Source organism: Aythya marila (genome assembly GCF_965140915.1).
Source record: "Aythya marila genome assembly, chromosome: 1".
Classification (NCBI taxonomy): Eukaryota; Metazoa; Chordata; class Aves; order Anseriformes; family Anatidae; genus Aythya; species Aythya marila.
In genome coordinates, this window is record NC_139042.1 from 198,810,604 (window position 1) to 199,098,961 (window position 288,358).

Sequence of the window (288,358 nt, forward strand, 5' to 3'; positions counted from 1 at the left end):
AGATTGATCCTACATGAGATATTATCAAATGCAGCCACCTGTGGGGAGGGAGCGGGGGAACCCAGCAGCTGTTTAGCAGTGCACAGGAACACAGAAATGAGAGTTCAGGCTCGGAAATGAAGAATACCATATCCAATTGCAACTGCAGGTGGAATGGAGGTAAGCAGAAGGCAATTGCTGCAGTTGGGATTTGGAGTGGAGTCAGCTTTCAGGCCTGCAGTACCCTGGGACCTTTTCAGCGAAGGGTCAGAAGCATAGAGGTCTAATGGACACAGCATGGGATTGGGAAGCAGACATCCTTGAGTGCACCAGTGTGGATGTCCTTGGAAATGACATGCTGACCGTCTGCTAACAAAATATCCTCCTTGGCCTTTAATAAATCCTGTGAAACACAGGGGACTGTTCTGAAGAAAAAGAGGTGACCGGTGAGCCTATTTTTTTTTATTATTTTTTTTCCCAGCAATTTCCCTCTCCCTTTAACAATGGAGGAAGGCTACACTGCTTCATTACAAAAATGAACAGCCCTTCCTCCTACCCAGTTATCCCCATCCTGAAAACACTCTGAAGGGCAGGAAACAGTCACACTCCCTTAAAGGCAAAAGTGCTCCCGAGACTGTCTAGGATGGTTGGGTGATCTATTTGTCTTGAGGGCAACTCCAAAATACAATATCAGTGCAGTTTTTAAGGACAACGATAGTTGCTCAATGTCTATAAATGCATGCATTATAAAGCTATTATTGAATTTAAATTAATAACTATGAACATGCCTATTGTGTACTGCTTTGCACATACTAATCTAAATGGCTCAGGTCCATGGCTTCTTAAAGACATTTTTGTAGACTTAGTCTATTGGTTGTAAGAACATTCTCCATGAAGGCTGAACCTCTGACAGCCCTTATCAAGGTGAACCTTATGAATTAAGATGCTTTAGGTTACTGACCTTGCATTAATATCCAAGCTGCTTCATTTCCATGACATGAAGCAGATTTTGTTTCTTTGAAAGCTCATGTTTACTCTGTAGTTTGACATAGGTTTAAATAAGAAGTCAAAACTCAGTACTTGTCTTTTATTACAGTACGAACGAAATATACATTTTTTTGTGTTACCTTTGCATATAAGATTTAAATCTCTAGTAAAACAGCAGGCATGGCAAACACATAGCTTATTATCAGTTTTAAATGATACTTCAGTCATCATTTTAACTTAATTAGCTGCAGCATTTACAAATACATACACTTATTTAAAAAAAAAAAAAAAAAAGCCATATTACTCTACAAATAGTTACACTGTTACATTAAAGAATGAAATTGAACCCCACTCACAAGGTCAGCCTGAGTACCACTTATGCCTCACAATTTAAAAAAGATTATGTATGGTATATAATTCCTATGCTGGGGTTTGGAAGGAGTGATGAATTTTACCTTAGGAGAAAATATAGTCTTTATTGGTCAAATGTGAGGTATTAATCATAATCCTTATCAGCAGTCCATTTAGTGTGACTTTTCATTTTGTAATTTGGAGATATGCTTTTGTAATCTCTTCCTCTCTCCCCAGCCAACCCAGACAACATACATCCTGAGATAGTCACTGGGGGAGAGAGGAATAGAGACACATGCATCAGGAAAAAAAAAAAAAAAAAAAAAAAGAAAAAAAGTAAACATTTGGAGATAATCTGTTCTCACTTGTATTTTCATAGATTTGTATGGTTTGCATCTAGTTTTTACAGCTGAGATATGTTGACAGGCAGTCTTAAAATGTGATTATTTCAGTTCATTTCTATGGAATAAGTCCTTGATGGAAGCCACATATAGTCTCAGAAAGAGAGCATGAGCATTTTTTGATGCTTCTTTTTCAAGTTTAAGTACACATGAAAATATGAAACATATTCCAGTTCCATTTAAAATTTCCCAGTTTTTCTTGATTTTTTTTTCAGAGATGTGAAAATATAGGTTTAAAAAAAAAAATCTTGTCCTACAGAGAAACATTTTAATGAACATATTTTAAAATAAAAGTTCAATTAAAAGGAAAAGAAAATAAATTTAGAAAGTGGAAATTTGCAAAATTCTGTTCGTTCTTTTTCTATTTTGATATTTCTGGAAAATGACGGATTTAATAATGGACCTAATAAGAGCTTAAATTTTCTGGATCTGTTTATACCAAAAGCATTTCATAATTTAAAGAAATATATACCTTTTTAAAATATACTCTCTAATTCAGTCTATGCAAGATAAATGGCCTTGTGGTCTTTGTACATCTCAGCATACTTGTTCAACCCATCAGACTTTGTTCCCTGCAAATGTACTATGCTGTTTCCATATCAAAATATCTGCCCAAGCCTTCTGTTCCTCTTACTGATTTATCAGATGAAGCACCTTCAGAACATGTCTGGCTTTGGACATGGTTCCTCTTAGTAGCAGAAGTAGCATGAATAAAATGGGAAGGGAAGGGAAGGGAAGGGAAGGGAAGGGAAGGGAAGGGAAGGGAAGGGAAGGGAAGGGAAGGGAAGGGAAGGGAAGGGAAGGGAAGGGAAGGGAAGGGAAGGGAAGGGAAGGGAAGGGAAGGGAAGGGAAGGGAAGGGAAGGGAAGGGAAGGGAAGGGAAGGGAAGGGAAGGGAAGGAATAGCCACAGCACTAATATACCAAAAAATAAGATATGTCTAGGATCATTACAAATATCACAGCCATGTATGGCTGGACAGATGACTTCCTTGGTTTGCACTGTTTGAAACTATTAACCAGCAGTCCATATCAATCAAACAGATCACCTGGAAATGTTCTGTTTCTTATATCACATGGAAAACCTTATACTTTAAAGCACAAAAAACTTTGATTTTAAATTGAAGTGTTATACACAGTAACCACATAAGCAAAAGGAAAAAGGAGAGCTCTAAGCAAGTCCCTAGAATTTCCTTTGTAAATGCAAGCCCATCTGGTCTCTAATTTACCTCTCAGTATTTGGTTTACATCTGCAGCTCTATACAAAAGCTAATGCTTAGGAAAGTAATTGTCTGAAGGCAGATTGTGATATTGTGACTTGTGGGGAGGTTTATATGCTGAGGAAATGCAGATCCTGCAATATTTCTCCGTTGTGTCAGGGTTACCTGACAGAGCAGAGTCTCAGACGTAGCAGAAAATGGGCTTAACTGGTGGAAGTTAAAAACAAGCAAGTAAAAATCCATCCTTGCGACAGCTGTCAGAACAGATGTTTCAGCCACACATTGGCAAGTGATGATCTCAAGATTATAATTTGTTATGTATCCTTACCTTACCAAGAAAAGAAAAACAAATGCTGAAGTTCCTGATACATTTAAGGGCACTCACTATTTTGATATACAGAAATAAACATCTTACAAATCTGTCTTATAATTGAACTTAGAATTTATAACTGAACTCTTATCTTGTGCCTTTTTTATTACTATAATGAACTTATTTTATGAACCCTGAAAACTGGATTACAACTGCAAAGAATGTCACACTTCAGCTAGCTACAGAAGCTTAGTTCAGGGTCATATTAGAAGCACTATGGTAAAATACTACAGTGAAGGCCATTATAGTTTATAAAATGTAACAGAATATATTAGAGAGACACATGGGCTTAATTTTCCATTCATACAAATGTCATTCCTTAGACCTTCACATCTCAACTACAAGAGTATGCAAGAAGAACCAAGCCAATATACTGTACCAGATAACCCATAGATTTGGCTGTTTGACTACCAGACTGTAAATAGAGTATAATCTACCTAGGCTGTGATTTGGTTCAATTTTAATCTTTGTTGTCAGTGGGAGCCTATCTAAACCTTAGCTCTAAAAATCATATTTGTCTTTTGCAATTACACTCTATTACAAAATGAACATAACACATTCAAATATGTCCTGGTATACACATATGCTCATGTGACAACACTTTAGCAAAATCAATTTCCATTAGTTTCTATTAAATATTGAGATATTATTATGAGACACATGGACTAATTACATGAATAATGAGTAAAAATAACAAACAATCGTTATCTGAAATTTTAAATGTAGATCAATATGTATAATGGATATATTAAAGACTTTATAGCATTTTAACTGTAGGGAAAGTCATGACTTTCAGAAAAGCACATGAACTAAAGGAAAGTTGTAGCGTTTAACCTAATTACTGCATTATGAGTGACGTGAGAACCAGGTCTAAAATCTACTTATGAATTGGAAAGCATTCACATTCCGAGGTTGATATCTCAAGCAAGTGTAAGTTAAACTGTTTGGAGAGGAAAGTATTTGCTTATGGCATGAACACACATTCACACCTGTTATTGGAACAGTTTCCAGTAACAGAACTACTTTATCACAATAAGTGTTAATACTTTATTCCTTTTTCTGCTAATCCCATTTTCTGTTTTATTTTAACCGACTGCAAGATTGCTACAGAGTTTAGGGCCCTGTTGAGCTTTAAAGATTATGTCAGTTTTCAGCATTTTTATAACTATAGATCACATTGTGCTAGTAATTCTAGCAATCTGTTTAAAGCCACTGCAGTTCAGTCAGGCACTGGCCATTTTCTGAAGCAGGATCAGTGGGAAGGTTTTGTTGAAGGAAAAGATAAAGTATTAATAACTGGACTCCTGGATGAATGAATCCGTAAATAAATATCTATGCTATATTGTATGCAGTAAGGGAGCTGCTTAAAACCTGCAGTTATTAAGGTGGAGGCAACTTTTTTTTTTCCACTGTGGAACAAAACTTTGTTCAACTTCTTTTTACTAGGCTCTTGCAGGAGGCAAGGCTCAGTTTCATTTTAACTATGAGCCTGTTGTTGCTCATAGTACTGCTCGTAGCAACCCAACCAATATCCAAATCATTAGTTTGAAATTTAGTTAGGTTTAGGTTTTAGCCTTTATATTATACACAAGATGATTATTTATTTATTTATTTATTTATTTATTTATTTATTTATTTATTTATTTTCTGAAAAGAAAATGATACTTTCCAATCCTTTACTGATCTAGTTTCTAGTCTAGCTCATACTCTAAACTCCTCTCTGGGCCTGCAGGTGGCTGAAAGACCCATGGTTCCTCCTGCTCCTACTGATGGGTTTGCATTATGGAGTCCTGCCTAACAAAACCCTGTTTTCTGAAGTGATCCTTGATATGTCCTATTCAATCCCTGGTCCCCAACATCCTCTGGCTTCCTTGGACATGTCAGATCTTCTGTGCATGAGAAACTGAGCTAGCCCTGACAGCTTTAGGATACATACCTCTTATCCAATGTATCAAAACAGAGACATTTATCAGTGCAATATTATTAAATATTCTCCATGGGGTGGTATGAACCTAGTACAGACCACTGGTTTGGAGGATATTGAATTTATTTCCCCATGATGGAAGTGGCCATATATCTCACTTGGGGTTTTATGCTACCCACACTGATGAGATAATTTCTTTAAGAAGAATCTCATTGAAACAACATTGGAAGTAAAAGAAATTAAAGTTGTTTTTTAGAGTAAAAACATTTTAATACAACCATTCAAATCTAATGCTCCCAGCACTGAGACTCTAGTCATTCAAGACTTCTACTAAAGTCAGTGAGGCGAGGGTTCGTTTTTAGAATACCTACCCTCAGTTATATCTAAACATAATTCAAGTAATTTAGTTTTCATGAAGGATTGAGAAAAAAAAAAATAGAAGAACTGATTTGCTTCTAGCAAACATGAGATGACGGTTTTCTAAAATTAAAATGCTGTCACCACTGGCGAGAAGAGTAGGCCCTTTGTCAGTGCATGTAAATGTAGACCACAGCCTTGCTGTGATTCCACTCATTTACTTGATACCTAAGTAAGAGAAATGGGACTTTATGGACTGATAAAAATCTAATCAGGAATAACTGAGAAGGTTCTGTATGATGACACTACAACCTTCCAGCCAAGAATATTGAGAATGCCAGTCATAGGGTGCTTTATATTTAGTAGTTTATTACCCCCCAAAACCTGCTTTAAGTAGTTGTAATTGGCCTTAAAATCAAGGTACTCAAAACGATGAGTCTCCTGTGAAATGCCTGGCCTAAGTTATTTTGCAGCAAAAATGGCAAAAAAAAAAAAAAAAAAAAAAAAAGTTCTCAGCAGGTGCTCAAAGTACTGTACTGCTGGTTAGTGTCTTCAGCATCAGTCTTTCTGCTGATTAAAGGTCCTGTGCTGAGAAATTCCCTCCTCCCCACAGACATTATAATATCTAGCACTCAGTGCTTTACACTATCAAAGCATTGTATGCATGCCATTTCATATCTCCTAATTAACTCATACATCTCCTACAAAAAAAAAAAAAATAATAATAATGACATATGGTATTGCTGGCTTTTATACAATACACGCAGACTCAGCTTTTGGTTTTTACAGGAAGCATGGGTAAGTTGAGTTCCCTTTCTGAAGTCTGACATACACATTGCTGTATCTGACTTACAACAGAAAGGAAATGAACAGTGATGAAAATGGTAGCTACATAGTTATCAACCCGGGACTGAATGTGCACACAAACACCAACATGGGTAAGGGCAACTTTCTGAAGCAATGCTCTCAGTTCCTTAATGAGGCGCACACCAATTACACGGATTTCCCACAGACTTTGTTCTCCTGATCTGTAGAATGCATGAGAAACGAGTAAAGTCTGTCATTTTGTTATCCATCAAAGCTCTCTTCCATGTGAGGAAGTGGCTAATTTTTCATTTCACACTCAAAAAGGCGTGAAAGGCAAAATGGAGGACGTTAGCTGGAAGAGAAGAAAGAAGGGCTGTGACTCATAAGAAGAGACAGTAGGCCTGATTTTGAGCTTGTGTTTCTTGCTGCATATCAGGAATAAGTTCAATAAAATCATACTGATGTCAAACAGACGAGAATGAGGCCAGGGTTTCCTGCTTATATGAAAAGATTTACACTCCTACAACAAAAATATGAATTGAGGAACAAGGAACATTTTACAAATGGAATCATGGTATACAGCAAACTTCTAACTTACAAGTTTTATTTACACTTGGACATCTTTTGATTTCTTTATTTATAATAAAAGTATTAATTCAAACAATGCAAATTTTCAACTTAAAAATACATAAGACCTTTGGGAGAAAATCCCAAAGAATACACACATCTGAGGAATGTCAGCTCTGTGTCAAGAGCACTGGTCTCAGCCACTAAATATCTTCCCTCATCGTCATTTGTTTTAGCTTTCTTGTTGTCTTTTATTTTTCTTTTCCTCTGCATAAAATAAGGCTAGCAAAGGGCCAGAGAAACAGCCAGAGTACAACACTGAGAGGAACAGGAGAGGTGCAGCCAGGGATCCCATTATTTGTTAATAGGATTTGTGCACATACCTCCCACACACCACTTAGGAAATTTACTCCCAAGCATCTCAGTGGCAATTTCAATTAGGGTGAACATTTAATTTCAGCAGATGGACTGCAGACTGGTGGCTATCAAACTCTAATGAATAAGGCTTGATAATTTCCCTCTCTTAAACTATGATTATGCTTTCTCTCTCTCTCTCTATTTTTTTTTTTTTTTTTAATGGGGAAAATCAATGTAATCCCTAAACCAATACTTAATTTGATTTTTCACTGAGCCTCTCTATGCTAGCAAACCCTACCCATGTGCCTGTATACAAGCCCAATGGGTAAATTAGCGGGTATTTTTGCAGATCTGTCACACATTTCTACCGTGCTTCTTATTCAGAAAGATGCCAAAGAACTATGAATACATCTACCCTCCCCTGAAATGGAGCCACCTCTGGGGTGGAACATGGCAGCAAATATTAACATGGGAACACAGACGCTAAATCCTATGTGAAAATTATGCAGAAAGTACAGAACACAGCTCGCGTAGCCTCAGGCTACCCAGAAATTAGCTAAAAGTGTACATCTTTTCTTTTTAATGAATGCATTCAAAATTATTGCCTGGCATGTGGTACTCCAATAAGGAACATCTCATTTGGTATCGAATCCCATTGTACAGTCTTGTACAGATTAATAGTGATGGTGAGCTATCTGATTTCAGTAAGAAGCAGTACTAATTCATAGGCAAGATGCACAAAAACATAACAGTATTTTGTTTTTGTTCTTGTTTTTGTTTGTTTTGTTTTTGTTTTTGTTTTTTGTGGAAAATGTCCTTTCTTTAAATAGTGTTTGCAAACTATGTAGATGGTGGCCTGGCCGGCTCATGGTGCCTTCGGTTTCGCTTTTTTTTCATCTCCTGCACATGTTTCCATTTGGCACCACCCTTGTTTCGCTGTCGCCGTTTCTCCCGGTGCCACATCTGTTCACAGTACTCATCCAGGCTAAAGCTGGGGCTGCTGACGAGCTGGATGTAGTCCTTGTACCGCAGCCGGGACTCTGTCAGCAAATCCCTCACCCGGCCCTCCTCGTCCTCAGTTTTCTGAGTGCCTTCCATTTGGCCATTCTCAATGACATTTAAATTCAGCTTTACGATGGTGTGGACAAAGGTGTGTTCCTGGGCTTTGCAGAAATAGGCTCCTGCATCCCGTCTTTGCAAGCTGCGGATCAGCAGCCCGTGCTCGGTTTTGATGATCCTTTCATCTGCCTTCAGCTGCATGGTTAGACAGAGAAGAATGTGAATTGTGAATGTGAATTTCCTCAGAAAAAAAAATAGAACATGTGTCAGTGCAATACCAAAGTGGAGGCAAGGCAGGGCGGGCACACTGCACACCCTGTCGCACCACAAGATGGGGCATGCATGGCTCAGATACCATGAGATCCTTTCAATTCCTGAGTTTTGCTCCTAACTATAGCATCTGCATCAGTGATATTTCAGCATGCATTAGTAAAGGATACATAGCGTACAGCTGAAAGGCCAGACAGCAGCACTCATCACACCAGAATGCAGTAGATAGGCTGCATTCTCCAAGGAAGGTTAGGCGGTTAGTGCCATAAATCTCATTTGTTTTTTAACTGCTTTTCTTGAGGTATCCATAATATATCCAATATATGGGGGTACTTGTATATCTGGAATGATCTGAGACATTATTGCATTGAAAATAACTACCACTGCTGATTTTTAAAGTGAAATGCTCTGATTTTTATCTTCTTCAACTGGGATTTATAAAAGGAAACTGATCCTGCCTTTGACTCACTGAGACATGCTTAAAAGCACCCAGTGAGGTTAGAAGAACTTATAGGGGAAAAAAAAAAAAAAAAGATTGCAAGTGAGAGCTGAAGTCTGTCATCATGGAACTGCAGTTTCATTTATAAATGGAAATATTTCCAAAAACAGAGTGATATGAAATGCTAAAAAATAAGGTGCACCTTAAAGTAATAACACTGTAAGATAAGTTACATATTTGGTGATCTGAAAATTATTTCCAAAATAACCTAACTCTGAACTAAACTAAACTAAACTAAAATTATATATATATATATATAAAATAAATAACAAAATAAATAACATAAAATAAAAATAAAATAGAAATACAATACAATAAAAAAAAAAAAAGTTGGGGCATTGGGCACCTAAGTATTTTTGCAGCTGGGGAACACAGAAAGTAAATGATTTGCCAAAGACCATATAAAGATTAGTAGCAGAGGTGTAAGCAGAAAGCAGAGCCCTAACTCCCAGACTCCAACACCAGCATTTCCTTTGAAAACAATCTTGTTCCAGCACAGAGCTGTCATCTCCCTGGCATGCGATGTTCTGCTGCCACACAGAGGCTGCAGGTCACAACAGCACCGAAGGGCCCGGGGTGCCTCTTACTCAGCCTGCAGCAAAGCCAGTGTCTTGATCACAGCCTGAGCGCTGCTGGTGGTACTGTTATAATGAAGAAAATCTTCTGCACAGGGCTGAGCACCGGCTTTAAAAAGAGGGGTGGGGGCAGAGAGAACCAACACAGAATCTGGAAAATTTCCCGGAGTGCACATCTGACCCTCCAACAGACTTCAGAGAATGAAGATCATGGAGGCATAAAGATGACTAAATTAGATTTATTCACAGTGGGTAAGCTACACACTGTTTCTTTATGTAAAAAATCTGCACACAATTCCCTCTTCTACTCCATGGGAAAAAAAAAAAAATGTATTTATACATATGATTCTCCATCTGTTATGATTCTAACTCACTGGTACTTTATCATAAGAGGGTATCTTGGAGCAAAAAGATGGATGAGGTGCCCTTTCCAGGGCTTTTTGCTTTCCCATTTTCTGATATTCTTTGATAAAGACTTTGGAAGGGTTAAATGATTTAAGAGACCTTTTCAAGATCAGCAGAAAATATAACACACGTGTATCTAAGTAATACATGAACAGAAAGAGAGTTTTCCTTGCTAGCCTGTATCAGCTACTACAATCTTCAGCAACCTATAGATTAGTAGATTAATCTACCTGTATATCTACCTATAGATTAGATATAGGTAGATATTGGCCTGTGTACTGCAATTGTTTTGACTGCATCAGAGAGGAGAAATCAAATGCTACAAAAACCTATGCTAGAACACGGCTCTGGCTGCCTGCTTCTGTGGCCAGGCATTGTTTGGATCCTGACACATGTCGATAGTCTTGTGTCAACCCTGAGTTTTAGTTTCTTTGTTTGTAAATTGGATATAATCATGCCTATTGGCACCAGCAGGGTGAAATCATGCTAATTTCTGAAAATTCCTGGAAAATTGATTATTTTCTGACAACAGGTGCTACATGAGCACCAGCCATATTTGATTTACTATACTGAGTTCCAACTGGAGAAATTATGGTCAAAACAGAAGAACAGACACAGAAGATAGCAGGGAGACAGATTAGAAAAGACCAAATTTTCTCTTCCAGAAGCTACAGCATAATAGTCTTCAATTTTATCAGATATTGGCACTTCGTCCCAAGTAAATGTACCTTCCTCATGGTTACAGTAAAAACAGAATCATAAAAGGTATAAATGAACCCAAAGATAAGTAGCTGTAGGCAGAAGTATGTCTAGGGCAGGTGTTTCCTTGTGCTGTTGTACTCCACAAAGCGAAGCAGGAGCAGAGGCCAGGTGGAAGTGCTCAGGGGTTTGGCTGTTGCAACATGACAAGGAAGCCCCTCTTTTTTCTGCCCAGGCTTCATGCTAAGAATGGAAAATCCTACAGACCCCCAGTTTGAGGAATTTAGGAAGAGGGATGGGAAGGTGAAGCTAATTTGCAGGCACTTGGGTTTCATAAAGCTCTATGCAAAGATCCAGTTCCCACATTGTTTCAGTGAAAACGGGACAGACCTCTTTGAGCTCAGGGCTGGATGCAATTGCAGTGGTAGCATCTGCCTATTGTGGCTCTGCCAGTATTGTAGTCTAGAGTGCCTTGACAGCTGTGTACCTCCTACACTTGGAAGTGCTCCAGCTGGCTCTTTCGGCTGGCTCGGCACCAGGCCAAAAAGCCCTCACTAGTGCTTCGCTCATTTTCAGTGAAAGGAAGGGAGAATAATGGCATATCTAGACTTGAAAAGATGACTGGACCCCCAAGTCCAGCACCCTGCTACTCATAAGTATTTACCGTTTGTGTAGCAGCCGTCCCTTTCTAGTTGTAAATGTGTTAACTCAGAGAGTTGCCCTACTCTGCCTCAGGATACTGCAGAGAAAGCTAACAGAGGCTAAATTGGTTGTGTCCCTTAATCCCAGCCCATCACAGCTTCTATTTTTAATGAAGCAGCATTCTTACAGAATGTCCTGTGTTAACCTTGGATATTGATTTACAGTGACTGTCACCTCCTTCTTCTCTGGGCCTTCATTGTTCATTCTTTTCTTATCCTCTGGTAGGATGAAATTATGGCTCCAATTTCACACGTATTGAGCAACACTTCATTATTGTTTTTCCCCCTCACTTCTCTTTTTGGTATCCTGTTTATGTTGTTTTACCCATAGGTTCAGAACTCTTCCTGTCTTTCCTCTCTACTTTTTCCCCCATAGGGCTCTGGAGTTTCATAAACACCTGGCATTTCATTACTTGGTAGTAGATCTTTAACCTTTCACTTGAATGTTTAATGTGCTCTTTGGTTCCTGACCTATAGATGTAAAACACATTTTATTAAATTTTGAGGAGAGTGAAAAGGCTACTTAGATTAAATACATCATTCTGTTTTGGTCAACTGTGGATTCTTCTCCCCCCCAGTTATAATCAATACCTCTCCTTAAATATTTATAAATAGGGTTTTAAAAATTCAGAAGTACAACGGCTTTAATTCACAAAAAGCTTGCTGACATGCTTAAATTTCAGCATACAATAAAAATTAAACAGGAGAGAAATAGTTTTGTTCAATTGGGAACCAATTGTAAACCACAAAAAATGAAGCAATTGATTACCATTAACTTTCTTTTTTACTGGAGTGGGAGCAGGTGATTTTTTTTTTAATTTATAAAAAAAAAAATAATAATAATAATAATCTGAATTTTGTACATTTTATTCTTTATGGTAGGCACTTGAGGTTTGAAAATTACACTAAATAAAGTATGGCACATGCTATAGGAATTGGCAATATTTGATAAAGGAAAAATATCTCCATGTAAATCAAATTGATTTTTGCAACCTAAATTTAACAATAGGCTTTGCCAATAATGATGGCAAATCTTCAAACAATCAGTAAGTTGGAAAACAACCAAGGATTTGAAAGTGCTGTGGCACCAGGTTAGGTCAATGCCTTTTGTCCTTTGCTAATGATGTGTTTAGATAGCTCCCTCTTTACAAATAATTCACATGTCAACTCTTTCACAGTTAAAACACTGCACCTGTCTGGGAGAAGAAAGTGGCTTCAAAGCCTGCCTTCCCTCATTAATCACCATGTGAAAAAATGTTAGAGGTAAAGCTGGACTAATCATGGGTTAGCAGCAACCCCTGAACAAACTGTTGCAGGGAGGAGAGAGAAATGAGGAACATTTGCTTAGAAATCACATTCAACTTTGTTTTTTTCTATTGCCTTCTTATTCATTCTCACCATTTGAGTGGAAATAAAGATTACTCTGCTTTTGTTGGAATTATTATTATATGCAACTTTTTTTTTCTGTTGTCCTGGTAAACTAATCATGTAACTCCAACACAGCTGTAGAGTTAATTTCTCTACTTCTTCTTCTGCTGCTTTTTTTTTTTTTTCCCTTTTTTAGCATTTTTTTTTAATTTATTTACTAAGAATTCACAACTAAAATGAAGAACGTGTTGTTGGTAGTGACATTATGGAGAAATGTGCATTCTGTTATTCTCAAGATGAAGCTAACTTCTCATTCTATGACTAATTTTTAAACTTTTACCCCCCGATATATTCAAATGAAAGCAGTAATATCACCTTATATAGCAGCTCAGAGTTACATCTTTTTTTCCCCTTAGGAAACTGTCAAAAATATTAGTCTTACTTGAAAATCTCAAGGTATTAGAAAAAAAATGCCAAGCCAATGAGTCATAATAAAATAAAAGAGTGAAAGCATAAGAGCTATAATTAGTCCCTAGGCTGCAGAATAAATCTTATTTTCTCCCACTCTTGATCTGTTTCTTATCGACCGAAGGATTAAGTCTGTGTCTGCTACAAAAATACTGAAATTCACTCCTGTTACAGAAATTACTACTAGAAATTTAGACCTTGGTATATGTCCTCTTCCTTACTCAGCTCTCTCATCTGACTTTTAGGTTTTAGGGCTGGCCTATGCATCCTTTAGCACCTTTTTTATATTTTTTTTTCACAAGATTCTTCTGAACAGATGTTTATAACAATGAAAATCACAGCCATCATGATGCAAGAATCTCCAGCCACAAAAAGATATGGAAACTTATGTCTCATTCACCAGCATACACCCACTAAGGTCAACTGAACAGGACACAGATCCTGGGCAAACTGAAAAATGTCTTAGTCTGGCTAAAATGTTGAAAGGAAACAGCTCTTCCCTGATGAGGTCATGCTCCTGCGCCCATCAAGTCCTATACAAGAGTGAGTCACGTTAGTGTACCTACCAAAACATCAGGCGGTCATTGGACTGGGTCTGTCAGAAAAAACACAGCCTGTTTTCCTACCCCTGTGGAGTAGGAAAATGGGACAGGGTGAGAATGGCTGCAGAAGAAACTGGAATGTTCTTCTGCCTTTCAGGGGATTTATTTTCACCTCCAGGTATGAATATACCAGGAAAGAGAGAGTTAAAAGCGACCTGCACCTGTTCTGTCACTTCAGACCATATGGTTTGTTCTGTCCCCTTCATGGATGCGTGGCAGTTTGGCAGGCCCCAAGCCCCAGGAGGCCCACAGTGAAGGCCAGCCTAAAGCAGAAGGCCTAACACTTTCCAGAGCCACAAGGCACCGAAACTGAGGGCTTAATAGGGAGCCTTGCACTTGTGGTTTTTTTTTTGTTTGTTTGTGTTTTTTTTTTTTTGTTTTTTTTTTTTCCAGTCCTGATGCCTATTATATACCTAGGAATATAACACATAGGAATTTCAGAAAAAATAAATAAATATCTGAGTTTAAGCTTCAGGAAACTTCAGCACTTTAAGTCATTATGTAGAAATGACATCCCCACTTTATTTATTTATTTATTTGCTTGTTTGTTTTATGAACTCCATTCACCAAAACACTCTCCCTCATCTCAGTGACTGAAACTGCAAGCACAGGAACAAATGTGATCAATTGCATGAGCAACACTAACCACAAAAGCACTAGATATTTGACTCCTGACCTTAAAACAGCCCCAAACTACAGGAAAATGTACTCCCACTGGCAGCAAAATGACCTGGTGACAGCTCCTGGACCACAGGAGATCCTGTCCCTCCCCACAGGTTGCTCTGGCTGGAAGTCACACTCTGAACCATGACCCGAAGGGTGAAATGTTGGAGACATCCTGCTGGGCACAACGCTTCCCACCTACTCTGAATTTTGCCCTTTTCCTTCCCTCAGGAAGCTGTAATACATGTCAGAGAGAGTGTGTAGCTGTCTATTTGCAAAGCGAGTCTTAAAGACTTGCTGAGACATTGCAGCTACAGCCCTGGAACTAAAAGTCCGTAACCTAAGTTCCAGGTGCACAGAGTCATTTGAAAAGCATGGTATCGTCATCACAATAAGTTACACCGCTAAGACACACACTGAAATAATGCACAGTGTTATTTGAGAAATCTGCTGCAGGAAGGGAGAGGGAGCAGAAAATATAATTGTAATGGGAAAAGTTATGGTGAGGCATTGGCTAAGCAAAGATCAAGCTACACATTAAATATGACTACCTTGTTGCTGTCACATATGGTATTTCAGTCAAGTAGAAGTACTTTGCAAAGAAAGTCAATTACTATGCCTGTCCTTGAATTTTCCAGGAAGGCCTCCAATTAGGCTCTAATACCAATGAACTCATTTCCACTGATAAAATAGATTCCAAATTAGGAAAACTGAAAATCTTAATTTAAAAATGCCCATATTAAAAAAAGGATTAACATTTTAACCTGCAAATACTCTTATTCCCTTTAACAGGAAGAGTGATGCTCAGCTTTTCTACAGATTGAGTGGATTTATTTAGGCAGTCATATCTGAAATTAGGAATTTAACTTCTGGTACATGCATTTTTAAACATGACATTCATATATGATTAACTCTATTTTAAATATATATATATTTATTATTTTTTTTCTCTCTTTTCCTTCTAAAAAATGAAATGTCCCAACATGGTAATTTGAGATGTGAAAGCTGAGTTTACTCAGGATGAGTTCCAGTTCTTAGGAGACTGGAACTAAACTGGGTCAAAACACTAGAAAATAAGAAAAAGAATTCTCTGGCAGGAATCAAGCAAAACTAATAGCTATATACTGTCTTTAAGTGATCTGATCCTGTAATTGTCAATGTGTGCATATGCATTTATACAAGCTGCAACCTTCAAAGACTGGAAAAATAAATAAATAAATAAATAAAATAAACTAACAAAACCACCCCAAGGAGTTCCGGAACATGTGCTCCAACTTCTATTTTATCAAAGCTAGATCACAGAAACACTGCTATGGCTTTAGGGACAATATGTGGTAAGAAGCTATTTGCCTACTGTTAGCATTCATAATGTAGAAAATCTGTCTGCAGATTTCTTCTTCAAATTTTCTTCTAAATTTGCCTCAGAGGTTAATCTAGCCTTTTAGCAAAGCTTTACTTTTCTCATACAAACAGATGTCAGATTGTTTACACAGAGCAAGCCCAGTAAACATTTCTGTGGAAGGCTGCTAATGTGCAAAGATGTATACTGTGCGCTTGCTGGAGATTCAAATGCCATCACACATAAGTGCACATTTCCATCCTCTCTCCCTAGATCACAACCTTGGCATGCTGGGTACTCCTGTAGTATTAGGAATCATGGTGTCTGGATTACTGGTATTTGGTGCAAAAATGGGAATGGGGGCCCAGACATTCCCACAATTAACCATTTAGAAACACAGATGTTGGTAAAAAATGGCATAGCCTTACTTTAAGCTATGTTATATAGGCTTTTAGCCTGCTCTGATTTTGTTCAAAAGTCAGTTTGATCTGCTGTTTGTTTTGTAATCAAATAAAAGAGAAATAAATAAATAAATAAACTGGGCTTCCTGACTTTCAGGTACCTGCACCTATGACATAGGAAAAAATCAATTTATTTATTTTTTCCTAAATTGAAACAGGTAAAACTTAGAAACAGCACTCCATAAGAGGCTTTCAAATCTCTAAAGTGCTGCTTCTTATGATACAGAAATATTATGTTATTCACAGAGACCTGACTGCTTCAGGTGAAGTTTGTAGCTCTGAGGAACTTGGACACATGCTGTAGTTGTGATGCATTGTTTAAAAAACATGACTGGGTCTCCTCATAACTTGATATGAACTACTGTTCAGAATTACAAAAAAAAAAAAAAAAAAAAAAAAAAAAGTACCTGCTTAAATTTATTTTTAAAATTACTCTTAAACACATGGTTTGAATTAAGCAAATACTTTTCTTTTTTCTCTGATCAAATATGTAATTGCATTTGCAAACTGCTGCCTTAGGGAAGTAGAGCACAGTCTTCTGTACAGGACACTTAAAGGTAAATCAATTAAAGCAAAAACCATGAATGCCCATAGGTTTTTAAAGCCTGATATACTTCTAGCTGGGTTTTCACTTTAACCACCTGTGGCTATGATCATGTTTGGCCTGCTGATCAGAAGACCACTTTTTTTTTCCCAATTATAGACTGTAATGGAGGTTAGAGGTGGTATTTCAAACCAGTAAGCTCCTTCCTTTGGCATTTAGTTCATGTTGGGGGAAGCAGTATGTCTATAAATTAGTGAGATGTTTATTCCCAGCAGAGGGAAGAATCTTTGCCAATCCAAAGCATAAGTAAGTAAAAGGGAGTAAATTAAAATTTCTCCATTTCTTATGGAGAAAACTCAGAGGTGACTCATATCCCTTTACTCTTGCTTCCTGGGTGAAACCATAACTGAGGTCTCAACTTTGAGGTGGCTTCATCCCTACAGATTTCCCTTCATGTTACAAGCAGTGCTTAGGGGACGACAGCAGTGAGGAAGGTCTCAACCAGAGGTGATGCTCTCATGGGCACCTGCCATGGCTTGCATCTCCCCAGCTTTTACAAAGAACTAGACTACTTTATGCACTCAGAAAACCTCACAGGACAGGTTATCATTGAGAGTGGAAGACTGGTTGTGTGTTTGTTAGTTCCTAATTTTTATCTGGGATGAACATTTAACAAAAAAGCATATCTAACACCTGGGAGCAGCTCTTCTTTTCCCTTCTTCTCCTTCCACGTTGCCATGGCTGCAGCCACAGCAGGACTTGGCCTCAGACACAAAATCATTCATGTAATAGAAAGGCTATGAAGGCTCCTGAGGTTTGAAACTCTCTCAAACCCAGTCCAGATCAGTCCCAATTGTTGACCTTTTGGGCGTGTAAGAGGGCCCCTTTGTCACTAGGCCAGAAAGGAGTCCACAGGACATGGTACAGGGGCACCTGGAGGTTTTTCCAGCACTTCTCCACTGGTACAGACCCCAGAACTGCCTCCTGCAGGAGTTAAGGGCCATCACAAATCTCACTGCTTTCTACTTCAGGTGAAAGGTGCAATTCTTTAAAGTGACATCTCTACATCAGCACAGAGTGCCATTTCAGAAAAATCCTCAGACTCCAAAAAAGAAAAAAAATAAAAACAAAAACAAACAAACAAACAAAAACAAAACATAACAAAACAAAACAAAAAAGGTCCTTGCTGCACAAACTGTTCTTTCTCTGGGGAGACAAAGAGAGAAGCAGCAAGACATACAAAGCCACAATGTTTAACAATATGAGGGAAGGTCAGACACTAAATGGAGCAGCGGTTTGAACATACTTTTGCCTGAAGAAGTAGTTGTGCTAGTTACTGAACAAAAAGTTTTGTTTGTTTGTTTGTTTGTTTTACTTGCAGTATTTATTTATTTTTTACCAGTATTTAAAGCCTAATTTCTCTATTTATTTTTTTTTTTAATTTTTTTATAGAATGAGCATGTAATTCAAATTAAGTACCTAAATCTGCTTATGATTCAGTGCAAATGGCTTCTCTCTTCCCTAAATGGTGTTACCAGAATGCTGTGCAATACCTAAGGTGAGGCAAGGAAAAGTAAAACATTGGCTAATCCCAGTAACTCCTGCCTTTCAATACTCAGCTGAATTCTCTGCAGAGGAAACTTGTCTTGATGACTATAACTTACCTCTTCTCGATGTTCTTCTCCAGAGCGTTGAATGTACCACCTAATAGAGGCTTGCTGGGACTTAGGAATACATTCCAGAAAAGTTGAATTAAATTCAATGCCAAAAATCACCTTTTCATCAGCAGTTTCATGACTAATGCCTGGAAAGCAAACATGGTACAGGAGATTAACCCTGACCTTTTTTTTAAAGCAATGGGAAAACAGCCTGATTCAGAACAGATGCTATAAGAGTGAGTGAATTATAAAAAAGCAAAAGGAAACTTAACTTTTAGCTTAAACTATAACTATGAGGATTTAGAGGCGGCTGCTAACCTTTCTCCAGTGCAACTGTTTTTTAAGGAGGTCAATAAAATCTATATCATGAGCTTGCTCCATTTTAAAGCTGAAGCTTTTGCCTTTGAGGAATTTAAAATCTGGCCAATATTTTTCCTTTATGTAATGCAACTAGTAAACCTGAGAGAGGTGGAGCAGCTGCTGAAGGTACATCATAGGGTCTGGTTTGTTCCTCTCAAACACTTTAAAGGAGTTGCAGGGCTAAAGTCAACTGAAGTTTGACTTCCTACAGTATAATTTGAAATTCCCTGTAGTATGTTTCAGACCAAACACTAAAGTACATGAGCAGATCTAAGCTCTTTCTTGGGGATTGGTAGACCTGAACAAGTCATTGCTAAAATCTGCAACACAATCTCCCTTTTCAGGCTGTCTTATTTGTGTCTTATCTGCCTTATCATCAGACTAAGGCAGTTCCTTACATCCTTGCAATAACAGAGAGGAAGGTGAAAGCAGTGGTGTCTCCTAAAATAAATGTTTGCTCAACAATAAAATGGATACAGTTTTATATATATATATTTTTTTTTTCAATATAATATATACATATATGAGATCTGCAGAAATTCAAGCTCTTTGCATTAAATACTTTTCTTTTATTTCACTGTGCCACAGAGATTTTAGTAGAGCCAAACAACTTCATGCAACCAATGCGGTTTCTGGGATGGAATCTCACACACTGGAGCACTGAATTTAAGTAGGTTTTGGGGCCATAATGTTGCTAATTATCACAAATAGCATAAATTAACCAAGAGCCTGGAGTGGCACAGGTCAGCTTCATGGCTTTATGGCACACAGAGGTTATCCCCAGCTGGATGAAATTTCTCTTGGTAGTGCTATGTCATGGAGAAGGATTAATACCAATTTGCGTGCTAAGTCATTTTATATTTGTCTAGGAAAACTGACTCTTCCAGTAGCTCTTTATCCGTCCAGAAAAATAACATTGTCAGTCTTTCTGCTAGCATTTCTACACCCTTGAGCTTTGCATGGTCTCAGATGCCACTGCTTGGAAGTGATGGCAAGCAGCAAGTGGGTGAATTCTGGCCTTTCGGTAATGAACAAGAGTTTTTGCCACTGGTTTTAATGGTAATGAGACATTACCCTGACTTTGTTACTATGTCTATATGTACACATGTACAGCCAGAGTCCTCTACACTGTGCAACAGACTTAAGCTTTGATCCTGTGGCAAGCAGCTCTGATTTCTGCAGGGATTCACGCCGAGATCTGCAGCAGGCATCCAGCATTGCTGCGGCATGAAAATCACCAGATCAATGGAAAGTGGCGGCTTTTCCTGAATCAAAGCTTGAGTGCAGCAATACAATCAATACTGTTTTGACTGTGTTGCTCACTTTAATAAGCAAATATAAGAGCCCCAGACAAACCCAAACTTGGTTTTGAATGCTTTTCATTTATTTTATGCTGCCACAGAGATTGCCGTGTAACCACAGGATTTCATACTGACAGTGCACGCTGCAAGGGAACTGCTGCAGCTGCCAAAGGAGCAAGCCAGATTCTTTGGCACCCGAAAACAGGGTGTGGGAAAGGGAGGGGGGAACTGACAGGAGGGGGCGTAGGCTCTTGTTAATAACAGGAGTATTTAAGTAGCTGTGGGGAGGGGAAGGGGATGCTTTACCAGCTGGAGCTGGGTCTTAGGACTTACATCCAGTATATGTGATGGAAGGGGAAAAGTTGGTGTGTTCTGACTTAGCCCTTGAGGGTTTCTCTGTGGGATTGTCTTCCCTGTTTCTGAGTTAACCAAAGTCCCAATAACTGCTCGTGGTGATATGTGTGATGTTTTCCCTCCCCTGGGTGGGTGCTGGGGAGGGTGGGTGCTGGGGAGGGATGCCCATACAGCATCCAATGATACTGCCCTAGACTTGGCTCCATGAATTTAACCGTGGGTTAATATATCTGAATCACAGGGCAGCTACTTTAATGGTGTTATTTTCCCCAGTTTAGAATGTTTTCACAGACAAACAGGAACCCTAAAAGCAAACTCTGTTGTCAAAAGGACTACAGAGCAAGGAAAAGTGCAAAATACTCACTGTCTTCCACATCCCAGCATTGTGCGACCGGGTCTCCATATTTGACATCTTGCCTTCTGGCTCGCCTATGGGAAGAGCATGAAAACTTGTAACACTTCAGGCATAATTGCTGGAATTCAACAGCAAAATACAGAGGGGCTCAGCAGATGTGGATGCACGTTGCTCCCACCCTACTGCTGACAATTACAGTCTTAACTAAAACCAGCCTCACCCTCAAAGCTGCATGTGGCCTAGAGAGATTTGTACAATTGACATCAAGAGAAAGGCCTGTGATTTGGGAAAACCACTGTGAGAGGAAAGAGAGGGGGAAAAAAAGAGAGAGAGAAGAATAAATCTGCCTGGAATAAAGAATGTGTCATATAGTGACATAAAGAATAGCTAAAACTGCTTTCAAACTGTCCATTCTGCGTGTAGGTCTCTTGGTGGGATGGACAGTCTTGGAATTATCTGGAAACATCCTTAATGCTGTGCCATGAAAAAAATCTGAGGTTCAACAAGTCATAATAAAACTTGAGCTCAGCATCAGCCCAAGGTAATACTGACGGGTAAATCTGCCATTAAAATGAAGAGGAGAAAACTTATATTGTAGTTTGTCAGCAAAAAAATGCCAAATCTGATTATATTTCATCTGCATGTATAGAAAAAGAGCTTAAGCCAATGATCTGGTTCCACAATTAACTTTCTTTGTAACTTCTGGGTGTGTTACTTAAACTCACTGTGATTTAGTGTAATTTTAGTGTCATAGTATTAAAAAAAAAAAAAAAAAAAAAAAAAAAAAAAAACACTTTTTCCTCTGTGAATGATTGCATTTATCTCCCAAGAGTTACAAACATGTTTATGTTTTAATTTTTTGGTGGAATAATTGAAGACCTGGGGAGGAGCTCCCTTTCTCACAGTCACACTAGAGCAAGACCTCACATCTACAGAGCAATGCCTCAGCAGGAGAGTGGGTTCCCAAGGCTGAACTGTCTGCTGCGGTGAAAGCTGTAGACATGCTGGAAGCACAGGCTGCTAGATGGAAGAAAAACATCCAACTGATCTACTGGAGGATTCCCAAGGCTGGCCACCCCATCCTTTGTTTCAGAGCCACAGACTTTTGGCCTACCAACCAAACTGCACATCTGTTGAAATGCATGGACCATCAATCTCCATGCTCCAGCCCACTTCAGACTTCAGCAGGCCTCATGTGTGACTAACTTTGCAGTGAGCCTGAACACTTGCTTTTCTCCTTTCATTTACGCTTCTCTGAATTTAGTTTGCTTTGGCTTTGAGGGAAAACACATAAAGTTCCTTGACACCATGACACAATAACCTATGACTCATTAACTTCAATGCTTTGTCTAATTGCTCAGGTCCCAGCCCTGCAGCCCCTGAGGTAGAAAATTTCATTCCAGATCCTGAGCTCAGACTGCAACCTCTGACCCTGGCTACAAGAATTACTGTCAGGAAGGCTTCATGCAAAGAGCAGTGAAGGGGCTGTGGACTCCAGCTCAATCAGCCATCTGAGAGCAATGGCTAAATCAGCCAAAAATTCCAACAGGCACATCCCACGTTGAATCAACAGCTTAGGTAATGCACTGCTGGAGCCTGCAGCACACTCTTCCTCCATGCAGATCCATGCTGCAGCCCTAGCTGGTAGGTAGAGAGCTCAAATAAAGCCTCTGTCACAGTAGAAAAACTGCTCCTGCTGCAGACCAATCGCACTACTTAAATCTCTGTCTCCCTCTCATGGCTAGACCACAAATAAAATTTAGGAGAGTGGGCTACGTTATCTGAGTTAGTTAAATTGGATAGGAAAAGCTTTTTCTTTTAGATCAGGGAGTTAAATGCATTTCATTTATTGAGTTAAATGCATTTCATTGCTGACCAATCTGGGATAATAGAGTGGTAGTATCCCAGTAGTGGTAATATCATAGAATGGCTCCGGTTGGAAGGGACATTAAGGATCATGTAGTCCCAACCCCAGGATTGATAACTTTTGCTTCATAACTATGGTGATGCCCTGAACAAAAAGCAAAAGCTTATGAGGCTCTCACGTCTCTCTTCTATTGTCACAGCCTGGCCCTTGATCTGAGCATCTCATGCCTTAAAGAATTCAGTATAAAAAAGGAAAGTGATGGATTTATTATGTTAGCTGCAGTAGCTGAGTTACTGTTACACACACTTAAACAATGCCGTGATGTCTTCCCAGCTCTTCAAGCAGAAAATGTGAAACATGGCCAGAGTTTGATCAAATTTTAAGGTAAATGACATGCTATGTTAAAGTAATAAAAAAAAAAAAAAAAAAAAAAAAAGTGAAAAAGGTGACACATTCTTATTGGGAACCTCTTAAATTCTTGCAAGCAGCAAGATCTTTTACAGCACATGATATATTTTTTCCTTACCTTTTAGAAGTGGGGGCATATCTGGAACAGGAGTTTCCATCCCAGGCACAGTATGGGTCTCTGGCAAGGCAACAGTCTGCACAAGCCTTCCCATACGTGTGACATCTGTGCAGAGAGAGCTGAACCAATCCATCCCTGGAACCAATGTACAATTGCTGCTGCAAATCAGGCAAAGCGAATGAATTAGGATCTTTCTCCAAGTAGCCCAGTTAAAAAGTTCCCTTCCTCCGTGCCACACTTGCAGACTTTCAACCTTGTCCCAGATTTTTGAAAAAAGAAGGAGAATTCCTCCTTTACTGTAAGCTGTTTCTCAGGGCTCAGTGTGAACTGGCCATTCCCCACTAATCCCTGATGGAAAGGGGACTGCCGTCCTGGAAAGACACCAGCACTCAACACCCTTACACTGTGTCAAAAACCAAACCAAACCAAAAACAAAACAGAAGCAATCTATGGCAAGGAGGCTTTATTAACACATTTAAAAATAAGGGGCTGGATAGCCATGACGTTCATGACGTTATGAGTCTGGGAACTAGTGATGACTTTGTGTGAATAAAGCATCATCTTCTGCTTCTGATCTTCAAGTAATATGAGGATAATGTTACCCCCCCCCTCCCCCCCAGTGGGTGAGTGGATTGCTTGTTGAGACAAGGGTGGTCCAAGTGCTTGCTGTTGAGCCAGAACTGGCTCATGCAGCACTTCCAGCTGGCTTGCCACCTTTTTTGGGGGGAGATGGGACCCAGCTGTGCTGTGCGTGCCTGAACAACAAAATACCTCCTGTATTTGGTGTGTTCTGCCGGAGATGCTCTGGCCACCTCCATGGGGACGGAAGGGGTGGCTCTGGTGTCATGCTGCCTCCCGAGTCTGCACGGAGCTGCACAGGGCTCGGAGCTACCCTGAAACCCTTTCCCATAGGGGGAATGCCAACTGGGACCAGTCCCTGACAGGAAGGGACCACCCGGATTTAGACTGTGAATTAAGAGGAGGGGGGCTGGTGTGCAGTCTGTGTGTGCACAACATTCAGCACAATGAGGCCCTGAGCTCTCCTGACTACTAATGCATAAAAAATAACAATAATAATAATAATTTATTGTTAGATTGCAAAGAGCCAAGTATTTCTAATGTCCAGAAAATGAATGTGCATTGACTTCATTCACAAATCCCACAGCCATATAACTGAAGATTTGTTTCCATGAATAATTACTAGCTTGGGTACACAAATTACTGTTTGTAAGCAAATGTGAATTAGGCAGGGAAACAAGTTCAAACATGTCCCCTTCTTTCCACATCCATTTTAAGAGTTATCCATGGAAAGTTTGGCCAATAAGTAACAGGCACCACCTGAAAATTACAAACTGTTCAGTGTACCATATATCCTGCAGTAATTAAATGAGCTTGTGATTACCTGCTTCTGAGAAATCTCCATAGTCGAGATAAATGAAGGGTGCTAAAAAATAAGTTAGGAAAGTGCATTAGTTTACACATTCCCTTTTGTTAATAAAATGAGAACAGACACTAACTTACCCAAAACGTAAATTAAATTACAGATTAATTTATGTGGTTTAAACTAATATTAAAACAAAACAAAAACAAACAAAACATTACATTCTTGCTTCCAAAAATACATCCCATAATTTTTCCCTGCTACTTACAAGGTGACTGGCTTTAATTCTTAGAGTATCCTGACCTGGGGACTGGCAATGAGCCTTTGCATCAAGTTAAGTTCTTATTAAACGCTATTTGCATGGCATTTAAGGGATACAAAGGCAGATCTTCTTCACTAGGATTCATTTCACTTCTGTGAAAGACAGTGAATTTTTTGCCGGTGACTGATGTAAGAACAGGACAAAGCTCTGAGTATTATCTGTCTCTTAATAGAAGATAATTAATCTATGCCTACTGTTTAATGTTAATATGGTTCTAGAAAATAAGAGATGTTTTTTTCAGCCCCTCACCACCTTTAATTTTCTGGATTCAAAACCATAGAGGTAAAATAAATGTTACCAGTAAAAATGTGAAGGAATGTCTGCTGAGTAGAAAAAAAAAAATAAATAACCTTTTATTTTGTTTTGTTTTAAATATGATATGGTACATTTGCCCTTGACGTTATATTTTAAGAATGCAGCAAATTGGTGCACATGCTGAAACTCCTGATTAGTTGGCAGGCCAGTGAGTAATCTTGGTATTATCAGAGCAATATTTATAATCTGTGTCCAAGAAGGTTAGAAGAAGGCATGGAGAACTTTTAAATCAAAGTTTTATCATACATCTGACATATCAAAAAGCATTACAAAAATAATTTTTAAAGATTCTGTCCTCATGCTTGGAAAACACAGCCTCTAAGACTCAAAATCATTTCTTTAGCATGGACAGAAATTCTGGCTGAGACCTCATATAAGAGAAAGAATATACAGGGACATGATCAAAATGCCAGGGACACAGATAAACTTTAATGAAAAAGCAAAGTGAAAACCGAAGAAGAGCTATATAGGTGAAGATGAAGCAAAAGAGCTATGTAGGTGAAGGTGAAAAAGAAAAGTGATAATACAAAGAATGAAGAAGAAACTGCAAAATGGAAAAGAAATTCAGCCAGAAAAGCACATCTCTATTTTTCTACTGTAATGGAATGTGTGTGTGTAAGCTTCCTCACCAGCAATGAGGTTAATAAGAAATTATGCCTGTGCAACAGAAAGAAGGTTTTTTGTTTGTTTGTTTTTTACAAGTTCTATTTATGAATAAGTTAATGGTGTTTGCAGGGCTCTGGTGACTTTTCTTCTCAGCCAGAATAACCAAATCAAAATGGTCAAAAACACTCCAAAAGATTAAAACCCACTCCAAAAGATTAAAACACAATGATAAACAAAACCTGCTTTATTTTCTTTCAGTTCTCAGTTCCTAAGGTGTTTTATTTTAAAGAACTTCTCTATATCTGTGAATTTTTTTGGTTTGTTTGATTCGTAAATTACAATTATACAAAGAATAATCATAAAGCTGAGACAACTGGAAAAGTAGCATTAAAAATACAATAATAATAAATGATTTGTTCTCATAATAAGATTGCAGACTAGAACAAGGCAGGAAAAATAGGACTTTCTATGAGCCTGAAAAATCATGGCCTGTTTTTTTTGTTTGTTTGTTTGTTTTTTTGTTTGTTTTTCAATTAAGTCACCAGAGAATACCAAGACATTTAAAAATTTACATAGTGTCCCTCTGAAAACTCGAACTAGTTCCAACAAGCAAACAACCATACAGACAAGGCCAGTTTGGGCCTTAAAGTTCCCTGAATAATAGAAATACTGTCTGTTAATTCTTACCTTGAATATCTGCAGCTCTTCCAGGACCACCTCCTCTTTAGTCCACTTCTCCTTGGTGATGCTCACAACCTTCAGGACAGTGCCTACATCTGAAACAAACGTTTAGCAAGTAAACCCCACTGTTACATCTCAGCTACTCCATTTCTTACTTTATATCAACTTTTATATATATATATTTTAAAAAGTGATGCTGTAAACTTAAACTAGAAAATAAAATAAATAAAAAATAAACAATACGAAAAGAAAAGAAAAGAAAAGAAAAGAAAAGAAAAGAAAAGAAAAGAAAAGAAAAGAAAAGAAAAGAAAAGAAAAGAAAAGAAAAGAAAAGAAAAGAAAAGAAAAGAAAAGAAAAGAAAAGAAAAGAAAAGAAAAGAAAAGAAAAGAAAAACTGTGCACTGAAAATAAACCTAATGCATCAAGGATGTAGCCTTCAAATTGGACCTGTCCTTGGTGCCATGTAGGTATCTATCGCTACCTACATAACTCTATAAAAGATATTTGGTTTTACCATATGGCAGAGCCAATGCAATTGTAGACTGTGCTCAACAGGGGTGGTCTAGCACTGCTTCTACACAAAAACACATACATACAAATACTCATAAGCACAAACACATTCATGATCCCAGCTGGAACTTTCTGCATGTTTCCTTGAGCAGGAATTGGGACCCATCTGACCCCAAACAGACCCATTTTTTATTTATTTTTTTTTATTATTATTTTTATTTTTTAGGATTACTTTTCATCAGCACAGCTTCTTAATCAGAAGTAGGTTTCATTTTAATCTGGCAAATTACGTAATACATTTTTTTCATTTCTCTTTTTATTTTAGGGAGATTTTTACACAAAATCTCCATTCAACATAAAAAAAAAATGATTAAACATTGCAAAATTTATTTTTTTATGCTACCTTGAGATTATTTATTAATATATATATTTTTATTTTATCTGATCATTAATTTCAACTTGAATTCATCATCTGTAAAAAAAAAATAATAATAAAAAGATTGTTTCAGACCATTACACATTGTGAATCTTTACTGGCCTTGGGAGAAAAAAATGCGCAGGGAAATGGGTTGGGTGCTGTGTGGAAATTCAGTGTGGAAATGACACAGCACAGCTTAGTGCTAAGCATTATCCATCTTTTTGAAATAATGGAAAATAATACACTGTAATGGAAAGAATGAGAATTTATTTGTATTTCCAAACAAAAAGATCATATTACCAAAGTATTTCAGTTTGTCTTATATATTAGACATTTGTTTTGTTTGGACATAATTTCCAAAGCCTGTGTATGTTAAAAGACCTGCAGCATGGTTGCATGTGCCTGTCTTTCTAAATTCTACAATAACATCGTTACATACATTCAAACACAGAGTAGGTTTCTGATCTGCTGCTAAAAAAATCTCATAGGTTATTTGGTATACTTGTATTCAGTTTCTCTATGTGCTATTTGAAATTTTATATTTGTGTTTAGATTTATTTTTTTTTCCATAGGACAAGTTTAGAAGATAAAATGGAACAAAACCACATGCCTCTGGAAAAGAAAACTCATTTTTAATGAAAGCATGATAAAAAAGTATCTACATGTTATGGAGTGCCACCTAGTGACTGCATGGTACCTGTGAGCCTGGACAACTCCAAACCAAATGAATTACTCTGAAGAGTTAGCACCAGTGCTGGATAGTGACAGGTAACATGGCAATATTCTGGTTGCTGGTCTCTCAGTATAATTTTATTCCTATGACAGATTTTGTAGCAGAGGATAGAAAACATCTAAATGCAACCTCTGCAATCACTGAAAGAATATCTTGTATATTTTAGCTCTAACTCATCTTTTCTTATACATTAATTTTCTTCACTAGTATGACTAGAAAAGCAATCTCTAATGGGTACTCTCAAATCTTATGCAGCTCACAGCCTGAATTTGTTCACTTTCATTTGCCAATGACTATATTAAAGATTACTTTCAGAAAGAAACAAAGATTTTCTGTCATCATGGGTAAATTTTATTCCTAGCCTCCCCAGACAGCCAGGGAGCAAATGCCACATTAATGTTCTTTTCTATGAAAATGCACTTTTCCATTTGACACCACTGCACTGTGGTTGTACTGAGTTGTGGGGACTGTAGAGGAGTCTCACACCTTCTTTTTTGGAAGACAGAGTTGTGAAGTGGATTGAGTTGAAAGATGTAAATGAAAAGAGAGAGGCTCTCTCTGAACTTGTGTATGTGACAGTGCATCTGAGATCCTCCTGAAGGCTGAGAAAACCCACACATTTTAAAAGACGATGTTCTGTGACAATTCACACCGGTCCCCAGATCACTTCAGGGTATGCATAGTTATCAAACTGTATAGTCCAGACAAAATGCTGCACAACCCAACAACAATGGGGTAGGATTCAAACCAAGATTTAGTTTCTCCAAAGCTCATGTGAATCCTCAGATAAATCTTTTCCCCTCTGTGTACCTCAATTTCACCCTCAGTGAGATGGGGATAATGGCAATGGCCTCCTTAGTAAAGCATTCAGATCTTCTGGTGCAAAGTGCTTTATAAGAGCTATTACAACTGAGGAAACTTCAAACTGTGGATTAAGAACAAGACATTTCTGTGGAATAAGATGAGGGATTATACTTTAGAAATGTTATGAATAGGCATGATAATTTTTAGCATGCCGTGCTGTTGGGTGATCTATTCAGTGATTCTGAATTTAATTACTATGGTAAAAACAATTTTTTCCTTAAGCTATCATAAAAATGTAAATACGTACGTAATTATTGAAAAAAGACTGCAAAGCAGATTTCTTCCTTAACAAGTTAGTTTGGCCTCTCTCTGTTCAATCCTGGCCCTCTTGTTTGGAACTATTCATGTTGCAAAGTAGTATCTTTAAACGTATTTAAGTGGAATTATTGCCTTAGGCTTGATCTGAAATCTTTCTTAGCTTTTCAGTGTCATGAGGTATATTATTGAAGCACATGACACTTTTGATAACAGGAATTATCCTTGAAGTTGTTTTTTTTTCATTTTTTTCATTTTAATTGCTTATTGATGTGCTGCCAACAGGAACAGGAGCCACATAACATAAAGACAAGTCGTGAACAACACTTGGAGGGTAAGAAAGTCCAGGTACTCTGACCCTTAACTGGGTGATCACCTGGGGACCAAGCAACATTAAAATCTAAATCTCAGGAGAAATCTCTTGAGATGACAAATTCTTATAATCTTAGCATTTTTATGAAGCCCTGGCACAGAACATGTAATTCTTCCTGAAGCTGTGTGATTAGGGAAAATATGTTAGTCAATGAGTTTATTCTAGACCTGCTGGACTTTTTAAAATTGTGTTTTTAAAGGGTGGAGCATGTACAAAATGATAGTGGAAGTCCAGTCATACCTGTTCCTAGGAAAATAACATCATATTGCCCATCCTCTGCCATGACATGATCCACCACAATCTGCGTCAGCCGATAGTCCACGTTGATCCGAGTGAATACCGGTCCTCCAGTCACCGGGTAAACGGATTTGTACATCAGAGGATGGCGTTTTATAAAGCTAATGACTTCATCAGGAAAGTCTCTTGTAGATTTTATGAGTGGATCGTAGGTTTTGCTTGGACACTGAAAGAAAAAGAGAGACCAAGAAGTTGCGATGAATATTGTGAAAGAAATACCTGAAATCTGCAGGTTTTCCTGCTTATTGGGAAAAACATCCTGTCCATTTTGAAATCTCAAGGACTCTATCCAGTTCCTCAGCTACCTTGAAAACCAGAACACTTCCCTAGATGGCTAAATAGGTGTGTAAATTTAGTCAATTATTTCTTTACAGTGAAATTTTGGTCTCTGTGCTCTTGTTTTGTGTTTATATAAACACACACCAATTCAAAGAATAGCTGCTAGCACATCAGCTATATCCATTTGTAAGTCACATTTACCAGTTGGATGGTAATTTGACTTACAATTTAGAAAGCTTTGTGAAGTTTTGAAAGTGTGGAAGCACACTGGGAAGCTCTGTATTCACTTCCAGCATGTGCTCCTCCAGTTCTTCAAAGGGCAGCTTTCTTCCTTATTTCTCTACTCTCACCTCTTCTCTTTTAATTTTTATCTGTCTTCAAAAGTGATTTCCCTTCATCTTCATTTTTATTTATCCTGCATATTCTCCTTTATCTTTTAAAATCACCTAACACTTGCTAATTTGTTTCATCTCACTATTTTTTACTGCTACTCAGAATTAATAATCTTGAATTCTTGTTAGTTATGTGCCCACACCTGCACCTACCTATAGATATATGCAAGCTTTGAAGAAAAAACTCCTGTAGGTTTTTATTCTTTCTTAGTCAGAGTTTTGATAACTTAAATTAGAAGATAGAGGGGAAATTAATTGCTTTTATAAGACAGCAAGAAAAGAAAAAGACAATGTTAGAAAAGAGATGTTTGATGTTGAATCAAATGCTAATGATTAATATTTATTGCACTAACAAATCTGCAAACACAAACTACTTTGAAACTATGTATAATTTTTTAATTTTATCACCAAATGTCTCTTAAAACTGTGTCCCAAATCCTTTCTGTTTCTTCATCTAGCAGTGCTCCTAAAGAGAGTAGGAGATATACCTTAACATCCACACCACTATCACCAGTAATTAGAATACATCATTGTTATTAACATTCAAGCAGTTCACCCAAGACTGTGGTGCATTTTTAACATTTTTTTCACATCATATAGTAGAGACAGCAAAATTTAGTTATAAACAATACACAAATGTAGGAAAACACCTATTAAAATATTTAGGAACTACTTGTATATTATACTATAATAGATGCCATCAGTAGAGGTCACTTTAGAAATTTGGTCTTATAAAGAAGTCACAGATAAATCCTATATTCTATTAGAAATTGTATTTTCTATTAAAACACTTTTGAAGCCAGTCAGAAATCAGGTTGTTCAGTTATGCTTCTCATCCAAAAGAAGCATTTGGACAGCATTACTTCATTTTTCAAAAGTACTGCTTTAAACCAGAAAAGTTCTCATGGTGGGATCGGTACATCTGCAAAGAATTTCACTTCCTCATTCCCTGCCCCACTCATGGGAGTATTATCATTTGGCTATTTTACAAGACAAGGAAATCAAGTCTGGGGTGAAGGAAGAACTGAATGAGCTATTATGCAGTCTAGCTCTCCATTTCAAGGCACAGATAGCTATAAGCAGTTAAAGTTGTTACATGCTTAATAGTTTTACTGTGTGACTTTCAACAGTAAATCTAGAGTGCCCTCTGCTGTCTAATATAGGATAATCTCAAATATTTAAAATGCAGGTTCTATTTATTCAGTGATTGAAGACTTCTTTTAGTATTTCTTTCAGCAAAATCACAGAATACTTCATCTGTGCATAACAAAGGAGAGAAGAATAAAGTACAAAAAGAAAAGAGAGGGATGTAAGCAGAAATACTGTTGCCAGCTCCCTGCTCTGGTGTGATCAGAGATGGGTAGCTGCTCCTTTTATGAGGCTGAGCTTTTGCCTTGTGGGTGCAGTGAGCCAGAAGTTGGTAAGAGCCACACCAGCATGCCCCACATTTGACTAAAGTTTGATTTCTCTTGGGAATTACTCCCAGAGCTACTGTGGGAGAAGGCCGCTAACAAGTGCTTTAATCATGCTAATTTTTCTAGACTGAAATACCCTGTATATTGCCTGTAAACAGAGGCCACAACTTTTTGGTGAACTGAACATCCTACACTTCGCATTTAGTTTTCTTGTAATAAAAGATTCTCCAGATGCCAGATGATCCCTGCAGCTCATTATTTCTCAGAAGTCACTTTTCTTACTCTTCTTACTCTTCTACATAGCTGAAACTCTGTTCAGGCTGACAGCTTGTCTGCTACAGCATCCTTTTCTCCGATTTTGAACACTGTAGCCTCTTCCTCTTCAGGTCCAGACTACTGCTAATGTGAACACCCTACCCTCTGTGTGTCCCCCCGCCCCCCCCCCCCTTTGACACCTTCCCAGGATATTCTATTTACTGATGGGTTTAACTCCCACCTCTGTTAGACCCATAACCCTACCTCCTCAACCACCTTCAAGTCTCTCTCTTCCACACTTTTCCAGGTGAGCCCAGGAATATTTGCTTTCAGGTCATTTTGGTGACCCATCATCTCTCATGCTCATCTGATTTCCTTCCCATGGCTGTCCTTATCTCTTTGTCATCCTTTGCTTTAAACTTAGTCTCTAATTTGAATCTGAGAAAGCTTCTCTTTTGAAGCTGAAGACACCTAGATTTGTTACTGTGGTGATACTGATCCTGAATACTAATAAGATGAGCTGGAAACACTATTCCAGTGTTACATTGGAATGACACATTTTTATATATAAATACACATTTTTACATATGAACTGTCAATTTCTTATTTTTTAACACTAAGTAATCCCTTTATTTCCTGCCAGATGGAGCCATAACACAGGCTGTGAAGAAAGCAATGTGATGAAATGTTTTTTGTAGTGTGCTAGAAAAAAATGTTAAGATATGTAATAAAGTTGCAGTACAATCCTTCAGAACTAATTTCTACAAAAACTTTAGATTGCATTCCCACATCTCCAGCTTGACTTGTATTCTGTCTATGGTGCCAGTTAAGGTCTTGATGTTAAGATTCGTTCCAATATGTAGTGTTTGATATTATCCAAAACATTCACATTAAGAACAATACATACAGTGCCAAGAACTGAGCCTGTCCTTTCTCCATTGCTGGCGAACTGCCTTCTCACAGCCATGCAACTTCAGCCACCAGCAGCAAAGCTGTCCCCAGAGGCTCAGGACCAGCCTGGAACATTCCCTTCCTTGGGTTTCCACTGCCTGCTCTCTGCCTGGACTGTGGGATGCACACAACACACCCTGGAGCAGCAGGAGAGAGCCCAGCAGAAGTGTTGGTCTTACTGAAATGGGAGTCCAGACAGGAACAGTGCTTAGGCTCATGAATCATCTAATAACTTTTGCAAATTTCTCCACCGTCAATAAGTCTATGAATTAAGATATGATCCGTCACATACTCAGACATTTTTCTCAATATACAATTTAAAGTATGTCTGAATGAACTAACAAGATAACAAAAATTGGTCTGTATTATTGTTGTTGTCTGATAATTGCTAAAAGGACATTCCTTGCAAACCCAATTTAATACAGGTAGAAAAGAAGAAAAAGAGGAAAATCCTACCAAAAAATAAAAAAGTTATCCCTAGGGGTTTTATGCTAGCTTTTCCGTAAGAAATTCACTTTTTGAGTAGAATCTCCCTTGTTCTGCTTTCTGCTATGCTTTCAGAAATTAAAGGCTTTGCAAGGTTATATGTTTAAGGTGGGCTGATTCAAAGTTTTTTGGAATCAACAGAAAGAAACCCATGTTCTTTATCTACCTGTACATCAATTTATTCTATACAGAACCAGAAAAAAAAATAAAAATAAAATAAAAATAAAAAATTATTCTTTGCATCCCCAACCATGCAGTAATTCACTTTCCCCCTCACTGAGTACTAGAGGTTGATTTCCCTTACATGTACATTTTCTGTGGTCCATACTACCACCCACTAACTCTGAGTTACAGGTCACATCTTATGGAACTTTGCTGATTGCTCACCTATTCATAGCTCAATCTCAGAAGTCCATTTCTATTCGGAAAAAAAAAAAAAAAAAAAAAAAAAAAAAAAAAAAAAAAGGAGTAGACCCACAGATCTTAAAAATGTCCTAAATTTTTGCCAAAAATTTATCAACAGAGGAAGATGAGAGAGCAATGGCATCATTTACTAAAAATTACTAGGATAAAATGTCTACCAATATGGAACTATAAAGCTGTTGAAGTATTACCAAAGACTTAAACCCTACCATGCATAATATAAGGAAATCTTTGCCAGTTTGCAGAGCTAATTTAGTAGAAACAAGAACTAAGGGTCTGATCCAAAGATCCACTTGAGTCAATAGGAACTTTTCCAATTATTTCAGTAGACTTTGGATCTCATCCTAAGACAGCATGACCACCAGGAGCAGCTGGGCAGGTGTGACCCTGTTATGCTTGGCCAAGGGAGATATTTCCAAAGGCATCACTAACTGTGTCATGATGGATGGAACAGGGGAATGAAAAATTCATTTGGGCCACCCTTTGGCAAAGTCCTCAGGCAGCTGTTTGAAGCTGTGTCCACCCATCATTACAGAACAATTCCTGTAGGTTTGTGCTTCCTTTCATAGCAATCAATAGGCTGCACAGAGATAAAGGCTTTATGGCCAAGTAAGTAAGTGAAGCAGCATGTCACCTCTGAAAATGTGAGTTCTTATCCTGGTGTATGTCATATGTGATAATGATATCAGTGTTTTCTGTCCGGTTCACATTTATTCACATCAGCAACACCAGATGCTGTTTCAGATATGTGACATCTTCCACTGGAGACAATAAAAGATTTGCATTTATATCAAATGTCACAGGAATACACTGCCAGGGATGTTTCATGTGGTCTACATGAGAGTCTGACTCCATAAAAGTTCTTAGAGTATAATCATTATGCTATCTCATTGGCTTCTGCTTTTGCAACAGACATGGGATTCATCTCACCTGACCTAAATTATCTTGGCTGTGTTTGAGCTGCAGAAAGGAGGTGACTGTCTCTTTCCTTCTGATAGAGAAGTCTAAACAACTAGCTCAGATTAGATACTTTTCTTTTAGATAGATGAAGTCAAGAAAAATTCAATTAGTAAAATTAGTACTGCTAGATAGGAATCTTGCAGGAAACATATTCACCATGTAATTTATTCTTCAAAGTTGTTTAGGTGTTCACTGTCATAAATGGTATGTTTATCTAAATGTTCAGAAGTGAAAAGTAAAAGACAAAAACAAGCCTCCAAAACAGAAACAGAGTTAGAATTGTTAAGAGTATCTCTATTCAATCATTCTATATACTCCTATATGAACTTTTAAAGAATCAATTCAGTAGTAACTTAAAGCCTTTCCAGTGTCTTCAGTATGAGCTCACTTTGACCCTAATCAGCCTGGACCAAGTCCTAAGCCCAGGTGATCTGCAAAAATACTTACTTATTCCCTCGTCTTTTATTTGTATCCAAATGCAATCATGGATTGGTAAATTAAGGCTAATCTCTCAAATAAAAGCAAGTAGGCTTTAAGCTAGCAATACTGCACATCTCTCTCTCTCTCTTTTTTTTCTTTTTTTTTTTTTTTTCCTTTTTTCCTCTCATTTTATTAAATTTACAACTTAGTAGAGTGCTGGACGTGTAGATCTCACACAATAGTAAGATGTATGGTGTGACTGTGTTAACATTATATGGGAACCCTGGCCAAGATTTTTAAAAGCTGGTGCCAGAAGTAAGACTCCTAAACAAACATCCAATTTGCCAAAATCATAGTGCTTTACACCAGCCAGTGAAGTCAGTAAGAGCTGCTGGATCTAACACCTATTAAAACTGCGACAATTATTTGGGAATTTTGATTTAAGGTATGTAAAAAAAAAAAATCCTTTTCATTTTATTATGTATCTTTAATTCAGCAGTGCTGTTGTCTGCTGACCGTTTTAAAATAGAATGATGCTCCCTATGAACTACAAGAGTTTCAATTTCAAATGTGTCAAAAACCTCGTTTTAAAAGAGACTTGTCACATTTACCCTTAGACCCACTTAACAATGAGATTAAAACACGTAGGCTAGGTGCAAATTTGAGGACTTGATAGCAGTGACTGAAGCAGGCATCTGCTGGGGAGATCTTCTAATATCCAGGCTGGAAACTTTCATGCATTTCACAAGCAGTACTAAGCACCAGACCAGCAAGGCAGTCTCATGGGATCATCTCAAGTAGCCAGTGTGAAACATGAAAGAATGGAATACTACTTAAATCTCTCTCATTTTGGGGAATTAGATGCCTTAGCCTGGGCTTCCCTTCTGGTGGAGGTGTCCATTTGTTCTAGACACATGGACCAGAGCCATTCTGGGAGCTCCCTCCTCCTTCCTGTTTGAAAGTGTTTTCACTTTTCATGGGATAATTAGGTCTCAGCTTAGCCAAGAGTAGAAAGAATATTGCTCAGATGTTAAGCAGGAATGGAGAAGATCTGTTTTCCACTGAAAAGCTCTCTATTTTATATTACATGCAGCAAGAACTAGAGAACCAGACCCTCCCTCGGAGGGAATGTACTAACTGCAGTCAGGCGCTAGTACTGACGTTGTCCTTTTCGCTCAAGCTCTCAGTAAATTAATGTTTAACTACGTAGGAGTTAATATGGCCATATAATCAGCATTCTCCTGCTGTGCAATGTAGAGCTTTCCAAGCTCCAAATGAGTTACATTATCAGTGAACCATCAAGCAAAAAGCAGAGAAACACAAAAAATACCTACGGCTAGTCGCTTCTGTGTTAAAAAGGGATCCTCTACCCACCCAACAAACTGAATTTTATGTGCATATAAGTTTAATGAGAAATGCAGGTTCTGAGGACTGAGCCACTGAGATGTAGCACTGAGGGACTGGTATGATGCCCAGAAGAACCTTAGAAAATTGTGTACTTATATTTTAGGATATTCTGTGATTTACATGACAGCCAAGAGATGACTCTTGGGGCTTAAGCACTTAATGTGCTGGTAGGGACTCAGTAATAATCTGTTCTGGAGAAGGAACTTCAATTCTTGAGTATCCTAAATATAGTGTGGCTTCTTTTCTGTACTCTGATCAGAGCTTCACAATACATTTTACATTTGGACATGCCCCTCTGAAACTTTAATGTTTCTCTAGAGGATGAACGTACTGTGCCTGTCCATCTTGTAAAGATGTTCACAACAGCCTTGCAGCTTAAGCCTGAAAGAAGATGGGGGACAGCATATTGAGTTAGGTTCTGCTGGACACAGATACAGCCAAAATTTTAAATTAAATCAACGTCTAATCTCACTACACCCCCCCTAAATATGCACAAACACACACAAACACATGCACACACACAAAAATAGGATCCCTAACATTTTTTTTATTTTTTTATTATTAATTTTTTTAGCTATAGACTGTATTCCACTCAATGTATAAGGTTTGCTCTAATGTCTGTCTTGAACCCCTTGTATTGCTTTTCCATTTAACACACCTGTGTTGCTGTTAGCAAAGGCTGACATAAGTGAACATTAATGTGAGGTTAACAATCTGAGACCAGCTAGGTGAGTGAACTTGACTTTGTATGTGGCACTTTGCAATTTTCTGCCGACCTCAGCACACTGGAAAGGTGACTGGGTTCGCAGCCTTTTGAAAGGCTGCTATGAATTGAGAGGTGATTCATGTTGGGGAGAACATGTTGGTACGTAGGAGAAGGTGGGGGAGGCTTTCTCAGGAAAATAAACCTATAAAGTGAAACATTTCACTTAATTAAGCAGCCCCATTTACAGTGGGAAGATCAAAGGAGAGAGGAATTGGAGAAGCAAAGAATGCAGCCTATCCCATAAAAGATCAGGTAAAGAGAAAGATAAGTCTAAAAATAACAAAGGAAACCTGTGCAACCCTCAGTGTTTTATGAACACGCTTATTAAAGCAGGAAAATTAACCAGACGTGAGGACAGGAGGAGGCTTTTGCCAGACAGTATTTCTCTGTGGCTCAGCCAAGTCCCAATGGGATGGACACCACATCTCAATGAGGCTTTGCACTGTATTAGCAGAAGAAATAAAGGGATTTCACTAAAGAAAGGAAGAAAAACCAACTGAGAAAGAAAAGAAAAATTGAGGAAGATCACAGAAAGATCTGAGGGTAAAGGAACTTATTAGAAAAAAAAAAAAAAAAAAAAAAAAAAGAGAGAGAGAGAGAGAGAGAAAGAGAAAGAGAGAGAGAGAACCATAAAGAATACAGAAGCTCAGAACCATATATTGGTATTCAGATCTGGAGTGGAAAGAGGTGAGATATAACACCACAAATGGAGAAAAGCAGTGAAAAAAGTCTGTGCTGGGCTGCTTCTTGTAGCTAAGAAGTCAATTAAACTGCAATATGCTTTGCTGATCTAGAAATCTAGATACATTGTACTCAGTGTTGCTTTGAATAGCAATTAAATACCTGGGCCCTATGACATACCAGACTATGTATTAATCTGCATCTTTAAACACTGACGTTCTTCTCAAAAGCTGGTCTCGGTGCAATAGTTACAGTTATATAAATAAACCAGAACTGCTGTTTTCTTCTAATTCACAGGTAAATCTTGTTCAAAAGTCTTCTGTGATTACTAGGAGGGCATTATGAAAATTCTGGTTCAGAACACAGAACACATTTTAAAGGAAGTCCTTGATGATTTCTTTATCAAAGGATAATTTTCTGGGTGAAACCCTAAAAGACTGGAAGAAAAGTGGACTTGTTATCTGGGGGCAGCTGCAGATATGCAAGTCCAATTTTTTAGGCATCTAAAGAAGAAAAAGCAAAAGCTTTCTTGGTTTTCAAATAGCCCTTTGTACCAGGCTGCCTGCTGCTTGATTCTTCTCTCTCTCTTTTTTTTTTTTTTTTCTTTTCCTTCATCTTCCAAACTGAAATAGATTTCAAGCCTTGCTTCCATTTAATTTCCACCATTTCCACTTGCTCTTTAACACTGCTGGGAAAAATTGGAGTAGAAATGCTGCATGCTTTGCAGCATCCGATCACAAGTCAGCCTGGCCAGGGTCTTGCAGGACGCCAGAGGGCAGGCAGACCCCACTGCATCACCCTTATGATGCTCAGCATTGCCAAGGCATGATATCATGGTCATGCTGGGAGTTTATCTCCAACACAAATTGCCACAGGAAGCATTTTGTCAAAATTTCGATATCAAAGTGGTCACAGCCTCTATAGTGAACAGCTTTATTTACTTAGGAGATAAAGGCAGCTGAGCAAAAAGTTAAGTTAGGGTAAGCAGTCTCTTGCTTCTGTGTAAATGTTGAAAAGGAAGTCAATGCCTCTCGCAAAGCCAAACATCAAAGGAAATGGATTTCCTAGTACTGCCATTTTTAGACTTTGCCAATAACTTAAAATATAAGAAATATAAGATTAGGGCAGTTTTGGCTATGCTAAGCTTTATGCAACACTTAAGTACAGATTAAATTTCAAAAATGCTCTAGTAACTAAAAACTGGACAGATTATCCCTCTTTGGCTTTGTTCTGTGCATTCCAGAATCACCCCATAGTTGGCAAGAAATGGTGAAATTAATCTTTATAGAAGAACATTTCGGCATACAGACACACTGCAGCATTCTGTGGGCATGTAACATGCTGCTTCTTTTCCTTGTCTTTGAGCCCTGCACTGCCCTTCCAGATCCCACCCTAAATCTGCTCAGATCCAGAAGTTTGGCCTAGTCCACTTCAGGATGAGAGCAAGGTGTGAATCCACCTCTTATTTGGGTACTCTATTTTAAACTACCAAGCCTGAAGTATGTTGTAATCCAAGCCTATTCCAGCTCAGTAAGACTAATGATAAATAAGTATGCAGCAATATGTTTACCTTACCTACATAGTAAATATTACAGATATCTCCCTTTAGAGAACTTTCTTCAGTAAAATCCACTTCCACTTCCCTTCTCAGCTCCTGGTCAGACAAACTCCTACAGAAATCCACTGGGTACAGAGTTCCTAAGGATTTTTACCAGACCATTTTCTCACGGCTGTTATCAGGTGTTTAAAGGAAGCAGTTAGAGAGTGAAGGGGTTGCTCATGGAAAATATCCATTTACTTTAAACTTTCCAACTTTTAAAATACTTTTGAGCATGGATATTCAAATCAGTGATAAAGATCAGCATTGACATGCTTCAGCTTGACATGTTTCCTTCCTTGTGAATCCCAGCTCAACCATGTGATGGCTAATACACTCAAAAATGCAATGAGCTTATGACCCATCTATCTGTGCAGAGTGTTCATCCTTATGGGGCACTGTGAGGTTTTCAAGAGAGTTATTTTAATCTCTTTAGATACCATGGGACCAGCTATTGTTCTCACAGGCACCATTTTTGTACTTAAAACTAAACGTATCTGCACTTCTTAACCAGAGCTGCGCATGCTAAAATAATAATAATAATAAAAGAATTAAATGTAATCTTCTTTTCTGGGGGCACCATATATTCTGCATGAGAGAGAGATGTGTAATCCCTTCAGTGTCTAAATTAGGAGCTTATTTGCTCCAGCAGTGCAGATCTTATGCTGGAGCTGCCTTACTGTTTATGGAAAGCCTTCCTTCCCCACCCGCCTGCAGTTCTGAGAGGAGATAATCAGAGCACATGGCATGACCTGCTGAAGCTAAAGATGACAGGGAGCAAGGGAATGGACCAAACAGTTGGATCCACTGGATCCATTGGATGATGAAAAAAACACAAAGATACAAGAAAGGGTGTGGGAAAAAAAAAAAAAAAAAAAAAAGGTAAATAAGCAAGATAATATGGCTTGAAGCAACGGTTACACAAATGCAGATGTCAGAGAAATAGTGTAGAGACAACCAGGTGACTTCTAGGCAGGGTAGGAGCAGCAGTCCAACCTCAGTAGCTCAGTATTTGGCTAGATTTATGCAGCTCCCTAGTACTAGTTCAATGAATACCAGACCAAGATAATGTAAAGATGTCACACACATGTCCTGGATAGTATCTGTCTTATTCTTAAATCACTGCTCTTTTACAGTGATTGTAGCAAGAGTTACTCAAAGTTTTGCTGATGTTTTAAAAGTAAATGCATTTTTTAGACATACCCTTTTCCCCCCAGCTGTAACGTGGGTTCATGCTTTTCCAAATTTAATATCAAGACAGAAGTACAGAAATTCTTTACTAAATTCTTTCAACATTTTTGACTTGATGGTTACATCTCAAGTCTAACAGATTTGAATTTAGAATTTTTCAGGTATTAAACTTCACTTTTCCTCCTATTACTTGTCTTCCATCACACAAAATCTGTAACAACTAACTCTTTATTTCATTTCAAAACACAACACATGCCCAAACACACATGGTAGAATCAATGACCATATCTCAAGGAATGGGATTTTAACAAATGCAAAGTTAACAGAAATACAAGACTCCAAATAAAATACCTTATCATAATTTAATCCTCCATAAATAAATGTTTTTGGCTTTTTATAAAGTATTGGTGCCTCATAGGTGATCCTGACAAATGGAAATACAGCTGGACAGTAAGAGACCACAATAGGAGACAATCAGAAAATAAAAAGTCTGGACACAACGTTATCTCAGAGAAATGGAAAATGTATATTTATATATATAAACAGAAAAAGGGTAGGTAGAAGTCTGAGCTCTCAACAGAAGAGATAGGGTTGTGAGGATAATTTGAAACATCCTGAGTGGAAAATATAAATTGACAGTCCTTTGAGTGAAAATAGAAGTATGTAATTATGGAGACACTTACTGTACCAGGTCTAGGATATGGGATACGACCTTCATATTGCACCCATCGATGATCCACACTCTCTTTGTGAGCATAGGGGCCATTGAAAACAGCTCTGATATCTGCCATGCTGTACACACAAACTGCAGAGCCTTTGAAGACGGAGCTGCAAAAAGAAGACAGACTGATAAGCACATCTTCAGTGCACACCTCCTCCAGTGAATTAATTAATTCCACTGAGTGAGATGGGTTTTTGATCAATCCTGCACCTGAGAGTGGTGCTAAACAACAGACAATGTGGACAGGTCTGATAAGTTCAATGTTACTATCATTACAGTGTAAAGCTTTGCTCAGATGAAACCTGAACTTGTTAGCCTTTGGGATCACTTCATAGACTGTCATTTTTTTCTAGTGTTCAGCAGATTCCACATACCATTTATTAACTATTAAATTTAGAGTTTTCTACAGATAAAGGACATCCTATGTTCACTTCTGAAAGTCTGTATTTTAATGATAACACAGATGACGTGCCCGAGAATTAAAACTGCATTTACGAGATAATCAAAGAGTTAGAAATAAACATTTGTTTATTTGTTTATTTTCCTATGTATTTTTCTATAAATAAATAAATAAGAATTCACTTTCCCAAAGAACACCATCCCAGGTTGTTGAGTGGCATGTATTTCAGCTACTTCATGGGCTATGTCATTAATTGTGTTACACTCAATTCAATTCTAAATATTTTTGTGTGATTATATATTCTATGGAGCCACAGTAGTGGCTGCTTCTTAGTTAAGGAGTGTCTTGGTAATTTTTCTTTGTAATTGCACTGTGCAGTATATTACCTATCCTTATTTACACTTAACTCAAAGATTACAGAAACAAAATAATAATTTCCTTCCTGACAACATTACATAAAGCACCTCAATAAAATAAACAGCTAAGAGATTCATTAAATAATTAATCTATCCCCAATAGATTAGTCTTCTGCATTTGTTTCGAGAGGTAAACATGTTCCTAATACACACCTCGTTGTAGTGAAGACTCCATATACAAGAGGGTTTCTCTCATCTCTTGTAGAAAGCAGGAATATATCTTCTGTAATGGGAACATATTTATTTATTTTTTTTTAAATATTCATTGAACATTTCTGCATTTATCAATTATAATTTGAAGATTTGTAAAAATATAACAAATATTTATTTTTGTCTAACTTCTGCCATGTAAATTTGTACTAATATTCTGACGTTTTCCCATTTGCAGGTAGTCTGTTTTTTATATAGAATTATAATATTATTATAATAAATAATATACTTTCCAACTTGGGAACTACTTGGAAATTTAGTAAAATCAGAATTAGATGTGGTACTTTTCTAAAAAGAAAAACAAAAATGATCAACCAACAAAGAAATAAAAAAAAAAAAAAAGCAAAGCTGATGACAAAATAAGCCATCAAAGATAACTCAACTTACGCAGCTCATCAAAATGTGTGTCTGCTCCTTCAGGACCAGGTATCGAGCACACAAGCCTGGCTTTCAGAAAAGTAGTCCACTTGTTTATTAGGCTCCGTTGACCTCCCATATCATTCTAGTAAAAACAAAATGAAAAGACTAAATTACTAAAAAAAAATAAGAACAGTTCTAACACATGATATAAAAGTGCAGGACAACCTTTTTATAAGTAGCTAGAGTAGTCACTTCTCAGCTCAGCAATGAGCAATTAAAAACTCCTAATTATACCCAAATCTGTTTGCAATGTTCTCAGAACTGCTCCACAGCTGGAATGCTGTGAAGCATATGTTGTATCATGTGATTTCTTGTTCTCTGTAATGCTAATTTTTGCAATCAATGGTTCTTCAAGAATTGTTTACAAACTCAAAAATAATACACAACATTCTGGATAGATTTAAAAAAAAAAAGGAGAAGGAAGGAAGTGAGGCAGGGAGGAAAAGAAAGAAAAAGAAAGAAAGAAAGAAAGAGAGAAAGAGAGAAAGAGAGAAAGAGAGAAAGAAAGAAAGAGAGAAAGAAAGAGAGAAAGAAAGAAAGAGGAAGGAAGAAAGGAAGAAAGGAAGAAAGGAAGAAAGGAAGAAAGGAAGAAAGGAAGAAAGGAAGAAAGGAAGAAAGGAAGAAAGGAAGAAAGAAAGAAAGAAAGAAAGAAAGAAAGAAAGAAAGAAAGAAAGAAAGGAAGGAAAGAAAGAAAAGAAAGAAAGAAAATATGTTTATCATCTGTTCCTCTGTTCCAGAGATGTAAGTACTGTGTCATTTTGTTTATATAGTACACAGATTTCGGAAAAACAAGTACACAGCATTCAGAAAAACAGTCATATTATTTCAATAGTCTTTTTTATGGAAACATCATTTCTTCCTCCACAGAAAGGATTTTTTTTTTTCTTTAAATATCTTTTACTATAGGTTTCCAGGATATGAGCACACTTGCCCAAGTTCCCTTTAGTTAACAGAGAAAGAAAAACATCATAGAGGGTCACTTGAAAACTGAATTAACCTTCTGAAGAGTAGGTGTCCTTCTATTGACTTTGATCCTATGATCCCACATGCTTCAGTTACATAGGTGAAAGGATACACTAAAGGTACACTAATTCCATTTAGCTACATTTAAGAAATTAAGATATTTCTAGAATATTTAGACATTTTCCTTTTTTTTTTTTTTTTTTTTTTTTTTTTTCTGTGAGGGAAATGGAATACGACACCAGAAATTTTCCCCAAAAAAATGAGCATTATGAGAAGGAATATGAAAAAAAAAAAAACGTAGTAATAGACTGTTAGGAAAGAAAAAAAAAAAAAAAAGAGAGAGAGAGAAGGAGTTGTGTGGGAGGAGTGGCACTTAGAAGAAAGTTTTAAATTATAGGAAGCTCAATTTAAGTGTCTGTTTAGGAGCTTTTCTTCTTCCACTGAGTGTATGAAGAATGTACTGAATGACATTTATCTGTCCTCTTTGGCTCCAAATAACAGATGCATTTAGGTTCTGCAATGCTATCATAAATGCCCCAGGTTTTTCAAGCTGACATCTTTAAGGACAGTGCTACTCCAGCAGGAACCATGAATTCAATCCTGTAAGAGAAATGTTCTTATCGCCAAGAGTAGTCTCTCAACTGTAGGAGATGCCTTTTTATTTTCATTTACAAAATTTGAAGCTCATTGGGCCTGTGCTGTAAAATTAAGCACAACAAATTTGGTCATAACTATTCATTTATTAGGAGAAATCTTTCTTTCTTTCTTTGGCTTTGTAACTGTAAGGGTATTATGTAGTATTTCCATGGACTGTATTTGGCCCTTCAGGGCTGTATCATAAATATTAGAGGCATTCAGAAAGATGGTTTAATGTGCTGAAATTCACCTCACAAGGAATAACACTTGTCTGGTAATGTACTCTAACCAGCTCTCCTTTTCATGCATTTGCTACTTTTAAATAGGTTAGCTCAGTTGGAAATGATTCTTGTTAATCTATCGCCTTTGGAACTCATGTTCTTACAAGAATTGCTACCTCCCCTCTTGATTTCCTGAAGTCCTGCCAAGCCTGGAGCTTTGCATTTAGCCACCAGATTTATTACAAAGGTGTCAAAATTAGCAGCCTTAAGCCAATAGGAAAAATAAGCTTTGCATGTGTGTGTTCTGTTCAAAGGCATGACAGATAAACTTTTTTGACTAATTAAACCCAAACAAAGATGCAAGAAAGAATCTTAAAAACCAAAAAGCTTTAAGCTTTTTCTTCCTCTGGCAATTCGGATTAGCTAAGGAATTCTCACATTGCAGGGCATCCACTTAGGTTTCTGGTGGATGGGGAACAGCATCACTGGCTCCTGAGATGTCTCTAAAAACCAGGCTAGGATCAGGAACAGGGGAGGAAGCAAGATACGATGGAGCTGCAGTGGGGGCAAAAAATAATAATAAAAAAGAAAAATATCTTTCTCAGGCTTCTGCCATTGCAGGCATTGAGCTCCTCCTGCAACAGATTGGAAAATACATACTTGTGTTTTACCACCCTTAATCCAACAGAAAATTTTTGTAAATGCTTGTTTGAAACATATCGGTAGTTCCACTGAGTTCCTAGAGAGTAGTGTGAACCAAATCCTGTTCTTGAAGGAAGCAGTTTTAGCAAGTGCTATGTTCTTTAAAGTATAAGATTCCACTGAGTATAAGATGTATCCGTATTTCCTCACTCTCAAGCCAGGACATGATGTTAACTATGTTACTTGAATGTAAAAGACATTAATACAGACATTCACTAAGTGTGTCTTAAGTTTGAAGGATAGATCCAAATGGTGCCAATAATACTGTACTATATACAAAGCAGCAAGGGAATTCAATGACCAGCCAGCACTTCATGATTTACTAAGTTCTTCTGAGGCCAGAGTGTTAAAAAAAAAAATAAAAATCTTGTTGTAGAAATCAGACACAAAGGACCTCAATGGTTTAAAAATGTGTACTTGTACTGACATATTCACCAACATGCTTCTTCCTACTGCTTTTGCTGAATATAGCAAAATGAACATTTTCTACTTTTTTCCTTTAAAAAAAAATGTGATTTTTTAGTTTGATTTACAGTCATATAATACTCTTCAACTCTTTGTGTCATCTCTGAATAATGCAGTGTCTTTGTTTTCCTAAAATGTGCTCAAGATTCACTGGTGGATAAAGTGCAGGAATTGCCAAAGGCTGTGGCAGTTTTATCTACAGGTGGTGTTAGCTCAGCTCAAAGCACGGGGTTCAAAACCTATTAACAATTTAGGCATATTTGTACTCCTGGGCTCTCAAGCAGTAGTTGTCTGAGAAATCTCTGAACATCTCTATGCTTTAAAGGAGGTTTCCCCCCTCCTTTCCTAACAACATTTTATGGTTCGTATTAGGTCAGACTATAAGATATGTCTCAAAGCTTCAGCTGCTGGAGAACATGTGATGATTCACCTTCAGACCACATTAGTATAAACTCATTATCTTTGAATCATATCTGCCTACTCTGCTACAGATTCTTTGGACCACCATAGTTCATTATTATTGGCCTCTGAAAGGTTCGTCAGAAGACATACATGTACAGCCTGAAAATCTGTTTGAGACTGCGTTGGTACAAAAAGAAGACAATAGTTAATATCAGTCTGCAATGAATTACTGATGTGTTCAAATACTGCAAGCTGGTTGTAAAGTATGGTATTTATATAATAAGATGTACAGGCTGGATAGTCAGTAGATAAGAAAAACTGGAGAGCAAATCACCAAAGCAGAGACCAGTCAATGCATAAGTGACCAGGAACAGGGTTTCACCACAAAGTTTCCACATCCTAAATGACTGAAGGACCAATTTACACCAAGCAAGAACTGGTCTCAGCAATGAGAGAAGTGTGTGTTAGATTTGATTTATTGAAATTATTTCAGCCAAGAGACACTGATACTGAAGACAAAGAACAGTAAACATTTTAGGCAGATGAGACAAGAAAAATTTAAGTGAGGAGAGAAGGGGAAGGCAGAATGAAGAAAACCTTCATTCCCAAAACATTACTAATCTACTTGTAACAGATGAGCAGCCACAAGCATCTGAAATTTTATCTTCATAAATATCACTTCTAAGCACACTGGATTAGCAGTGTTTACTATAAACTTTGTTACATTACAGATGAAGGCACTTAGGACTGCATATTTCTTTTTGAATATAAATAAAGGTTTAATTAGCACTTACTGCTTCGTAATCTCACAAACTGTAACAGATACCAACACTTCCGCCTGAAATACCTTTTTTTAACAGGAAGAAGTGCCTGTAAAATCTCAGTTGCTAGTGTTTGCATGAGTTAGAGATTTAGATTATTGCCAACTAGAAGGTGGGCAGTTCAATCTGTCATGTGTTGAGGAAAGAATACCAAAAAGAACACAAAGACACAGAAAATATCTACAAAAGTTGGGAAGAAATCCAATATGATTTCAATTGAAATAAATTTAAAATAAATTAAATATGTATTTTTAATTAAAGATACTTTTATTCTACAGAAATCTTCAATTTTTATCATTTTGTCATAAATTTGTTCTAAAAAAATAATAATAATTAAAAAAAAAAAAAAAAAAACAATTACTACCAAGCTATTGTAAGAATTTAAATATTTAATACACAACTTCAGTGAACCCAGGTTCATGTGTAAGTAAGGTTTTCTGAAAGCAATAAAGAATGTTGTTTAAATGTCATAATGCAAAATTGTGAAGTAAAATAAGGCCGTATCAAATGTCTTCCTTTGGAGACTTCTATGCAAATCTCAACTTCGTGGCCTGTAATTTATGTACAAAAGAACAAAACAACTTGCTTTTCAAAAACTCTGATTTGTGATAAATTACCAGATTATTGCAAAAATAAAAAAATTGTCAGACTACAGTCAATGAACAAATGATTTAAAAATTCACTTAAAAAAATAGGTTGGTCATATTTTCTATTCTATTTTATCTTATACATAATATAGCTTCATTGAAATTTACAAATATATGTGTTGGAATCCAGTAGACAGGAAAACAGATGGCAGCAAGGCTAAAGAACATCTGCATCACTGGGGTTTTAAATCTCTTATTTGTTTGTGAGTAACAGTGACAAAATGAACATTAGAACAAAAAATGCTGTTTTCTGAAAATCAATCAACATCAAAGATGTCAAACACTGTGATTCATAAAACTTTAAAGACAGTGATTATCCTGAACAGTCACTTTAAAAAAAAATAAATAAATAAAAGACAATTAGTGAAAATTCTAGAAACAGGTTATTAATTAGAGCCAGTGGCAAGATGTGCAAAAGGACCATCCAAAGCAAATTCCTGGCCTCAGTAAAAGGAAATATTAGAGAACAGAGGGAAAAAGTGCTGAAACTGCAAAAGACCCTGGAGCCTTTCCCTTTTGGGCAGTCTATCTAATTACAAAGCCATCAGAAAAAAAAATGCATTGCCCAGCAGCAAAATCATACATTACGAGGAGGAAGGGAGGCAGAGGGGACATAAACAAGAAAACAAAAAAAAAACAAAAAAAAACAAAAAAAAAAATCAGAAACAAAACAAAACAAACAAACAAAAAAAAAAACACTTATAGCAGACTTAAATTATGTTTATAAACAGTGAAACAGCCAACAGCCTTATCAGTGGACTTCTGTCTTCAAATGTTTATTTTTATTTTTATTTTTATTTTTAATTATTAGGTTTTATTTTCTGTATTCTGGCCCTATCTGACTCTGTTAGGTACTGGCATAACACAGGAAAATAAGACTTCCTTCTTCATAAATTTAGGTTGAAAAGTTCTGTTCTAAACCATACTGATGTCAGAGAAAAGATTCCTCCCATGATTTCAGCAAGCTATGGTTCAGGTCCAAAAACATCAAGCAATCCATGAAGTGTGACTGAGAGAGAGAATAAAAATACACTTGCAATATAAACAAGAGAAAGGGGGTGCATGCAATTTAGATCTGTGACTGCTTGCTCTTTGCTATGGATACCTAGAGTAAACTTGGAAAGTCAGTTCATCTCTATGTGCACAGTTTCCATCTTCAAGTGAGAGTGGTGACTATTTAGTAATTCTGCTGTTTATATGAGATGACCGAATCTTTCACAGGGAAAGCTTCTTATTACAAGATTGCAAATTGCTTCATATAAGACACCAACCCATCTGGACACAGTAGATATTGCTAGTTTTGCTGTTTCTGCTGCTTAAGCTAGTTGATCCAAAGATCATGATGTGGTCAGGACTTGGCCTTGTGCATAATATGTTTTGCCACAGAAATATCCCTTGCAGAGGCTAGCCTGGCAGAATGGGATAAATGCTTCAGCCTACAGACTGTACATTGTAAGTTCTCTAACACTGCAGTAGCATCTGCACACAATCAGACAGGAAAACTAAAGATGTGAATGTGCATGGACCACTGATAGGAAGAGCCTGAGTCACACATTACCTCAACAAGAAAGCCTGGAATAAATTTAGCCTTCCTCCTTACCAGGGTCTAGGTTGGAAGAGACCTCCAAGATCACCTAGTCCAACCTCTGACTTTACAATAACAAGTCCTCCACTAAAACACATCACTAAGCTTTACATCTAAATGTCTTTTAAAGACCTCCAGGGATGGCGCTTGAACCACTTCCCCAGGACAGCCTATTCCAATGCCTAACAACCCTTTCAGTAAAGAAGTTCTTCTTAATATATTGATATATTGATGCAACCAAGCATCAACTGGATAGCTCTACGGTGCTTCTCAAACTGTCTCAGAGAGCAGACTGACTGTCCCTTATCACCTCCAACAGCATATTCAGAAGTTCCTCTAGATTTGCTTAATTTGCCATGAAATTTTCCCCTAGGCAAACCTGTTTACAGAGAATATTTTTATAATAATTTTCCATATTTTTCTGGAGAGTTGAATACCATCACCTCTTGAAACAGACAATCCATAATTCAAGATTACAGATGTGGAAAACCCCAGACTGCTTTTTGGTCCCTGGGAGCTGACACTTCAATACCTTTCTGAAATCATAGCCCATCACAGTCCAGAGCCTAATGCATACCTTGTCCTGCTGCCTGCTTACTGTCCCCATCTTGAGACAGTGCCATTGGTCAGGCACTTTGACTAAATGGTCCTCAGCATTAGTGCAGTGGATTCATTGCCCTCATACCTTTGTACTGGCTGGCTTCATTCCCTTAGTATAATCCACACTGATTGGTGCAAAAGGAGTTGGAGAGTTTAACTAGTATCTAGAATCACAGAATCACAGAATCACAGAATTTCCTAGGTTGGAAGAGACCTCAAGGTCATCGAGTCCAACCTCCAACCTAACGCTAACAGCCCTCCACTAAACCATATCCCTAAGCTCTACATCTAAACGTCTTTTGAAGACTTCCAGGGATGGTGACTCCACCACTTCCCTGGGCAGCCTGTTCCAGTGCCTCACAACCCTTTCAGTGAAGAAGTTCTTCCTAACATCTAACCTAAAACTCCCCTGGCTCAACTTAAGCCCATTCCCCCTCGTCCTGTCACCAGGCACGTGGGAGAACAGGCCAACCCCCACCTCGCTACAGCCTCCCTTGAGGTACCTAAAAAGAGCGATAAGGTCGCCCCTGAGCCTCCTCTTCTCCAGGCTGAACAAGCCCAGCTCCCTCAGCCGCTCCTCGTAGGACTTGTTCTCCAGGCCCCTCACCAGCTTCGTCGCCCTTCTCTGCACCCGCTCAAGCACCTCGATGTCCTTCTTGTAGCGAGGGGCCCAAAACTGAACACAGTACTCGAGGTGCGGCCTCACCAGAGCTGAGTACAGGGGGACGATCACCTCCCTAGCCCTGCTGGTCACGCTGTTCCTAATACAAGCCAGGATGCCGTTGGCCTTCTTGGCCACCTGAGCACACTGCTGGCTCATATTCAGCTGACTGTCAACCATCACTCCCAGGTCCTTCTCTGCCTGGCAGCTTTCCAACCATTCCTCTCCCAGTCTGTAGCTCTGCTTGGGGTTATTGCGCCCCAGGTGCAGGACCCGGCACTTGGCCTTGTTAAACTTCATGCAGTTGACCTCAGCCCATCGGTGCAGCAAGTATATCTAGTATACTATATCTAGTATAGACTTAAGTATCTAGTATAGACTAGTATAGACTAAGATTATAGCTTGTGGACCAAATCATTTATTGATGGCTCTGCATGTACAAAGTTGATTGCACAACCAGGGTCAAATATAGATACTGAAACCAAAACAAATAGAAAAGATAAACATTTGCCTCAACCTCTGCCCTATATAAACAGCAGACTTAAGACAGGAGGGGCACACATCTCTATTACCAGAAGCATGCAGGAGTGCTGTGGTTAGTGGAATGCTTGTTTTTGACTTACGGGCTGAAATGAGTAAATGCCCAGAAGGACTGAATGAGGGAAGCGTTTGGCTTGAAACTAGAATGAAACTCAAGTAGCTGGACCTATGGCAAAATTACCAAACCCATTGATCACACAACCCATCACTGGAAAACTGACATGAAACCTATGAGTAAGGATGCCTCTCTGGGCAATCACATCTTTCTAGGCATTAAGAATAGTGGAAAGAGGGTTGTTACTGCAACTGAAAACCATAGCTCAAACTACAAGGCTATAGGCCACATCTATGTGAAAATGCCTTCTGTCTGAACTATGGGTGTAAGAAACTATATTGTAGCTTTGAGTTCCTGCTCGTCAAGTGGATTTGCTGTTATTTAATTCAGAATGGTAATGTACTCACATTAAGCATACATAATTGTTTGGTTCACTATGGAAAATGGTGATTTTTATCTTGGAAAGTGTTTAAACATCACACTCAGACATTTCTACTGAATTAACTTTGGATGAGATCCAAATTGGAAAATCTAACCGGCAAAGAGATCTTCTGGATGGTTGCATAGCATATGGGGGGGGGGGGAGGAGGGAACAGGGACATTACAGAAACTAACAGGTTAAGATAAAAAGAAAGGGAGAGAGAGAGCATGTCTGAATGTGATTTGGGACAAATGAAATAATAAAATTAAGCTTTTTAGACTTTGAAGTGATAAAGTATCATTATACTGCAGAGTCATTCAGAGTCATTTAGTAAACCTGCTGAAATTACTTCCAACAGGTTTGACAATATTAAGAACACTCCCCAGAACTGTTTAAAGGCTGACACAAAATAGATGTATTTCATTAGGCTGTTCGCTTTAACCCCAGTGGAAATTTGAATTGAGCAAAAAAATGATGGCTCGACCAAACAAAAATGTTAATTAACTCTCAGGAAAATCTACCTTAAATTTTGGGTATAATCTGTTTGTGGTTTAATCCAGTATGTTTGAATTGCCTTTACCTGTTTTTTATCTGTAGTTTCATATATACTTAATATAAATTACATGATATAAATACTTAAAAGGATATAAAATGACAGGTTAAAAAAATAAATAAATAAATAAATAAACCTTCAACTTACAATATCTACCATTTTGATCGTGAAGCCACAAGCAAGACAAGTGGTTAGAAGGATCACACAATTAGTGTCATATAGAAGGGGTGAGTTTGTATGTTTGAGTGCATTAAGGGCACTGTCAAATCTTATACAGAAGTATTGTAAAACAGCATGAGGCAGCACTAGGTTAAACCGGTTTCTGTCTGAACGAATAGGCCTGAATTTGCCATAAAATTTCACATTCTTGAATAGGAATGTTTTGAATTTCACATCCTCAGGACCCAGTACGACAAAGCTCCCATTATAATTAGTGGAAAATATGGCCTTCAAAGAACAATTTGGATTGAAGATGGAAGGTGCTGCATCTTCCTTTAAAAAAATAGTCATCTGCATTTACCGACTGAGGTGGATGCCTGGATACTTTCTTTGCTTTGACACTGTCAAGCACCTAAAGCCACTAGTGTGGGCCAGTGTGATCTCAGTATACACAGCCAAAGATATAGAGCTGGAAAAGCAGATGAACAAAACAAAGGTAGGTCTTACAGATCTCTTTAGATTTCAGCACTAGTCAATAAACATCAGTAAAGCCTGAACAGTAAACCATGAAGAGTACATCTTCAGGTTAATGGTACTGAAAGAAAAAAATTCAGAGAGCTAATTTTGTCACATTAGAAAACTTCCAAAATCACAAAGTCATTTACTGTCTTAAAGATGTACAAAAGTCTGAACCAAAGCACTCTGAACTCCAGAATTTTGGATTATGCATTGGTACATCTCTCCAATTAACTCTGCAAGTTCCTCACTTCTGAGCTGCTGGGTTGTCAAAAACATGTTCTGGCAATGAGTGTCTCAGGCAACTGAGATGATTTCTAGAGTTTGCTTCAGAGGTTGTGCAGCTGCATTTCCGTAACCCAGCTTTTAAAGCACTATATTGACACTATAATTTCTTTTTCATTTTCCCTGAGGCTCAGTAAAATGCAGTCACACCTCTTTATATATAAGAATATCTTACATATTTTTGCTTCATCTGCAAATCATGACACACCTCCAAACAAAACAAAACAAAACAAAACAAACTCCAGTTACATTGTTGAAATGCACCCATGAGAGACAAAAACATACCAAACTTCCTATACTGTGCCTGTACCCTTGCCAATAAGGAAAGCTGGACCAAAAGACCTGTCAAAGCCTGGTGTTATATCTCATAATTCATCACAGTTAGAAAACAAATATTGTATGGAGCTGGGCTGTCTCCAGCACACCAGTCCTTAAAATGAAATCATCTTGATGAGCATCTGCTTTTCTACAATATTTGAAAACTTTCAGACAGCATATAACATTAAAATGTCAAACTTGGATGTCCAGGAGGAGCTGGCTGCTGAAGGATACACAGCTGCAAAAATGCCCAGCTGTCAAACAAGGGCCAAAGTTTTCCTAGGGATTACTTTTTCTAAATGGTTTTAATCATGATCACAGAGATTTCAATAAATAAATAAATATACAAACCGCTAGCTTTGGTTAGCATTGCGGCTAAGCAATATTATGGTGACGAAGAAAGTATGTAAGCATGTAATACGCAGTAAGTTAAATCTAGTCTGGAATGAGTTGCCTGCAGAACTGGAAGCAGGATAGTTACACGAGTATGGCAGTGAGCCCAGACTAATTAACCCTGCTGAGAACATGTTAACATGGCTATTTCACTTCCGGGATCCTAGCTAATATTGCTGAATGGTAAAGCATTACACTATGTGGACAACTCAAATGTTTTGTGGAGAGAGATCAATTATCTACACAATGATGCATTACATGATATAGAAATACAAAGAATGTTAATGACTCAGTTACTTCCAGTCACAGTAAAGGCATGGCTAGACTATTTCCAGTACAAAAAAAAAAAAAAAACCACCCCCCAACTTTTGCATGCCAGCAGTCCCACATCAGAGCCCACTGGAGACCCTGTACTCAGGCTAGGGGTGGAATAGCTCCCTGCTGCCACTCCAGGAATACAAATTGCCTTAAACACCAGACAGGAGGCAAGGTCACGGCCTTGAACTCTGCTCGTGTTCATGGCTTTGGAAATAAATCACATTACCCTAAGGTGGAATGCAGGGTGTGTCCCGCACTCTCAACTCAGGAGTGCTTAAAATGATTACATTCCAGTGCCTTTAGAAAGTACATTTTAACCTAGAGGGCTGTGCCTAATTGGTATATTCTCATCCCCAGGTACAGCTGGGTATATATTAGGGTGGAATGGCATAACAGCCACTAAACCCCACCCCCTCAAAAAAAAAAAAAAAAAAAAAAAAAAAAGAGACAAAGAGCTCACTTGTTCCCACTAGAACAAAGGACACTTCTGGGTGTTGAACACTATGGGAAATATGAAAACAACATCGGGGGCTTAAGTCTGATTTCTTGGCAGTTGAGGTCTCCTGGAAATCAGACTCTGAGACTGCATGCACTAATTTTTGCAATACATCACCAAAAGCATTAAAGAGAAGCTTATAATACAGCAAATACATAGTGCTGTAATAATAAACAGGATTTTCATACTGTAGCAGAGAAACTACCACTTTTGGCTAATTTCCACTCCATTCCAATAGAATGAGGTTTTAACTATGAAAAAAATGTGATGTTATAGAGAAAACAAACAAAAACTCCAACAACCTTCTTCCTTATCCAAAACACTTATGTGGGCTTCTGCAATTAGGATTTTTATTTCTCACTTTGTGGGGGAAAAATAGGAGGGAAACCTTTTCTAGGGTTAGATTTGTGCATATGCGAGGTTGTCCTTAAATGCAATCCCAATTCTGTAATTATTTTGTGGTGGACATGTATACCAAAAAAAAGTATCTGACTTGTTATTTGACTGCAAAGGGCACACTGCAGAGATGATGCATTTTGTTTTCAAAATGAGACTCAGTGTGTAATGACTGTGTCATGTCTTTGGCTAATGCAAGATTGTTCTGCAGTGTGGGCTTGAAGAGAGTGGAGCTGTAACAGCTTAATCTTGTGTTTCTAGAAATAGAAGTATATGGACCCATGCTTTTAAGATGTTAAGGTTTGTATGATGAATGTAATATGCACAAGTGTATCTGTATGTTTTAAAAAAAATAGATACATATCACTGGCAAATATTTAATAGTATTTCTCTCTCTTCACTTATGACTGTTCTTGAAAAGAAAGCGAATAACCTAACACATTATTCTTTATAAAAGGAGAAACATACTATAAGTAGTAGCAGATAATATGGATAGGCCAATGCTACTTTTCCACCTCCCTCAAACCAAAAATAGAAAATGCCATTTGCCATGATAAATTACACAACTGACTCTGAAAGTGACTGTTGAAAACACTTCCTTCCAATTCATACTGATATCCCCTGGTGATCTACAGAATGCAGATGACGCAAATCTAAATTAGTGCTATTTACTGCTATAGTGGCTGCGTTATTACAACACAAGCTTCAAGACGGTAAGTATAAGTATGGTCTTATGAACAGGACAAGTGACAGCTGTTTGACTCTGGGCAAAGAGCTGCCAGTGAGAGCATTGTAATCTTCTGGGTGTGTAAGTAGCTGGGAAAAGGGAATGCTTTCCAGAGAAGATTTTCCCTAAGGGGTAAGATCAGTGAGAGACCATATTGTTGAGTCACTGAAAATTAGCCAAAGAATAAGCTGCATTGACTAACCTCCTTATTAAAAACAAAGCCTATTCTAATTTCAGCATGTGTTTCTGGCGTTAATGTACAGGAGCCCTAAGGCACAGTGAGGTAGACAGCAATTGAGCTCTAGTAGAGAAAAATTGGGATTACACCAAGCAAATGATTTCAAAAATCTCTGCTCTCCCATCCACCGTTACTCCATGCTTGCTGAGGAAAGAAAGCAAAGGTTTAACATTATGCAGTACATTTAGGAGACAGTGCAAGCAGAAATTGTAGTTTTATCCATCATTTTAACCAAAGACATGGATCCTATACTGGAGAGAACTAATCATAAAAGAGGTGTTACAGCAGACCACAGATACAGAGGATCTTAGTCTGTAAATAGAGGAGTTTGTTTGTGCATTTTAACTTATATTAAACGTAATAATTCTACTTATATTTTAATAATTTTCACGATTTGCAAGATAATGAAGACAGTCATACAAAAATACAGGAGTATAAATTATCAAGAGAATTCTGAATCCATCAGGAAGCACTCAGTAAAGAAGATGGAGAAAACATTAATAATAGCATTAATAATAATCACCTTACTTACCAGTTTCTGTTGTGTTGGTTTGACTATTAAAAATAAAATTCAAAACAATTTATTTCCACTTAACGTGGTTACCCTACAAATTCAGTCTTGTTTTTGCCCATTCAATACCTTGAATGCAAGGTACAATTACACACAGTTGTTAGGATCTTCTTGCAATACTTTTGCTTTTATTATGATACCTTATCAGCTTATTCTCTAGGTAGAGGATGTTGGACACCTCTAGCTAATATATCTTAGTTTAATATAATCTCCCCAGTGCCTTGACTTGAAAATTGTTGTCTACCAATTTTTCCTAATGCATTAAGTGCTTTCTCATAATCAGCAAATGCCATGTCTAGCTGCAAATCATGTGTGTTTGCATTTCCATTCTGCCATTAATCACACCACTGTGAAATACCCAACTACAGATTATCCATTCTTTCGTCTGGCTAAAAACCTACTAGAGAACTGATTTATGAATGAGGTGGTTTTTTTCTGTTTTCTTAACATTTTAGGTCAAGGACAGAAGTGTGAAATGGCTATGGTCACTGAAATCTCAGTTGTTAGGAGTTTGCTGGTCTGCAGAACAGTCATATGCATTTATGCATTCATGCACATGTATCTGCTCTTTGTTTTCAGTGTGTGTTCATTAGCTTTCTGTGTGCCTTTCTGCTAGATGTATCTTAATGCAAATCACAAACTCTTTTGCTTCTTCGCTAGTTATCAATTTTCTCCTTAAGAAGACTATTTTCACTGCCAGAGGAGCTGCTTTACTCAGAAAATGCATGTAAATGAAAACAACTGAACAAAATATCACAGAAATGTACATACTTAATGTGCTTGCTATAATAGTGTTGCTGATGCCTAGTTAGGCACATGAAAAACATTTGCTCAAAGTTTATGTTTATTAATATTAAAACAACTTTAAAGTCCCATTTTCTGTCTTTTGCCAGCAATTCCTGTGCACCCGGATTCACTAAAGACTTAAGAACAGGATGGGAGCATCTACTCTGACTGCATCTCTTCCTAAAATATTATGTGATAAAGGAGAGGATAGACAGTATGTCTGTCACAGAAGTCAAGAGACCATTCCACTATAACGGGAAGAACAAATTAGCAAAACCAGCAGGCTGTTCAACCACAAACTATTTACTGCCTTCATATGACAGGAATTGGTTTATCTTCTCATTACAGTTTGAAGAGGCTTCTTCCCTTGACAAAGATGCTTATTCAGAAAGAGTGCAGCTCATAAAAATCTACATTATGCATACCATAAGGGGAGAAATCTTTCATAAGGGGCAAAAACAAACATAATGATTGAGAAAGTAAAGAAAATAATCTCTTAAAGCAATTCAGGCACCAACTAAATGGGACTTCTTATACTGCAGCAGAGTCAGCTCCTGGCTCATGCTTGTAAACAGGTCAAAGACAGCACTTCACAGGAAAGAAAACCTCCAGGTGGGTGTGGATGTAGCTCAGAAATTACTTTTTTTTTTTTTTTTTTTAAACCAGTCCCACCCAAACTGATTATCAGGAATGCTTAAAAACAAACGAATGACCTCAGCTCTCAGTAACGCCCACAAGCGATGTGCTGATCTATGTTGAAGTGATGGATTTGTATATCCCTCCATTCACTGAGCACTTTTCACAAAAATCCAAATACTTTGCCATTGTGTAGACAACATCAAGTGAATCCTTAATAAAAGTTTATGAAACAGAGGTCACTGTTGCATATCTGAAGGTCAATACATCATCATTTAGACAAAGGATTTTCATTTATAAGCATATTAGCTTTTATAAAATATATGCAGTCAATATTAAGTATTTTTTGGATTAGTACATGTCAAACAGCAGTAGCATTGTATGTTCTGAAAAATTTCAGGACAGATCAAACCTTTTTTTTTTAATTATTTTTATCTATTTTTTTATCTTTTATCTTTTTATCTTTTCCTTTTTCAAACATTGTACGTTGTTTTAAATAGTGTAAAAGACAGAGCCCTCACCTTACAAACTCTTCCAACTCGAGAAAGAATTGTCTTGTCAGATGTGCCACTATCTTGTGATATTTCTCGGAAAAAGAAGTAGATTTTGTCATCATCTGGGTTATAGGTATCCGGGATGGGAAAAGTTCCAATGAACTTTGCTCCTAGAAGTTCCCCCAAAAAAAGATGTTATGAAGAAAAGTCTTGTTATTAAAATTCTTCTTAAATATCTACATTTATGTTGCATCTTTCAGTGAAATAAATATATCACTATATAGACACACAGTGGCAAGTTTGTTATAAGCTCTGAGAGAAAACCAGCAGGGATTCTGAGATATTTGCTCTTGGTGTGATGTTTTTATGTATGCAGTTTACTACAACTTACATAAATATGCAGCATTGGGTATCATTTCTTGTTTGAAAGGAAGAAGACCTTCAATACAATGACTGCAAAAGTCTGCCATATCACTCATTCTCTAACCACCAACATCAAGCTAAGTGTTTTTTTCCCAAATTCCATGGTAGAATTTAATTAATTTAATTAAACATTTCAGTAGTTATGAGTATAGAAATACACTACTGTTTACTAGAGATAGCTTGCAAATGAATGAAAGAACTTTGATTGATCCATGGGATTAAAAATTCAAACATAAATGACATCTTTTCCAAGTTAAAAGTTTCCTACAAACCTGTGCTTTAACAATCCTACCATCTCTATTTACAAATCCAACACAGTGCCTTGCTGAGATTACATTAGCAAAGGTTAGCACACCAAACTCCACAACTCTAACTAGTTTTAAGGAGATGGTTCCTTGTTTTGCATCAAAACGTTAGTTATATCAATCTGGGAACAAGTTGCTCAGAGAGTCTGTAGAGTCTCCTCTAGAGTAGAGTAGAGTAGAGTAGAGTAGAGTAGAGTAGAGTAGAGTAGAGTAGAGTAGAGTAGAGTAGAGTAGAGTAGAGTAGAGTAGAGTAGAGTAGAGTAGAGTAGAGTAGAGTAGAGTAGAGTAGAGTAGAAATCTCCTTGGAGATTTCCAAAAGCCAAAGGATATGGTATTGAGCAACCTGCTCTGAGTGTCCTGGATTGAGGACCAGATGGCCTCCAGAGGCCATCTTCCAACCTCAGCCAGGCTGATTCTATAACATTCTGTTTGGGCTATTTTGCTTTTTGTACGGAGTGGCATGGCAGTTGTGTTACTTCTGGTCTCTGACAAAGAAAGCCTATCTCTGCCTGCATCTCACTGGGCCAAGAACTTCATCCATGTTCTTGACTGTCTTATTCAGATCTCATGTTCATGTTGTCTTCTTCTGTTCTACTTTTTCACCATTTTTATTTTCTTTTTTCCTTACAGACTACAATCAGAAATTAAACAAATGCAGGCTCCAGACTGCAACAGGGCAGGCAACCACACTGTGTTGCACAAGTCAGCCAGATACTTTGGGGTGTGATTTTTTTTTAAGACATTGCCCAGTGTGCTACAATAAATGAGCTCTTTTGAGGGCCCGTGGAGCAATGCTATATTTCTTTAAACGGAACTGCTTATGCAAATACAATGCAAAGAGACCCTTGACTCTGAGATACATTCTTTCAGTAATAAAATACATGGTCTTTGTCCCAGGTAAGGCTGCAGTGAAAGATAGTAAGGAGTACGGTGTAAGATGGCAGAGCAAACATTGGTGATTTGTGGGAAATACTATTAATACCTTTTATTGTATCTTCATGTCTTTTTTTTTTTTAAATGATTATTACTTCATATTCACCTCAAGGAGTTTACACAATATACTTTATGGTACACAGAGAACAAAAATAGGGTCCTTGATTCAAAGGTTCACAGTCAAAGACTTGAGACAAAATGTTCAAGGGCTGCTGAATATGCACCTTCATAACAGAAGAGTAAATTTATTGGTCAAAATTGCCATAGACATTTAGATGTAGAGCTTAGGGATATGGTTTAGTGGGGACTGCTAGCGTTAGGTCAGAGGTTGGACTCGATGATCTTGAGGTCTCTTCCAACCTAGAAATTCTGTGATTCTGTGATAATTGCCTCTGTGATAATTTTAAACCTTTCTGACACTACAGAATGGCACCAACAGAAAAATGAAAAGATGAAGACGTCAGGCCCAACAAACTTAAGTGAAGATTTCAAATTGAGTCTAAAGCAAATATTCAGATACTCCTCAGGGCCTTTAAGGCCTCTTTGAAGATTAGATCTCCTACCATGAATAAATACATAATGACTTCCAATACGGCTTCTGTAGTATGGAGTTTATTAAACAATTCATAAATAAAGTAACCTGTGAAATACTTCTGTAGCATTCTTTTGAATTTCATATAGATTTTTATTTTTTTTTAATCCACATTCACATAACAAAACCCTGAATATATGCTCTTTTAAAAATAAATTTCATTGCTTTACTTGGCAAGCCAAATGAAAAAACAAATGTCTCAATACCAATTCCTGGAATAGATTTTAAAGAATCTCTAATGAATTAAAGGAACACAAATATTTAATGATTTTAAATCACAATGGAGAACACTGATCTTGAAAGTAAAATCCAAACAAGAACACACCATAAAAGATATGAAGAACAAGAGATTGAAAACAATTTAATAAAAGAGATCATGAACTGAAAAGCACATTGTGTTCTGCAAATGAAATATTTGTCTCATCTCTTGTAATCATTCCATAAAACCATAGAAAAGCAAGTTCAAATCAATTGTGAATTAGGTTTTTGGATTCTTTGCATGGGAAATAAATTATATGGTGATCATTTTAAACCAGTGTTTGTTTTCCCATACACACCACTGTCCTCACTTAATTATTTCAATAGAAAGTTTTCCCACATATTAATTTCATAGCCAGACTGTATGCAACAGAACAGGGAATTAAAGGCATCAGGAGCTTTGAGAAAGAAGCTACCAGAGGTTCAGGTATTGCTCATGCTTTTTTTAAACATGCTTCTGTGGTCTGGTAGGAATAGTTACTACACCCAATCCTTTACTGCTGGTTCCCAGGGGTGGTCATGTTTGCTGTAGGTTACCTGCCTTCTATTTTCACCCTTCTAAAGCAAGCACTAATTTTAGCCAGGACAACCTCTCATGCATTAATAATGCTTCCAGAGAAAATTATTAAATCCGGAAAAGAGGACAGCAAATGCATAGCAAATCCTAGAACAAAGAAAAGGCGAACAAAAAGAGCTGGACACTTTCTGCAGTAGCTCTTTGTATCTGGGCTGCCAGAAATATGGGGCATGATAAGATACAAAGGACAGTGCTCACCTCATTTACCTTTAACCATCAACCATCAAAGTAGTAAGGCTCCTAACCTACACTCACCCAGGTCCTCTCTCAGGGTGGGACTGATTGGGGAAAGGAAGAAAGTGATGATAAATAATCCTATTTTAAGACAGATTCCTACAATAGGTGGAGTGAGTCACCCCGTGGAAGTGTCACCTCTCTCTGTAAATTACAGGCAGAGACAACTGAAATGGCTGAGCTCAGACAGGATGCTAACTTTTGCCTTTTAAAGCTCAGTGAGCTGAATTCCATCCAAAACATGCAGGACATAAAGAAGTTATTGCCTGTAAGTATCTGTCCCTGGCAAAGACAACTAAATTGAAATGAAAACAAACAAACCCCCCAAACCAAAAAAAAGATTCATGTATGCAGGGAAGCTCTCATCCTAACTCTGACTTTAACTTCCTGTAAAGGAGGGAGGAATGTGCAGCTATTTAGTGGATGCCTGTATGTCTGGTACCCCACTGCAGGATGCCCTCCTCTGCCATCTCAGCTGGAGGAAGGCACACAGTTCCAGTGGGCGGTTTTGCCTTCCGGAGCAGGGGCCCAGCCCCATGCACATCATCCAGGGCCCCAGCTCTGGAACAAACAGCTCTGGCCAGCTGCTGTGACAGCACTCAATTCTCCAGCCCTGCAGTGCTGAGTGGAGGCAGCATCCTTCAGTGCCACTGCGTGCAGGAGTATGAGCCTGTGTGAGTGTGAGTCATGGGAAAGATTAGCTGCCTTCCTCCCTTTCTCCTTTGTAGAGCGGCTATTCAGTCACTGAGATTAAAACATGTCTTAATTAGTCAAGATAGAGATGCCCTGCAAGGAACTGGAAGGTATCCTACGCATTTTTCCCTTGTGCTTTGTCTTTCTCTGCCTTCCCCCAGGAAAGAATAATCTTGTTTCCAGGAATGGAATAATAATTAACAAAAAAAAAAAAAAAAAGGAAAAAAAAAAAAAAACACCTTAGAATATTAAGGTGCATTACAGAAAAACTTCCGCAGCCCACTGGAAAAAAAAAAAAAAAAGTCAAGTTACACATTTCATGCTTATCTTAAGTAAAACATGAATCACGCCTGGAAATAATTTATTTCTAATTGTACAATTACTCAAGTATGTATGACCTTTCCTGGAGGTCTAGCACATATTTGGTCAATGGGTAGTAGGTTTAAGGAAGACGGGATTTAGATGAGGTGGAGGTTTTAAAACTGAAATTAAGTAAATATTTTTTTTTTTATACCAATATCATCTGAAAGCACAAAATGTATGAAATTGGTAATGTTACACAATCACCTAGCAATATACTGACTACGTTATGGCTTACTGCAAAACTGATCCCATTATTTAGAATTGCACTCAAAATTTTCTCCAGCCTTAAAAGGACCATTTCAAAATATTAAAAGTACCTAGTTTATGCCTGTGCCTCTTAGTATAACACTGCATGGATTGTGTTTGTGAAGTCTTATAGCATGACTGTGGTTTTTTATATGGCTGGAAAGAGAGTAAACTTGAAGAATATATGGGGTCTTTGGTGATTACATAACAAGGGTATATTTTCACACTGCAGCCACACTGAAGCTGTTTTTCAACCCCAGACATGTTAATATATTATTCTCCTTAGAAATCTTTCACAGATACAGATGCTTTATGTGAAAAACAGAATTAAAAAATGAACCAATCTATAGGAAAGAAGAAAGGCAGACTTCCTCTCACAAGCTCTAAACTAAAACACAAACAGTTCTCAATCCTTTAGTTTATCCTATGTTCTTGTACTGTTCCCTGGTCTAAAACTGCTAATGAAGAATCATTAATATCATGAAGAAATGTTTGGAACTGGATATTTAAGTTCTTGTGTGCTGGGAACTGAGCCCTCTTTCATCCCCCTGTAATGCTCATCGATGTGGATATGTACTAATGATAACACCAGATGCTCCTTAGGATCAAACTGCAGTAAATCTGTCTTTTTAGGATATTATAGCATCCCTTAGGATGCTACCCCAACTGTCTTTCCATGCTAAGCAGCCAGTAATAAAATCAGATGCTAAGGAACATGGTTAGAGAGCTGCCTCTGGGATGGACCCATCCCAGTCCAATACTGCATGCAGCCCATTTCTGGCCTAAACTGCACAAGGGACATGCAGCAATGAGAGGGAGGAGATAGAAGAGGTGGAGCAAGAGAGATGTTGAGCCATACATTTGAAGAGTACAGGTGATGAAACTGGGATATGTTAGCACTGCAGTGTGAGATTTTCTATCTCTCTGCAGGGCTACTCCTATCTGGAAACATAAGTTGACTTGAAGTGTTTTTTCCTTTCCTCCCCATTCCCCAGGAGAAATCTTGAGGTTATGGAGCCACATCTAGACATAATTATAGAGCAACAGCTTAGGAGGAGGGAGAGAAGGAGTAGGGAAGTAATAATAAAAGTATGAATATTTCCTCTTGTTGAGGTCTCAAAGAGTTAACAGGCAAAATTATGCCTTTCAGAAGTTGATTGCTGGGAAGACAACTTAACCCTGTGGTCAGCAGGCCCTGGCTTTACAATACACCCGTAATAGTTACACAGACAGCCTGAATCAGGGCCAGTGTTGCCACATCTTTAGAGACAGATGACAGCTAAAAGGGGGACGCTTTAACTGAGCATGGTTAGCTTGTGAGCGAAGTTTTCCACGTTACTCTGTGTGTGGTTTGAGACCGGCTGGGTGTAAATGTGGCCAGTTTTCTAGAGGGTTTACTAGCTCAGAATGTTTTTAATGGACAAGAAAAAGCAGTGTTTTGCTTGGGAAGCTATTTTAGGGTGCCCTTAGTGGTTTTAAAATGATCCTGACAGCAACAAAAGGTATTTTTCCCCTTCTAAAAAGGGGGGAAAAATACAAAATGAGAGAGAGAGAGAGAAGACCTCCTACCTAAAAACATGGAATTTCTAGTCTGTCATTTCAACATACTGGAGGGAACAGCTTTTAACAAGTGATCAGGAAAAAAAAAATATTCCAACAAGACTGGAAATAAAAGCATTTTAGGCATGATAGTATTCCAATTATAGCACTATATACATATGTACGGATCAAAGATGGAAAGAACTATTAGGTCTTACTCTCCTCCTCTTTCCTTAATTAGTATTTTCACCTTTTTGACTTTTCTCAAGTACATTTTTGTTCCACTGAGCTTTTTTCCAAAAGAGTCTACATAATCCAAAGATACCATGATACAGTATCTATATTTACACTTACTGGACATATATTTATTTAAGAAAGGGGCTATTAACTTCAGAGAGACAGGGACAATGCAAATGACAACAGCATATGTTTGGGATCTTACCAGTAAGCCAGTAATGTTCAGAAATGTCAGTTCTGATGTAATGGTGGTCGTGAGAAGGTCCCAGGGAACGTGTTAGAGCCGTGTCTTTGCCAAGGAAATCAGAAGCTGTTCCAGCATAAAGATACTCATCTACAAATGAAAAAGAAATGGGGTTTCTACGGCTGTGGAGTAAACAAATTACAACTATTTGTGTTCTGTTGGGTGAATATCACCTGCATCTAATTTGCCTATGAACTAATTTAATGCTTTAAAGTGTTATAGTCTTATATTTTAATAGGATTTGTGATTCTGTGAAATTACTTATATATTTAAATGGAAGTAGTATTTATAATAACATGTCTGAGAAGCGAAGAAGTCCATGCCTAATTTTGGATGCCTTTTAGGCATCCAAAAAATCCTCCCTTCCAGGCTTTGATAAGCTTTGGGCTAAGGGGGTGTAAGAATATCCAAACTGAAAATCCTGCCCCATGAGCCTGGGGGGGCATGATGTGGAGAGGACATCTAGTAATCCAAGCTTGCTCTCATGACCCTTGTCATGTGCCTTGTCAGCACACATGGCTTTGCTGATCCTGGGTTGGAGCTGAAACACTATGGATGGTCCAACCCAGGAGCTTCTCATCTTGGCCCTTTCCTGAAGTAGGGATCTCTGCCTGACACTTCATTCATGAAGAGGAATTTAGGCACTAGTCTCAACTATGCACCTTTAGGCACCTTCTCAACTATGTAACATGTTAATGGTAGGAATATGGCTACAGACCCAAACTGTGATCATTTTAACATAGTGAGTAGTTCCACTAAAATAAATGACATCTTGCTTGAATAAGGCAGCCAGAATTTAAAAAAAAAATGCTGTATTTTTTTTTGCTACATTTGCAGTTACTATTTAATTTTCTGTCAGCTTTCTGAGCAATGTAAAACTTCACAACTTTAAGAATTGTACAATATTTTCTGCTTTCCTTCAGATCTCAGTATTTTTCTAAAGGGAAGCAAAGAGTTACTGTGATTTTATTTTTTTATTATTATTATTATTTTTTCAACCACATTGTGCATTTTACAATTCTCTTTCATTTCTACAAAAATAACAAGATATCTTTATTGGTCAGAGAAACTTTGTTTTTGTTTAATGGCTTGCAACTGTAATTCAGTTTTTTAAAAGTGGACCTTAATCATATAAAAAGCTGAATGATCTGTGTGATATATAAAATTACCTTTCCAGGTTTTCTGATGCTCTGAGTAGAAACATTTCACAATATATTTTAGTGAGAAGTCCTTTGTTAAGAGCAAACTTACAATAAATATCAATCAACACAAATGTTGTATCATTTCATTTGCAAAATTTATAAACACATTAAAAAAAAAAATCAAAACAAACCAAAAACCCCACAACCCAGTGACCCGCAAACACCTTATTTGGCCAAAAAAAGATCTGTTAGCTTTCTTTTTTTTCAATATTGCTGTTACTCATGTATTATTTCCTTGACCGTACTGGAAAGCACATCTTTCAGACAGCATGTCGCCTTTGTAAAGAAACAATAGTGCATTCAGTACGGTATTTGTCATAATGAGGAATGGGCAGGGTAATTGGTGTTTGCTAACTGACAGGCACTCAGTGATCAATAAACCTGAAGGTCTAACAGAAACTGCTCATCCTTGTCTAGGTTCTGCTGACAAGGCGCTTTCAGCACTTCTTGTGGCTTTCAGTCCAAGTTCCAGTTATTTCCAGAATTGTTTTGGTGAGCAGTAATTTGTAATAGAAGATGGATGATGAGCAGGTGATTTTTAGCTGGAAAGACTAGTTTTTCCAATAGCATGTAATTAATCCGTGGAATTTACTTGGGGGGAAATGCTGTGCACAATTCAGAGATTAGCTGTTAGAATGAAAATTACTCACTCATGTTAACCTACATATGGAAATAAAAGGAAATGATATTTAGCTCATATTTATATCTGATTTCAAAGTGCTTTTTGAAGGAAGTAAGTAATATTTATTGCCATTTTGCAGATAAATTAAACCATGCAGAGAGAAACAATGTTCCAAAGGCTATTCCTCTCTCCAGTAGCAGAGATGGGAATTGAGCTCCCCTAGTCCCAGTGTATCTTATCCATGAGCTATACTGCTCTCCTAGCACTTTTGGGAATAAAGTAATCATCCAAAGATAGGTCAAGAATGCATTCTCTGGTCAGGCCTGTAACTCTTTACAGTGCTCCTTGTACATTATTGCAAAGCACTTGACACCAGGCACTGACACCCGGGAAGGGATGCTGGAACAGCCCAATCATTAATATTATCTAGCCATAAAATTCTTATGTACCAAAGTTCATGGTTTAGTTAGCTAAAGTACAGCATCTTCTTCATTTCACAAGATTTAATAAAGAAGTCGATGTACTAGAGTGCTACTGAAATTAGCCAACTCTATAATAAATCATGGAGCTATATTGCATTAAGAAAAAGAAATAGTTAAAGTTTCTAGAATTCCATTTTAAAAATAGACTTCACGGTCATTAAACAGTTCTAGGGATCTCTGAGAAGAATAAGCACTGGCTTTAATCTATTGTTTTTAATAAAGGAAGTCCTGCCCCATCTGTTGGGTCAGAATCACAAATCATCTATCTTACTATCTGAGAATAAAGACTGAACATTAGTCATATTCTTTTTATAACACAGAGTGACTGATACTTCAAAGCATTGTCACCACTACTCTTTGGCTGTAAATGAAAACGTCATGGTGCTTCACTCTTATCTTGTATTCATAGGCTTGATGGACAAGTTAAATGAAAATTGTTCAAAGCTATGAACCAAACCATGACAAAAGTAGCTCTTATAGTGGTTTGAAATCCAGAGGTCAAGCTGACATTCCTCAGCACCAAATGTCAGACCACACAGCGCTGTGAGGCACGCAACAATTGTGCTATCTTGTTCTTAGGCTTCCAGCTTCAGAAGTGGCTACTCGAGTAAATAGAAACCTCGAAAATGTATTTATGGAAATAGTGGATGTCAGCAGACTTCAAAGGGCAGAACATATTGATAATTGTGGAAAGAGGCCCAGAAGTGCTTGAAACATTGTCTGTCCATGTGGTTTTTTGTTGTTGTTGTTGTTGTCTTCTTAAAGGATAAATGACTGGGTGAGAATGAAATCCTGCTCAGAGGTTTCACAGCCACTCAAATTTCTCTGTTTGTGTTGCTGCACTTCCAACTGTTTGGTGTCTGCAGTCTGAAGGCTCCCCCAGGTCCCAGAGCATAAAGCAGCATCGGAAGCACAACCACAGCCAGAGTTTCTCCACCAGTGACATCTGCTGAGCCTCTGACCCTGGTGTCTGCCCATGAAGCCACTGAGCGTCTGGCTCTGATGGTTTCTTACCTGCCATCACAGATGCAAACGGCTGCTGAGGATCAAAAGGGCATTTCAATCTGCCCGACTCCAGGTTCTGGGTATCCAGTCTGAATGCTGTTTCCTGAGAATAAACACATATTCATTAGCCTGGTGTGGCTGCAGAGAAAAAACTCAGACTGTTCTGCTAACATATGAAGTGAAGGTGTATTAGATCATGTAGCTGTCATGTCAGGATTGATGTTTACAGTCCATGTCTCTGTTTTATATCTGGATTTTTTATTTATTTATTTTTTCACTCATTGTTTTAATGTATCTCATTCACTCCATAGCAAAAATAAATAAATAAATAAATAAATCTTGGAAAAATAAAATTATTTTCAGAAAAAAAAAAAAAAAAAAAAGATCCAATGCTCTTTTCTATTCAAATTAAAGGCTGAATTGTACTTAAAAGGCACTGGCTTCTATTTGAGAAAGTGCTGATAGACTGTGTTGCAACAGGAGACCCAGATGGGATTCTGGCTGACTCCTAAATTTCTCTAGGGACTGCTGAATAATGTTTGTGGCAGACACAGTTCAGACCCCTTTAAATAAGAGCAGCATATGTTCTCTCTTGTTATTTTTAACAAGGCTAATGATACAAGAGATATTAGAATAGATCCTTCCTTAAAGTTCCCAAATACAGTGTGATTAATGCTTAGGTCTCAGAACAAGGGCATAGAGGGAGGTTAAGAAAATAAATTATTTTAAAACAATTTCTGATGATTTCAGTGGGGAATCTTATATTTCTGATTCAATTTTTGTAAGCATTAATTTGAAGTTTTGCTATAGTTTTGAATTGCTACAGTGGTCAGTTTCACTTGTTCCTTTCACTAGCTTCCTAAAAGCACACTTAACTGAAACCCAAATGTCCTCAGAAGGCAAAATGATTACTCAGATAAATGAAGTCTTTGTAGGTTCAGAAATTTGATTTTCACAATTTTATTGTTTTTAGAGAAGGGAGATTGCCTACAGAGGTGTTTTTAATATATTCTCTTATTTACAATGACATTTAAAAATCACATGACCTGACTAGTGGTCAGGAATCAAATTATTGTCAGTTTAATGTTAATTGCAGAGATACAACATTTGAAGTTAGTTTCAAAGAAAAAACTGTGATTTAAACCATCATTTAGAAAATGGTGAAGTGACTTTAATTATTTATTTCTATACCTCTGCCTTACAAGAGGACTGAAGAGTGCAACTGAGCTTACTATGTCCAAAGATAGACACATAAGATCAGACTTCATAACACATTAATTCAATTCATGCTAATAGTGCATCAGATTATAAATAACCAAGCTGTTCTATTTCGTTGAGAAGTCTCTTAAATTCTCTAGGCTCAGAGGACAAAAGCCCAGGATGTTTAATAATTAATCTCCTTACTTAAGAGGGAAAAAAATCAATTCCAATCTACGAAGATAAATTCCATTTTCTCCAGCAATACTGTCTGCTATAAATCAGAATTTAATAATCCAACAAGAACCCTTGTTATCCTCTCAAACCTGTGGATATCAGGCAAACCAAACTCTCAGGCTACTGAACTGAGCCAGAGCACAGTGAGGACAAAACTGAATTAAGAACTGAGCATTATTTTGCTGGCAATACATTGCTAATGTCCCATTCTCATTTCTTCCAAGAAATTCAATCCTGAGCTGCTCAGAGGACCGTTGCAGTATCACATGCCAAGAGACTGTCCCAATATCCAGCAGTAATCCAGAGACCGAGGTCTTTGTAGATCACCATCAAATATTTCAGACTGCACCCAGACAAACTAATGGACACTACCAGGTATTCACACAGAATTAAACTCCTGCTTTCACTTTGGACAAAGCTTTCAAAGAAAAGAGCATCCCTTGGAGAGCTGTGGCTAACGGCACCGACCGGGCCAAACCTCGTCTTCACCAGCCAAGAGAAGTTTTGGCAGTGACTTCAGTAATAGCAAGACTAGGACTTTAATCCCCTTTAATTGTGTGATCCTGTAGGGGATTTGTACTGCTTCAAAAGCAGTGTGTGCTGTGGTTTTGAGTCACCTGATCCACACTCTTTTCCTGCCTGTTTTTGCAGCACTGGCACCAGCCAGCAGACCGCTGGGCAGATCCTCTGCTGCTTCCAAAGGTCAGCAGGGCACTGCCTGATTGCACAGTCTCCATGAGGCTGTCTCAGTCCTTGACTCTCCCAAGCATCCCACAGCTTCCTGTAGAGGTTGCTAATTACCAAATATCCACTCTTCATCCTTACAGGCCAGAGAAAAAAACAGATCTGCAACAGAAGCACCCTGAATTTCCATACAGTACTCCTGGCTTCAGTTCCTGCAACCAGGAGGACCATAAGACATTTTCAACTGTCTGTCAAATTCAGAACAATGGGTTTGCAAGGAGACCAGACCCAGCACCCTTGTGCTATTGTCAGATTTATCTGGACAGACAGTGCCAGGACAGTGGATATATGGTGTTTGGAAGAAAGGGAAAATGTTGAATCATAGAATCATTAAGGTTGAAAAAGACCTCCAAGGTCATCTGATCCAACCATCCCCCTATCACCAATATTACCCACTAAACCATGTCTCATTCAAACTGTTATTTCAGTAGGAGGTTGTAAAAGATCTGCACCATCTGAGGAGGTGGGAGTAGTGATGAATGCTGCACAGCTCACCACTACAGCTGAGCAACCAGTGAGTGCAGGAGAGGCAAGACTGGGAGACAGTGAGGGGATTAGGAAATACAATATGGGAATTCTTCTTCCATTTCCTCTCATAAGGTAATTGGTCACGTCTAATTGAGACAGACCCCATGTCTCGACTGACTGCCAGACTGAACAATCAGGCCAACTCCATAACTTTATAAAGTCTGATGAAAACAGCCTTCACAAATAAAGTTGCAGTGGCGGAGTGGATAAGGAATCTCGTTAATGATCCAGAGGTAAACCAGAGACTTACTTAAACTTTTGCTGAGAGTTGTTCTGCTCAGTTCAGCTTTATATTTAATTATTCATGCTAAGGAATCAACACAGTACAAGGGATCCAGTTGTTTCAATTGGAATATTCAAGGAAATTAAGAAAAAAAGAAAGAAAAAAAAAGCCTAAAATATTTATTTGCAAGCCCTATCTATTATTCAGTATACATTTTATTAATGGCTTATTAGGAAAAGAACACCACAATGCAGAATTCAGATAGTTCAGTTCTCTGCAACTTTGGCAGACCCCTGGTCAATCAACCCACAATTTTATGGAATAAAATGAGTCTCAGTCAGGGCTAGCATTAATACCCTTCCCCTCTCATCCTTTTTTTTTTTTTTTTTTTTCTCCCTGGGAGCATCTGCCCTTGATTTTGTATGTCAGAATAAATCCAGTGTGTATATATTTCAGGGTATTGCATTTAATAACATATCATTAAACCTCTTTTCTTATATTCTAGTATTTCACTTAGACCCTGAGAAAAAAATAAAGCTATTTCTACAGCAGCACTGTAAGCCTGCAATGCAGGCAAGCAGCCAGACAGGTCACATCCAGACACTGTCTGAGAACAGAGCCAGTGTTATAAATATAGCCAAGGTGTGATACATATAGGAGTTAAAAAGAGACTTGTGTATTAAGTGGTTGCTTGACACAACACTGTTGTGGGGGTTAGGTCTCAAACATTTGCCACTTAGGATAGAGATTTCTTTGTCACCAGCAAATGAAGACCAATCAGCCGCTAAATTCAGTCCAGGACTATGCCACTTGTGATGGAGGATACCCAGCATTTCCTCAGTGATAGGGCTGCAAACCAGCTGCAAAGCCTGAGATACCATCCTTCAGCTCAGAGACCATTTACAAACTCTGTACTACCCTTACAGGGAAACAAGCCCTGAGGAACAGGGTATATGTGTACCTTAAAAAGTAGAGCATTGAATGTCATCTTGAACTCTGCATGTGTGTGTGTGTATGTAAGTAGAAAATATGTGCGGAAATGACTTACTAGAAAGAAAGATATCTGGGTTAAATGTGCTCTTCACTTAGTTAATCATGTAGAAATGTCATTCCAAAAAGCATTGCGTAGTAAGTCTTACCAAGGAAAGTGCTTTGTTCAAAAGCGATACACACATATCAAATGTGAGAACACAAGTTCCCGTCTGACCTAAAAAATCTGCCATTTACTCTGTTATTTAGGCAAGCTGCTGTCAGTTCATTTTTTATACACTCACAGGGTATTTTTCAATCTGTGATGAATGCTAAACAAGACAAGGGTTACTCCTTGACATGTCAGAGTAGCAAGGAAATTAAATTACCTCTTTGTGAGTGCCAAGTTCAATGTATCCACAGAGAGGGTGAAATGCTCCTGTGCCACAGACGTAAACATGGGTTCGGTTGTAGGGCTGAAGAACCCTGATAAAATTGGCACATTCTGTCTGTTGTGAAAGGAAAGGAGAGAAATGTTAATTGTTATGTTTATTTTTCTCTTTGACATTATTGTACTAGGTTTTAGCCATAATATCCTTGTGTTTAACCTCAAAATTACTGTAGCAGTGACTGTTTACTAGATAAGATAGATCAAAGTTGTGATGGCTAAAATTTTACAGTGGCAATGTACCAAGCAGCTCATCAATCAGATTTGTAAGCCTTTCTGTTGTAACACTTACAGACATGAGAAGCTATGTGGTAACAGTATAGTTTAGAGGACATCTCTTCAGCATATGCTGTGGACACATCCCCTGTCAACAAAGGTCAAATAGCCACTGGATTAATCTGCCCACAAATCCTCCCACCTTTGCTCCTGATTAAGGGTTCTGCACAAGCTTTAGCACTGAAGATTACATGATAGAAATCCTTGTGGCAATCTGAAGGCCTTCACCATACTTCCAAGGGGATGTTTTGTGCAAGTGACCTCTCTTTGCACCAACCACAGTTGGTCACCTTTATTTGGAAATTCCTGTGAGTCCTTTGGGATGCTCAGGTCAAGTCTTGGCTCTAGCTGGGCTTGGTCATGTCTGGTACAGATGGCAAGTGGCACAGATGCCACTTGCTGTAAGGATGAGCTGGATATAAAGGCAAGTTGTAGTTTTCCCCAAAATTAAAGAAATATGTGCACATATAATAAGGTAGTGCACAAAAGTTTTGTATAGGTCCAAGAGACCATCCTACACGTAAGTGCAGAGACAATGCAGGAAGCAAAAAGGAGATAGTTTTGATGTATGTTAGAAACTAATTTTCTCTCATGCCTTTCCTTTTGTCTTAGCATAGGAATAGATCAGCACAAATCCTCCATATAGACCAGTATCAGAACTTTCCCAGTGTTCAGCAGAGGTGTTGTTTGGCTTTTGTCTGCTGTAAAGATAAGGGTAGCAATAAGTTAGGATAAAAAGTTGGAATTCCTCAGACAAGAGCACAAAGACTGTTCTGAGTTGGAGTCCACCTTGATAACAGACAAGCTGGACAGAAAGCATGGGATTTGTGGAGAGAAAAGGAAGAAATTTTATTATACAGCTGGGAAATGTTTACATTTCTAGTGGACTCTAGACACGATGTAATCTGTGCTATGCAAAAGAGATATGAAAGTTTTATTGTATATATGAATGCACCTTATATACACGGAGACTTCTTAAAGAAGATTTGTGGTTCCAGGGAAACACTAATGAGGCTGAGATCTTGTTTTAACCTTAACTGCAGCTGTCTACAAGTTAAGTTAATTTGTAGTGTCCACTTCTACTCTGATTCATCAATGAAGTATAATGAAGTTACATTCAGGATATTTCCAAGGAAAGAGGAGCACTGCAATGGGAAAGAAAGGATTTCAGGGGAACCTTTCTCACAATAAATTTCAGAGGAAAGTCCATTCATCTTTCAACTAAATTCATTACATACAAGAATGGCTAAGTATGATTGCTGCTCTTAATATTGAATATTTTTCTTGAAGCATCAACATTTAAAGAAATTCAATGACGGAAAGGAAAGGAAAGGAAAGGAAAGGAAAGGAAAGGAAAGGAAAGGAAAGGAAAGGAAAGGAAAGGAAAGGAAAGGAAAGGAAAGGAAAGGAAAGGAAAGGAAAGGAAAGGAAAGGAAAGGAAAGGAAAGGAAAGGAAAGGAAAGGAAAGGAAAGGAAAGGAAAGGAAAGGAAAGGAAAGGAAAGGAAAGGAAAGGAAAGGAAAGGAAAGACTTTTTTTCAATTAATCCTGAAAAGAAAAAGTGTAAAAGCAGCTTACTAACCTATATAATGCATTTAGAAACGAGTATATGGATGCACATTTTATTGTCAGCGGTAATAAAAATATAGATACTATACTTACGTGGGCATCTTTCCCAGCTAATTTGCATAGCTCCACCTTTTCTTTTGCTGCAGGCCAGTAAATCTGGAAGAAAATTTTAAAAATACAAAAATATATTATTAAGATATGTATTATAAATAGTCCTCTGATTGCTGCTTAGCTATTTCCTTGAATGAACAGTTAAAACTGACTTATGCATGTCAAAGGAATTTACGTGAGTAGAAGTAAATGTGGCTTTGAGTATAGTTTTTTGTCACTAGTATCAAGGCTTTAAAATCAAATCCTTTTTTCTTTGTTAATTTCTTCTTTGTGTATACCTACCTTTTTAAAGTACTTAGTTGATCCACCTAACACACCTTGTAAGCATTATGAACCACATGTTTTTCTCAAAGATTAGATGAGCTAAATCATCTTGAAACTAAACTGACTGCAGAACAAGGCAATTTACATTTATGATGAATTTGATCCAGTGAACTTGGCAAAGCAGTTATAGAAAAATAGTGAGCTGTTACTGCCAATTTCCAAATGAAAAGAAGTTTTGTTTGAAAAACTAAAAGTAACTGAAGAGAAATTTGTAAAACAAGTACATTTGACAGAAATTAATAGCACATTGTTTTAAAACATCATCAATCAACAATAACTAAGTTTACTGAGTGAAACATAAAGATTTAGAAAATGACATAGAAGTTTAGAGAAAAATCATATACCTTAGACAATTTGCAGCATATATTATTACTGTTTCTCTTTGTTTCATTTGTATTATAGAATTCTTTGTATTAGGTTTAAGTGCAGATGGAGCCAGATGACAAATCTTTATCTGTTACTGTAACCCCAATGATATTAGTGGTGAAAAGTCAAAGAGCAACTGCTCCATTTCTGATTCATTGATTTCAATTAAACAGTTAGAATTTGATATTATCCAGTATACCAGTATATTTTTGATTCTACTAAATTCAAAAAAAGAAGCTAAATACCAAAATTTTCAGAAACATTATGCTAAGTGTGTATCTTTTTTTCCTTATTTTGACAAAAGAAAGCTACAACCATTTCTCATGATTTATAACAACAAATCACAATAATTTTAGAGCAAATATTAGTTAGGAAATTGCCTCATCCCAGAGACCAATATGAAGATTGCTAGTAGTCATACACGCTTTTTTACTCGAGTCTCAAATCACAGTTGGTAAAATCCTAAGCAGTGAATAGTGAATATATGAATAAAAAAATGTTATAATAATCATTAAAAAGGATCTTCCAGTAAGGACAAGTAACTCAAAAACATGCAAGAAGAGTTAGCTTCTGTAATATTCCTTTTTGTTCACCCAGATATTGGCAACTTTTAAGATGTGGCTTGCCCCATACATAGACTCTGGGATGGAAAGCTGGAGTGCCCTGTGTCAAACGGCTTTATCACAGTCCCAAACACACAGCCAATATTCCTCTCAATATGGAAACCATCTTTTTATTTAATTTCTTTCTCTTCTCTTCCCAGTGCTAATGGATGTGTTGGCTTTCTGCAAGGAAATTAATTTCCTCTCGGTGAATTTGCAGTTACCTTTGTGATTAGAGGCTAATAGTGTATTTTAAGTTATATAAACCTTAACCCTTTACAGCAACATTTACCTAAAGTCAGAGATAAGGCAGTATAAAAACATCTCTGCACTGGAGTAAAAATTTATTTTCCCAGAGCATTTTCTCAGAATTATGTCATGATAGCATCCAGGTACAAAAATGCAATTGGAAATCAGCCACACCAGCATGTCTGTATTACACAGTGTACAACTCCAGAATGTACAGCAAGAAGCACTGGGAACATTGCAAAAACATTGGGAAGAGTTGAAGCTAGTACCAGTGAACTCATCTGCCCTCTGTCTGGGTGGAGTGGGACAGCTTCCCCTTGCAGCACTGTTTTGTCACAAGTGCCAAAACATTGGGTTAAGGAGAAGGAGAGGCTGAGGCACAATCGGTGCTGTTGAAAAAAAAAAAAAATATGATGAAAAGGAACAGGCAGAGGAATATGAATTATGGATCTCCAAATAGCTTGGTTAACTTAAGCTGAGATCTTTTCTTCAAGTCTCTGTCACATAAATTTCATGCCCAATTTTGCCCAAGCACACCCCATCAACAACAGAGAAGGGTATTAGAGGTCTTTGATCTTCCTGAAGACATTTTTTTTTTTTCCTCCCAAAATTGTTTAGGTGTCTGGTTATGCAGACAAGATCTCCTTCTGTAAGCTTTCAAAAATGCCTGCCTCTTCCTGCCGACTGCACAGAAGTACTGGACCCTTGCTTTGGGAGTTCCAGTTATATTGGAAAACATCCACTTGAAGACATCAGGTATATTAATGTCTTCATTAATATACATTAATATAACTCTAGCCTCAATTCTTGTTAAGATTCCTTCATGGGAAATAATGTTTGTCATACGAACTGGACTAGTCAGGTTGAGACATCACATTCCCTGCCTTTGTAAAAGAAAAGACCGCAGTCAGTTATGAAAGAAAAATCAATGGTCTCACATTCTGGCTACTCAACAACCTCAGTACTTAGCATTATACAAGGCCAAAATAGTCAATGAAAAGTGTAGTTAAGTGATCCAACTAACTTTTAAATCAACTTGAACCTCAGAGGAAAATAATAGTATCAGTATCAACAATAACAATAAAAACAATGACAATGATATTCATATGGAAAACCAGAATCATTTCATGTTTCAAACAGCACAAATTATATATATGATATATTTCATGGTCTATATCTGTAGTGTCTGGAGAAATCTTAGAATAGCTAAGTACAATTACTCAATTTAAGGGAAGACTCTACCTAGTTGAAATACATGAACAATATAATTAAACAGGATTATTTTCTTCTCTTAAGCTTCAGCTTATTTTCCTTTAAGATATCCATATCAAAATTCCAAAGGTTAGGGCTACTGTCATGGTTTCCTGATTTTATCTTTTATGGACCAATTAAAAACAAAATACCTTAGCATTACTTTTAAATAATTGCACAAATATTTTCTTAAATTTAGCAACAGAAAAGAAATTAAAATCTCCAAATTACTGTAAGCTTATAAGTTCTCTGCTAGCAGAGTGAAAGAAAACCTCCCAGGAGTACAAAATTAAATAACACAGAAGTGTAGGACAGATAAGGTATCACATTAAAGGGTAGCTGGAAATTCATTTCTGATTAAAACAAAACATTAGAAACCACAAAGATATTTTTCAGATCAGAAGCAAAGTAAGTTCTAAAAGTAACTTTTTCCTTCCTCCAATCATACATTTTTACTGTAAGAAGAGTGGAAAGAAAAAAAAAAAAAAAAGAATTTTCAAAAAATATAGATGATTTTGATACATAAATTGATTGATGGATGCTATATATACCAATCAATTAAGTATAATGGTGTATATATATATGTATATATATGTGTATATATATGTATATATGTATATATACACAATTATGGTATATATAGTGATATATATATACTATATATACCACTATAAATATTACCTAGACACAGTTCTGTGAGTTTCATTTCAGCTGCCATCATGAATTAACAATACTGGTTATGGGCCAGTATTTCCCTTGTTCTTCTGTACGTAACTTTCTCTATCCACTTTTGTTCCTAGGCTAACACTTAGAATATAAACCCCTTGGTGAAGTGATAGCTCAAAGACAAACCACTGAGTTCTGATTCCAAATAAACTTCTTTATTAGGTTAGAGATTTTCCAAGAATCATTTCTAATGAAGCTACTAAACCTGGGATGATACAAAGCTTTTCCAAAAGAATGGAAATTACTACACACCATCACAACACACACAGAAATGAGAACATGAGATACCTAAGTAAGATACAATCCTATTGGTCTTACTTCATCTGTTTGTAAGACTTCAGAAAAATTTCTATGGAATGGATAACTTAAGTTTCTAGAGAATATCAAATATGGTATTACACAATATAAATTTGTAAAGAGCCTTTGCTCCTGGTTAATATTGTACCTTTCCTTAATAACATATCTGAATTGAACATTAATGTGGTAAAAATCCTCTTCATAAAGGCTCCAATAAAGCATTTTATAAGTTGCCACATGGAAATTGATTAGCTCAGCCAGAGAAATTAGATAATTATTAATAAGAAAAAAATGGTCTGATAAATAAAGAACTTGTGGTAGGAAGTTACTGATGTAGTTCTTCAAGAAATAATGTTATATCTCATATCATATCATGTACTCCTCAGTAGTCTTGGCAAAAACACAGCACTCTGCAGCAAAATTTAGAAATTACATAAAATTAAGAAACTTCAGTAATAAAACTGAAGACTTTCAAATCCACAGGAAGAATCAAAGCACTTTGAAAAACAGTTATAAATAGTAAGAGGAAAATGATATAAACTGGACATAAATAAATATAGATCATAAATAAAAATAAAAATAAAAATAAAAATGAAATATCAGAGTAGTAAGATTCTGGTATTAAAGACCATCCTACAGAAGTTGTATAAAGTATCCCACAATACCCCTTCCAAAAGAGTTGTACTGGGTTATTAAAGGAATAACTGTTGTATGAGGTTTGTGATAGCAGGGAGTGAGACCAATTGACCAGTCTGATTCCTCCCAGCTCCACATCCCCAAGATAGTCACGCTCGTGCCAGCAGCAAGCACTTGAGTGTCCCATTGAGGTCGATGGCTTTCAGCAGCCCTGGGGATTTCACTGGAACCTCTCATGTGCTTGACGCTGCACACGTGCTTCAGCACTTCTCTATCAGTACAGTCTCTGGTACGAGAAACCCCAAAGTGTTTCATTAGTGGTACATGCAGCACCAGCAGGATGTGTCTGTATCTGGAGTTACGGACATCAGCTGATCAGCATGTCTTGTATCACTCAGTCACTGATTTTAAGTCCTGTGAAGAAAGACATTGTTTCCTTCTTACATTGAAGGAATTAGAGGTGAATGGAAGCACTTAGAGAAAAATACATTGATTTAAATCAGCTACTTGATACAGCAAGTCTGCTTTCTTCCCTTACTTTATTCTATGTTGTCGTACATTTTTGTTGTACTGATGCTTCATAGAAGAAGGCATGCAATAAAATTACATATTTGATGTCAAAATGTCCCATTAAGACTTTGTGAAGCAAACAGACCATAATTCAGAAGCTTAGACTCATTGGTATTAATGTATTCCCCATAAGACAATTCCAACTGAAATACCCAAAGAACAAAGCCAGATCAAGCTGTAAACCCATTGTCACGCTGGCATATGCAAAGTGCTCCCCCTGAGAAACTCTCCTCCATGAGAGGCTATGCCTCTACTCCTCTGCATGATTAAAGAAAGAAAAAAAAAAAAAAAAAATCCTGACTTAGCCTAATGTGATCATAAGACATGTGCAATAAAGAGGGCAACATGATCCAAAAATGTTGAAGTAAACTAGGAGACACTCTAATCCCAGCTATGTCATTACCCTACTATTTGTAACACTCAGTTCTCAGTTTTCCCACCAGTAAAATGACTTTCTCCTTTCTTTCACTAAGAACTTAGTAATTCATTGAAGAAAAAGGAAAAACGAGGAAAAATAGCAAGATCAAGGAGCACGAAGAAAAGATATGAGTGATCCAATGATAAGACTATCACACTGTTTCTACGACAATACTGTAAATATCACAGCTCAATACTGTAAGAGTGGGTGTTCATGGATTGCTTGCTGAGAATCATGACATTTGTCATTTTTGTATACTGACCTAGGGTCATGTCACAAAAAAAAACCCTACTGAAATATCTGTTGAATTTCCTAAGACAATTTCCTAAGAAATGCTGGAAATAATTTCATGCTTTTTTTTTTTTTTTTTTATTATTTTGCTGTAAAAAAAGAGTGTTTTAATTAATGGGAAAGTGAGCTGTTTTTAGTATACTATGCAAGTATACCAGTTGGTCTCTAAATACCTCACATCTGTTGCATTCGTGTATCTGGTATGGGAAGTTCACAAGTTGGGGAACTGCAGAGATTGTTCTCATATACAAATGTGAAGAGGAAGGTTACCCTAAGCATTTCTCATAACTGGCTCTGGCTGTACTTGCTGTTTTCTGGAATTTAATATTTTAAAGCATCAGTAAACAATGGACTTTAATATATTTAAGTGCCTTATCTGAATTTCTCCCTGTATTTGAAACTTAGACTGTTTTTAGAATTGGATTATTCACTTTTCTCTTTTTTTTAAGTTTTATCAAAGGTTAGCTAATTCTCAGGACTACTTAGAGACCCCTGAAAAACAGGGAAGTTCTCTTAAATTTCTGTTACTTTAATATCTACCACAGACCTCTCGTCTTTCAACAGTTATTTCTACATTCATCACACTAATTCCCATAGTTGAAATACACCTCCAGGGAGACATTTGACTGGAATTTCTGATTATTTTATAACAGCAGAAAATCGGATCTCTGAAAGAGTTAATTTGATATGGCATGAGGAAGGGAAGAGGGGATATAAGGATCGATTTGGATTATGGGAAGTGCCAGTGTATCCTGTTCTTCATTTTCATGGTAATAGCAATCTGAGTTAAATGCACTTGAAAGTCATAGGGAAGCAACAGTTGTGTATTTAGATGATACATTTGCAGACTTTTGGTAGCTCAAATTTGGCAAGTGGCTATTAAAGAGAGATGTCTGAACTAAATGGGCTATTTGTATTGCATGTCTAAGATGAAGCCAGATATCAGCTTGCCACAGGGCTCTTAAAACCCTGACCCATACCAAGCACAACCGAAAAAGTAGCCAATGCTTTCACTACTCAAGGGTTTTCTGAAAAGTGCATTTTCAGGTGTACATTATGAGCAAGTGTGAAACCTCAGAGAAAACAAACCAGATGTTGATTTCATTTACATCCTGAAAGGCTTCAATGCCTTTACATTTCATTTTCCACAGTATAACCACAACAGACTTCAGCCTTCTGTCTGTTTCTCCTAAAAGGAAACCATAAACCAGCATTTTCAGGGTAAACGCAATTTGCTTCTCATTTGTTTATCACTTCAGACTGAAAATAAATCTTACTTTTGAAAAAGTCAAAGCCCAATATGAGTTTTCAGAGAGCAGGATACTGGCTGTTCTTTATACCTAAACATATGGGTAAAATATAGAAACAACAGGGGATGTTTATGGAAAAATAATTTATGGCAACAATGCAAAAGGAAATAACAGAGACACCCTCTTCCACCTAGGATCTCTGTCCTGGTTACATAATGTTTTCTCCACGTTTTGCCTCAGTCTGTTGTTCCGTGTCTGTAAACATCAAGTAAAAGCTTCCACCTTGTCTACACAGCTGCCTAAATTTCACTCTATCAAACAATGTTATGGACTCTTAAAGGTTTCCAGAGCTTCAAAACAACCTTTACATAGATCAATGGCAAGGGCACTCCAAGGGCTAGCAAGGATAGTTATCACAGTTATCTCTGGACATCCCTAACTTGAAACACCATCATAGCTCCTTCTTACACTCCTGCTTCATTATACAATGTTAATAGCATTTGATAGTAGCACATTAAATTACATAGATACTCAATAGAAACAGTCTTGTTTTACTGTAAATGATAGAAGAATTTTATTACCACGAATTTTACAAGGATGGGAAATACCCTAGAACATGTGGAAATTAGTACTTAATGAACTGCAATATCCAGAAAAGTTGTTTTTGTTTCAAAAGCAGAGCCATGAGCATGCCTTTAATGCCTGGGAACTAATTCCTCATGAAAGGAAGGTGAAAACATGGCCCTGCCAGACCTCAACACCACCCTCATTCTTTTCTCAGAACCTTCTCTACTAACAGACTGAAAAGAAACCAACACGTTGCCAAACGGACTCATGACCATCCTCCTCCCCTGCCACTGGGCTTATTTTATTTTTTTTTATTTTTTTGGTCTTTGTGTCCCCTCTTTCAAAACTTAGAAATCTCCAGTGACTTCCAGATAACTCTCAGGTCTCTACTGATGTCACCTGGCAATCCTTTTTCACCTGACAGGTGAAGTGTCATCCTCAAGCAGTCTACAGCTTTTGCTAACAGGCAGAAAGCTAAATTCCTTTGAAATATAATATATACAGCACATATTTTTTTTAGGAAGGATTAATCTTGGTGTTACTGTGCTTCAAGGCTGCAATAAACATCTCAGGCTGTGCATGTACTCCTGAGGCTCCGGCATGATGGCACAACCAAAGCCTCCCTTCAATGCTGGCTTAATTCCCACTGGTTTCATTCCTAATTGAGACATTTATATAGACTGACAGGTTTACCAGAGCAATTAAGATGAAATTAGGCACCTATATCTGAAGGGTATTGTTTATATATATATTTATATAAGAACCACACATATACATATATACACACATGCATATGTTTTTCAAGTATATCCCCATTCCTGCAGAGATGGGCGCACCACACTGCAGGTATCACACAGTGGTAATACTTAGACTTATAACCCTATTAACACTGTTAGTAAGCACTGGAGTTACAAAAAGGTGCAGAATTTCTTCACAACTATTTCATAAGCATTTACTGAAATGATATATATATAAATATATGCATATGTATTTTCTACTGTGAAATGCCCACAGATAAAATCAGTACAAAAGGAGATTAAAGGATGGGATACATGACAGCTGCACCTGGCAATGCCAAAAAAATAGTAGCAACCACAAACTAAGGATACTCCAGGCAACAATAATTTGTGACCTAGTGCCAATACACACTGGGGCAGATGAAAACAACTTCTTCCAAAGCTGCTGTTGGGGATCTGACATGTTTATCTATGTGGCCCACATGTGGCTGTGTCTTCTAGCACTGACAGCTCCTGCAGGTTGGCAGACTTTCAAAAGCTTGTCAGGCCTTGATAGCATTCCTATTCCTGCAGAGATGGGCGGGTCACACCACAGATTGCACAGCGATAATAGTGCTGACATATAACCCTGCTCACACTGGTAGTGAGCGCAAGTTACAGGAAGGTGCAGAATTTCTTTACAGCTACTGCATATGTGTTTGCTCAGCTGATCACATTTTGTATTTATTATTTAGTTTCTAGTTTTTGTTTGTTTGTTTTTGAATATTAAAATAACAAAGTTTTAAGGCAAACTCACATGAAAATTCTATTGACTGAAGTCATCTTTTCAGACAGATCCCAGAGATTAGGATTCCTAAGGAATTCCTCTACAGCTTTTCATTCTCTCATGCTAGTAAAAAATTTTGTTTTACACCACACTTCTACTTGGTTGTGACATAGTTTTTGTCTACATTTGCAATGACCTGATAAATATAGGTTGCTGCTCTTCTCTGCCGTTTCTTTATTTTACAGTGTATAAATAGCTTGCAACATCTGTCAGGCTCCTCAGAATCTTTCAAGAAAAGACTATGGCACAGATAATGCTATTTGTGCAATAAGAGCTATAGGCTGCTATTTAAGACAAGTTTAAGTTCACAGATAATTTTTTTTTCATACTACAGAAAGACAATTATATCCCTTAGCTACATTTTTAGTCATCTGTATTTTTCTTATTCTCACCACTCATTCTGGAGTCTTTTTCTGTTATAATATTCTAGCTACAGTTGCTTTATAATAAGGTTTGAAAGCACTGGAAACTGGGTAGATTTTTTTGAGCTGACAGTTAAGAAGTTTTCAACCAATTACACAATAAATTGAATAAAAAATACAACGATTCAAGAAATCAGAACTCCAGAAGAACTATTGATTTATTTCATCAGGAAGAACTATACCAGGAAATAAAGCCATAACTTAATATATTTAAATTAATTTAATTAATTTAGGTAAATAATTAGGTTGCAAAAATGAACTTATGAAATGATGTGTGTGTATACATTAGAGAAGGGAACACAATACAATGCTTTAAATGTTTCTTTGAGTACTATTCAAGACATATGAACACAGAGACACATATGAAGAACATATGATGACATATGTCTTCATATCAAGACATATGAACACTACAATATAATTTTGCCAAGTATTTATGTCCACAGACAGGGATTTTCTGGGAGTAAACTGTTAGGGATGCTAACTTGGTCTTTTGGTGTATCAGTAGTTACTAATACAAAAAACATATATATCTGAAACTGAGAACTTTTATTAAGTAATCTGAATCAAAAGATGCTTAATATTCTAATTAATTCAGACTACTCTTGCTCCAGGACAGGAGAGGACAAAGGACACACTTCAGCCCCTCGTAGTCCCAACTTGTGTGGTTTCCTCACACCGGGAGAGCCTGGAAGCCAGCCGCCTGGCCCCGAGCCAATGCAAACCACGGTCAGTCTAAACACAGCACAGGCTAATGCTACTTTCTGACACCTCCCTGCTACTGGAGAGTATCCTTGAGCACTGAAACCTCATCAGTGACTGAGATTTATACAAAATCAACTTCCTCCATCTCCTCTCTCCTCTCACTCACACGTTTCAACCAGCCCAGAACGGAGGAACCAGGGAGGACGTCTGTATGATATTGCCTTGTGACATCTGTATGATATTGCCTTGTGGGCATGTACTCAACCAGGTAAGTTTATAAAGTTGTTGAATGCCCATGGAGCCCTTGGAAATCAACAAACCAGAATGCTCTGCAAGGTTTTAGTGTCACTTTTAGCTGTTTAAATACACTTTGCCTCAATGTTTTCTCTGAAAAGTTAAAGACAAGCTGAATAGTTAAATGTATTTGAAACTGCACATAATTCTTTCTTTACTCCAGATATCTTAGTGGCTATGAATTTTACTTTTTTTTTTCTTTTTTTTTTTTTTTTTTCTCCCCAGGGTACTACAGATATTTAGGCATATTAAATAGCTTACGAAGTGCAAACTTTACTTCAAATCTAGAATCTTTGCTCTAAAACATCTGTGATTGATGGCACTGCCTGATCACAAATTAATTCTCCTGGCTCAATCTGCTTTCTGCAATTCTTGGAAAGTGCAACATACATAACAATCAATGGCGATATGGCTAAAGTGAAATGTTACCAACTTGGGTGGAGGGGTGGACTATCCAGGGTGTGAATGCCTCCAGAAAGCTCTGAACTAATCAATCCCCACTGAACATAATACAAAGTGACAGCACTCAGGATCTCTCAGGAGGCAATCAGCAACCCACAGAAACAGGCGTCTGCTTTTCACACAAACACAATTTGTTTGCTACAGAAAGCCTATGCCAAAAATCAATCCATAATCTGAATCTGCAATATTAATAATGCTGTTATAACTGCAATGTCCTGAAAAGGTTTTGGTTTTTCAGCAAACTACTGAGATGGAAGATGAACATGAGGTGTTTCATAAAGCATCCTAGGGAAGAAATCTCCTGGAACAATATGAATTTTAAAGGATTAAAAAAATAAAAATAAAAATAAAAATAAAAATAAAAATAAAAATAAAAATAAAAATAAAAATAAAAATAAAAATAAAAATATTTTTAAAGTTGTCTATGGAACATTGTAGAAGTCAAAATAAGATACACAACTTGATACTAGAAACACTTGTACACAACAACAGCAAGTGTTGCATTTAAGTGTGGGGCAAAATCATCTCCTGTTACACCTGTTAAGCCCTGTGCTGCCATCATATTAATTTAGGATTGGTTACCACTTCAGAGCTGACAGCAAAATATAGTCACTTAATACCTCCTGCTGAAGCTTAAAGAATATATCAAACAGCTGAGAATTTAAATTTTCTTCAGTAAGTAGCATGTCTGGAAAAAGCAGGAAAGCTGTTTCTGTGTGTGTTTCTGTACAAGCATCTGTTTTTTATATGTAGTCGTCAATTGTGCTTACAAAAACTCTGTTTCACCATGTGCACTAGAAATATTGAAGGCTATATTGCCTTTTTATTATCTGGAATTAACACATTGTCACAGGGCAAGGGCCAGTGAGTACAGTGGATCCCAGTGGAAGATTCTCATATCACTAGCAATTCCAGATATTAGTGTAAATATTAATATTAAATTGCCAGTAACATTGCCATAATTTAAACCACCCAAATTGCCTCTGCTGTGTTTAATATCAGAGTAATGTAATCCCAGTGATGCCAGAAAATAATGAATGATCTGCCTGCAGTTACCATCTTCCAAATGTTTTTATTTCAGAAGGGTGACCATGACAAAAAAACAAAAAAAAACAAACAAAAAAAAAAAAAAAAAAAAAAAAAAAGCACTTACAGGTGCATGTTTGCCAATTTGCTGATATTTTGTTTTAATGCACTGCAGGGCTCCTACAGGTGGGTGACCTCTTGTAGGACTTCAATCTCACAGAAGGTCAGATTCCATGAGAAATTCATTTTATTAAAGATAACCTGTATAACTATGGAAAATGAGATTAATATTAACTATTTACATTATAAATATTAAGTCCATCACACAACAGATCAGAGTTACCCAGTGAAGAAAAAAAAATAGATAAAAAGGAACAAAATTGAATTTATGAGATGAACTCTGTGGAAAATAAACTGACCTTTTTTACATTTTTGTTTAAATCAACCAAGTTGAGCAGGAAGATGTGGTCTTTAGCCCCAATTAGCAGCCGGCCCCTCTCCTCATCTAGCAGCAGGGTTCGAAAATCAAGCCCCTCCGTAGATCCTAGGAATGGGATGCAGCTGTTTGAAAGCAGCAAGTCTGTGGGAAAATGAAGAAAATCTTTATAATCAAAATGTTTACATATGACTCATTGGTGTCTTTTATAAATATATTCAACCAGCATGGAGTATGCCAATGACATAACTGCAGTCTTCAAGCATGTCTTTCCAGGGTCATAATACAGTTCCTTTCAACCTTGGTTTTCATTGTGGGAGAGGGAGAGAGGGGTGTTGCTACTTCCAAATTGGGTAATATTTACTTTCGCAAAGATTTTCCTGTATGGAACTTTCTTAATAAACTGCCTCTCTGACATAAAAGAATCACGTTCCTTGGCAGAAATTAGAAACAAAAAGAGCTATATCTTTACTGCATTGTAAGAAAACTAATGTGTATTTATATTGTCATACTCATGGATACACAGGACCAAGGATCAATATTTCACCATATTTGGTGCTCAATATATAAAGCAACAACATACAAAGGCCAATGGCACAGAGAACAGCAAGGAACTGGAAACAGCTGGTAGGTGTGGCAAGCATGTAAGGATGAGAAGAACTGGGAGAAGGAGGTAACAACTGTAAGGTGTTGAATCATAGGGATGAAGGGATCATAATGATCATCTAATTTCAACTCCCTGTCATGAGCAGGGACACCTCCCACCAGATCACATTGCCCAAAGTCCCATCCAGGGGCTTTGAACTCTTGAACTCTTGAACCTTGAACTCTTCCAGGTATGGGGCAGCCACAGCTTCTCTGGGCAACCTGTTCCATTACCACCTGTTCCACACAGGAAGAATAATTTTTTCCTGTTATCTAGCTTTGATTTACTGTCTTTTGTTTTAAATCTATTACCCCTTGTCATATCACTCCCTCAAAATGAGTATCTCACTATCTTTTCTGTATGCCCCTTTAAGTACTGTAGGGACACTTTAAGTATAGAAAGTTTGGCATAAGGTTCATTTTTTCCATTGCCTACCATTCAATTTTTGGTGGTAATACAGAAAATCTCTACAATTATATTTGCAGTTACTACAAGTTTAATTGAGAACTGAAACTTGAATCAACACCCATCAAGTGTAGGTATACCAATGCATAGTATTGAAAAAAAAGGTAATAGTATTGAAAAAAAGGCAATATAGAGGCATATTAAGGGGAGCATTGAGTACTAATACCTCTAAGCTCCTGAGGTCTGTACTTTCCTTACAGAGTTGGCACCAGTTGCCGTTCCTGCACCCTTGTACTCTCTGCGGGGAAAGTTAGGGCACAGCTCCGGCTATAGCTTGTTAGAACCCTTTTAAAGGCATACATTTTCAACATAACTTTTACTGTGATGAAGTAGTGGCTTTCAATCCCCTTCAAAAGGTGATTAAGAAAAAATATGCTTCTCTATGAAACTAATGAAAGAATCTATGTTTTTCCCCATTAAAAAAAAAAAAGCCATAAAGTAAAGCGTCTGAAATCTTTTGCTCACTGAAAACTTTGCAGACGTAATTTTGGATGAGGACACAAATAACATATAGAAAAGAGCACAACGACAGTATAGTCATGTTGGTCAGTCTCTAATTTGGGGAGAACAAAAGTAAACATGTGAATCAGTTCTTCCACAAGCAACCTCTCCAAGCTAAACCATTCACAAATTTTGGGACAGAAAAGTAAATCCTGTATTTAATTGAATACAAACTTAAGGATATTTCCATCTTCTTGGCACCGGATGGACAATGTATCCTTCCTGCTAAAGAGGTTAGACTTAAAGCACAAGTTACTTACATTTCCTGGTCATGATTAAAACCACAGCCAGCATTTTGCAGAGAAACTCTGGATCAAAATTAAGAGGGAAAAAAAAAAAAATTCCCCAAGGTCTCTTAAAAAACGTGTGATAGGCAAAGCAAAAGATGAAGTCTTGTTGATGGCTAACAGCACCATGGGAGAAATAATAATAATAATAAAATAATAATAATAACTTTATTCATATGACTACCTGGAACAGAATTATTACAATTATTTTTTTGGCTCTGTCACTTCTGCTTAAGCTTATGTGGTTTTGTCTGGCTCACTGCTGAATACTGTTAGGTACAGTCTTAAAACAAATTGTCTTTATTACAGCTCCTATTCCCTTAAGTGGGATTTATTTTGCAGTACTTTGAAAAAAAACTTACTTCACATTAAAAAACTAAATCAAAAGTTAATCTTTATGCTGCTTTACACCAGCACTATTTTTTCTTGCCTACTTTTTGTGAAGACAAAAATGTCACTGTTGTGCAAATCGGTAACAGTTTAAAAGACCTGCTTATCAGTTGACAGCAAGATCAATGAGGAAAAAATTGTGGATAGCACAGTACTAGAAATACCTAAATCCCACCCAAACTACTACTTACAGTAGAACTGTCTGAAGAAACTGTTAGCTACCTGGCTAATAACCAGTGTCAAAAATAAACACAAATTTTAAAAAGGGAAAATAAATGCCCTCTAAATTCCAAATTTCTGAAACTTAGCTTACTCCAATAGCGTGTTTTCACCCAGAAAGAGGTAAAGATTCATTACTCCTGATACTTTCAGTGTTGTTGGGCTCTCTGTTATAGGACAGCAACCTCCAGTTACTCTTAACTTTTGTGTGATGTAAATACATCTTCATCAGACGTCACAGACTCTATAAAACTCCTCCCTTGTTTTTCCAGACTGGAAATTATTGGCACTGGATGTGATGGAGCTGTTTATTGGGAAAGGATTCTCTGACACTGATCACAGTGAAAAAGAAGATTTTAGCTCTCTCAGGCTGTTTAGATTCTTCTCAGTTGATCTCTAAAATATTGTTTACCACCTCTGCATTTCTGAGCAAATGTCTTTCTCTGCTCCACCCATGATGTAAGAGCTGGCTGCATTACTAGATTACCCAATCCACTGCATATAGCATTCCTTATTCTTATTCTGCAGTCTAAATTTAACCCCTATTCAACAACTGTCTCTAACACAGTACATAGGACTGAGGGAGAGAAAGAAATGAGGGATAACAATATCTACTAATTAGTAATTTACAGGCATTAACACAAATAAACAGGAGATATAGATGGATTTCAGAGGCTACTGTATTTCAGCAACCTAAATCATCCTCTGTTACATGACTCCTCAATCTCTTTTGAGGACAAGCTTCTAGTCCTGTCATAGTGCTGGTCTGTGTGGGATGGGTAACTAAAATGTAGAATACAAGGCAAAGTTCCTTCACATCGCCAAGTAGAAATTTGATCTGACTAAGGATATACAATATATTTGTGCAAATGCTCGATAGCACTCGGTTTCATTATCTCGATGAAATCCATTGGTGATGAAATCCGTTGCCCTTTGCAAGCATGTCACTTGCCAAAATATCTCAACCTGATTCTCTACATATCTAAAAGAAGAGCACCAAGACTGCTATTTCCTATTTCTTTCTTATTTGGTAGAAAGAATCTTTGCAGTGTCCATCCCAAAAGAGTTGTTGTCTATTCCTTAACACTTCTAGTATTTCTTAGTAGAGAACCACCTAGGACAGCTACAACAGGGAGGGAAAATGTTGTCTCATAGGTGAAACGCCCAAATGGGAATGAGCCCTGCCTGGTGCCTTATACAGTGATTTATTTCACTGCGTCATAAGGAAAACATTTGTAAAATGTTCCAGATTAAAATGACAGCACTTCACACTGATTTCTTACCAACGTAAATGACAACATAAACTGCAAAGTGGTGAAGAATCAGGTTTGGACAGTTATTTACTAACTATTGAAAAAAGCTTGGAAATAAGACTCCGAACACGGCCACTGATAAGATTAAAACTGAAACATGACCTAATACAAGTTGTCAAGTAAACATTAACAGAGAATTGATTAAATTACAGCTAAATTAATCATTGTTCTCACCCGATAAAAACAAAACAACCCAGCTTTATCTGTTGAAATTGCCCATCACAGCCAAATATCTTAAATATGACCTACGATATCACACTGGAAGAATTTACCATGAAAAGCATATTTGCCCATTCATGTTCCAGAATATATATTCTGCTTAAAGAAAGCTGTTGATTTAAATCATTGAAGCCTGTCTAGTGTAGAAATAGTTTTCTTGCAGTGCACAGAAACAAAGTTAGTTACAGGTATGGTCTTTTATAAGTGCACATTCACCATTCAGTTTATAGTGTGTATATACTGTTTTACTGAAAATTAAACACTTTTTTCTTCACAGACTCCAGTCTGGCCATTAAATTAATATACAGCAAACTCCCTAACTGGGTTAATATTTCACTGCTGAGTGGCAGAAGATAGATTAGTAACTATTTTTTAGTCATTTAGGAAACTGTTTCAGAGGTCTCAGCTCACAACAGCTTGATCATTGCTTACTTAAACAATATGTGGCATCAGAGCCACTGTGTAAAATTTCTGATGAAAAAAATGTCATTGCATTCTGGTAATATGTATTTACATTTACACAACATATTTAGACTTCTTAACCTTAGCTCATGTATTTGGTGACGGTACTGTTGTTCCTCACCCCAGCATGGTGTAAGAACAGAGCGATCTGGAAATAGTTCATGAAGACTCAGAATTGCCTTTGTGGCCAGACTTTTGTGTGTAATGATGGACAATGCCTAAACTGGCAGAAAGGGATCTCCTCAACCTGTTTCAAAACAGCTGCATCTAATGACATCCTTAAAAGATCCTGAATTTGAACACTACATATACCTCAGGAGGTGACACTGGAAAGAGAACTTTTGCAAAGATTGCTCAAAAATTCAAGAATGTTTTGCTGCAGTCATTAAAGCATTTCAGGGCACTTTCCATGTCAAATTGCAGGCACTTCTAGCAATAAGTAAGAGTAAAATGTCCCAAATGCCTATTTGGAAACAGTTATTGACATATGTCAAATGTCAACATTTTACAACACAGAGAAAACATAAGTAGCTCCTTCATGCACAATGTTTCTCTAATCATCATTACAGTCAATAGTAACTAAGCAATAGATCACTCCGTGCAGTCCTGTCAAGATACTTTTGTATCTTTCATCAGGAAAGGAAGATCATCTTATTTTCCAGTATGCTTTATAAGGGCTACTGCTCCCATAAAAAAAAAAAAAAAAAATACATTTATTTATGTGTATGTCTGTATATATATGTAAACTATATTAAATTCTGGTGTGATGTGGGACCTGATTCTCTTTCATATTAGTAGAGCTCACTTGCAAGGAAGTGCTTCTGCAAGATCAGAGTCAAGACTACTAAAGAACATTCAGTCCATTTACTTCATAGCCTGTGGTATAATCAACATACAGTGCTGTCTTTGTCTGGCTCTGTGTATTTTAAGTCTGCAAAAATGGTAATCCAGTAAAACAAAATAGGTAAGTGCTAACCACCAAAAATACACTCAGTTAAAGCACAAGCTAAACAATTGTCAGTTATGTTTATGGAAGTGTATTTTAGTAACTGCAAATAAATTTGACTAGAGAAACAGCTGCACAAATAACTTGTAAAGTGTTATTATTGCAGAGGTGATTAAAAGCTGTCTTGTGACTTCATGTAGTTGGTGCACAAAATTCAAAGGCTCAATTCACAACCTTCAAAGAGCCAAACAAAATAATTAACTTTTTAGACAGCACAACTGAAAATGCATCTGAGTGAAACATTTGTTTTGTTTTGTTTTGTTTTGTTTTTGTGTAAAAAATCTGAGGCCATGGATTAGTAAAGTTCCTTTTTCTAAGTAGTTTATCTTTCTTGAAAAATTGCCAAGGAAAGCAAACTCACTGTTATTGCCAAGATAAAATTAAATCCTCCTTTTTTATTTTTATTTTTTCTCTCCTTTTAAATACCATGTATGTTAAAAGAATAAGCATTACAGACGTAATTCAATATAAATGACTGGCAAGCATATGAGAATTGGTACTGTGTAGGTAATTGTTGGCTTCTCATCACACATACCTTTCCACTAGGAATGCCTAGCACATGGATGGACTTAAAGGACAACAAAACTCCTCTCTAAGTGAAAGGTAGACTATGCAAAACAAAAAAACAAACAAACAAAAAAAATCACCTCAATTTCCTCTTTTTCAATTGTTTCAGTTGTCAGGGCTTCACTTACCTGTTTTTCATTTATCTCTTACAGATTCTCAGCCTGACTGTCAGTCTCACACATAATGGGTAAATCATCTGAGTTATGTGAATTAAATGTGCTTTCTTCTGCTGCAATCTTGTTTAATCTTGTTTTTATTTTATTCAAAGTATCCCAATGGTAAGGGGATGTAGTTCTCTAAGAACATACAATTTCTGCTTATATCTAGCACAGTAAAGCTTTAGACCATTGCTGAAGCTGGAGATCAGGATTTTTCTTGACCTTACAGAAAAAGAATTGTTAACTTGACTGGTGACCAAACTCAATCTTTTTTTTTTTTTTTTTTAATTATCTTTTAGTCCTGAGCATCAAGCAGCTGAAACAAAACCTTTCATCTAGTCTGAGGGAGCAACCCATCAGCTCACCTATTCTTAAAGCCATTGCAAAATTCCCCATTAATAAAGCCACAATAGCAAACAACTCCAGGTTCAACTCCGAATTCATTGAACCTGGAGAAAAAAATTAATTAAAAAAAAAAAAAAAAAACACACACCTTCAGCTGAATACTGTTGGTCTACTCATTAGAATTTCAGGTTTTGCCCTGGTTAACCCTTTCTCAGCCTCATGTATACTCCAATCTATGAGACAATATAAAAGCAAATATACAGAAAGCAAAAGATCAGTGATAAGCTTCAGCTGGAAATAATGGTAATTAAAATCCTTGACTGGCTTATTTAAAGAGACTTGACTCATTGTTTGTGAAATAGTTTTACTGCTTCAATTGGCCTATCATCTCATATCACAAACTTTCCACCTACCTTTAAGTGCATAATCATATGATGTGTAATTAGAAAGTGTGGAGATTAGTCCACACTCTGAGAAATGTGCAACACATACAAAGTGCACTGACAGCACCTTGTAGATGTCTATCATCAAAATCATACTGGGGTCTGGAACTTGTATTAACTTGCATGAATGAACACATCTCAGTCTGCAGCAGTGGACTCATTCTTTCTTGCTTGGCTGGAGATGTGTATTGCACTTTGCAAGTATGTCCAGATGTTAAAAATATTATGCATATTTAACACTTTAAGACACATTGCTCTTTTGTCAAAGCATGGTACACAAAATTATATTTATTATATTTTATTTATTTATCTCCTCAGTGTATATAAATATCTGAGGGGTGGGGAATAGAAGGATGTAGCCAACCTCTTCTCAGTGGTTTGTGGGGATAGGACAAGGGGCAACGGCTGCAAGTTAGAGCACAGGACTGCACTGACATGCGAAAGAACTTCTTCACAGTGAGGGTGATGGAGCATTGGAACAGGCTGCCTAGGGAGGTTGTGGAGTCTCCTTCTCTGGAGATATTCAAGGCCTGTCTGGACGCCTACCTGGGCAGCCTGCTCTGAGGAACCTGCTTTGGCAGGGGGTTTGGACCCGATCATCTTTCAAGGTCCCTTCCAACCCCTACAATTCTGTGATTCTGTGATATTCAGTGTTACCTGTTTGTTGTTTTTTGTTTGTTTGTTTGTTTGTTTGTTTTTTAAATGACTGTTTATAAAATACCAACCTTTCAATTTTTTTTTTTTTTTTTTTTTCACTGATATGAGGGCTGAAGTATTTTGAAGCACCTGGGGCTGCAATTTTCACATAACTGTTTCTTTGGGTAAACTTCTGAGAACATAGCATTATCTGAAGATGCACACAGCACCTTACAGAAAGACTTCTATAGCCTGTATATCCATGGGCAGATAAAACAGCAGGTTGTGCTGTTTCTTCTACCTATATTATCTAGTATCAGTTGTACAGAACTGGACACAGGTTTAAATCTTTACTCAATTTTTGCTCTGTAGGAGAAATGTCATCCTTAAGAGGTAAAAGAATTGGATTTTGTTTCATACTTGAAGCAAATGAGAATTGTGTTGTGGATTTCACTCTCCAGGAATTGAAATTGCAAGGATTTTTCTCATGTAAACCTAAGGTCTAATTGGCCACAGAAGTCTGGATTTGCCTCAGCAGCTGGTCTGACACCACAGATAGGTGCTGACAAGTGTTTTGGGGAGCCTGCCTTTTTTTGCTAAGACCTGAGTTCTCAGGCTGCTAATCTGATGCCAGAATTTGCCTTGTTGAGCCTATATCTGTTGAATATGAAATATACTGTTTTTCAAAAGGTCACAAAGAATAATTAAGAATACTTTTTTTTCACCGAGTTCAAGTCTATTTGCCAGCTTCCTTAATGAGAGTAATGTTCATAACAAAGCAGTCAAGGCCTTCATGCTAAAGACGAGAGACCTTGAACTGCAGAGGCATGAACAACTCAGTTGTAATAAAAGTGTCAGATGGCATGGGACTGGAAAACATGTTAATATTGATACTAACAGGCTTAGGAGAGATACGGAGTAGCATGAGCTATTCCTGAAGTAGGTGACTTGACAGCGCAAAGGAGAGTTCCTGCCAACCAGAGTTATTTGCTCAGTTACTTTATTAGTGCCTCTTTTCAAAACTTAAAAGAACAGTTCATAGACAGGGAAGAAAAAATAAAAATAAAAATAAAAATAAAAAATAAAACAGTGTTTTGTTTTGTTTTGTTTATTTGGTTTTTGCCTGTAATTTCTATTATTGAAACCTATTTGCAATTTCCCTACTAGCATTATCATATACCAGTTGTAACCAGTGTCTGTGTGCAACACAGATTTTTATGGAAACATTGAATAACTGCATGTCCCAACCTCCCCTATCCTCTACACGCTCCACACAGACACACACCCTGCTTTCACTTTGATCATGACTTGGAGTCAGACCTTCAGTTTAACCACTGTAACCTGCAATAATTTTATCACCTGAGGATCTAACTCTGAGTGTATAGCAAGAAGTCATGTGGGCTATTCTTCATTCTGACTCCAAACATTGGACCAGAGCCCTGACAAGCTGTATGGTCAGGCTGTAAAGCTAAATAAGATGTAAAATCCTAAATACTAACAGATTCTTGCCAAAGGAGCTCATGAGAGCTGGAACTAGTGCAAGAGAAAGGGCAGGTCCATGCATCTGGGAGCAGGCAAAAAGGGAGAGAAGTGTAGGGAGGGAGACGTCCTCCTTCCAGAAGTAGCATGGTGTTATGTTGTCTCAGCTGCCATGAAGCCTTAAGAGAGCCTATAAGATCTCTTAAGTAATGATGGTCCTTCAACATGTTTCCCACAGTCCCTCTGAGGGTAAACAAAATTCCACATCACTCACTTTGAAAAGCTTTTCTGTTTTCTCCACTCCACCAAAACATATTCAGTTGGATGTGGAGGCTGAAGAGATACAGTGAGGAGGTGGAACCAGGTCTGTGAAACAGCAACCAGCTGACCAGTGTGAATCCATGAGCAGAGCATAAACTTTGGCAGGGCTGAGTGGAAGAGGTGTGTTCTCAGGAAGGGAGGGGAAGGGCAGGGACCTCTGTGAGCAGATTTACCTGCCAGTGGGATAGACACTTCCTCTGTTGGCACAAAACCTGTTTTTAGAGGTTTCTGCTTGCTCTTCCCACATGTGACTGCTTGTTCCTGTACCACAGGGGGTTCCCATTCTGACATAAGCCAGATTTTTATTTTTATTTTTATTTTTATTTTTATTTTTATTTTTATTTTTATTTTTATTTTTATTTTTATTTTTATTTATTTTTATTTTTATTTTATTTTCATTTTTATTTTCTCATGTTCTGAATGAGAAAAGAGAATATTTATAAATGATGGTTGGGGCATTAATATTTTAGCTTTTCCGTTACGACTGGTTGATGTCTCAAGGCAAAATTAATGTCCTTGTTCTAAATTGCTAGACATGCAAAGAAATGCAATTGCTGCAGGGAAGCACTGTTTAAGTCACGTAGTCATCATCCGTGGTAACTGCACAGGATGGATATTCTTTAAAACAAATGTGGTTTAAATGTAGAAAATTATTGTTTTCAGGAAATTTAAGATATTTAGGAAAACATTTTTTTTTTCAATTTTTCCAGATACATTTTATTTGATTAAAAAGCAAGTGTAACACAGTAATTCAATTAGCTAATGCAGAGGTAAACTTTTAAAATAGTTTTGTACTAGCCTTAGGAAAGAACCACTTCCAGAAATGAAAATAAAAACAAATCACATTAAAATAGCTTGGCCTTGCATAATACTCACACTTGGCTAAATGTAGCATAATTATCAGTTTTTGTTTTTGTTTTTTCTGATACTGACAGGAATTAACCTCTTATTAAACCATTAAAATGAGAGGTCACTGAATATCTACATTAATTCCTTTACATGTCAGTTATTTGTGCTGGACTTGTGCTCAACAGCCTCTGTCAGATTCAGAGTCCCACATGCAGAAATACAGGTGGACCCAATATCTGTCTTATAGGCTTCTTAGGCAATGTTGAGACAGGTATCAGATATGTGTGTCTGCACAGGCTAACCATGTGCGCTTTCCAATTGTTTCTTGTCAGTTGTTAGTATATAGGCATGAGGTATCATTAAATATTAGAATGTCAGAGTTTTTAGTTTTGTTTTTATTATTATTATTATTATTATTATTTACAGTTATTTCTCTTTCTGGCAGCAATGGATGTCACATAGACAGCAGTTGCATTACATATTATTTAGAAATCTTTTTTCAAAACAATCCAGATTGCATGTATGACACAGGGGGATCTTTAAAGTCTTTTCAAAGCTGCAAGTTAAGTTGAACATAAAACTTTGGTGTCTTCAGTAATATTTTAACCATGAAACCCTATGGTACAACACGACATACTTCTCCAGGACGGCCAGGATATGGATCACAAAGTAGAATGCCATATCTGGAGCCCTGTGTTCAGCTCTGTGTCCACAGCACAAGAATGGTATGGACCTGCTGGAGAGAGTCCAGAGGAGGGCCACAAGGATGATCAAAGGGCTGGAGCACTTAGTAAGTCAGGCTGAAGTCAGGCTGAGGGAGTTGGGGTTATTCAGCCTGGAGAAGACACCTCAAGAGACACCTCATAGGTTCCAGTACCTAAAGAGAGCTACAGGAAAGCTGAGGAGGGACTCTGCATGTAGTGATAGCACAAGGGGTAATGGTAATAAACTGAAAGAGGGTAGATTTAGATTAGGTATTAGAAAGACATTTTTTACTCAGAGGGTGGTGAGGCACTGTTACAAGTTGCCCAGAGAAGCTGTGGTTGGCCTATCTCTGGAAACGGTCAAGGCCAGGTTGGATGGGGCTTTGGGCAACTTGGTCTGGTGGGAGGTGTCCCTGTCCACGGCAGGGGTGTTGGAATTAGATAGTCCTTTCTCAAGGTCCTTTCCAACCAAAACCATTCTGTGATTCTATGATTTTATGACTACGATTCTATGATAGTGCTCCAGTGTGATACACAAAAATTTGTGTCTGTCTCTTTCTGCTGTTTCTTTGTGTATTTATCTCCAAATGACTTTGACTTCAGAACAGATATCCTCTTAAACCCTCAGCCCTTGTTTGAAGAACTCATTTATATATGGAACAGCAGAAATGGGGAGGGAGGAAAAGGAAATAGGATGTGCCTTGAGGACCTGTGCTGCAACCACAGATGTCCACTGCTAGACACACACTGACGTCAAGAGGATCATGCCCTCAAATTAGTGCATAGAAAGAGAGCAGGGCTGGGATCTTCAAAGCTAAAAATTGGTTATGTTTTACAACTGTCTTTAGTAAAAATGCAACTAGAGAAATATTGTTTACAGGACCCTCTTCAAAGTTGACACAATCGATCATTTATAATCACTACATTTTTGTTCTAAGGAACCAATTTTCAGTGTTGTCTCATCCTCCTTTTTACAAGGCACTAGTCATTCTTCCCAAAGTCTTATTCTTTTGTTTTTCTCTCATCTACTGAGATTCAATCAAGTGAACATTCAACAGAATAGTTTGGTATTTGTGAACACAATTCTTTTTTCATCCAATTGAGGCCCTTTTGTGATCATGAAAAAAGAAAACTGTTGTGAGCTACAGGCTGTTTACACTGTTAAGAGGTTGATACGGGTCAGTTCTCTAAGGTTATTCTTAGTTCAACTGCTATGTAAACTGTTGATGTCACTGACTGGAGGCTGTTCTCCAGGACATTATATATGTGATAATTATATGACAGAAAATGCAACATATAGTTGGATCTGACATCCAAGTTCACTAGTTTAAAATGGGAAAAAATGCAAGAAGGTTGTTCGTTTTCCTGTTACTAAAACATCATTAACCCCTTTAAGTTTATACTTAGTGTACAGTATGTGCGAGACTCTTAAATCACATGGACAGCAATGCCCATCTGCCTCCAACATAGGGTACATTTAAGTCTCAATATTCACTGCCTCCATAAAGGATTTTTGAGACAAATCAGGCAAAATCTATTTCATGACTAAACAATCATCTGACACTGAGATCTTAACTCTCATATACAGATCTCACATTACGCTATAATCTTAGACATTTTTCCCAACAAATAAAAAAATCATTAAAAATGAAGTAAATATCAAGTAAAATAAGTGATTTGAGAAAACCAGCACTTCCTCACTTTCTTGATCTTCACAGGCATTCAGAATTACAGCTGCTAATATTACCAGAAAAGCATGATTTTACTGATCTTCCTTCCTCTTCCGGTGGAGCAAGCACAGCTGCAGAAATGGAAGCTAATTTCTAGGCATAACAAATTTACCACGTTCCAGCCATTCATAGTTGTGCAACACCCACTTCTTAGTACTGTGATTACTGCAATGTCACAGACAGTTTAAATGAGGCTCACAGAGCTATACGATTGAAACTGTATGCGTAATTAAATGATGCATGCCATGGAAATAAGCTGGCTTACTAAAACAGAAAAAAAAAAAAAAAACTGTTCTTGATGCAACAGTGAACTATCTCTTTAGTTATACAATGAAACACATTTAAAGCAAAAATAATTTAGAAAATAGGACACATGACTTTGTAAATTAATATATTCAAAGGCTCATTTTTTGAATATTAAGGAAATATTCCTTATACAGTCAATTTTTCAAAATTGAAATACAGTGCTAATACAGTCAATTTTTCAAAAGAATTCCTGGCACCAGAAAGTAATCCTCTGCTTTTCTTTTCCCTATATCATATGAATGGATCACTCCTAAAAAAAAATGTATATGAAAAAATTCATGAAGCTAGACATTTCTGAAACATGGCTAATTTCTATGTTGAGCTGTTGATTTAGCATTGTCATCCTTAAACAGAGAAGACAGAATTGCATATTGTTAACTTGCTTAGGTAAGATGGAAAAAGCAAGGTGTGGATATTAGATCCTGCTTCAAATTATGTCAATGGCAAACCTTGTGTCATAATTTTAGTGGGAATGAGATGCATTCAATAATAATAAGAAAAAGTCATCTGAGAATAATGTTCCTATTTATTAGATTTAAATTACTACCATAGCTATTATAAGTGCATAGCTATTATAATTTATATTATAAATTCTGTTTTAAAAACCCAAGGTTGTCTTCAGTCTTGCCTTTCCTTGTGTGCTATGTAGAAATGTAGGAGTCTGATCCCCTGACCATTCATATCAGCACTGGTCACAGCAAGTATGTCTTTGTCTTGGTACATGGCCACATTTTCTCTGTGTGATATATGTAAATATGGGTATATCACTGGTGATGATGTCCAGAGTGGGGTATGTTCCCCAAACAGCAAAACAGGGTGCACATTTTTGTAATACAAATGTATTCTTTGAGTGTCCAGACTACTCATAAAGTCTTGAACATGTTTTTTATGTACGAATTATAACACAGGAACTTTCCTTCCTCGGTAACAAAACTGGTGTCCTGTGAACGGTAGTATGGAATGAGATTAATATATGATAATTTTCTTCATTTGCTGTAGAAGTTGAAATAAGGATGTTAAATGGGGTAGTCAACAGCAAAGATGTGTTGCTTGGGGAAGCTGAATGTCACTTCTGTGCTTGACTATTTCTGCAGTTTGTATGATGGTCATAGGTTATCTCCAGCTACATCAGAATGAATGAATCTGAATACACACCTTTGCTCTGAGAATTAATGTAGTATATTTAAAGATTTAAAATATGGAGTATTGCTCAAAAATCAGGCCCCAGTAGTAATCTTTTGGTAGACAGTTTGTTTACCTTGTCCTAATTTTACAAGCATAACATAATAATAAGAATGACAGATAATCTTGTAAAAAACATCTAGGAAATAAATTAATTAAGGACTATGTACTGAGAGGTATTGTGGAGAACAGTAATAATTTCTGGGTTATGAACAGCGTGCACCAATATCTAATAGCTAAATGTAAGTCATAAAAAAGAAATACTGAAGAATTATTCAATTAATTAATCAGGAAAAAAAATGGAAATATAAGATGAGGTATGTAATTAAAGATCGTAGCATATTATATCAACATAGGTGTAGAATATATTCTTAATTTTACACCTCTAGAAAAAAAAGATATTTTAATTGACATGAGTGGTTTTATATATGTGGTTTTATGGGTGTATGATTTTTTGAATTTTTATTTTTAGAACTGGGGCAAAGAATAAAGGAAATCTACCGTATGGCATCATGTTGGTACCCCTGTGATTCACTGCAATATCTGCATCTTAACTTTTACAGCCCAGACTTCTGCCCCTTAAAGTACCTCATTTTTAATTGCCGTCTGAACACAGAAGACATGTGACAAACAGAGTTTTATTGGAGTGCTCTTGTGGTTGTAGACACTTCCTTAGCTACCCCACCCTGCTTCTTCTTCCTCTATCCACCACCGGCTTCTTTCTTTCTCTCTCATTTTTCTCCTTTTCCATATTTCTTCAATACAGCTACTTCTTCTTCCTCTCTTCCTGTCTCCTACCTTTCTTCATCCTCAGCATGTATGTAATACTTTGCACGCTCTTTCTTATCCTTGCTCTTAGGGAATGGGAAGAAGCAGTTTCCTAGCCCTCGGCTGAGGTGTGTGCTACTACACTGCAGCAGCTACAGCTGTGAGACAAAGTAACTGCAGGGGAAAGTTCTGCTCACTTCCAGCTGTACTGCCTTAGCATATGCTCTGCCATTCCGAGAAGATGGAGCTGTGCCATCCCCTAAACACTTTGCATTTGGAAGAGGATAAAACCTTCCCTTGAAAGACAACATTTTTAGCAGTGAAATGAACACACAAGTGTGATCAGGTCTTCAGAGCTGCCTGAGTGGCCAAGTTTGGTCAGTTTTCCATAAAGACGGAAAAAGGCTTCATATTATCCTCATGATATTCAAACTCCAAAGAATGGAGGTGCCAGGACTTGTCAATGACATGACTCTACCAATTTTATGAGAATTGGCAAGACAGTTCATTTCTCTTACAACTTATGCACAGAAACCTTGAAGTTATTTTGGCTGAAATGCTTGGGGGAAAAAAAAAAAAAAAAAAAAAACAGAAGTTCAGAAAAAGAAAAGTAAGTTTAGTTCTGACAACTATATTAAATAGTCATAACATCTGACACACTGTTGTCAACAACAAAATCTTGATTTTGTTATGACATACTAGCTGGATCATTTACAACGCAAAGTCCATCACCCATTGACAAGCAAGCTCCAAGAAAAAAATCAGAATTGTTCTTTAAAACCCAGACACGTGGCTGCAGGGTGGTTATTTGACAAAAAAAAAAAAAAAAAAAAAAAAAAAAAATCATCTGTGGATTAAACATGCCTGATCTTGGTTGTTTTTCAAGTGGATGGCCACACTAGAACTTTTCTTATCATGGCTTAGAAAGACATCCAGTGTTTCTGGGAATCAAATGCAGTATCTTAATATATATATATATGTATATGTACATGAACAATTCATTTGTTTTCCTTCTGGGTAAGAGAAGTGGCATTTTGCTTCAGAAAGAATAAAAGCTCCATGTTTTCCTTTACTTGTTCTCCATATATTATTCAGAAGTATAATATCAAATGAATAAAATGGATGAGATTTTTGTTGTTGTTGTTTTGTTTTTTAAGACTCTTTTCCCTCTTTCTTATTTTAATACTTCCAAAAGAAGTGTGAAAAGAAACAAACAAAAAGCAGTAACTTATTTTCTTGTACATTATGGAAGAACAAAAATTACCACCTCCACCCCCCTCTCCCCCCCCCCCAAAAAAAAAAAAAAAAAAAATCTGATAATTCTCTCTCCTTTGATTTTTCAGTTACATTGCAGCTCTCCAAATTAAGATTTATGTGCTGGTTTGTATATGTTGTTGTTTTTTTCCCCCTAGAGGGATATAGGTGGATAAGTTTGGATAGGAAACTGTAACCCTCAAGCCAAACTGAAAGGTTTATAAAGTTGCTAATAAAAGTTTGGGTCAGGGCCTAAATATCAATCATCCGTTCATTATCTTTTTGAACGAGCTCAGGCATTTTCCCAACCTCTCCCAGCAGGTCTCTGCCACTATTTCAAACTAAGATTGCAGTGATTTTTTTTTCCCTGTGTTGACCTCAATAATTTTTCTCTCCCTTTCTCCTTACCTGCCAAATGCATCCATCAGGATTTTGCTAAAGGCTATCTGCTTTTGAAGTCAAGAGGAATTCACTAATCATGAGTGTCAAATCCACAATAAATGCCATCGCCATATGGTATATGCTGCTATTGGGAATTATCTCCAAAAGGCCTAGCTGTGAAAAGTCTGGCTATGTGTTAGGGATTTTTTACTGCTAATGTTCATAACTCATGTCAGGTCTTTCAGTCTCTGTATTCATTGGCTTAAGTGAGTGTAACTGTTTCCTGAATTTATAAAAATGTTGTCAAGATCTCTTGATCTCTCTTCCTCTGTCTCTCTTGCAAACACATTCAAACACAGATATACACAGTGGAATTCCATACACACTGGTATACACATCTAGCAAAAGAGAAGCCTGTAAATAAATAATATTTCATTCTATTTACTCAATAAATTCCTGTGAGTGTTAGAGCTCATGATAAACATATCATAACCACTGATGAAGGCTTTACAGCCTCCTGTCCTGTCAGACGATCCCGAGTGTGATTCTGAAATGCATACAAAGACCAGTGTTTGAAAAACTGAGAGCAAATTGAGCTCCCATAAGCACAGGGTGATGACATAACTGAAAAATAACAATCTGGTGAGCATTTGCTTTAGCTAAAGGAGACAATATCAAAGTGATATATCTCTGTATCTTGTGAAAACTGTTCAAGTTTACTGTACAATCAAAGCAACAAGAAATCCATTTTCTACAGAACATGGGCATTAAATAATTTTTTAACTATATATTTAAACCCTTCAACCTTCTCAACCTCCTCAACAAGAAATACACATAAGTAAGATTACACATAAGTTAAGTTACCTTTATAGGAAAGCTTGAGTCTTGGTATAGTTTGCTTTGATGTTCCAGTGACTGGAAGAAGCAGCATCGCTAAAGATAACAGGCAGCAGGCATTCGGTACCTGAGAAGTTCTCATTCTGCTCTCTTCTTCTGTATCTTTTGCAGTATGGTGAAATACCTCCCTGCTATTTCAAACAATCCAAATTTAATCTGAAATCAAAAAGGAAACATCTGTAGATCTTTTGCATTATCATATAAATAATATTTCTGAAAGCAAGCCAGACCTATCTTTAAAGAGTAGCTAATTTAACACATTTGTTACAAAAGTTTGCTTTTTGTTTTGTTTTGTTTAGTATAAATCTAAATGTTGTATATCTGTTTCTTTAATACTACACTTACTTTAGGGATGAAAAAATATTTAAACTTTTCAAATACCAATGTCTGGCATAACTAAAGTCTGAGCACAAATTAAATTAATGTAATATCCATAAAAACATCATTTGTCACTCAAAAATATTAATGTATCTCATTATCTCATACAGTTCCATTAGATTTCTTAAAAGTTTTATAACTCACTCTTTATCTCAGTACAACAGCTATTGTATGTTTATGGTATGACTAGAATAAGCTGTAATATCTGAGATACCATGAGTGAACAAGTTGAGTTAACAGTGAGTACATACCCATCATAAGCTTTCATAAATAAACTAAGAAAATTGGATACAGCAAGCTGTTGTGTTTAGTTTTAATAGAGAAAAAAAGTCAACACAGATGATGGACTTCAATGTGCTTTGCAGTAAGATATTTTCAGTGGAATAATTGCCTCAATTCATCCACCAAAATGTCCTATAAACTTTAATGAGTGGTTCATGCTGAGGTCAATAGGCTGATATGGGACTATGTTAACATAGTATGCAACTAAGCCAGCTTTGCAACACTTTTCACTTAATAACAATCATTCATATTCCATAAATCTTAAAGTGTTTAACAAAAGAAAGTAATTATCACTGTCCTTATTTTCCCTACACAAAATCGCAATCATAAAACTGTAGTGAACCTAATTCCTACAGGTCACACAGGTCACACAGCCACCCCAGTAGCTGCACAGAAAGCAGCAACAGTTCGCCTGTTGTCTTATTTCGTACCCAGTTATAAAAGATCCATTTTGCCTGCTTTTTTTTTTTTTTTTTTTAATTGATTTGAAGTTATTTGAAATGACATCCTGAGGTTCTAAAGGTTGAAACTTATGTTTAATAAATCACAGAGGTCAGAGCATGAAAATATACATGAGACCAGATCATTTCCCCTGGAGGTGCACCATAACAAAAGGCTAGGGAAGATAGACAGCAAAATGACAAATGTCAGTATTTGAGTGATTCTGTAAATCAAGATGTAAGGAAATGCTATGGTTAATAATGAGATTAATGGCTCATGACTTGTCATGAAAATTCTTTTCTGAAAGGTACCAAAACAGCCTGATAAAAAGAGTGATCTCAAAGGCCACAATATCTATCACTTGCACAGGCACCAGAGGGAAGGCTTCTTGTGAGCCCACAAGAAATACAGTCCAGCTCACCCCCCTCATGAGCCACCCCTTGTCTTGAACTTTACCTAGCTGCAGCACTGGTGCCAGAACCTCTCTGCATGTTGTTGAGGCATCCAAAATCAATTCACCAGCTCATGAGGCAGGTAGTACCTCCTTCCCGGCACAAAGAGACTGGAAAGAGGACTCCTTTAGTTCTCTCTGACAGAGGAAACCTTTCTCAGATGAAGTTGGGGCTTTCTGAGCCTCCAGCACTTCTGCCAATAGTAAAGGACAAGGGAGTGTACAGGAAGGGCATGATGAGGAAAGAGAGAGGGGAACAGATTTGTAAAATGCCCGAAGCATCCTTCCTACGCAGAACATTAAACTTCTTTCTTCTCAATCCCTTCCTCAACACCCCCATTCTGTGTCTGAATGCACTACTTTTGGCCAAGAGCTGTTACATATTAATAAGATGAAAGAAAAGAAAAGAAAAGAAAAGAAAAGAAAAGAAAAGAAAAGAAAAGAGAAGAGAAGAGAAGAGAAGAGAAGAGAAGAGAAGAGAAGAGAAGAGAAGAGAAGAGAAGAGAAGAGAAGAGAAGAGAAGAGAAGAGAAGAGAAGAGAAGAGAAGAGAAGAGAAGAGAAGAGAAGAGAAGAGAAGAGAAGAGAAGAGAAGAGAAGAGAAGAGAAGAGAAGAGAAGAGAAAGAGAAAAGAGAAGAGAAGAGAAGAGAAGAGAAGAGAAGAGAAGAGAAGAGAAGAGAAGAGAAGAGAAGAGAAGAGAAGAGAAGAGAAGAGAAGAGAAGAGAAGAGAAGAGAAGAGAAGAGAAGAGAAGAGAAGAGAAGAGAAGAAAAGAAAAGAAAAGAGAAGAAAAGAAAAGAAAAGAAAAGAAAAGAAAAGAAAAGAAAAGAAAAGAAAAGAAAAGAAAAGAAAAGAAAAGAAAAGAAAAGAAAAGAAAAGAAAAGAAAAGAAAAGAAAAGAAAAGAAAAGAAAAGAAAAGAAGGGAAGGGAAGGGAAGGGAAGGGAAGGGAAGGGAAGGGAAGGGAAGGGAAGGGAAGGGAAGGGAAGGGAAGGGAAGGGAAGGGAAGGGAAGGGAAGGGAAGGGAAGGGAAGGGAAGGGAAGGGAAGGGAAGGGAAGGGAAGGGAAGGGAAGGGAAGGGAAGGGATTTGAAATGTCTTTCATTCCTCTTTCCACTCTCTTAACTGGAGTGTAGGATCCTGAGAGATGATAGCCCTTATTTCTTACATGCTGGTACACGTATTTGTAGTTGGACAACAACAAAAAACAAACAAACAAAAAAGCTTATGTTGATTTGTCTGTTTCAGGGTCCTATCACATCATTTTGGGGTGAAAAAGGGGAAAAGAATGAGGGAAGAGAGGCAGGAGGGTATTAAGACAAGACATAACAGCCCAGTTCATCTTCAGTGGGATGACAGAGATAAACCTTACTTGAAAAAGAAACAACAGAGAATCAGTCTCACTGCAAGTACGATGAGAGTTAGTGGCTTGTGGCTCTGGGTCTCAGCCAACAGGGATCTCACTAAAGGATTTGGGGTGCATCTGCTCAAGACAAAGTACAGTGACAAGTCAGGAAAAAAATTACCACTGGCAGAAAAAAGAAAGCAGTTGCCCAAATTCATAATTGCTTAATTGCAGACTGAAGATCAGCACTGAATTCGGCTTTTTGGTCATAAGAAACCTTTTTTTTTCATGTAAGGCTCTTTTGCTAATGGAAATTTTTATTTTTTTTCCTTTCATTTGAACAATGTCTGTGAAAAAATATTTGCTTTAATTTTTGACATAAGGCTTTTAGTTTTCACTGAAGACAGCTGCTGTGTGAGCTTGAGCCAACTGTCTTGTCCTAGACTCACTGCAACTCAGCCAGATTGTCACTAATATTTTTAGTTTATGATAATCTTCTAATACAGTTCCAGCTTCCACACAGAGTCCTTCCAGCAGTCTAATGACCAGCCCAGGTTAATGAACTTCAGACCAAATAACTGGCCATTAATCTTCAGGATGTACCCTTCTTCTCTGTACCGTATGTAATGTCAATCAGTGTCCCACACCCAAGAGAGCTGTGGTCACGCTGTTCTAAAATAAATGAACAGAACCCATGAACAGAAATAAAATACGAAACCTAAAAGCTAATCTAACTCCGTTTTTTTCCTCTGCTCAAAAAACAAGAGCTTTGTCAGGGAAGCAAAATTATTGTTTCCTTTAGTTCTTCAATATTTCTGCTAAGCACCAACATGCTCTAAAACTTCCTCATCATAGTCAGACACAAAATAAATGAGGAAAATTAACTTGGAAAAAAAAAAAAAAAAAGCGCTGAGGCCAAAGTTGCTTTCCCTCTTTCCCACCTTGCCTTCAGTTAGGAAATATCTGCACTGTGTTAATTATCACCTGTGAGACTGGCTGAGGAAGGAGGCTATGTACACATCTCACCAGTAACGGGGTATTTCCACTAGAAGAAAGGAGCTATTATTTGCCCCACATGGGGGTGGGAGGTGCCTGGTTGAAGAGGGGACAAGGTGCCTGGCTCCATCGTGCCTGGACCTCCCTGTGGGGCCTGTAAATTCACAGTGAGTGTGGGTGAAAACTGCCAAAAGACAAAACGTGGATCCGCCGGTGTCCTGCCATCTTGCCAGAGAGAGGCAGCTGGATGTAACTGGCACATGTGTGATGTCACGTCCCCTAAATGAGGTGTCACCTCCCTGCAATTGGTCAGATTTAGTGGAGTCTATAAAACAGATCACTCTGAAGCTACTGTCTGAAAGAGGAAAACCTGGAGCCAATTTACTAAACATAATTTATTCCAGGCCCTTTGTTGCAATAAACAGAGCTCTTCAGGCTTCTCAAATACACAGCCAGTAGGGAGCTCTGTGCTTATGGGAGTGGTTTTTTTTTTTTCTTTTTTTTTTTTTTCAGATTGTTCAGCTAAATCCTATCTGAATGCAAAATCTCACATTCACAAATACTGAGTAGGTGTCCGACCTCCCTTGGTGTCATGAAGTCCAGAATTGAAAGGACTGTGACCCATCCACAAACATACACTTTTTAAACAGTAGCTCGTGTAACTCAGCTGAATTCCATAAAAAAAAAAAAAAAACTCTTCTGAATTGGAGGATAATTTAAAACCTGTCTTCAGTGCTAGTTTTCCATGGCCATTTTAAAATTCAGAATTTTGTACTCCGATGAAGAGGATGATGAAAACAGCCTGCAACAAATGCAAGCTAAAGTGATTGACCAGATTGTGATCTGAATCTAATAGCAACAGTATAAATTGCAAATAACCACTGAAAATCTTTTATTTGGCTCATGTTATTTTAAAAAGGCAAGAATAGAATAGAAAAATATCTGATAATCACTATGGATTCATAAGTAGATTCAATAAGTCACCAAGGTCATCTAATCTCAATATGTAAACTATTATCTTTGATACCCAAGGTTTTCTTTCTTTTCGTCTGTCACTGACTGGGATTTGGGGATTTTATTTTATTTTTCCATGGAATAAGAAGAGAATAAAAGATGTCCCTTGTGATGATATCTTCATCAACAACATAGCATGAGCGTACTACTAGACAAACATATTGCTTATTAGCAATAATAATTAATAATAAATAAAATTTTCAACTACAAAGAGAAACAAAATTCCCACCCACAATTCAAATGTATTAAAAGATATATTATCTGTTTAGTTACATCAAACAGAAGCTTTATATATATGTATTCACATTTAAAGCACATTATTTTAACCACAAATACATAGATATTCTTCCAATGCATTTTCTTGTAAACATCTCATCTATCACATACCTTTTCAGGAATAATATTACTGTGTATTTCAATACTATACTATAATCATGGATTGGATATTGAGCATTCTGCATCAATAGGAAGGGAAACTGTAAACACATGAGTCATAAAATAATTCATAAAATAAAATGGACTAAAAGTAAAATTGTATCTCCAGACTTACTTAAAATCTTTAATTTGCTTTTTAAGTAACAAAGATGACATTGATCCAGAGCATAATGTAACTATGCTAATGTAGTTCTTAGATAGGCTCTGTTGATATATTATTTGGCAGAGGATGCTTTTCTCTTCATTGTGAAATCTCAGCTTAAAGCTAACTCCATCCAAGAACTGGTAAACAGTATTATTCATCACTATTCTCCCATTTATTAAGTAGCTTTTGTGTTGTTTATAATGCAGCAAATGTTCTCTTCCAGGATTCAGAAAAATAATTCTTTTTACAGAAAAAAAAAAAAAAAAAGGAAAAAAAAAAAAAGAGAGAGAGAGATCAATATCACATCACTTCTTAACACGACAGCCTACAGTGGGTGACTAATTTCTTGTTTTATTTTTTTACATCATTGTTTTAGGTATATCTGGTTTAGATAAGGTTTTATCATAAAATAGACCTTGCTATTGTTAAACACCCAGATGAATAGTAACAATTCATATGATACATAACCCAGCTTATAAGGAGTTTTACAAAGCTTTACAGGCTTTATCTTTACTGAGCTCCTCACAGGATTTATACCCTATCCATTCAACAGCAGTAATTCAGAAAGCAAGAAAAACTGCTGTTTTCATTCCCACATGACAACAGCCAAGTAGAGGTAAATAAAATTAAGGGACTGAGAAATGAGGAGGATGCAATTGAGGAAGCAAGAAGTCAAAATTAGTTTCACTGCAGAGAATCATTTGATAATAAAAAAAAAAAAAAAGCTCTCCAATGGGTGTAAATACGCTTAAGGCTTACACTGGATTTTTAGTTCATTAAGACAAAGGTAAAGTGAAGCTAGAGTAAAAATGGAGACTAAGAAACTGAAATGAAAGAGAAGAAGACTGAAGATAATATTATTTATTTTTTTATTTTATTAATTTTATGGCTTCATTTTTCTGAATACAGAGTTAAATGAAACTAGTCTGCTGATGGAAGCATTTATAAAAGGCATGTAGTCTGTTAGGAGATAAAAACTCTTAAAAATGAGTAACCTTTATAGAGTGGTTTGTGTCACACTGCCATGAAGAGTTCATCTGACCATGAACTTTACTATAATGCACTTAAAATTATATGTATAGGAAATGAGCACTTTATCCTCAGAAGATACTGGGATATTTTTCAGGTCAGTGTCAGAGGGGTCAGGATTACGCCCAAAGATTTCACGTAGACAGAGAAGTAATCCTTTCAGAATATGATTGATAGATAACAATGTACACAAACTTGTTATATATTACTAAAAACAGTGATTTTGAGAAGTTTTATCTGTGGCACTATGTATTCTGGATGTGTAATGCATAAATCCAAGACTGATGATGTTATTCTTGAAATGTTATTCCTGAACACTAATTCTTTGTATATTGTGTCTCCATAAAAAAAAAAAAAAAAAAAAAAAAAAAAAAAAAAAAAGACCTAGAGTTTTACATTCTTTTCTGTTGTCTATTGTCCAAGAAAAGGGATGGGATGCAAAGCAAACTTGTGATCATCTGATAATGATATTGCAATGAGGAGATAGGAAGATTAGAATACAGTGTCCAGTCACATGCGCAAATGACACCTTCCACACATGCCATTCACTCTAATATTAGATGCATATGCATCTCAAATTTCTTTTTGTTTGTTTGTTTGTTTCTTTTTTCTTTATTTTTTTCTTTTGGGTGGAAGGAACTGTGACTTCAGATACTATGTCTGTAGTAACAGCTTCCCATAAGCTCTTTTTAAGAACAATATGAGAACACCCTACACACCTGATCATTAAAATATATATATAAGAAGAAAAGCAAGAAAAAAGAAGAAGAAGGGAAAAAAAAAAAAAAGACGAAGAAAAAAAAAAGCAATGTATTGTATGATTTAGCAACACATATAAGAATCAAAAGGAACATTAAGCCAAACCTCAGCATTACAATGTCATAGGTACAGCATGCCTTCCCAGCAGACCAAAAAAACCTCTCAAACTATGAAAAGCAATTCTGTTTTGGGTTATGTAACTTAGGTATCCAAGAAAAGGAAAAGGCAGTAGGCTGAAAATTCCTCGAGACATTTAACGAAAAGGTAGACTAGATAAAAGCCACTTCCTGCCGAGTACTGTGATGTTTGAAATTTTTTGAAGAGAGCCAGAGAATTTTCCTCTAAAACATCTGTCACCACCTGGAGCACTTGGGGTGGCTCGGCTGAGTAAAGTAGGCAGGGAAAGAAGGCATGCAGAAAGCTCAGCCTGTGGAACAGCTTTGGCCTGTTACTGAGAAAATACTTGAAAAGCCAGAAAAGTGTCACGATGGCCATCAGAGAAAATAAATGCTCACTTTGGAGAGACCTACTTGAACATTTAAACACTTACAGATTGCACTGGTGCTGCTAAAACCTGAATTAACCCCAGGCAGCAATGTCAAGCCAGCTAAACCACTGACCCTGCAACCACCATTATTTTGTTGGAAGAAATATACATCTACAAAAGCCAACTCAAAGGAAGGATTACAGTCTCTTTTTCACCTCCAGGAGTTCTTGCCAGTGTTTTACTATGGAAAAACTGTTCTTTGTACACCCTTTCATAGGAGACCTGCCAACATCTGCAGGGGTAGAGCATGAGTCCTCCACCACTGACAGTTCAATTATCAGAGGTCTGGACTTGCTGGTATTTCTGGGGTCACCAGTAACTAGAGGCAAAGGAGTATTTTACAGATTATTTACATGCATGGAGACTTGTCTTACTTATTTTGCGTGTCTGTGACAGGAAGACAGTGAATTTCACACTGTTGAAATCTGTCACGAATCAAGTCCAGACTCATTTCTAGTCACCATACAAAAGCAAGGTATATAACTGTTCATACTGTGGAAGAGTATAGCCAGTGGGCTTTCTACATCTACATCTACATCTACAGATGCAAACATGTAGGGCTCATCTGACCTTGATCCAAGCAACCCAGATGTAAGCTCTCTCCAGCTTATAAATAGCTTTATTAACTCCGTTCTATACAACAATATAAAAGTCATTCTGCCCACAGCCACCCAGTTTATCCATAGAATCATAATCTAACAGATCCTACTAAAACCAACCAAACAAAAACAAGCAAAAAAGTTGGCAGAAAGGGAAGAATAAATACTTACATTTACAAATATAATTATGTCTATTTCATGTCACAGCAAATACTGTGCTAAAATTGTAGCTAGATTTGTCTGATATAAGCAGAAATTTTTCACCAGCTAGTTTATTGTTCTTGGAATTTTTCTTATATGCTTGTAGGTACTCACAGACATCACAGCTGTATCTAAAAGCTGCCTATAGGACTCTTAAAGAAAACTAGAATGTTGCAAATATTAAGGATAGGCCTCTTTGTATTACAGTTGGCCTCAACACAACCATTTTCAGAATTATTTTTACTGTACTATTTCTGATAGGATGTTTCATTACCTACCGGTATTACTGTTCATTGTCGGCTGTCTAATGCGATAGTTTTTAAAAAGAATTCAGGCTATTACAGTTTATTGATGGTTAAAAAAATGTTTATTTCATGTGACAGTTGGCTTTTGATCAAATATGTTTGCTGTATATCCAGCGGCATATTTTCATATAATTCCTTTCATCAGTATTAGATGCACTGCCAGTGAACTCCGTACAGCATAGTTTGAAAAGCTTTAATATATAAACTGCAGTACAGGGAGAGATGTGCCGGAAGGATTTTAATTTACATTTCTAACAGATTTTGATTTAATAATTCATGATCGTACACTTGAACTCTTTTGGATGAATATTTTTTTATTGGTTATCCAACTAATTTTGTGTCAATGCTTTGTACAGCCAATGTGTAAAATGATATTCAACTCAACGTGCACATTGCAGTACACTGATCTATGTTTTTTTATTAGCCTAGTTATTTTATTGTTAGGATGAATGTGTTTGCTTTCTTTTTTTCCTTTCTTTTTCTTTTCCTTTTCCTTTCTTTTTCTTTTCCTTTTCCTTTCTTTTTCTTTTCCTTTTCCTTTCTTTTTCTTTTTCTTTTTCTTTTTCTTTTTCTTTTTCTTTTTCTTTTTCTTTTTCTTTTTCTTTTTCTTTTTCTTTTTCTTTTTCTTTTTCTTTTTCCTTTTTTTTTTTTTAATTTCATTTTTTATTTCATTTCCATTTGGAGACTAAGTGATAGGGAAGTAGCAGAACCACTATAACACATCCTATTTGTAAACTTACACAATTCATTTTATCCTAACTTAATGTGCACCTATTTCTGTTGGTAAGTTTCCCCTGAGTACCGATCACTACAGCACTTGAGCAGTTTAAAAGCTTTAATGCTTCTATTCACTATCCACTATCCTCACCATTAGGAGACAATTGATTTTTTTAAAATGTTGCCATAGGAGATGACATCACTTGCATAAGGTCACACCAGCAGTTAGGACCAGTACCCACATCCCCTCGACATCCAGGCAGTTCCTTAATTCCTTTCATTTTCCATAAACAAGAATTTCACAGAGCTGTGTAAGGCCTAACACACACACTGTGTGAGCTCAGACAGGTTATCAAAGCCTATGTTCACTGCTAACCAACTTGAAGATTTTCAAAGGGATTTTCAAGGGGAACATGCTGCTACCTGACCCTGAGAGAACTTTCTGCTTGATTTTTGCAACAGAAATCATTTTATATTTGGTGCAAGAGAGTCATTCTGGAGGTCTATTTTTAAGCTGTTTTGTGAAGGATGCTAACACAACAGTTCCTGGAATCTGAAACAGCCATACTCGAAAAAAAAAAAAAAAGAATTCAGGCATCACCACCTCCATTCAACACAGAACTATTTCCACTTTGGTTTCAAACCACAATAACTTTCCTTTGTCTCGTGAGGTCAAAGTGAGGACACAGACTGCACAGATGAATCAATACTTAACTGAAAAATAGCAACGCTTTTTAGACAGTTAACTAGTTGGTAACTAAGGAAGTCCCATAACCAGTATATTAATAAGAACAAAGGTAGAGTGTAAAGTGTCACCTCTAGTTTCTTTTGCCCTGATAAACACTTGTCCTCTAAGAAGACCAGGCAGCCTTGATCTTGAGGGATTTCTAAAGTGTCATTCCCTTTGAGGGTGGTCAACAGTGGAACAGGAGCCCAGAGAAGCTGTGGGATCTACTTCCATGCAGACATTTGAATCTGGACTGGACATAGCTCTGAGCAACCTGATCCAAAGCTGAAGTTCTCTTTTCTTTGAACTGCAGATTGAACTCCATATGATCTTCTGATGTCTATTCCTACCTACATTTTTCTACTAGTTCTTTTAACAGCTAGTGGGCAGAGAAATAACTGAAAAAGATCATACACGGAAGGTCTTCAGCAGCATCCAACAATATTGTACTCCTCAGCTTAAGACTCTGACAGCCATCAAATATTTATTCCTATTCCACAGTGAGCATTCTAATCAAGGACTCCTGCAATGCAGGCATCACTTATCTGATCTGCTCACAGATCAATCCCTTCTACTACTGAAATATGAATTCATAAAGTCTTTCCTTCTATGAAACTGTCTGAAAGCAGCAATCATTCAAGAGCTGATTCACAAGCAGATCACGATCCCTGTATCAAGAACAGCAATGCACACAAGATGTATTAAGTACACACAGAATGGGTATAGAAACCACATTAGCCACACAACTTAATCCAATACCTCAAGAACGCTAGATATTGTTCACACAAACAGTCCTGGCTTGCCCATCCCATGAGAATTTAGCACCAGAATAAAATCTTAAAATATTGACTCTGTATTTGAGATAATGCTTTTGTCTGCACTGAACAGATGAGAAGGGGATTTCTTCCAGGGTTCCTCCTTTGGAGCTAGAAGAGGAAGCTGTGAGAAATACCACTGTATGGACTGGTGACATTCAAACAAAACCAACAAGCTTTGCTCACCCAGAAGAGAAAATATCAGCTGTGTATTCCAGCCTGACTCCATTTTTTTTTTTTTTTTTTTTTTTGGTCTAAATTAGAAACTCCTTTCTCTCAGTCTATTATCTGCCAGACAGATCAAGAAATGAAGGCCACTATACTTACTACACTAAATGCTTCTTAGGGGTGTGGGAAGAAAAATGACTAGAAAGGATTTGGCCTCCATGCCAGCTTTAGCTAGAAAAGGGATGTGGTGGAGAAGATTAAGTTGTGTTTCCATAACCACAACTGAACAGGTGTCAAACATCCACCACAGGTGCTTGTTCTATAGAGGATCCCATTCCTTGGTAAAACAGGCACTCCCCAAAGAAACCAGGGCTTGAAGACATCCAGGACTCTTCATGTCAAATGAGCCTGATGCAAGTTTATTAAATCCGTTGGGATCATGATGATTAACTATCTTCCTTAAGCTATTCCCCACTGGGCTTTAGTGCTTTTAAACCACTGACCCTTTGAATTAGAGGTAGATTTCTCTTTTCACAGCTGTGACTCAACACAGGGAGGAATTCAGAAGCATCTGAAAACAAAGCCAGGCAGAATTTAAAACAAAATCCTTCAGTGACAGATTTAGAGAGTGATGGCTGCAGCTGGAGTTACAAATATAACTACTAACTAAATGAACATGCATTATACAAAAGCTGTACATGGACTGTCTGTATGATGTGCAATTTCTTTGTAAAAAAAATCTGAAAACTAGAACCAGTAAGAATGAAGCATCATAATAACTAGATATTGGCTGATATTGGCTATTCAAAAGGAAACTTGGTCCATGCTTTGGTCCACTCCACCAAACTAAATAGTAATCACCTATACAATAAGGAAAAAAGTAATAACCTGTTAGGCAAACTAATACTTGATTATTTTATTTTATTTTTTTTTTTGGATCTGCACCGCAAAACCAAAATCCCTGTGCCCAGAGACAAATAAAACAATAAAAAGATGTATTTTTTAAAATGTATATATGATACATCTCTCATTTTTAATTCAAAATATTCAATAACTAGCACATACTTTATTGAGTCTTTGCAAAGGAAATGCATTATTATCATTCTAGTTTCATGGCTAGGAATGTATTCATTAGCCACCATAGGTGGACTTGAAGTGGATAAGATGTGGAATCAAATTATATTAATTAATAGTTATTCATGTTACTACCTTAAATGTGATATGCTCTTTTCTACAGAGTTAAATAAGTTATCAGACATGACATATAAGTTTTAAATAAATGCATATGTTTATTTATAAGTGTAAAGGTGTAGTTTACAAAATGCAGCAAATATCCTGAAGATGCTAAAGCATGGAAGAGTTACAGAGGAATAAACCAATTCACCATCTTCACACAGCGCTGCAAAAGCCAAAGAGTCAATGACTACTGGAAACTGTTTCCCTTGTCTGCTCAGTACGGGTATGTGACTTGCATTAATGTCACAGGCAATAATGTACTTGCACTCAACCCCAGGACTGGCTGATGTCAAATGAAGTTCAACCATTCATATTAATAGGATCAGCATTTGTCTGAGGGAATGGAAGCCTCTTAGACCTTAGGGTCATGAATTGACAAGCTATCGAACATTTCTTCTGTTGTGCTGACCGTCCTCCATCCTCAATGAGATCAGCTGTCTAGACCCTTAGCTCCACTGCAGCTGCTTTGTGTTCCTCCAGAGGCATAGAAAGAGCTCATTGCTAATTCTTTCTGCGTAATATACAGTGCAGGATGAGGTCTCACGACTTTTTCTAGGACACACAGAATAGTCACATTTCTCCTGAACCCAGAAAAATCATAGCCTCATGCACACAGACTTGAGCTTTGTTTATCTGAAGATCTGTGATTGAGACATAGGGTGACAGGAGTGCCATTAAAACAAACAAACAAACACTGAAAGTATCATCTTGAAATAACAAAGACAACTTAAAATTTCTACCAAGAAAATTACTGCTAAACTACTATTGTATCGCACCATTAATAAATTGGGTGGAGGCAAGATTTTTTTATTATTTTTTTTCAGATGGACTTCATGGAAAAATACCTTATCACAGAACTTTCTTGACAGTTTCCAGAGCATCTATAAGCTTGTGGGTTGTTCTCACTCTAGCAATCATCAAGCAGTAATTTCAGATGGCTGATACAAATGGCAGATATTGTCTGCCAAAACATTAACATACACAGAGAAAAACATTGCAGCAGATATTTTATTTATTCTTAACATTAAGTAGAGAAATTTTTGGAGTAAGGACAGTTATATTTTTTACCATCATCATTAACCTTTATCATAATAAGAACAATAATAACAACACCCATTACAATAACATATTTTATACTTTCTTTTTTTTTTTTTTTTTCCCCAAAAAAAGAATTCTGCCAAAGGCAAATTTATATTATAAGAAAGTTGTCTGTTGGCAGTGACATTTGGAATTATAACACAGGTGTGTCAGTCAGGACATGCAGAGTGAGTCAATTCAAAATCCCACTCATACCTTGGCATCTCTATTCATTTAGAGGCACCTCAGCTATATTCTTGTTTTTCAGAAGTGTTTGTATAAACATTTTAAAAAATGCACAAAAAAATAAAATAATAATAATAAAAAAAAAAAAAAGATAAGAATTCAGCATGCAAGGCCAATCTCAACAAAGGATGAGACCAAAGATGAAAACAAGATTAAAATAAATGCCTTGTATGCTTAATAAAAGAATTTCAATATTATGAGTCATTGAATTGACTCATGAACTATGAGTTGACCACGTCCCTTTTAACTGCTCCACAAAACAATCTCCTTTCTGAAGAAGACTGACATTTTTTAGCAGACATAGTTACTGCAGCTGATTGGGTTTTGTTGGTCAATAGCATATGTGTACTGTAATTACTGTAATGTGAGTTACGGTATTGAAGTTTAGCTACAGGTTTGGAAAGCAGCACATAGAAGATTTGCAGCTAGATCAGAAAATTCCATCTGTATGTATTTGGAAATTTACCAGGAGAAATCACCAGGAAAACACTGTAAATGTCTTCCTCAGAAATATAAGATGAAATGGAAAAGCTATAAAGGCAAGACTGCAAACACATACACTCAGTAGCTGAAAAAGTAATCACATTTGAGCTTCTTTCAACATTAATGTTGCCTCTCAGTTTGTTTTCTTTAGCAATATGTAGGACAAAACACATTACCGATTTTCTACATTTAAACAATGTTGGGTTTTCTCCACCCTTAACATTCATATCCTACTCCAGAAAAACCCTCTTAGACAACATCTCCTTACTTAAATGAAAATATAATCATGTTTGCAATGGCCAAAGATTCATCCAATCTAGTAGTCTGCTTTCAATATTAATACTAAGGAAGAATAAGAATGGAGCATTCATATATGATGTTTCTGATGTTTCTCTACCTTTATCAATCCCCCACCTTTTTTTTTTTTTTTTTTTTTTTTCATCTATTTTCAGTTTAGAAGATTTTCTGAGCTTTTTGTAACCCCCACTAGATATCACTGTCAAGTACTTAACCAGCCTCCTTTTGAGCCATTGTAGAATTCTTGCATCTACAACACAACCTGGCAAACAATTTTGCATGTCTACTACCTAATGTGTGTGGAGCCACCTCTAGTATCAACAACATGACAACATATTGTTTTCATCTTATTTTCCACCACTTTCATAATATTATCCAGAAATTAGATCAATAAAATTATTGTTATTAATAATAATAATAATATAAAAAGATATCTTCCTATTTGGGACAATAAAAATGGGAAGATTCTGATTTAAAAGTCACGATCTTTCAGATAAGTTGCCATTAGAGGCATTATGTATTCTATCCTTCATTATAGATGTAATTGTCTGGGAAATTAAAGAGAAAGTTGATCAACAAAAATTAAGAAGGTGATAGTGGTGGTCAGCTCTAATGAGTGTTTGTTGCCAGATGAAAATACCTTGCTATGGTCACTGCACAAGTGAAGATGTAAGGGTTCACAACTGAATGTGTGCTTGGAACCCAGGACAAGGTTTGTGCATTTGACTATAAAAGTTTTTGCCAAGCTTGGCAAATATATGGGTGGGGAAAATCACAGTGTTTCACAGTGGCTCAACAACAGTAGCAGAAAGGCTTCCATGCATTGCTCTTGGTGAACACCTTCAGGCAGTAGGATGAAAAAAGTGCCCCACTACCCTCAGCACCCACCATCTCAATTGCTTGGTCACCTCTCTCCCTGACAAGGCGCTCTCATGTTGAGCAAAATTAAATTTTAACTTACTGACATAATTTTTCCCACATCCAGAAATTTTAATCTCATTGTAAAGGAAATATAAGGGGCGAGAGGTGTTGTTTTTGCACAAGTTGAGAATAAACCTCAAAAATCTTATGTTCTCAAAACTGATACAATAGATATTTTTTTAAGACTTTAAGATTTATGCTATAAACAGAGTATATGGAAATACAGTTAAGAAATCTATTAATCTTTATGTCTCAAAGTGTGGGTAATGTAGGAAACAGTAATATCCAGTTGAGAACACTAAAATTGTGAAGATTTATGTTTTCCATTGAAAAATCTGGTCTTACCCACTCTTGGTGCCAGAAAGGCAGACTGGATGAGCTACTTGTTTACTCCAACCAGGACATTTCCTTGACTCTTGGACATTATTTTAAGATGTGATGACCATCTTACTCCCACTGGAGAATTATCTTTATCATGAAGTCAGTAGGTCAAAACTTGAAATTTACAGCTCATGAAAGGAATTCCTCAGTTAAGTGTGTTATATTCTAGTAGACCTGTGGACAAATATAAACACTAAAGAACAATTGTGCTTTATATACTTCATGCTTGTATTTCATACATATACCGATGTTAATTTAAGGGCCTGTCAGAATACAGCTTCATTAGTGATATCCTACTTAGTGAAGCATGAAAGGTAGTAAATATCCAAATGGGTTATCTCTCATAGAAATACAACAATGAAAAGGAAAAAAAAAAAAAGAAAAAGAAAAAAAAAAACTTCCTTTGACCAAAAAAAAAAAAAAGATAAAAAAATAAAAAGATTTAAAACTTAATAACATAAGCTGTAATTATGCTAAAGAATGAAGTGAGTTATCTTTACTTATCTAGAATTAAAATTTCTATAGTTATTTTGATCATCTCTATAAAAACTTCAAGTTTCAAGTAAGTTGCTAACTGCAGAGGATCGTAATAATACGATGACATTCCTGTCATTGTCTAGTGGTTTTCAGAGATGTTTCAAAAAATGCATACATTCAAAAGTTCTGTGACTTTTTCATCAAAACTTAATATTGAAACAGTGATGGAAAACATAACAGTTTCTGGAAAAAAAAAAAAATCTCATTAAGTTTTAAAACAGAAATGTCACACCTCCTTTTTCAATTACAGCTACTTTTAAGATTTTCCAAAGGTACCTACAATTTGGCTTTGGACCTGCTATTGCAAAGTGCCAAAAATACCTAATTACAGCAAGGAAAATATTGTGTGCACACATATGTATGTGTTTGTCTATAGTCTGCATGAGCAATTGAAAAATATCCAATATATATACAGAACAAACCACAAAATTAAAATTACTCTTATGCAGAGTGAATTTCTCTTTAAAGTAGAAAATAAAGGAAGGAGAGCAGAGACTTCTCAGTACTGTTGAGTACTGAGTGCATAATGCTTCATTTAATGAGTAATCTCTGGAGCACATGGATGTTTACCTCACTCTGGGAAAGCTAAAGTGCATGGACAGACTATTACTTTATCTGATGTGCAATAACTTGTTAAGCAACTGTAATGAAACCACATTCTTCCACAAACTTTTGCACTGCATGTCTATATTTTCTCCATGCCAATATGACATTTTGACTCCCAAATATTAAATGCTTAAAAAAATACACGCATGTCCAAAGTTAGAATGTCTGAATCTAGATCCACAAATCACTAGAACTGGTGAAAACTGGAACCCATGTCCAAAATCCCTCCAAGTTTGGCAGGTATAGTGTCTGAATCCACTCTGTCTTCAGGTAAAAAAAAAAAAAAAAGCAATAACAACAACACAATACAGTTAAACTGTATTGTTTCTTAGATGAATGGATGGCAGATTTATTAATATGATAAATTACTTGAATATGATTCAGAGAGGGAGAAAGAGAGAGAGAGAGAGAGAGAGAAGAAGGAAGGAAGGAAGGAAGGAAGGAAGGAAGGAAGGAAGGAAGGAAGGAAGGAAGGAAGGAAGGAAGGAAGGAAGGAAGGAAGGAAGGAAGGAAGGAAGGAAGGAAAGGATGGTCTAAAAGAAAGTCTAAAGAAAGCTAGAGATAGATTAAAAGCAAATGCTGGCAAATGCCTTCTGAGAGCCTCCAGATTTTTCTTTGGGAGAATGGCAAAATAAGGGATTTTGGTAAAGCTTCAATTCCTTCAATTTTTACATTTCTGCCTGTTGTTGAAGTGTAGGTCAGTGAAGTTTTGAGACTTGTATTTGGCTAAAACACAGCTAAAGTTATAAAAAAGCAAATCTAACAGATAAACCAGGACTCACAATGAATATGGAACCTCTCAATATCACATTAGCACCCTTTCTGCTACATTTTAATCTTTCATCTTGTATGCAAGACACAAATTTCATTGTTTTGAGGCTAATGAGCACCTTTTCCAGTGTGGTAACTCTTTTAACTTCTCATTGAAATCAATGAAAGCTTAAAGCAGTTCTTCTAAGTATTTAATAACTTTCTAGCCTCTTAGAATCCTATTTTTCCATACTTTCATATTACTAGGTAAGGAAAGTTAAACAGACAGAGAGTATACACTGTATTCTTTTGCAATATGTGAATGTGTAGTATCTCAGATTTTATGTATGTCTTTCAATGTATTTGATACAAATTTCTGGCTGCCAATGTAAAAGCAGTTTTGCAGTGAGCTTTAATGAATACTCTTATAGTCAAAATAGACTAAGGATATAAATGATACAACAATCAAAGAAAAGTAACTTGTCCATACTCAGATGTAGGTGTGCATGGTAGATATCTTGTTCCATAGGGAATTATTGTGATTCACAGCAACTGAATATGAATTTTCAGCTTATTATGATATTATCCCTTAAACATTAAAAACTGAATATGTTTTACAGGTTTTTTAATAATAATAATAATAATAATAATAATAATAATAATAATAATAATAATAATAATAATAATAATAATAATAATACGGAAATACCAATCAATAATCATCTATAATTTTCTTGGCATAGTTGTGTATTTCTCACAAGAGACCTTTTAAATCAAAATATGGCTGAAATATCAAAATTCCTTCAAATGTTTATCTCTTTTAATGATAACTGCAGCTGCACTCAAAAAAATGCTGCTCTTGATATCACTTACATTCCCACAGGAGTACAAATCTGTGATGCAAGGGTTTAAAAAAAAATGTATTATTTTTGGGACAATGAAAAAAGACATAGTTTTATTCTTTTGATTATGCATTACAGTTTATTTTGGGGTAACATGATGAAATATATGGTCCTTTTATTTTTATTTTTTTCTGAAGCTTACCTATTCTCCCATTGTTAATATGAAAACAGGACAAAATAAAAAAAAAAAAAAAAGAGATGTTTGGATGAGAGATCCAAAAAATCCAGAATTCAAGTGCAGTCATTTGGGCCACTGAACATCTTCAGTGGAAGCAATTTAGTCCTAGTCATGGGAATATTGACAAAGAAATGTTATGAACTCCTGAAAGCTGTTTGCAATCTTTCTGTGATCAAAGGGAATCAAAGCAATTGTGAAATTGTCTTGTAGACAAAGTGATATTGTACATAGAGATCCTGGAATTATTTAAATATTCATATTTCTATATTTTAAAAGCTGTATTTAAGTTCCATGAGTAATTTAATGATGATGATTGCAAAGTAGTGATTATCAGTGTCGGATTAGTGTTAGATTATTAATGACCTAATATTAAATTTAAAAATGAGATTTATCCCATCCTTGCCCACTAAGGACTAAGAAAATCAAAATTATTTATTTAATTATGGTAAAGACATATTATTTCAAAAAACCTAGTGACTATATGTGTTCAATTTAATTTATAAGTCCCTGGCTATTGCTGCACTTTTGCTCATACAAAGCTAAACTAACATACCCTGCTGTTTGAAGCATATTTGCAAAATCAGAATAGAGGAGAAAAAAAAAAAAAAAAGTTTTTTAAAAAAATAAAAGCACAAGACTTAGAGGCACATCACTACCTCTTGCAGAAATGTCACTCATGCCACAAATAAAGTGTAAACTTAGAAAAACATCATCACCCAACAAACGAGCAGCATTTGCCGAACCAAATGCATGTGTCTGGAACTGTTCTCCCGAGTTAATTGGTGGCATCCTCAGTGCAGCAGGATGCTGAGGTTGAAAAATCCCTCACACTGGTCATGCAGTTCTACACCCAGTGCAACTGCAATTGCTTAACTCCTGAGGCAGGAGGCACAGAGAGAAATCCCCCCAAACTGCTGGGGAAGAAATGTTGTCCCTTCTCACAGACAACCTTGGTGGGGTAACAAAGGCAGGAAGAAATACAGTGAAGCTGGCTGTAAGGTGGCAACACAACACCACAAAGGGTGAGTCTCACCCTGGGGACAGCTGGTGTGGTTTAACAGTGGTAGAGCACTGGAGTGCAAATGACAGCAAGAAAGGATGAGGCTTCCTGAGCAAGCTGAGGCCTGTGCCTGTTCTTCCAAGTGCTGCCCCAACTCACCACTGTATTTACATTATTGCTGTGTCAAGCAGGAATGTGGGGGGTGGGATAAGTCCCAAACCCTGCAGTGACCATCCAAGGAGAGATTCCTGCCTCCCATTTGTCTTCAGAAATGGAGGCACACCTACACGAAACAGAAATGTTTCATGATCCTTAGAGCAAAAGTTGAACCAGAATTTGCATGTCTACAGCTGGCAGATTGTCGAACTCAAGACTATCAGTCACAGGACAACCAGGACATCTCGGCTCATTCTAAGCACCTAATTCTAAGCTGATGTTTAATTTAGAATGCTTCTGTGGCAAGATAGTTGGTTATGACACCCCAGTACATCCAATGGCAGACAGAGAAACAAGATAACAAATGAAGGAGCTTGGTCATTCTCAAAAACTTGTTCTTTAACAATTTTTAGAATTAGGTGAGTACGAGTAGTGAACTGAATGATACATTCAGTGGTACCTGACCCAGTCTGATATCCAAGCTGGAAGACACAAAATTTTGAAAGTTGGCAACAACTCTTTTCCTTCTTTCCTGTGTGTCAGACTAACCCCAACCCTAAGTGTCTTCTATTTCAGCCTTCTCCAACATGTGGTTTCAGGCAGGATGTCGCCTGTAAAATCCTTATGCATTAATTTCAATAAATTAAGCATTTCAAATAAAAACAGAATGTTTTGAGGGGAACCAAAAGGCAATGCAGCCTCCCCAGTGCTAACATGCTATCAGCCACGGACAAGGTTGGGAACACATTCATTACTGGGGTACTGAGCTGTCATTTCTTCACAAAAATGTTCAGCTCAATCAACCAAACTGTGGACCTTGATTTACCCATCTGACAACCCCGTTCAGCCGTGCTGGGCTAGACTTTGCCCAGTGCTGCTGCTGGGAAGCTGCAGAGAATCTCTGGGAGAGAACCTGTAGGGAGCAGAGAGGGGGAGGAAGGAAAGAGGTCAGATAGGGTCTACAAGAGTTGGAAGTGGGAGAAGGCTGAGCCGATTATCCTTTGTGAACTGACTATAGGAACAATAGCTGCCCAGACAAAAGGCAGTCTAATGCAACTGTTACAACCCAGCCACTTTTGAAAGGCAACATATGAAAAGACAACCACGTTTTCAAAATCCTCAGGATATTAACTGCATATTTCTGTGTTGTTTTAAGAAGGCTAACGTCATGACAACAGCTCAATTTAGCACAAACAATAGACCAATAAATACAATACTAGTGCTTTAAAATAATTAAATAACCATTTGTTCTTACATTTATGTTGCTTCAAAATATTGGCAGAATTCCTTCAAATAAACAAAGAACTCTTTTTTAATTTAATTTATTTTTTTTTTAAGATTACATTCTGGCAGTAATTTAGGCAAATCTGGACATTTGTTTCATTTGTCTGAGGTGAAAAAACAAAACAAAACAAAACAAAAAAAAACCACCACATCTATCACATTGCATTTTCACTCTTATAAAGCCAAAACAAGGGCCCCCAAGGGAACAAAAAGTTTAATTATAAACTATCACTGCAAAACAAGATAGATCCTGGACATATCACTGGGCAGACATTCAGTACACTAAGCCAATATAATCTGGTTTTGTTTTTTTTTTTCCTCACTGCAGAGCAAAGGTTCTTTCACAGTGTAAAAAGTGATCAGCTACAGAGGCACAAATATTGGTGCAAAATACTCTTCTTAATATGATCAATCTCCAGAAGCACTCACAAGTGTAGAGAAACACAAGCCATCCTATTAAGCAGCAGCCCATTTTTTATTATGTTGTGGACTAAATTTGTGCTGTATAACAACGAGAAAATGTCAAGTGTTAATAATGTCACAGTGCACAACTATATCACCTTGTCTGCACTGCAGTTTTCACTTTAATTGAGTTCCTATAGGGCTTTCTATAATTGTTGTATCAAATGTTACAGCAGAAGCATCTTAGTGAATAAACAGAATAAATGCACCCCTCCCCCCTTTTTTCACCTTCCTCACCAAAAAAAAAGGAGAAAGTTTATTCCAGAATCCTCAGTTTAAAATATTTCTTAATCACACACGATACATCAAATATTTTTTTCATCAATTCTGTAAATATCAAAACTGAAAATTCCACAGCAAATTCCCTCAACAAAAAAATGTATTTATTTAATAAATAAATACAGTTGAAAGAAGTTTGACCTCCTACAATCCTGAGTCTATTTAATAAGGCTTCATTTTGGATTTCCATTGAGTAACAAAGAAGAAAATGAGTAATGCCAATAACACTGTCAACAAGGTCAAGTCCCAAAGGAATCCCTATGAATTCCTTCTAAAATCCCATGTAGGTCTCTAAACTAAGTCTTGATCTTACCCACCACATTGGTAAAGCATGGAGCTTATTTTAAACTACCGCATAGTGACAGTCTGATTCTGTTTTCACAAAGATGAACTGCATCTCTACAAAGGCATAAAGCTGTCTCATAACATGAGAGGAGTCCATCTGGTAAATTGATTCTCTTGAAGAAATGCATTACAGAAGTAAAGATGAAAGTTTTGTAGTGACTCTAGAGAAATATTGAGAGAAGTAGACATTTAGAGAAATCTTTCACCTTTCTAAATTCAAGCATGGTATTGAAGATGAATGTTAATCTACTTTTCTACAAACATAGATTTCCACTTAGATCCAATATATAAAATTATTATATACGATTATTTGTTATTAACAGAGGTAGTACTATTGCCCATAAAAATATAGAGGTAATAATATTGTCCATAAAATACCTTTTAAAGTACACAAGCCTCTTGAGAGCACACAATGTCTGAACATGCTAATGTGAAAATTGATTTCTTTTGCCTAAATCATGATGATCAATTCTTCAGTAAAACTTCCAGTTGTGCACAGAGATTATCTGATTCATACTTATTTCTCTTCTTCATTCTTTTCCCAGAAACTACCTTCATTGTACTTTAGTGAATGCCTTCACATTTTTAATGAAAGTAGCTGAGATTTATAATAAAGATTTATAAAAAATCTCCACTGTAGACCTGTATCAGAGTAACACATAAAGTAATCAGTAAAGAATAATTTGGTATGTTCACACTGATTTTAAGTTGCACTAATTTGATAGAAAAGGATCATGACCATCATGATGCTATATCAGTGATACTTTCATTCATTAGTACACAAATATTAACTTTATAATCTTAGTTCCAGTTTTGAACTATTTTTTGACAGAATAAATATCAAGCACTTTCATTCAGATGATTTGAATGAAAGTAGAGCTCATCTTTACTAAATTTAGTGTAAAAAAAATATTTTATGACATCTCAGATGAACAGACTCACCTCCATTAAGTGCGGCTACCCAAGAATTAGAAGCTGGCTGCCTGGTCACTCAAAGCTAAATGCATAAACCAACAGAGAGAAATGGCAACCACCATGAAGTTAATCATGTGAACCATCAGCCTGAGTTCCTTAGGTCCTTCTGCTGATTCTAGGTAAATACCACATACTAGATTTGAGGAAAAAAAAAAGAAAATGGGGCCTATGCTGTTACTTGTTTATCTGTGTGATTATATGCAGCCCAAAATAAATACTTACAAAACCAACAGAAACATAACTAGAACAATTATTTTTGTTTCTCCAGTTCCAAATTTACATATAGGCACTCCATACATGATGCCCTTCAGTGTATCATTTGCTGAAACCTCATAAACTTCTGGCATGTCTAAGCACAGTCCTCTGCTGTAGGAGGTAAAGGAACGAATCCCTCCAGTGGTGGCTTAACAGGCTCTTATCCTTCCGTTAATAAAAAAGGAAAATTATATTAGCTATGCTGGGTGTACATGTCCTTATAATATTCTCAAATGAGAGGAAATGAAAGAAAATGTTATATTCAACAAAACAGATTCCATGATAAATTAAACAAGAAGAGCATGGCCAAGAACAGAAAAGTTGTAAATGTCAGAGCAACAGCTGGAATGTCATGGCAAACAACATGATCCTGCCTCTCATGGCAAGCCCATGAAGCAGAGGGAATGTAAAGACAATGTTTTACTGAACTCTTAAAAATAAAAAGACAACATTTCTACTTCCTTGGTGTATCTGTCATTCAATGTCCACCCTCTGCATGAATGACCCAGAGGTCTTTAGGTACATATGATATCTGATTGCATATTTAAAAAATGCAGCCTAGTGCATATACATTAGGGAGTGGGAAGGAAATGAAAGTGAAAACAGTTATCCTTTGGGATGCTGACAATGAAAGGACTTTCGAGTCATTTCTCATTGTTGCCAATGGAGGGGAGAGTGGCTGCAAATCACTGAAAAATGACATATCTAAATGTCTGTTAGTATTTTGTTATTATTAATTGAAAGAAAAATATTGTTTTCTTCTATTATCTATGCAGGTATACCTTTTGTATTCAAGTAGTTAAAAAGAGGTCTGATTAGCCCTGTATAATTAAAGCGTTATAACCCTGCACCCTTTTATCTTCCAGAACAGATGTTCTGATCAGTGGTTGAACAACCAGACAAAATGACAGAATTGCCATATTGGGTACTGGAAATATTCTGAAAAATGTGATAAAGTATTGCTCTCCTGGAGATAAAGGAAAGGGGTTGGGAAACTTACCCCAAAAGCTAAAGGATAAAAAGAAAAAAAAAAATCTATTTTTTTTTCTCTCTCTCCCAAGCTTTGTTATTTCTATTTACAAAATCTGTATTTTTTTTTTTTTATATTTGTGTAAATATATATAAATTTGCAGCTGTAATTGAAGCAAAGTGATTCAAGCAACTGAAATCATATCATTACTGATACTTAAGACCCCAGATTACTCCAACCACCCATGGCTAGCTTCTGATTATAATTCTGTCACTGAGTTTTGGTCAAAGAGTAGAGCAGTTTTCTCCTAGAAGGTCCCAGGACATTTCACTTAATTTTCACTCTCCCATTCTGGGTCTCACTCATATATTTCAGTTGCTCTCCCTGTGTGGCCATACTAGGAGTATGCACAACTTAAACCCACAGGAAAGAGACAGAGAACAGGAACAGTGTGAGAGCCTCCCTGGACAGATTGAATAATGCCCCCAATTTGTTAAGGAATAGAAGACAGCTGAACTTCCCAGGTGTTATTGTTTTATCATTCCTTTGAAACTATAACTTAATGCTTTCATCCACTATGAACTAGTGCACTAAGCACAATAACTTAATGGAGTATTAGAAAAACATTACTGTGAAAATATAATAATAATAATGGAAATGGGCTAACATATGTTTATGATTATTTTTACAAATGCCGTTTGAGAAGGCCATATCGAATCTTTAAAACTCATCTTCTTTAACTGCAGCCCAAAATTCAGGGTTCTGTTAAGTACATTCAGCCTGAATCTTTCTGAGTCTCGATGTGAAGAAAGGATAGGTTTTCAAAACAGACTGAGTCTGGCCATAACACAACAGGATCAGAGACATATTTCTGCCACAAGGGAAAGCACTTCAAACATCAGGGTGCCAGTCTGTCAGCACTTATCACTCAGTGGGTTATGCTATCTCCCGAGCAGATTTCCCTTCCAAACTTATACTTCATCACAGTCCTGACCTTGCTGAGTAAGGCCTCTTATGCAGAGTTCAAGTCTGCATCATGGAGAGTTTATTCTCTGCTTCTCAGTAATGTCTAACAGTTTTCTCCTCTATTCACAAAAAATGATTTATTCTGCAGTTTTGGGAGCATTGACGGAGGAATAATGTTTACCAAGAAAATGTTACGCTGCAAAGAACATGGACAAACATTTGCCCGTTCATGAAGAAAATGGTTGCTTCTGAACCTATTTGGTGTGCAAAATTCCATCCAAAAATGGGATTGAAACTGAGACAGCCAGGCCATACTGAGCTCCAGCTAGCAAAGTGTTTCAGATCAAGAAAAACAGGCAAGGCTGCATCATTCTGGCTTGTGTTGTATGGACTCTTTTTTATTTTTTTTACTTTTTTTTTTTCCTTTGAAACATTCCATTTACTGTTCGTGCCAAGACAAGACAAGAAAAGAAACATTTTTAACCTTAAAGATCTGACATAAGCCTACAAAATTAAATAGCCAGAACTGAAATGAGGCAGGTTTTACAGTTCTTAAGTAGCTACCTTTGTTCCTTCCTTAACAGTACAGTTAGAGTCAAGGAAAACACAGAAAGCTGAAAGAAAACAGGCAAGACCAGATTCAACTGCTTTTATTTGCACTGAAATCTATGGCAGTCAGGGCCACATGGTACTACAAACTCCACAAATAAAGAGCAAGTATTAATGCCTTCCCTGGTGGGCTTACATCTACAAAGACAAAACAAGCAAAAGGTGAGTGGAGGAAAAGCACATGCAACTACAACAGCTGTACAGTCAACCCAGTGCAGCTCTGACGAGCTTCCAGACCCCAGGGCTGTCTGTATCAATAAATAAAATGTGACAGACACCATTTGCAGGTCCTGAGACAGTGCAGCCTGGCACAGGTTCTGTCCATACAACTAAACTCTTTTTCCCTTCAGGACAGAGTGGTGTCATCCACGTTGCCTCCTGGGAGCCCTCCATATCCCCCCAGATTATGCTAAAGCAGTTTGAAAAACTGCTAATTGGCAAGAGCGAAACTGAGCACGCTAACAAACATCACAGGCTATTGCAGGCAAACATCATCTTTTGGCTGTGTTTAACTTGCAAATACAGATGTAACACATCTGTGTCTCTTGCAGTCTTCCTGAGAGTCCCTGCACCCACGAGGGAAACATGCCACTAAAGCCATCAGAAAAGATAGCCAGTGAGTGACAGCACCAGCAAAGGCTCCCATTGAGTTTTGGCACTTAAAAAATACTGTCTTTCATTCTGTAATTTCTGTGGAAGAAAATGAGATGTGGTAAAAACAGCACAAAATATTCCTCAGTGTGAACATGTGCCAGAATCAGGTGAACATGACCATCACATAGAAATTAAAAAAGGGAAATGAGTTCTAGGTTTTGTGAGGGAGTAGACAGCTAAATTACAGGTGAAGTCTTTGAAATTTAACCCTGTTTTTAAAAAAGGCAGTGTTAGCCTAAAACATCAGCTGCTTTTTATAGCCACTAAAAACCTCTGTTTTCAGAAAAGCTTTGAGAAGCTTGGAAAAGTAAATAGCTGATACCCACTACAATGCATACAAGTATCCTCCTACTAGTTCCTGTCCAGGGGCCTGCTTTTAGAGCGAATGTCCACTGACTTCTACACAGATGTCCTTAGTTCACCTTCCATGTTATATGGACCTCAAAAATTAGAAAAATGAGATAAAACCCATGAGGACAGCACTGTTATGGGGGCACTTCTGGCCTACAGTACTTATCATGGTCCTCATACCATGCCACCATGTCTTCCCTTCTGCCAAAGAACCTGTTCATGGAGACACTCTGTGGTACAATCGACATTGGATGGTCTATTTTAGGCACCTTAAGAGCAGTGCTGCTGTACTTGCTGGAAATGGATCTGCAGAACTGAGGATGGAAAGCTTACAATGACCAGACCAAGAAGCTGTGGCATATCCCTTCCTGAAGAGATTCAAAAACCAACAGGACATGATTTTGGGCAACCTGCTGTCAGTGGCTCTGCTTGAGTAGGGGGTTGGACTAGACAGCCTTCAGAGGTGCCTTCCAACCTCAAGCATTCTGTGGTTCTGTGACAGATGAAGCAGTTATTAAATTTTTCAGCTGTTAGGGATACAAACAAGAATGAGTGATAAATCCCTTGTTCTCTTCCACCACACGCTCACAAGAAGAGATTAATAACTGATCACACTTAAGAAACTAGCAAAATTATTGACATATTCAGAAGATGAGATGCCTAATTTTTATTTTTATTTTTAGTCAAATAAATTCATGAGAAAGAAAAAATGAAGCAAATAAGTAATCAACATAGATCTTGGAAGAAAGAGTTTCAGGGAATGTTTTATGGCAAAAAGCATCCATTCTGCCATCCAACTGCTTGTTATGTTTTAACAATTCATGAGAATGGAGCTTCTGCAGCTTCTTTTCTTTGTTCTATTCCAAAAGCCTTGGGGATGTTTCTCTTTTAATTTTGAGCCCAGTCTCATTCTGGGAATTCTTTTCCCAAGACGTGAGTGTAAATGATATGAATGAAGATTGTGCAACTACTTACCTCTTCTCTTGCTGCTCAAGTTATTTGCCTAACTCTTCCTGACACCAATGAAAGAGACTTTTTTTCTTTTCTTTCTATGAGTTTGTTTGTATCTGTGGAAACCAAGGACGCTATGTCCTCCTACATCCATTTATAAATTCTTCTGCAGAACCAAAGGAATTTGTTTAGTAAGACACTCTGAAATCAGGAGCCACATGTTTGTTTGATTTTACAGAAAAAGCTCGGAGCTTGATTTGCACAGTTCTCAGTGCTTTCACCTCTGAGGCGGCTGGACCTCCAGAAACCTAACAGAAATAAATGACAGGATGCCACAAAGAAGTCTCCCTCTTCCTATTCCAACAAGACAGCAGAAAAATTGCTACCACAGATCCAGCTTAACCATAAAAGACTAGCACAAGTTTGACAGAATGTAGGTAAATAAGAAAGTTTCTCTTTGTTTTCTATATCTGTACATTGTGCATTGTACATTGTAGACACAGTTCTGGATTTAATAGGCTCTATCTGACTCTTTGAAGTTAAGGTAAATGATTCAGTCTCTTCAATTACAATCTCTTTGATTTACTTATTAATGTCATTTGTGATGTGACACGAAAGCACACAGAAAGCTGTTATGCTCCTTTCACAACAAAGAGCTATGCAGATGCTCAACAGTCATGTCAATGATGATTCCAAAATCAAATCCTATGTGTTTTTCCTCGTTAAATACCATACACTCTTGCAGCACGGTTGGTGAACAACAGTTCCAGCATCCAACACCATAGAAGCACATTCTAAGTTCAGTGGCAGAAACCAGAAATGCAACCTGTGATCCAAGTTTGCAACAGCATGTTTCTCCAATGGTGAAGGGAAAAAAAAAAAAAAAGGCAACAAAAACATAGTGCAGAGGTTATGTGTCTAAACCCTCTGTTACTGAGACAGGCTCCTGCGTTGACAATTAAGAGATTCACCCCAGTTCACTGCTTCTAAACACTGGAACCTAAATGAGCTTCAACCCTTTTGACTACTGTTTGCTTTCAGAGATACCGCTTTCCAAGTTCTTGCTGCCATTAATATCTAAATATCTTTGAACGCCTGAAAAAAAAACAGTTAAAATGATTTAAAGAAATACTGTGATTTGTCCATCCTAAATTTAGTCTTTTAAAAAAGTAAGTGTAAGTTCATCCAGTCGACATTTAAAGACTAATCATTAGGGGCACTTCAGGAGCTGATTCTTCTCAGCCACTTAAGAATTCTTGGACAGGAATCTGAAATATCTGCCTCTCTGCTGATTAAATGAAGAATCTATATGACCATCTTAGTTTAGATACTCCCAGCTTGCTTCTTGGAGTCCTCAGCTGGGGTTGCCAAACAGACATGGAGCTCTGAGCCAAACTGGAGTCAGTTTGAAATGTACTGGAGCCCAGTAGAAATGTACTTGCACTGAAGCACGTTTACACTGAAAGTGGAGAGCAACATGGAGAGCAACACTGGAATCAATTTCTCTCACAAAGCATCTGAGAACTGGTGCTATAAGCTCTACTGTCACAATATCTTTAGCGACATGGACTTATCAAAGGCATTTATACCTCCCCAAATCCATCAAAATCCCATCAAATCCACTGCAAGGAATAATAATCTACAACTATGCAACAGCAAATCACTCTACGTTCTTGACTCAAAGCTGAGTGAGGATTTTAATACGTCATTCCTGTGATATATCTTTGTTCCCTAACATACTTGATCATTTTTGTCCAGGGGAGTTCTAACTCATGCTATTTGGACATATTGTAGTCTAGCGAGGCTCTGAGAGTGGATGAGTTTAGAAACAAGGGTTTCAAATACAAGTAGGAATATTATTAATACCCATTTCTATTAAGTATTGCCTTCATACACCTCAAAAGCTGTCTACATCACTGAGATAAACTGATTTGCTTAATGTGATCCTACCTGTTGCAGCATGAACAATCAGCACTGTGTCAAGAGCGGAAGCAACTGCAAACCCTTGGGCTATTGCAGCTATTCCTGCAGCTGATATTTGGTTTGATTGCTACACTTTAAATTTTGGCTGTTTTCTGCTATTAATCTTGGAAAACCTCCAAAATAAACCTGATAAAGTCCTGAACATCACAAAAGATGCATTCTTCCCCATACTTGTAAATCGTCTTTGGCGCACTTCCCTATTTTAGTAATTATAGATCTCCCCCAAGCTCCCCACACATAGCCCATTGATATAAGGCTTTGTATGATTGGTCTTCTGTTTCTAACTCTGAAAACTACAGCAAGCTATTGCATGAACCACACATGAGACAATAGAGCAATTCAATAGTAAAACACTATTTAGGTCTTTGTATGGTTTTCTTGATGGATGTTACTTTGCTGATCTATTTTTATGTGTTGTTTATACTGGGATAGTGCCTAGAGGCCCCAGTCAGGGGCAGGACCCCATAGTGCTGCAGATACTGTGATGGGGATACAAGAGTCCTTTGCCCTTGTAGTTTTGTGTTCTAAATGCCTGATGAATGACAACAGATGGATTAAACAGTCAGAGGGAGCAAAAGATGATAAAGTTATTAAAAATAAAAGTAACAAGCAGAACACAGCAGCTAATTAGCTATATATAAGTAATGTGACATTCCTTTCACTGTAGTCTGCTTTCTCTCTGTTTCTCTATGTTGTAGGTACCTAGAGAGGGTGACTCAAAACTCCTGAATTACAGCATAAAGCAGGTGATGTGAATTCACAGGTCTAGAGTCTCTTACATGAAGGATTAGGACTTCTGGGTATTGAGGGAACCCAGCAATAAACTGGTTTTAGTGCAATTCATATAATCTCCACCTTTACTCCCTTATGCCTTAACAGTTCAGAAAGTAAGTGTCTCAAACATCTGAGTTTCTGCAGTGGGAACAAGTAAAAGCATACAGTAACAATGTTTAGTCCATGCCCAGGCTCTATGGGGAGCCAGATGTAGGTACATGTCCCATACACCTTACTGCCAGTCTTGCTGAGGTTGAATATGGCCAGACATTTGCAGTGGGCTTTAAGCTCAGAGTCTTGTATTCCAACTACTCATCATCAGTGAGAGAGTTCTTATTTCATAGAATCATAGAATCATAAAATTCACATCCTAATCTGAGCCAGGATTGTTCCATACCCAGACAAGATCCCCACAGTGATTAGATCCCTTGTGCAAACCTCATACCCGCCTCTAAGTCCTTACAACAGCTGATCTCTGATTAGCAATAGGTACTGGGTTTGCAAGGTCAAGGAAAAAAAATACAAACAAACATCTGCAAACACATTTTGTTCTTCTGAATTCAGAATGTTTGAGACATTCTCAACCATAAGTCTAGCCCAGATGTAACCACAGGCTCTCTGACACCAGATCTTTGTTGTTAGGAGGGTCCAATTGCTCACTTTACCAATGTCTCTTTGTCAATAGATGAGCCAGAAGATAAGGGGTTGAATAGCAAGGGGATGCTCTCTTTTCCTTCCCTGCAAAAACAATGAAGTAGGCAAGCAACAAGTAACTGTGAGAGAAATAAGAGTCCAGCTGTGTAAGGAGGAGGTGGGAGCTACCAAAACAAAAGGGACAAAGCATGAAAGCAGGACTTTTCTTTGAAGAGTGCAAACCAAAAAGAGTAAACCTCACGAAGAGATGTTGCTGTCCTGCAGGGTAACAAAAGTTAAGTGCTAAGGAGGACTCTTATTGCCGAGCACCGCCTACAGCAGAATAAACAAATAGCTCCTTTTTCTTTGAAATGCAAACGTGCACTTGCATCGGTTAGAAGGGACTTCAGATGGGTCATATTGATCTCCATCATGAGTATTTATTGATCAACTTTTCCACAGAGCCCCAACATCTTACAGATTCTTTGCACATGGACCTTCAGCAGCTCTGATAGAAGCGTCCAGAATTTTTGTAGCTCTCCTACAAATAATTCTCATTTTTCTATATATTTCTTTTTCTTTAAACTCATGCTGCCCATAACTGTATATTCTCTGAGTACCATTTTCTAAGAGGTAGCTGTTTCCTACTAAATACCTCCTAGAGATATTTCCAACTAGCATATGGATTCTGTATTAAAGTATGAGACAATAGGGATAGATTTCCTAAATTGCTCAGTTCCCTTTTACTTATAAAGGCCTTGATTTTCAAATGTAGGGTTAGGTAACCTGGGAAATACAGATCTAACTTGATACAGTATTCATTGGTAGCATGTTCACCATAACACTTTTGGTCTATTTCTAGTTTGTACAAGGACTGTATACCAGAAATTGGAGAAGAGTGAGTTCCATCTTGTAGTTAGTTTTTAATAAAAGACTTCCTGAATTGTTTTATGAGATATAAGAGAAGGAACTTCTCTTTGCTTATTATATCTGTATGACTCCCATTTTTACATTTTCTGATCATCCATATTTTCTGAACCCATTATTCTTGCTCTGTTTTTTTTATGACATAGGGTAATTTTTACCCATTTACAGACATATATATGACATATAGGCAGATAGAGGTCAAGATCCAGACACACAAAGGTTTTTAACAAGTTAATTGTCTAAATTAGGTGCTGTTCAGTATCATCTGATTAACACCCAGATATGATGACAAAGAAGTTGCAGTTGGGTGCCTATAGGAATTTGCTAAGATCTAAGCAGAAATGACTTGCCTAAGGACGTATATCATGGACGTATATCATGGAACCCCAAGTCCCCTGAGCTGCTATCTTAACCTTTAGAATGTCCTTAACATTAATCAAATCCTCTGCTGTTTTTGGAATTAAATTTCTGAAGCATTTAAAGTCATGTCTTCTTCTTTGTCAAACTCAATCAAACTACGTACACTGAAATCCTTTAACTTTTCCTCATAAATCAAACCTGACTCAGTGCCTCCTTTTTCGTTTTTATTACTATTCTCTAAATGATCCTTAAATGTTAATACCAGGAATAGTAGAATGGGGAAAAATTTCCAGGTTGGACTTTTAAGTGTTATCGTGAAACAAGTAAAAACATGAACATAACTTTGGAGCTTTTATTAAAATAAGTGAAAATAGTATATTCACTTCAATAAGCACAGAGTCCTGTTCTGAAATGTAACATCTGGGCACTCTGTATTTGTACAGTACACAAATATTGTTTGTTACACATTTACAAATAACTGACCAAGACCTTAAAACTGAAATATTTAGGTCTTGTCAAGGAGAGAGTCCAAACATAAGATGACACCAATTAGCAGCATACTGACTACTCTGCAATCACATATTTGAAGGCTTTTAATTAGAAAACAGCTTACTTCACATTGAGAGCAGACTTAGAACATGTACCCTGTGACAGATCATGCAGAGAATTAGTGTGAAGCAGATACATGCTGTACACTGTCATTTTAGTTTAACAGCATGTTGACTTCCGCATGTAGACAAACTTTATCAGACCAGAGCAGGCTTCAGTACTGGGTGATACGTGTTTCTTAGAATAATCCTGGGGAAAAATGCTGAATGCTAAGCACGTCCCCTGGCCCCTCTGAGACTTCAACCTTGGTAAAATGTTGATTTTTAAAATAGGCTCTATTCATTTTATCTTAGCTGATTTTTTTTTTTTTTTTTTTTTTTTTTTTTATTATTTCAGTACAGTGAAACAGAAAAGCAGAGTTGATGGTCTCACACTATCCAAAGAACATGGTAGAACAATTTCTGGTATAGCACAAGTGTAGTTCTCCCCTTCCAGGACAACAACCTTGAACTGTAGTTAGTCAAAACAATACTATATCAACTTTGAATTATCATCAAAGTCATGTTCTTGTCTTTTTGTTTGTTTGTTTGTTTTGTTTGTTAGTTTGTTTTAGAAATTATAAGCATAGCTTGTGGGAAACATGCAGGTAAAAATATCATGCCTCTTTCAAGCAAGATGTTCAAATAATTGCGAATGGTTTTCTAGACAATATTATTAGAGGGAAATATAACCAACTCCTACATTAAACAGACTGCAGAACTTTACACATTTGCCTTAATGTTAGATCCAGTAGCTTGTTTATGAATTAGCACTTAATTTCCAGGTAGGATTCAGTATCTGTGGACATCAAGCACGTGAGACAAAGCAACATCCTTTCTACTGTATTGCCGCACTTGTCTTCTGAAATTGAAAATGATAAGCCTCCTACACCAAAAAGAGAAAATTTTGTCCAATCAGCCAGCTTCAGAACAAAGAAACATGTTTGTTCTGCATCAGTGTTCCCAGACTACATTATGTGAAACACAAGAGGAACACACTGCTTCAAAAATGTGTACAAATCACTACCATATCTCTGTAGGGAATAAATAATACTTAGGCAACAAACACTGCCAAAAACTCAAATGCCTATTTTGGGACTTTCTGTGCCAGCCTAAGAGAAATGCAGGAGGTAGAAATGACAGCAGATACACAAGGAAAAAAAAAAAAAAAAAAACAGCACAGGACATCTTCAACTTGAGCACGTGCAAAGAGCTCTGAGTGATTGCTGCTGCCTCCACAGTATCTCTGGGTTTCCTTTCTGAGTGGTGGCATATATGCATGTTAAGCCTGGAATGCTTTCCATAATGTAATATATCTGAAGCTCAGAATACAAGTGTTCAGTGGGATCTAAGAAAACTACTTCGAAAAAAGCTACAGATCTTCTAGAAGAAAACATGGGAGGCAATGACTGAGGCAATGACCCATATGAACATAACATCCTCAGGGCCCCAGTAGATCTATGGAACAGTCTTTGTTTCCACAGATGTCAGTCATGGATTTCTCCATCCTCTGGCAGCATCTTTTCAACTTTTAACCACTTGTGCTCACACCTCTTCTCCCATGTGGCTCAAAGATGAATGAAGAGAGACAGTACAATTTAAAATGGGTCATTCCTTCCAAGCATCAAAATACTATTTTGTTGAGAAAAGAATGAAAACAGACAGTAGGAATATTACACTGCCTACTGCAAGGCCTTGTGAGATTTCCCCCAAGGACATCACAATTGACCATGGTATTCTCTGCTGACGCTTGTACCACAGATAACAATGCTACTTGTAGATGAAGTCACTTGGTCCCAGTTATTCTGGCCGCACATGCCATTTCACTTATAAAGATGACTGCAACACTTTATAGACATTCTAACAGTTTACCTTGAAGGTGTCATATACCACTTTCCTTTGTGTCATGTGAATTCCTGGATGGAAAACAAAACATAATGAATTCAAACACTTTCCAAAATGTTCTTCTCACATCACTTAAGTGGCATTTACATTGCGTGCAGCGAACGGAAGGAAGGGAGGAAGGAAAAGACAGAATGGATGGAAAGGTGTTTTGTTTTGTTTTTTAACATCACTCATTAAGGCAGATTTTAGTCCCATTAAAACACGTTGATAACCTAGGACAAAAATAAAAATACAGCCTGTCTGTACTAAGAAAATTGCTATCCATATTTCAGCACTGACCAACAACAGAACAGCTGTGCCTGTGATATCAGTGGCATAAATGCTATCACAAACAAAGGCATTTTTACTATTGTCACAAAAAACCTGACACAAGACCTGAAATCCGAAATCTGTTAACACCACACAGGCAATATTGCTACTGAGCAGAGTATTCTCAGGGTGTGAAGTTTTTTCATCATGTCAGAGCCATTTCTGGGAATTAACTGTGTATCCTGCTGGGAGTTTTATATTAAAGCACTAGCGCATGTTAAGCTGGAGCAGGAAGGAAATGAAATTTCAGAGGGGAGAAGAGTTTGGAGGTTGGAGCAGGATGTCCTGTGCCTCAAAACCACCTGGAGACCTGTTGCAGCAAAGAGGTGAGGATGGGTAATTCCAGCTGGGAGGAATGAAGCTGTACCACAAGACAGGTTGGCATCCAGCACAGGCCCAGAGCAATAGAAAATCCAGGGATAAAACAAGCAAAATCTCACCTAGGATGGTAAACTGAATATGACAATTTCATTCTGTTATTTTTTATTTGTATTTTTTTAGCTTTCAAAACAGATGTTTGGGATTAAGAGAGACAAGCTCCCTACCCTGTTCACTGCACGTAACTCCTGCTTTTCTCTTAGGCTGTGAAAAAGTGCAGAAACTGGCATTTGAGCTTTCAGCAGTGTTTTGTGCCTAAGTATTTATTTTTCATCCTTACATGTCAATGTACAACAGCAACAAATAAAGAAAAGTTGTCATTACCAAAAGTAACAAAAAAAGAAAAGTTGTCATTACCAAGAACCAAAGTGCAATAATTCATCCATACAGTAAATATCCAGCATTGATTTTAAACATGGTTGAGGAAAAAAATCACTGTGGTAATAGTTTCATATCGGTGTTTGTGCTGCCTTTCAGGAAAGGAATGAATTGTAACAAAGGCACAGGAGGTTGATCACAAGATAATAATATCCAATCTGTAGTTAGAAGTACATATATATATATTATTATTTTTTGGAGGGGGTAAGCAGACATAGAAATATTCAGAGGGATACCATAAAAATACCAGTCTATTGTTTCCCCACTCACATATATTTTAGTTTTTTAGTTTAATTAGCCTTCACCCTCAGCAGTCTATAATGATTTGATCTGATGATATAAATTCTTCCCATGTAAAAACTCCCTTAACTTCACTGAACAGTGTATGCATTATCTGCATGTCATATTGGGAAAGATAATTATTTACCATAGACAAATTTTTACTTTTTTTTTTTTTCAAGCTGAGGCAGCTTAGTGAGATATAATATATGTCTGCTTTTTGTAGATGTCACTAGAGGACTATAACCACAGAGTAGTAATTCCAGAACAAATCTTTATACTGCAAACAGTATTACCCAGGAAACTCATCTTTAAAAGATGGACAGCACAATACAGCAGAAGTAAATGCACCTTTTCCTCTAGAAAGAGGACCTAAAAGATCCTTAAACATGGACAATGTTAGTAATTCTCTTAGAAGCATCAATTCTGTCATTTATTCCTCAGTTACGTGAGACTGACATTTAAAATATTACTTCTGGTTAGCTTTTTCTCCAAGCTTTCAAATTTGGAGTTCAACATAAAAGAACATATTGAGTCTTTAAAAGAACACCTTGGATTTCATCAGGTCTTAGAAAACCTCTGTTCTAACAAAGGTTTGATGTCATATATGACATCAGTTCAAGAGACCACGATTCAGGCAGTAGTTATGTAAAGCACCCTTGCTTATTAAAATTATTTTAGCTGAACGATTGAATTCATAACAGGGATTTGTGACCTTAACTGACTCTTCTGCCAGCCAGGTTCAATATTAGAAGCCAATATATAAACTACCTACCAAGGCTTTGTATGCATCCAAACTTTCTTAGCAGCATATCCCCCATGGCACCAGATTATTGGGTGTAATACAACAAGGTCATGATTATCTCTAGCTGTTCAGTGTTTGTGGTGTTTGAAAAGAGGCATTGTTCTGCCCACCTTACTTGCAAGCCCAGGCTGGGCCCCAATGGTACCAAGTTCTCCCACAGACTGACACCAGAACAATACCTATCTCTCCCATTACACTTTATCCACCTGCCCTGAGGTAAGCACCCTCCTTCAGGGACAGGTGGTATTGTGCTAGTGGGACTCAACAGTTTAGTTCAGTATCAATCAGGAAATATCACCACCTATTTCCAAAATATTAATTGGAGCAGGTCCAGAAATATAAGTCCCTGAAAGATGGTGCTCTAACCACCATGTCAAGCCATTGACCCTTTCTGTTAAGCCATTGATACCCACAACAGCTGAGAAAGCCACACTCCCAAGCACAAGAAACAGCATTGCTCAGGCACGCGCTGGAAAATCTGCACTTCTGTGCCACCTCAGACAAAAGAAAGCTCCTCAAGCACTGAAATATATACTAGAGCCCTTTATTTATTTATTTTTATTATTCATTTATTTTATTTTTGACACAAGAAAACATCTGACCCTACATAGACAGCTATCTGCTGGTAGAGCTCATAACTAAGGATCCCTAATGAACCTAGGCATTTAAATCTGTGGCTCAGGACTTAAATGCTCTTCCTAACTTCCTGAAAGACGGCTTCTGCAGTCATCCCTCAAGACTTCTGACTTTTGGGGATCCTGCCATAATCAGCCGGTCAGTGCACAAGAAGTGATAACTCTTCCTCAGTACTTGAGTCTCTGGTTTCTCTTTATAATTTTACTCCCCAAAATGCTTTCAGTATATACAGTTTATTTAAATCTCTGATGTTCCTTTTCAGCTTTTAGAGCTAGAGCTACTCAGTCCTTCTGAAGAGATAAGAGCCTTTACCTATTACAAACCACTAACCACTCCATTAATTTCAATTATGTATCTCTAATTTACACCAACTGAGGATGCAGCTTGCTATAACTTTTTTTTTTTTTTTTTTTTTTTTCCAACACAATGATTGTCCTCTGCTACCATCATTCCCAAGGACACTCTCCACTTTTCCAGGCTGCAGCAGCAGTTTGACTCTCAGCTCCAGACTATATCCCAACAATGGGACTTGTAAAGTACTTTTTGTTGTTGTTGTTGTTAAATTAAAGCCCACCTCTTTTTGGATAGTTTTCCTATAATTAATATGACCATTACAAAACCCCTCACTGAAGACTATCTTTGCAGGATCCCATTCAGGAATCGTCTTTTATTTAATTATAACTCTGAAATGAACACATGCAGATTTAAAGAACCATTGACCAAAAACAAAACAAAAAACCAACAACTTGTTACCTAAAAATAGTGTTACTTTTCAGTTTTAGGGGAGGGAAATAGGTAATAGATATATCTGCTTTTATTAGCTCAGCTTTATCCTTGGATTTATGTTCTTTGAATAGTCTTTTTCCTACAGATAAATGACTTACAGTATTTTTGCTTTTAGCAAATGACATGACACCATCTATACTATTAATGTGCTCAGATATGTGAAAACCAGATAAAAAGCAGTGTGTCTGCTCCACAGATAAATAAAAGAAAAAAAAAAAAGAAAAAAATATATATTTTCTATTTCCTCTTAGATTTGTGTTTCTGCATAGTATTTCTAGTAGATTTTTTTTTCTTTTGAAGACAAGTTCTGCTCCAGTTGAAACACAAAGGCTTAGAGTCTCCAACTCAAAATATTACATGGTTCAATGGATCCAAGAATTCCAGATTTGTTCATGTGGAGACTTTGTGCTTCTAGAAAATCCTCTAACTTTGCCATAATATACCTCCCCAAAATAAAGTGGATTCTTTGAAGCTGCATTGTTCAGAAATTAATCTGTTAAACCAAGGAGGTCACTGGAATCAAAAGTCGGGTTAATTCAATGTAATTAATTTACTGAGGCATTAGGCCAAATTTGCTATTTATCTTTCACAATAGGGGATCTCATAATGCCATTATAAATTCAACTTTGCCCTGATGCTTATTCTATTCAACAACAGAAAAACAGGCTGAGACCTCTGTTTATTCTACCAAATAAAACAGTTTTTGTTACTTGTTTTCTTGAGGAACCCCCGTCTCAGTCTTTTGTGCTTGCTGACTCTTCCCCTACATTTTGGTTGTAAGTGGTTTTGTTTGTTTGTTTAATTAGATACATCACCAGTGCTCAACACAAGAGGACCTCCATTACATTACTAACAGGGATCTTCACTATGGACTGGGACCAATGTTACTGCACTACTAATAAATTATTATGACCTTCTCTGAATGAGAAAAGGTACACTGCTTTACAAATAATGACTATGCACCTGAGACGGTGGTTGCACACTGGAACAGGCAACTGGAACAGCAGAACACACTGGAACAGTGAAGTAGTGACTTCACCAAGCCTGTCTGAATTTAAAAAGCGATTGGATGTGCACTTAGTCACATGGTCTAAACTTTTGTGTAAACTTTTGGCACCTGTGTGGTGCCAGGAGATGGACATGATGATCCTTATGGGTCACTTCCAGCTTGGGATATTCTATGATTCTATGATGAAACAGAAGTAATAAATCAATACTTTATATGCCTACTTTATCTGCACTTCCTACCATGTTGAAACTCAACTGCCCACCTAAGTAAAACTACCACAGTCCTTTTTAGTGTGAAAAAACAAAGTTTTAAGAAATTTGGAAAACAGATGCAAATAATTTGTCCCCAACTGTGTCTTCTCTCCTTAAACAACAACAGATCTTCAGAGGTGCACAATCACACTGTAAGTCGAATATAATCTTTGAAGATTTATTTATGTCCTTAATAAAGGTTCTCAGACACCTGCCTTAAAAAAAAAAAAAAAAAAAAAAAAAAAAAAAAGTGGTATTTTATATGCAGGTGGAACGTGTCTTTCAGAAGTCAGAGATCGGACATAAGAATGTTACACCTTGCAATGGCACAGACTGTAAAGAAAGTCAGACAAATAGGGACACAACCTTATAGCTGGAGTTTTGTTTTTTGTTTTGTTTTGTTTTGTTTTGTTTTTTTTCTGTAAATCTTATTTGTCATTGCCTCTTCATTTTATTTACTCTCTTAACTGTAGCTGTTCAGCTCTTTTGATTCCAAAGGATGTTACAAACACAATTTTCCTTTATTATACTCTTCTAAAGCCTTTTAGTATAAGTCTTCATAAAACCTCACATATGTGCATTATAAAATTACAGGGAATAAGTTCCATATGAAAAATTCATCATATTCCTTCTTACTGTTATTTAGCAGAGATTCTGACATAAAGCGTGAGAGCAACAGACATTGTTTTAATTCTTCATTGTAGAAGGAAAAAAAAAAAAAAGTTTTTTTTGGTTTGGGTTGAGAAAGAATTTTTTACATTCTCCCTCTTTGCAGTCTTTCCCTTGCAAAACCAAAAAAGGATTTTAAACGGACAAAAAGTAACCACAATTATATGGAGTGTGTCATTGATAAATTCCAGGGGAATATAACAAGCTAGGTAGGCACATACCATTAGATCTAGCTGTTCAAAATGTTAAAATTCTAGCCAAGATTATGCTGGAATATTTGGCCACATCAGCCCTCAGGACTGCACTTAACTTTTAAAAGACTTGATCTCACTCTAGATTTAGACTTTAGGAAAGTACTTCTTTCAAGAGAGCATTTACACAGCAGTCTGTCTTTAAACACATGCTTAAATCCCTTGAAGTCACTAAATACAGATTAACTGTGAACAGGCGCAAGTCTTTCATTTCATGACAGCCTTAGTTTTGTATAATTTTCAGTTAATCCTAGGCTTTCTGTTTCCAGTGCATGTAGTCTTTAGTTATGGTGACGCAAGATGAGATCAGACTCAGGGCTGCAGTGTCTTCAGGAGTTTTGGAAGGAGACGTTCCAGGAAAATGGGTATTTTCCCTCCTCCTAATCCTCCTCTCAGAAAGAAAATAAATAACAAAACAACAACAAGGAAAAGAGCATATCATCGGAGTGTGCTCAGTTGTTACAGGAATTTTTAGTCTCTTTTCTCTTGCATAACATCTGCTTCCTGCAAGGCTCCTGATTCACTGACCAACTAGATTGGAAACAGTTTAATTCTGGATATTTGTTTAGCTTTTAAACTGACCACATCAAAAGACAAAGCTCACACGACTCTTCTTTGTGTTTACAGTAACATGGGAAGAAAAAAAAAAAATGTTCAAAAGGGATATGTGTTACTGAATGCTGAGTAATATACAGTGTGGCATTCAAGCAGTGCAGAATGTCCTCACAAGTTACAGGTCCCCACATATGCAGTAGATCCACAGCACAAATTTATCCTTAGCCATATATACCCCAAACCGTTTAGGAATCTCCCTGCAAATTAAGGTTGCAGATAAATGTCTGTAATGCAGTGTGCTTGGTTTGTGCAGTGAAGCTGACTATTCAGGAAACTGTTAGGTACCAGAAGAGCTCTGAACCTTAATCACATTTTCCAGTTATGCTGTAGGGAAGTGCAATGATTTGGTTAAGGTCAATATAATGTTCTAGGCTTTAATACCACACCCATCACACTGATAGTCAAATTGAGTCTATGATTCAACCCAGATGGGAATCCAGGTTCTTCTTGGCTTACCGTTATCTGTTCTGCTCATTAGGCTATATGACTTCCATAAATTATTTTGGAGTTCCCGTTAAAAGAAAATAAATCCACATGATGCTAAATGCTGCCTCCCAGCTGTAACACAAACTGGAATTTTGGACAACAGTACTGCTCTCTGACTCATCCTGGATCCCCTCCATGTGACGTTGAATCCATCTAAACTGGGGAGAGTAGAAGAGAAGGGCTTTTTTTTTTTTTTCTTTCTCCTTTTTTTTTTTTTTTATCACCCACTGTCAGATAACACATGGATATTCACTCAGCATGCCTCTAAGATGTGAAAAATAACATATAAACAGATATGCTATATAAACATATAACAAATAACAATACCAGAGAGGTGTCTTTCTGAGTACAGAGGGATAGAGAGGGGAAAATAAAAAGGCTAAAAATTTACATAGAGATGATTTAAGCACTGACTCATTGCCATTGTTTAGTTTATAAAATACATGAAATCCAGACAGAATATTAGGGTGGGGGGGAAATTGTGTTAAGCACGACAGAAACACAGTAGTATAAAAAAGATGAAAATAGCACATCCATGGAGCAAAAACTTGTTTCACTCATAGTTTAAATACAGTCACCACACTGCATGTCTCTCAGACATGGCTTTGCTCTGAACTTCTCTGTTGCTTGTTTGCAGTTGGAAAAAGTCCAGAAAACAAGGAAAACAAACATATCACGCGTTTACCACATCTATTTGATTTAATGACACTCAGCATGCCCCTTAAGCATTTTCCCCATGTTAAAAAGACAATGGGCCAAATATAGCTCTGGCTGTCCCGCAGCCTGCCTTGCCAGGAGAGAGCGGTGGGAAATCCTGCATAACCAGCACCAAAGGATTCCCTCATGTAGGAAACCTCAAAGACTACAGAGGTGGCTGAGTGGCCAATTCCAGCACTAGGGGTTTTAGCCAAAGAAATGTTGGTATGTGCTGGGAATTCAGCTGATTACTGGCTAATGAATCAGCCTCTCCAGAGCCTCAGGTAAATGGGATGTCTACATTGCAGCGGTGCATTGTGAAGAGACACCTGAGATCACAATTTCTCTATTTTTAACAACAAAAAAATAAAACCAGAGTAAACACCAAGCAAAGATTAAAAAAAGAATCCAGTAATACGTCATTATTTTTACCACCCTAAGCCGACAGCATGCTCGCAGAGCAACTCACAGTGATTATTACCTTCTGCAAATTAAACCATAAAAATCCTGATTTTGTGGGACAGTTACACCTCCACTTGTTCTGTGATAGAACAGGGAAAGAGAGGCTGATCATACCTTTCCTGATAGGACCAAAGTAAGGGCAGGATTTCTGGGGAGTGTTTCATTTTTTGGCTTGGCTTTTCATAATGCATTGGTGCTTACAGTGCTGACTTGCCTGATTATCATTATTGAATCTCTAAGTAGTAACAATGTAGTATCCTCAAACACTTTAAAAGCCACTTTCACAGTGCACAACATGAATTTCCATTTTATATTCTAGCTTAATTAAAATAGGCTGTCAGCACAACAGCTGCAGAGAAGCAGGTGGAGGTTGGTGCTTGAGAAGAGGCTCTAAAGCAGGTATTGCCTTTCAAGGGACTTTGACTGCAGCTACCCGCCCAGCCATCTTTCTGAGATTTATTCACTTTACTTAGAACTACTGAAGGTACTTCTGTCTTCCTGGGATGACTGTCCTGTGAGCAGTCATTCTTATCTTTTGAGACATGGCAAAGGGTTCTAGTGAAGCTTCTATTTCCATTTCTGGTTAAAGCATGCCATGGGCAGAGCCTTCATATACTCTGCGGGAGACTTGGGCTCCAAGCTCTCTGCCTGGTTTGGAGGCACATATCTGTACTTCAGCACTGCGCCTACCACTCTGTTCAGCCAGCCCTGAGAACCCCTGTTGGACTGATCCAGTGGCAAGAAGATGGAAAGTAAATTTAGTTCCTGGATCTCAGGCTAGTCTGGATGTCCAAGCCAAAATAAAGTTCAAATAAAAGTGAAGCCAAGCTGCTCTGCCTGATCAAGGCTGAGCAGGACTTGTTTTGGAAACTTTAAGAAAGAAGAGGTATGACATCTGCAGAATTTGGGTACCTCTGTCTGGCAATAAGACTATAATTATGGTTTAAAATACCCAAATTCCTCTTCAGAAAGACAGTTCAGAAAGATAGATGGGAATGACCTTGGCCCCTACACACCTTGCAGGAAACTATGACCACTGCTTTTCTGAATCAGGCCTGTAGTAAGCTAAATGAGATAAATAAAGGCAGATGAAAGTCACATCAGCTATACTAATGAGAGCTTGAAAAACTCCATTAAAATGTTTCACATTGTAGTAAATCACATACTAATGGTTAGCAGCAAAATCAAATCACTCTAGCTATTACACAGATCAGCAAGTCAAGTAGTAAAAAAGAGAAAGTGGCATGCTAAAATCCTTGCAAAAGTTGTACTCTGCATCTTCATGACCTCTGTAAGTGCCACAGATGCAGGGCTGAGCTGCTGCTTTCTCTGCAAAGTGCTCTCTGCTGATTGTCAGATTGCCCTATTGATCTCTATTGTTCTCAGACAAGTTTTGCCCTTTCAAACCAAAGGTGTTTTGTTTGTTTGTTTGTTTGCATTAAAGGAAACATAGGTGTCTGTTTTACGATTCTTCAGTACAGTCACCAATTACCTAAAGCACTTGGGAATGTTTCCTTTCTGGTAGCAACAACTTTCGTTTTGTAATATTCGCTGCAAAACAAGAAGCTTTACCCCCCTCTGTGTTATTGCACAAAGCGAAAGAGGAGTTGTCTGTACCAAAGAGGAATAATCTCATTCCACCGAGCACCCCAGGCCAGCCAGGTGCTCTGCTGCTTCAAGTGATGAATACATCCAGCAGAGTCGCGCTCATGGCAGAGCTGGAGGACTCCACGGGGAAGAAGAGATTTTGCCGCCCTTCCAGCAAGCAACAGTTTGGCTGATGAACATGAGCCATCTATCCCCACCCTGCCCTTTGCATCGTCCCCAGAAACCTACACGAAGCAGAAGGGTGCCGGTGCTGCGGGACCCAACCCTCTCCCTCCCTCCGCACCGCACCCAGACCCGCAGCCTTCAACCCCCGCTCCCCAAAACTGCAACCTCCTCGCCCCGACGCCAAAACTCCATTTCTGCTTGCTCTCCCGGGGCAGAGCCGGGGGATGCCCCGCATCCCTGCTGCGCCTCCCAGCTGCTGGATGACAGCCGGGCAGGTGGCCCCCAGTGGAGGGGAACGAGCACGGATCTGTGTGTGTGGGGAAAGGGACCCCATGCACTTTCCCTCCCCCCCCCCCCCCACCCCTTTCCTCGGAGGCAAAGCGCGGCACAAAGTGGCGGGGGTCCCGCGGGGGCCGCCTGGTACCTGCCGGGGAGCCGGAGCGGCTGCGAGGTGCGGGGTGAGCCCGGTGCGGGGCCGGGGCCAGTGGCTGGGTTTTGGGAGGCGTTGCGAGAAAGTCGAGCTCCTCCCCGGCGGCGCCGGCGGCGACGGAGGGTCTCGCTCCTTCTGCGCCGAGTGTCAGACTTTCCCCTGGATTCCCTTCCTCCATCCCCGCCACCCCTTTCCACTCCCTCGCACGCACATGCACACCCCTCCAGCAAATGGGCTGCTTGGCGTGCGTGTGTGTGTGTGTGGCTGTGTGTGCGTGTGGGTGTGTGTCAGCCAACCCAGCCTCACACCCACTGCTGCTGCTCCCGGAGCCGGGCACAGCCCCGGTCACCGGGAGGTATTCGGGGAGGCATTTTGCTCCGTGAAAAGCAGCTCAGCGCACCCACGGACACGGCAGCAGCATGCCCACTGCGCTGAGATCGGGCACACGAGGCCCCTGCACTCGTGGCACTTTCCCCTGGACCACAGACCTTGCCTGCTCTTGCAGGATCCCCTATGTGTTTGCAACAGGAGCATCTCTCCCTAATATTACACGCGCCCTGCACAGGTGCTGGTCCAGATCATAAAGACTAAAGCAGCCTCAGGTCCTCACCTTATTCGCATGGCACGTTGCTGCCAGGGAAAGTCACTCGGTGGTAGACTGGGCGTTAAAAAAAAAAAAAAAAAAAAAAAAAAAAAAAAAAAAAAAGGCAAGCTTGCCACACTCTCTGATAAGGAGAAAAGGAGAAAAGAGCTGGGCAGTGGCCCAGTGCTAGGGTTTGGTGCACGTTTATGGGAAGCCCATGTGCAAAGCTGCCAGGGATACATTTGCTTTCGCATTTATTTTTGTTTGCCCATGGAATGTGCTACATCAGTGGTTCTCCAGCTTTCGCATGCTGCACACCACTTCCTAAGAGAGAAATTCTCTCCTGGACTAACCCACTCCCACACCAAACCCTTCTCCCCAACACATTTCCTTCTGTGGCTGCCCAAGGAAGAGCCTTTCTGCCCACAGGCTGAGAGCCGTTCAACACATGGCACAGATAGTATCAGACCCTTCCAGACATGACACACTGCGGCTCTGTCAAAAACTGCATTTCCTTTAGTGAAGAGCTCAGATTAAAAGTCTTCAGCTGGTGACTCAGTTGCAGAACAGACCCCAACTGTTGCTCCCATGAAATAACTGCAGAATCAAAGAAGTCCAGAGGAATATATTGGAGTTTCCATCGCATTACCCATGGCATCAGGACTTCATCCTCACCTACTATTCATGTCAGATGGGTGGTCTCGGTGTAGTGTAGAATCTAAATATCTTTTTAAAAAAATCATCAAAAGCTGGTTTTACATGTTTTTATCCTTTTTTTTTTTTTTTTTTAAACAGTTTGTTACTACAGTACCAACCTGTTGTTTTTGTAAGTTCTGTACACAGAGATACACAGACTCTGCTTGTCTACATGTGTCTCATATGCCCACAAAATAAATGGAGCAATTCAAAGACAGGCTGTTCCATAGCTGCCTTTGATTACTGCTGTTTTAAGGCCTCCAAAAGGGAGGCCTGATTCAATTCCTGATTTTCCCATCTCATTACATTGTCATCAACAAAACTTTCCACAGGTTTAATCCCTAGATTTGATAAAATTATCATTGTGATAGGTAGGATGCAGTTCAGAGCAGAGTTTGTTTTAAATTCCTATGGAATAATTATTGCATTTCACCTTGTTTCTAGATCCTGACTGACTATCACAGGCACTTTTTTTTAGTAACTTCTTTTTTACACCAAAGGAGTTCAGCAAAGAGAAAATGAAAAGCAGGTTGATGGAAAGAAAATCCCTGTTGATTTTTGTAGCATTCAATAAAACTACATAATTGAACTTTGATGTGTTCTGAAAGCATAAATCCTGGTTAAAAAAAAAAAAAAAAAAAAAAAAAAAAAGTATTAAATATACTGCTTGCTTCATGTACTGGAGATATTTCAGACTCAAGTGAAAAAGAAATCAGTGTGAATGTCCCCTTCACTCATTTGTTGAAGGTGTTTGCAGTTTCTCTGAAGTGTAAAAGAAAACTTTTTTGGAAATAGTTTTATTTTAAGAGCTGCTTTTCCTTCTTGCAGATCATAAAAACACATTCTTAGTGGAATAAATAGCAGAAAATTCATCGTTCAAGAGTTATACAAAAGAATTTGGGAAATAATTAAGCTCTTAATTTATTGAAGTGGAAGAAACCAAGAAAAAGATGCCCTCTTGTGGCTGTTTTCTGAATGAAAACGGAAAGAAAAATTTCTGTGCAGAGAGCACGATATGAGCATGCCTTTTTATTCTATTATTAAGGCTGTACAACAAGGTTACACAAAGTCATACCATGGACACAGGCTGAGGAGACATTCACCATCTGAACAATGTCATTTTAAATGATTAGTTAATACATTTCTTGGCATTGTATTTTAAATCACTATTCAGAAAATCCTAATGTAGGTAAGTACAGCAATATTGGGAAACTCTCTGAGTGACCTTTTAACCAGGGCTGTATCTGCCCCTTACAGGGTGTTAGAAGTGCCCTGAAAGTTATAGGAATTTCTGCCAAATTTACCAAAATTAGCTAAAGTTTTTATAGGAAGAGAAAAGTTCTTTACAATATTTTGAAGATGTGAAGATTATAATGATGGCAATGATGATTACATTATTTGTCCTACAAAAGGGACAATTGGGTGGAAGATGTGTTCAACAGGTTCTTACAAATGTGAAATTGAAAACTGTGTTTTCTCTCTCACTTTCTTTTTCTCTTTCTTTCATAGCTATTTGAGGCTTCCCTAAGACCAAATTCCACACCCAGTGCCCTGGGCAACTGTTCAGATTTCCTGTAAGGCTGAGTGGCTCATAAAAGAGCAGAAGTTGAACATCAGATATCTCCCTTTTCCTTCTCTCATTGAACAGTAGTACAAACATGAATTAAGAGACCAAATGGATATTTAGAAAATAATTAAATTTAGGAAGAGTGGTAAGTTGTTTTTGTTAATTACTATTCCTTTCTTTTTCTGCTTGATCATAAGTTTGAACACTGTCCAGTTACTGTAATGTCAAACTGGCATCTTGCAGAGAAAACAGTTTTCATCTAAGAAAATTGCCAAAGCAGATACATGGTCTCCTAGTAAAGGCTTCAGGAGAAACATGACACAGCATGCTGCCACACTGTAGGCATTTATTATTATGCTGGGCGCTGTACACCTGCAAACAGTGATAGGAATTTCTGTAGCACTGCACAATGCTTTAAATTATCATTGCTTACATTTGTTAAATTTGTTTGATTTAAAAAAAAAAAAAAAAAAAAAAAAAAAAAAAAAGCTAAATTGCACTTAGTGAATCTCTTCTGATTGAACTTCTATGCATTTGGTGTCTTTGAGGTCCTTCATGGGAAGATCCTGTCACTCATGTCCAAATATATACATTTGGAAGTTGTGATCTTCTGAAAATCTTCATTCTCTACTAACAAGACCAAGAAGTAGGCTGTTGATTTAAAAACCTGGATGTCCTGAAAGTATTCTCAGATCAAGATGCATAGATGGAAGTACAAAATATGGAACATTTTTACCTGGCATGTATAATAAAGCCAGTGGGAAAAAAAAAAAAAAAAAAAAAAAAAAAAAGGATAAAGTAAAAGAAAAAAAGACCTGATGTATTTATCAGGTGGATTATGAACTTGTGTGGTAAAGGAGGTGCTTCATATGCCAGCCAGCTCCACCTGCAAGCAGAGAATACTGAGGAAGGATGGAGTGGGTGGTCAATCAGATGAGGACATAAACCACTTCTTCCACTCAACTTCAGGCACCCATATTTGTTACTCAGCCACCAAATGTCTCCTTGGGGAGGACTAGGTCACTAAGCACCTACATCAGGTGCAGGCATTTGGGCAAGCTGGGTCCTCCACTTACAATACAGTCGAATTCAGACTTCAGCATTGTCCAAAAATCTGTATCAATGTTCTCTGAAGACACCAGGCATATTACCACTGACAATAATGTATCTTCTGCTGATTGATGAAGAGAGTTATTAAATAGAGTTATTAAAAGACAGATGTTTAAAAAAGTTGTTAAGAAACCAAATGGTATTATAAAGGCACTGGACTGCCACCTTGCAGTCCACCAGAAGGTAAAGGCTTTTCTCATTTTCTTTCTGTATCTCAGAATTTTGCCTTGCAAAGTAGGAACAGACAGAGTTTGCCCATTGATTTGTGCTGCTTCAGTTAGGCTCACTGGGGACTCCAGAGCAACACAAGGCACTTGTCCCACTCCACTTTCTTTGTTTTGTTTGTTTTTATTTTATTTTGTTTTGTTTTGTTTCTGCCCAATCATCCCAAGTTCTGCCTTACTTAAAGCATTGAGAACAAGATGCAATCAAAGCAGAGGTCAAGACTCTTTCAGGTTTGTGAAGAAGCTCAGCAAGCAGTGAAGATTGTCTCAGAAGAAATTCTACTGCAGGTTAGAGTGGATAAAAGAGAGCTTCTCTGGATTCTACCGATCTCAAATAAGAGCAGGTTTCACTTAGTTCATTGCTATAAAATGTAAAAGATAATCCTGATTCACTGAGTTAAAAAAAAAAAAAAAAAAAAAAAAAAAAAAAAAAAAAAGAGAGAGAGAGAAACAAAAGGAAACTGTTATGAAAGGTGCATAGAAAAGTTTAAGATGTTACATAAAATCAGACAAAAGCTTCCTGAAATGATTAGGTAAGAGTAGAACATCCAGATTTGTCTTGCTGCCAAATTCCTGGATAATTCAAACCTTAATCATCTGATCTTAAATTACAGAACATGTTCAAACTCCATTGGAGTTCACTACATTTAACTTAGCCCAGCATGTTACAGACCTAGGTAGAAATTAAATGATACATACTTAGGTACTTTCTTGCCACTGTTTAGTCCCTGTCTTCTGAAGATCTGTAACCATCTAGTGAAGCACCTACAATTTCCACTGACTTCAGTCTAAACTTTGCTGCACAGCTCATGTGGAATCTGGACCAAACATGGTGAAAAGAATAAAAACTTTTCTACAGATCATGGTTTCTACAAAATAAATACTATGACTAGAAAAAAGATTACTCTATTTCCATGTGTCCTGGTTTGGAAAGGAAAGCAACTGCTGAGGTCCTGCAGTGCTATGTATTTTATGAGTCAGACAAGAAATTCATTTCCATTAAAAATTAACTGAAGCTCATTTTCCCACTTTATAAAAATTGTATTTCTCTTATATTTCTAGGGATAGGCATTTTTACCTCCTGCCTCTACTTCCAATGAAACCAGTGGTTGAAGCAATTGCTTTAAGGCCTTATCCTGCTTTAATTGAACGGCAAAAACTGCCCTATAGATTTATTGGCTTCAGCACCAAGCAGGGGAGTGTAGGAATATAAATTCAGCTCTGAGATGTGTCCAGAGAACTCCAGTTCCCCTCAGCAGTGTAGCAATAATAAAATATCCCCTCATTTTAATAAAACATGAGTGCTATTACAAGAAAAGATTCCATGTATTTTCTTATCTCAGAACACAGTATATCTAGTTCTGTTTATCCTTAGAATGAACAAATCTTTGTGAATGCCTGAAAGCCACTTTTTTCTACTGAAAATATGTACTTGTGGTTAACAGAAGACAAACATCCAAGCAATGGTTCTATAGATAGAAATGTTCTTTCTGGCTCTAAAACATAGCTTTATCCCAAACACACCCTATTTGTTATTTATTATTGGATATTTTTTTCCTACTCATTTTAGAGCAAACTTTAACTCCAGGTGATCACATCACAAGCAAAATAGTGTTAAATGAAACCACATGTCTTAATGACTTAGTGTACATTACATGGACTCATGTTCATTGTCCTCAATAAATATTATTTGGATTGTATTAAAGTATTTTCTTCCTTAAACTGTGATCATTGAATTTGTTATAACTTCAGCAGTGAGAACAGACTGTCGTTAACAGTTTAAAATAATATGCTACTGGCCAAGTCAATATAAACTTCATCTGAAATATGAGAGTTATTAGCACTTTCAGAAGGATGAAAACAGTAATATGGTATAGTGTGTTTGTTTACATGCTCCCTCTGTTCTGTGTTAGTATTCTGTTTAAATCATTTGTGATGTACCTGTGCAAGAGGTTTGAAGGAAAATGGCTCTGAATTTGAAGATCACCTCATCATTTCTAATGGAGACAAGCTCATATTCATAGAAGTTGTGGATCAGGGGGACCCTGAATGTTTAAGTATGTATTTCTCTGTATAAGGAAATTAGCATAGCCAAAAGAGGTTAGTGAGGCATCTAAACCCAGTGAATGGAAACCAAATCCCAAAAGTTTAGCAAAATCCCTGCAGCACATCATCATATTCTCAGTATCACAAAAATCTGCAATAAACTACATTTTGAATTAGAAATGTATTTTGTGGGTAATTCTTGGGAAAATACCAGTACAATATTCTCATATTTTTTCTTGCTTCACAATTCAATAGCACTTTTTATGAGAGAATACCTCAATTTTTCCCACATTATCAGGTGAGAAGATGATGTGGGCAACCCCCTCATTCCATTGTCATGGTTTTGGTCCATGTGATGCAGTGAGTCTTTCTCACATACTACTCCCATTTGCATCAAGGCTGCATCCAAGTTTGGTTGTACAGCATCTGTATGTACGTTAAACTGCTACCTTTCTATCCAAAGAAAGTATCAGTTGTTACTAATGTATATACCACTGTATATACTGTGTCAAGTGTTGCACCGATTGCTTCTCTACACAAGCGTATCAGTTGACCAGTGTATGGATCCCAGGCAAAAAAAAAAATATTCATTCAAATTTGAAAATAAATTTATTTCCTAGAAGCTAGGTTTCAAAGCATGTAGGCTACTTATCCAGAAAATAGAAAGAAATTATTATCTCTAAGCAATGATTCATAAAAAAAAAAAAAAAAGTACTTCAGAGGAGACAAGGAACACAACTTCCTCCTTGTGCTTTCTTTCTGTATCTCTTCATTGACTGCAGAGGGAGCCTACATGTCTACTTCTAAATGTCTACAGTTAAGTGAGTGAAACCCACCCTGAAGTAGTGCAGCTGAAGCCAACATAATTACATACAAAGTGTTTTCAGGATCAAGTCCAGAGGTTATTGAGGACTCTGTTATGAAAGGTGCTATTCATTTCAGCATTATAACCTAGAAACAGAGTGACCACATTTTGGTGTTCCTTGTTGAACAAAATTACCTTCAGAGTCTAACAGGAATATATTTTATTCAAACTAAACAAACAGATTTTTAATTAATTTTGTTTATTTCTCCTTTCAGGAGAAATCATTTATTCACTTTTATACTAGGTTTAATCCAGTTTATATCAGCAATATTTCTTCATGTGGTTATGCCTGGCTGCCATTCAGTCTTCAGGGCTATGGCTCAAAAATAATAATAATTAAAACAAAGCAAAACAAAACAAAACAAAACAACAACAACAACAACAAAACTAATGAATAATAAGTTTAGCATCATTGAAACCATGTGCATCTATAAAAATGCTTATATATTCAGTGGCTTATCACCTGAGAATACTGTAACTTAAACTGAAATGTGGAGGATACCAGAGCATTTAAGAGTCAGCATTTGATATTGTGGTTTGGGTGGTTTGTGGTTCTCTTCTTGTCTATCAGTTTGATATGAGGTGAAATTAGTTGGTTTGGCTTAGCTAACTGTAATTTACTATCTTTCAAACTTTCACCTTTCAATAAATAGGGGCTTTTTGCCCTGGATTGCAATGAGAACAGAACCTGAAGCTATAGAAAAGAAGCTACAATGTTTACACATTGTAACTTTTGAAAATAGACCTGCACAAACTGTATTTATGGGTGGAAGTGACTGCATCTACCAAGTCAATGCATGGTTCCAGGTTCTTTCTGTTCACAAAGAAACACAAGTAAAAATAATAGAAATGGAAAACTGTGCCTTAGATTAAAAGAAAGACTAGAATTTTTACAAATTGGGTACTTCTCATTAGTTTAGTTCAGTGTGAAGAATAAATAAATCTACAGTTTTATTTTTTCTGCAGTTTATTATTGATTAAATTCACAGTAGAGAAAAGGATGGAAATGAAACCTAACTACTACTTTCTCTTACTGATACTATATAGAATCATTTCCATGATTTAGTATTATTTTTTAATTATAGCAATCTAAACTACTCAGCACTTACACATTAGCGTCAGTCAGATAAGACTTAGTTTACACAGGGAAAGAAGGCCAAAATTGGTTTGATTACTTATCTGTGACTTGACTCAGGAATTTCAGTTGGTGATCTGAGTCTAACCTTCAATCCCTGGCTGACCTAGAGTCTATTCATGAGGAAGAATGTCAGTTCTGAGCTAAATAACTGGAAGAAAGAGGAATCCAGTGGTCCCTGGAGAAATGGTTCCAATGGTTAATAACTATAATCATTATCAAGATGACTGATTTTTAAAGTAGTGTTAAAGCAAACCCTGTTGTAGCAATATGTTTCATCATCCCAATTTTTGGAAAGTGAAGGCACAGCAGCAAATTATTTTGGCATCCTTTCATAAATGTGAAGGCCTTTGGTACATGAGACCCTGTAGACAATTTACCAGACGTGAATGTATTGTTGGCAAAACCAAGAAACAGAGCAGATACAGATGTTGGGAAACTCAAGGTTATGTCTAAGCAGAACTGAAAATACTTGGTAATTTCTGCGTTTACTTTGGACCATTTAAGTCTATCCTATACTTGGATGTCAAAGGGATCAATGAATTACATTGCTTCCTGTGAACTTATTTTTTAAGAAAGACAAAAAAAAAAAAAAAAAAAAAAAAAAAGATTTCAGGTCTGGGGTTCAATAGAAAATAAAACACGAATTTAAAGAATGATCGAAACATATGAAGTGATTGTTCATAATAGAACCATCTGTAAGATCGTAAGGAGCTCTAATATACATGTATATCCAAGCTGTTACTTATGTGACTGAGGGATAAAGACTGATTCAGCTTCCTACATTATTCCACTATGTGTATTGTAGCAGTGAGGACTGTTGCCAGAATCATTTTATATTAAATCAATCCTTTTCCTGAGTAGAGTTAAATATATATATAATAACAATAATTAATATATATATATATATTATGATTAAATAAGACATTTTAAAACATACTGATGAAACTTTTTGTTTCCTCACTTCCTATTCCTGTTACAGTTACCTTTTTTTTCTTCTCGTCTTTTCTTTGAGATACTCCTTGGTGGTTCAGAATAGTCAACCATGCAATTGTGAGACAAAAGTAAGGCATTATGTGTCTTCTAGTCACCTGAGACTCCATATTAGTCAAAGAAGGGAAATAGACATCTCCAAAGAGCATGATTCTGTTCTAGAGAAGTGAGATGATTTCTTCTTTGGAGGAGCCCCATGAAGGCAGCCGTGTAGGTAACTAGTTCATACTCAGAAATTTTATCTTCAGATATGTAAAATCTTGTGAGATGACTGTTACCCATAACTAACCCACAGGTGACCTCTTAATGCATGCTGCCAGGCTTCCTATCATTTTTGATGGTCAGTTGCTAGCTCCTGATTAAAGTCAGGTGTAGCCGAGAAAAATAATTATTTTTCCTGTGCCTTTGTATAGCATCTCATAAATGGATTACCTCTTTCTGAAGTATTTCATTATGGTACCAATATTTATGTTTTACATACATATGAGTAAAAACAGATTGAACCAGCAACTGCTTTGAAGAACAGGAAATTTTCACCTGCATATTTTACTGGCATGAGAAAGTTTAAAAGCAGCATGTGGCTTTGCTGACTAATGCTGGATCTATTTCCTTCATTTACATAAATTAAGGAATATATATTTTTATTTAAGTTGTACACTGATATACATGTAGCTCTGGAGATCACTGAGGAATGAAGTTGAATGAGTTCATGAAGTTAAATTATAAAGTGCTAATTTAAGCAGAAATTCTTTTGCATATGTTTCTATAACTTAAATCATGAAGGTAATCTATCTAAGTTATCAAGAACTTTCTTCTTGCTTTAACTTGTGAATGTAATCCCTGTCTTCTGCTGTCAATGGTAAAAGCTTCCCTTCAAATTCAATAGTCAGAATTCAACAACAAGGCTCTAAATTCTGTCAGTCTCAAATAACAATACAGATACCCATTCAGCACAAATTTCACAAACCATAGGCTCATATATTTATTGTCAATGAATAAACCCAAAGTAGCAACACACTTCAAAAACTGTAGGAAATTTGATGGCAAAATCAGAGATCATACTGCTTCAGGAATGTTTACAGACTTTAGTTTCTGCTGCAGTACTAAACACTCAGGTTCGCCCCAATGTTATTTGTTTTTATTTTCTACAGGGTGAATTTTAATACATTTTCTTGGCCTGTGCATCCTGTTTGGAATTTCAAATCTTTGATATTTTTATTCATCCCTTACACATAATATCATTCATCTGCCTGGTTTTATAAGATGTTGGCTGTCTGAAAGCACAAAAGCTGTTTCTTTTGGCAACATGGTTTAGGAGCTAAATTTCAAAAAAAAGGACCATAGCTAAGGAATACACATGTTGTATACATGTAATGTAGTATTTTAAGTTTCTAAAAAATCCAGCAAATTTATATTGCAGGTGCAAGATTTCAAAACTAATGGTTCTTTCAATTCAGCCTACAGACATAACCATATCCATATTTTTATGAAACACCAGTTACATATTCTAATTGTAATTACGTAGACTCTGCTCATTTGATGGCCTTTTCTTTATGTTTATTGAATCTAGAATTAACTATAAAGGAAAACAGATTTGGCAAAGATCTAAGTGGCTTTTGGAGTGATCTGAAGAGACTTACTCCCAGGTTTTGTGGTGGCTGCAGTAGAAATGGGTTCGTAATTTTATGGAATATCTTTGGATGCCTATGCAGAGATACATTCTTACTTTTCCAAAACTGTAAGCCTGGAGTTCACTGAAAAATGTAAGCCTGTTTTTGTGATACTACACCACTTATGAGACAAAATACAAACCATATATCAAACAAGTATTTTTGTAGTGGACAATGTCCATTATTTCCACTCCTTTTGTACGTGGCTGTAAGAATCAAGTCCCATGCAGCTCATGCATGTCAGGCTTATTTTGGCATAGAACAATGGAGGAATTTTCAAACCCTATACAAGAAAGAAATTAGCAGAATTCAGTATAGTCATTTTTCAATGAAAAGACAAGCACACACAAAAACAATCAAAGAAAAATCACTCTGGGAACAGAATTTTATATTTTATTCTCATTTAAAGGCAATCAAGAGTCAGATTTGCAACCTAAGCCAAATTTGGGACTCATTGAAAGTCATGGTAGCAGGAAGGAGCATGTGTATCACACAGCTGGAAAGAGATGAAGGTGGGAATTTCTGCCTTGTGACCTCTGCACTATGAATCCCCTTTCTGCAGACTGCTGCAGAAATTTACCTTTTATCAAGACCTCTGTGTAGCACCTTTTCACCATAGCTACCACTGCAGCAAAGGTTTATGGGTCCTCAAGACATTTTAAGCAGGGAGCACCATAACCCGAGAAAGTCATTGGTATGCAATCCTAAGGAGAATACCAGAAGGTTAGAAGTCTTCAAAATAATTAACACAACTAACTTCAGGGAAAATATCCAGAACCAGACACATTTCACTACTCTTCTGAGAAAAAAAAAAAAAAAAAAAAAAAAAAAAAAAAAGAGGCCTGAATCTGAGGTCTCTTGGGTCACAATAGATTCTTCAACTGCTAAACTCAACTTCTAGGGAGTGACTCTAGATATCTTGAATAGTCACATATTCAGTCAGTGGAAACAGCAGATGATTTTTCTCTCAGGATTAGCCACTTAATTAAATCTACTCAGTTATAGCCAGCCAGACTCATTGACCTCTAATTTTTAGTCTCACAGTATTTCTTCAAAGTGCAGTATCCTGTCCATGAACACTCAAGAAGAAAAATGTGATTGAATTCACAACTGTCAAATTACATATGTTCTGCAAAGAGCAGATAATCTTCTGGCAGACAGAAACTCAACAATATGTGAAGGAAATTGTAGAATAAAAACCTCATATATTTTTCTTAACTGATACCCTACAATGGCAGTGACATTTTTTGTTCATGGTCTAGTATATGTTTTGAGAGATGATGTGTAAAGGTAGATTTAGGGTTGAGTTTTACTATTTTTCAGTAAGGGCACCATTCAAAACTGGCATACATTTTTCTAAGCAGAACTTCTCTTATAGCAGATAATTTTGCATGTGTCCTTTAGAGGAATTCTCTCACCTCCCTTTAAAACTTGAAAAAAAATGGCATCTGCTGAGGCCCGAATGAAGAAAAGATTAGCAATTTCTTTGAACATTATGTAGTTTTTAAATTAGAGGAACCAGAAACAGAGATTTTACTTAGGTCCCCTAGACTCTTGGATTTGATCAAAGCAAACAAATTTTCTCATTCAAAAAACAGAAGGACAATATTTGAATCTTTTTTTTTTCTTTTCCTTTATTTATTTTTTTTTCCCATATCAGTCTTTCTGTCTATAGGAACAATAGGCTTACTGGGCCTTTTTGTTGTACTTTTTGGTCTCCCAGTTATCTCTGCAGAATGCTTTATTTCTTGGTTTTATTATGTCACTTTGCCCCTTCCATGACCCTTAAGCTACATTATTTCCTGTATCACTGGTACAGAGAAACAAAATACCCCAAAACAAATATCTAGTACAGCTTAGCGAGGACTGAATCATGACTCATTGAAATCAACAGTAGCTATAACATTTATTGGTTGGGGGATTTTATTATTATTATTTTTTTTTTCATTATGAATAGTGTTTGTGAGTTTTTTTTGTTGTTGTTTTGTTTTTTTTTTTTGTTTGTTTGTTTGTTTTTCAGTTCTTCTGTGTTCTTTTTGTTGTTGTTGCTTTTGTTTGTTTGTTTGTTTTGGCCTGTATATGTTACACACTAAACCTGCAACTCAGCTCAATAGCAGATCCTTGGCTGATGTAATTCCATGCAGCAGCAATGACCTCGGTGAAGCTATGCTGAAACATTGTAATGGACTGAAAGTATGAATTCTGTTGTGTATTGCACAATATCCTACCACTTGTGCCAAGTATTTTCTCCACTGTGTTTTCTCAGAAAAACTAAGTGGTGAAATGATTTATATATATACATATATAAATTGCTCATTTTCCATTGCAACATTGAGTTAGACCTACAGTATATTAAACACATTAGTGTTCTATGTTATTAGCCATAACATGAGAGATCAGTTTCAATACAGAATGGTTAGTTTGTGTTAGCTATAGTCAGCCCCTGCTTGATATGTGAAGTGAAAGCCATAAAATGCCTTGAAAATGTCAGTGTTTTGCTGTTAGAGCACCATTTTACTTATTGCATACCAATTTGATCTTTGCTTTATTTCACTTCTGTTTCTCAGACAAACCCATGCAGTAATGGCTGTTTTTGCCTTTTGCCATTTTACCTTCCTATGATAACACACACGTGTATACTAGACTCAGAACTTCTGTAGCAGACCACTGGAACATCAAAAGATACCATTAAAGAGAAAAATTGTAGAGATGTGTATTTGATGGATGGACCAGTCCATGGAGAAGGAATTGGTTGGACTTCACATGCAAAGAGTTGCAGTCAATGGCTTATGTACAAGTGGAAATCAGTTGTGTCATTTCTTGGGGGTTGGTATTGAGACCAGTGCTGTTTAACATCTTTGTCAGTGAGATGGACAGTGGGATTGAGTGCACCCTCAGCAAGTTTGCAAATGATACCAAGCTGTGAAGTGCAGTAGACATGCTGGAGGGAAGTGGTGACATCTAGAGGGACCTGGACAAGTTTTAGAGATGAATTCATGTCAACCTCATGAAGTTCAGCACAGTCAAATGCAAGGTTCTGCCAGGGTAATCTCAAGTACAATACAGCCTGGGTGGAGAATGGATTGAGAGCAGCCGTGAGGAGATGGACCTGGGAGTAGTGGTTGCTTGATGAGAAGCTCAATATGACCCAGCAGTGTGTGATTGCAGCCCAAAAAGTCAACTGTATCCTGGGCTGCAGCAAAAGCAGTGTCACCAACAGTTCAAGGATGTGATTCTTCCCCTCTACTTCACTCTTGTACGGCCCCATCTAGAGCCCTGTGTTCAGCTCTGGGACCCCCAGCACAAGAAGGATATAGATGTATTAGAATGAGTCCAGAAGAGGGCCATAAAGATCATCAGAGTACTGAAGCACCTCTCTTAAGAAGACAGGCTCAGGGAGTTGGGGTTGTTCAGCTTGGAGAAGAGAAGGTTCTGGGGAGACCTTATAGTGTCCTTCCAGCACCTAAAGGGGGCTTACAGGAAAGCTGGGGAGGAACTCTTTGTCAGGGAGTGTAGGACAATGTATAATGGTTTTAAACTAAAAGAGGGTAGATTTCAATTAGATGTAAGGAAGAAATTCTTTACCATCAGGGTGATAAACTGTGGGTGCCCCATTACTGGAAGTGTTCAAGGCCAGGTTAGTTGCTTTGAGCAACCTAGTCTAGTGGAAGGTGTCCCTGTCTATGTCAGGGGGGTTGGAACTTAATGGAAAAAAAGTTGGAGTCTGAAAAGGGCTTTTTAGTGAGTCCTCCATTGGGTGAGCTCACAGTTCCATTCATTGCTGCTGTAGCAAAATGTCATCCATGGACTCAGTAAACACATGAAGGAAAGACATACATGCACACTGTGTATGTCACTGTCATCACAGGTGCTATCAGCTGGCACTCTGTAGCACCACTGACCTGTTTTATTAAAGCAATAGCAGCATGCACTATTCATAGATTCTTTTTTTTTTCCATATGTTTTTTCAATCCGCTGTCAGTCTCCATTACTTACAAGGTCAAACAAACTCTCCATGTATTTATCCTGCTGTGCACTACAAAAATGCAGAAATTCAAATAAAGTAGAGACTTGCTGAGAAGCCCTGCAAACTTGTATCTTCTATTCCAAATAAAATAATGTGTAAAATTCTACAAAACAAATTAAATTATATATGGATGTTTTGTCATTTTTCAGCCAGTGGGAGACCTTCTCTTCATAGCAAAAGATGGAATTAAAAAGGTTTCCTGAATACCTCAACTTATACATTTTGAAACATTCTAAATAGCCCTCCTCAATGCCTCACTAACTTTAAGATTGTCTTACCCTTTAAGTGACCTGACTGCAGTTACTTAAATAGCCAACTAATTCCCTGACTTGTTCATTAAGATTATTATTGAAAACCTTAAAATTCATTATGTGTGAGTACAAAGAAAACTGGACATTTTTTTGGTTCACTGCTAATACGAGATAAGTTTGTTTCCTACCTTGAAAGGAAAGAAGATTCTGCATGTTCCAGTTGAATCCTATTAGACAGATGATTCTCGAATATCTTAAGTTTATGCATATAAAATCCTCTAATTCCTCAATGTGAAAAGAAATATGTGAAGGGATTTTACTCTGGAGCAAAATTTTTAACCAAATTTAAGTAAACTATAGGAAAATGATGGGATGAAGAACAAAGCAAATCATTCAGGCTTTCGCAATTCAGAAATTAAGCAAATGCATCTACATGAATTTATGTATACAAAAATAATAATAATTATAATACATATGGGCTAACTGACTATATATAAAATAATTGATGCTCCATGAAAGAAATCTCTTCAAAAGATTTGTTTTTAGGACCTAAACCTGATAGAAGATAAATTCAGTTTAAGTTTTGAAGAATTAAGAAAGAGCTGGGAGAAGTGGAAAATCAATGTGAGACCTGTCTACCATTATATCTCTATAGGTACAGTATTACAGGCATTATTGGACCTGAATGGAACTTCAAAAGGCCTGGGATTTTTTTTTTCTTTTTATTATTACTTTTTATGTTATGACATATGTGTTTGTTACAAAGCTGTATGAAATGTCATGCCAAAACTAACATGCAAAATGAAAAGCCATAGAAGTTTGCTAAGGACATTTTTTAAAGTAGTGATTAATGAAATGTTCATTTCAAAGCATCTCCTATTGGAAATAGTGTAGCATGTTTTATCAGTTTTGTTAAAACAGCATTTCTGAATGAAAACCTGATGACAACATTTTTATAACAATTGGTAGATATGATGAGCAGCTCTCATATGCAAGTCATCCCCAGCACTGTCTTCTGCCATGGCGGAGAGTGAAATACAGTATGAATGTTTTGTTATTTTGGTTATTAAAAAACATAATTTTTGTTAAAACAACTTTAGAAAAAATCTTCTCCACATTTAAAATTTGAAAGAGATTTTGAAAAGAAATTTTTCAGTTAGATTTGGATAAATGACAGATCTTTAAGAAAAACCTTGAACTCAAATCTTCCCATGACTCAATTTAACCTTGTAGCTAATTCTAAGACACAAACAAGATTGCACAGAAATTTATTCTACTTTCTGATCAAATAAATATTCAAGTGTTTCATACCAAATAGAATTTAATCTCAAGCAGAAGATGTCTACAACCTAGTTTATGGAGTGCAGGGGGAATTACCAGTATCGTATATATTGTTCTGTTTCAGAGTGAGACCTACTGTAAGCAAGTCTGTTGGGTCATGTCATGCAGGTAGGCTAGGCAGAACAAGAGGATGAAGACATCCAGGAGGAGGAAGGCATGAATTTAACACCTTGCTCCTGGACATCATCAAAATAGACATTTCCTGCCACAGATATTCAGATGTCCAAGGCTGCTCCTAAACTGACCTTTGGCTCTGCACCACGGAAGCCCCTGCAGTGTCTCAAAACAAAGACCTCTTTAAAGTTCACCATGGATGACAGCCAGCCTGCTCAGCAGTTATCTTTCCCCAATAAACATGATGTGGGAGATGTCTGGGGTGTGCTTAAAGTCCACTTTCATGTGGAGTTAGGACAGGCTAAGATTTACACTTAGATCAGGAACCTTCTTCTGCTCTGGAGTCTTTCAGTTTAGATGTCACATGGGAAATTATGTGGAATAATCACAGAGGATGACTTGAGGGAGACTAATGTCCTTTCTAGTCCCTGCTGAGAAAGAGGGGTCTGCCCTGCAGGGCATTTCAGTGCTGAAGCCTAATGCAGCCACTTGGAGTCTGCTTGTAGGAGCTACATTCTGTCCATTAACAAATTAAAAAGCCTCATAATACTAAAAGTTTATGACTAACCCTCTAATCTGTTAAATTAGGCACTTAATGTACCTACAACTTTAGGTGGGAATTTGACAAACATTAGTGGCACCTAAATAATATTTAAAGCACCATTTAGGCGCTGAAAGGAGTTCTGAAGAACTCCTGTCACCTTTTTGTAACTACGTATTCTAACTTGGGGTAAACTCTTTTTGTTTCAGGTAGCATAGGGACATTTCTGGCACACAGTATTTCAACATGCTTCCTTTTAACTACTTAATGATAAAATGACTTTCTGTCAGTATAAAGTTTTAAACATTTAATATTTCATAGGTGTTTAAAAACAAGGCTTGAAAATAAAATAAAAGGGAAATGTTTAACATTGGAAATTAAGTTATATATATGGCAAAAAACTCTTTCTATACAGTTTAATAAGACCAAGACTTGGAGAGTTGAATTAAAGCTAAAGAAGTGAATAACAGTTGTAAAAGAAATCTTTTTAGAAATAGATCAGCTTGAAATTTTAGAAACTTTCAATTTTTTGAAATGTTACTTGTGTTTAATTCCCAGATCTCTACTCTCAAGACATTTTCTTTTGTTCTTGCCTTCTAAGTCAAGTGCACTATTCTAACATTGAGATTAAAGCACCAGATGAAGTGGTTCATACTGCAACACTGAACCCATAAGCTATTATTGTTAAGTGGTCAGAGCACACTGTTTGCTTCAGGGATGCAAGACTGGGGTATTTCAGAGGGCCCACTCCCTCTGACTCTAAACACTATGCTAACAAGCCTGGGAAGAGGAGCAGGAGGAAATTTTTCTAACTGGCCAGCTTCCTCCGTTGGCACCAATGCATAGTGGCCTTCTATTCAGCCTGTTTCCCAAAGATATGCTTGGCCTACCAAAGAGCCCACATCCAGGCTCGCTTTGTTTTCCTTAATTCACAGCTTGGGTTAAACTGCCATGTGGCTCCAGGGAGTCAGAATTTAGAGTCTACTTTTGCCTTTTTTTCCTGCTTCCATTCCAACCTTCTTACTTTATCTGAATAGGAGGCCTCTTGTGATTTAACACATGCAATGCCATTTCTAATATTAACAAGAAGTCTTCCTAGAACCTAAGAACAAAAGTGCAGGAACAGGTCAAAACTCATCTGTATCAGTGTTTGGTCTCCAAAAGTGGGTAAAATAAGCAAGCAGACAGTACTTTTATGCAAGAAGACTCTCCAAGACACCATTCCAAAGAGCTCATTCACAGCTAATGGCCTTCTCAAGCTTGACATGGTGAGAAATCCTTCCATGATCCTTTCTTTCATGAATTGGTTAGTAGGTGTTGCTAAAGTATGCAATGCCCCAAACCTCATGTATCATAACTAGTCAGCAGACATTCCCTGTTCACCTTTCCAATATTGCTTATGGTTTTGCAGAACCTTGTCATAATCTCATAGAATCATAGAATGGTTTGGGTTGGATGGGACCTTAAAGATATCTAATTCCACCCCCTTTACCATGGGCAGGGGCATAGGGACCGGACATCTCTCATTCTGTTTTCTGTTTTTCAGGCTTTATTCATTCAGAAAGTTCTCATAAAATAAATCAATGATCATTAGCTGTTCCTTCGTGAACTTATTCTAGTACAACTGTATCTCTTTTAACATTACATCCAATAGGTCCTACACTTTTTGAGTGTATAATAGAGATATTTTTAAAGTAACAACACAAGTGGTAATTATGTCTCAGGAAGAAAAAATATTTTTTATATAACCACTCAGAAACAGATTATCTCTCAGAGACTATGAGCAAGTAACATAAATAAAGATTTTGTGCAGGCTCCTTAGATTCAGGAATGGGTCTAGAATGTGCACTTTGCATGTGAATTCAAGACAGAGATAACTTAAAAGGTTAAAAAAAAATAATCTCCTGTACTTCATAATATAGACACACAACAGATTTAGAAGTGTCAGCTGTCTAAAGTGGACCTATTTCTTCTAAGATCAGTAAAACCCTGCAGTAATGCTTATTTCTTTTAAATTCAACGAACTTTGGACTACATTTCTAATGACATACTCTTTTGGTTTAGAATTTTAAAGAAAAAGTTTTACCAGATCAAAACTCAGAAAGTGGTTATTTTTCTCCGTATCTATTTAAGTAAAATAAATTTAAACAAGTGATGGTATACTGAGTTCGTGATTTTTCTGTTTAACTCGTATCTTGCCTATGCTTCTGAAATTAATATTCTTGCCAGTAAGAGTTGCATGCAATGTGTCAGAGAAGCAGTACATGAAATTCTGCCTTGCACTAACTCTTGCAGAACTTGACCAAAAAAATAAATAAAATAAAAATAAAAAAATCTAGAAGAGTCTAAACAATTATTTTTATGTTTTAAATTGAGATATATATATATGTATTCTGACTTACCCATAAATACCTGTTCTGATTCAAATATCCTAGTCAATCAAAGGACAGTTTACATAGGGGTTTGAAGTCAGAGTTTTAGCCTTAGCAAAGTGTTTATATTAGAGAAAAGTATTAGAGAAGTATTTATATTAGAAAAGCTAACTTGTGTTCATTCTAACACTGAATATGCAAATGTATACATATAAATGATTTAGCTTGGAAATATAGAATTCAGTGAAAAGTAAAAACTATTCACTATATTATATTCCAGTATAATCCTACAAAAAAAAAAAAAAAAAAAAAAAAAAAAAAAAAAAGTTCTTTTTTCACAAAGTGTGCTTATAAAACACATTTTATATACACGGCTTTTGCATGTATAAGTCTATTAAAACTTCCTAAAATATGTTTGCTTGCAGAGTACCTTTTAAGTTATGCTTACCTATAAAGCTTGTCAGCCTCTGTTCTAATACAGCCTTAGCCTCAGGAGTAATGGAACTAGGCCCAATTGTGTCTAAGCAAGGCCCTGTTAATCTTGTCAAGAACTAATTAACAGTTTTGTTATGTAAAAAATATCTCCTTCCATCAGATAAAGGGAAAATGCAGATAAAGCTGTTAAATACAGAAGTTCTGCTGCAGCATGGGAGCATGCCATGAGTGGATGACACCAGGTGCAAAGCAGACTGAAACACCAGGAAAACACCACCCAGTTCTCCTGCTGCATTTCCAAAAGCAACATCTTCAGTCCAAGAACCCAGGGTGTCATGACCCAGAAAAAGCTGGCTTACTTGTTGTTGCTAGCTAGCATGAATTGTCCTTTATTCTCATCTGCTTCAGTCTAGAACCCCTTAGGTAGTTTAGGTGAAGAAATGGTGAACACACAGTTTCTCTTCCAAACTCTGACCCCAATAGTGACCGACACTATTTTAGGCACTTCTTATGTAAGAAATGATAAGACAGTAAGAATGATTATTACAGCCTGAAACCATCTTGAGGATGGTTACATGTGCCCAGAGCCCACTGTTTTTTCCAGTATCACACCTACAAACACCATACTCTGGTGCACAAAGGTAGCTGGTCCTTTTAATGCAAGGAACATGTCTGGATTATCTTTTTTACTCAGAAATTTTCAAGTCTTTAAATAACATGTTGTCTTGCAATACTGTAAAATATACTATCCAAGCAGAAATTAGAATGCGTGTTTTCATTTGTTCAACCCAGTATTTTTATTGAATATTCTTAAAAAGGTTTAAGAGCTAGTATGTCCCAGTGCACCATTATGTTGGCACACGTATTTTCAGAAGCTGATAGAAGTATCAAAATGATACAGCACAATGATTATTTCCTAATCTGTTCTTTTAAGCTCTGTTGCCTTCATGTAAACAAGCTAAAATTGTGTTGTTGTTGTTATTGTTTTTTCACATCCTTTGTAAACTTAGTAATCATTCTTCTTTGAACTGACATCTTTTCATAACTATTAATTCTCTCATTCTAAATATAGGCCTCTAGTCTAGGATAACGTGAAAAGCTCTTTGTACTTTTTACTCAGTACTGTTTCTTAAATGTAGCAATTTAGTGCCATCTGAGGTGCCTTAGAGTACAACTGCATGTGCAACTGCAGTGAAAACCTCAGCACATACTTTCACAAGTAGACATTTACACATAGATTTTTAAATTCAGGCTTGATCCTTGAACTGACACCTACTTTTAGGAAAAAAAAAAAAAAAAAAAAAACTTTACCTCTATTTCATCCATAGTTTTACAATTTGTGAGCATAAGTATAACTATTTATAGTTTACATCCTAAATATCCTTGAGTATAGGACAATAAATAAGATAGCATATAAGCATCAGTAAGCAGTCATATTAATTATCACAAAGATTGACACTGGACCTTTAGCTATAGGAGACAATTTCTTCATACTAAAAGGAACGATGTAGAGTTCTCAGTACTTAAAAAGGACACACAATGGGAAACAAGAAACTCAGTTAATATATCAGTAATCAAATAGGCTAGAATGCCAATCTAAACCATTTTGTAACCAATCTCATGACAAACTGGCATCTTTTCAAGTTTCATAATGATGTTGTGTTTTTGTACTACTGTTTCCAAACAATCCTGACGACCAGATTAATAGACAGATTGGAAAAAGGTGTGAACTAGAATTGATCATATTAACAGATATATATTATTTCCATGGAAAAGCAGTGCTGCTGTTTACATATTGCAACATACATAGAGATTTGTCACAGGTAACCTCTGAGACATGCTCAGCTGAGAAAAAGCAGAGATGTCATTACATACACAAAACTCTCAGGACTCCCCATCCAGTCCATAGCCCTCTGCACTGACAATGTGAAATGGAACAATTCCAGCTGGGGTGAAAGTGGCAGGGAAGATGACTGAATGCTATTCAGCACCACTAAGTGCTTCCACTTTGCCTGGCTGGAGAATTTGGAAATGATTCTGAGTGTGTATTCGTAGAAATTAGTGATATGTCTACAATGCTGGCATGGGTCTTTGCAAGCAGAATATCTAGTTCATGTCCCAGGCAACATACAGACACCACTGCCAAAACAAATGGGGAAAAAAAAAAAAAAAAAAAAAAAAAAAAGTGAAATTTATTAAATTCATCTTTAAAAAATCAGAAGGACACTATGTTGCAGGAAATGTGGACAGATTTGTGGTTTAACACAATACACATGATGTAGTTGGGACACTTGATTTATTCTGCAGTGCATTTTCATAGAATGAGAAATAAGAGAAAATATTTTGCTGATAGAATGACTGATATGAAGACATCAGTGGGATCCCAATGGTCATGTGGGATTTTTCAGTATCAATATAAACCTTAATTTCAAAATCACATTCTCAAACTTCTTCCAAAAGAATAGTCAGTACTAAAGAGATTTTTACTGAATCATTTCATTTATCTTTTTTTTTTTTTTTTAATCAAATCAATGTCTGAACTAATGAGTCCAAAGAGAGAGATTTTTGTGATGCTGAAATTTTCTCATGTGCCTACAAACAAATCCACTAACTTGCATGTTTCATTTCATGGTTCCCAAAAGTAACAATACAACAAACTTCAGTGTAAATGTCATTATAAATTATAATTATGTTAACAACCTAAGAACTAGTTGCTCAGAATGATTAAAGCAAACCATTATCCACAGCATTCTCCTCAAGAAACTGGCTGCCCTAGGCTTGGACTGGCGCACACTTCGTTGGGTTAGAAACTGGCTGGATAGCCGGGCCCAAAGAGTCGTGGTGAATGGAGCCAAGTCCAGTTGGAGGCCAGTCACTAGTGGCGTCCCCCAGGGCTCGGTGCTGGGGCCGGTCCTCTTTAATATCTTCATCGATGATCTGGATGAGGGCATCGAGTGCACCCTCAGTAAGTTTGCAGATGACACCAAGTTAGGTGCGTGTGTCGATCTGCTCGAGGGTAGGAAGGCTCTGCAGGAGGATCTGGATAGGCTGCACCGATGGGCTGAGGTCAACTGCATGAAGTTTAACAAGGCCAAGTGGCAGGTCCTGCACCTGGGGCGCAATAACCCCAAGCAGAACTATAGGCTGGGAGAGGAATGGTTGGAGAGCTGCCAGGCAGAGAAGGACCTGGGAGTGATGGTGGATAGTCAGCTGAATATGAGCCAGCAGTGTGCTCAGGTGGCCAAGAAGGCCAACGGCATCCTGGCTTGTATCAGGAACAGTGTGACCAGCAGGGCTAGGGAGGTGATCGTCCCCCTGTACTCAGCTCTGGTGAGGCCGCACCTCAAGTACTGTGTTCAGTTTTGGGCCCCTCGCTACAAGAAGGACATCGAGGTGCTTGAGTGGGTGCAGAGAAGGGCAACGAAGCTGGTGAGGGGCCTGGAGAACAAGTACTACGAGGAGTGGCTGAGGGAGCTGGGCTTGTTCAGCCTGGAGAAGAGGAGGCTCAGGGGCGACCTTATCGCTCTCTACAGGTACCTCAAGGGAGGCTGTAGCGAGGTGGGGGTTGGTTTGTTCTCCCACGTGCCTGGTGACAGGACGAGGGGGAATGGGCTTAAGTTGAGCCAGGGGAGTTTTAGGTTAGATGTTAGGAAGAACTTCTTTACTGAAAGGGTTGTTAGGCATTGGAACAGGCTGCCCAGGGAAGTGGTGGAGTCACCATCCCTGGAAGTCTTCAAAAGACGTTTAGATGTAGAGCTTAGGGATATGGTTTAGTGGGGACTGCTCAGAGGTTGGACTCGATGATCTTGAGGTCTCTTCCAACCTAGAAATTCTGTGATTATAGTAAAACACAATGGCAGCATCTTTGAACATTGAGTTCAAAGAACACAGTCCTCATCACACTCAGTAGTTCATTGTTTGACAAATGTCTTAGTAGCCTCAAACACTGGAGAATGAGATGTCTTCATTTCTTAAAATGTATATATTAAGCTTTTTTTTTTTTTTTTTTTTTTTTGTCAATGTACAGAATTATGCATTATTTAGAATGCATATTTTAAATTCCCCTTTTTGGTAGATATGTAAATGCAAGATGTGTTTCAGTTACAATAAAAAGTACAAAATTATGTATTTATTTCAATTAATACTGAAATTTTGCATTTGTCAGTATTTTTTTTTTTTTGACAGCTTCATAAAAACTAACAACTAAATTACAGTAAGGACTTCCATAAACTTTGATTGTTTTAACATTTTCCCACTACTTCTAGTGAAGGTTTGTTATAAAAAGAAGCAAAAGAGAGAACATGAGAAAAGAGAACATGAGAAACATTCAAAAAATCATTAATTTTAAATGTTTGATGTTTGTTGTTTTTTGTTTGTTTGTTTGTTTGTTTTCTTTTTGAACTGAGACAAAATGTAAAAATGCAACTCTGCAGTAGTGATCTATATTCAGTAATTGAATTTGCAAGACCTCATCGCAGGAATGCCAGCTAAAATTATCAATGTTTGATGCAGAAATCTGGGAGCTCACATTAGATTTCAGAATAGCTCATTCAGTAATTGGAGCCTAATGACTTGGGTTTATAATGTACTTTTAAGCATTTTCCACAATTCCCAGAGGACTGGTTCTCTTTGCTCCCATGAAATAAGGTAGAACCACTTGCATGTGCAAGTGTTCAGAGCAAACATTTAAAAATGACATATTGTGATGGAAAACAAAACAAAACAAAAAAAAACAAGCAAACAAACAAACAAAACCCTCCTCCCCAGCCTTAGAGCTGAATGAGAACAAAATCAGATCACCAAATGTAGGTGTAAGGGAGATACTCAACCAAGAAAAACTTTACAGAAGTATTGTTATAAATAATGTGTTTATAATATGCTTCGCAGCATATTATAAAAATAACATTTGCATGGAATTTCCTTTTATAATACATAGAGGCCACCCAAAAGAAATTGTAATTGCAGGGAAAGTTAAGTGGTATAGGCAGAATGGGGAAAAATAAAATAAAATAAAATAAAATAAAATAAAATAAAATAAAATAAAATAAAATAAAATAAAATAAAATAAAATAAAATAAAATAAAATAAAATAAAATAAAATAAAATAAAGGTGTAAGGAATTAACTGTCAGGTCTCATAAATCTGTTTAGTTCCACTCAGCTCAGCTGAACCATGTCAGTGTATGCCAGCCAATGAAATTACTCTGTGGTTATAAAAAGACTTACTGAAGAGATAATGGAAGACATTGTGTCTGGGTATCTAAGTCTTTTTGGTACACTACAAAAATCCATCTACTGTTTTTGCATGACGTCTTAATGTAGTTACTTTTATGTATATATGCATAGCTAATTGATTACCTCTAAACATCAATTGCCCTAAAATAGTTTCATATTGTTCTTTTGCTGTTGTTTTCACTACAGCATTGATTTTGTTAAATTATCCATTTTTTGTTCTGGGCTTTTAAGATAACACTATGTATTTCCAGGTGACCTAATGCTTATATCTAGAATCATGCACAAGTTGCTAGAGCAGTGAAGACAGGTGATGTCCTTAAATCTTTCCTGTTTTTGCTGAAAGGAGCTTTTATAGCAAACCTATTCTGAACAATAATGTTCAGAATCAGAAACAATGGTTGGGATTCATCTCACCCAGTTCTAAGTTCAAAATAATTTAATGGAAGTTAAAATGACCAAGGGGACATTTCAGATTTTGATTCCCCAATGCACCCTACTCCACAGCAGATCAAGTGATGAGTTGTCATCAGGATAAAAAAAAAAAAAAAAAAAAGAATATATTAAAGTGACTATTGTGATGACTTGGAAAGTTCCTCCATGGTCTATTGTTTTATTTACTTCTGGCCTCAAGGTTTTAAGTGGGACAAAAGAACTGCATCAGAACTGTTCTAAGAAACTAGGTTAGAGTACTTGAATTTTAAAAATGCCTGTTCACTGGTATTGAATACAAGTAAACTTGTATCACTTTCAATAAAATATTTGTCATTTGGGTGAAACATCTGATCAGAGATCTGCCTCATTCATGAGAAGTAATGGTCAAAAGTAGAACTTCATCTGCATAAACCAAAGCAAAAAGATCACAAGTAGACTTTGCATTGTGTATTGCAAAAAGAAGACTGTCTACTGTCATCTTCTGAATGCAACATTATTCTCATTTTGCATGCATTCCAAAGCCCACATCTAATTTATGCCATCTTTTGCATCACTGCTGACAGTGACTTCATGACCTTTTTTTTGTGATACAGCTAAGTACACATTTTCCAGTTTCCCAGGACTGGAAATCTCTTGTCTTCAAACTCAGTAACTGTAGTGTTTTGCCAAGTTGTAATATCATTTCAGTCTTACTGATGCCAGAAGAAGATGATAAATTCAGGGATGCCCTGTGACAACAATGAAAATATACTCATGAGATTTAGGGAGGAGGGTGAGTTCTGAGTCACAAGCAGGGTTTGTTTTGCATCAGGTTTTGGCAGAAAATTTAGTAGTATTGATTCCTTCTTAAACTGATGGTACTTTGTCATTTCCTGCTGTCAATCAGAAGCAGAGGTCAAGGCTTCTAGTTGAATGTCCTCATGCAGAGCATTGGTGAAACAAGTCTGGCTGTACTCATACAATAAATAATTCCGTGATTTCTACTATTGTACAAGTATGAGATTTATACATATAGACTTGAAAACAATAGTTGGTGTTCAAGTGTGATTCAAGTTTTATGAATGGACAATAAGCAAGAAAGAAATAACTGTAATTTTAAAAGTGACCTAGACATTGTAGAAGGTGTTATAGAGACATTATAGAAGATCTTAAGGGGTCAACCAATGACCAATGAAGAAGCTACACCATGGAGGTCAAAATATGTAAAAAGAGAACAAGACTGTTTCAAAAAAATAAATAAATAAAAAAAAAAGATAAAAAAAAAAAAAAAGAAATTAGAAAAAAAAAAAGGAAAGAAAGAAAGAAAGAACAAACGAACTATAGCAAAAGCCTTGATTGCACAAGACAACCATGCAGATGAACAAAGTAAAGGTTTTAAACTAAATGGAGGGTAGATTTAGATTAGATATTCAGAAGAAATTCTTTACTCAAAGGGTAGTGAGGCACTAACAAGTTGCACAAAGAAGTTGTGAATGCCCCGTCCTTGGAGGTGTTTAAGTCTGGGCTGGATGGGGATTTGAGCAACCTGGTCTAGTGGAAGGTGTCCCTGCCATGGCAGGGGGCATGTAACTAGATGATCTTTAAGGTCCCTTTCAGCTCACACCATTCTAAGCTGATATTAAAGGATCAGCAACCAAACCCCTGTGAATTTTTGTCTGTTTTCATGAAGACGTTGTTCATAAAGGCAAAGTGAAGTAAGAGTGAGGAATGGGACACATGAAACAGGAGGAAAACTTAGTGTTAGGTTCTCCTTGATCTGAAAAAATGAACATTGTCAGAATAATATGCAATCAGGTTTTCCTGAAAAAAAAAATCAATGGCCAAAATGCTGATAAAATAACAGCTCTGATATGAAGAAGTGTTAATAAATTTGTCAGTTTCATCGGATACACTTGTTCAGACATACCTTAATATACTTTTCTGTACCACAATATCAGAAGGACATAAAACTGTTAAAGAGTAGCCAAAGGAGGACAATAAAGATCATGAAGGGTCTAGAGGGCAAGACATATGAGACTAAGCTGAGGTCCCTTGGTTTGTTCAACCTAGAGCAGACCAGGCCAAGGGGAGGCCTGCAGCTCCCTCACGAGAGGAGCAGAGGGGCAGGTGCTGAGCTCTGCTCTCTGGGGACAGCGACAGGACTTGAGGGAATGGCACAGAGCTGGGACAGGGGAGGGTCAGGCTGGGGGTTAAGAAATGTTTCTTCACAGTGGTCTTGGCACGGAGCCTGCTGGAGTTTTAGTGCTTGGAAAACACTCTCAGACATAGCATCTGATTTTGGGATAGTCCTGTGTGGAGCCGGGAGTTGGACTTAGTAATTCTTGGGGGTCCCTTCCAACTTGGGGTATTCTACATTTCTGATCCTATGATTCTATGAATTTGCAGTGTTATCACGGAGAAACGAGAAAAAGTAGGACCTCTATATATCAAAAGGTTGAAAAAAAAATAAAGAAAGAAAGCAATACTCTTAATAATATTATTGAAGACAAAAGAATCAAACAAAATTTTAAAAGTCAATTTATGATATGACAAAGAAACGGATTATCAAGCATGTCCTGTATTAAGGACAGTCACTTTTCTTTTGATAAAACCTTTGAATTTCACATGAGGAAAATGTGGCAAGTATAGTCACATACGTGGATTGTAGTAAAATATATGAGACTGGGTCACAGGGGAAATATTTTGGAGTGGAGACGATTAATACAAGAACTGGAACTTGGCTATAAATTTCTAAAAGGGGAAATGACAAGTTATATCTAAATGGGAAACATTGAATCACATGGACATTGAAGTGGAATTTCTTGAGGATCAAATTTGGACTAAATTTCTATAATGTTTTCATTATAGTTTGGCACAGAAACCCGTGAGTGATCTAATAAAACACGACAACAGAACTGAAAATCATTGTCGCTATGGTGAAAGATGGGGATGCCACAGAGAAAGAACTGGATGGCCATTAGTTAAAGACACAGAACTGGGAGAAAATTCAATGCTATGAGAAGCAGAGGACATTCACTTATGCTCTATTAAAACTTTCTGTTGGAGAGATGGGATGATGAGGACTTGAAAATAGTAAAGAGTAAAAGACTGTAATAGTAAATAGTTAAAGACTGTGCACACTATAGACTCACAACATGACCATGAGCTGCTAGTATTGTTGAGGTGTGTAAAAGGCATATGTGATCCAAAGAGAATGTGGGGAAAAATGACAGTGTACCATGTACACTGTAAGACTTCATCTGGTGCAGTGCACACAGTCTTGTATGCAAACACTAGAAAGACTGGGTAAAGTGGGAACAAAAAAACATGTCAGGCAGTCATACATGGAAGTCATTGGAAAATTTCCAAACACTAGTTACATTTTGTTTCCTTTTGTGAAATCAAAATATTCATAGTCTGCCTGTGACTGTGATAGCTTTTGTGTTTTAGCCTCTCTGCCTCTGCAGACTGCTCTGTATAAAAATGTCCAGATGAAAACAAATCCAATAGCACAGCAAGCCTAAGGAAGGAGCATTCATGTTACTTCAAAGACACCAACCTTATGGTGCTGAAACATTAGCAGAGAAGTCTGAAAAAGAATATTAATATCTGAATAGTTTCTGCGGGGAGTTTTTCTGTACAACCTATTTCAGATTTTCACTGTGTCTTTGCATTGTCAATATCCACAATCTAGTATGATTTGACTCTTTAAAAATATGTAAATTAATATGGCAGCAGTAGAGATCCTCCTAGTCTTGCCTGAAATCCCATATAGTTTTTGAAAACTCAAACATCTTTATGTTCTTATAAGAAATGCTTCATTCCCAAGTTTGACAGATAAATATAGACATCTCATCCTATGGATGGAAAATGTTTGGGTCCATCTTGCCCATATTAGTTGTAAATATTGTAAAAGTTTTCCTTCCAAAATGTTCTGATTTTCTGTAAAATAAGAAGTGGATAATCTGATTAACTTCAGAAGTTAGTACCCTGTCTGCTCAGCCCATAAAACTAGTCCCTGGATAAGGAAGCTAAAGAAGCCTAGTATTAAAAAAAAAAAAAAAAAAAAAAAAAAAAAAAAAAAAAAAAAGCTGAGGTTGTAATATAAAACTTAACATAATACAAAACTTAAGAGAGAAACCAGTGAAGCAGGATTTTAGCATGCAGTTATTTCTTATAGCCGTCTTTTCACCAAAGGACACAATGTTCCTACTCAGCTTGATTATTAGATTAGGCTATTATGAGGAACTGATCTCTCCATTGAAATCTATATTCTTTGTATTTCTGTTCATCTTGGATTAAGATTTTTTGATAGTTCCCTTTCAGTGTTTTCATTGAGAACATTCATCATTGTATTTGTTTCCAAAGTGATTTTCCAGAGCTGAGCAATATTTTTTCAGTAGATGCTTTATTTCTATAGTTTTCTATAAATAAATAAATAAACAAACAAATAAATAAATAAGCTTCAGGGTACCAAAGTATGAAATGGATCTTTGTCTGAAAATAGTTCAAACTAAAACAAAGATCCAGGAAAAAAAAAAAAAAAAAAATCCTTCAATTTATTTTTTTTTTTTGAGGCATATGTGAGTATGTTTCTCATTCCAGTTTGAAATTATATTCTACATTTCAAAAGCTGAATTAAATTTAAAGAAAAAGCAGGTTTTGAAAAGGGTTCAATAGCTAAAACAAACCTTCCTGGGTGCCCCACAGTAGAAGTTTTTGATCTGGGTATTTTTCCTGTTTAACCTAAAATTCTGATCCTGAACACATATTTTTCTTCATTTTTATGTTTGGATACTAACACTAAGACCCCAGGGTTAGTTTGGCTCCAGTGACTTGGAGCCTCTTCAGCTGTGCACAGTGAGAATCAGTAAATACCTAGGAGTATTTCAGCTGGGAGGATTACAGTCATACCAGTGTTTCCCAGAGCAGCTGCTACAAGAAGCTTGCTTAATACCTGCTGCCTGTAAAAAGAATTAAGCAGTAAGTGAGGGCTTGCCACAGGATCTGTGTCCAGGTTTACTGAGCAAGCCTGGGGAAGCAAAAGCACAGACATTTTGCTTACTCCAAGAACATATACGACCCTTGGTTGCAGTTGGGTATGTTTGTCAAGGTAGGTGTTTAATGGATTGGAAGAGGAAAGGAGAAGAAAACCTGCTCACGCTACTGGTGATTCTGTAACCTGTACATGAACTTTTAAAATTAAGTGGCTTTGTTCGTAAACCTTGGTTATCTGGCATAGAACTGCTTCATCACTAATGCCAAAAAAACCCATGTGGTTTAAAAAAAAAAAAAAAAAAAGCAGGCAGTCTCCATAACTCCTTGCAGCCTTTAAATACACTAACCCAAGAAACAAATATATTAATGTGTTGTTAAAGCTCATATTACCCAAAATTTGTTTTCAAAGGCCCAATTTTTGAATAGCAAGCCTTAAGGGTCTTTTTCGTCAAACTTTTTTGGAGGGATAAAATAAAAACAGGTCTTATGTGTAGAAAGCAAATACCAAGCAGGGTTGTTTCACAAAAAGCTAAGTAGTTGGTTTTAATAAAATCCTTCAGTGTTTGTTTTCAACTTAGAAATCACAACAGGCCAGTTTTAAAAGTCAGACTGCTTTCCTGATAGAAATAAAAGGTAGATTAAATTCATGGTACAACCTTAATGTCCTCTTTGAGATAAAGTAAGAGCATAGTTTAGACTCAAACTACAGTTACAATGATCTCTGTGTTTTGAGATGGAAACAAAAAAATGAATTCCACCTGGCTGGGTGTGTGGAATAGCTGTGTGGTCTGGTGGTGGCCCAGATTCAACTCTTTTGAATACTTGTCCAAGATAATCTAATCTGTGTGTCCAGTCTTCCAGTTTAGAGGAAGATCTAATACCAATTCCGTGAAAATTGCTGAGAAAGTAAATACAGAGAAAGACTGAGATAAGGAAGATGTTGTATAATTCCTAGCTCTTACATCTAATGAAGGAATTACAATGCTTCATGAGATATAGATAATGCACTTTTCAAGCATCAGTCTTGCAGTCCTCTGCTGTAGCACCTCACACGTTATGGTTTTTATCTCTCCTCTCATATAGGAAACAAGAGAAAATTTAAGATTTAGAGCAAGTGATGCCCTTACCTTACCTTGACCCAGCACTGTATCACAAGAAGACTTCCACTGTCTCCTTCTGTCAGAGTCCTGTACATAATCACATGTGAGACTGCAGTGAGAGTCTCTGTACTTTGTAGAAGCTCCCAGGTCCAATGAAAAGAGCCTGAGGGATTATTTCTTAGGCCCTTTTTACTAGACAGTTATAGTGCACTATTCTCTTTTGAGCAAGTCTTTTGTAGAACCGTTCTCAGGTTCTATAGGTTCTAAGGGAACCTCCCAAGCTGTCACTGAATCAGAGAAGTAAAACGACATGCTACCTCCCATCTTCAAATGCCAACCTGAGGGCTAACTTATTTACTTGGTTGGTGAAAGGGACCAGGGCGTATTTTTAAGAGAGTTAAGTACAGCTACAATATGTTTAGGACATTCTCAGAATCTTACTAGCTCATCTTGTGAAAATCATCAAAATACTGCATAGAAAAACTCTGCACTTTCATAGAATCCTAGAATGGCTTGAGTTGGAAGGGACTTTAAAGATCATCTAGCTCCAACCCCACTGCCATGGGCACGGATGTTAACACTTTGTGTTCAAACAACGGAACACTTTGTAAAAGTGTTTGGTTTTTTTTTTTTTTTTTTTTTTTTTAGTATATTTTTGTGTTTGGTTGGTTGCTTTTCACATTTCATAAGGTCTAATTGACACTAAAGCTTAGTTCACACAGTAAATTTTCAGTGTTACCTGAGTGGCTTCTTACCTGTGAGTCTTATCATATTATCTTAAATCTTACCATAGTTGAAATATTTATTGAAAATTGCACTTCCATGCTTTGTGTTCATGAGAGCCACTTCCATTAAAAGAAGATAAAATATAAGACCCCAGCTTTCATAGTGACAGAGAAAAGCTTAGAAATGCAAACTACAGTAATTTAAAAAGTAGAAAGCAAATAAAACCTAACTGCAGACCCTGTTAGGAAACGGTGTATTTCAAATCTGTCACATAGGCCAGTGCCTGATTTTTCAAGTGTTTGGGAATGATAAAGATTAATTCTGCCTATAGAATTCCTACTAATATTATTCATTTCATGTTTCTTTTAGAATTCCTGAGGGATATCTTCTCATCCTTGCAATTTATTCCTGTTCATTGTAATTCTTTCTGCTGTGTTTATAACTCTTGACTGAGTAAATGAGAGATGAAAACTCTGAATAAAGCTTTACACTGATGACATTACAATACCACTTCAATGAAATTCAAATATTCAAACCAAAAACATTGTAAATAGAGAAAGATTTAGACACGATCAGTAAGAAATTGTAAGGGAAAATCATTTTCATTATGCATAGAGGTGTCTTTGACATTTTCTCTATATGTATTCTGAAAGGGTCTTTCAATTGGTTCCTTAAATTCACATCCAAAATGTATATTGGCTGTTTAATCTTGTTACTTGAAGGTTATGTCCTCAATTAATATCAGTTAGAAAAACTAAATTGTAAAGTGTGACTTCAAAGCAGAAAAACTGTGTAAAGGCCAATAATCAAGAGTCACTGCAGACAAGTACTTAGGTAGCTGAAAATTTCCTACAAATGGAGGAACCAGCTCATTTGGTAGTTGAATTTGCATACTGATTATATAATGCCTGGTAATTTTGTCTGCAATTAGAGTTAACAGTGAAGCTTATGCCTTTTTCACCTCAAGAGTGAATGGAACTAAAAAGAGAAACCTAAACCTAAGGCCAGTCTTGAAATGAGCATCCTTTTCTAAAACACATTGTTTCCAGATGCAACGTTTTCTTTACTACTTTCATTTAGTACTTCTGACTGAGTTGTTTGCTAAATCAATCCTTCTCCCTCATGATTCATTAGCATTGCTGCAAAATATAGTCTGTAATTCAATTTGTGGATAGTCCAATTTTTATTTATTTATTTATGTATTTATTTTGTAAGGCTAAGTAAAGAGTAGGACTTTATATACATACACAACATTCCACGTTTTTCTGAAATAAGGAGTCACATTTCTTTAATGGAGGGATGATATTTGACCTATGTGATCATATGATTCAGAAGCATTTTCATTATAAAAGCTGAATTATGGAAATTAAAGAATGTCTACATCTGTACATGACAGAGAGCTGAAAACTTATATGGCTAATTTATTTGTTATAAAAAATATGGTATGTTGTTAAATTCTAAAGCCTCTATTTGTCTAAGTAGCTTATGCTCCCAATTGCATTTGAATGATTAGTTTATGACACGTAAAGTGTCCTATTGATTTTCTTATGTTTGCAGAATGATGGCATTTCAGAGTGGATATCTGTTTCAAGCGTGTCGGTTTAACTTGCAAAAATTTTTATTGCTATACAACACTCCATAGTGAAAGACATGTATCAGTTCCCTTGGCATACAAAGCTGGATTGTGGTCTGCGTTCTAAACATTTATTTTCTTTAATAGGATTTTACCATACTTAAAACTCATTTATTAAGCAATAAAAATATACTGAGATAACTAAAGAATATGTGTGAGAAGGGGAGAAAAGATAATTGATTTGGATTTAAAGCTCTTTAAGTGAATTTATGTTAAAATGACTGGATTTTGAGTCTGAGCAGGTCCTTTTTAAACTGCAAAGATTTGTTGTGGTTTTTTTCCAAATTATTTTGTAATACTAAATGTCCTTCAATTTACCATGACAAGAAGCAAATAAAAACTGTCTGATGTTCTCAAGAACTTAATCCAACTGGACAGAATGAGGTACAAATACAACAATATCTTTTTACCAGGAAAAATATTGTGTTTTATAGTCTTATTTTTCAAAAATGATTAAATAAAGCATTCCAACTGGTATCTAGTCTAGGAGAGAGTTTTTTTATTTATTTATTTTACAGATGTTAGGAATTCTCTGGACAATGCATTTTCCATTTTGTGGGTTCAGCCATTAGAACTACCTGGAGATTTTTGTTGCCATCTCTTAGATATCTGATCTGGATGAGGGGATTGAGTGCACCCTCAGTAAGTTTGCAGACGACACCAAGTTAGGTGCATGTGTCAATCTGCTCAAGGGTAAGAAGGCTCTGCAGGAGGATCTGGATAGGTTGGACTGATGGGCTGAGGCCAACTGTATGAAGTTCAACGAGGCCAAGTCTTGGGTCCTGCACCTGGGACGCAACAACCCCAAGCAGCACTATAGGCTAGAAGATGAGTGATTAGCAAACTGCCTGGCAGAGAAGGACCTGGGTTGATAGTCAGCTGAATATGAGCCAGCAGTGTGCTCAGGTGGCCAAGAAGGCCAACAGCAGCCTGGCTTGTATAAGAAGCAGTATGGCCAGCAGGTCTAGGGAAGTGATTGTCCCCCTGTACTCGGCTTTGGTGAGGCTGCACCTCAAGTACTGTGTTCAGTTTTGGGCCCCTCGCTACAAGAGGTGCTCGCTACATGGAGGTACTCAAAAGAGTCCAGAGAAGGGCAACAAAGCTGGTGAGGGGTCTGGAGAACAAGTCCTACGAGGACAGGCTGAGGCAGCTGGGCTTGTTCAGCCTGGAGAAAGGAGGCTCAGAGGCGACCTTATCACTCTTTATAGGTACGTTAAAGGAGTCTGTAGCGAGATGGGGGTTGGTCTGTTCTCCCACGTGCCTGGTGACAGGATGAGGGGGAATGGGCTACAGTTGCTCCAGGGGAGTTTTAGGTTGGATCTTGGGAAGAACTTCTTTACCGAAAGGGTTGTTTGGCATTGGAATAGGCTGCCCGGGGAAATGGTTGAGTCACCATCCCTGGTGGTCTTTAAAAGATGTTTAGACGTAGAGCTTAGTGATATGGTTTAGTGGAGTTAGTGTTAGGACAGAGGTTGGATTCGGTGATCTTGAGGTCTCTTCCAACCTAGATGATTCTGTGATTCTGTGTTGGTATTGATTTTCCAGGTCAGTGCTCAGCACTTCTTCAAATATGAACTCTATTTATATTACACAAACTGGATTTAAACCTACTTCTTTCTTATCTTGACTTTATGATTAGCAGCACTCTCTACCCTAGTACAGCTCTTCTGAAGATAACAAGGATGCTGCTGATGGCCTTTTATATATATATAAATATATATACACTAAAATTTTTAAGGAACCCAAGAACTACTTTAATTTTCACCTCTTGTGAAAAAAAGAAGTTATGAAACACCAACAGATGCCAAAGATCATCAGCTCATGGACAAAGACTGCTGCTGACGTTATCTCTTTAGCCTTTAGGGTAAGTGTTTGCTTGTTTGTTTGTTTTTTCTGAGAGGTTACACTGTCTGGCCTCCTGATGCTACTGATGCTTCATTGAAGAATAAGAGGTAAGTATACTGAAGAGCTCAAAAAGAAGGTTAATGCTGAGGAGGAACAAGGAAAGATGATCTGTACTCTGAAGCCTCAACCATCTCATACTTCTTTCAAGGGTTTCATCCACTCATCTTGGCAAAGCTGAAAGGATATAAAAGGGCAGCAGTCATTACATATTTGTACTGTTTCTTTGAGGTTTTGCTTTTGTTTTCTTTGTATGCATCAAGCACTAGTCTCTGGATGAGAAAAGGCTACATGGACCTCTTGTCTGATCCATAATGCTAACTTCACACCCTGATTTGTCATGTTCAACATGCTGTGTCGTTTGATATCTGTGGAGAAGTAGGGTCATTCTTGCCAGATGGAAAGCCAGACAACAGTAATTTTTATTTTTTTTTGTTAAATACTTTTCTAACAGCGTGTCATATACTCAACAGCCATCAACAACATAGCTCCAGAAACAAATGTAACTACATCAGTTTATATCAGCACAGGATTTTTTATTTATTTATTTATTTATTTATTTATAATTCAGATATTATTAATCTGACAGAGAATATCAAAACATGGCTTGTTATTCCCATGTTTTTTGTTTGTTTGCTTATTTTTATTTTATCAAGCTCACAAAGTAAAATTATGTTTACAAAACAAGTTATACCTTCTAACCTCATTGCAATATGCATAAACCACAGATTGCAACTATACATGAGAAAAGTCCCATTTTGGCACTTGAGATTAGGTTTCAAAGTTATGCATAACCATTCATTCACAGGGCTTATACAAGCTTGCATTGATGGATGAAACTCATACTCACTATGGGTATGGGAAAAACTCTTTATGTAATCCTCATAAATCCTGTAGTGCTGTAAGAGCTGTTTCAATTGAGGCACTCCAAGAGAAAAAGAAATACCAGATTCCAACCTCATGTGTTAATTAGTTAATTACTTCACTTTGTATCATCACTATCTCAAGTTAAAAAATAAGGTAAGTTAGGATTAGAGGAATGTGAAGTTAATTTTAATATTAAATGATTGTCTCTGGAGATCTAAGTCCTAACAAGAGTCACACACATTTAGTTATTTTTTGAATTGTCTACTTGACAAAACCATGACCGGAAGGTGTACAACTGGTTCTTTCTCTTCAAGGAAAGGTCAAGGTCTGGACTTAGTAGAGATCCTGTAGTTCAGGTCTGAGATATGCTGGAAGGTTTGGAGGGAGGAATCCAGCAATGCTTCCTCCCATGCCATGCCCTGCTTAAGCAAATGCATCTCCATGGGGGTAGTGAGGAGAAAAGCTGGAAGAGCACCAGGAACTATTTACACAACTGGAACCATTCCATCTTCAGTCAAGTGAAGCAAATAGCTGTAAAAGTGTTCTCTATTTCAGCTATCCAAAAATAACACATCAAAGTGGACATCATGACAAGTCAGTTGCCGTGAGCACGAGTGTCTAACTGGGAAAACACCCACATACATAAGATTTGCTGGACAAAAGTTCAATCTCTACTTCTTATTAATGGAAGTATTGCTGTCACTCAGCTTTAAAAGCAACCTAGGAGTTTTAGGGGAAGTATGTATAGACACTGAATAAGTCCATCTCTGAGATGAGACAGAAAAGAAACAAATACAATATCCAGCTTAGACAGAGGTGGGATATCTTGTTTCCTCACATCAGGCTCCACAGACACTGGTTCCACTTGACTAACTCTTAAAGTCTGTGTACCTAACCCTTCTAAGAACACAGTGTTTGTTTCTCAAAGAGTCCTCTCTGATAGAGATAGATAACTCTTGTAGTTAATTCTACTAGCAACTCCAGAAACTTGTATGAAAAAGTCCTCTAGAGTACTCCGAGTTTTCTAAATTCCCTTATCCACTGTTGCACAGTTTAGAACATGAGTAATAAGTTCCTCCTACTGCTTAACTAACTGTGAAATCTACAGGTTTCACAGAAGAATTTGACCAAATTAATTGGGCAATCGAGTCCTGCTTTTACGCATTTTTAAAGTTCTATCAAATGAAAGAGGTCATTTTCTTTGTGGATGCTTCTGCATGTTCTTTTTGTTTTAGAAATGAACTAATGACTCTTTTTTCTTCATTTGAATAAGGAATGAGCATAAATTCACATAGCACAGCCACTGATTGCCAAATGCAATAAAACCTTATAACAGCAAAATAAGTGATTATCCGTAAGTCATAATTTAGCTCTGCTGTCTTTCCTCCTCCTGACCAGGCTTCCTTCTATCTGCGTTGCCTCCAGCCTTCCTCTACACCTCTCATAAGAAAAAGGATCAGAAAACAGATTCTTAAGCCATGACCATGGCTTTTCTCAGGCATTTTTGGACTTGGATCTTTCTGAAGAATACAACACTTTGCATCTACTTTACGGAAGTAGAGGTTTCATTTCAAAGTCCAATGATCTAACCTGGAATACATTCACCTAAAAATCAGACTTTGCAGTAACCTCACACAACAATTTTATGAACCAGCCAAGATAGATCAAGACAGTTATTTTTCGGAAAACACAATCTTCTGCTACATTTCTTTGGGATGTGGTCTCCAAAATAAGCAGTTCAAGTATTTAAGCTGGGAACACCTAGTGTAGATCATTTTTCTAGTTCAGCTGGGGTTAAGATACTGTGTAAGAGAATTCAAAGTTCAACATTCAATTTTAGCTTTAGGAAACATTATATTATGGGAGTAGTGTTTCTTCAAATAAAATATAGCACAGAAGATGCAGTGTGGATCACAGTGTTACTGTGATATTGTGATATCATCAGACAGTAAAAACAAGAGCTTCCAACCAATAAATATTTTGTCATTATCTGATTGTTTTTCAGATTTCTACATTCTTGACCATCCAGAAAATCCTTCCAGAAACAGAACAGAAAAAATCCAGAACATCCAGAAAATAATTCTCATCAGGAATTATTGTTTTATAGTATCAGAATGCCCATGCATCAAATGCCTATGTGCAATACAAATGAGAAGATGCTAGTCATTTTGGGAATAAATAAATGGCAAAAAAATGATGTGTATACATAGTAATGAGACCCTGGACTGTGTAATACATTTGATGGGCTTGAAAAACTTGGATTAGATTATGTCAGATTAAATCTACAAAAAAAAAGATTTACAATAAAAGTATGGTTTTTTTTGTTGTTGTTGTTTGTTTGTTTGTTTTGTTTTGTTTTGTTTTGTTTTACAAGTGTTAATTCTCACGTGTCCAGAAAATTTTACAAGATTGGAAGGGAAAGGGCTAGTTTCTTCCTTAAAGAGAAATAGCAACAATGTCTCTTCTTTTGCTCAGTCACCATAGATTTCATTCAGAATTCAGAAAATGCAGCATCAAATTTTGTTTCTAAGAACCACAGTAATTAAAATTTTTCACTTCCCACAGTAGTCCTCTCAATGTTTAGTAAGCCACATTATGATTTCAAGTGATTAGTTTAGCAATCCTAGAATGTCAGAAATCTTGAAGGTGGCCTCCAGTTTCTCCCTTGAGGACGTTAAGTTAAATATACATTATCTATACTAAAACCTTAGCACTAGTTATTCTACCCACTTTTTTTGAGACATTCAACCAGGAAGTGACAAACATGCTCTAACTTCTGCTCTTGTGAATGTTTATTTATAGAAAGTGGAATAATGCTTCCATGAATCTTTACTTATTGCATTCTTCTAGGGGGAAAGGAGTAGGTTCTAATGTCTTCAGGCAGAGCAACGCATTCAACCTGAACCTGACCCTGTCCCTGACCCGAAAAAACCTTTGAATCCTGCTCAAGTGTTTGATAGCCTATCCTGACAGGCTATTGAGCCAGAAGGAAGAACAATCACTTTTCCAGTAGTACCTTTTTACAGAAAGACCCTAAATCTATTTTCTTCTAGATTAGGATGTTGAATGAAAGAACAGGTTTTCATTTGTTTGTCTTTTCAGATTTGAAATTATTTATATTACTGTACATAGATATGTATCATCTCTCTTCTCCTTTTCCCTTTTCACTCATTTAGATCCAGTTGTGGAACTAAAGTAAATAAATTACAGCTCTATTATTTTCACAGTCTTCTTACAATCTATACCAGCTGTCTAATCGTTATCAAGTGTTTTGTGGGCCTCACTGTTGATATGACTGCAGGAAAGACTAGAGGAAGGAAAGGAAAAAGACTGCATGGTATTTACAGCTGTGTCCATCAACACACAAGGGTGGCACAGAGCATTGTCTCAGGCTATGTCACTTGGGACTGGAGTGATAGGTAACAGAAACCCAAACTATGTAGGGGTAGAGCTGATGCTTTGACAGCATAAAAGAGATAACAGACACAGGATGAGCTGTTGGTGCTCAGTTTTGGTAGATCTAAAGGAGGCTCATCCATGGATGCAAAGGTGTTGTCTCTCAGTAAAGTCAGCTTCAATATAAGGGCATGCAGGTGTTTTTTTTTTGTCCATCACACATAAACAGAACTCCAGAGAAACAGTCTAGCACCTCTGAAGAGTCTGCATTATTCAAGAATAATATGTGATATGTTTTACTCATTTGGATGCATTTGGGTACTTCTGTAACTCCTGTTTTTATGTAACATTTACTAGCTATTTTCCTTTTCTAAACACCAAAAAAATTCATATGAGAAAGCCAGCCAGTTTTTCTCTATTGAAAAAGAATCAGGATTGTAATAACCATAAGAATTCCGTAAAATAGTTAGCCAAAATGTCCATTAACAATCAGTTAAAAACTGTCCTCTCATTAAAAAAAAAAAAAAAAGCATATATTCTGTTCACAAGAGACAACACACCATATATTACTATGGCATCAAGAGCTTCAGAAGTGCTAAATTAGAATAGTTTGTGATATTAGCTTATGATATTAGAATATGTGATATTAGAATAGCTTGTGCTCAGGTGGCCAAGAAGGCCAACAGCATCCTGGCTTGCATAAAAAGCAGTGTGGCCAGCAGGTCTAGGGAAGTAATAATCCCCCTGTACTTGGCTCTGGTGAGGCTGCACCTCAAGTACTGTGTTCAGTTTTGGGCCCCTCGCTACAAGAGGTGCTCGCTACATGGAGGTACTCAAAAGAGTCCAGAGAAGGGCAACGAAGCTGGTGAGGGGTCTGGAGAACAAGTCCTACGAGGACAGGCTGAGGCAGCTGGGCTTGTTCAGCCTGGAGAAAGGAGGCTCAGAGGCGACCTTATCACTCTTTATAGGTACATTAAAGGAGTCTGTAGCGAGATGGGGGTTGGTCTATTCTCCCACGTGCCTGGTGACAGGATGAGGGGGAATGGGCTACAGTTGCTCCAGGGGAGATTTAGGTTGGATCTTGGGAAGAACTTCTTTACCGAAAGGGTTTGGCATTGGAATAGGCTGCCCAGGGAAGTGGTGGAGTCTGGAGGTCTTTAAAAGACGTTTAGATGTTGAACTTAGTGATACAGTTTAGTGGAGGACTTGTTAGTGTTATGTCAGAGGTTGGACTTGATGATCTTGAGGTCTCTTCCAACCTAGATGATTCTGTGATGAATGTAATGTTCACATTACACATTTGTGCTGTGCTAATTCCCATGTGTTGGCCTTTAAATTCCTTCAGCTACAGTAGCAGAAGAAAGCAGTGAAGAATCAATGAAGAATTTTTACATGCTACCCTTGTGGTCGGGTAGCACGTGAATTGCCACACTGTGGTAGGGGTCTCTTTGTAGTAAATAGGGTCATGGTCTTGATCTGAACAAATTTGCTAGTTTTTAATCACACTGTGATTACTATTTCTGTCAGAGAAGGGTTTATTAAAGGGTTACTTCATTTAATTTAATTTTATTTTTATTTTATTTGGAAGTTACTGGGAAGACTGTGGAAAGCCTTATCCCATTGTTATACTGTCATTAAGTCACAGAAGTCTAAGCCAGCCCAAGGGAATTTTTAAAAGTTTTGCTGATTCTGCATGACCAACTGTGTGAACTGAGCTTAAGAACTTGGGTTTCATTGGAAAAAAAAAATACTTTTCTCCCATAACTGTGATAATTGTCTTTGGGAAAGAGAAGACTTCAACTTTGCAAGTTTTAAGTTATTTAAGAAAAACACAACAAATATATCAAGTACAATCCTCTGCTCTTGATAGCTTCAGTCTTTGAATATTCTTTAAAAATCCGGTCTGAGTACTATGCTGGTCATGTACTAAGGCTTTGTGGATTTTGAAAGCTATGTTTACATTTTTAATGGGTAAAAAGTCAGTATTCACACTGTATACATTTAGAAGATACTGAAATACAACTTAATTTTCCTTACTGCACCACAAAAGTCTCAAGAAAGGTTTAAAAAAATTAAAAAAAAAAAAAATAAAACTCAATGTATTATTCTTTTTTCTTAGAAAAAAAAAATAAATCTCTAAGGTAGGCATACTGTATTTCCTGAAGGTCAACTTTGATGCCTGGAAGTTCAGGATGCTTAGGTCCAGCTGGAAGCATGCTGCTTAGTTGTGATCTCACCCAAGTTGCCTGGTTTGTAGCAGTAGGAAATGGTGTCTGCAGAGAGATCTGGCACCATATTAAGCATTACTTCTTCACCAAAGAGAAACTTACTCCTGGATATTTTTTTATATATATATATATTAATATCCTGGAGTAAGTTTATATATATATATATATATATATATATATTTATATATTTTTTTTTAATAATATAAAACTATATATATATATATTTATAGTTTTGGGGTCAAGTCCCTAATTTGTTTTGTTTGAAGAATATTTGTACTATTTTGATATCTGCAGAATAATATAAGAATATTGAAATAGTAAATTCAGAAAGAAAGTGACTTGCTGGAGGTAGCTTTATATTTCTTTTGTGTGTTATATGGTCTGACCCTTCTACTTAATGTCTTTGTCATTCAGGTTATTACTCTGCAGAGACCATTGGGTGAAATTTAAGTAATATATTTGACATATTACTTTGTACAACTTTTTTGTTTTCATTACTTTTTTGGGCCTTCTTTATTTATTTATTTATTTTTCCTTCAGAAATGCATCAAGTATAACTTGCTTGTCAATATTTTCAAATTTTTATGATTATAATTCTAAACTTTCTCACATCCCAAAGATGTCAGTCTCTACTGTAAGACCGATAGATACCCAATTTACCAGTAGTCATCTTTGCAAAATTATCTTTCTAGCACTAAGATTTTTCCAACCCATGGCACACTATTCAAGATAATAGAGAGTATTGAACATTTTATAGTGTGTGAATGAGTGTCTGGGAAAGGTCAGGCTTTCATAAGGCAGATCAGCCACCAGTGGAACAGGAGAAGTATGCTCCTTTCTTGTACCTCCTCATCACTTGTTTCTGCCTCTTTTGTTGTAACAGAATCTACTGAACTTTTTGAGTGGTCACTCTCCAACAGAATCTGAAAATAATCAGTATATAATAACAGCAGCAGATAATAACAGGATGTCCAATTTTTTGTTTATAATTTCTTAAATTGATGTGAGTTTGTGCCTAAAATGCAAGAACTAAAAATCCCAACAAATTACCTTTCTCAGTATTTCAAAAAGGGTAGAAAAACTCTTTTTAAATATTGTCAAGGCTACATCAACAATGACAGGCGATGCACTACCTCCCAGATTTTTCTGTCTTTTATCAGTGGGCTGATACTCCACTACAATCCTCTGTTGCCACTTTTCTTGTGCTTCAGCTGCAGACTTTCTGGCTGCATCTGTGTTATGAACAATGGACAAAGACTGTTCTGTGCTCCTGACCTCCAGTGCATGGCATGGCCTGCCTCCACACATTTAATCGAGGTTCTCTCCAAAGAAAACTGAGATGAAAATACCCAAACTGACCATGGGAAACAGACCCAGACGAGTGCTGTCTCCTAAACTGTGCCCAGGTATTATCTGGACAATGCTAAATGGCACAAGGCAAAACACTGACAGGAGCATGGTAACTGTTAAGTGACATACATATTGGTGGGGTAGTGGCTTTTTTTTTTTTTTTTTTTACTGTTTACTAGTAAGCTCTACTACATACTATTTACCATTTACTACATAAGCTCTGGTGCTGGAACGAGGTTTTATTTTTGGTGGTGAAACAGCATTACCCCAACAGGTTCTGTATAACTAATGAATGCTCTTTGGAATGATGGAAATAGTATCCTATTACTATAGTATAATTCTGATTTTTATGGGAAACATATCTTGTGAAATAAGAGTAAGATTAAATGGAGTTTCTAGTGTTTCTTTTTGTTTTGTTTTGTTTTCTGCAGTTGTTTTTGTTACTGGTGGTGGGTTTGGTTTTATTTATACAGATATATTTTTCTTTCTATAACCTGAAACAGAAAAACAAAGCCTTCTGTGTGACACTACTCAAACATGTCCATAATATTGTCTGTTCTACTGGGAAACAGAACCATTTTTCTTTCTAAGCACCACCAAAAGTGTGGCTGTCCACACAGCCCCCGTCAAGAAAAAATATGGATGATCTAAGAGAAAGAAAAGCAAATCAGGAAACTGCCTGCAGAGATAAGAGTGAGGAGGATTTAAAAGGATAGTGTTTCCATAAATCAAGGCAACTGGTGACAGCTTTAAAGTAAGGGTCAAAAACATTGCTAGAGGTGTCACTAGGATAAGAAGTTAATCCAAGTTTCCATCTCTCTGCCTTTAGTGCTTGTTCAAGTGGAAGTTAAAGATCCCATGGCATTATTTCAGGATCATAAGAGATTGATATCCTGCCCAAATCCTCCCTTTCAGGATCATCACAGACCTCTGTACCAATATCAATGCACACAGATTTATGTGATTGCTATAAACAAAGGAGCACATTTGTCTGCATACCATTGCTAGTTTATTCATCTTGTTTGCACAGCAGAAAAGAATGGTAAATTATCAGAAGAATGCTGAGTAATGTACACAGCATCAGGATGGGTTTGCAACAAGAAAAATGGAACAAAATATTAAAAATTGTCTCTCTTACAGAGGATTCCTAGAAACCATGTAAACTGGTCAAGAACTTCCTAGTACCAAACGACCCAAATAGCAGGTCTTGCAAAAATTTCTCAAAATTCCCTTTGAAGCATTGTATATGCAATATGTTGCCACATAATAATAGAAATTAATGTTTCCTGCCTCAAAAAGAAAATGGCATTTATACCATTCTCTGGAGAGTATGAAAAAAAAAAAAAAAAAAAAAAAAAGCTGAAGTGCCAACATTATAATTTAAAGATGCAGATTTTGCACTGCCTTACACAGAGTAGTCTTTATTCATAGAGACATCCTTTAATGTAGGATTACATTCTTGCAAATAAATTCAAGAAATTCAGTTGCTAAATTTTGAAATGGATAGTATACAAGATAAGTGGCCTGAAGAGGAGGAAATTGGTGCTTGTGTTTCAGTGAAGCAGAAGTTAAACACATGTTACTCTCACAAAATATCATCAACAGCATAGGTAGGAGGTCTGATGCACAAATTTACAAAAATAGCTTTTTAAACTGATCTGTAGAATGCAATTTTATGTATGGTGTAACCCTGATTCAGCTTTGAAGCCAGCTGAATTGCTGAAGAGCTTTTGTGAGTAAGAAATCTATCAAGTGAACTATTTTGAAAGTAAATTATAAGTGTTTCCATATTACATTGCTTAAAAAAATAATAAAAAAAAAAGAAAAAAGAAAAGAAAAAGCATTCTGTGTTAATTTTATTTACATAAATCATTTAAGAAATATACATACTAGCTAGTTTAGCCTGATGCTCAGGAATGGGAAATATGGGAATGAGAAACATGGCATTCAGGAATGGGAAAATGAAGACAGTGCTAATATGGTTTAACTTCTGTAGCATTGCTACGAATCTTACCCTTCTATTGTCATTATCCAAATAGAAAAGGGGAAAAAAAAGAAAAAAGAAAAAAAAAAAAAGGAATTGACATTTTTCAGTATTAAAAGCAAAAAGGTAATTAACTCAAAGATACTTGGAAAAAGTGAAAATTCTCAGTCTGATTTTCCTCTTATACCAGTTTTATGCCAGTAAAACTACTCCATAGGATCAGGCTTTTGGACAGGTCTCAGGGTATGTTTCCTAGAATGATGATGAAGTGGAGTTTCTTTAAGTGGCTGAGTTCCTGTCTGAATGACTATTTGAATGTTAAAGAGATGTTTTTTCTAATTATACTGTAAATTATCTACAGTCTTGCATAAAAGCAGTTATTATTCAAACCTAAATAAAATAACTCTTTTTGGAAGAGTCCATTGGTCCCTTCAACATTGGTCTCTTTAACATTAACTCTGACATATCCCAAGTAGTTATTTTTAAAGAGAATAATATCGCAAATGAAAGGAGGAATTTATGTCCGGTTTAAGAGAACACACAAGCTGGGGATGTTATGATTGAAAATAAATAAATTAATTAATTAAATTAAAAATGCCAATTTGTACAATCCCCAGGAAGGCAACAAGACATTTTGCATATCTGAGAGATGATTTCAGTTTTAGGTTGAAACACTTATGTTGAAACAGTTGAGTTTGAAACAAATTGACTATATCTTTTTAACAGAATTAGAAATGATGAGCAGGAACAGCATGACCCTACAGGCACTCATGTGTAATCTATTTATCAAGATAACAATCAAGGAAAAATCATTAACATAAAACCAGTGATGCTTCTTCCTAGCAAATAAGTAAATAAAGTGGAGAAAAAATGCTTCCTGGATGATTTTTCAGTGATTCTCCAGATGAAGGCTACTGTCTTTGCTTTGGTAGCTAATTACTGTAAGAAACTGAGAAGCTGCTTTTCTGATAATGTATTGAGGTGGCAGAAAGGTCTAAAGATTTGAGAAGCATTCAGCTGCAGTCATGACAACTAAATGTAGATTCAAAACTTCAACTAATTAATCTATGATTTCTCATGGTTATGAAGCTGTCAGGATTAATTCAACAAGATAGCCGAAAACAGCCAAAAAGGTCATTACTGATGCAATGTATATTTGAAGTCATTTGAAAGACAATTTAAGTATATCATGAGATTTTAAAGTATGCAAATCCCTACCATTAATAGTGTTTTTAAATTGAAATGGAGGATTATTGTGTTAGTACTTTAATCACAGCGCATTCACATTGCGTACAGATTGTAATGTTACATTAATATTGTAAATGATGTTTAAAACAGTCATATGAAGTACAGCTGGTTACAATAGGCATCACAGCTGTCTGGGAATTTCTTTAAGTTCTTGTGTTTTCCAGAGTTGTTTTTGCCACCTTGGTGATGAATTCATAGCTTAATAAAATAAAAAAATAAAATAAATCCCTTAGAATACCTGAAGTGTTATTTTGTGCTATCCAAGAATACAGGGAAGAGTGTCAAAATGACAGTGAGAAGCAAGGAGGAAAATATCACCCATCCTTTCTGAAGAAATAAATAGAAAAAATAAAAATAAAAACGACAGTTACATTAATTAAGAAAAAAAAAAAAAGTTTCATGGGTTTGCATAGGTGAAAATAAGTAATAATAATACAAAAATAATTTTGTTTGGGAAGGAGCCAAAAAATGACTTGTTGATCTGAGAATTTTATTTTTTTTTTTTAAAGGGACAGGTTATTTTGAGCAGTGAGTATAGAAATCAATCATTCTCAGTTAGGTGTGGATCTCATTCTAATTGAGAACCATAATCCTCATATTACAGGTAGGGCAGTAAATTGACATAATTGCCATTGCTCTGCAAGTCCGTGTGGGAACAGAGCCGGAAGACATTTGGTCTCTGCAGGAGAGTTAGAGCAAGCTTGCTTAGAGAAGCTACTTCAAGTCATCATGCTGTCTGTTTTCTATGACAGGGAGCTCTCTGTGGGTTACATTACCCAACCATGATTAAACTGCTTGTAGTTTGGAGGTCTCCACAATACACACTGCCAATCACAGCCCAGACTTCAAGTTTCACATTTGAAACTTTGGCTTCAAATCACAGCCTAGTGCTGTATTAGTCTTCCAACACTTATCCTTCATGGTATTTTGCTCAAACTTGTGTTTTTGGTCAAAAACAAGTTACATTCTCAGTTTTACAATTAAGTTCCTGCCTCCAAAATTCTACATGCTCCTGTTTCGTATCTGATGGGCACAGATCACTCCTGCTCTTCTGTGCAGGAGGACAAAGGTAGGCATCCCTCACGGGTCTACTTCTGTTTCTGGAAAATGTTCAAGCTTTATGATGAGGAAAGGCCACAATTTGCCTCCCTCTTCATCAGATGGGTGTAAATGGATGGCAGGACACTTCCATCTCTGGTAATGCTATCGCATTAAGCAGAAAAAAGTGCCTGGTGTCAGTTGTTTTCATGTTCTCAAAGAAAATGGGGATTAGAGCTTGATTTCTTCCCTGCCCTGGGAGCAGCTATGCATTACTACTTGATCAGGCTCACACTAGCCTTACAACTGAGTTCAATTCAAGTTTTTTTTCCTAATAGCATCTTTTGTAAAATTCTATTTCATTCCTCTAAATCCCATTTTCCAGGCTGCATTACTAGTCAGGCTTTGGTTGGTTGGCATTTCTGTCCCTGGGGTGATTTACTGGGTTACTCTCTGGTGTCTATGCTGTGAGGGGACTGAAAACTGCCAGAACAAATGCAGGAAGATATGCCAGCTCTTGGTACACAGAATCCCAAAACACCAACAATGTTTGGCAGAAACAGAAACACTGTTTATAGAGAAAGCCACTAAAATCTGTATTCAATCATCAGAGCAGCATCTCCCCACACTTGTAAGAGAATGTTCAAATGAGAAGACAAACCAAAAGGCAAATTTAAGTGTCATACAGGGTGGGAACAAAGAATGTGCTCAGAGATTTAACTCCTTAGAGCCAAACTTCTCTTTTTTAGCCAAGTTGGTTTAAAAAGTGGGAAGATCATGCTTGGGTGTATATGTTTTTATTAGAGACTATATCTCAGTTAAATCCCTGAACACTCATTATACCATGTTTGTGTTGAAAGAATAAAAGAAAGAAAAAAAAAAAAGTAAGGAAGTAGAAGAGATGTGTTACTTCTGCTGGTTGTCAGCACAGAATTCTTTATTACAGACTATTATCTAGAATTTTGAGTGGAATAGTATAGACATTGACAATGCTAACGAAGACAGCTCCTCCTTTTGTTGTGAATAAAGAATATGTCGTATCCACATTATCATACTGCCTCCAGATTTCTGTGTATTTCTCTATAGGTCTAATTTGTAACTTCCCTACCACACACCACTGAAAAGGAAGTTTCATACTCAGAAATTGCTGCAATAGCATAGGAATGCAGACTAGTCAGCCAGATATGACAGATACAAAGAACATACTGGCTTGTTTCTAATCTTTCTAGATTTTGCAAGATTTTTATTGGGGTTTTATTTTTTTATTTTGTTTTAATCTTGCCAGGTTAGGTAAATCAGTTGTTGACTTTAAGGTATGCAGAACATAATGGTAACTGGAGAAGAGAACACGCCACTTTAAATAGAAACATGAACCCCCCGTTTCCCATCCCATCACAGATCTGCAACACTATAAACACATCTTCCAAGAATATAATAGTGATTTTGGTTGGAGAATTAGTCATATACTCATCTGGGATTAGTGATCATTACTAAAGACTCATGAATGTAAAGCAGCTCAGGACTGAGACCTTTTCTTCAGTCACCGGTGGTGCAATGATTACTTTTGTTTGAAATGAAATAGGCAGGGAAATGGTTGAGCTAAAAAGGGTAACACTTCATCCAGACAGTGATATAGGCCTGGCTAAATTTCTAGAGGTCATTAATTTCTAGAGGTAATTTCACCTATTTGGTGAAATAAACTAACTAGGTGTTCAATGAGCTAAACTTCAGATTTGTAATCAAAGAGTTAAGGAGCCAAATAAACACTGAATCACACAGAACTGTAGGGGTTGGAAGGGACCTCAAAAGATCATTGGGTCCAAACCCCCTGCCAAAGCAGGTTCCTCAGAGCAGGCTGCCCAGGTAGGCATCCAGACAGGCCTTGAATATCTCCAGAGAAGGAGACTCCACAACCTCCCTAGGCAGCCTGTTCCAATGCTCCGTCACCCTCACTGTGAAGAAGTTCTTCCGCATGTCAGTGCGGAACTTCCTGTGCTCTAACTTGCAGCCATTGCCCCTTGTCCTATCCCCACAAACCGCTGAGAAGAGGTTGGCTACATCCTTCTGTCCCCCACCCCTCAGATATTTATATACATTGAGGAGATCCACTATCAGTCTTCTTTTCTCCAGGCTGAACAGACCTAGGTCTCTCAGCCTTTCCTCATAAGGAAGATGCTCCAGGCCCCGTATCATCTTTGTGGCCCTCTGCTGGACTCTTTCCAGGAGATCCCTGTCTTCCTTGTACCAGGGAGCCCAGAACTGGACACAGTACTTCAGGTGAGGCCTGACCAGGGCAGAGTAGAGGGGGAGGATCACCTCCCCTGACCTGCTGGCCATGCTCCTTTTAATGCATGCCAGGATCCCATTAGCCCTCTTGACCACAAGGGCACAGCGCTGGCTCATGGTCAACCTGTCGTCCATCAGGACCCCCAGGTCCTTCTCCCCAGAGCTCCTCTCCAGCAGGTCATCCCCCAGCCTGTACTGATACTTCAGGTGAAATAAAACATCTTTTAAAAGAGAACCTACAAATGGGCAATATTAAAATAGAAGAATAATACACAATAAGAAGCTGTTCTTCTCCAAATGTTGTTCTGAAAACATTTCAAGTCTGCTCCTTTAATTTTGGGAAGACTTGGACAACTGGATGCTTCCCAGATACTCTGTACTAATGCTCCAGTCTCAACTTGCAATTTCCAGAGCTTTGACACCACTTCTGAACTTCAGTGAGGACATATCTAAGTTACAGTTGACCCAGAAATGTGAGATGCCATTCACTGGGCTAAGCTGTCCTTGTTCCACTAATCATCTCTTATTTTCCAGTGATTTTTGCATTTTACTGAGAGTATGTATAGGATGAAGGACCACACACAGTTCTTCCTGCCAGGAGACTTAATAGTCTAATAGTCTCTTCAATGTTTCCTTATGGTTTGTGACTATTGCACCTCTAAACCACAAAATATTGCCTTAAATTAGGGTAACACCTCAGCCCAGGCATGACTAAACATAATTAGCTTGTTCAGACTTTCACAGACTATTACAGCTATAATTTCTTCCAGGTTACAACACACTTAAACAGAATTTTCCCAAACTCCTTAGCACAGAAAAATGCAAATTGAATGTGATTCAAGCCTTCTCTTTAGTCCCACCCATTTGGTTTCCATCCCCAGTGTTAGATTCCAACACAGAGTTCCTCCATGCCTGGGTTTCTTTTACTGTGAAGGTATTTTGCTTTTTTTGCTTTTACTTTTCAGGTTTCAAGCACCATAACTACATGCCTAGAAATATTGTGCACTGTTACAATGTAGACAGAAAGTGGCATCACATCAAAGACTCCCAGAAAACTCAAAGTTAGGCATAAAATAAACATGCAATGCCTATAATGCTCAAAGATGAGTTTTTAGTTCCAAACAAATTCTTCAGAACAAAACAAATGTTCCGAACAAATTCTTAGTCAATTTTTTTTTTTTCCAATGCTTTTTTCTGACCTTGCTGAGTAAAAGCTGAGTTTGGGTAAACTGAGTGGTGGTCAGGTAAGGAAAGAGTCCTGATCCTTATAAACCCTCAAAGAATCTGTAAAAATGAGACAGTAAGGGATAAATCTTGTTTTATTACAAGAACAAGATTTTTGATTAGCTTTAGTGAGTTGTATTAAAAAAAAAAATCTAACTCAACCATTATGTTGTTTCCCAAATACACACTTTGTTTTTCAAAGGCTACATCATGTGCTTTTATATAATGTTAACGTTTCTCTTAAATTGGATAAATGCACATGAATGGAAAAGGTTTCATGCAAATGAAACTAAAAACACATGTTGCATTAATGCAAAAATTATGTTGGTCCATTCTGTTGCCAAAGGGGTGTCTCCACACCTGTTATTATTTCTGTCAAAACTAAGACCAACCTTCCATCAGGTAGCCTAGACAGCTTTACTTTTGGAACTGTTGTCTAGTAAAGCAGCACAAGTCATTGGAAGCAAAATGCAACATTTTGGACTTTACACATTCAGGAATGTTTTAAACTGTCAAGCACAAAGCCATAACCAAGGGTTTACTGGTCTCTGGGCTGTAAGATATCATTGTCCATTTGTAATCTGTCAACTCTGTTTTCCTGAATTTGTATATTTGAATGGGTGGTTGTTAGATGGAAAGGCTGTCTAAACAGCAGGGCTATTTGGAACTATAAAAATACAGCATAAATAAAAGTTAATGACAGTGTAGGTTTATATTGCCTAAATATGTCTAAATTTAGGAATATATATGCATATTTTTAAAAAATATTCAGTCAGTGTATACGCTTTCATAATGATCACCATATTTCAATAATAGATTTAGCAGCACCTACAGATTTATTCATCTTTTAATGGTAGATATCTATGGCATGATTTATTTGTGTGCTAAGATGTTTAATATACACTGAGATAAGAGAGATATCTGTATGGAACTAGTTGATAATGATACAGGCCAAGTGGATACATGCCTGTACAGAGTGATAATCAGAGCCCAGATGAGATACTACAGAATATTTCAAATGGCATTAGCCTCCTGTGTTTAGGCAACAGAATCACACCTGGTATTTGTTCATATGTGATCTCTAATTTGTTAATATGTGATCTCATATGTGATCTACAGGATTCAATCAATTTACCTAAATTTGTATTTCTGACACCAGTTGAGATGCCCTAAGGAGTCTGAGATAGTTGCACAATACTGGAAAGCATAGCAAAGTACTTACTGCAAAAGAACGTCCTTCTTGACTGGCAGATGGAGGGAAGGCAACTGCCATAAGGTATCACAAATCTAACATGACTAAATCATGCCCTAGGTCTCCATTAAATACCACAAGAACTTCAAAAAATGTCTGCCATTCACTTGGAGATAATTATATCATGGACAACTGGGTTGGTTTTACTCGAGTGGGCAGCCAAGCTCCACCACAACTGCTCTCTCACTCCCCCTCCTCAAAGAGGAACGGGGAGAAAATACGATGAAAAGGGCTCAAGGATTAAGATAAGGACAAGAAGACCACGCAGTAATTATTGTAACAGGTGAAACAGACTCAGCATAAGGAGACAGTAAGATTTATTGCTTATTACTAACAAGCTAGAGAAGTGAGAAACAAAGGAAAGAAACCAAAAGCACCTTTTCCCTCCCATCTACCCTCTTCCACCTCCTCCACCCGAGCGGTGCAGGGGGACAGGGGAATGGGGGTTATGGTCAGTCTATAGCACTTCTCTGCCTCTCCATTCCAGTCACTCTCATCCTCTGTGCTGAGGGGTCCCTCCCACGGGATGCAGTCCTTGGTGAACTGATCCAAAGTGGGCTTCCCAATGGTAGCAGCTCTTCCAGAACTGCTCCAAATGTGGGTCCGTACCAAGGGGTCCATCCCTCAGGAGCAAACTATTCTAACCTGGGTCTCCCACGGGCAGCAGCTCCTGCCAGGTCACCTGCTCCTGCATGGTCTCCTCTCCATGGGCTACAGGTCCGGAATCTGCTCTGGCAGGGGTCTTCCACAGGCCGCAGACTCCGTCGGTGCAGGTCCACCTGCTCCACCGTGGTCTCCTTTACGGACTGCAGCATGGAACCCTGCTCCACCGTGGCACTCCATGGACTGCAGGGGGACATCCTGCTTCACCATGGTCCTCACCACAGGCCGCAGGGGACTTCTGCTCCGGCACCTGGAGCACCTCTCCCCCTCTTTCTTCACTGACCTTGGAGCTTGCAAGGCTGTTCCTCACTCCTCTCACTCTCCCAGCTGCTGTGTGTGTCACAGCATTTTTTTTTTCCCTGTCTTAAATATGCGCTCACAGAGGCGCAAAACAACATTGCTTATTGGCTCAGCTCTGGTCAACAGTGGGGCCCTTACCAAACATGGGGCAGCTTCTAGATCCTTCTCACAGAAGCCACCCTTATGGCTCCCTGCTACCAAAACCTTGCCACATAAACCCACTACAACACCTACATTTCATAGAATCATACAGTGGCCCAAGTTGGAAGGGACCTTGAATGATCATCTGATGCAACCCTTCACAGAAATGAGACTAGACAAGATTACCTAGTAACCTGACAAGTCACATCTTAAAAATCTCCAGTGATGTGGACTCTACCTCATCCCTAGGAATCCTGTTCCAGTGTTAGATTTTTCTCACTGAAAAAAACTTCTTTCTTATATCAAGATAAGAAATGTAGGTGTCCAAAGTTTGCAGGACTTGAGTCCAGCAAATGATCCTTTTTTTTTTTTTTTGAGAACACTTTTTTTTTTTTTTTTTTTTTTTTTTACTTTTAAGTTCAAGGTGAGATTCTGCCTTTTTGTATGAGTTTGTACAGCACAGCACTATACTGATTTAGGTCATGGAAATTATTACTATAGTAAGGAAAATTCTGTGATTTCTATTCAGGAAAGCTGTCCAGTAGTCCCTTATAAATTGAATTTTTGTTTCCTCTGACATATATTTTCCTCTCTAGCTTTTTTGCTAGATAAAAGTAATAAAGAAAAATTTGTAAAATTATGGACTAACTATGGAATTACATTTTTAAAATCAAAACAGACACCAAACAATAGAAACAATAGAAAGCAGAGCACCTCTAAATGCACAGAATATGAAATGCAACAATGTCTAAGATGCAAAAATAAAAGATGAGAAAGTCAAAAATGTTCAACGTTATAATTTCAAAAAAAAAAAAAGATGGTGAAATGTAGCGGATGACAGGTGACAGATTACCCATGGAAAAAATGTAGGCATAGACGTGATCATAGACTGGCTACAGTTAGGTGCTGGACCTCATTCACAGAGGTATGAATTAATCTTTACAAAGCAACAAAAGAATAAGAACCGGAGACAAATGAAAGACAGTCTTGTGTTGCTTGTCTCAACTGTGATAAAGAAGGCTAATTTAACATAGTTTCCCTGAATGGGTCATCACCAGTAGAAAAATGGATATAAAAGCATGAATTTAGGATTTAGTAGTCTCAATAGCGACAGGTCAGCATGGTCCAAAATCATTTTGTCTGATTGCAAGAGAATGTGAATTAAGTTTAAATCATTCAAATATCAGCCATAAACCTACTGTGCAGCCAAATGTTTCCTATGAATAATCTTTGCTTTCCTGAAGCTCCATTGCTTATACTCTGTTCTGTGCCACAGTGTAGTTAAAAAGCAAATTTTTACAAAGCTGGTAAAGAATTACATCTCGTTATTATACTATATAAATGCTGTGAGTGTTTCTATTTGCACAAAAAGTCACAGTGTTGTTTACTGCCACAAATTCATCTTTATTGTAATCATTTTCTGTGTGTTTTAACTACAGCTGTCTTTTATGTCGATGATATAAAAAAGAATATGAAATTATAGATGGAAAGAAAAGAAAATAAAAGAAATTGTCCAAAGCTCTCAGCTCTTTAACTGCAATGGTGTTTGGCATAGAAAGCCTACTATCCCATGAAATGTTTCTCCAATTCCTATCTGTTTGTTCCCAGTTTACTTGAGCATAGAAAGGGACTGTTTTGTGTTTTTTATTTTAGATCAGTTTGCATGGAGTTTTGTCCATGTATTAGGCAACAAAAAATAAGTTTGACTGAATAGAAAGAAAAAAATAAAATTTTATCTAAACCCTAGTATTCACCATCAAGTGAAAAAAAGTTTCCTAATAAAAAGAACAGAATGGTTCTGTAAGGAACCATTCAGGAAAGTGAAACATTAAAATATTGTTTGCTTGCTTGACTAGATTTCATACGACCATATGAGAAAATCTTATTTTAAGGAAAACAAGTCTTATCCAGTGGAATTACTCATCCAGTGACTAGTAGGGAGTCTAAGTTGATTCTGGGAATGTATAGTAAGATGGTGATGTCAGTTTCCAATGTAATATTCAAATCTCCAAGTCTTTGAGTTGTTAGTATTCATTAATCCTATTAGCTTCTCTGTGAATTGAAAACATTCAATATTAAACCAAATTAGCTGAAGTTTTCTAGAGCTTCCACATCAGTTAAAAATTACAGAAAAAAAAATGTCTTCCTTTATTTTAAAGACACTTTACAATCTTAAGGGTAGACAGTGAGGTGGATTGAAAACTAGCTAAGTGGGAAAGCCTGGAGTGTGGTGATCAATGGTGCAGTGTAGGCCAATAACTAGTGTGGTACCCCACACTTCTTTATCCATCATGACTAGACAGATGAAAATCTACGGTAGCAATTTAGCCTTTAAGGTCATTTTCTTATTTTATTTTATTTTATTTTATTTTATTTTATTTTATTTTATTTTATTTTATTTTATTTTCTAAACAGGCTGTGTAAAAATCTTCCTCACAGAATGACCAACAGAAATATGACCCTTGTGCACCTTTTTCAGATAATTAATTAGGTCAATTCTGACTACTAAGCCCCTTGTCAGGTTATTTCTATTAGTGATAAGGAGCAATTGACCTTAAAACATTAAAACCAGGTAGATGAGCCTATTCCACAAGGTCTCTTGTCTCCAACCTTGTTAAGTGAAATCTGCCAGGTGTGGGTCATTTTACCTTTGCTATATAGGAAGCATGAGGAGTGGGGGAAGGCTTCCTAGAGGAGTTTGAGGGTCAGATTATCTAGTGTGCTTTTCTATCAGGGTGAAATAGACTCAGTGTTACCCAGGAGACTGCTTTTTGTGTTTTCTGCTATCTCTGTGAAATGGTTTTAAAAACTCTATGAGCTAATTACGTTGGTGGTGCCTTCTCAGTACAGTAAAACCCTGGTGGTATTATTTCACTGTTTAAGCTGTGAGCTTGTTGGAAGTGACTGAAGTTCAGAAGCTGGCAGGTACGTGTTCTTGGGTTCTACAGCTGTTTAATGTCATGGAGTTGTACTTCCTTCACCTTCACTGTTTTCAGTGAAATTACTTATTGATTCTAAGCTCCCTTCCCAGCCCTTAAAAACAAAGCAAAAACAAATCTCAGAAATTGAAGTGCATACGGGTAAGCTTGACTTTGAAGAATGTTTTAAGTAATATTAATTATTTGTTAGGATTCAATAAGAGGCTGTATGAAAATGATGCCTTAATGTGAATTCAAATTTTGTCTTGTGGTAAGTAGAAAGATGAGGAACCCACACTGTATGAATTGGCTAAACAATTCTGGCAGCACAAAGGAAGTCTCTCCTATTCCCCACAGGCCTGCATCTTAGCTGTGGAGAAGCTTTCTGAAGCAGTCTACCAACTATAAATACCTGAAGGGAGTGTACAAAGAGGATGGAGCCAGGTGCCTGGTCATTTTTTTTTTGATTTTTTTTCCTAAAGTCAATTTTCCTCAGTGCCCTGTACCAGGACAAGAGGCAGTGGCACAAACTGGAACACAAAAGGTTCCTCCTAAACATGAGGAAGCACTTCATTATTGTGCAGCTGATAGAGCACTGAAAAAAGCACAGGTTTCACAGGGAGGTTGTGGAGTCTTCCTTCCTGGAGATCTTCAAAAGTCAACACAACATAGCCCTGAGCCACCTGCTCTGGGTGGCCCTGCTTGAGCAGAGGGGTTGCATCAGATGCCCTCCAGAGGTCCCTTCCAACCTCAGCTCTTCTGTGATTTTGAGGCTATTCAAGTTATAGGAATGGTACTGAATACCATTATATACATGTACATACAGACTACTGTTATTCTGATGTTTGCATTAGGAACAGTCAGACTAAACTCATTTTTTTATTTAATGGACTGTAGCTATCTTATGGATGATACCTTAATGGGGGATTTGAATTATATTCTGGATATATCACTGCACAGGGTGAGTCTAGACTATAGTATCTATAGAATTATAATAGAATCATAGAACATCCTGAGTTGGAAGGGACCCATAAGGATTATCAAGTCCAAATCCTGGCACCACACGTCTGCTCAAAAGTTTAGACATTATGACTAAGTGCACAGTCCAATCTCTTCTTAAACTCAGACAGGCTTGGTGTAGTGACTACTTCACTGGGGTGCCTGTTCCAGTGTGCAACCACCCTCTCGGTGAAGAACCTATTCCTGATGTCCAGCCTAAACTTCCCGTGCCTCAACACCATTCCTGCGGGTCCTATCACTGGTGTTTAAAGAGAAAAGGTCACCTGCCTCTCCACCCCCTCCTCCCCCCCATGAGGAAGTTGTAGACCGTGATGAGGTCCCCCCTCAGCCTTCTGTTCTCCAGGCTGAACAGGCCCAGTGACCTCAGCTGCTTCTCATATGTCTTCCCTCTAGGCCTTTCACTATCTTTGCTGCCCTCCTCTGGACACTCTCCAACAGTTTAATGTGCTTCTTGTACTGTGGTGCCCAGAACTGCACGCATACTTGAGGTGAGGCCGCACCAGCGCAGAGTAGAGCGGGACAATCACCTCCCTCAGTTGACTAGCGATGCTGTGCTTGATGCATCCCAGGATATGGTTGGCCCTCCTGACTGCTCGGGCACGCTGCTGGCTCATATTCAACTTGCTGTCAACCCCAACCGTCAGATCCCTCTCTGCAGGGCTGCAGTGTCTCATTGCCCAGTCTGTGCGTATAGCCAGGGCTGCCCCGTCCCAGGTGCAGGACCCAGCACTTGCTTTTGTGTAACTTCATGCGGTTTGTGATTGCCCAGCTCTCCAATCTGTCCAGGTCTCTCTGCAAGGCCTTTCCACCCTCATCTGAGTCCACAACTCATCTAAGTTTGGTGTTGTTGGCAAATTTGCTCAGAACACCTTCTAGTCCTACATCCAAATCATTTATAAAAATCATTGAAGAGGACTGGCCCTGAAATGGAGCCTTGAGGGACCCCACTAGTGACCATCTGCCAGCCAGATGTGGCCCCACTTACCACAACCCTTTGAACCCTGCCCATCAGCCAATTGCTCCCCCATTGTATGATGTTTTTAAGTTGTCCTACTGGATGCTTTGTGCAGTAGGATCCTATGGGAAACTGTCAAAAGCCTTGCTGAATTCCAAAAAGGTCACATCAGCTGATGTGACCTTTTCCATTGATCGACTAGATGGGTGATCTTGTCATAAAAGGAAATCAAATTTGTTAGGCAGGACCTACCCCTCATGAAACTATGTTGGCTGGGACCAATGACAGCATTATCCCACAGGATCAATAACAGGCTTCAATAACTTCAAGAATAATCTTCTCCATAATTTTACAAGGCACTGATGTGAGACTGAATTTGAATCATCTTCTGGTTATATCACTGCACAGGGTGAGTCTAGAGTGTAGTAGAATTACACTATAGAATTACACTATGTCTATGAGATCACAGAGTCACTGATCCCTGCTCAAGGTGTTTGGGGTTGTTTCTCTCCAGAATGATAAAATTATTACAAAGGTAAGTCTTTTTACCTCTGTGTTGGATTTACATGACATGCTATTGGCAGTAGGAGGGTTGCAGGGATGTCCTCGGAGAGAGGAGATCAGGAGCTGCCTCTACGTTGGATAGAACCAGTTCCCGATGTCAGACCCACCACTGGCCAAAGCTGAGCCTAAGCTGGTGGAGCCTCTGTGATGAAATATTTTAAGAAGGGTAGAAAGTGTTGAACATCAATTGTAACAGAGTAGTGAGAAAAATATGACAACCCTGCAGTCAACCAAGATAGGTGAAGAAGGAGGGAGAGGAGGTATTCCAGGCACCAGAGCAAGGAAACCCTTGCAGCCCTTGTGGAAGACCCTGGTGAAGCAGATAGTCCCTCTGCAACTCAGTGTACCATTTTGGAAGAGATATCAGCAGTGTAGACGATGAAAGACCTCACACCAGAACAGTTGTATATGTAATCTGAGGGAATCTGCAGCCCATAGAGAGCCCATACAGAAGACTGTTCTTGTCAGGAACTGGTGTGTTGTGTTCCTGCCAAAAGCCCACCTGCTGAAGCAGTCTGTTCGTGGAGCACTGGACACTGGAAAGGATCCACAAGGCCTAGGAAGAAGGAACAGCAAGAGAAGATGTTATTAGTTTTGTTTCTGACTATCCTATGGTGATATTAATTAGTAATAAATTAAACTGATCTTCCCCAAGTTGAGTGTCTTGCCTGTGACAGAATTTGGTGAATAATTTCCCTGTCCTTATCTCAGCCTATGAGCTTTTCCACCTTATTTTCTCCCCATCCTGCTGAGAAGGGGGAGTGAGCACCTGGCAGCCAGCCAAGGTCAATCCAGCACCGCATCCAATTCAGTGTTCAGATTTGCTCAAATCTTAACAGCAACATATGGATGTTTGATAGTCTTACAAAACATTAATTCTTTGTTCATGGTATAGAATATTAATGTACTGATTTTGCTGTGGGTGAGTTTTTGGGTAAATATGCTTACCTTTGAAATCGTCTATGGAGGCAATAGTCTGCTGTTAAAGACCAGGTTGCCAATACTTAATTTTTTAAAATACAAGTCTAAGTGTAAAGGTAAACACAGAACTGTAAAAGCTTGCTGCACAAGTCTTATCACAACATGCCAAGACAGGCTATCCTCTTTTTAAAGGGTAATTATGGCAATAATAGACCATTTATCTAATGATAGACTCCAACTGCAGAAAAGGAAAAATCCTTCTGTAACAATTAAATGGATTACAAATGGATTGTTCTGGTTTTTTTTTTGTTTGTTTGTTTGTTTGTTTTTTGTTTGTTTGTTTTTTTTTGTGTGTTTTTTCATTAACATTTGTAACATTTTATTCTTGCAACAGTGCTCAAGCTACTAACCTACCACTGTTGGTACCTGAAGAGGCATTACCTTTTCTTGATCACAAACATTTAAATAACTTCTGTAATGGGTCACTTGTTAGCTCACTGCTCAGGTATCAGCTTGTTCTATGCTCCAGTTTTAATGAGTGAAGTTCTACTTTCCAATGTTTTACTGGGTCTTTGCTAGGTAAAAATCTTATGGTGAATATAGTGTGGAAGATAAGCACTTCACAAACTACCCATGAAAAATATACTTTATCACAATGCATAATAAAAATTAAAATTTTTTTTGAAAAGCTTTTAGAATTATTTTGATGGACTAAGACTTTAGCTTTCGCTAAGGGGGGAAAGTGCTTTGTCTCTTATCACTATGTCTGTTAGGAAAGATTTAGCTGTTTTAGGATGTTGAATTTTTCATTTAAGGCTGTTTTTGCATTCTTGAACTTCTAAATGGACATTCTGGAGTCTGAAATACTCTATTCACAATGCATTCAAAAGCTTCATAGGCTTCCCCACTCAAATGTCTTATTTGTGAACCCTCCTTTTTGTATGTACCTATCCTGAAACAGAGATGTATGACTACTTTCTGAATGTATTAGAAGTAGTTTTGGGTGTCAGTGGTGGAGTAGCTTAATATCTTAACAGCTGCCCTTTGAGGATTTACTCAGTGTGCCAGGCCATCATATATTAGTTTGAAGCCATATTGGCTACATTGATCCTCCACAGTTTTAATTTAGAACTGTAAAAGCCTTCCTAAAATTCCTGCATAGTGAAGATCCAAAGGTTTTACTAATCCTGAAGAAGCTAAAACAGCCTGGTTACATAAATCTAACTTCCTCACCATTGCTCCAAGGACTGTGATACTCCACATGTATGCTATGAATATATGGGAATATTTCTAAATAGTTCTATAAATGCATAGTATTATCAATGACCTTAATGGTCACTTCCACTCATTACAGATGTGAAAGCACATCTAGTTACATACATTAAGCAGAAGGGGGAAAAAAAAAGAGACGGTAGTGGGGGGAGGAGGGCAGCCTGTAAGATAATATTGTTCAATCACTGAATCTTTCCTCTGAGGTTTTAAAGTGCTTGGAGCACATCAACACCCTTTTAACCTTTTCCACTGTTGGTTATATGAGCTTTGTCTTAAGTGATTATGGCTCACAATGATGCAGGGAAATGGACAAATAGTATCTGACAGATTGGAAGAGAAGGCTGGGGTAGATTGGAGGAAGTCTCTTATCACAAAGCTCACAGTTCTTGCCATATTCATTCTTGCTTATGAAAGATGACAAAATAATGCCAAATTAAGAAAGAAGCTTCCCTCATTTTCTCCTACTTTTCAGACACAAATTACCTAATAGAATCATATAACCATTAAGTTTGGAAAAGACCTCCAAGATCATCTTGTCCAGCCATGACCCTACTACCAATGTCACCCAAAACCACATCCCTAAGGACCAGGTCCAACCTTTCCTTAAGCACCTCCAGGGATGGTGACTGCACAACCTCCCTGGGCAATCTGTTCCAATGTATGACTATTCTTCCTGAGAAGAATCACAGAATCATCTAGATTGGAAGAGACCTCCAAGATCACAGAGTCCAACCTCTGACCTAACACTAACTAGTCCTCCACTAAACCATATCACCAAACATCTTTTAAAGACCTCCAGGGATGGTGACTCAACCACTTCCCTATTTCAATGCCTAACAACCCTTTCGGTAAAGTTCTTCATGTCCAACCTAAACTTCTCCTGGCACAACTTTAGACCATTCCTGCTTGTTCTGTCGCTGAGCACGTGGGAGAATAGACCAATCCCCACCTAATTTCCAATCTAAACCTCCCCTAGCACAACTTGAGGCCATTCCCTCTAGTCCTATTGCTAGTTATCTGCAAGGATACTTTACTGAGAAAATCTGCATCTGTATAGAAATACACTGACATAATATGTGCCTTGTTATTTATTTAAGGCATCTTCACTCATACATTATTCTAGGCAACCTTCAAAATGTTGCGTTGAATAGTAGACATCACAGGCATTCGTATCCCATTTCTCTTGCACTATTCTAATTTTTGCTCCATGTCACACCAATGTAAATAGAATAATTACCACAATTTACAGCAAGGTAACAAAGGACAAAACTATTCATGCTGATTAGAAATTATGTTAGTGACTGAAAGAACCTTTAGGATTAAAAATGACTCTTGCTTTAAGAAGCAACATAGTGGTCTTAGACACCCGTAGCTGGGTGGGTACCCAGATAAATGCAATAAAAACAGAGAGGAAGTGTTGTTGATGAGAATCCTTGTATTTTATTTTATTTATTTATTTATTTATTTAATATTTCTTACCAGGACTTTCGTGAGAAAGCAGAGCATATAAACTGTGGATTTGAACATGTTTGAATGATAGGACAGGTTCTCCTCAAGAAGTTTTTGTTGGAAATATTTGAATACATTGGTCTTTAGGCTCAATTAAATGAATGTATGGAATTTTGTTTATTCTTTTATGGGTTTTAAAAAGAGAGATGGATGATGATCTCATATCTGTACCAACCCAAGAATTTGAAGCATTCTTCTCCTGTGAAAGCCCTCTGAGAGAAGGAAATGATAACCACAGTCAAGGACTTGGGACTAGATTAAATAAAGCGGCGATTAAACCCACTTCCCTGATTTGTGAATATTTGGCAGAACTTCAGTGAGGATAAGAGGGCTTGGAAAGTTCACCTGCAAACCCATCTAAAAACATAAAATGCAGTCTGTCACCACCAATAAAATCAATTACTTCAAATATCAGGCAAATCAGAACAAGCATATGCTATGGACCCTTTAGAAAGGGTAACAAGTATTAATGTTATCTGAGCACTGACTGATTATTTGGAAGTAATATGGGAAATAGTGCCTCTTTCATCAGTTAGATTATAATTCAGTCATTACATCAAAATTAAGATTCAATTCATAAGGTATGGAAATCAATGTAAACAGACTAATTTAAACTCTATTATTTAAATCCTCTTCAACACTTAAAATTACAACTTTTCATTTGCAGCATTTCTTGTTTCTGAGTGTATGACTATACATAGTACCATGGCTATACATGGTAGTATGCACATGGCTTCTGGGTAATCAGGCATCAGTAACAGAAATGCCCCATTTCCACCACCCTACCCAGACATCCTGAGGCTGGGGCTGATCCAAGTTCCTTTTCCCAGGACTGATCATGACACCCAACCACAGGAAATATTTGGAAATAGAGTGAACCACTTTTTGAAGTGGTCTGAGAGCAGGTTATAGTATCTGCTCCATGTGCCATCCTCTCACATGGCAACCAGCTTCCAGCTGGCATTCTGATGTTCAAGTCACACTCCTGCTTTTTCATGCATCAACCAAAGTTCTTCCATATTTTGAGCTCCTTCATCCGCTGCCTCCTTTTACTCTGGATTGACTTTACCTTGTTGAATTAATCTCCCGAACATCTTCACCAACCTATCATAATTTCTTCAGCTCCAAATGTCTGCTTTTATTTCCATCCTAGTCTTCCTGCTTCAGCTCTGTTAAAACAGGGCAAAGCATTATTCCCCTGAGACAGCATGATTAGAAGTCATTAATTGCCTAATACCATCTAGGAGCATATTTTTATTGCTTTCAGCTCCTAAACCAAACACTGGAATTTAGTAAGAAACATCCCATCTCTTTTGATCCCTTAATTCCTCTCAAATTATGGACCCTGCAACAGACTTACTTGCAACATTCATTTATTTGGATTTTTTTCTTGAACATGTGTCATGTACCTCCAGGTTTATCTAATCAGTTTGAATTCTGGACTTAATATGAAGAAAATTTATATTCCAGCTAATCAAAAGAGTAAGGTTCTTAATTATAAAATTGGAAATACCTACATAATAAATCAATAAAATAAGGAAACAATCTTAACATATGTTATGCTAGCTATCACATGGGAGGGTATTTCTCAACTAGTGAACTGAGAAGCTGCTGAATGAATTTATTCTTCTCTCGTAAAGTACTTCTGCCTTTCATTTATATTTGAGGACTTCCTGCTGAATGTTGACAAAGTTTCAAACCATGTTTTAGGAATTCTTTTATTTCTCTACTGTTTGAGAGCTCTGGGAATAGCATGGCCTTTCTTTTAGCTGCTTGGTGTCTATCAGATTGCTAAAGAAATGTTCTTATGTTTATTTGAGGATAAATATCTTTAGGTACAGAGGAATTGTGGAGTGATGATTCTTCTACCCTGTTTACCTTTTCTCTCAGGAAATCAGCTGAATTGCAGTGATAAAAATGAATTACAGTAGTAAGCCTACAATGTGCCTTTCTGCAAGCTACATATGAGATGTTTTTGGCACAAGCAGCCATTTTATTTCTGGCTTACTGGCATATTATAGAGACTACATATAATACTTTAATACACTTTTGAGGCTGGGTCACTGTGTCACAGTCCTATTCAGTGAAGCACTTAAGCATCTGTATAATATGAATAATGTGTTTAGGTCCCTCAGGTGTCAATGGAAATTAAGCTGTCTTGAGCAGGGATTTATTCCTAAACCATGTTCCTAAAATAAAATATTCTCCTTTACTCTTGTCAGGGCTAAAATAAAATAAAATGAAACACTTGGTATACAGGGTTTTAAGTGGTTTTGTTTGTTTGCTTGTTTGTTTTGAAAGCTTTGTTGTTGTTGTTGTTATTTTTCTATTCATTAAATGTGTTTGCCTGCAACTGTGCAAATATTAAACTTTACTTAAAATCTCTGAGATGGGTAACCATAGTAATTTACACAGTTGGATCTGATAAGCCTTCACTGAAATAGTGTCACCTTCGTTTCTGTAGAACATTGATTATTAACAGAACCAAAAGCACTTCAATTAGTGTCACCTAGTGAAAACAAAACAGCTATTGCACCTATGTGAGCCTGCTAGATTTTGAATAAGGGTGACAGTAACAGTATATCCAAGCTCTCTAAGTCATTCTTACACACCACACAACCCCTTAACACTGAAACCACACTTTGTTTTAAACTCCGTAGTCCATTCTCAATCCTGTCTCCAAACTTGTCCTATCTCCACAGTAAAAATGACTTGTGATGGCAGCCCAGCCAATCTGTTGTGAGAGGTTAAGTCAGAGGGTATATCTTCCTCTACTTGCTTTCCTAAATATGATCCTTTTGTAGTGTGGAATGTACCCATTCAGCACAGGAGCTCAGCAGGGACAAACCCTTGAAACAGTAACCCATCAACTATCTATTCTCCACTTACAGCTTTCTTCCACTTTTTACTAATCTCTATCTCCCTCTTTCTCTTATTCTCTCTTCTCCCGCTCTCACCAAGCAAATTTACAGACCTTTTCCTATGAGAAAATGTCTTTTCTTTCCTCCATCCGGGAACCAGCTTTCTTGTTCTCAAGAAACAAGCAGCACAATGTTGGCATTCTTCTGTCACATCAGCTCCCAGTTTTAATCAAAAAACCTTTCAGGAACATCAAAATAAAGGGGAAATGAGTTATGTTTCCAACTAGAAGCCAGAATTAATTCAAGATCTGCATTGAGACTAGGTGGTTCTTATTTCTTTTCCATGCTAACCAGGAGCCTTGGTCTCATTTCATAGCTGGTAATTTCTAATGCTTTTGGAAAAAAAAACAGACAACCTGCTGTTCCCAGTCATCTTTATAATATTTTCCAGCACTGGAAATTGTTGACTAGCACAGCCTTTGAACAAAAGCATTCACTATGCTAAATTTAGACTACAGTCCTGTTGCAAGTGTATTTTAAAAGGGCAATTACTGGATTAGAACCATTTTAACCACCTGGGTCAGAATAAGTCTTTTTTAGTGGTCTTTCAGAACATGTTCCCTTCTAGAAAGAAGGATGCAGGCAACTGTGCAGCTAGTGTCTTTTATCTATAGTGGAGTATACGGGGCCAGCATGCTTAATTAGGAATATTCAGAGGAATAACAAGAGCATCCACAGGAATACCTGCTCTAACATATTAATGTCTCAGTTTCAGGAACTCAGACATCCCAGTTCTGCAGTCTGTATGATGCAAGTATCTCAGCTTCTAAAGGAATGTATGCCTTAAGTAAAAGCACAGGGAATAGAAAAGAGACAAAAATAGATACAGTCTTGAGTCTATGAGGATCTGCCAGTGCTTTACAGAGAAGCAGTTCTGAGTAGTTTAGGCATATGCCTTGCCCTTCCACTTGGACTCAGGATCAGACATAAATCCCTGGAACGGAATGGTTTTACTAATAGAGAAGTAGCCTGATTATGGAACAGCATATGGAACCAAATGAACAGCAGTGCCTACTGTATAACCCCATGAAAATGTCTATAGAAAAGAAGAAATTTGGATATGTCTGAAATGAGTTAATTTTAATACACTCCAGGTAGCTCATCACTTATACAATTTTTCCTCATCATCTGCCAGAGCTACCTTGGCTCTGTATTAATCACAGAAGAAATCCATATAATCTAGATTAGCCTCCACATGCCAAAAGTAAAATGCAGTTTAAGACTTAAGGCTGCAATTTAGAACTCAAGTATCATCCAAAATGACCTGAAGTGTTGCTTTGGAAGGTCATTCGTGATGTGTCATATCAGCCAGTTCTGGCCATGTATCTTGAATGCTCTAAAATATCTCTAATGCCTTTACATGGCTAAATCTAGAATACTGAACTGTACTTTATTTGTCTTTTTAAAGGTGAATTGTACTATTCAGTATTTTCTCTCAATGGTGTTGTATTGTCAATAAATACTAGAGGAAGTTAAATACTTGTCTTACATGTAAGAGCATTTCATGTAGGTATATTAATCTTGTCATAAACACTATGCCAAGTCTATTTTTTGAAGGTGTCTTAATGTCTACAAAGGAGGCACTTTGGATCTTGACTGTAGCACCTGAGAGCACTAATCTCTTAGACACCATATCACCAAAGAATAAATCTGAGGGTGGAATAGATAAGAATAAGCAGCCAAGGGCTTTTAAGAAAATGAGATATCATTGATCAATTTGGTGACCACTGCTATCACAGAATCACAGAAACACAGAATTGTAGGGGTTGGAAGGGATCTCGAAATATCATCGGATCCAACCTCCCCTGCCAAAGTAGGTAACCTTAGAGCAGTTATGGTCAATGGCCATAGCCTGGTGTGAGCTTGCTTATTTATAAGCAGCTCAGGGAACAGTTTTAAGGAATGATTTAAAAGTTAAAGAGATGGCCTTGTAGATGTGTCATGAGCAGCAGCATGGAAAGGAATATGAATATGCTCATTCTTAAGTTGAGCAAGTGACCATATTTTGACAAGTTGGGAAGGAAAGTATTTCCATAGTTGTAAGGTTGAGGTTTGAGTCAGGTCCACTAAACAGAGCTACAAAAAGAAATCTTTAGAAAATCACACAGTTTTCTAAAGTGCACACATTCTAATCAGACCTTTTCCATGGCATTTCTGTTATAAAACTGGTAATTATATTGGAATTTCAGAAACAACTTGTAGGGATCCCAAAACACAGGGAGGAGTCCCTCCCAGGGCAGAAATATTAAATTGGCTGGAAGAGTTGTTGGCTTTAAAAAGCATCCAAGACTATATTGTGATCATAATGAGATTTTCTTACATTTTTCTAAGATTTACATGAGAGCTCTGCAGGAACATGGGCCAGTTATCAGATAACTCACAGAAAAATATCTTGTTTACTGTGACAGGCTTTTCCTGAGAGATCCAGATATATTTCATGAGCACATGTAGTTTGACCTTTAAAAATGTTGTTTCTTAAGACGTTAAAAACTGATAAGTACATAAAATATCTTTGCATTATGCAAAATATAACCATATTTTCATGCAACCATTTATATGTAGCCAGATCTGTTTAAAATAAATTATGAAGTTTCATTTAATTCATTCATTGTAGAAATATTTTACTAAGCTACAGTACTATGTTACAAAGTGAAACTAATTCTGACAAGTCAGTCTAATAGAATGAACTCTATATAGAGTATACTTTATTCCAATTTAGCTGTTAACATCCCTACCCTGCAGCCTCAAGTGGAAATTTTAATACCATGATGAATCTTTGTGGGAAAAGATTGACACTGAAGTTGTTTATATGCTTTTGGGATGTTAATGGTTCAGGTATGGATTTAACACCTCCACATTTCTGAATTGTGAAATAATCACTACAGATTACTGTAACTGCAACAGATTGCATCTATTCATCTAGGTTCTTCTGTAGGTTGCCAAGCAGGCTCATGTTTAGCTACAATAGATTTAAAGGGAAAAAAAAAAAAAAAAAAAAAAAAAGAAAACATACTTGTAATCACATGTAAGAAGGCAATGTGTTTCTTTAATAAATTACATCTTTCATGAGTAGCCAACACAAACAACTGAATTTTCTTGAAACTGGTCAGTTTTCACTTTCTATTTAGACATGAATTTGGTGACTGCACCAAAGAGACTGTTGGGAACAAATAACCTACTGGCTATTGGAAAATCAAGCCCCTTACATTTCTAAGTGGACCTTTTTGTGCATTTTAAAACTGTTTAATTTATGCATTAAAATTACAGCTTATATCCCTTTCACTTACTATAATTTGAAAGGCCTAGAAACTGTAATATTTCATTTTCTTAATTCAGAACTTGTTGGGATATTCAATAACAGCATTAATTGAAGAGAGATTTATTGCATTCAAGCTGTTTTGAAGCATTTCCTTTTCAACGAACATTTTGCTAACTTCAGGAAAGGGTTAAGTGGACTTTTCTCTAGAGACCTAAAGTTCTAGGCTCCCTCTGCATATTTAAGGCAATGAAGTCACAGATTCCATTCTCTCCCTTGGAAGAGGGATTCAGCTGGGAAGCTGTAATGAATTTATGAAGTCCCAGACCTGCACCGTGAGGAGCATGGTGGCCCCAAAGCTCACTTCAGGAACAGTCTTCATTTACTTAGTCTTTCATGCTCTTTCATTATTTCACTGTTTATAGAAACAATCTTATCTGAAGAGAGATGCAACTGTTCATTGAAGTACTCATTTTTGGCAAATTGCACCATTATTGGTTTTAGTGAGAATTCTGAGGCATGTCTCCCTGTCCATAAGGTTTCTGTGAATAATTAGAATAATAATAATAATAATAATAATAATAATAATAATAATAAGATGATGATGATGATGATGATGATGATGATGATGATGATGATGAAGAAGAAGAAGAAGATGATGAAGAAAGCAAAGATTAAGGAAAAAAAAAAAAAAAAAACACAGAAAAGAACAAAAAATTTTAGATCCATTTAACACTTTGGAAACATGGGATTTTCGATCTGATTGAAATAACTCAGTTCTTGCAGGAAAATCTAAGTTCCCAGAAACCTGACAATCTGCCTTTAGTTGATGCTACCTCTCTTTGCTGCTATCCTCAAAACTCATTTTGATTTGGAATCAAATTTTGAATTTCCACTCCTGATCTTTTTCTTTTCTTATTCAAATAGTTGAATCATTTTTTTTTTTATTTATTCTGTATAATAGACCTGAAAATATACAGTTTTCCAGAGTCAGTGGTTGAATTACTAGTGGATCTGATATACATATATACATAGGCTTCACTTGAAACAACATATGTTACCTCCTTGATGGAGGCAATTTATTACAATTCAGCATGACACTAGTTTAGGTTTTATTCTATTTTTATTAATATTTAATTCCTTTTTCTTTATTTTTGTTAAAGTTTGCCAGGGATTTTGGATGTATAAATTAAAGTTTGTTGTCAGACACATCTTCCAAGCTAAACATTAACTTCTTTTTTTATCATATTTGGAAATGAGTCATTTTTCCACACCTTAGTTCTCCCCTGCTCCCCAGAAATGAACTTGTTATCACTTAAAAATACGTATTGTTTTCATGAAGTGAGATAAGTGATCCCAGACTCATTCATGAAACCAGCTCCAAGCTATCAGGGTTATCTTTAGATCATATATAGAGAAACTCTTGGTTTGAATCCAAGAGCTGCCAATTATCAGCAATTCTGAAACCTTCAACAGCAGATATCTTTGAGGCTCAGAAAGAACCGTTGGGCCTTCTCTCACTTGTGATTTCTCTTCATTCATCCTATTGTGTTCTCCCTTGCCATAATGAATTGCTTTCTGCTCTCTTCTTAACTTTCTCTTCAGTTTAACTGTTCAAAGTATCATTTTCCATTTTTAGTAGTTTAAGGAATTCAGTCCTTTTTTGAACCCTATTTTTGCTTTCTCTTTTTTCATGACTACATCAGGCAGAACACTTGTCATCACTTAACATTTCTTTCATTACTGTACTATTTTGCTGAACCTGTACAACTGACAAAATGCAGACTTCTTCCTCATTAGCAATCATTCCAGGCTTCAGTGCCCACTTACTCAGTTTGCAAGCATACATATGTGTGCTTCTACATGTGCAACTGAAATCCCTACTCAGAGAATATGAAGTTATCATTATAGCCTTAAACTGAACCTTTTAAAATTCATGTTGAGAAATAAAGAGAGCTCTTCAAAAGCTGGACAGATTTAGAATAGAGGCCTCAGAAATGTTTCTTCAGCTGCTTTACTGTTTTGTGCAAGTTCTTAATAACATCTGACAATGAAAGTATAAACACTTGTGCTAGAGTTTCTGCAACAGACATCAATAGCTGAGTTTGCAAATGTCAATATAGAAAGATAAGTCCTTCCAGGGTGTGATACACTTGACCTATCTTTGACATCTGTTTTAAGATGTGATGAAATATGCCTCTGTTAAATAACTTCATTGTCTGCAAATAGAGTCTTCAGTGGCCAGACGGAGATTCTTGATGTCTAGATTTGTCAGATGTACCCTATACTTACTTTCAATTTGTATAAATAATTTGAATCTTTAAACCCAAAGCATATACAGGCAACCCCAAATCACTATAAAACATATTCAGAAGAGATCAAACCATTAGAATTTACCAAGAAGAGAGAGGTATCGGTAATATTAGTGAATTAAGTTAATGGTATCAGCCCACTGTAAGAGCTTGTTCCTAACATCTCAGAATAGTGAGCAGTTAAGCATCACACAAGCTTAAGCAGCTAAGCATCATACAAGGTTCACTCACTCCCCCCACAGAAAGATGGGAGAAAGAATCGGAAAAAGGTAAAACTTGTGGGTTGAGATAAAGACTATTTAATAGAACAGAAAATGAAAGAATAGTAATATTAATAAAATTAATAAAATTAATAATACAGTGGTATACAAAACAAAGAGCACACAACACCAATAGATGACCAGCCAGCCCTTGAGCAGCGGCACTTCCCGAAGCCAACTGACCCTATTTTTATTGTTCATCCCATGCCATATGGTATGGGATATCCCTTTGGCAAGTCTGGTCCAGCTGTCCTGGTTCTGTCCCCTCCCAGCTTCTTGTGCACCCCCATCCTCTTCACTGACAGGGTGGCATGAGAAGCAGTAAAATCCTTGGCTCTGCTTTTAGCACTGTTCTGCAACAACTAAAACTTCAGTATGTTATCAGCATTATTCTAATAGAATCATAGAATTATACATGAATTATACACAGAATTATAGAATGGCTTGGGTTGGAAGGGACCTTAAAGACCATCTAGTTCTAATCCCTCTGCCATGGGTGAGGATGTCATCCCATAGACCAAGCTGCCCAGGTTGTTCATCCAAAGTGGTCTTGAATACAAGCCACAACTATATAAGCCACAACCAAAGCAAATGGTCAACAAAGTTATTAGGAATCTGGTAGTTTTAAAAACAGAGCATTGTCTAGATTTATTCAGAAAATCACCCTGAAAAACATTTAATAAACCCAGAATCTTCTTATATTACATTAAATTAAAAAAAAAAAAAAATACTTTCCTCACAAGTATTTTTATCGATACATAGAAGATTACTTTTAGAACTGTATCAACTAGACTAATGGTAGGAAAAAAAAAAAAAAAGTAGGCAGCTAAACCATTCCAGTCTGCTATTTCTAAAGATAATAATAATAATAAAATAATAAAATAATAATAATAATAATAATAATACAGGAGTAAAATTATAAGTTCTGGGAGTAATATTTATATAGGCATAAAGCTTTTACAGAAGTCTTTTTAGTAGGTAAGATTCACACAAAACACTAATTTGAATTAAACTGTCAGACTAGACATTGGCCAAGTTTAGATTGCATGTTGAGCAAAGTTCATTGTCACTTCTCCATACCTGATATTGGTAATATAAAACTGATGAACTGTAACAGATCAACTTTTGTTGTTTTTGTTGTTTGGTTTGGTTTGTTTTTCATTATTTCTGATCAAACGTGCTTTTCTAATTGAAATTCCCACCAAAGAGGGGGAATTATATTTTAATACATCCATCTTCAGACGTACAAACTATAAAATATTTTGGTAACAAAGTGCTTTTACAACTCCATTTACTATAAGTCTAGCAGTGTTGCAACAGAATGAATGTCAAGGCTCATTAATCTGTGCTCATAACACTTACAGAACTAGAAAGTTTTTTACCAATAAACATTACAGAAGTACCTGAATTTTTTAGACTTCTAAGTTAGTCATGATCTTTCCATTAAGATTAATATTCCTATTTAATGTGAAATTAGACAGCCCATTTCTGCTAGCAAGATCTTTAAGATTTCCACTGGGATGTGCTCTTAGAATTTAAGGCACTGTCCTGCCACAATGGAGAGAATGATTAAAGCTTGCTCAATGTTTGAAGTGTTGGGTTGGTTTAAATGGGTTTTGTATCTGACATTTTTAAAGCAATGACACACAAACAACCGATTTGTTTGAGTCATAAAAATACAAGGATTTATTCACACAAGCTAAATGAGGGTTAAACTGGGTTAAATACATCTGTATTAGGCATTTACTTTTTTTTTTATTCTTGTCTATAAATGTTTGAAGCTGGCAATGTTTTGATCAGTTTGATTTACTTATTTTATCACTTTTAGTCATGTAGAAAACATCAAAATACTGGTATTCAGTATATTGAGTGACAGTGAACTAATGCAGTATTAGATAGAGAAGGTGGAGTTTGGGCTTAGTGATTTTTATGGTTGGTAAGACTTATCATCCCCAAAGAACACTTTTATAACAATGTTTACACATTTGTCTTACTATTTCAGCATTCACAATGAAGTTTATAATCTCCAATATCTTTCAGTGGTTTCTTCTGGAAAGGTCAGCATAAGAACCTTGTTTAAAGATACAGCAAGACTTTGTGGATAAATTTAAAAATTTGCCTACTATATCATTCTTCCTTCATCTAATTACATTAGATGGATGAAAAAATCCATTTATATTTCACACATTTAAGTGTTTAAACAGAATTAACAGATAGATATGATTTTTATTATCATTTCCATTTAATGAACTCTGGGCTTCAGCACAACTTTTAGTTGTAGTACACTTGCTAGTACTTTAGTTTTAGGGAATATTTTTGTTCAATTAATGAATTTTAATTGAACATCTTTTTCATTAAATGGGAACTGTCTATCTTCAAAAAGATCAGTGGCAACTGAGAAATTATTTCAGAAACAAGGCAATTTTGTCTGCCTTTCAGAATACAGGCAAGAGTATTCAAATCTTATGTTCTAGTTCAGCTAGTTCTAGTCTCCAATTAAGCAAAAAAAAAAGAGTGCTTCACTTCCAGAGAGTTTATTTGGTTCATATCAAGTACTGAAGCCAATCTTGCTTAGTAACATCAACTAATTAATACCAGATAATTTTCCTCTTCTACAGAATTCCTTTTCATCATCCTTTTCTGTATGTGAAGGCCTTCTGGCCAGGCACTGCTGTAGGCAAGCCAATGTCTTTAGGAGCATTACTTACTTATGCCAGGAGGGCTGCCAGGAAAATGCATGAAATTACTTGCACATCCCATAAATGCAGGAATTTATTTATTTCCTTAAACTTTTTACAATATTTATCCTGCAACACTTTTCAGATGCTTGTATTTCTTGACAGTATTTGATCACCTACTACTGAAATGTTAATTATTTTTGATTATTTGGTAATGGACCTGTTTACTTGCTGTTTGTACTGGATTTGGCAGTTAACTGGAGTTAACTTTCTTCATAGCAGCCCATACCAAGTTGCGCTTTGCATTTGTGGCTAAAATGGTATTGACGCACATATGTTTTGGTTACTGTTAGACATTTCTTTCACAGCTTTAAGGGTTTCTCTTCAGCCTCCTCCTGCCAAAGGCCAGTAGTCTGGGGATGGTCAAGAGACTGGGAGTGGACACAGCTGGGACAGTTGACCTAAACTGAACAAAGGGGTACTCCAGACAATGTGACATTGTGGTCAGGAATAAAAGCTGAGGGAAAGGAGAGGATGTAGGGACATTCATGGATTCATGGTTATGGCATTTATTTACATGAGCAACCACTCAGCATACTGAAGCACTGCTTTCCAAAAATTGTCTGGACATCTGCCTGCATAAATAGTGAATATTTCCCTCTTTTTGTTTTGCTTCAATACAAAGCTTTTGTTTTTCTTATTAAATTGTCTTTATCTCAACCAAAGGCTTTTCTATCTTATTTCTCCCCTCTCCTGTTGAGGACAGTGAGTGACAGGGTGGCTGTATGGGGTCTGGCAGCCAGCCAAGGTCACCCCGGCACGCTGTTGATTAGGTGGGGCAAAATAACATCTAATTAAGTACAGGATTCATCTAATAGAATGACTTTACTGACTCCAGCCCAGTCAGAGACAGGGCTTCCTATGACTGATTTAACTTGCTGATAATTGCATTTGACAAGACAGAGTAAAGAACATATTCTCTTGGTAAGGTTCTCCCCTTTTTCTTTAAGCTCTTCTTTTAATTAATTAATTAATTATTATTATTATTATTTTACATTTAACATTTAATAAATATAAATAAATTTAACATTTCTATTTAATTTCAGAAGGTCCTTTGCCAGTATGCATTCCCTTCTAAGACATCACTAGCTATGCATTAATCTCCTCCCTTCCCTTCAAAAAAAAAAAAAATATATTTTAATACTATTGCAATGACTTTCTGTGACGTATGAAACCTGTTTGTCTGAAAGAAAACAACTTGAAAATATGCATTAACAAAGAGTTCATCTGCCTTCTTAGTCACTTACTTTGTGACAAAAACTCATCACAGCTCTAACTTACGATGAGAGATACTATAAAGTCAAAAATATGTATGATAGAGGAGCAGACAAATCAAAGTTACTGACTAAACACATACAGTTTATTTGAGTTAGGCTATTACCCTAAAGGAGGGTATAGCGAGATAGGGATCAGGCTCTTCTCTCAAGCAGCAAGTGATAAGACGAGGGGAAATGGCCTCAAGTAGTGTCAGGAGAGGGTTAGGCTGGATATTAGAACAAATTTCTTTAGTGAAAGAGTTGTGTGGCATTGGAATAGGCTGCCTAGTGAAATGGTTGAATCACCACTCCTGGAGGTGTCCAAGAAACTCGTAGATATGAAACATGTAGATTAGGAACTTAGTAGCATAGTGGTGGACTATGTGGTGGACTTATAGTGGTGGACTTAGTGGTGGACTTCAGTACTAGGTTAAAAGTTAAACTAGATGATCTTAGAGGTCTTTTCCAACCTGAATGATTCAATGATTTATGATTCTATATGTCAATAAATCATTTGCTATTAAATAGATACATCTTTCAGCAAAGAGATATTTCTTTCAGAAACATGATTAATAATTAAAATTACAAAACCTTAGTGGCTTCTTATAGTGTTAAAATTAGGGCAATAAAGGCAAAACAGATGTATGCCAGAATAGAAGTGGTTTTATTCCTTTTTTCTTTGTAAGAAGGGAAGAGAATTTGGAAGAAAAAAAGAAAGAAAGAAGGGAGAAATCAAGAAAAATGTTGTAAGGCAGAAAAATTAGAAATTCTTCATCAGATAACTACAAGACCCCAGAGAAAGCTGTAGGCCTCAAAGACTTTTTTTTTTCTTTTGTTATACTTCAATCGAAAGCACAACACAATCTTAATAACACAGGGGACGGGAGAGAAAGAAGATAGAGACAAAAGAAGAGGTACATTGCCAGGCAGATTACAACATGAGGCAGTGACAGTCAAGGAGTAGAATGTGTTGAAGAATTCCTTTTGACAAGGGGAAGGGACAGATTACACAAACAGCAGGAGAAGATAAGGTCTATAGTTCTTGAGAGCCATAGAGCCAAACCATTATTTCTGTCTCCTATCCCAGGGCCTCCCATTGAGAATGAAAGAAAAAATAGTTTGAGAACCACTAGACATACCTGGAAAGAAATTTAGTGTTGTTGCTGTCTGAAGAATAATTCCCCCCCCACCTCCCCAGCTGTCTACAGGGAATTTGGTGGATGGTGAGGTTGGGTGGCCCAAAGCATAATAGATATCTAAGCGCCTAGGGAAGAGGTCTATATTTTTGTTTAGTAATGACCTACATGATGTGAACAAGACACCTCACCTGTGAGGCACAACTCTCATCCCAGTCAGACCTACAACATCAAACAAAGATTCTCTTCTATTCATAATTATTTCTCAGTTGTAGTTCACAGATTTCCCAGCCTCATGGTCTTCCCCCAAGCTCAGAAGTACCTTATTAACCTGTGTTATGAAGCCAGTCTTTCTTGTCTTCTGAAGTTCTCTTCTCTGTTCTTCCCACTGTGTACTTCTGGGTGTTTCCTCAAGCTGTGTGTCATGCTGTAAACAAACTGTAATAGTCGCTCTCTATGATGCCTCAGAGAGTAAATTCCATGACCTTTTTCAGGGTCTTTCTACTTTTTTTCAAGGCAAAAGAATAGTAATTTGAGGTTCTGAACACCTTGAGGTCAAACCTATTTCCAGAGAAGCATATTAATGTTTCTATAACTACATTGCACAGTGGCAGAATGTATCACATTCACTAATTTTTTGGAGCTTCTTTTTCCCCTTCCGTTTTTACCCAGGGTCTAAAAGATAGGCAAAGCTTTGAGAACTGCCGCTACTGGGTGAGTCTTATCCCAAGTGTACAACATAAATCAGGGCAGGGGATGAATGGCTGATTGTTTCTGTTCTAAATATTATCCTTTCAGCAGTACAGAAGAGGACCCCATGCCCTGGAGACTGTTCAGCCATGATTGTTGCAAAGAGGCTCTTTTAAGGAAACCAGAATGCTTTCATTAGCTAGCCAATCTCTGAAGCTTAATCTTTATCAAATTTCCAATGTTACATAATATCCCTTTCTGCTGCTAAAAAAGAAATGTGAATGAACTTTTTGTACATTTCCTAGTGGTTAGGCCAATATCCCAGGAAATACAAAGGTTGAGTGTATGTACCGTCTGAATCATATTCAGGAAATCGTCAGCATTCAAGGCCATAGTTTTCCCAAGTTAGGCAGGATGCATTTACTGCCATTAGTGAGAGGAAAATGGGATAAGAGATGGTTATGAAGTGGTATAAAGGACAATGAATTAGATTGTGTATTCTGCTCCTCATGGAAGTAAGAGGGGAACAAAGGTGGCTAAGTTACTTTGAAGCTTTTTATACCCCAGACCCTGACAGAGGTCTGATTAGTCAGTAGTGAGTTAGAACCAAGAGGAAAGAGTTGTGAGTGAGGGTAAAGTGAACCCAGGGGATTCATGTCTGAAACTATTCTCAGTTTCAGCCAAAAGGAAATAACACATTTATGCTAGTACACTGTATATGTATGTGTGTGTGTGTAGAGGGAGGAGGTTGCAGTGGATTTAGTCTAAAATATTTTTTTCAGATATTTATGTCTGCATTTTATGGGTGAGAACACATAAGGGATTCAATGGAAAGTTAATTATATCTATGAATTACAATAGATGAAATTCATGGTAAGGAGTAAGGAAGGTAAGTACTCGTTATATTATTCATAAAGATTTTTTCTACTCACATTTTCTGTTTTCTTACTGTGATTCCCTCTCCAGCTTTAAGACAATGTCAGTGATTGTTGGCTTGCATGAAGAACTTCTGTAAGGAGTCAGAATAGCATCTCTGAAGGCAGGAGAATCCCATTAGTGAAAACACATGAGTGAGAGAAATAGAGCTTGAAAAAGGAGTCTAAAATTCAATCTGAAAATGAAAGTTCAATTCAACTGTACAGTTTGCTAAAGTTAATCTTGGATAACATATAAATTATAAAACCAGTAGATCACTGTTATATCAGCAATATAGCACTGATTTTTACCAGTGAATTAGTCAGCAAATTTTAGCACAGTAAACCTCCCAAGAGTGACATGTTAGAAAAAAATATGTTTGATGATATAGATCTGTATCTATCTTGCAAGTCCAGCCATGTCCTAAACATGTTAGCTACACCAGACAGGGCAATCCCAAGCATTTATCAGAGATTAAAACATAAGAACCAAATACAAATAAGCATAGGTTTTTGTGCTTTTCCTTTCAGCCCTTGAAGAAGCACAAAAATATGGCAAATATAACAATAACACAAAGTCAGAGTGACAAAAATACCATGTCACAAAAAAAAATGAGGAGAGGTGCAAATGTATTTTTTTTTCTTTTTTTTTTTTCTTCTAATCTAAAGTTTATTAAAATCTAAAGTTCATCCAAAAAATAAATAAATAAATAAATAAATAAAGGAGAGAGAGAAGACTTTGTCAATACAGGCAGTCTTAACTATATGGTAAATAATTTATATCTGTAGTCTTTGGTATAAAAATGTTTGAATTTCTCTAGATTTCCTATAAAGACAGAAGACTAGGAAAAAGACTGTTTCATATGGCCACGCAGATGGAAGTATTACATTTCATAGTCTCAAATGTTTGTATGTAGATTATTAGCTTCTAAAAGTCCATTAATATCTTACAGGAAAAACTCTAGTGATTTATCTGCTCACTGAGTTACTTCTACTTAGTTCTATACGTGACATTTAATTCTATCTACATGAAGCTTTCTGAATTGGACTAGAAATGCATTGAATAACTCACCTTCAGAAAGTGCTGTGGTAGAAAGTAGCAAATAGAGCTAGTGAGGGAAAAAAAATGTAAGAAAAAAAAATCAAAACTTTCACCTGAGCATCACCATGCTTATTGTGTTACTGATAAATGAGCATAACTTTGAAGGTTTACAAGCCTCTGGGTTTGTACCAGAGTAATTCATAGCAGCTCAGCTTCTCTATCCTCTCAAGAAGATGGATGATTGATTTTCCTTCTCTTGATAAGAGATTAAGTAACTTCCTAGATTTATTCTACTAGAGCTCATTTAATAACAGGAAAGAATGCATTCTTTCCTGGTCTTGTGATTTTAAGAAATATGTTGTGTTAGTTGATGATCATGGGGGTTTTAGATAGCTACAGCTTCTCCCTGTATATTAGTCCCTGAACAACAATATAAACTGAGAAAATGATGCATCTTTTTTGTTTGGCTGGTTTTATTTTCCAAACAGCTGCTAATATTGGGAAGATTTGAGATTTAATTATTGGAGGTTAAAAAAAAAAAAAAAATAGTGAAGCAGTTAAGTTTAAAGTAGAAGTGGAACTTCCAGTAAACACTGTAAAAATGTTTGAGCTGTAACACAGTAAAAAAGAGTACATATGTGTTCTATGAGTGCATTCATTGTATATGTGCATATGTTGTATATGTGCATATCTTTCAAGATCTGTCCAACAATGCTTGAAGGAACCTTGGATTTGAAAGGGGCACAAAACTTCCTCTTACCAACCTGTAGTTTCTGTAAAGAAGAATGGCAAGGTTACTAAAAAAAAAGAAATAAAAAATGATTTCTAGCCATGTGTTGTAGCAATGGCAAAGCAAGTTGAGGTCAAGAAAAAGTGTCCTACTGACAGGGGCCTATCTTACTTGTGTGTTGCTTCTGTAAAGTCTTTTGGCAAAAACAGAGTAATCACAGGTCAAAGAGAGTTTCTGCCTTACAGGCAGAGGTCTTGTTTTTATAGGCTGTTCCACAGTCTAACTATTGAAAAAGATAAAAAAAAAAAAACACTGAGTGGGACAGCTGAACCCCTCCAGGCATCAGCTTTACTGGTTGCCTATGAAACAAGCAAGTTTACAGATCTTATGGGAGACACATCATTTAAGCCTTAAGAATAGGTCTATAATGGTTCTCTAAACTAGAGTGTTTCATTCTACATCTTCCTGATGCCTGTCATAATACACATTTTCCAGCCCTGCATATTTTAGGCTCTTTCAAGTCAAAAGGATTGACATATGACAAGTCTAATAACTGGAGGATTATAACAAAGAGATATTTAATGATTGATCTTCTGCAAAATATTCCCTAAAGATTGACCTGCACCAAGGCATATTGTAATCATTTGTTTCCCCTCAATATTCCTTCATTCCTTCAGAAATGTCCATTTCTGCTATGAATTGTTAGGAAATTCCCAGGTAGCAATGGTCACTACAGATTATGTGAGTTGGTTTATGTATAACTGAACTTATAAATATTGGACTTCTCAAAACAGTTTATTTGGCTGTGCATATAATTAATATATTGACCATGTTAGATTATATCATCTAACTTCAGCTACTTGAAAGTTTAATACAGTTAGAAATCTAGGCTCTCTCTAGGCCAAACAGAACAAAGACATTCTAGGGACTGACTCGTCTTGTTGCAGGAGGTGAATATGAGTTGAGTGAGGAAAAGTGTCTTTTGGAAGTAGCTTCTCCTCTGTTGTCTACAAAGTTAGAATAAAGACTACAGCACCTAAGGACCCAGAATGGAAGACAAAGAAATATAAATTCAAAAGAGAAGTTGATCAGATATATCAACATTTTACGTTGATATTAAATCTCACACTGTACAATACTGGGTCATGTCAAGGATCCTATAAAAAATAAAAGTATTACAAAGGTCATTTCCATGTTCCAAATAATAAAAAATAAGTACCAGTTTAACTGTATTTATCTTCCCAGACTGTACCAGTCTAAATGTACTCATTCCCAGAATCAGTAACTGAAACATCATTCTGGCTGGGCTTGCTCTGCCTTACACATGAACTCAAGTGATACATTTCTTATTTCTATTATGTCTACCTGGAAAATATTTATTCTACTTTAACTAATTCATTAAAAGGCAAGAATGGCTGCAAAAAGAGGCTGAGAAAATTATAGGACAAGATCAGATATATGGAGGAAGAATGGCAGTGTTAATTGTTCCATCGCAGAAGATGTTTAATGAAACATTTGAATCCTTTACAAGTAAAAACTTCAGTTGAAGATGTAGTCCAGAATTAACTGGCATAACTCCACTGAAATAAAGATAGCTCAGCCAATTTGCAGCAGCTGAGGACTTGACCCAGTATCCTTTTGTGGAGTTATATTATTCCTGTCTTCCAGAAAACATTACTATTATTGTGTGAGATTTTGCAGATGGATTGTTCTGTTAGTGTATAGTGCTAGTTACGTGATATGATGTCCATCAGACTGAATCTGAAGTATCCTTACCATATTTACTTATCTTGCTGGTGATACATCTGGAGTTTTATTTTACCTAAAGTAGTAAAGCTGAGCAGTTGTGGGTTTTTTTGGTGTTTACTGTTGTTTCATTATTATTGATATTAATATTAATATTTCTAATGCTTTTAGTTGATCAGTCTCTTAAGTGTTTCTTTGTGTGCTATGATTTACTTTAGTTTTGAAATTGTCTCAATTTATTTCCATCTGTCTATCCATGCACACAGTATTCCAACTGCCCTTTATTATCTTCTTTTAACCTTTCTCAACAATCTAGGTACTTCTCTACTACTATTCATCTTACACCTATCATTGGCTGTTGCCAAAAGGAGAATCTCCATCAATTTGCCAACTGAATACCTATCCATAAGTACGTGCGTAGCTGTTCTGTGAAATATTTTAACCAAAGATAAGTCAGCACTATAATCATGAGAGATCTTTGTTTACGCTTTGGAATACAAGTTCTTTCTAGTTTAAACTCCAAGGGAAAAGATCATATCTGCACTGAGTGAAGTTTTAACGACTGATAAACCTTGGCCATAGCATTTTTACCCTGAGTCATGTGTCAAAAAAAAAAAAGAGCTATTGACATTTTATTTTGAAGAGTTAAGACACCCAAAGTTTTACTGGCAATGACTAAATTGCTGATTATTCCTTTTGGAAGAAGAGTACAAGACCTGTATTTTGGACAAGAAAAAGGATCAGAGGAGGCATACGCACACACAAACATACACATGCAGCATCAAACTCTCTGTGATTACCACCATTTCTCTGCAGGGAGTAGTCTTAAAGCACATCCCAAGACCATTCAGTAAATACAGTTAATTAAAGCCTTTTTTTTTTTTTGGAGCCAAGGTTTCAAACTATGCTAATTTGTAGTAATATTTATCATACTAAATTTCCTTCAGGAATGCCAGATGGATATGCTTTACCACACATGGAACTGCTCAGACAAAATATCTTCTCCAAAAGGTAAGAATTTGAGTGTGTTCATAGACTGATGAGACAATAGAAGACTTGGTCTGTCTTGAAGATGACTAAACTAGTCTGGAAACATGCTTCTGAAACAGGACAATAAAGAATAAAGAACTCATATGATACAAGGCTGATTAATGGACATCTGGGCTTGGACTGTACAGTTTGTGCTTTCACTCAAGTATCTCAAAGTACGATATAAAACCTGATTTTTTTACAATGTATTTCAGAATTCTGTGTCTGCAATATGTCACATTTACAGATGCTAAACTGCTCTGGGATTTGTTTTTCAGAAAAGCCTTGGAGCTGGTTTGCAACGACGGAATTGGAGTACAATTGCAATTGGAAAACATAGTCTGTTCCATAGGCTGTTCATGAAAGTGAAACTGGTTGTTGCGAAAAGACTTAAAGGCAGATGTGGAATATGAGGGCCATCATCACAAAGTCACTTGAAGGGTGATGGAAAAAACAGATATTCCCAAGGATCAACTGTCTCATGCTATATACATATCAATAGCTAATTATCTGAATCGTTATCTTACAGTGATGATTTGTTTCCATTGACAGTGAAGAGAGACTCAGACGATGAGACCTGATATTACAGAATCAGAGTGGTTTGTATTGGAAGGTTTCAACCTCCCTGCCATATGCAGGGACACCTTCCACTCAGCCACGTTGCCCAAAGTCCCATCCAAACTGGCCTTGAACATTTCCAGGGACAGAATATCAACTGTTTCTCTGGGCAACCTGCTTGAGTGCCTCATCACCCTCATCGTGAAGAATTTCTTTCTTATATCTAATCTTAACCTTTTTTAGATTAAAACTGTTGTGCCTTGTCTTATCACTACACTCCGTTATCTGATAAAGAGTCCCTCTTCAGTGTTCTTGTATGCCCTGCTTAAATACTCGAAGGTCTCTATAAGGTGTTCTCAGAGTCTTCTCTTATCCAGGCTAAATAACCCCAACTCTCTCAGCCTGTCTTTATCAGAAAGGTGCTCCAGCCGTCTGACCATCTTTTCAGCCCTCCTCTGGATATGCTATAAAAAGTTGATGTTTTTCTTATACATCGGGCACCAGAGCTGAACACAGTAGTCCAGGTGGGGTCTGTTACACTTTTACATGATATATGTCTAACAACGTGCTACATAAGACTCACAACACATCACCCCATTGTAACAAGACCAATACCAACTATAAAATTGTTTATAAATTTATGGTTGCAACACTTTCTAATGAGGTGCCTCCAGAGACAAAAAGGCTTTCTGCTATCATCTACTGATGGAGGTTTTCTTTAGCTCAAACAATGGAATGAACTTGTTAGGAAGGTCCATTGTGACAAACTTATTTCAAAGTAAATTACTTTTTTTTTTTTTTCCCTACACAATAAGAACAAGATTTCAGTCCTAGGTTCTAACCCTGAAAATGTTTTACAGATGACGAAGACTGAAAATGGGGACTTTTTTCCTACCTTTCATCTGTGGCAAGTCATTCCGCATTTGTATATGTTTTCTCATTTGAAAAGCAGAAAAGCAGAAAACTTTTTTTTTTTTTTTTTTTTTTTTTTTTTCCTGTGTGTGACTTTGTGATTTTGGGGATGTTGATATTCATGTTAAAGGAAAACTTCCAGAAAATACATAAAATGTGATCGTGCTATATTCTTGTTCTATTACTTTATCTTAAAGATATCACTTGTCCTGGAAATCCTTTAATATAAATAGAAGTGCTAGTCAATACCAAAGGAACTCTGTCAAATTTATGTTGATAGTGTAATACCATCTCCTTTGTCAGGATCTAGAACAAAAGAATAGAACATCTTTGTTCTTGGGAGCAAAATGTAATCCTCTACTAATCATATAAACAGAAGCTTTAGAAAGGTAAGTGACATTATAGAGGAGAATCTGAAAGGGATCATATCTAGGCAGATAATGCTCATCTCTTGAATTCATTATATGTTTGGATTAAACCCATCCTCCAGAAGCTGGAAAAGATTTTCACCCTCTATTGAAACCTATCATACATTCACCCATATGAATCAGGAATTTGCACAGGAATCATTTAATCCATTCGTGCATGTAAAATAACACTGTTATTTTAACACTAAACGGCAATTAGGAAGGGAGTTGATTACAAAGTTTGAGTTACCTTGATAATTTTTAGATGGAGCTAAATAATCGTAACAAGATTCTGATTCATATACTTTTTTATCCATCATTAAATCTGAAGTACCTGGCCTTCGTGTCTTATTCTTGTAAAAGCATACTAGTATATTTAATGAGCACCATGCTCTAAGCATAACACCACCTCTGGAAGAACAAATTCCTGAGCAGCCAATTCTGCTTTTCATTCAGTTTAGAGTAAAAAAAAAAAAAATGCATTTTTTTTTTCTTTTGCCCCTTTTTTTTTTTTTATAAGGAAGAGAGAAAATCACTTTGAGACAGTTCTTACGAGGTCTCATGTCACATTATATGCCCAATACATACACAATGATCTTCTGGGAGAGAATAACATGTTCTTAAGTATTGTACAAGACTGGGTATATGTTCAACAGCCAGCTGAGAATTACAAAGAGTAGAAACTTCCTGCACTTGTTGCTGTATGTTGTGCAGACAATGTCACAACATAGTTAGAAGTTCTTGTGTAAGGAATGAAGCTGAAGTAATTTGCTTGAAAATCACCTGGGCTTTCCTTCAGTTTTAGATCCTGGTATATGAACAAGAACCTGTTGTAAGTACATCAATTTTGCTTTCTATAGAGCCAGGAGTGGCTAGAGTGAGCAATCAGTGTATATATCAAGCTATAACATGGGCTCTGGAGTCACCTTGTTTCTGAATACCCACAAAGACAAAGGAGAAAAAGTGAAAAGAAAGTCACCGAACAGGCAGTGAGCAGCACTCACTGAATGGACAAGAATGGTCAAGCACAAGGAGAAATAGTGCATGATAACAAAGATAGTCTTTGTCACTTAAGGATCTTCAAAACAGAACCGCTTTGGAGTTTGTTTTTAGTTATCATCATCTAGAGCCTAATTAAAAAACAAACAAACAAACAAAACAAAAACTTTCATAATCCATAAGTCAGGAAAATATTCCTTGTAAGAGCCATTTCTTCTGTGACAGTCTCCCATATCATAACCCAAAACAATATTCAAAACAATGAGATCTGAAAGAGTAATATTACACAGGGATAAAAATGAAGGTGGAAACAACATTCAGACTGAGACTTTTTGTTCTTTAATCATTTTAAGTAAAGGAAAACAGGAGATATTTTGTACTTCTTGTTAGACAAACTCAGAAAACATTAGAATAATTTTATTTAGCCAGAAAAAAAAAAAAAAAAAAAAAAGTATTGGAAAAAGATGGATCATATTTTGTTTACCACAAACCACTATCTACTGCAAAGAGTGCAATAATATATCGCTTTACTAAAATGTAACTGTAACATATAGAAACAGAAATCAGAGAAGACAGAAAATGAAACTTTTTTTTTTTTCTTTTTTCCATTTTATGCTTGCTGCAATGTGTATTTTTCTATTTAAACATACAAATGCTTTTGACCACTTAAGCAGCACTGATTATACTGACCTGATTATGCTAAGGATTCTTCTCAGCAGGCTGGCCGGAAAATAAAATTTCATTTCTTTTTTTTTTTTTCCTCCTAGATTTTAGATTGCAAAAATTGTTTCATTCTGATGGAGAATGAAACAAGGCAAGCCTGGCAAAGTTTTTTTGGAAGTGGGGGAAGGGAGACGGGGATAGTGGGAGGCAGAGGAAAAAGAGAGGCCCAGAGAAGAGGTGCCAACAACTTGGAGGATATGGCTCTCATCTGGCATAAGAACTGAGCTTCATGTTCCTGTACTGAATTGGGCAGATTGCCCTGAGTGTTGGCTTATTTGGGTTTGGCATTCCTACCTTAGAATTAAATCCTGAACCCAAGGAGTTTGTTCAACTAAAGTTTTGTCACTTGAGAGTAAGAGACAGACCAAAATTACTTGCTGCCAGAATTTCTGTTTGGGGGATAATCTTCATTTTAATCTGGGTTTAAAATGAATGTGATAGCCTTTAAACACTAAGGATAACCTGTACATCTGTTTCATGTGGTGGATAGGTAGATGTCAGGAAAGAAAGAAATATTCTGAGATTAGGAATCTAACGTAAGACGTCTTCAATTGAGAGGTTTACTTAATATCAGCTGTATAAATTCTCTTTATGGCTGCTCAGAGGAGCAGGCATCTCTTGCGATAAACGTGTATTTTGCACAGTCTGAAGTGCTTATTTCTCCCCACTGAATCAAAATGAAAGTCAGGTGAAAGCACCCACCTATCAAGCACTGAAGCCCGTGAAGTGCATTTCATGCTTAATTACCCTTTGATCCATGAATAATCAGTGATGACTCCTCTGGAAATAGGTTGAAAATGAAAATCTGATTTCAATACCTAGAATGGTCATTTGGAGGAGGATAGTCCTCTCTATGGGGAATAAAGATAATATAATTTTTCTGCTAAGTTAAATTTAGACTTCCAATAGTTCAAGCTTAGATATCTAAAACAAAGAATATAAAACCCTCTCCATAGTCAAAACAGTACGTTTATCAGTCATTGCTAATACCACTTTTACCATGCCACTAAAATGTTGTATTTATTTTTTTATTATTATTTTTATTTTTTTTGGCTGAGAATGATGCTGAAGGTGAATCCTCCTGTCAGTCTGCAACTTGTACCATTCATGAAACCAAACTTGTACCCTATGAAATCAATTTAGCAGTCCAGTACCTTCAAGAGGAGTACAAGTACTATGTTAATTTTACAAGTAGTTATTCAGATGGAGAAACATACCCAATGGTTTATTTCAGTGCATAGTCAGGGATAAATACCGGTCTGAAGCCCATAACTTCCTGACACCCAATACTTTCTTTTCACCATACAACTATCCTTTCACTCTGTATTACTTTACAACACACATAGCCAGGCTCCCAGCTGGAGTTAAAGCTGGAATGAAATGTGTGTTTGTTACAGGCAGAATGTAAAGCAATGCCTGTCACTAAAGCTACACAAAGATTTCTGTGAGACCTCTTTCAGTACCCTGTAACTCTCTGTTTTACTTTTTCCATCTGGAATAGCTCATTTCTTCTCAAGCCAGGTAGCAGTCCCAAAATTATTTTTCCCTAGCAAATCCAACATTGAAAAATAAAGGATGGAGGAAAAAAAAAATGTGTATTTTGTATGATTAGGAAATCTTACCATTGTATTTCAAATAGCTCTGGACTACGGTATTTGGATGGTAGATACTAGGAATGTGATAGGAAGTTTAGACATGTCCTATGAAAACAAGTGCAAACTGAATTATGTCAAAGCTTTAAGGACATTTATTGTACATTTTGTATGAGAGTAGTAGATTTGGTAGAGTAGTTTTTAGATTATAGCAATCGGTCATACTGGGGAATTTTAGAAATTTCAGAACAGTTTCTTCATAATCCATCCATAGGAAAATAAATATATTCCTATACAAGATGTATGTATACCTGCAAGGAGAAACAACCTCCCTTTTCTCCCCTTAAAAAAATAATATAATAATAATAATAATAATAATAATAATAATAATAATAATAATAATAATACAGTGGGAACTGAGCAAAGAGTGCATTGTGAGGATGGAGTAACATCAGGGACAAATGTTTGAGCTCTTCTATTCTATTCCAGTGCTAGGAGTCATCAAATATCAGAAGTGGTAATGCCTCATTTTTGCGAATATCTGTCTCCCTGAATGTAGGATCAAATGTTGGAAGCACTGGGTCCCTTGCTCGTGAAAGACATTATCCAGCCCAGCAAGTCAGTTCAACCTATTTTGTCACTATCTCAGGGCTGAACCATAGAGTTATTTCTAGCATTTCAGTGTTGTCCTTTCCCTAGACTACTGTCCAATATTTGCTGAGAAAATACATATATGAAGTGAAATTGGTCAAATGTGCAAAATCAAATACAACTAGTGTGAGTCTTACTCAATGACACACTTGGCTGGGAAATGACAGTTGGGAAAAGAAAAAAAAAAAAAGTTATCTCGGCCTTGCAGCTGGGGTTTTGCTCGATGAACCTGTACAGCTTGTTCCACATCTTTGTGTGCAGCTTGCTTTCTGAGCAGGGAAAGTTGAACCTAGTAGACAATTGGTCTTTCATAATATTTGCTGGTCTTTTACGTTCATTCTAGAGAGAGCATGATGTATAGTAATTTAAACCACCATGCATTCAAGAGACTAATTGTAATAATTAGGGCACTGGAGAACAATCTGAGCAAGCTGGATACTTTCCAAGCCCTTGGCACTTGCTCTGCATCTTGTACAGAGAAAGTGGCTTAATCTCTTATTTTGTCTCTGTTACATATGGATAATACTTTCCTGTTTCAAACTGGGAGTTGCGGAGGAGTTTGTTCTTGTTGAAGATGTGCTCAAATACCATTACAGCAGGAATCAGAGGGGTAACAACAAAGATTTATCTGTGCAAACTTCAGCTATCATGAAGTAAATGAGGCATAATGTTATACCGGAGGGTAACATGAAAAAAATATATATATTTCACATTTGCCTCACTCATGAAGTACTGCTTGTTTTGTACTCTGATGGATGCAGCTGTACTGCAGAAAATAGAGGCTCACACAGTAAAATAGGTATGCGATACAGTTGTGCAAGGGGGCATGTAATGATATGACTTCTTATGCTTTGTGTTTATGCTTTTTTATGCTTTGTGTTTATTTTCTTTTCCTCAGCAACATTTACTTCTTGTTTTTGTCCAAGTTATGGAAGATACTTAACTGGAGACGTTTTTCAACCACCACCAAATTCTGACTGAAAACTTATCTTGTAATAAGTAAGGAAATGCAGGGGATGAGCTCTAGGTAGAGAAGAAAAGGTGTAAAATTTCACATTTATCCTTAGTGTGATTAAGACAAAGGACACCATATCATGTGCTGTTGTAATGCCCAGGACTATGTAACATTATTCTGTATGAAACATACTCATATTCCCATGTTTCCTATTTCCTGGTTCTTGAAATTCATTTTCAATACTCTAAATAAATGTCTTGAATAAAGAAAGCCTTAACTATGACTTAATTGTAACTAACTATTCACAGTTAGGGGCATATACTGAGGTGGAATCACATGGACATATGTACCGCAAAACAGTTAGCTGTTGGGATAGCCCTGTCACTACAGAAATAAGGATGGGTTCTGCCCCTTTATAGATGGATGGCATTAGGGTATACTGTGCATCGGTGTCCACTAGAGTCACTACAGCCTGGAGAGTTTGACTGGGGTGGTACACCTGTCAAAGTGTAACACATCTCCTCATGGAGACCAGAAACTTCACATGTAGCAGAAGAGCAAAAGCTTGCTTGATCTTTATTTTCAGTACAAATACAGATTGTGAAAGTGGGGCCTTCTAGCTTTTTGGGTTTGGCACATCTGTCCGATGTGCCAGGCCACACAGTCCAGTAAATCCATTCGTCCCTTTCCTCCACCCAGCTGGAAACAAGGCCACTCTAGTCCTGGTCATTATGTATGAATTCATTATTGGAATTAACCAGACAAATTTTTCCATGGCTTCCAGGCTTTCAGGTGGGTGAGTGTACAGGCTTTCAGGTTTGGTGGTAGTTATTCTATTCTGGAGGAGTATAACTAGATCATTATGAGAGGCAAACCCATCTTTTGGGTAGTCTCTGGAAATAGAACAGCAGGGCCTGAACAAACAAATACAGAGTTACCATGAGAGAGGAAGGAACTGAAAACCACAACTTGGCTGTGTTTTCCTGAAGATTTGAGTGAAGAAGGTATACAAAAATGTGAGCAGTTCAGAAGAAAATCAGAATTATAACAGTGTACGTATTAGGAAGTATCAAAATGCAATTGATTCAGGGTTCTATTGGGATGTTAAAGCTAGGACTTGAAACAAACTGTGCTAGTTCATCCTTTTACCCCCTCTGCACATGCCTAGAACTAAGCTCAGTTTTGTAATTGTACCAGATTAATTCTTTTTCTCTGAGTCCATCTAACAGTTTTACAATACTACTGCCTTCCAAAGGATGTCCATTTTCAGATAAACCTCTGTGGTTCTTTGAAAATAGTATATAGCTCCAAATGCAGATGTTTTATTAAATTCTTTACTTCATACCATTTGTAACCAAATTTTACCCCATCTTATTCCATTGAGAAATGACACCAAATACAGTATTCTTCCTGTGTGTATTAACTGGTATCAATGAGGGTTTTACTCACACAGATAAATCATGAACCTGACCTTGCAAAAATAAGAACACGAGTACAAAATATGTAGCCATGATACAGCTTACATATTTTCATCCAGATTCACTGACAAAACAAGAGTACCAGCTATCTACTGGCTAAGGATTATACATGTAGGTCCTATTAGAAGGTCTATTTCTAAATTGCTGGAAAAATCAATGACGTCAAAATATTCTACAGAATCTATTTACTTCTTGTGTCTGCGAATGACTGGATTCCATGTGTTCAGTTTGCCAATCAATGTTGATTTTTTTTTTTTTTCTTATTTCCAGGACTTCATGAAACATAATACTTTTGGTTTGCTACATTTATTTTTATTCATTAACCATGACTTTCTCTCATTCTTTCTCTCATTCTTTCTCTAGCTCTAGCATGACTTTCAAGTCTGAATAGGGTTATAAAGTTATTACCCTTTTGTTCACAGACATTTTGACCAAAACTAGACTTCTTAAAAAAAATAAATAAAAAAATAAAAGCAAGCTCAGGCTTAATTTACATTTTCATTACAATTTTCTCACAAATATACGAAAACTACATTATCTTATTCCTACTTCTATACTTTTCTACGTCAAAGCTGGAAAAATTGAGAAGACAGAGGGTGCAAAAAATCTACACACACACAAAAAAAAAATATTTAAGAAATGAAAACCATCTAGTTATCCAAAATAGTTACAGATACATGCTTCAAAATTCTTAGTGAATGCAACATTTTTGAATTAGCTCTGCTTTTCTTGTAATGCAGGAAAAAAGGCTTAGTGCCAGTTTGTACTTGTATTTGAATTCAATTCAAGATATCCAAAACCAGAATTCAGAAATCTAAACCAATTGTGATTATTGATAGTCTCAGCATGTGTAGTGGAAGACATCAGAATGATAATGGTTCGGTATGTATTATGGTATCTCATCAAGTAGTATGGTACCTCATCAAATATTATGTGCATTTGTGCATCATGCTACTTATCTCTGGCATCTCCAAAAAACATCTTGAATGCTTTAGGATGTGAAGCGTGATGTTTATTCTTGCTCTTCAAAGAACATGCTTTCCTTATTAACATGAAGAGAAGTTGCACATGCATAGAGAAAGAGTCTAGTGATCTAGGCCAGGTGGAGCTCCACAGTTTAACAAATTAACACTTACTTTACTCGGCAATTCACATTATCTAGATCGCCCTTCTCACAGATTAGCTGCACAAATGAGGAGAAAACATTTAAAAAGATATATTAAAAATAATAGCTTTGAAGCTTTAAAATCTTTGTCAATTAACAAAATAAATGATCTTTGGAGATATATGACATATACAGAGATACATTGAATTCAGTAAGTACTGAATTCAATAACTTGTTTATTCATGTGCACTGAAAGACCATAGATAATGTGGGGTGTGCAATCCTGGCATGGGGTCTATCACTCTAAATGCCTGAACAGTTCATTCAGTGCAGTGACGTTCATGCATGTGACAAAATTCAAGTCTGTCTTTCAGATCAGATTTCTGTATATTTCAATATTAGCCTTCACAGTAGCTATTGGATACCCAAAATACAGGAACATCAATGGAAACTTAAGACTTTCATGCAGGAGGACAGCACTGTGAAAGTCTTTATCCTCATGGATTAGTACAAATGCTCTGAAAATCCCCATGATTCTGTCATGGCAGATGTGCTGTTTTGGAGATCAATAGGTTGCTTCTTGCAGTTTGAAGAAAAACAGCTATAATCAGTATGAATCCTATCTCTCTTGGAAGGCAGATACTAATGCTAACTAATGCTATAGGCATCAGCTATAAAGTTATAAAGCTTTCCTCTTTTGGCCTACAAGCTGCAAAGGTGATGACTCCCAGTCAAGCAGGAAGAACACATTCCTGTGTTCCTCTTTTCCTATTTCCTACCCTTATATACAGGAAAATGTAAAATTTGGTCTGTGAGCTGATTGCTTCCCAGAAGCTTATACTGAAAAAAAAAAAAAAAAAAAAAAAGTCTATAAACATTTATGTTTAAATGTCAAAGCCAAAGAAAGATAAGTATGCAAACAAATTAATAATAATAATAATAATAATAATAATAATAATAATAATAATAATAATAATAATAATAATAATAATAATAATAATAATAATAATAATAAAAAGCCAAGCACAGTGGATGGCAAGTGAGGCAGACTGAATTCCATACAGTACACACCACCACTACTAGAGCTTTGCAGTAGGAAAAGGTGATGTAATGGAAGACTTTGGGGGAAACCCAAAGGAGGAAAAGATCTTGCTTTCTGCATACACTAAACTCTCTAGTTTGCATCCTTTCTACCTTCCCTGGATTAGGAGAGAAGCCTCCTTGTGCAAATCACAAAGCTCTACAAGGTACAAAAAATACCAGAGTTATCAGAGCAGAGGGTAAGTTTTGTTCCCAACACCACTTTGCCTGTTTTGCTGCAGGACTGAAGCTATGTTTCACTAGGTACAAATAAACCTCTTTTAGAAGAGTTTAGTCACAGGAAAGAAGACAGAAGAACAGTTACTAGTGGCTTACCACAGATCCTCCTCACTCTTTTTTCTCTCATCAAAGCAATGTTTGGTTTTCTAACCTCTTTCACTAAGAGACTGGAATGGATGCAACATGTTCAAGTGGCTGCAAGTTTCATTAATTCAAAATCTTTAATGTTATAGTCTATTTCTGTAAAAACTTACAAAGGACTATAGCTGACTTTAAATGTTCAGAGAAAGGCCAGGGAGACAGTGCCATGAGGAAGACACTTCCAATGGACATTTAAAGTCTACTAATCTCATATATTGTTCAGAAATAAGAAAAGCCTCATGTTTGTGTGTAAATGGGCTGCTGATGGTTCTTGTGTTTTTGTTTGTTTGTTTCACTCTTGAAGATACAGAACAATTGTCAGAAATCTAGGTGGTCTGAAGAGTACATTCAAAGTATATTCACAGCTGATTTATGTAATACGATTTATGTGTCAGGAGAGTTTTGTAAATTTAATTTTAAAAATTAAAATTATTCCTAGCATTTACAGGCTCTATACAGGTAGGAAAAAAAAATCCTCTTTAGGACAAAATAAATTATAATAATACTAAAACTAAATGTGCCATGATGGTAAAGTCACCCACACAATGTCACTCACATATACTGTTTCAATGTTATATGTAGTTATACATACACAAAACATATTTTTAATATTCCAAAGAGTTGGAAATAGAAGCACATTTCAAACTATGCTAGATACTGACTGTTCCTCAAACTTTTCTAAGCAATATAGCAGCACTAATCAGCATGGCTCAAAAGTTTATTTTTTTTAAAGCTTCTATAGATCTTAAGTTGTGATTAAAAAATAATTCCCATACCCTTCATCTTCATTAGTTATGGAAGTTTGAGACTCTAACACAGCCCGTATACAAGCCTGTATTACAGAGAAATTTCCTAAATGGAAGATGCCTAATGAAGAAAGTACAACAGGATCTGTCTCCTTGTTAAGAAATACACAAAATATAGAAAAGGTTTCAGACATCACCTTGGTCTTGCCTACTTTAGGCCTGATTCTCAACTCCTTCACTTTTGAATATTTTCAGAGAAGTACTATGCTGACCTAAAATTTCTGCAAGAAGAGAAATATGTATCATGAGCAACCAAAAACCCAAAAGCCATTCACTGGAGTGTACTGAAAGTCAAGGAGCAAAGGGATGTGTATCCAGGAAGATTGATGGGGTGATGAAAAGAACATTGAATGCAAAGATTATATTAAAAACACAGAGGAAGAAGAGGAAAGTGAGCAGCTGTGTGGGCAGTCCTCATCAGACCTGTCATACCTGCTTCAACAGGTAGTGCTGCTGAGATGGGCTGTGAACATGTATCACCCCCTCCTCCTAAACACAGGCTGAAGGGTAGCTGACAAATGCTCCTCTGTGCCTAAAGGAAGAAAGCATCCTTCACTGTGAGCTAAATGATATGGAGAGAGGCCCCAAAAGAAGGGTGATTGAAGACACTCATATTTGGACATGTATAATTGAATGCTATACGGATTCTAGTCACATCATGTCTCAAAGTCATATGATATTGTGCTGTCCAATTACCCCATTTTTACCCGGAGGCTCCTTCAGCCTGCTCTCATCATTCAGCAAAATCTCTGCCTTTGTGCTTCTTTTAGAGTCCATTTCTTCCATCTCATTGCTTCTTTTCAGAAATGAGAGAGGAATGGGAGGAACAAAAAAAAAAAAAAAAAAAAAAAAAAAGTAAAGAAAGACAGCAAGCATATCTAGAAAATGCATTCACTTATCAAAAAACTCTGAGCAGGAAGCCTTCAGGAAGAAGGGCATGAAGGGCATACTAGAAAAGTGAGGATCACCTCTTATGAATCACAAGTCAAATTTCATACAGAGCAGAGAGATAAAGGCTGCATCTTCTTCATTGTAGTTATGTTTCATGGTGGTAAACAGAAAAGTTCAGTCTGTCTTGGAAAGTTCAGTCACCCTCCTCCAGAGAAGAATCACTGAGAAAAGGATGGTGTAAAAAAAAGTGAATGTCCATCCTTCATAAATTTTAGTGGCATAAATGGGGATGACAAGGTCGAGTCCCTTTGGGTTAGGAGCGGCAGGGACAACAAGGCTAGTGTCCTGGTCGGGGTCTGCTATAGACTGCCGAACCAGGATGAGGAGACGGATGAGGAATTCTACAGGCAACTGACAGAACTTGTGAAATCTTCAGTGCTTGTACTCGTGGGGTTCTTCAACTTCCCTGACATATCCTGGAAGCACAACACAGCCCTGAGAAAGCAGTCTAGGAGGTTTCTGGAGAGCGTGGAAGATAGCTTCCTGATGCAGCTGGTTAATGAACCTACCAGGGGTGGTGCCCCGCTAGACCTTCTCTTCACAAACAGAGAAGGACTGGTGGAGGATGTGATTGTCGGGAGCTGTCTTGGGCAAAGTGACCACGAAATGGTGGAATTCACTATTCTTGGTGAGGCCAGGAAGGGGACCAGTAAAACCGCTGTATTGGACTTTCGGAGGGCTGACTTTGAGCTGCTCAGGACACTAGTTGGTGGAGTCCCTTGGGAGGCGGTTCTGAAGGGCAGAGGGGTCCAGGAAGGCTGGGTGCTCTTCAAGAGGGAAATCTTAATGGCGCAGGAACGGTCTGTTCCCACGTGCCCAAAGACGAGCTGGCAGGGAAGAAGACCAGCCTGGCTCAACAGAGAATTGTGGCTTGAGCTTAGGAGAAAAAAGAGGGTTTATAATCTTTGGAAAAGTGGGCAAGCCACTAGGGAGGACTATAAGGATGTAGAGAGGCTGTGCAGGGACAAAATTAGGAAGGCTAAAGCTCATCTGGTGCTCAATCTGGCTACTGCCGTTAAAGATAACAAAAAACGTTTTTATAAATACATCAACACAAAAAGGAGGACTAAGGAGAATCTCCATCCTTTACTGGATGCAGGGGGAAACTTAGTTACAAGAGATGAGGAAAAGGCAGAGGTGCGCAATGCCTTCTTTGCCTCAGTCTTTAGCAGCAAGAGCAGTTGTTCTCTGGATACCCAGTACCCTGAGCTGGTGGAAGGGGATGGGGAGCAGAATGTGGCCCTCACTATCCATGAAGAACTGGTTGGTGACCTGCTACGGCACTTGGAAGTGCACAAATTGATGGGTCCGGATGGGATCCACCCAAGGGTACTGAGAGAACTGGCAGAGGAGCTGGCCAAGCCACTATCCATTATTTATCAGCAGTCCTGGCTATCGGGGGAGGTCCCAGTTGACTGGCGGCTAGCAAATATGACGCCCATCTACAAGAAGGGCCGGAGGACTGACCCGGGAAACTACAGGCCTGTCAGTTTGACCTCAGTACCAGGGAAACTCATGGAGCAGATCCTCTCGAGAGTCATCACGCAGCACTTGCAGGGCCAGCAGGCGATCAGGCCCAGTCAGCATGGGTTTATGAAAGGCAGATCCTGCTTGACGAACCTGATCTCCTTCTATGACAAAGTGACGTGCTGGGTGGATGAGGGAAAGGCTGTGGATGTGGTCTACCTTGACTTCAGCAAGGCTTTTGACACCGTCTCCCACAGCATTCTCCTCAAGAAACTGATTGCTCTTGACTTGGACTGGCGCACGCTTCGTTGGGTTAGAAACTGGCTGGATAGCCGGGCCCAAAGAGTCGTGGTAAATGGAGTCAAGTCCAGTTGGAGGCCAGTCCCCCAGGGCTCGGTGCTGGGGCCGATCCTCTTTAATATCTTCATCGATGATCTGGACGAGGGCATTGAGTGCACCCTCAGTAAGTTTGCAGATGACACCAAGCTATGCGCGTGTGTCGATCTGCTTGAGGGTAGGAAAGCTCTGCAGGAGGATCTGGATAGGCTGCACCGATGGGCTGAGGTCAACTGCATGAAGTTCAACAAGGCCAAGTGCCAGGTCCTGCACCTGGGGCGCAATAACCCCAAGCAGAGCTACAGGCTGGGAGATGAGTGGTTGGAGAGCTGCCAGGCAGAGAAGGACCTGGGAATATTGGTTGATAGTCAGCTGAATATGAGCCAGCAGTGTGCTCAGGTGGCCAAGAAGGCCAACAGCATCCTGGCTTGTATCAGGAACAGTGTGACCAGCAGGGCTAGGGAGGTGATCGTCCCCCTGTACTCAGCTCTGGTGAGGCTGCACCTTGAGTACTGTGTTCAGTTTTGGGCCCCTCGCTACAAGAAGGACATCGAGGTGCTTGAGCGGGTCCAGAGGAGGGCAACGAAGCTGGTGAGGAGCCTGGAGAACAAGTCCTACGAGGAGTGGCTGAGGGAGCTGGGCTTGTTCAGCCTGGAGAAGAGGAGGCTCAGGGGCGACCTTATCGCTCTCTATAGGTACCTCAAAGGAGGCTGTAGCGAGGTGGGGGTTGGCCTGTTCTCCCACGTGCCTGGTGACAGGACGAGGGGGAATGGGCTTAAGTTGTACCAGGGGAGTTTTAGGAAGAACTAAAACTTAGTTAGGAAGAACTTCTTTACTGAAAGGGTTGTTGGGCGTTGGAACAGGCTGCCCAGGGAAGTGGTGGAGTCACCATCCCTGGAAGTCTTTAAAAGATGTTTAGATGTAGAGCTTAGGGATATGGTTTAGTGGGGACTGTTAGCGTTAGGTCAGAGGTTGGACTCGATGATCTTGAGGTCTCTTCCAACCTAGAAATTCTGTGATTCTGTGATTCTGTAAATGCACGATACCCACACTGAAGATCTCATCAGAGGCCTTCAGATATTAACCACATCTTGGCAAGGGATAGAAAGCACAACAGTCCTGTTGTTCCCTATTACATCTGCCATTTGTCTTTCCTGGACTGTTCTCATGCTCACCTTCGTACATTTCATTATATCTATATCTATATATCTATAGTACCTGAGTCTTGTTTCATTCCCATCTCCAGGATGGCCCAGTACTTCCTGTTGTGTTTTTTTCTTTGTTTGTTTGTTTTTTTTCTGGGATATTATTTTTTCTCAGAAATTTAGTTTGATCCATGAGAACACGACGTTCAGAAGAAAAAAAAAAAAAAGGTAAAACTAAACCAAAAGCAACCAAACAACAACAGTTTGAGGTTAAAAGAGTCAATTTTATATCCTATTAGAGTTGTTTATTATTATTATTGTTATTCTATCTCAAAAAATTAAATTGTATGAGCAGAATAACAAGGTGGCTCTTCTTGGACTAGAAATTAATCTAACTACATAGACTTCAGAAACTTTTTGGACAGGAAGCTGCATATTGATTTCCATGGAAGACTTTTCTCTTGTTGCTTCTCTAGAATGAAAAGTTTGAAGTACAATTGAAATGTTCTCTGCATTTCAGAAAAGCCCTCAAGTACAGCTTAAAACTTCCTGAGTAATTAGGAGATAAGACAGTCTTGTAATGTCTGCTGAACAACTGATGACTATCAGGCTTAGGATGATTTTTATCTTTGCTTACAGAACTACTGTACTAAATAAACTGTTTCAGTTGTTCTGAAAAAGAGGGAAATATGAAAAAGAGAATGATGGGATGAGTAAAATACTTTTTTTTTTTTTTTTTAATGACAATTTTTTCACTGTTCATGACTCTGTAAGAACTAAACAAAAACAAAGGTGAGACCATTGAGAGTTAGTAGCAGTGGTTTTCTTGACAGAACCAAAGTAAAGAAGACCAATATATAGCTACTGGTCAAAAATATATATATATATATAAAATGCATCAACCAAAATAATAATGTATGTGGACAGAAACAGATAGCCACACTTTCCAACATAACTCTCTTCAGCTGAGAGTTACAGGTGGTTTATGAGACCTTCATGTTACAGGTGGTTTATGAGACTAATTTGTGACTAACAATAGCAACGAAGTAGAAATTCATCAGAAAATAAATATACAAATTTTATTTAAAATTTCCATATAAGGAAGTACTCTTAAAGTAAAATTTTACCCACTGTGAATCCAACATGAGAAGGAAAGTCAAGGACCTGGTTTTCAATTACGCATAACTACAGTAAAAATAATCTTAACTGGGCTATTATCAGTATCTCCAACATAGTGGCGCCTGTTATCATTCTTAGAAAGTAGTGTCTGGAAGCCTTTCCTTTACAAACCTGTTTTTCAGGTGTGTCCAACCCTGCTGTTCTACTGAATCAACTGAATCAAAGCCTACAATAGATTTAACACATTTTCATTTGTGAAAAGTACATTTACTTATTATCTTTTATTTAATTATGGGAATATGGTATGTCATGGATTGCTATTGGTTTAGAAATATTATTTTCAGATCCATAATTCATGTTCCCTGACTATTTCTGAAGTGAAAGTTTATGAATTCTCACTCTTTAGAGATAAAGCTCTATATATAACTTTAGAGTTATAAATATATAACTAGAAATCCTCTAACTTGAAGAGAAAGTAGGAAGAGTCAGCTTGGAAGAAAAGAGAGTATAACAAGGTTATGAAAGGGAATTCTGTTGAAAATCTTCCTTAATTTTCCTGAAATAGAAGAGGCTAGAGATGGCCCTAAAAGAGCCACCTTCAGCTTCTAATCTGAAGAGGCTTTCACACACTGAATCTCAGATCTAATTGCATTTGAAAATTTAAGTCAGAACATCCAAGTCAGGTAGCATCCAAGCCATAATTTCTATTAACTAATGGGCACTAAATTGACACAAAGTTTTTACTTTTGTATCCATCACTTGGATCTCTATCAAACAGTAAAATAGGCTTTTCCCAAGTCATCAGATGAAACATATATGATTTGGCTGGTAGCCCTGTGTAGCATATACTCTTTATTTTAATCTTACGTAGAAGCTTCATGAAGCGCTAATTCTTTCTTCTTTATTCATCTCTGGAAGTGTTCAAGGCCAGGTTGGATGGGGCTTTGAGCAACCTGGTCTAGTTGAAGGTGCCTGTGGCACAGGTGTGGAACTAGATGACCTTTAAGGTCCCTTCCAACCCAAACCATTCTGTGATTGTATTCCCAGACTATGCTCTATATTTCCTAGTCAACCCTCAAACTCACCTTGTACTCATCCCACATAATGCCACCAAAATATCCCATGCATCATCCCTGATTGCTAATTATTATCTAGCAACTTTGGAGTAATGAGTCAGGAAGTTTTGGAGAACAGTCTATATTAGAGTCATTTTTACCACACATATTGAAGGAATCATCCAAGCAAACTACTAATGGAATGAATACAGAGTAACTCGACGACTAGATTCTATTTACTTTCATGTCTGAAAAGCTAGAAACTTTAACTGGTGATTTTAACTGTTTCCCAGACAATTCAGAAGTGTTGAAGTTCACAACTCATGCCTTATGCCACTGCTAAAAATCAGTAAGCCTCTAAAGTCAGTATTTCACTTCTTGGGATTACTTACTTGACTAAGATGCAGATCTAATTACATTTGCACAAATGACACCAAGAATCTGTGAAAAGAAATTCATTTCATGGCATGTGGCATTGTCAGTGAAATGAAAAGCATTTTTAACTGGGGCACAACAAAGACAAAGAGCCAGCTGGTGATATGCTTTTCATTGATTTGAGTGGAAAGTCACATGCTCTGAAATGCTTAAGACGTAAGAGGAAAGAAAAAAAAAAAAGTAATTCAATACAAGAACTGGTAATGGAAAAAGTCACAGTCAAGCTTGAAAATTAGATTTTGAAGCTACGATATACACAGGATTTCCTTTTCACACGTATTTTCGGGCTAAACTTCATAAAGGTGTTAATTTCTCTATATTGGAATGACATATCTTTACCACCTCTCCCAAAGGCATTTATCTGGTCTTCTAACTTTGACTACTCTTACTTCCTATGTGTTACCTTTTCCTTTTTTTTTTTTTTTTTTTTTTTTTTTCCCTCCTATCTATATCTTGTTTAATAACTGGCCAAAGCTTTGAAGAGACATAAAAAATAATTTGGGTCCTTCCCCCTCTTCCTTATCAACCCCAAACTGGATGGATGGTTAATTCAGATACCAACTCCAAAATTAAAAGATAATTCCATTAAAAAAATAGTTATAGCTCTTACTATAGTTCTTTCCTTAGTCTTAAGGAAAGAGAGAGAGTTTATGCCTCTACTCATGTACAGCAGGGAACAGTTAGTTTTATCAGAAGTGTACATTTCCAGCTCATTATTATAAACAGACAGAAAAAGATTATCATCTTTTTCACACAGACACATAAAAATCAGTATGAAAAACACTACTACATTCTAGTTCTCAAGCTTTGCTTACTAACACTCAGGCAAGCAAGATACTGCCTTTGAATTAGTTCTTTCTCCTAACTACCTTCATATACATTCCATATGATACTAAATTCAACATTTATTTATTTTTATTAGTGGAGAAAAAATAAGAATTTATAACTTCAGTTCTGAAGTTTTCCTCTTTCACAAGAAGAATCAAGGGAAAAAAATATCTGAAAAATAACACTATCAGTAGAACTTTTTTGTTTGGATTCTAGCTGAGCCTTTTTCTTCCCAGAAGGTCATACCAATTTCTAAGAATCTGTCTACTTAGCTATTTAATATGAATCTATCTATCTATATTTTTTCTTTGATATACTCTGTTCACATGGAACTCATTTAGAAAGGTGGATAGCAAAATGATTCAGACTGACTCCCACTTGCCTGATAATTTCCCAATAGAAAACTTTTCTGGTCTTAAGGATGCTCACAGGACCTTATACACCAGGAAAACCTTGCCATGCAGATAGCTGGAAACACTTCCAGGTCTGCCATAGATCTATGATTGTGGGAGAGATCTCTGTCCATTTCTGTCCTCTGGTCCACTTATTTAGATCCAGGAAAATTTTTCTTCCTTGCCAGTGCTTACTTCCTTCAGCAATACCAGGGCCTTCCTGAGTTAGGGCAGCAGATAAACCCCCAATATCAGACATCTTAGTAGAATTTTATGAGATTTCTCTTCCAGGAGAAACTTCAGGCTTTCTGGATTTTATTCAGATTTAGAACAAAACTTCTACTAAAATACTGAAGTTACCTATAGAACAGATTTTTGAATTTTGTGACTTTTCAAGTCAGCCAATGCACCTGGTTCTTAGAGGAGGTTATACCAGTTTATGTAGAGCAAAATCTTCTTTTAATGTTATAAATTGCTTATGTTTTATATTTTACTGCAAACAACTATGGTTCTACCAACTAGGAAAAAAAATGCTGGCTGTTCATATTATAATCCCAGATTGCATGGTATAAAACTTGGAAAACATGGCTCTATCTTCTTATAGATCAGTGCTGCTATCTCAGCAGCTGTGTGATATGCCATCAATTATTCTGTCTTCATGGATCTGCCACTGTGTCACCAATAGTAAGCAGATCAAATTCAACAGCAATTTCCTAATGTCAAAATGATTTTTTTCATAGCTATACAAGGTAAGAACACTTGGGTGTGTGTTATAAGATAATTGAAAAGTACTCCATGAAAATTTGAACTACTTTTCTCAGCCAGGAGTGATTTTATGAGGGACAAATATAGAGCAGCACAGCAGAATCTACTCCATCTGTCAGTTGAGTTACAAACCTATCACCCTATATGTTACTCCTTTCAGCATTACACTGTGGAATTTCTTGCCAAAATTTGCCTTTTTTTTTTTTAAACATTCAGCAATTATTCAAACCCATGTAAAGACAAATTAATGTGAAAAATAGCAAGTCAGGCTAAGGTAAAGTGAAACTATTTGGCAACTTTGCTAGACCTCACTAAGGCATTTTATTACAAGTAACATACTCAATCTTTTATGGTACTCTATAACTATAGCCTTAAGGAGTGTTTAGTTTTATCTTTTGATGTGCCTTCTTTAGGCAATAAATACACATAGGGAGCTGTCTTAAGTTAACATTTACCTCATACTATTTATTGCTAGCCATAGTTATCTACACATCTACAGCAAAGTTTACCCTCCAGATAAGGTATGCTTTTAAAGAAAGTATTTACTATTTATATTATTTTCTCCAATCCTCCAAATCAACTTAAAAGTTAAATAAATCATGTCCAATTTGAATCATTTCACAAAATGATATACAAAGGAAAATAACAGACAAAATAGGAATCTGAAGATATATTATCTCAACACATTTGGCTTTCACAAATGAAATTAATTGTAACCCAAAAGCTTGCAACTAACCTGAATCTTCAAGAGACACTGAATGTATCTTAATGGTGTTCTTCAACATTGAGCCTAACCTTTTGTTTAGCTAAAACCAAAATAGTGGCTTAGGTGATTTAACAGGAGCACAGTCCCGCCCTATCATCATCATATAAAATATTTTGTGTTCCATTAAGTTCTGTAATATTTTTACAAAGGATAGATGTGAGCTAAATTTCCCTACACCTGAGTGAGTGGGATACTTGGAACCCCATTCCCCCATTATAATACAACTGCTGCAAAATGTCAGCAGGAGCTTATCACTTTATAATTGTTGCATTGAGCCATAGCAAAGCCCATCACTTGTGGGGTGGAAAAATGGAATGAACACGACACATGGCTTCAATACTGCCTTTTTTTTGGAAGTGGCGTGTGGCTCATATTCAGCACATCTTTCTGAATTTGCTTAAAAACATTCCATATGACTCTGTCCACTATTTGAATATTAATCCCATTTTCAAAGCACTTCATCTCCTGAGCATGACAATAAATATCAATTACCAATGCAGCCATGAATATTTGCAAAAATAGGCTTCATAAAATGAAACAGCTGTTGTAACTTTAAAGATAAGTCATTAATCTCTTGTCTCCAAAATAACAACAGCTTTCAAATGGTATTTAGCACATCTGATAAAGAAAAGAATAAAGCACTAGGTCTAGGAGCTGGAATGTGTAAGCAATCTTCATCCCATCTGTGCGTGCATGCCATGGATAGGTTGACCGAAGTTACAGATGTGATTGACTTTATACCTAAATTGCTCTCCTTCAGAAGCTGATGAAGCTGAAGTCTGGATTGGCTAACGATAATTTCCTGCTGTGCTTTTGACACTGCTTGACTATAAGTCAACAAAAGGTTCCTTCTATATAGTGGATGTCTACATTTTCACTTGACAATGCTAATTGAACACTTCCTCCTCCTCATTATTTGAAAACTGACATAGGAGATGTAATTGTGTGTTGACTTCAAATAGTGAAAAGTTAATTAGCATGCAATAGTTCAGGGAAGGATCAAGCTTCATGTTCACAAAAGTTGAAACAGCCTTTTTCAATATCCTATTCATTTAACATTAATTTCAGAAAACAACGTGAGGCCATGCAATGGACCAAGGTGTTATTGTCTTCAGGTCAGGTTTGTTTGTTGAGAAAGGAAGGTTTAATTTCAGTTGATCAGCTAAAACAGTGTCAGCTGTGTTTATTAGTAAATGATGCAAACATGTAGACAATGAATTCATAGTCTGACCAGACTGTTTCCACAACAGTGGTTGAAAACATGAAACCCTTCATTAGAAAGGATCACAAAATGAAAAAAAGAAAAAAAAAAAAAGGGAAAAATTCATGCCTTGAAGGTAGGAAACACAAAAACCATATTCTTTCCATGTGTAAATTAGTTCAATGTTTAAATAACTCTACTTCCAGTGTGTTTCTTGTGTTTAGTTACATAGTCAAACCTGCTACACCCTTCAAAAGCCATAGCTTTCCCTGGACAGGGAATGCTGACTGTTCCAAAACTTGTGGTGGTTTTGTGCTGCTAACAAATAAGAACCGATGAGGTCAACAGCTCATTTGGGGTTATGATCTAAGACAGTCTGAACAGTGTTTTCCAGAGATGAATAGGTTTCCATCACACTGTGTATTAAAGTCTCTTAATGAGTAGTTGGGGCTACAGTTATTGGAAAATAAATGCTCATCAGGTTAGAAAGTAGTCTTGAAAGGATAACCCTTTTCCCTACTCATCACGATTAACATATCAAATAAAATTTTAAGTACATGAGAACTTCCTCTTTAAGGCAATTAAAGTTCATGAGTATTGGCCATGTTCCAAAGTTCCTAGGAGAGCACAAGGATGTGTGAAATGTCAATTTTCTAAATCCTTCATGTTAGTGAAAGTGCTTCAGGCATTGTGTAGTGCTTTCGTTGCACTGGAATTAGAATTTAAGTTCACGCTTCCTACTTTTGGCCAGTTTCTTTGTGTTCATTATAAGCTGTAAATGTGGACTTTTTTTTTTTTTTTTTTCCCCAGTTACATTAGTTAAATAATGCTACTCAGCTGGAGGGAAGAGGATGGGGAGTGGAAAGAAACACACCTTAATACAAATAAATAAAAATATTTTTGACATCTTCATTAACAGTATGAGAAATGACAGTTACTTTATTCAATAGTCTTCTTCTGTCTTCTTCAGATTTACACAGATCATTGTAAGTTACCACACATAAAAATGTCCCCATAGTTATCACTGAGTCTTATCAACCAAACCTCAGTCATGTTAGACAGAATTAACTGTGTGAGTTTCAAAATATAATTCACTACATATAGCCAATTTTGGTCACTCCAGAAGTACGGCCAAGTTTAACAATAACAACAAAAAAAAAGTTAATAACATTATGATTCCTATATGTTAACTATTAATTTTGACATCTCTAGAGTAAATGGTTCCCTATGACTCAAGAGTTGGGCTAACCTGAAATGTGGTTTAGATTTAAAATCCTCTGTATCTGAATGAAGGAAATTGGACTGAGAAAGAGAAAGAACTTTATAATCTAATATTTCAGACTGCCAAATCCTAATTTCTTGCAATCTTGATTATTTTATTATTTTGGAGTAGACCAGGTTCCACAGGAGACACCAATATTAAGGAATCATAGCCTGAAGAGTTTAAGGTAGAATATTCTTAAAGTACAACAGGTAGTAAGAAATAATGTTCTAAATCTCCTGTTCTGTTTCAGGCATTTAGTATTTATATCTGGATGTTTCAGATCCTAGATAGCTTTGGGCTATTCAACAAAAGAACTTGTAGCAACAACTCTTCTGAGTCTAGAATTGGCCTCTTATACTTTTAATGGAAGTGTTATAAATGAAGTCTCAACTCAATCTGAATTTAGTAATATTTATAAAACAAATATTTCTAAAAGGTATAAAAGGCAAGTAAACAGCACTAGGTGTGCAGGGAGTCTAGGCTCCACCAACACGCACGCACGAACATCAAACATTCTAAATATATAGAACATTGCTTTACATACTAAACCCGAGTATGCCTATAAATACATAAAATCAGGAAAGGTAACAAACAATCCTTTAAGTTACATAACTTACTAAAATCGAGTACGCCTATACATATGCACATTCAGAAATGGAACTTAAAGCAGTCCTTTAAGTTCCATGACTTAACAGTCTCCATTTTCCTTTCCTTTTCTTGATTACAAACAAGTCTCCATTTTCCGTTCCTTTTGAACAATATGTCTCGCTTTAAGTTGTCAAGCAACTTGGTCTTAGGGCCTTATGTATCCTGTTCTTCCCAGATCGAAGAAAAGCACATCCATCTCCTTTTCAAGGCCAATGAGGCCTGGGTCAAAAGGCACGTTCAGGTCAACAGGGGGCGTAACAGCAAAAGCCTTCGACGGCTGTAGCGGCAGAGGGGCCGATGGTATAGAAGTTGGATCAGTAAAGGAGCCCGCAGCTCCCTCACTGTCTGGCAAGCCACACGTTTGAGATTGTGGCCCCACATGGCTCTTTAAGGCCTCAGAGATTGCTCGCCAGGTGCCGAGCAATTCCACTGCAACCTTGTCATTCTTGTCAAAAAAAAAAAGGAAGGGAAGGGAACTAGGTTAATTAAGACAAGAAATAATAGAGATATGAGGCTGATTAACAGCAGAACAGCATAACTTTGGACAAAGAACAAAAATGATAATATTGAAGAAGGAGATGATCGAAACTGTTGGAAGACTTGAAGCAGAGAAGTACAACTTGAATTACTTCATGTATGTGAGCATAGAGAAGTGAAGCTGCAGACAGGTGTGGAGAAAAGCACCTCAGAAAAGAAATCAGGAGAATAGGTACTTTTATTTCTTCAGAAGCCTTGAAATCTGAATTGGCAATAGAATATAAAAGAGGACATATCAGAAAAATAACTTCACAGTGATGATCTGATCTGGAATTGCTTAGCAGTAAAAGGGTAAACATGAGTAATTTGTTTTAAGGGGGTTGTTCATATTCTGAAGTCATTGAGTGAGGGGGGAAACAGAGAAAGAGAAAAGGAACAGACTATATAGGATTTTGAGACATCTGTCAGTAGAAAGAGAAGACAAGGTTGGGTAAGCAATTATGAAATTTGATTAAAAAAATATAAACAAAAATAGGACAAGGGGAAAGCTGAACTGCGGCTGTGTCAGAGATGGCAGTGAGGCAGGAAACAGTTTATTTATAAACCACATAAAATAAATATGCATAATATTGCTTAGACAGTTTGGACAAGGCAGGGAGAATTTAATGTTTCTGAGAATAAATCAGTCAGCTGAAAGAGAGAAAGTGTGATTGTTGAGGTCAGATTCACAAAGTATTGGAACTGGGTGATTAAATGTCCTTTCAAGCTTAACGTGTGGTGTTAGGTGTTGAAGATGTAAGTATGACAGTAGGAATACTCTGAATGAAAGATATGGGTGCAGAGGTAACATAGTCAGTATGGTCTAATTATGAAATGCAAAGCCAAGAGAATAAAGGAAGGGCCAGACTAATGTTGTCCTTGAATGCTCAAAATGTAAACTTCACTATTTCAGTATAATCCATGCCTGGCTCTTAGAATCTGAAGCTAGAAAACAATGCTACTTTTAAACTGCTCCTACCTACAGAAAATTTTTCCTTTAATCCATGCTCACAGGGACAAAGTCAACAAAAATGCTCCTGTGTTCTTCCCTGTGACTTTCTTTGTCAGGCAATTACTGGGAAGGGGGTAATATAATAGAAAGGACAAAACAACTACTGTGTTTCTGGCTTGAAAACTGTAACTTCTGTTCCTTTAGCAGCTTAAAACATTTCCTAGGCACTCATGCTGTCAGCCTTGAGCTGGCTGTGCTGACAACTCTGGACATTTTCACTGCAATGCAACAGTAGGAATTTTTCAAAGCCTCAAACAAGATTTCTTTATTTAGTTGTATTTGCTCCTGCTACCATATTTTGGATTAGTTTGCATGTTCATTGGCTAAACCTGCAACATGTAGAACAGTAAAGTGAGGTAACAGCTGTGTTATATGGTTAACCAGAAATGTAAACCTATTACATTTCTGTTGATGTTAATATTTTTGGACAGCAAGCTTCCTTTTGATGAATAAGAATACTGACAAAACCTGCTTCGTTCTTTTATAAACATTGTTCCTATTTCCCCTTCCCTCTTGTATCCACTTCCTCAGAAAATGGCTCCAAATAGCTCCAGTTCATGCCAAAGCCCTGAGCAACTTCATTTTGACCAGGATTTAAGCCTATACATCAACTCCCTATACTAACACTAAATTCTTATCAAGCAAAGCATTAAACTTTCATTCCAAATCTGAAATTCCATACAGAGTCTAAAGTAAACTCTCATTTTAGGATTTTATCCAGCAATATTTGACAGTGTTTTTCTCATCTAGTTAGTAGCAAGTGATCTAAAACCCTAAGCCTTGGAAATTTGTGCCAATTTCCATTCAGCACCTATTCAACACCCACTTGAGCATTAATAGGTGAGACTTTTGTTTCCAAAGTCCTCTTCAAATAGGAGCTTTCCAGAACATAACCCTGGCTTCAGTGAGTAAAAGGAGCTCTCTAATTATTACCAGTCGAATAACTGTTGTCCTTCAACTGCTTCCTTTGAACTCTCCTCTGCCAACAAAACGCTTTGCTGCTAGAAACCTTTAGTGAGCTGCAAGGCTCACTATGGCAGTTGACTGAGCCTGCTGAAGGCCTTTTAACGGCTTGAAAATGGCTGAATGTTGATACTTTGAAGATGAGAGCTAAGAGAACGAGAGCACAACCATGGAGGCAAGAACCAGGGGGTGTTTGTGGAACACAATCCTGAAGAGTCAGGCTTGATTCTCCCAGAGGCTTGGGAGGGCCATGGCTGAAGTCATTGATGATTCAAGGAGAGGCTGTTTTCCCTGCTAATTAGTAATCACAATCCTAGTACCCCTGGGAGCAACAACAAGCTTTGCTTTCCTGAGCCGGGCAGAGAGGTCATGGCCTCCCTGCTGCCCCCAGCAATCTCCTGCTCTGCACAGCTGCCTGCTGGGTGTGCCTGGAGTCACTGCTCTACAACCACCAGAGGAAAGCTCTTGTTATAGCTATGATGGCACCATCACACTGGAAACCAGAGTTTAAGTGCTAAGGCAACACCATAAACACAGTTGTATTTCATGAAGTTTATTCATATATTCTATAATCCTCCAAGTTCCCTGGATATTTCTGATGTTTTAAAAATAAATAGTGAATAGTAATCCAAGAAGGCCCGCTCTGTGCAGTGGGGAGTGTCAGAAATACTGTTTAGTGTCAGCTAGCCAGTGTTCATTGCAACAGAGCAAAGGTACTGCTATTTGTTTTCAAATATTAGAGGAGCTGCTTTGACTATCATCTCACCAGATAAACATTTGGCCTTGCTTTGTACTGATAGAAGAGTTTCCCTGATGCAAAAGCAGATTATGTAGCTGTATTCAAAGGCCCAGGAGGTGATAATGATTTAAAGTATCTGCCATAAACAATCACTTAGCCACAGCCAGGGGCAAGGGAGAAGAAAACATTAGCAAAGTGAGAAGTGTCAGATTCCCTCCTGGCAGGGGGTGGGAAAGCGATAACATCCTCTAGGCCACAGTGTCTGCCATAAACACCCCCTTTGAATTGGTCAAGTAAACTCAGAGTTGTGCTGTCCACCTTTGGCATGGCTACAATAAATCAGAACTACAGAGAGATGCTTGACAGGCTTTTAAATTCGAGGGGGAGCTTTACACTGAGGGAGCTATTTTCCCCGAACTGTAAGATTTGGACTTTCCGAAAAAGACAAACATACAAATCCAAGAACTCCATTCACAGATAAGAATGAAAAATGAAAATCGCCAACCCTTATTGTACTAATAAGTAAGTACAAGTTGGAACAGTAAAAATTTTCTGAAACTGTCAAAACTATGTATTCTGATTTCTCACTTTCTGTTTTGCTTAAAACTAAATTTCTAGCTCCAAATTGTTTTGTTCTAAAAGCTATTTCCTTTTCTTCCATTTAGAGCATATTAACAGAAAATGTTCTGAGAGATATTTTCCCAAATAAGCACATGGGGACACTTACTGAAAACTACATTTTCCCTTTATGTGTTCTGTATTTCTAAGAAAAAAAAAAAAAAAAATCCATTAAAAATCCCTGCCCAGATTTACTGCCCCCCTCTGAGCATAGAGTTGCCACAGTAACATCCTGTCTCTGGCTGCCTCCCCCAGTATGGATACATGACTCAATGATCAGCAGGACATGAAAAGGTAGGTATGGACATACAATTGTATGATTGCTAATTCTGCTTTGATGCCAGCAGCAGGAGCAAAGGTGATTGCTGACCTGCTGGCACAAAGTTAGCCAGTCATAGTTTTTGGAACAAACATACTAGAAAAGTCACTGGTGCAGTCAGTAAACCAGAAGCATAGACTGTCAGTGTTTTACAGCATTTTTGGTGGTGCATTAAGAGTGTTATAAATAGATTTATTTTCTCATGAAGTCACAATTCATGTCCTTCAAACCAAAGACTGCCCAGGTCTTGGCTCTCTGCTTTGAGTCTCTCCACATTATTTGGCATGTATTGAAACTAGTTAAGCTATTTGATTCACTGTCTGGAAATGAACACAAATTTGAATTAAATATGTTTATTATGTTATCTGAAGATAGCTATGTCAGCTACAATTGGGTTAAACACATCTGATGGGAAATATGTAACATTTACTGTGGCAGAGAGATGAAAGAGTATTAATGGATTTGGGGTTCTTCTCTACTGAAGGCAGTAAAGGCAAAGAGCCCCCAAGCAAATGAATAGGGAGGAGGTTGCTGTAGATATATCTGCGTTGATTATCAGTGTGGAAGACTAGCATGAAATCTGAAAGGATTGTCACTTTCTGCAGGGATTTCTGTACATAGAGATTTCCCAAGGACTTATCACAGTTTATTCGATAATTGCATGGCTATAAATTTCCTGTCTGTCTTCTACAAAGAACTGTACGGCTGCAGGCCTACAGGAGTAAACCAACAATTGCACTGCATCTGCCCTGGCTATGCCTGTAAGTTGCTGTAGATAGTGATATGTGAGTTCACCTCCTTGACTAATGAGATTTACAGGGAAAGGGCTAAGCCCTGTAAAAGGCTTCACTGTCTGCAAATGAAATGTCAAAGTGCTTAGCTTTTCGACTGCTCCATCCCCTAGAATGAGAATCAGAACTGTGTATTACTACAGCAGAAATCAAGCTCTCTGATAGAAATTTTGAGGGGAATGAAGTACTTTTACACACTATTAGTGTGCCAGGTGGGTTATTTACAACCACCTTATAGAAAAAGAAGCATGTGGTTGTATCCAGAGAAATCTGATTCTTGATTGGAGGCTGTAAGCTGTCACCTTCTAATTTTTAGCAGTCCAAAGATCGGGACCTTCTCTTATGAGTAGGTGTCTACCATGTCAGCTCAAAAAAAACAAGCACAGCTCTAGCCTTGCCTATCCAATAAGACAATCACCTTTAAAAATGAAAGTTAAAGACCAACTTCAAAAAGCTGATGGGAAGTAAATTATTCAGAGAAGAAAGGTCCTAAAGGTCCCACAACCCTAGTGCGTGCTAATCTGGAGGGCGTCAAGGGTGATCGAATGAGAGTAACCTCAACAGCAGTATCTGGTTCATTTCCTTCTGTATTTTTACATTTTTCAGCAGTGATGCCATTATCAAGGAGGCTGTGTTGCTAATCAGGTATTACAAATGAGTCAAGGAGGTCTCATGTGAACAGCTGAAGGTTCATAGCATGGCCACTCTTCTAATCAAGTAAAAAGTCAACAGGAGATGCTTCTGTTACCAGGGCAAACACAGCTGGTCTGGGTGGTGGGATGAATTTTGTGTGTTTCAAATACACTTCTACTGGTGGAGAAGTGCATAGCTACAGGATGATTGGCCTTGGGAGGAAGCACTAAAGTTTTGGATGGCTTATGGAATGAATGGCCAGTGTATGATAATCTTTAAACTCTATGAGCAAGCAGAGGGGGGTTTATGTAGTTCAAGGTAATGTATCATTAAGTACCTTAAGAATTCTTACATTTAGCCTTGAAGCTGTATCATGTTTACAAAAAACAGAAAGCTTGCTGTTGTTTGTATTTTATTTTGTGACATTAATAAAAACCTCAAGTCAACTGTATCCATGGTCCCACTTATCCATTGTTGTGACTGCCCGAAACACTGGTGAATCTCTGTTACATTTATTTATATTTCTTGAAATAGTTCGAGAGGCTTGCACTTCAAAGCAACAGCATAACACTGTGTTCTTTAATGTAGCAGTTACTTAGTGTTATTTATGTAAATGGCAAGCTCATCTCTTTCCATGGTCCTCCCATTTCTCACTCATTTTTTGAAGAATTCTCGTTAGACATGTTCCAGTTCTGCTCTCAAGAAAAGCATTGTCCAAAAGTAATGGATACAAGGGCAGTCCAGGGAATTAAGTGTCAAATATTATGTTTTTCTTAGTAGAATAGAAAATGATTTTAAGGAATCCATGGCAACTATTCTTCAGAAGCCAGTTTGTTGTCTCATCACACAAAAGTACAAACACATCTCATCTTCAGATAAAGTCACAGATTCATCTCCTTTAATGTCAGCTGTCTAAAGGTTAGGCATCTGGCCTCAGCTCATCACCTAGGCTCCCCCAGTAGTCTGTGATGAAAGACAGATTTCCTTCTCAGCCCTCTTATACATCTGTGCTTGGAAAAGATGAATTGTCCTTTATAGGTGCTTGCCTCTTCGTAAACTGGAGTACTGACATGACTTGGTTACACTAAATGCCAAGCAGCCCTCAGATAGCTGAAATGAGGTGAGATGTGTCTCACCTCTATACATAGGATAAGATTTTCTACTTCTGTTTCTGTTTGTTCAATCTTTCGTAAGCCATGTCAAGATTTTTTTTTTTTTTTTTCTCTGAGAGTCCTTCAAAAATGCAGGGATAAACACTTATCTTGCAGGGATGTTATTTACTTCAGTTGGACAATCCCAATCCAAGCACATCAATCAGTAAACTGCCTCTCTTGAGAGGCACCTTCAGGTTTGGTAGGTTTCAGAGCCTTTGCAAAGCTATTCGTTTTTGACACTGACAGCAAATCTTATTATCCCTAAAACATAATGAAAAGCAGCAACAACAAAAGCCACAGTAAACCCCCCAAAAGAAAATTGTTTTACATTAATAGCGCACTTTGAGATAATCCTGTGAAAAAGGCTCCTGCTGTATCCTGTCAGATCTCATACCTTTCTGTTCTCCTCTTTGATAAAGGGAGTGTGGCCGTTCATGTCTTCTGTTGTGCTATTCAACTATGTATGGCACTATCCCTCAGGGACAGTCCCAAGCAACCCCTTCCCTCCCCTTTCCTGAGCTAAAGGGGAATTTGAGCTTTTTTATAGAGCAAACTGCCTTGAGGGTCTGGAACGCAGAAGAAAGAATTCAGAAGCTTCCGTATTTTCTTCCATTAACACCTGGACTTTTTAGCATGCTTTGTAGGCAAGACAAATTTTAAAATCTGTAATGTATTTCTATGATATGGATGGGATTTGCAGCAGGTGTAAATACGTTTTATTAAAAAGTTCTAGTCTGATGATCTATATAAATTTGTAGTATTTTGTTGTTGCTTGTTGTTGTTGGTAGAGTCATATGGGCTGGTTATGACTGGCTTCTGTATTTGAATTTCAGATTTCAACAGTGTTAAAAGGTGCTCTGAACAGGTCACATATTTATTTTAGATGCTAAACTTCTGGCATCTAGGTTTGAATGCTTTGTTCGAGGATCCAAGACACCCAATTTGCTCAACCTGAGAGATACAGCTCAGGATTTTGTTGTTGTTGTTGCTTTTGTTGTTTGCTTGTTTACTGGATATTTTATATCATTACATAGATTGTGTGTACTACAAAACAAAGTTATGTCAGTGGCACAGGTAAAAACATTCTTATGAAAAGGATTCAGCAGAATAAAGTTCTGGCTACTGGGGAGGTAGGAAGGAATTCAGGAGTCTGAGTTTTGGGTTCAAACACAATCTGGTAGCTCCTTCTACTGCTCCTCCAACCCACCTTCCAGAAGGAAAAAGTGTTTCCTGGCTGTTCATCTCTCTCACTGCTGCCAGCACTTGTATCACCACAGTTACATGAGGTCATGAATATGACATCATGCAGTGATCAGATTAGCTGCCCATGTACTTGCAGGTCTAGAAGCAGAGTCATCACTGTAAAAGGAGGATCTACAGATGGAATGGATGTATAGGACTTGCCTCATGAGTGTCCCCAAAGAACACTCCAGACCTACTAAGTTGAAATCATGATAAATACTCCTGGATGACTCATGGAGAAACAGAAAACATGAAACAAGCACAGAATTAGCTGTTAATGGCTGCTGCATCTGAGGAACATTAGTTCCAAGAAGATAAGGATGTTGGGAAAGCAGGGAAAGAAAGGGTACAGTGGGTGAGCAAAGTAACAGATGATAAAGAGAGAGATTTTTCACAGGGAAACTTCAGAGGAAAGAGGAAAAAGAGGGACTATTTATTTGTCCAATATCAAATAGTATTTCAATTGAAGTTTACTACTTGCTAGACACTAGAAATTTCAACAGCAAGGAAACAGACAGCTTTCATTGTTTCCATTCACATCATTCCTTATTTAAGCATCTACCTTTGCAGATGGCAGGATAAAAACATCATCGATAGAAGATGACAAGGGTCCTAGTAAACAAATGAAAAAAGTTTTGATCACAGTGTCTTTTTGTATTATTTTTTGAGCATTCACCCTCTCTACTCATGCAGTTCAAAGATAAGGTTATAATTTTGTTTGAGGTAATAAAAACCCTGCTGGAAGGCAGACATCAGCACAAACAAAACTCTGCATTAATATGGTTAACTGTCTTTTGCTCTGGGGCTGCCTCTGTCAGCTCAAAGGACAGGTAGAGCCAGATCACAACAAAGTACACCCATCTCTGCAGACACATTATTGCATACTTCACATAAATCTCTTATCTGTACTACTTCATCTAAACTACTGTAAAATTTACTTACTAAGTAAATCTGTTTTCTTATTAATGGATCCTTCACAGATCATGTCTCTAGGGTGAATCCTAATAGAAGTCCTCACCATAATTGGCATCTTCATAGCGTCTCACCCTTTCTGGTGGATTTTCTGGTGTTTACTCAGATCCAAACCCCTGATAAAGTCTTTCACTCAGTGGAAAACAAATACAATCTTCCCCTTTAGTCAACAGGCTATTGCTTCAAAACATGAAGGAACAAAATATCTCTGAGAACTCCAAATCTCTGTCAAATTGCACTGGATTTGACAAATGGATTCAAAAGGTTTTGTGGGGAAAGGAATAAGCAAAAATGTGTTTGTTTGTGTATATATGAATATAACTGATCATACAAACACTCTTTTCTTAAAAGACTAAGCTAAAATATCAGTTTGCAATGATCTGAAGCTTTCTTCTCTTCAGTCCAGGGATCTTCTTTGTAGTCAAGAGAATAACCTCCTGACCTCGGGCCACCTCCCTAGCTAACAGCTGTCCCATACAGCTAATCCTTCAATTTCATGTATGGACCAAAATAAAGCCATAATTATGCTATTTGCATTTCTCCCTTCTACAATTTTAGTCTGTCCCTAAAAGACACTCACCAGATGTTTAAGAAAGATGAAAAGTGCTCATGAGCAAAACAATTTTACAAAGGGTGAAAAGTAAAAGGGGAAAGAATTCACCTTTCTAAAGTGAACTTTTAAACCAACAAAATGGTATATTATTTAATAGATCCCTGTATTTCCAAGAATTCATAGCTTTTGTCTTGTATTAAATTTACTTTTAAAATCCATGTTATGGTTACAATGTTAAGCTGGAATCTGTGCAAACACAAAGCAAGAAAACAAAGATACAACTGTCTTAGCAGGCAGTTACAAAGATATTTCCCCCAGAAAATCCAGCACATCCTCAAGAAAGCCAGGAACAGAATCCAATAATTTGTTTCCATGTGACCGGCTAGATAACATCATCTCCCAACACTACGTTCAAAACAGAAGAGCAAAAGGCAAGTCATAAGATCTCTTCATGTTTTCCAATAGTGATTCCTTGTTTTTGGAGTTGGACAAAGCTGATAAAATCTGCACAGAAAATCTCCTTCCAAGAGTTTGGGGCTATGTGTTAGGCGTCTTTCCAAGAAAACCTGCTCATCTGCAGCCCACAGTATGGCACTATATATGCCAGCTTGGATGCAAGGACAGTACTACTACTTTACCACATTAAAGTCCTCAGTATGGCTTAGGTCAGTAAACACTAAGCTGACACAGACCTGTTGCAACCATTTCTGGAGACAGCTCTGGGGACTTTGGCATCATTCTATGTTTCAAACATGAATCTATCCTATCCATCCAAACTAAGCAAAATGGCCTCGGGAAGGGGAAAACATGTTTCATTTGTTGGACATGAGTGCTGGGGGCCTCACAGACAAGACTGAATAGTTTTGTGTGAACCCAAACAGGTTATGCATGGTCTGAGCTGCTGGAGACGGACACTTTCTGACAAACATTATGCAGTGCAATGTTATACTATTCTTTGTACAATAGAATGTAATTAAGATAAACAGAATTATTTGAAACAAAATGGCTTTTTTTTTTTTTTTGGCACTAATACATTGTTCATTATACATGTAAAAGCTTCACACATTTAGCTGGGAGAGATAGTAAGTAAGTTGTTAAATTGGTCATGGCACACCATGTCTGTAAATGTTGTGCCCCAATACTTCACAGATTAGAAATGTCACTGAAATTTCAGCTGTAAGGAGAAACAGTTTTTTCCTAACAGTATAATGACTTTTAAACCCTGGATAAGAAAGGAGTTGTTGTACTGCTACTACAGAATAGGAATGGGAGGAAGGAAAGAAATCATGATGGGGAAAAAGAAGGTTAAGGAACATAGAACTGGCCAAAGGGAATGCTAGCATTCATTTTATTGTGATTTGCTATGAAAGCCTTCTGTCTTTTGTCATTTCTTCCTTTCTGTGAGGAGAAGCCCTTCCATTTCATTGCTTTTGTAGAAAATCTGTTCCCTCAGGGCTTGTTCTAGTAACACTCTGGCAGGTTATCCATGAGGTAACCAGAAGCACAGAAAGGGAGAAGCTTGCCTAGTAATTACAATTTATAACTTACAACTATGATTATAATAACAATAATGTGTTTGTGGCTATTTACATTTTGTATATGCCAGAAAACGGGAATGTAAAATGTCTTTGCTTAAGCTAATTATGGTTCTGTTTTTATCCCATTAATGTCACTAGTGATTTCTCTTTGGCTCTTATGAGAACAAAGGTGTAAATTTGTACATCTCTCTCTCTCTCTCTTTTTTTTTTTTTTTTAATGTCCCTGAATATTTGTTAATTTATAGGAAAAGGTGAAAGCTACAAATAGGAAAACTCCAACTTCAGATAGTTATTTCTTCCCCTGTCACTTTAGAGTAATATATTTCCAATGTTTTTTCTAGCTTAAAAAACAAATATATTTCTACTTTAAAACCTGTTTCCAGCAGAAGCCCAAAATAAGCAATGTAGATGGCAGAACACAGAAGCATTTGTAGACTGAGCAGATGGGAAGAGAAAATGCCTAAAAGACAGAGGTGAAGGAAATGCCTAAGATAGTCTCCTATTTCAGTTTTAAGAGGATTTTCCAAGCTTCCCCACAGTGTTAGTCAGCACCCCATAATTTCCCTCCTACATATGGCAACAGTGAGTGAGTTAACTCTGAAAAACTTGTTTTCTTCACTATTTACTAAAGGGCAACTCTTCTGTAACATCACAGTGACAGAAAAAGTCAAACACAATTTCGCTCCTAAGCGGTCCACCCAGTCTTATGGAACATAAGCAGTGCGCAATGTGTGCAACTTCCGCAGCTCACAGCATGCAAGTGGGAGGTTTGTTTTAGCAAATATATGGAAAGAACAAACAACTAAGTCCCTTCAGGAGCTTCCCCTCTGCTTTTCATTTTCAGGGTAATTTCTGTACTTCCTGAGGAAGGGTTGCTATTCCTTTCACAAAGGGACTGGACTATTATTTGGACCTTTGGTAAGCTGGTAAGGAGGATGCCAATCTTACACTGTTTGTTAGGATTGACCTGATCACATTTTATTTACCTTGGTCAGCAGTACTACAGCTTTGGTACTGCTGTCAGAGCTACAGCATATTGATTTATGCATGTGTTCACCCTTTGAGCTAAACTATTTTTTAATTATTTTATTTCATTTGGTTCAAAGGCAGCAATGTTTGAGATAAACTGTAGTTCACAGCAATTATTGAAGTCATCACGATTTTCCCCTCAGTGGTATAATCTCATTAAAAAAGCAATTTCATATTTCTTGAGAACTGGGGAAAAAAAAAAAAAGACAATCAAGACAAGCCACAGGGCTGGGGATGCAAACACTACACTGTCCTCTTGCCTGTGTGATGGACTCACAGCCAGGAAGCTGGGAGAGGGGTAGTTTGGCCTTAATTTTCTCATCTGTAAAATGCTGTTATATGCACCCACCCCACCACCCCACCAGACACAGTGTAGGAAAGCTCTGAAGGAAGGGCTTCATGTGGGCAGGGAGCTTCATTGAGACATGGGGCTTCATTCCTCTCTGTCTTTGAAAATGTTTGGGTGACCCTGGGCTTTTTTGGCATGACATCCACCTGCAGCGTGACAGTCTGGAGGGTTCAGCCTTTATTCTGCTGCTGCTAACAGTAAAAAGCACACATTCAGGGCTCTGTGCAGGACAAGGATCAGAGCAGTTGATGTAGTGCATGAGAGGAGTAAATATCTGTCTCAAATCTAGTCCTGAACTCTAGATGCAGAAGGCAGCACCAGGAAGAAGAGCAAAAAGAAATGGAATAGAATTCATGCTAGAGCAAAGACTGCTGCTCAGATTTATTCACTTTCAGTCCTGTGCCTTCTACCAAATGCTCTTGATTAATTTGAATAGTTAAATGGGGGTTGAATTCCTTTAAGGACTTGATGACTTAGAAGGTGCTCATTGCAGCTTCATTCATTGAAGTTTTGTTACATTTTCTTTCAGTTTACAGTTCTTTTCATTTGTTTATTCATTTATTTTTATTTATGTTCAAAGACAGAATTATTACTAAATGGATAAAAAGGACATAAAAACATTTTACTCATTTGTGCATTTTTTGTTGGATGGATAACACTTGTTTTATTTTCCTAGTTGCAAAATATTTTATCTGGTGCTTTTAATCACTTGTAGAGATAGCTAGCATGCAAGATAGGCTTGTGACTGTGTACATGAGAGCTGAAACTTTTTAAATTCTTTGTGAGTATATGTAATGGATAAGGAGGTTTTTTGTTTGTTTGTTTGTTTTTGGTTTTTTTTTTTCATTTGAAAAACTTCTACATAAAATTTCACATAACAGGGCCTGTGCCATACTCTCTTCACATACATGACACCTCTGCAAACTCTACAACTAGACGGTATTGTATTCTACATGCAACCTTCACACACCACTTCTGAAGATAGATATAAAACATATGTACTCTTAAATGTTATATTATACTGTACTGAGAAGCAAGCTATATATGTTTGACCAATTAGTGATGCTTTACTCAGCTGTGCTTAGTTAGCATGTCATTAAATGGCCAACAACAACCACATAAGTGCAGATTGTCAGGCTTTGATTATACTTCTCTTTTGTCAAATAAAGTTTTGTCAGACCTTTGATGTATCCCTAACTTTCTGATGGATTCCATATTTACACCAGCAGGCACAGCAGTTCTCAAATGCCTGCTCACTTGCATAAGATTACCATGTCTCATCTGTTGGGTCACCTGCAATGCTCTCTAATAGGTTTATCCTTTCTCCATCTACCAACTCTAAGTGAAACTACAGGATTGGGGATTGACTTTAACCTGAACATACACTAAAAAATCTTTATCAAGAGATAACTTTCATGCTATTGTAAATTAATCAAAGGCAGGGGATGTTTCTTTTGAATTAGGCAAACAGTCTAGAAAGTATACAAAAGTCCAGATACATTCTTTCCCTGGCAGGTAAAGCATTGATTATATTTTAGAGTAAACAAAAATTTCTCTTTGAAAGAAAACCAAATTAAAAAAAAAAACTAGTGTTTGACAGGTTTTCATTATAATTCTGTTCAACATTCAAGTTTTTCAGCCACTTCAATCAAAATATATCACTTTGATGTCTTCCTGTCTTTTGTTAACTGCAAAGTTTAGATTTTTGTGGGATGATGACTTTTTTCTGTTTCTTTTGCATGCGTGCTACTTAAACCAACCAAATAAAAACAACACAAAACAAAACAAAACTCCAGAAAAACCATATCCCTGCGGAAATCAGAAATGTAACCAAAAAATATCAGCATCGTGTTCCTTACCTGAAATCCATCCCAGTATGTGTGGATCAGTAGGATAAAACTTCAAATTGGTTGTAATCTGCCAGAAAGCCCCTCACCATTAGTTCATTCCCAGATCTTCTGGTTTAGCAAAACAGTTGTATCTTAGTGAAAGAAAACATTCTGTGTGCCCTGGGACTGCTCCTTTGGGCAAACCAAAGCAAAATTCTGGGGATAATAGGTGATTTGATTCACATTCACACCCCTGATCTCAAAGAAAACAGTAGTGAAGATGTACTGAGAGGGGTCATGAGGCCGTGTACCAAAGTTTCTGTAACATAAATCCATCAAGTCAGCAGTTGATGGAAAATGGACAGCACTGTTTGATGTGTATCATTCTAAAATATATGTCATCAATTTTGCTTTGCCTTAATCTACTGCTCTGTAAATTGTGGTAACTGAAGAGCTGTTTCACGAGTGGCCCCTCTGCTCCTGTGCCCGCTGCTCTGTGGCAGGGTGGCCAGGCTGGGACAATCCTCCCCTCTGTGGTCTCCATCCATGAATCAGAATCCAAAGGTTGGATGGGCCCTGAAGGCTGGAGGGCGATGAGGAAAAGACAGCATTGTTTCCTATAACCTGTGACACAGGTCACCTTCTACACTGGGCAATGCCAGCAGAGTAGCAGCAATGTCTCTCCCCCTCCCCTTTTGCCCATGTAAATCATTCCTTTAACATAAAAAATTACCAGGTGTATGGCACATTTCTGTGTACACTTTTATATATGAGATCCCACCATGGCAGCGATTTCATGTGCTTACATTCATTTCAACTCCTAGAAGATTTGCACAGCTGAACCCTGTATATTTGAAAAGTGAAGTTTTTACTGGAAACACTGTCATAACCTTAACCGTAGCAGCATGAATGATGCTTCTATAGCACTAAGGTAATTTTTATAAGGTAAATAAATTCCAGCTTGATGCATGTCACACAGTGTGCCTTATAACAAAGGATGTAATTACTTTGGACACAGATATTTTGGGATTCTTTAGTTTGAAATGACAACTTACTTTTACTATAAATGAAGTATATATTTATTCTCGTTGTGTGTCTCTTTCCATATTACTCATATTCTTGATGGGAGGTGACAGTAATAAGATGTTTTGTTAATGTTACAGCCATATGATAGCTGGCTTTCAAAGAATACTCAGCTAGTGACTCACATGCAATCCCAGCAGGTGCACTACAAAAAAAAAACCACTTTTCCCCCACTGTTTTAGAAACTGTTGTATTAAAATACTGAAATGAGCTGGAACAACAGAAATGACTTTCTTGTACTGCCCTGAATTTCAGCTGCAGTTCTGTTCTGGGATATTAAAGAGATGCAAACATTATAGTTATTTCTGTAATAAAATCTTTTTACTGTTGTTATAATACATGTTGTGTTGGTTTTCATTACAATATTCAGAGAAAATAAAAATTAAATATTTTTTTCTTCTGTGTGCTTCTCTATAGAAAAAGACTGCAAAATAATGCAGTTTAGCAGCTCAAAGCATTTAGTTTCCAAGTAATAAGTTCCCAAGTGGTCTGAATCCAAAAACAAACAAACAGTGCCTGAGGATGTTTATTAATCCAGTTTAAAATGAGCTATAGACAGACTCTGATATCATCTCACAGATTGCTCATAAATTGTTTGCAAGTACACAACTTGTCTCATTAAATTGCTAGATGACAAGTCTGTTCCTTTGTAAGGAAAATGTGGAGCACATGGAAAACAATGCACTTTAAATGAAGGTCAGATTGAACCATGAGGGCAGCTCGAAATATTCTAGTTTCATAGATCTATGCCTTTGTCTACATGGTGTGCTTACCGTAAAAGTGAGTTGGGACTTGCACATTAAATTGTGTCCCTCTTTTAAAGACTTCTGCCTGTACTATGTTGATCTCTGGCTATGGTTTAGAAAGGCTTGGCGATTCCAGAACCAAAAGTATGCTGGTCCATGTTACCATAGGCAATACAGCTGTCATAGGTGTTTAGGACGCTGTTTATGACTGTTCAACAGAGACTTGTTTTACTCAGGTGGGCCGCCGAGCTCCACCGCAACCGCTCTCTCACTCCCCCTTTCCTCAAAGAGGAAGGGGGAGAAAATACAACACAGAGAACTCAAGGTTTGAGATGAGAAAGGCTTAATTAAAGGGAAAGGGGAGAAAAAAGAAACAAAAGAAACAATAAGTCTGCGCAGAAGCACAGAGAGGAGAGAAAAAAATTCGCTACTTCCCATCAACGAGCGATGTTTGGCCACGTCCTGGGAAGCAGGGCCTCAAAACACATAGCGGTTGTTCAGGAGGAACAGCCCCCTCCCCCACGAGAGCTCCCTTTTTATTGCTGAGTGTGACATCAGGTGTTATGGAATATCCCTTTAGTTGGTTTAGATCAGCTGCCCCAGCGATTTCCCCTCCCCATCACTTGCCCACCCCCAGCCTGCTGGCCCTTGGGGGCTTGGAAGGAGTCCTGATGCTGTGCCAGCACTATGCAGCAATAGACACAACACTGGAGTGATATCAGTGTGGGCTGCTGCAGGGAAAGGTGACTCCAGCCCAGACAGACCCAACACAGCTGCCTTCCTCCTTATCCAGGAGACAGGTGGCAAGAATGTTCCTCCTTCCTTAAATTTTGGGAAATGTAAAGACCAGTCATCAATGGTGACAAAGAACTGGCCCATATGTAATCAGACTCCAGCCTTTTGGGGGACAGCGTTGGAGAGTCCCCAGAACTAATGATGAGAAAGAAGCCATCTGGAAGAGACACTCATTAACGCTTTAGTACAATGCCTGTACAGTCACTAAAAAAAAAAAAAATACATAAATTAAGCATTTCTGGGTGGGCCTGATTACTCAAGTATGTGACAAGACATCATATTAATGGGGATTAATATATATGAGTCCCCTTTCTCAACCAAGTATCCAACTGACCTAGCAGCACAAGTTCCTTTCTCATTACACAGAACTGGCACTTATTTTTGAACAGTGTGCCATACTCCAAATAAGAGGGATATGTCCTTTCTTTGTCACCTGTTTAAGGTGCATTAGTAAAGTAAAGAGGCATAGCTGTGAAATCCCTGAAACTGATCAGATAATTGAATGCAGATGTCTTATTAGATTGGGAACTCTACCAACCAGAACAGGGAACAAAACACATCTTTTACAAGAAAAGCAGCCACCCCTAAACACACACACATACATGAAAATAAAGCTGCTTGTGCTTATAAAACTTTCAGGTCAAAGGAGTGCTATAGTTCCATGTGAAGAATTTTGGAATTGGAATTTTGAATTTTAGTGCTCACCATCCACTTTTGATGAGTTTAGCTGTTCAAGTCATATCTAACCTAGTCTGCTGTTAGTTCTGTAGCTAAGACAGCCACTCACTGGTGCAGCTCAAGAGAAGTATGTAGAAATTAAGCTGACCCAAGAGGTTATTTGATAAACTGAAACTAAACTACATTTGATTTATGTGTGTTTGTGTGTGTGTTCCATCTCAGTTTTGGGAATTAACTTTGTCTTTTTGGTCATATAATGGTAATATACTTATTATTATAATAATTATTATTTTTAAGAAATATTTTGTGACAAAGTACACTTGTTAACACTTGTACCAGTTTCTTTAGGCTCATACACCTCCTGGAAGGCACAATACATGTTTTTAAGGATGTACCCCTAAAGAGCTGGTGTAACTACAAGTCTGTTTGACTGCTCTAACCCACAGTACTGCTTATGTAGCTGTTATCTCCCAGCTTTTTTTCTGGAAATGTATGTTTACTCACAGAGGGACCACCTTTACCATGTGTTTGCACAGTACATGCATCACACCTCATAATGCACTCTGCCTGCCTGTGCTGTATGCCAACAGGATCACCATTAATTCCACATCATGTTAGCAGAATATTCAACTAGCTCTGAAGACCTTTGCACCTCCAGAACAGATATAGCTGCTGATTTTTATCTACACCTCAGGTATAACTGCATCCCTGAGCCAATATACACACAAAATACATAAAAGTTAATGTGCACTTGATCCTGGTGTTGGCAGCAAAGAGGCAGCTCCTCTTGGCTCTTATTTGGAAACTTTCAGCTAGGCATCAATGCATGCTCCAACATAAGCTTCCCAGAGTTATTGCAAGAATTTTGCTAACCACAGACTGGTCCTTGGTTCACTATTCATAGTTCTGCCTAGTCTTGCAACCACTTGTACAGGCAGAATCATTCTTTGGATTTATTCATGGCGGTGCTGGCAGAATCACGACATTGGGTTGTGAACTCCTAAATACATGGACTGTGCATTGTTCTGTGCTCCCCACCTGTGGACCAACGATCACATATATGCACCTCACAAACATAACTGAAGTTTCCACAGGCCCATTTCATTTTACTCATTTGCTTGCCACATGCTGTTATACTTTTTAGAATGAAATAGGTATTTGGAATCGGATGTCTGAATGTGGGTGTCTTTTACCATTTGGGAGGTTCCTACATGGTATCCAAGACATGGACAAAAAAGACACAGACACCTAAGGGACACCTGCTCCTGAAGGGTAGAAGAAAAACAAGAAGGATATCCTGAAGCATCATGGATGTCTTTGACTAGGTGTCTTTGAGTAACTAACTAAACCAAGCCAGATTTCTAATTGGTTGGTGTTATTAATAGAGCTCATCAACTGACCAAAGAAATTGTACACTTTAGGGAGAATAATCCTTCAGATGACAAGGATCATCAGTGGTGAGAGAGGAGGGATACCTACAGACACCTACATTGAGCATCTTGATCTGTGATCTGAGCTTATTTCCTGAAGCTTCTTCTCAATAACTTCATTAGAAAAATATGACACTTCTTACAGGAATTGACCAATTATTAACACCAATTATGCTTCCTGTTCATGAATTCCAAGTGTAGACCATCCTTTTCAAATGGATGACCATAATATTTTTTTTTTTTGAGATTTGGGGTTAGATACTGTATGTTGATAACTCTTGACTCCAGTGCTTAGAATATTCTTTTATATTTTTCTTACCAGGTCAAGTAAGATCCTGACCTTTTGTCCTGTTTTTGCAGCATACTCAGATGTCCTCTGACAGATCCAGCAGATATGCTGGAGGAGGCAGAACCTACAGATGTTTGTGACTCTGCACAGTCTAGAATTTATCATGTCTGTTGCTGAGACATTGTAAAGGATCAGGTAGGATCAAAATGAGATGAGTGGCTTTGAAAGTTGTAATAAGCTTGGTAAGGGATGTCTGTGTGGCATTTACTGATGTGGGAAGGATAGCCAAGTTGATGAGAGAGTTTGTAAAGAACAGAAGGAGGCAGTGGTATCTTAAACTACTGCTGCAACATCCAAAAAAGCAAGACTGATTATAGTTTGCTGTTCTAACCAGACCAGGTCATGAACCGTCTTTTTCATTGTAAGTTTGTGCAACAGCCAGAACAAAACCAACATATATGAGTCCCTCACTGGGACTCCTAGTGCCTCCCACCAACCCCATACACAGTATTTTGGAGTGATGAAAACTCTGGGCCACTTGGCATGCGTTCTATAGAAATTTTCCTTGAAACACTCATAACTTCAGTACCTGCCAACTCCTCCCCTTTTTCTGGGACTGCTTTATTCTGTCCATGCTTTTCCCCCTCATTTTCTCAGGCATCTGTTTGAATGGATGGATTCTGAATCAGAGGTAGGAGAATATCCAGGTTAAAAAGAGGATATTTATTTATTTCATAGAATATCCAGCTTGGAAGGGATCCACAAGGATCATTGAGTCCAACTCTTGGGTTCTCAAGGAGCCACCCAAAAAATCAGACCATGTGTCTGAGAGCATTGTCCAAACACTTCCTGGACTCCAGTGGGCTCAGTGCCATGAACAACTCAATCACAATCACTTTGATTTGTTTATCTATTTATCTACTTATTTTCCAGTGGTGACAGATAAAGGGATGTCAATGATCTGGTAGAAAATCATGGACTGAGGAAGAGGAAAGAATGAAGAAGCAGAATTGCTGTGACACCCATAGAACCACTGACGCCCTGGTACTGTAGCCAAGAGCTACATCAGCCAGCATCTCTGTCTTTTTTGTGGTTCATTTCATTATTTAAATCTGTGTTTTCATACCTCTCTGCTATTGCCAACAAGAGAAGGGCTGAAAACAGGCTGGAGAAGCCTTGCATGCTACAGGGTTTACAATTTGTAATAGCTCTGGTATGTTTATGTTTGGGGATTAATTTTACAAAGCAAACTAGTGCATGCTTTGTGTGTTTTTGTTTACTACTCCCTTGGCACATATTTTTCTCTGCAGTAAGTGCCTGAAGTAAAATAATGCATCTGTATTCCTACCGGTAATTTCTGTCCTCCTACTAGCCTTGCATGCAGAGTTTGTGCTGACCAGAGAAGTCTGCTCTGTGGTTTCAGTTGGGTCCCCCACTCTCAGCTTTTTGCTGAGGCTCAGCAATATGCTGAGGTGTCAGCCCGTGCTGTTGGACACACCAGCCCATGAGCTGCTGCCGGAGGTGTCTCCTGACTCAGCAGCACATCAGGGTGGACGCCCAGCTTTGTGGTCACCCGCCCTGCCCTGTTGACTCAGGCAGAGAGAAAGGCTCATGCTCAGCCCAATCATCGGTGTTTACAGCCTGCCAAGCTCCAGCCGGGAGCAGGCAGTAACGCTCAGAGAGCAGATCATAAACAAAAAAACGCAGTCCAGTATTGGTCCAAGCAGGCCTCCTAATAATACACTGCTAGGTTTCAAAGTATGAGAGTATGTGGTGAGTAATAAAAACAGCTTACATTGATCATATTATCCATCTCTCAGCTACAAATGTTTTCCTATAGCCAATACCACAGCCCTGAAACACTACACAGTAAACTGAATTTGCAAGGCAGTGCTGCCACTGGGCCTTGCCAATGATCCCACTTTCCCATCTGCAGTCTTTGGGCAGAGAAACAAACTTATTGTCCTTTCATTTAGGAAAGTCTGAGTTGTTTTATTTTTACCATAATTTGATTTTTTTTTTTTTTTGGTTGCTACTAGTATGAAAATAGCTTCTGTCAGCTATGCTTTTATATTGGGCAATATCTGTATATTGGAAATAAGAGCTCATTATGCCAAGCACTCTTTGCATGCAATAATGAAACTGAAAAAGTTCAGGAGCATTGATTAGCTAAATATGAGAGAAACTGGTGAAAGGAAAAAAGAAAAAAAAGATAGTGAATCAACAAAGTAGCAGCATGAAAACAGTAAAGCACACTATACCCACAGCCTAAATCCTGAGTTACTGTATAAAATGTTTAACTGCATCACCACAATTTGTGTGAAAGCAGAGCAACTATCCTCTTTCTCCTAAAAATTATTTATTCACTCAGTATGTGGGTTTGGGGAACTAATGCAGTTTGCAAACTGGAATTTCTTCAGTCAAAAAATAGTAATAAATTTGGAGATGCTGAAAGAAAATACATTGTTTAGTGCCAGAAACGAATGGACATTTCAGAAAGTTGAGCAAAAAGAAAAAATTTTATCTTCTTGTGGTTCAACTCAACAGTCCAGTAATTGGGACACTCACCTAGAAAACAGGACATTTTATCTTTGAAGAGAACAAAACCCAGATGCCTGGCTCCTCTGTAGGTATTTAATCATCATTTTATAGGTATCTTCAGGCTCTGGTCCAGTGAGAATGGAATTCTCTAACCAAGAATTCAGCTGCATCAGACCTCAGAAAGATATCTGGTCCAAACTCTCTGCAGCCAGCTGATTCACACACTAATTCATACAGTAGCCTCTCAGGATGCTGCCCTACTTTGAAGTTTTAATTTTAAAGGTTTCAAAGCACCTACAACAGAAGGACAGCTTTTATGTGACTGAAATGGTCAAGCACAGCTATGGCTGATGGATTGCCTTGAGGTCCCAGCAGGCCTTCAGAATTTAAATTAGTTGCAGGTGGTGACAATGGGCAGATTCTCTCTAGCTATGGCCAGGCTCCATCAAGATTTTGGCTTGCTTTTTCAAGGCTTTGGCATCAGGCACTTCCTTTCAGCTACCCACTGTTCTCTGAACTCCACCCTGCCCTGCACATCCCTGGTCATTTCAAAACAGACAATGCTTCACTGAAAACTGATCTTGGAGACATCCTTTAGAAGAAAGTCAAGGTCAATGTTTGTTGTTCTAAGAGACATAGAAAGACATAGTGAGATGTTATCAAATGCCAAGACAGAGCCCCTTATCACATCTTATCCCTTATCACTTTCTCTCCTAATGCTCACCATATACAACACTGAAAACTGCTTAGTATGTCTGTCTTGTTTTTCTGCTAAATCATTCATTGTCCTCTGTAAACACAATGAAGTCACCTCCTGGTTTTGTGGCTTGCATCAAGTCCCCTTCCTTCCGTTCCTATCTTAGACTCCTTAGGGCATGTAGGCGCACATCTGGGCCTTCAGCCTGCCACTGCCAATGTCTCCTTTTCATTTAGCCAGCCATGCGTGGGCACATGTCCCTAGGTGGTTGTGGCCAGCCTCCACAATACAGTGGGTTTGCTCCACGAGTGCTACAGTTAAGCTGAATCAAGGTCCTCTGACTGCTCTGTGGGCCTGAACAGACCTGGAATGAAAAGTTAAATGAAGGTTAGCAATGGCAAGTTACCCATGGATCACACATTTATGCTGCAGTAAGAAATTTCTGAGTTCCCATGGGCTTCCCTGCTGCACGTACAATGCTGGCACTTTAAAATATCACAGCCCACAGTCAGAAAGCAAGGTTTTATGGCATGCTGGACCTGTTCCCTATGCTTTCAGCTGAGAGTGCCAATCACTGTGGTATCTAAGTACTAGCTGTCCTTTTGAACAGTCTGTGTCACGTAAAGAGGGATCCATCTCTCTTAACTTCAGACTTCCAAAGGCTGTCTAGTCTCACTAGTTCACTATGCTCCCTTTAAAGATGAGGAGGAAAGACAAACATCTCCACAGAGTTAACCTTCACATCTATTTTTTTTACCCCTGTGTTGTGGTGGAAGTTCACTACACTCATGAAGCTGTTGTTCATGGACAGATTTGGCTAGACAGCTTTCAGATTTCTGAAAGAAGGCAATGAACTCAGACTCAGACTACAAGGTAGGCACCTGTGATTCAGTTAAAAAGTCCTTTTCCTCTGGTACATTCTTATCTTGAGAACTAGTTTTAGAAGGTGCAATAGAGGGAGCGATTTCTGACACAATGTGTTTAACACATCAGAAACAGAATGTATGAGATCTAATAGATAGAAGCAAACCCTAGGCAAATTTGGGCTAGAAATTCACACCGGTATGCATTTGTAGCAGTATAAGCAATTAACCACTGCAGCAGCTCACTGAAATATCTAACATCAATTTATCTAACACATGAAATCTTTAATGCATAAGAAATATGTATGCTGTAGCTAATATAGAAATTACAATGTAAAAATAACTGAGGGAAGTTCACTACTCTATACAATCCAGAACATTACATTAGGGAAAAAAAAAAAAAAAAAAAAAAAAAAAAAAAAAAAAAAACAGTAGTCCTTTCTAAATCTATAACATAAAACTCCTGAAGTGTATAACACCCAGCCATGGCAATCAGAGTAGGAGCAAGCAAAGCTTAATGGAATTAGGAATCTAAGCCTTCTGAAGTAGAAGGGAGCTTGGTATGCCTTTTTTTGTCAAGCTGTTCATTGATGGCATTATGTACTTTATTGTCTATATTTTCTTTCACAATTGTGCCTTTATTCTAACTGCAGAAATGTGTGTTTTGTAGCAGTGACAGAAAGTCTCAATCAAGTTACAGGCATAGTGGCACCAGAGAATTTTCTGCCCTTTTTCTACCTTTGCTAACCCCCAACAATTCTGAGCCTGTTGTATCAGTATCTGTCACCTGAGGAAGACGGCTGTAGCAATAACTGCAATGCAAACAAGTTCTGTACTTGATGCCCTTGAACCAGAGGTGACTGAAAGATGGGATGTAAGCTGTTTAGTGGTGACTGAATGACAGATAAATCCTTTATTCTGAGAAGAATCCTGCTAAAATACAAAGATTTACATGCTCACAAAGCACAGGCTCCTCTCCAAACAGAAGGTTACCAAATTTCTGTCTAGCTACAGTCTTACCTACACTCTCTCCCAGCAGTGGAAGAAAAATATACCACACGGTGAGCTCTATTTTTTTCCTTGGAGTTGATGATGTTATCCTCTAATTTGTTGCCTTTTACAACTGTCTATAATTCCCTGTGCCTAAGCATTCCCCAGCTGGTATGTCCCTGTCACTGGAGTCCCTGGAGCCCCTCCTGTCCCTGGCACCTTCCATGGCACATTGCTGCAGACCCAAGATGCAATACGTACAGTGATATCATTTCCCTGTCAGAGGCCTCCACTCACATAGCTCTCTCAGCTACTGGCTCAAGAAGATGGCCAGAAGTCAAAACGCTGCATTTGGTGGAAGATGTTCACCAAATGTTTTGACCAGAAGATTTCAGATTTAACGTTCTAAAGGAATGGAATTGTACCACAACATTTCCAAACAGCTCCAGTTACAACTGTGTAAGGCCAGCCAGCATTCAGAAGCTGTGCCAGGAAGTTCTCCACTTTGCTACACTCCTTTATAAATAGCATTTTGCCAAGATGCCTTCTGGGACAAAATTATTATATAGTGGTTAAATGTCTGTTAGTGAAGGAGTGCTTTATATTACCTTTTAACCACAGTCTGACTGAATTCAAACACACACCAGGAGATACCTGGGATGCATCAGAGATGCATTTGGCTAGCTTTTCTAACCCTACACAAAACCACAGACAAGGGAGAGATTTATTTATTGATATCTGCTCTCTTCCACAGCTTACACAAACAGTGGCAACAAGCTACTTCTACATACACACCTATATCTTGATGTAGAGTGGCCTTACCCCAATTAATATACTTTTTTCTTTTTTTTTTTTCCTTCCAGAACAAATACATTGTTATCTGATGTACACAAAGAAACAAATAGATCACATGCATCTTTACTTGAGCCTCTCAGAGCTGCTAGAAAAATTATCCATACTCTCGCACAAAAACCCTGATAAAAAGTATAGCTATTGAAGCAAAATAGGAATATTTGTGATGCCCATCTTGTTGTATACAGTGAGTAAGTGACCTAAGCTTGTCCTACTGATGAGCTCTTCTCTGTAATCATCTACTTTTATAAAGTAGGTGTGAGTATAACAAATTATTTTGGCTAAATATTTAGTTCTCATTTCCATGAGAGGGTTAAAAAAACAATCACGCGCACACACACACACACACACACACACACACAAAGTCACTGTTTCCCTCCTGTAATGAAGCCTTACATTGTAAAAAGTAATGCCTAGAACAACAAGTTGTAGCTAGAGGGAAATCCTAGGAGAGGTTTTTGTTGAAATGACACAGGTACAGTGCATTGCACAGTCCTTGTCTGAACCTTTTAGAACATGATTTTCAGCTTGTTCACACGCAGACACTACTGGACAAATGAATTATACTAATTAAAACCTACTATCCTTTGGTGTTAGCTGTTTTACAAATGTAGCAATATTTTTCAGCCACGGAAATCTGATGACATGTACTTAGTGAATTCCAGTTCTTTGTGTTGTTTTTTTCTTTTTTTTTCAATTGTATTAAAACAAGGGGACTGTAACGTATTGTTTTTTTCTTTTTTTCTTTTTTTTTTTTTTTTTTTCTTAAAGTGGACAGTAAAGGTGCATCTACACTGCACACTGCTATGGGATTTCTCTCTTTTCACTCAAAGGATGATCAGTCTATGCCAGGGTCAATATTCTACTGGACCAGTTGTAGCTTACAGCCTGCTCTGGTCATATGAGTGATTCTCTTGTGCTCTCCCAGATTGGTCAAGAGCATGGAATGTGCTAAAAATTATATGTTTTGGCAAGGGAGACCCAGATATTTCTTGCAGTTGTTTGTTTATGCCTGGTTTCTTATAAGTAGTATGGTCTCAGTCCTATTGCCTGAAGAACTCTGGGACAAGAATACTTTTTCACATATAGTTTCTCCATGCCTTCTTTTCTGGTAGGGAATAAAGTTCCTACATGTGGGAGGGAAGAGGAAGTGCTGTGTAAAAGGCATACTTCTCTCCTGCATCATCATTCTCAACATCAAGTATGCAGGAGTTTAAGGAATGAAAAACCAAAAAACCCTCAACTATATCTAATATATGGGCTTGCAGAGGAGGATTAACATTAGTATGCACTATATGAATGCATGAGATTTTTCTTTTCACAGGGAACAGAAATTATATGGATCTATGGATCTCATGTGCAAAGCAGGAAACTCACCAATCTGTACAAGAGGTTGGAGCTCAAACTTCTTTCTTTTTCTTTCTGCTGTTCTGAAGGAGCTTAATTGCTTGTGAGAGTCTATTTTTCTCCATTGCTTCCAGTCTCCATTTTGTGTTCTCAAGTCCTAACATTACCACTGGTAGTTGAACAGAACCAAAAAAAGGAAACAGAGCAAGTGAATATATACGAAAAATATGTCAGGATGTGACACCAATATGGTGGAAGACTGTAACAGTAATAGATCTGATCCATTTCTGGGAATTTCCCTCTCTGTTATTAAATGCACTGAGCTGATTTATACTGCAGATTGACTTTTACCACTTATAACTAACACAACAGGTGCAGAGGGTGCAAAAAGTTCTTGTGATTTGCTCAAGTAGGCTTCCAGAAAACTATCAGAGGTCTGATCAAACAAGGACAACTACAAATAATAGAAGTGTCATCACCACCACAAACACCCCAGAGGATCCTGTGAAATGTTCTGTGGGTTTCTGGAGCGTTTTATAGCTGAGGACTTCAACATATCAGATGGTTAATCATTTATAGTATAGTATAGTATAGTATAGTATAGTATAGTATAGTATAGTATATATTTTTGCAGACAAGTCAAGTTTTAAGGATGACCAAATTAAAATGAGATGATTTCTGGACTTTCATATTGCTTGGTCTAGTGTAGAAGAATTGATCATGATACTAAAAATAATAATATAAATAAAATAAAATAAAATAAAATAAAATAAAATAAAATAAAATAAAATAAAATAAAATAAAATAAAATAAAATAAAATAAAATAATAAAATAAAATAAAATAAATAAATAAAATAAAATAAAATAAAATAAAATAAAATAAAATAAAATAAAATAAAATAAAATAGATAGAAAAGTGTTTGACTCAATTTTGTTTTTCAGAAAATCTTTTAATCAGAATATAATTATTAACATATATCTCTAGACTGTTTGAAATGAAAATTAAAATAATGTTTGTGAACCTATGTAGCACTGATCCCATAGCATGTCCAGACTATTGAGCCAGGAATCATTCTGAATTAAACCGAATATTACAGAATTGAAGGAAAATAATAATAATAATAATAATAATAATAACAACAACAACCAAAAAGAACTAAACAAAACAAAACAAAAAGCTTGACTTTTTTCCCTCTTTTGTCTCATCTTTCTCTATGACAGAAACACATTGTCAAGATTTAAATGTTTTCATTTCTCCTGTTTTTTTTTTACATGACTTAACTTTGAGCACCTAGAATTCTTTAGAAACAACAATAAATAACATAGCATTTATCCCATTTATCCCACTACGAATACCAGGGAAACTTATCAGATATGTCAGTGATTTGGCCCCAAAGAGTACTAACAAGAACCTAAATTAAAATATAACAAGCCACAATTCCTAAGCAACATTATTTCAGGGAAGAGGATTTGCAGAAGTTTCCAGTGAAGCAGGTGGATGAGAACTTCATATTTCAAATTTAAATTAAACTGGTTCTTGGAATAGCTGCTAGCATCCATTTTTGAGGAATGTAGCCTGTACACAAAAAGTAAAGTCAATGAAAAATAAAAAATAAATATTGTTAATATGAAAATGCACCCATAATGAGTTAAAATTAAAAAATCAATTTTGTTTGGAATTTTGACATAACTGGAGTCTTAATACATGGATTCCCACATACACCAGACACTGTAACATTACCACAGAAAACCATGGGACCTCAAGAGAATGATTTCCCAGAAGACAAGTCAATAGTAATCTTCAATGGTTAAAACTGGGCCAATTTCTGTTGGCTTTTTTAGATCAATAGAATAATGAATGTAATTTAGGAGCAATTAAATCAGTGAATAGTGCTTCAGCAAATAATTTCAGTCACAGTAAAAGATGAAAGCAAAATTTAATTTGATCATTTTTCATTTCATCCTTTCTGAAGATTAAATACATATTTTTTCTTTTCTATTTCTTTCCCAAAGATTTTTTTTTTAATCTTGTTTTCTTCTTTGAAAAAGCAGTCTGCTTTCCCTTTTTCCTTGTCCTCCCTAGCTTGGCAGTAGACAAGAAAGAAACCCAAACAAAATCAACCTCACTGTAGTTTGATTGAACCAATTGATTTTCCCCCATCGAAATAACACTGATTTGAAAGGCCAGTCTGTGAGTTTGCTACAGTTATTTTATTTATTTTTTTGCTTCAGTTATTATGTTTTACCATGAAACTAAAAAGGGTACATTGCTTCCATGGTCTGTGGAGGTGTACATGTTTGTATCTATGGTAACAAACCAAATAGGTTCAAGCACTGTCCTGGATGTGCCGTCTCATTTTTTGCATAATCGTTGATGGTCATTTGGCTTACGTCAGTTGGCACTGTTCTAGAAGTATCTGGTTTATGATTCAAATATGGGATAAGTGTGATAGACAGAATTAATAAAATAAAACCATTCTGTGCGGTTGGAGAGCTGCATTTCTTTGTATGATGCCTACCACTTTGTGGTCCAGAACCTGACAACACCCTTCCAGATAACACTCCTGGGTGAGGTAAGCCAGCATCATGGGACCTCAAGGTCCTGATCTCACAGCTCTGAACCCTCAGTTCAGGGATTTGCAGTTTGCAGCATTGCAATGGATGGAGGCAATGCTGAGAAAGAATAGCAAGAGAAGGCTGATGTATCTGCACTAAAGGTGGAAAAGGGATAAAAGTATTAACTGAAGTAGCTAAGGTGGTGCTGCTATTTTCACATGCCGGTAAATCTAGATAACTGCATAACTGTCTCTGCCTTGCATCACTACTGACAAGATGTCTAGGACAGGAGATAGTATTGAAAGAGAGTAAAGATGCATGAAAAACAACAGTGAAGTCAGCTAATAAAATTTGGGAATGAAGACAACATGTAAGTGGTAAGAAAATATCTCTTAACAGGGAAATCCAAAAGTAGTGGTACTTCATTGTTTTCTACAACTTCCCGAGGAGGGGAAATGGAGAGGGAGGAGCTGGTCCCTTCTCCCTCCTAACTGATGACAGGAAGTGTGGGAATGGCACAAAGATGCAGCAGGGCAGGTTCAGACTGGATTTTAGGATTTTTATTTTTTTTTATTGTGAGCATGGTCAAGCACTGCAACAGGCTTCCTAGCACAGTGGTTGATGCTCTATGCCTGTCAGTGCTCAAGAGACATTTAGCAATAACCTTAAGAATATGCTTTAACTTTTGGTTAGCCCTGAAGTGGTCAGGCAGTTGGACTTGATGAACTTGTAGGTCCCTTCCAGCTGAACTAGTCTAGTCCTGTCCTCTCCAGCTCCATTCTATAGAGGTGGGAGAAAAAAAAAAAAAAAAAAAAAAAAAAAAAAAAAAAAAAAAAGTGAAAAAAAGGCAAGAGATTAAATGAATATGCTGAATCAGACACTGTTTCTGGCCCTCTCTACAGTGATGGTCTATGATGTTTTTCTCTTAAATAATACTCACAAATTTTTTGATAGCCTAAAAATGTAGGACTAAAAAAAGAAGCCTACCACCTAATTAGACCTGGTGTCCATGTGCATCTCGCCCAAGGACAGAGATACTATAATCTTCATCACCCTTTCCTGCACAGATGATCTGTCTTTGTGGCAGAAGGATT

General features: G+C 37.3%; 1 protein-coding gene across 4 annotated transcripts; it reads right to left on the minus strand.

The window, feature by feature from the left end:
• Positions 1 to 5,800: 5,800 nt before the first annotated feature.
• On the minus strand, positions 5,801 to 151,613 carry SEMA3D (semaphorin 3D). Of its 4 annotated transcripts, none has more exons than XM_082755868.1 (18): positions 151,591 to 151,613; positions 105,347 to 105,535; positions 87,835 to 87,995; positions 75,379 to 75,441; positions 73,384 to 73,503; positions 69,106 to 69,199; positions 65,747 to 65,875; positions 59,169 to 59,311; positions 43,504 to 43,618; positions 43,060 to 43,129; positions 42,053 to 42,197; positions 30,090 to 30,312; positions 26,703 to 26,791; positions 24,794 to 24,835; positions 23,392 to 23,549; positions 21,008 to 21,072; positions 18,635 to 18,774; positions 5,801 to 8,571 (listed from the first exon to the last, which is right to left on the minus strand). In XM_082755868.1, the coding sequence occupies exons 2-18, from the start codon at positions 105,459 to 105,461 to the stop codon at positions 8,158 to 8,160; spliced, it is 2,286 nt and encodes a 761-aa protein (XP_082611994.1). In that variant the 5' UTR covers positions 105,462 to 105,535; positions 151,591 to 151,613; the 3' UTR covers positions 5,801 to 8,157. The 4 variants fall into 4 exon arrangements, with proteins under 4 accessions (XP_082611994.1, XP_082611995.1, XP_082611992.1 ...); XM_082755869.1 differs by lacking the exon at positions 151,591 to 151,613 and adding an exon at positions 150,975 to 151,155 and having other exon boundaries at positions 23,392 to 23,546; XM_082755866.1 differs by lacking the exon at positions 151,591 to 151,613 and adding an exon at positions 150,975 to 151,155.
• Between the last annotated feature and the right edge of the window lie 136,745 nt (positions 151,614 to 288,358).

Bases quoted from the DNA above. Each gene is read 5' to 3' on its own strand.
- SEMA3D (XM_082755868.1), bottom strand. From the start codon at position 105,461: ATGAGAACTTCTCAGGTACCGAATGCCTGCTGCCTGTTATCTTTAGCG. The intron at 87,996-105,346 runs GTAACTTAACTT...ATTTTCCCACAG, and splicing joins ACTCAAGCTTTCCTATAAAG to ACTTGCTGCTTTCAAACAGC. The intron at 65,876-69,105 runs GTAAGAAACCAT...TTTCATTTGTAG, and splicing joins GTTTGCATCTGTGATGGCAG to ATGAGTATCTTTATGCTGGA.